This window comes from Arvicola amphibius, chromosome 1 (genome assembly GCF_903992535.2).
Source record: "Arvicola amphibius chromosome 1, mArvAmp1.2, whole genome shotgun sequence".
NCBI classification, from domain to species: Eukaryota; Metazoa; Chordata; class Mammalia; order Rodentia; family Cricetidae; genus Arvicola; species Arvicola amphibius.
Window position 1 is genome coordinate 151,956,388 of NC_052047.1, and position 277,721 is coordinate 152,234,108.

Here is a 277,721-nt window from a genome sequence, read left to right on the forward strand (position 1 = left end):
CCTTTAATCCCAGTACTCTGGAGGCAGAGGCAGGCAGATCTCTGTGAGTTCGAGACCAACCTGGTCTACAAGAGCTAGTTCCAGGTCTAGGCCCCAAAGCTGCAGAGAAACCCTGTCTCAAAACAAAACAAAAACAACAAAAAATTGGCAGTCAAATCAGCTTTGCTTTTTAAATTATTTATTCAAAAACAGATATAAATTATTTATTCATTGTATATGAATGGGTATTTTGCCTGCATGTATGTCTGTGTGCTTGGTTCCAGAGGCAGCCAGAAGAAGGCATTGGACACCCTGAGACTACACTAACAGATAGTCAGAAGCTGCCATGTGGGTGCTAGGAATTGAACCTGGGCCTCTGGAAGAGCCGGCAGTGTTTTTAACTACTAAGCCATTTTTCCAACCCTTCTTTTTTTGGCTTTTGTTTTTTCGAAAAAGGCTTTCTCTGTGCAGCATTGCCTGTCCTGGAATTCACTCAGTAGGCCTTAAACACATAGAGATCCACCTGCCTCTGCCTCCCGAGTGCTGGGATATAAAAGGGCTGTGCCACCCCTGCAGCCCGGCTTCTCCAGCCTTTAACTTAATGCTTCTCTGGGTGAAAATAATTATTTTTTTGGTTTTTTGGGTTTTTTTTTTTTTTTTTTTTTTTTTTTGAGACAGGGTTTCCCTGTAGTTTCTAGAGCCTGTCCCGGAACTAGCTCTTGTAGACCAGGCTGGCCTCGAACTCACAAAGATCCGCCTGCCTCTGCCTCCCGAGTGCTGGGATTAAAGGCGTGCGCCACCACCGCCCGGCGAAAATAATTATTTTTCGTATTTGAAGCTTCAGATTCTCCTAGCCAGTAATATCAAATATTCCAGGAGCACACTCTGTTCCACACGAACACATACTCTCTCTTAGAGGGGCCAGCTTACCTCAAAGCTGCATGACTGCTTGGTCATATAAGGGTGATGCTGGATTTGACCAGCATATGGTCCTAGATTTGAGAAATTCTGTTTCTTTTAAAAGAGCATAATGTTTAATTGATTTCTATTATTATTATTTTACTTTATTTTATTTTTGGCTTTTTGAGACAGGATCTCACTACATAGCCCTGTCTGTCCTAGAAAATGAGACTGGTCTTAAACTCAGAGATCTGCCTGCCTCTGCCTCTCAAATGCTGAGATTAAAGTCATGTGCCGCCATGCCTGGCCCAATGTAAAAAAAAATTTTTTTTTAACAATGTGAAGTTTAATATATAAATAACCTAAACCTTTTTAATGAAGAATGTTTTTGTAGTTTGGAGAATCACTTTGTGATATTCTCAATAAATGTAATAAATGTTTTAGAACATTCTGAAATAAATTAGTAAAATAGAATAGGGCTGGAGGAACAGCTCAGCAGTCAGGAGCTCTTGTTCTGTCAAGGACAAGAGTTCAATTTCCAGCACCCACAAGGCAGCTACCCATCTTCTGTAGCTCCAGTTCCAGGGATCCGTCCCTTCTCCAGGCCTTTGTAGTGGTGCACAGACTTACAACCAAGCAAAACACCCATGCTAGTAAAATAAAAATACATTTAAGTTGAATGTGGTGGTGCATGCCTTTAATTTCAGTACTCAGGAGGTAGAGGCAGGGGGATATCTGTGAGTTCATGAGTCTGATCAACGTAATGAGTTCTAGGGCAGCCAGGGCTATGTAGAGAAACACTGTCTCAAGCAAACAAAACCGCACACACACATAAAATTTAAAAATAAATCAGGTCGGGACTGGAAAGATGACTTAGGGGTTAAGAGTATTATTGACTGCTCTTCCAAAGGTCTTGAGTTCAATTCCCAGCAACCACATGGTGGCTCACAACCATCTATAATGAGATCTGGTGCCCTCTTCTGATGTGCAGGCAGAACACTGTATACATAATAAATAAATAAATCTTTAATAAATAAATAAATCTTAAATGAATGAATGAATGAATGAATGAATGAATCAATCAATCAATCAATCAATCAGGCCGGGCAGTGATGACCCATGCCTTTAATCCCAGCACTCCCAAGGCAGAGACAAGCAGATTTCTGTGAGTTTGAGGCCAGCCTGGTCTACAGACTTAGTTCCAGGATAGCTGGGACTATTACATAGAGGAACTCTGTCTCAATTAATAATAAAAATAAAAATAAAAATAATAATAGCCGGGCAGTGGTGATGCACGCTTTTAATCCCAGCACTCGGGAGGCAGAGGCAGGCTGATTTCTATGAGTTTGAGGCCAGCCTGGTCTACAAGAGCTAGTTCCAGGGCAACCAGGACTGTTACACAGAAAAACCCTGTCTTGGAAAAATAAAATAAAATAAAATCCAGTACTGGGTATAGAGGCTCGAATTTTTTTTAATATATCTTTTTTTAAGATTTCTTTATTTATTATGTATACAGTATTCTCAGTATTCTGTCTGCATGTGTGCCTCCAGGTCAGAAGAGGGCACCAGATCTCTTTACAGATGGTTGTGAGCCACCATGTGGTTGCTGGGAATTGAACTCAGGACCTTTGGAACAGCAGGCAATGCTCTTAACCACTGAGCCATCTCTCCAGCCCTAGAGCCTCAAATTTGTAATCTCAGCTCTGGAGAGGCAGAGATAGGTAGGTCCCTGGAGCACAAAGACAAACAGGCCTAATAGGTTCCCGGCTAATAAGATACCCTGTTTTCTGAGATAACACCAAGCTTGAACTCCTGCTTTTACATATCCCCTCAAACATCCATACAAATATGAACACATGCACACACATGTACATACGAGCATTAAAATCTCCCACAACAGCATTGCCCACCCACAATTCCACTCTTTTGCTTGTTTTTTGAAGCAGGGTTTCTCTGTGTATCTCTGACTTTCCTGGAACTTGCTTTGTAGACCAGACTGACCTCAAACGCACAGAGATTCACCTGCCTCTGCCTCCCAAGTGCTGGGATTAAAGGCGTGCGCCACCACTGCCCAGGCCAGTTTTAATTTTAAGATACCAAATAGAGGGGCTGGAGAGATGGCTCAGAGGTTAAGAGCACTGGCTGCTCTTCCAGAGGTCCTGAGTTCAATTCCCAGCAACCACATGGTGGCTCACAACCATCTGGGGCCCTCTTCTGCTTGCAGGCATACATGGAAGAAAGGCTGTATACATAATAAATAAATAAATCTTTAAAAAAAAGACACCAAATAGACTCCTCAGTCTACAAACAACCTTTTATTAAAGTCTTTTACACAGGTTTCTCTGCAGTTAGAGCCAAAGGCTCATCTCTCAGCACATTATGTCACTGGGACAGACAATATAAAGTCCATCACCGAGTGTCAGGATAAACACAACCCTAAGCCTGACTCCACCTTTTCAGAATCACCTCCTCCCTCTAACAAGAAGGATTTGGTCTGTCTTAAAACTTTCCCAAGAGCAAGGCATGGTGGTTCACACCTTTATTCGGAGCACTCAGGAGACAGAGAAAGGCAGATCTCTATGAATTCAAGGTCACCCTGGTCTATATAGGAAATTCTAAGACAACCAGTGCTACATAGAGAGGCCCTTTCTCAAAACACAAACAAAAACAAAACAAGCCTCCCAACATAAGAAATTTTGCAGAATAGTCCTTTACCCTGTGTGAGGATGTGTCACTGTGAGTGGTTTCATAAAGAGATGAATGATCAATAGCTAGGTGGAAAGAGCTTAGGTGGGACTCATGGGGACAGAGAGGTCTGAGGGAAGAAGAAAGTTAGAGTCACCAGCCAGATGGAGAGGACACAGGAGGTGCAAGATAAAAGAAAGTTAAAAAGTCACGAGACAAAACATAGATTAATATGAATGGGTTAATTTAAGTTATAAGAACTAATGGGACAAACCTAAGATATCCAGCTTTCATAATTAATAACACATCTCCATGTCATTATTTGGGAGCTAGATGTACAGAGAAAAATTTGCTATGCAAAATAGGCTGGACCCTAGCATGTCACCAAGGCCTCACCTGTCCAGAGTTAATATTGTTCCACCCCTGTAGATGGACTTTTCTTTGGGCCACCAGCTCACTCAAACAAATGACAGAGACAAGCAGGGCAGTGGTGGCACATGCCTTTAATCCCAGCACTCAGGAGGCAGAGGCAGGCAGATTAAAAAAAAAAAAGAAATGCCAGAGACTTATTAAATATGAAAGCTGTCCCATTAACTCTCATAACTTAAATTAACCTGTATCTTCAATCTGTACTCTTTTATGTGGCTCCGTTACCTTTACTGTGCACTTACCCACCCTGATTCTTCAGTGTCTGAGGACTCCCTCTTCTCCCCTGATCTCTCTGTCCCCAGAAGTCCTGCCTAGCTAATGGCCATTAAACCAATCCCAGTGCCACATCTTCACACAGTGTAAAGGAATATCGGACCACAAGCCCTAGAAACTTCAGCAGCCTATTACTGTGCCATTTGGAGATTTCTATCTCCTCTTCCAGCAAACCCAGATTACACGCCACTGAGCCCTAGATGGTATTGAGATAACAGCCACTTGGCGCCTCCTTCCCACTGTAAGCATTCCAGCTCAGCTGGGAGCCGAGGAATACCACAAAGACACACCTCATAACAAACCTCACACAAGAGATTTATTGGGAGGGAAAAAATCAGGAGGGTGACTGCCTCCGTTCAAGCAAGAAACAGCAGCAAACTGAACAGGATACAGAGCTTATACAGAGTTTCTTGGGAAGGGGGTGGAATTTTCCAGTGTAGAGATTTGTGGGATTTCATGTCCAGAGACTGAGCTTTTTGCTCTATAGGGTGGGGGCAGGGTCCAGCAGTTAGAGTATTCTTTGGGTGGAACCTGGCAGTTGGCAGTTAGAGGTCCTCAGGGGAGGGGCCTGGCCACTTGTGTGGCTCAAGGGTCTTACATTTCCCCCTTTTTTGTTTATTATTGATAACAGTTGGGTCATGGGAAAGGGGGTGATTATATCACTAGACTACTTCCTGCTGAATCAGGTCATTGAGGTTCTTAGAACAACCTTGATCTTCATCGTTAGGATGTAACCTGGTGCAGCAGGTCTCTAGTTCTGTAGCTAGGGGCTGGTAATTCTGTAATAGTAATTGGTTAAAATCTAGATAGGAATCTTTTGGATCTGCTGTTGAAGAAATCTAGACAAGAAGTTTAGAAGGCAAGGTGCAACTGTTAAGAAAAGCAGAAAAAAATGTTGGAGGAGGCCGTTTGTTGGTTCCCGGCCACCCAGAACCTAAATAATCACACAGAAACTATTAATTACAATGCTGCTTGGCCTATAGCTTATGCATATTTCTAGCTCTCTTATCTCTTAAATTAACCCATTTCTATTATTTTATATTTTACCATGAGACCCATGGCCTATCGGCAAGGTTCCAGCTAGCAACTTGTGTCTTTCTCCTCTGGTGGCTCCACGGCATCTCCTGACTCGACCTTCTTTCTCCCAGCATTCAGTTTAGTCCACCCCAACCCTCCTCCCCACTTAGCTCTCTTCTGTCCTGATATAGGCTCAAAGCAGTTTCTTTATTTTTTTTTTTGTTTTGTTTTTCGAGACAGGGTTTCCCTGTAGTTTCGAGAGCCTGTCCTGGAACTAGCTCTTGTAAACCAGGCTGGCCTCGAACTCAGAGATCCGCCTGCCTCTGCCTCCCGAGTGCTGGGATTAAAGGCGGTGCCACCACCACCCAGCAGCAGTTTCTTTATTAATCAATGGTAATCACAGCATACAGAGGGGGAATCCATATCACCTCTCCTTTTCTGCCTAAATGAAAAGAAAGGTTTTAATTTTAACAAAGTAAAATTACATATAACAAAACAGTTATCAAATAAGAATTATAGTTACAATATTTATATATATTTTATCTTCTATCATAACTAAGGAAAACTATACTATCTCTTCTTCAACTCCTCAAAGACTCCAGAAGGATATAATATTACCTAAGTAAACAGGAAGTGCATTGTAAGCAACTTCCAAAACTCTAGAATTGATAAAGACATTTGGCTGCCTGGTCACCCAAAGTTCTTCTCTACCATTGGGGCATCCATCTTCAGCCTACAGGCCCATAGTATCCGGAAGACTTTTCCATGAAGCAGGAAATTTCAAAGACAGTTCCACCTATATTGGCAGTTTGTCAGTCACTTTCTTCTGTGTCCTGCAGAATGTCTGGCAGACTCTTTCATGAAGCAGGAACCCCAAAGGACCATCTCACCATTAGTTCAGCAGTCATTTTTCTGTGGGTCCTGCATGTCCAGTTCACGCAACATAACATCAAGCAGTCCAGGCAAGAGCAGTTTCTTCCCCAGATGGCTAACAAACTCCATAAGGAGCCTCTTCAATGTCCATCTTCCTCTTGAAGTAGATTAGTACTACCAGGAGCAGATGTGTCTCGCTGTCATGAAAAGTCCTAAATTATTAAAACATTTTAAATGCCATATTCTGTAAGTCTTTGATAGTTTTGAAGATTATCTAACTAAATTATATCTCTATATATATATCTTGAAAACCTAACATGATTACAAGCTTGATTATTATGGATGACTCTCTATTAACCTATATTTCTTTATACATTACATTTTTTTAATATTTATTTATTATTGTTACAATATTCTGTCTGCAGGCCAGAAGAGGGCACCAGATCTCATTACAGATGGTTGTGAGCCACCATGTGGTTGCTGGGAATTGAACTCAGGACCTTTGGAAGAGCAGACAGTGCTCTTAACCGCTGAGCCATCTCTCCAGCCCTATACATTACATTTTTAAATGAGCTGCATAAAAACAGTACCTTAATCAAGAGCAGAAATATACATATAACAAAACTGACCTAAAATTTGTATCAATAAACCAAGATCCATACCAATGCAAATCATTCGTATCTATAGCAAGAAAAGGGGTTAAGAAGGATAGTGTCCAGTTTCATATATTGGAAGTCAGACTATACCTGTAGGTGCTACAGTTCTGAAGAGAAAGATATCTTTGCTGTCAGCAACACAGTTATACCTATAGCTGTGAAGGGAAGGTATTCTGGATACCAACACCTTGAAGACAAAGGTATCCTGACTATCGGGGAGTCGGGCTATACTTATGACTTGGAAGGGGAAGGCATCCTGGCACACCTGTGTGGCTTTGTAGTAAAGGTAAACAAAGCAGGGAGCTCTGTAGTGACACACACCCAGTAGAAGGGGAGAGACATTGGTTAGAGCAAGGAGAGGGGAGAATGGCTGGAGATGTGCAAGCGTCTCAGAGAGCAGGATTGCACACATGCTGGCTGGGGGTCCCAAGGGTGTAGCAGGAGTATGCCCATGTGGTGGGTAGCCCAAAGATTCTTCCTTAGATAAGAGCCTTGAGTCCCCTGGAGGCTATGGAGAGAGAGAGTTTTGAGCCTGGGTGATATTTGGTGAGGTTTGATGAAGCTGGTAAAGCTCAGGGTGCTACCCTGACAATAGGGAAACAAAAAGATGTAGGTCCCTAAAACTCCATCAGGACTATATAGGTGGCCCCCGTGTCCAGAAGGAGAGAGATGGCCCTGTTACTGTGATGTCTACCCGAGGCTCCCAGTGAGAGATGGCAGTGGTCAGGCCAAGGGAGCCCAGGCCCCTCCGTCGTCCATGGACAAATATAGGAGGTTGGCTGAAGGGCCATCTAGGCTTGATGTCCCCATACTGTGAGGGACATGGGAGCAGTCAGTGAAAGATTTCGACATGATTGACCCTGGCAGTTCCCATGGCGGGTAGGGGACTGCAGTGGGCAAGAAATAGAATACACCATGCTCACAGTATTTGTCAAGATCCCAAGTAATATTAGGCTCTAAGGTGCCATTAGCTGATCCTTTGGATTGATTATCTAAGGAGTATTCAAGCCGCACTTGATTGCAAAAGCAAATAAATTTAGGGGCCTTCAGCTGATCTCAGGTGGAGAGGCATTCCAAGGGGAAATGAGAGGGTATGGAAGACACATTCCCATGGATGAGAGAAAAGGAAAATGTCACTGCATCCTGTCATCGTGGGCATCCCTAGGACTCAGGACTTAGGGAGGACCAAACAAGTTCAGTGGGTAGTCACCACACTTAACGGGGGTCAGCGTAAGCACTGCAGCTTGGATGGAAAAATATTCTGGCGATCCGGAGCCAAGAAATACCACAGGTCACAGTAAGCATAGCAGCTTACAGTTCCTCTCCAGGGAAAGATTTTAACGATGTAACAGCTCTGTCTGGGCAGGGGAGGGTTTCCCCAGTTGTTCCAGTTCTGTTCAGGTCCCCCCACCCATGCACAACCCACCTCATGAGTGTATCAACTCAGCTTGGCTAGGGGAAGGTTTCCCCAGTGAAAGTGTTACTGCCTGGCTCCACTCTGCTCCCAGCAAAAAGTTGTTGCTTGTCTTCTGTGCTCCTATCTGGTGAAGGAATGTCTCACCCAAACCTCATTCAAGAGATTTATTGGGAGGGAAGAATCCAGGAGAGTGGTTGCTTCAGCCAGAGTAGAACAAGGAAGCAGCAAACAGAACAGGTGCAGAACATGGCTTCTTAGGGATAGAGTTTTTCCAGGGAAAAGATTTTGGTTTGTTTCCCTGCACAGGGATTAGTTTGTTTTCTGTTTAGTTGGTTAGGGGCAGATTTGTTTCTGGTTTTAGAGCCAAAGTGTGTTTCTTTTCAGCCTTTTGACTCTGGTTTTAGGGTCAGGGCATAATTCTTTCACTGGCTCTGATTCTAGGACCAAAGTGTGTTTCTTTGGCTCTGGTCAGGGTGTGTTTCTTTGGTTGGCCCTTTTCCTTACAGTCAAGGGTTAGTTAGCCTGGCTAAGCCAGCTAAGTGACTCTCGGTGCCTGGTACCAGAGCTTTCATAGAGGCGAGAAGACAAGAATTAAAAACTCAGCTCTGGGAAGAGTCTCATCCACAGGAAAGGGTCAGGGAATTGGGGGGGGGGGGTCATAAAAACCATGAGGGACTAAAGAAGCTGTGGGATTATTGGCAGCTCCAGGGGGAAGGTGGGAGAAGAGGGCAGGAAGGGGTAATTTCATTGGTGCACCAATGTTATAGTAAAAATAAAATGCTGCAGGTCCTGGAGTAGCTGCAGTGGGCAGTAGATCCCAAGACCACAGCCGGCCATGAAGGCACTGAGTCCCAAGCAGGGAACCGTGTGGTGGGTGAGAGACCAAGACAGATAGGCACACCATGCAGAGTGAGGTTGGTCATTTATTTAGTGGGTTATGGAGGGGGTAGGGGAGAAGGGAGAAGAGCAGAGAGGCAGAGAGAGGAGAAGGGGGGAAGGGGAGAAGTGGGGAGAAGGGAAGGAGGTAGAAACTGCCTCTTTGAGAAAGACAGAAAGGAAGGGACTCAGACTGGAAGCTGCAGATCAGCTAGCCTCAGTAGTGGATGGGGGAGGAAGTGGGTGTGGCTTGTCTCTTAAAGGGACAGGACAGACAACTACAGTCCCATCTCTTTTTTATAATAAAAAGGCAGGAGTTTAGGCACAACAGGTTAAAGGAATTGGGGCAGCTTCAGGTAAAATACTGAGGAGGTCTAATAATTTCCCTTTCTTGAAATTCCCCCTTCTTTTCCTCCCTCTTCCCTGTCTTCTATTCTAACATGGTACCATTGTAATCATAAGCTTTTAATATGTCTAAAATTTATTTCTTGTCAAACATTTTTCATAAGCTCCAGGGAGCCAATTGGACCTACCTAAATGGACCAGACTAGCCCAGAATAAGTATCATTTAATTCTTCCCTTATCATTCCTGGTCTCGGAACCCCTGGGAAATTCCCTCCTCCACCCCCCAAAAGAGACCCCCCTTCTATCTTCCATCTTGGGACTCACCTCCCTTAATCACCAAGTTCTAAAATTTTTTTCCAGACATAATTTTCTGCCTTTCCAGCATCTTGCAAGGTCCGAGCTGCCAGCCAGCCATTTCCACAGAGTCCAAAAAACAAAACCACAATAGTAATCAGCCACCCCAGGACATGGTCAAGCATCTCAACTCAACAAAATCAGCAAAAAGCAGTCACGAGAGACCTGATGACACCCCATTCCCACCCATTAAAGACCCCAAACTCCCCAAATGTTTATAATAAACAAAAGGGTGGAATGTCATGATTCAGCCACAACATAGCTGACACTTCTGAGTTCCAGGGCCATGCATGTGCAGACAAGCCCTCAGGCGTGACCCATGTGCAGCATGGTTGTATTACCTACGTATGAGCCCTTGCTTGCATGCATGAGCTCCATCATCTGCATATGATGTAGCCACATCATCCCCTGTGTACATGAGCTAGGCAGTCTTTAAAGCTGGACGAGCCATCTTCAGCTTTCTCTCCCTGCACACCGACCTCACCAGGCCTGTACATGTCCCCCTCTAATAAACTCCTAAGCGGGTTTGTTGTGTGTTCCTTCTCACTTGTGATAGGTAATTTCAGGTAGAACAGGGGCTGAAGAGATGGCTCAGTGGATAAAAGCATATGTGGCTCTTACAGAGGACGTGGGTTCAATTCCAAGCACCCACATGGGGGTTCACATCCACCTGAGACTCTAGTTCCACGGGATCTGATGCCCTTCTCTTGTCTGGCCAGTGAGGGCACAAGCTTGCACATGGGTGCATTTAAGTTCATGCAGGCAAAACACATAAAATGAAATGTATATATCTAATTAAGATAAAGACTACATAATATTTTTTTTTTTTGGTTTTTCGAGACAGGGTTTCTCTGTGGCTTTGGAGCCTGTCCTGGAACTAGCTCTTGTAGACCAGGCTGGTCTCGAACTCACAGAGATCCGCCTGCCTCTGCCTCCCGAGTGCTGGGATTAAAGGCGTGTGCCACCACCGCCCGGCTTACATAATATTTTTTAAAAATTAGACAGATTAGAGCCTGTACTAGACAGGGTCCTCTAGAACTGAAATGAATATATCTATAGCCTAGGACAGGGTGGTTGTTAGGTTGGTTTATAGGATGCAGTCAGGTAGCCCAGCAATGGGAATCAGGAGTTGCTCAGCCCATGAAGCTGGACGTCTTGACAATCCCGACCTGGCAGTTGAGGCCTGGAGGATTCCCAGGGAGCTTCTGCTCTTCAGTCTACACTGGATGCTGAACAGAGGTGCTCTTGTCAGTGAAGGAAAGGTGCAACAACAGAACAGATACACGTCATTTTCCGGGCTACAAGAACCTGTCTGTAGGGGCTGGAGACATGGTGAGTGGTGTAGACGACCCTAGTTCAGTTCCCAGCACCCATGAGGTGCTGTTGTCCTGTTGTGATTTCCCTGGGCACCAGGCAGGCATGTGGAACACGTTCAGGTGTTGGGAGGCAAGGTAGAAATCACAAGGGGCAGATCAAAGCTAGGTGTTATCACTCTGGAATCAAACCAGCTGCAGAAACCTGCAGGCACTCCCAACATGTAGGTAAAACACTCACACACGTAAAATAAATCTAAAAAAAAAAAAAAATTTAATGTACCTATCAAGCCAGGCAGTGGTGGTGCACACGGTTAATCCCAGCACTTGAGAGGCAGAGGCAGGCAATCTCTTTCTGGGTGTCTGAGGCCAGCCTGGTCTACAGACAGTGAACCAGGAAAGAGTCAGGACCTCAGAGAAACCCTGTCCCCCCCACCAAAAAAAAAGTCAATAAATAAGTACAATTTAAAAGTGAAACTAAAACCAAGTGTAGTAGTGATCTATGCTTTTAAATCTTAATTCTTGGGAGGCAGCCAGAGGCAGATATATGGGTTCCAGACCAGCCTGGCTATATAATTGTTATACCCAAATTCCGGACCCCAAATCACCACCATGAGACCTAATCTAATTAAAAACAGAGTCTTTATTCCTAAGTTAACTCCAGTCCCTCCAGCCATCTGAAGCACAGCAGCAGCAGCACCAAGAGGGACCCAGAACAGCAGGGAAAACGGGTTTATATAGGGATAGAGGCTCTGGGAAATCCAAGCCTCAGGGCTTGTGATTGGCTGCCCCCTACTGGTGCAAGGGGGGAATTCCAGGCTTCCAGGCTTGGAATTGGCTGCTCTCTGATGGAGGGGATGGGTGGGGGGGGGGCTTTTCTTACCTGAGGACAATTTCCAACTGCCAGTAACTACCTGAGGCTCTGATTGGTCCATTTTCTCTGATCAGGGCTTGGCTAATTTTGAGTCAGATGTGGAAATGGCTCTGTTTCTGGGGCCAAACTGTGTTTCTTTTTCTGGTTTTTTACTTTTTGACTCTAATTTGGGGACCAAGGAAAATATCTTCAGTATGTCCTGAATCTAGGGACTTAGTGTGTTCTTTTGGTCCTAGTTTCAGGGTCCGGAGGCTTCTCTCCAATTCTAGGTTTGGGGACAAAGTGTCTCTTTCCCTGGCTCTGGTCCCACTTTCAGGCTGCTCTGGGTTGTGCTAGGGCTATGGACTCACTAAATCTGTGGGGTCCTGGGCCTCTCATAATGAGTTATAGTCCAATTAGGGCTATACAGTGAGACCATGTCGAGAGAGAGAGAGAGAAAGAGAGAGAGAGAGAGAGAGAGAGAGAGAGAGAGAGAGAGACAGAGAGACAGAGACAGAGGCAGACAGACAGAGAGGCTGTAGAGCTACCTAAGGTGAGGAAAAGGCAGAACATTGAACATCGCAGGCAGAAAACTGGTACTGCAAACTCAAAGGGCAGGGCCTGTTTTATGCTATGGATAGGTTACCCTAGTGTGGTCAGGTAAGAAATGAGCAGCAACACCAACATTCACACTGTCTAGCCCAGAGCTTTGTAGATGCAGCTTTTGAACAACTGTGTGTCAGGATCCCTTCAGCAATGGGGTGGAGGGCGGCAAGATCCCTCCAAGAGTCTGAGAAGGTCCAAGCATGTGCATAACCTATGATTCCAATAAACATGGCTAGGCAAGTTCACCACCCAGCTACGTGCCCAGATGGGAGGGAAACATGCTCTTACTGTGTGACCCTGACCATCCTGGAACTCGCTCTGTAGACCAGGCTGGCCTCAGTCTCAGAGATCTACCTTCCTCTGCCTCTTGAGTGCTGGGATTAAAGGCTGCGCCACCACTGCCCAGCCAGCCTTTTTTATTACTAATATTTTGATGATCATATTTATTGACGTACTAGAGAAGTGGAGCCTGCATGCCATCCTGTGACGGTCAGGAGATTAAAGGACAACTTGGAAGAGCTGGTTCTTCACTACCTGGTGGGACAAAGCGATCCAACTCAGGTGTCTGGGGGCAAGCTCTCTTACCAACCAAACTATCTCATAACCTAAGGTTCTGTTTGTTTATTTATTTATTTGTTATGTATACAATATTCTGTCTGTGTGTATGTCTGCAGCCCAGAAGAGGGCACCACACCTCATTACAGATGGTTGTGAGCCACCATGTGGTTGCCAGGAATTGAACTCAGGACCTTTGGAAGAACAGGCAATGCTCTTAACCACTGAGCCATCTCTCCAGCCCTAAGGTTCTGTTTTTTGAGGTCTCATAGGACCCGGCTACCCTGAAATCAAGATTCAATAATAGCTGGGCAAGGTGTTCCATGCCTTTAACTCCAGCCCTATGGATGTAGAGGCAGAGACAGATTGATGTCTCAGTTTAAGATCAGTCTCAGAGCCTGGTCTACTTAGCAAGTTCCAGGACAGTCAGGGTACATAGTGAGATCCTGCTCCCAAAACAAGGACAATAATAATGATTGTGATAATGATAATGCTAGGCCAGAACCCCACTGACCTACATACCTAGCCCCAGGTAAATAACTTCCTAACAACATGCATAGGGTCATCCTCCTCCCAACTGCTTGCTTGCTTTCTTTCTTTCTTTCTTTCTTTCTTTCTTTCTTTCTTTCTTTCTTTCTTTCTTTCCCTCCTCTTCCGCCCTCCATCCTCCCCTCCCTCCCTCCCTTCTTTCTTTCTTTTTTCTTTCTTTCTTTCTTTCCTTCTTTCTTTCTTTCTTTTTTGAGACAAGGTTTCTCTGTGAAACAGTCCTGATTTGTCCTAGAACTCACTTTGTAGACCAGGCTGGCCTCAAACTTACAGAAATCAACCTGCTTCTGCCTCCCATGTACTGGGATTAACGGTGTGTGCCACCACCGCCCAGCTCTGATTTCTTCTTTTAAAATTACATACATCACTGCCTGGTGTGGTGTCACACTCCTCTAATCCCAGCATACTCAGGAAGCATAGGCAAGCTGATTTCTATGAGCCTGAGGTGGGCCTGGTCTTTCTGAGTTCCAGAACAGCCAGAGGTCCACAGTGAAAGAAAGAAAAAGTAAAAATGGAAACAGGGAAAAGGATAGCAGGTGGTAGTATCACAATCCTTTAGTCCCAGCACTTGGGGAGGCAGAGGCAGGCAGACCAGCCTGGTCTACGACCGGTTTTCAACTCAGGCCACCACAAGACCAAGTTCTCAGCACAAAGATTTATTTGCCCCAAAAGAACAGAGGGCAGGGATAAAGGACAAACATCCCCAGGTAGAGGAAGAGGGAGAGGGGAAGGGCTATTTGTCCCTAGAGGGAAGGTCAAAGGACGCCTCTGGATAGAAAGGAAAATAGCAGTTTACAAAGGTCAAATGGGAAACCCTGTGTTAGGGTGAGCTTAATTTTAGTTGGGCATGTTAATTAGGACAGCCAAAGGAGGCTTTTGATTGCAGAAAACTCGGATAGCTAGACCTTGGTAGTTAGCCTCAGGAGGAGGAAGTAGCCAAATCAATAGACCTTGAAGGCTAGCTTTAGGAATGTAATCTAATTTTGTAGAGGGAAAGGGGGAGAGGGACAAGACCTGTGAGAGCCATGTTTTCTTAGCTTGGACTGGCTAGAATCCCTTCAATCGACAGAGCGAGTACCAGGACAGCCAGGAAAACAAAAGTCTCGAAAAACAAAAACAAAACAACAAACAAAAAAGACAGAAAAAAATTGATGACATGCACTAATTTATTGCTTATCATGAATGCCACGACTGGCTTGTCTAGGTCAGGGAACAACTAACAAATCTTTCTATTTTCTCCACCGCGTGGGTCATGGGAATCGAACTAATACAGTTAAGTTTGGCAGCATGTGTTTCTACCCGCTGAGCAGTCGCTCAGACCGGCTCAAGCGCTCCAACGCTCCTCCGAGGCTGGGTCTGAGACAGCTTCCGTTGGCAGATGTCCCCGCCCACTAGGCGGGGCTGGTCTGGTCCTCCCGGCACCCGTCCACCCGCCCCCACGTGACCCAAACAGACCGGGCACTTCCGCTTCCCCTCAGCTCTCTGTCTGTGTCCCCCCCACCCCCGCCTCCGGGTCTCCAGCCCGGTGAGTTCGCGAGCGCTGGGACGGCGGCGTCGCGGGCGGAGTCGTCCCGGGCTGACCCTCGCCGCCTTCCTTCTCGTCACCGCAGGTCCCCGCGGAAGCGGCGGCTGGCGCCATGGCGGAGCTGACGGCTCTGGAGAGCCTCATCGAGATGGGCTTCCCCAGGGGACGCGCGTAAGGGAGCCTCCCCTCAGCCCGTGGTGGGGGGCCGCGGGCCGGGCCCGGCCTGACTGTCACCATGGCTGGTGGGCGCTACTCTCCGTGTTTCTGCCCCCAGGGAGAAGGCTCTGGCCCTCACAGGGAACCAGGGCATCGAGGCTGCGATGGACTGGTGAGCGACCTGCCCGGGTGGCGGAGGTTTGGGGGCGGCTGGGAAGGGCGGCCTCAAGGCTAACCCCGAGCCGACTTTCCCTGCCCAGGCTTATGGAGCACGAAGACGACCCCGATGTGGACGAGCCTCTAGAGACTCCTCTCGGCCATATCCTGGGACGGGAGCCCACGTCCTCAGAGCAAGTTGGCCCTGAAGGTCCTGACTGGGAGACATCTTGTGATTCTAGACGTCTAGTGAGGGCCTGAGAAAACCGGAATGATTTTATTATAAGTAATAATACTGGTTGCTTGTTTGTAGGATCTGGGTCTGCTGCTGGAGAAAGCAAACCCATTTTGACTGAAGAGGAAAGACAAGAACAGACTAAGAGGTAACTAGCTGGCAATTTCACTTTGTATGTTCCGTTTGGAGTCAGCCCAAGACAAACTGTTCCTCCTGCCTCTGCCTGTACCTCCAAGAGTGCTGGGATTAAAGGCCTTCACCACAGTGTCCTGCACTGTTGAGACAGGGTCTAGCTGGTACTTCAGGCTGTCCTGGAACCCAGTATATATCCCAGGCTAAGTTCAAAGCCACATTCTTCTGAGTGCTGGCGCTACAGGCATGGGCCACCATATCTAGTCCATAAACTCACTTTCCAAAGGGTCATGGGGCCATCTTCCTTCCTCTCAATGCAAACAGAAATCTGAGCATAGAACCTGACCTTTTCAGCTTTTGGAAAGCAAAATAAAAACAAGGACACAGCCGGGAGGTGGTGGCACTCGCCTTTAATCCCAGCACTCGGGAGGCAGAGAAACCCTGTCTTAGGGGAAAAAAAAACAAACAAGGAAACAGTCTGATGTAGCTCAGGCTGGTCTAAAACTCCCTATGTGACTACAGATTACCATAAATTCTGGTTCTCTTACCTGTACCTTGCAAGTGCTGGAATTACAGGTGTGTGCCACTATGCCTAGCTCTCATTTGCCCCTTTTTCTTTTATAACTACAAGGCCCCCTTGTGGGCTAAGTCTGTGCTCAATCACTGAGCTATACCCCTAGGCTTCTGTTTGTTGTTATGGTTTTGTTATCTCTCATGTGTCTTGGAACACGTGTTCCCTTATTTCTCTGTTTAAACTTAACTTCCCACTCCATGTCCAACTTCAGCTTTTTTTTTTCTCTGCAAAACAGAATGTTGGAGCTTGTGGCCCAGAAGCAACGGGAACGTGAGGAAAGGGAGGAACGAGAAGCTTTGGAACGAGAAAAGCAGCGGAGGAGACAAGGGCAGGAGCTGTCAGCTGCACGACAGAAACTGCAGGAAGATGAGATGCGCCGTGCTGCTGAGGAGCGCAGGAGAGAAAAGGCTGAGGAATTAGCTGCCAGGTCTGGATGCTCATCGTGTTGGTTGATGATTGAGAAGGAAATCAAGATTTTCCCTGTCCATCTCTGATTTCTTTTCTTCCTGTCTGCATTCCAGACAAAGGGTCCGAGAAAAAATTGAAAGGGACAAAGCAGAGAGAGCCAAGAAGGTGGGTGACTAGAAATCTGTGGGTATAATAGAGGAGGTGGGCTAATTTTTTTTTTCATTAAGAGAAAACCTTTGCATAAATGATTGTTTGTTTGAGACATAGTTTTACTAGACTGATCTCAGACATCTTGTTCTCCGCCTCAGCCTTCTAAGTGCTAGAACTTAAAATTGTGAGTCACCAAACCTGAATTTTTTTTTTTTTTTTTTTTTTTTTTAAATTTCAGGGTGATCTGAAGTTACACGGGAGTTCACAGATTGAATCTTTATACATGCTAGACTGGTGTGCTAGCACTGAGCTAGTGTTCATATTTTGTCTTCCAGTATGGTAGTGTGGGTTCTCAGTCATCACCACCAGCAACAGATCCAGGTCCTGTTCCTTCTTCTCCCAGCCAGGAGCCCCCTACCAAGCGGGAGTATGACCAGTGTCGCATACAGGTATGTGTTCTAGTGGCTGTCTTGCTCCTGGAACCCTTTGTTGGCCTATAAGGTACCTAGCACAGAGCTATTTGCATTTAAGTCCCATTTGCCAAATCACTCCCTTCTTTGTACATGACTTATTTGAAATCCTACCTCCTCTACTCTAGGGAGCGATCGAATTTCACCTGCCTGTCTTATTTAAATCCATACTTCATTCTTACTCAGCATTTACCCTTTAATTTTCTTAAAATGTTTTCATTAGACTTATTACATAGCTGTTTTCATAATATGGCACTTCCTGGTTTTCGTTTTGTTTTGTTTTGTTTTTTTGTTTGTTTGTTTTGGTTTTTTTGAGACAAGGTTTCTCTGTAGCTTTTGAGCCAGTCCTGGAACTCACTCCATAGACCAGGCTGGCCTTGAACTCACAGAGGTCTGCCTACCTCTGCCTCCCAAGTGCTGGGATTAAAGGTGTGAGCCACCACCACCCTGCAACTATGTTTTTTAAAAATAGTTCCATCTTGTCTTTTTTTTTTATTATTTTATTTTATTTATTTATTACGTATACAATATTCTGTCTGTGTATGCCTGTAGACCAGAAGAGGGCACCAGACCCCATTACAGATGGTTGTGAGCCACCATGTGGTTGCTGGGAATTGAACTCAAGACCTTTGGAAGAGCAGGCAATGCTCTTAACCTCTGAGCCATCTCTCCAGCCCCATCTTGTCTTTTCTTGATCGTGAGGTAGCCGAGTCCTTTTTCATCACCTGTTGAAGCAGAGCATAAGTGGTTGTTCTTCAGGACCTTTAAGTAGTGTTTGCACTGGTTCAGTCTCTCTAGGAGAGCGGGGCCAGCTTTAGTCCTTCCTTTCCTTTTCTTGGTTACTTCAGTTTGTGTGTGTGTGGTTTTTTGTTTTGTTGTTTTTCGACATAGGGTTTCTCGGTGTAACAGCCTTGGTTATAGACCAGACTGGCCTCAAACACCCAGATATCCACCTGTCTCTGCCCTCTCTCCCCTCCCCAGTGCTGGAATTAAAGGCGTGAGCCACCATTGTCCAGCCAGTTTGTTGTGAGACAGTGTCTTGTTATGTAGACTAGGCTGGTCTTGAACTTTGAAATAACCCCTGCCTCTGCCTGAAAGCTGGGATTACAGGCATACCCCACTATTCCAGACTTTGTTTTATTTTCGGAACTGGGTCTTGCTGTATAGCTCTGCAGACCTCCTGGAGCTCAATGTGAAGATCAAGCTGACCTCAGACTTCAGGTGGTCCTCCTTTCTATTTCTTTTCTGTGCTGTGATTATAGGTATTGTCAACCTGGCCTCACCTATTTATTCATTGTTTTATTTTTTTGAGACAGGGTCTTATGTACGTTGAAATTGTTCTACCTGCTTCCAGCCCTGGAACTTTATGTAAACCAGGCTGATCTTGAAGCTTCAGAGATCTGTCTGTGCCCCTAAGTGCTGGGGCTTTAGGCATGGGCCACCCCATACCCTAGTCCTCACTTGGTGTCAGTGCTCATAGTACTTTTTGCCTTCTAGGTTAGGCTGCCTGATGGGACGTCCCTGACCCAAACGTTCCGGGCCCGGGAACAGCTGGCAGCTGTGAGGCTCTATGTAGAGCTTCACCGTGGGGAAGAACCTGGACAGGACCAGGACCCTGTGCAGTTGCTCAGTGGCTTCCCCAGAAGGGCTTTCTCGGAGGCTGACATGGAGCGCCCTCTGCAGGAACTGGGTATGTTATGTGGGGACCAGAAGTCAGGACTTAAAGGAATGAGGGGCAATAGAGATAGGAAAAGAAAAGGGGCTTAGTGGACATGGTATGTGTCCAAGAATTTGAAGGCCTAAACCTAAGTATCCTTGTAATTCAAACTCTTTCTTCTGTCTTTAGGACTCGTGCCTTCTGCTGTCCTCATTGTGGCCAAGAAGTGTCCCAGTTGAGGGTCTTCCATCAATCCTTTGACCTCTTCATCTTTGATAAAGCACTGACATTTCCTTCCTAATAAATAGACCCTTTGAGTTCTGTATATGCTGGCTCCTTCTTGAATGACTAGAAAGGGCACTGTGACACAGAGGGAAGGTATTTGAAGTGGGACCTCTTTGTCCAGTTTGCAGTGGAATTTTCTAGGACTGATTACCTGCTTGGGGTGTGTGTGCATTACACAGCACCTTTTGTTCATAAACATAAAGTGGTACTTGAGGTTCTTCTGTTTATTTTGAAACAGAGATTATGTAGTCCTGGCTATCCTGGAACTATATAGACCAGGCTGGTCCTCAAACTCAGACATCCCTTGCCTTTGTTTCCAAATTTGGGATTAAAGATGTGTGTCACCATGCTGGGCTTGATTGAGTTTAAAATCCTTACTGGGCTAGGCAGTAGTGGCACATGGCCTTTAGACCCAGCACTTAGGAGGCAGAGGCAGGCAAATCTCTGAGTTTAAGGCCAGCCTGGTCTACAAAGGTAGTTCTAGGACAACCAAGGCTACACACAAAAACCCTTTCTCAAATATCGAAAAAAAAAAAGGCCTATTTTCTTTTTTTTTAAGATTTATTTATTACATATGCATGTATACTTGCAGGCCAGAAGAGGGCACCAAATCTCATTACAAATGGTTGTGAGCTTCCATGTGGTTGCTGGAACTGAACTCAGTAGCTCTGGAAGAGCAGCCAGTGCCCTTAACCTCCAGAGCCGAGCTATCTCTCCAGCCCAAGTCCTTACTATTATGTATATCATATGCCTTGACTTCTTGAAGCCACTCCATTAGTGTGAAAGGCTAATAGTGTCTATTTCCTGTATTATGAAATATCTAATGCTTTTTAACACAGTGTCTGGCATAGTACATGCCCTGTAAACACTGGCTATATATATAAAGTAGTGGGTTTGTGGGGTGTTTATTTTTATTTTTTTGTTCACCACCCGGCCCATCGTACACACTTTAATCCTTTACCAAAGCCCCTACAAAATTTCCCAAAAGGAAAGGCATTAATAGTGAGAATAATTAAAAATAAAAGTAAAAAGGTGCTAGAGAAGTGTGGTCTATAAAGTTGAAATGCTGGAATTTTGTTAAGCGGCAATGGTCACCATGAGATTCATGGCAGGTATAAGTTCTGCTCTTAAGGAAGACTCAGTGGTTAAGAGCACTTAGCTGCTCTTTCAGAGAATTGGAGTCAATTCCCCAGCACCCACATGACAGCTCATACCTATTTATAACACCAGTTCTAGGGTTTCTGAAACCCTCACAGACAAAACACCAATGAACATTAAAAAAAAAAAAAAAAAAAAAAAGACCAAGACCAAATCATCATTGCCTATAATAATCCCAACGCTTAGGGAGCAGGAGGACTGAGGTAAGTTCAGGCAAGCCCGGGGTTGACATAGCAAGACTATTATAATTTAAGAAAAGCACCATGCAACAGTTACTGTGGAGGGGTTTTTATTAAGGGAAGTGGGGAGACCAGCCTCTCAGGGTGGAGCAGCAGAAGAAAGACATAGATGGGAGGTGGGCAGAGCCCTTTTAAAAGGGAAGTAGTGAACTTGTAATTCCTGCAGGGCTGTGGTAGCACACGCCTTTAATACCAGCAGTTTGGAAGCAGAGGCAGGTGGATCTCTGAATTCAAGGCCACCCTGATCTACTGTGAGTTACAGGACAGGCTCCAAATCTATACAGAGAAACCCTGTCTTTAAAAAAAATGCTGTCAAGAAACAAGCTAAGGGCCAGGCGGTGGTGGAGCACACCTTTAATCCCAGCACTTGGGAGGCAGAGGCAGGAGGATCTCTGTGAGTTCGAGGCCAGCCAGGTCTACAAGAGCTAGTTCCAGGACAGGCTCCAAAGCTAGAGAAACCCTGTCTCGGGAAAAAAAAAAAAAAGAAAAGAAAGAAACAAGCTAAGTAAGGCAGGGAATTCATAACAAAGAATAAGCCTCTGTGTGATTTATTTGGGAGTTGGGTGGTGGGCCCCCAAGAAGCCAAAAGATTAAACATTTACACAACACAACTTATAAATGTATATGGGCTAGGTGGAGCTCAGTGATGGGTAATACTAGCATACCCAAGGTGCTAGGGCTCAATCCTCAGTACCAAATCAAAAAAGGATTTGTGTAGTTCCAGGACAGGCTCTAAAGCCACAGAGAAACCCTGTCTCAAAACCAAAAAAAAAAAAAAAAAAAGGATTTGTGGCCTGGCTCATCTCTGCAGGTACAACCCCATTGCCTTTTTGATTGCTTGGGTTTTGTTTGCCACCGTATAATAAACAACTTTGGGGGCATAGACCCATATATTTGTGTGTATGCCTGTGGAGGCAGAAAATGTAGAGGTCATAAGAAACCAGCAGTCACTTTCCTCCATTCACCGTGGTGGGTTCCAGGGATTAGATTTTAGGTCCTAAACTTAGCTCAAGGTGCTTTTACCCACAGCCCTTTCAACCGTCCCTCACTACATTTAGCAAGAGGCTGCATGTTGGGGGGGGATAGTGGGATTTTTGTGGCAGGATCTCAACTCTAGTCCAGGGACACAGCCTGAAACACTTTAAAGCCACAGCTGGCTTTGAGCTTGTTAAAATCCTGGCTCAAGCTGCCAAGTGCTGAGACTCAGCTACTATGCACTGCTGCACTTTCCATTTTCAGTGATTTTGCCCATTTTGTAATATTTTTAAACCCTCAGGCCTTGGTGTTTTTGTTTGTTTGTTTTTTGTTTTGTTTTTGAGAGCAGGTTTCACTGTGTAGCCTTGCAGAGATCTTCCTGCCCCTCCGTCCCAAGTGCTGAGGATAAACACTCAGTTCAGGGAGGTTTTGTAATATGTAGTTAAACCAAAATTTTTCTTTTGAGGTAGTAGCCCAGGTTTGTCTTGAAACTGCTATCTTCTTACCCTCCTGGGTGCTGTGGTTATAGGTGTATGTCGCTGAGCTATACTTGAGAATGATCTGACAGATGTTTTTAATACTGAGTCAGCTTCTCTTACAGAGTCTTTAACAAGGCCTGGCAGTGGAGGTACATACCTTTAATCCAAGCACGGAGGAGGCACAGCAGGCGAATCTGTGAGGCCAGCCTGGTCTACAGAGCGAGTTCCAGCACAATCAGGGCAACAGTGACTGGAAAGAGACTTTAACCAAAATGAAATACTGTTCTGTGACTTCCATGTGTGCAGCGCGTCCGCACTTTTTCATTTTTCACTCACACAACACAGACATTAGAAAAGTCTTTTCTTGCCGGGTGGTGGTGGCGCACGCCTTTAATCCCAGCACTCGGGAGGCAGAGGCAGGCGGATCTCTGAGTTCGAGGCCAGCCTGGTCTACAAGAGCTAGTTCCAGGACAGGCTCTAGAAACTACAGGGAAACCCTGTCTCGAAAAACCAAAAAAAAAAAAAAAATTAAAAAAATAAAAGTCTTTTCTTTACCGCCAGTTGTCGAAGCAAACTTAGATCATGTGACCTGTTTTTAATAGTCAGAAAAACCTATTGGACTTGTAAAACCAGGACGAGTGGCAATCAGCTACTCTTCTGCTCCCACTGTGCCGACACTCCCAGCCCTTTAGGCATTAAACATCCGGCTGCGGAGTCCACTTAACGGATGGACTGGATTTATTAGTTCCTTTGGTTCCACACATCCGACCCCCATCTCGTCCCTGTCACGCGATGTGCACGTTAAACGCGACCACCGACGACAGCTACCTGTGCGTGCTAGAGTCGTGTTATCCTGAATCCGGACTCCACGCCCGCGCACAGAGAAAGGCGCCTCGAAGGTCCCACAGGCAAGCTCTGGTGTCACGGTGACCTGCTGCCGTCGGTAACTGCTTCCGTCCAGTTCTTCCTCCAGGCCACGTTCTCCTCCGTAGCTGCCGCTTTCTTCAGAGTAGCCATCACCAGTTCCTTGGTCCTGGCAGCTTCTTCCCTGCGCCGCGGGTCCCGTTCCGGAAACTCCTACGGGCAAGAAAGACGTTTGCAGCCCGGGCCCGAAGACAGGGCCTCTCCCCACGCACACCCACCTCGGGGAGCCCGGGTGTTTCTACCTGCAGCATTGCCTGCTTCTGTAGTTCTCCTGGGGTCACAAGGGCAAACAGAGTGGAGCCAACGCCAGCACCCGCGCCGAGCACAGCAACCACCATCACTGCTTTACGAACCGTATTCATGGCCGACCACACTACCAACGAGACGCCTTCTGCATCCTCCCGCAGCCTAGAAGGGAGCCCCGACGTCTCACCGCTCCCCGGGCGGGCTAGAGCGACCGGGGCGGGGCGGAGCCGAAAACCATAGAGTAACTTCCAGGCTAGAGCGGTACCGGCCCTTAGAAATGTTTAAACTCTTTTTTTGTTTGTTTTGTTTTTCGAGACGGGGTTTCACTGTGCAGCTTAGGAGCCTGTCCTGGAACTTGCTCTGTTGACGAGGCTGGCCTTGACCTCACCTGCCTCTGGGCTTAAAGGCGTGCACTACTCGGCAATACTCTTGACTTTTGAAATCATAAATTTAAAAAACAACAACAAAAGCAGGTCAGTGGTGGCGCGGTGGCCCAGGCCTTTTATCTCACCACTCCGGAAGCCGACAGATGGATCTTTGAGATCTGCCTGGTCTACAGAGCGAGTTCCAGGACAGCTTAGGGTACACAGACAGAGAAACCTTGTCTCTAAAAAAGAAAAGAGGCCAAACAAAAAACCCGTCGCACTCCCACCAGCCAACTTGGAATTCCCTGTGTAGAAATTCATTATGTAGACCACTGACCTCAAACTCAAAAGGAAGCCACCTGCTTGCTACCACCTCACCCGAAATGAGATCCTGGAGTTTGGTAGCTGAGTAAAGGACGCTGAACATCTTTAAAAATGCTAGAGCTGGGGGCTGGAGAGATGGCTCAGCGGTAAAGAGCATTGCTTGCTCTTCCAGAGGTCCTGAGTTCAAATCCCAGCAACCACATGGTGGCTCACAACCATCTGTAATGGGGTCTGGTTCCCTTTTCTGGCCTGCAGGCATATATTGCATACATAATAAATAATTTTTAAAAAATGCTAGAGCCGGCTGGAGAGAGGGCTCAACAGACCTGGGTTCAGTACTCAGCACTATCACTGAGGCTCACAACTCGGGATCTAACATCCTCTACTGCCATCTGTGGGCACTAGACAGGCACTGTGGTGCACATACGCATGCAGGCAAAACATTAATGAACACAAAACAATGAAGAAAAAAAGTTAGAGTTTAGTTAGGGCCATTGCCATAAAAGAGTGCATGATTATTGTGGATTTTTGAGTTGCTAGTTTTTGCTGCGTGGTGGTAGCGCACACCTTTCATCCCAGGACAACTCTCTGAGTTTGAGGCCAACCTGGTCTACAGAGTGAGGTCCAGGACAGCACAAAGAAATTTTGTCTCAAGCCGGGAGGTGGTGGTGCACTCGGAAGGCAGAGGCAGGCGGATCTCTAAGTTCGAGGCCAGCCTGGTCTACAAGAGCTAGTTCCAGGACAGACTCTAGAAACTACAGGGAAACCCTGTCTCAAAAAACCAAAAAAAAAAAAAAAAAGAAAAAAAAGAAATTCTGTCTCAAACAAACTAATTAAAGTAAAATAATTTTAATTAAAAATAAAAAAACATGGGACTGGAGAGATGGCTCAGAGGTTAAGAGCACTGACTGCTCTTCCAGTGGTCCTGAGTTCAATTCCCAGCAATCACATGTTGGCTCACAACCATCTTTAATGATACCTGGTGCCGTCTTCAGGCCTGCGTACATGGAGGCTGAACACTGTGTACATAATAAAATGTTGAAAACAGCCGGGCGGTGGTGGCGCACGCCTTTAATCCCAGCACTTGGGAGGCAGAGGCAGGCGGATCTCTGTGAGTTCGAGACCAGCCTGGTCTACAAGAGCTAGTTCCAGGACAGGCTCCAAAGCCACAGAGAAACCCTGTCTCGAAAAACCAAAAAAAAAAAAATGTTGAAAACAAACAAACAAATGAAAAACAAAACACACACAAACAAACAAACCACTGGCTTCTTTTCCAGAGGACCCGGGTTCAATTCACAGCACCCATATGGCAGCTCACAGCTATCTGTAACTATAGTTCCAGGGGATCCAACACCCTCACGCAGACATGACTGTGGACAAAATACCAATGCACATAAAATATTTATTTTGGTTTTGGTTTTTCAAGACAGGATTTCTCTGTGTAGCCATGGCTGTCCTAGAACTTGCTCTGTAGACCAGGCCTTGAACTTACAGAGATCTGCCTGCCTCTGCATCATGAGTGCTGGGATTAAAGGCATGTGCCACCACCGCTCGGCTCATAACATAAAATTAAAAAAAAAAGGAACGAAGGGCTTCTATGATTTTACTTTCTAGTCCTGATTGGCCTGGAACTTGCTGTGTAGACTAGGCTAGTCTTGAAGTCCCAGAATTTTGCCTGCCTGTGCTTCTTAAATTTTGCCATTAAAGATATGTGCTATCCTAACTGGCTTGTTTACTTTTGTTTTCTCAAGACAGGTTTTCTCTGTGTAGTCCTGGCTGTCCTGGAACTCTCTATAGACCAGGCTTGCCTCTGTCTCCCTGTCTACCAAGTGCTGGTATTAAAGGACTGCACCACCACTGTCTGGAGATCTTGGCAGGCTAGGAGAGATGGCTCAGTAATTAAGAGCACTGGCTGATTTGATTTGATTCCCAGCACCCACGTGGTGCCTGACAACTATCAGTAGTGCCTGTGCTATGAGATCCAATGCCCTCTTCTAGAAGACATACTTGCAGGCAAAACAGCTCTACCTATAAAATAAATACATTTAAGGTAAATAGATAAAAAGGTTTCTGAGAAATAGCAAAAGCCACATAAGCATTCATTAAATAACATACAAATAAGTCCACTTGAGAAAACCAGCAAACAAGGAGTTAGGAAATCCACCATCACAGCTCTTTATTTATAGGGTTTTAATCCAGATGCCCTTGTCTCTTACCTTGACTGTCATCCCCAGTGTCTCGGAGTAAGCAGAATAAAGCTCCTGTGTCTCCTCTTTGGCTTCTCCCCTCCCTTGGAACGCCCATAATCTCCCAGAACATCAGTCAGCGTTCTTTCCTCAGCAGTGATTAAGGAGCCCTCTACAAAGACGATTAAAGCATAGTCTGTGCAGGGCACTGCGCAGGGGTACCTGGCCTGGAACCCAAGCACTCTGCATTCTTAGAGTCACTAGCATGACCCTAGTGCCAGGAAGTAGCAAGGATGGACCTTGGTCTGGAGATAGCCCAGACTCTTCATGGCATGCGGAAAGTCTCCGGTTGACGAATCCTCTCTCAAGGAACAGAGAGGAGACTGGCAGATGTGAAGGTCAGCAGGCTGCTCAGGTGAGTACTACTGGTCCAGGGACTGTCTCTTCCTCAAATTGGGCCCAACACCCCTGCTGTACTTATGTAGGTGTCTCCAAAGCCCCGCCTGCCCTCTATTGTGGTAGAGGTCTCAGAGGGGAACGAGGAAGACCAGGAGGATTGCCAGTGGCCACATGAGGAGTTGCTGCTGCTCACTGATGGTGAAGAGGAGGAAGCAGAAGCCTTCTTCCAGGACCAAAGTGAAGAGTCAGGTGAGGGTGATGGCTGTCATTCATGCCACTGCCATCTAGACTTTCCAGACCCACAGTAGGTGTCCAGGATCCTGGGTCCCATCCCCAGTAACACACACACTAAACATGGCAAATAGCTGAGAGTCTAGGCAGTTGATACCACTGATGAACCTTAGAGGACAACTTTGGTGTTTTATGTTTTTGTTTTTTTCTTCAAGAAGTCTCACTCTGGCCGGGCGGTGGTGGCGCACGCCTTTAATCCCAGCACTCGGGAGGCAGAGGCAGGCAGATCTCTGTGAGTTCGAGACCAGCCTGGTCTACAAAAGCTAGTTCCAGGACAGGCTCCAAAGCTACAGAGAAACCCTGTCTCGAAAAAACAAAACAAAACAAAACAAAAAAAAAAGAAGTCTCACTCTGTATTTCAAACTGAACTAGAACTGAAGATCTTCCTGCTTCAGCCTCCCAAATTGTGGGGTTACAAGACTGTAGCACCATACCTGGCTTGTTTGCTTGTTCCTTTATTTAAGCACTGAAAAGTGAACCCAAAGAGGTACTCTACTGCTGAGCTGTATTCCCAGTCCTTTTTAATATGAGAGTCTCTGCAACTCAGACTGACCCAGAGCTCACTGTGTAACCCAGGCTCGCCTTGAACTCATGGTAATCCTTTTGCTTCAGTCTTCGGGGTACCTGAGAGCCCTGGGCTCTGCACCCTGCTGGTTTAAAAGGCTGTTCTGATCTGGAAATGATGTCTTTTAAAAAAATTTAGGCATAGTTGGGTATGGTGGCCCTTGCCCTTAATTCAGGCACTTGGGAGGCAGAGGCAGGCTGATCTCTGTGCATTAGAGGCCAGCCTGGTCTATATAGTTAGACTGTATCTCCAAAATAATAAATAGCAATAATAATCTTTATTTACTTGTAAGAACAAGTAGGGTGCACCTGTACCAGTGTGTGTGTGTGTGTGTGTGTGTGTGTGTGTGTGTGTGTGTGTGTGTAGGTCAGAAGACAACTTGTGGGAGCCAGATCTCTCATTCCACCTTGTGAGTTCTAGGGACTAACTTCAAGTTGGCAGACTCGCTGGGCGGTGGTGGCGCACGCCTTTAATCCCAGCACTCGGGAGGCAGAGGCAGGTGGAACTCTGTTGAGTTGGAGGTCAGCATGGTCTACAAGAGCTAGTTCCAGAACAAACCCCAAAGCTACACAGAGAAACCCTGCTTCAAAACACAAAACAATCAAGTTGGCTGACTTGATAGCCTTTCTTCTTGCAGGCAGAGATCTACCTTTCTACTATTTGTTTGATTTTTGCTTTTCTTTGTTTGTACTGTTGAGATAAAACCCAGGGCCTTCAAGCATTTTTTAAAAAAAAAATGTGTGTTACTGGGCAGTGGTGGCATACATCTTTAATCTCTGGAGAGGCAGAGGCAGGCAGATCTCTGTAAGACCAGCCTTGTCCACACAGTGAGTTCCAGAGCAGCCAGAACTACACATGGAGACCTCAGTGGTGCAAACTTTTAATCCCAGCACTCAGGAGGCAGAGGTAGGAGGATATTTGAGTTGAAGGCCAGCCTGGTCCTGAGACAGTTCCAGGACTGCACAGAAAATCCCTGTCTCAGTACTTGGAAGGCAAGAGGCAGGCAGATTTCTGTGAATTTGAGTTTCAGGACAATCATGTCTGTTAAAGAGAAACCCCTGTCTCAAAAAAACTAAAAAAACAAAACAAAACAAACAAAAAGCAAGCAAACTATTTCAGGTATGGGGTGTGCATGTGTCCCCTGCATAGCCGCGGAGGTCAGAGGAAGACCACGTGTGTCACACTATTAATTATGACCTGCTTTGTCTTTTGCTGGCTAAACCATCTTACCAGATTCTAAAACCAAGGTCTTTTGCACGTTAGGTAATTGATCTACCACTGAGCTGCACCCATAGCCTTAATTTGCCCTTTTTGTTTTGTTCTTTTGCTTTCTGTGGACAGAATTCATTATTTATCTTGTTTGGCCTGGGTCTTGCTATGCTGTCTAGTGGCAACAATCTGGATTTTTATTAAAATAAATGGTTCACTACTGGGGAGGGGAGCAGATGATATAATTACCCCTTATCTAACTATCTAGAGGTAATAATATTTTAGATGGATGGTTGTATGATTCTTTTGTATTTATTATCCAGTCACTGTGCTAAATTTTCCTTATGATTTTTCAGAACTCAGAAGAGAGATAATTTTCCTTTGTAAATGAGGAAACTGGGCTAGGGAGTTGGCTCAGTGGGTAGAGCGCTTGCTCTCAAGAGCTCAGATCCCCAATAGTCACACAAATTCCAGCTGGGCATAGCAGCCACTTGTAATCAAGTGCACTCTGGAGGCTGAGATTCCCAGAGTAAGCACCTAGCGTAGCTGTACAGCAAAGCTCTGGGTTCAGAGACTCTCTGAATATAAAGTGAAGAGCAATTGAGGAAGATACCTGACTAGAACTCTGGCCTGGCCTCCCCACCTATGTTCACTTTTAAAGATAGATTTGTTTATGCTGGCCTACATATCTGAGTTCAAGGCCAGCTTGGTCTACAGAGTGAGTTCCAGGACTGGCTCCATAGCTACTGAGAAACCCTGTCTCAAAAAACAAAACACAAAGAATAACTTATGTATACGAGTGTGCTATCTGCATGTACACCTTTATGACAGAAAAGGGTATCAGATCCTACTATAGATGGTTGTGAGCCACCATGTAGTTGTTGGGAATTGAACTCAGGAACTCTGGAAACAGTGCTTTTAACCACTGAGCCATCTCTCCAGCCCCCTGCATTTACTCTTGAAAACAAATACAGAAGCACAAATTACCATCCTGACCCATCCTCACATGCAAGCTGAGCCAGGATCTCAGGAATCTGACTACCTCTACTGCCCCAGTACTGGGATTAATGGCAGAATAAAACAGAAAAATGAAGCTGGAGAACTTGCTACTTTTGCAGAGGACCTAGATTTTGCTCATAGCATTTATGTAGTAGTTCACAAGCTTATTTAAGTCACTAGGGACTGGATTTTCTCTTCTGACCTCCTCGTGCACCGGGCATGCATATGCTATAGTCACACACAAAACCTTTACCTGGGTTGTGCATGGTAGCCAGCCTTACTTGTGTTTGATTTTTCAGGACACGGTTTCTGTGTACAGTTCTGTCCTTTAACTACCTTTTGTAGACCAGGTGGGCCTTGAACTCTGATCACACCTTTGTCTTTGCCTCTAAAGTTAAAGGTATTAAAGGCATGGACCACCACCGCCCTGCCAACTTGTCCCACAGAGTTCCAGGCCAGCCAGGGTTATGTTGAGAGGCCTTGTCTCAAAGATAGTGTGGGGTTCCTGAGTTCAATTCCCAGCAACCAAACGGTGGCTCACCACCATCTGTAAAGGTCTGGTGCCCTCTTCTGGCCTGCAGGCATACAAGCAGATAGAATATTGTGTACATATTAAAGAATGTCATAGGCTCACTCTTCTCCCAGGTTGGGCTTGGATCCCACGGGACCCAACATCTCCTTTAAGAACGTTTAACCCTGGTCTCAGCTGGGAGCATGAACAAGAGGATGCCTCCTGGATTACTGATACAGAGGGTCAAGAAACTCCCAACCCCTGTCCTCTTTGGGACCCAACAGGGTCCTGTACCTACAGAACCCAGTTTGTGGGATATTCCAATTTCCCACCTACCAGTACCTTTGGAGGTAAGTATTGTTCTTTCTCCCTTAATCGTCTCTGTTGTTTTCAAAGTCCTTTTGTTCACTCAAGGCCAGACACAATTGATCTGAGTTCGAGGGCAACCTGGTCTACAGAGTCTATGGGCAGCCAGAGCTTTTACGTAGAGAAACCCCAAGCACAGCAGGGTAACCTAGTGTCCTAGGATTCTCAGGCAAACAACCCTTGGCAACAGTATTCCCAAATAGCTGGGAGACACCTCAACATGTTAGGGCTCCCAGATTCTAGTCGTCTGTCATTAAAAAAGTTAATGTATGGTTGGGGGTGGTGGCACTTGCCTTTAAACCCAGCATATAAAGACTTAAACAGAGGCAGGATGTTCGGCTACGAACCCCGCCAAAGGAAACAAGTCCACCCTTAGGACATTCACATGGTAATGGGAGGCCTGTGCATGTGAGATCTCATGGCTCACACCCAATACCCTCAGTGAGTCTGCCTCTTACAGCAGACTGAACAGCTGTCCCGGGATTTCCTCACCATGTAGCAGAAAGTGGGGTCACCACTGAAGCACTGCAGGGTATGAAGTCTATTTCAGCAGCTTCATTCAGCTAGACTACTAGGCAGGGAGCCTGTGCATAAGGGTGAAAGAGTCTGTTACCCCAGGTTAGTTCTGGGATTACTACAGGTCTTTTACTATACGGCGAACTAGTTTTAAAGATCCCCATGCCTTTAGGATCTCACCTATACGAATGAAAGCTACCCGCCACCATGGGTAGACATCTTGAAAGTCGGTCATCCGTGGTCTTCACAAGATCGGCCAGGTAATCTAAAGTGTCACGCGCAAACCCAATGTGCTACAAGATATGAGTCGCGTAAAAAAAGGAAACGCACACAGGGCTCTTAGGTTCACTGACTTTACTGATCCAACAATAAACCGCAAAAGAAAAGACGTTAGCTGTCACTCCGGGGCATCATCCACAGACCTGAAACCAAAATAAAAGAGCGTTGAGTACCGCATAGAGGGGACTGCCGGATCTGGCTACATTTCTGCATTGCGAGAGATGTCCCGGCGTCTGAGGATAGAACCGGCGAACGGGAGGCCGCAGGCACCGAAGACATAACGCCGAGAGGGCCGGAGCCCTTTCCTTCTGCCTCCGTACATAACGGGGAGCAGGACCGCACGCCTGGTCCCCGCCAAGAAATGGAGGGTATACAAGGCCAGGCCCAGATCCCAGCAGCGCCCAACTGCCCAAGCATACCAACAGTCAAAAGCCACTTACGTGAAAGACGTCCTTCGAAAGACCCGTATGCCCGCGGAACACGTTTATATAAGCCCGGAGTCTGCCCCTCCCCTCGCATTGCGATTGGTCCGGGGGTGCGAGGCGGGCGGAGCCTTGGCGCCAGGCGGAACCTGCGAGCGGAGCGGAAGTGCGGCTCCACGAGTGCGCCTCAGAGTGCCGCTATGGGACCTCCCGGAGGAAAGATCAATCGTCCCCGCACGGTGACTGTGGGCGCTGTCCCTTTGCTCCCCCAGGCTTCCCGGAGCGTTTCCCTCTCCCGAGACAGGATCAGTGGTGTCTAGAGTACCCGGGTGCGGGAATTTGGGCATGCACGGTGACTTTACTCTTGTGCCTGTCTTTTTCTCCCTCAGGAGCTGAAGAAGAAGTTATTCAAGCGCCGGAGGGTGCTGAGCAGGGATCGGCGACGAAAGCGCCAGGTGGTCGGGGCTGTGATAGACGAAGGGCTGACTACAAGGCACCACCTCAAGAAGCGGGCGTGAGTGTGGTACTAGCCTCCTCCGAGTAATCATTCCTGCCAAGCCTCAGAGCAGCTCAAACTTTTCCGATTTTCTTGTTCTCTCTTCTTTCACGTTTAAGCAGGAACTAGTTGACAATTAGGTTAGTTCCCAAACCACCAACCTCTCACAGTACCGTTGCTCACAGGGCTTTTAGGCTTGGATTCCTCAAAGATTGTTGACTCTTCCATCCTTCAAATGGTTATCTACATTAACTTAGATTTTTTTTTTTTTTTTTTTTTTTTTGGTTTTTCGAGACAGGGTTTCTCTGTAGTTTTTTTTTTTTAGAGCCTGTCCTGGAACTAGCTCTTGTAAACCAGGCTGGCCTCGAACTCACAGAGATCCGCCTGCCTCTGCCTCCCGAGTGCTGGGATTAAAGGCGTGCGCCACCACCACCCGGCTAACTTAGATTTTTGAAATAAGAGTGCACACATAAGTGCAATCAATTAGTCGAATTTTCTCAAAGGTACACCCAGAAGACATACATAAGTTCTATGAGGCAAATATCCTTTTCGTAGGTAGGATCACTTTTGTGACTTAGGATGGTTCAGATTAACTTGGATATCCTTGTTTCTATCTGTGCCTCAGGTCCAGTGCACGTGCCAACATCACGCTGTCCGGGAAGAAGCGCAGGAAACTCCTGCAGCAAATCCGTCTTGCTCAGAAAGAAAAAGCAGCCATGGAAGGTATGTCTAGGGCACAGAGGTTCCATGAAAGGGAGCCTGGATTTTTACCTGGGTTCTTTAATACTTCCTCTTTTCTTTCTCTTTGTTCAGTGGAAAACCCCTCCAAGTCATCCAGGACTAGTGAGCCACAGCCTAAGAGACAAAAGAAGATGAAAGTTCCCCAGGATGTAGATATGGAGGATCTGGGAGATGAGAGCTAAAGCCCCTACCTCTGCTATGAGAAGATTCTCAACAGCAACCAGAGGATTTGGAGGACTTTGGAGAAAATACTACCATATTCACTCTCCCAGACACCCTCTGATGGCCCACCGACCTTCCCTGGAGTTAGATACTGGAAGGGAAGAAGACACAGAAAAAGTCTGGAGATGTTCCGCTCTAGCAGCCAACTCCTTTCGTAATAAAGCCCTGGAGGTTTAACTAATGTGTGATGAAGTGCAAGAATGGGGATGGGCCATGTAAGAAGGCCTTTGAGAGACAGTCCAGAAGCAGGACACACAGTGTGCTTGAGCAAAGCAGTAAGAAACTAGGTATTGCAGCGTGTGGTGGTGCTCACTTTTAATCCCAGCACTTTGAGGCAGAGGCAGGTGGATTTCTGTTCTAGGCTAGCTTATTCCAGGTCAGCCAGGGCTACATGGTAAAACCCTATCTCAAAAAGAAACTAGGTAGCTTCTTCAGTGGTCCCCATCTTTCTATACAGTAACACTCCCAATTTTCCATTTTTGAAAATTACAGGTTATTGGATGGCTGGTGGGGAGGCAAGGAATCTGCCAGTATACCTGTGTGACCTGGGATTATAGTAAGGACAGTTTTTTTTGTTTTTTTTTAACTGGGATGGTGGTGATTCTGGGAGTCAAACCCAGGGCCCCACCCATTCTGGGCTTTCTTTGTGCCATCTACATCCTGAGCACCTGTATGTCTCTATTTCTCTATCAGCACTCATGCTGTAGGGAGACAGGGTCTTCCTTATATAGCCTAGGTCTGTTTTGAACATGTGTTTCCTCTGCTTCTGCCTCCACAGTGCTGGGATTATGGGTATGAGACATGCCCAGCCCCTAACTTGCTTTTCCCATTGCAAACATCTAAATAGATGGAGGCTGATGTTAAGAGGGCTTGACACCAAGCCCAACAACCTGAGTTTCATCCCTGTGACTTAACAGTGGAAGGAGAGCCAACTCTCCAAAGTTGTCCTCTGGCTTCCACGCTTGCATTTTGTCAAACATGGTTCTCCATATACATAGTAAATGTAACAACAAAGCACAACCAAACACATTAAAGAAATTAGACGTGGACTTACAGCATTTCTCCAATTTTCCATTCCTTCTTTTCCACTAAATATCAGAAACAGACTATTTTATGTGTTTGAGTTTTTTGTTTGCATGAATGCGCCAGCATTTGCATTGTGTGTGCCTGGTGTCTGCAAAGGCCAGAAGAGGCTGTTGGATCCACTGGAACTGGAGTGAGCTGCCATGTAGGTGCTGGGAACTGAACCTGGATTTCTGAGAGAGCACCAAGTGTTCTTACCACTGAACCATCACTCCAACTCCACAGACAACTTTTTTCTTTCTTTTTTTAGATTTATGGGTATGAATATTTTGCCTGCATAGATGTATGTGCACTATGTGCCCAAGGAGGCCAGAAGCTTCCCTGGAATTGGAATTACAATTGGGAGCTGCCATGTGTATGCTAGGAATTGAATCCTAGTCCTCTCAACTTTCCATCCCAAAACAACTTTTAAATAAACGTGATGCATCTCGCAACCACATGTAACTCCAGCTTCAGGGGCTCTGATGCTCTCTTCTAGACTCTGAGGACACCTGTACTTGTGTATCTATATATACACAGGCATGCTCATATACATAGAACTTAAAAATAAGAACAAGATGGTCAGTGGTGGCGCACGCCTTTAATCCCAGCACTCGAGAGGTGGAGGCCTGGTCTACAGAGTGAGTTCCAGGACAGCCAAAGCTGTTACACAGAGAAACCCTGTCACAAAAAAAAAAAAAAAAAAAACTTTAAAAAAATATATATAATAAAAATGTTTAATATTCACCAGATGTTTCTTACATACATGTTTAGTTCATTAACAATGCAACCATACCTTTAAAATATAAATATACCCTGGAGAGACACAGAAATCCCCATACTGACAAGTCAAACTAATGATTCCATCTAAGTCCAAAGTCCAGCTTCGTGAATCAAGTACTTGTTTTGTTTTTTTTTTTTTTTTTTTTTTTTTTTTTTGTCCTGACCCCACCCAGACAGGGTTTCTGTGTAGCCCTGGCTGTCCAGGAACTCCATCTGTAGACCAGTCTGGTCTTGAAGTCACAAAGGTCTGCTTGCCTCTGTCTCCTGAGTGTTGGGATTAAAGGTGTGTGCCCCCACTGCCAGGCTATATTTATTGTTTTTATTTGTAACAGGAGTGTGAGTGACTCTTGGGCAGTTGCATCCCCAAAAAGCTTCACCCTGGCACAAGTGGCAACTCAAGAAAGCGGCATTCCAGCTAATTCTAGTCAACTTTTCACCTATACATTTTAGCAGTTCCCAAGATGACATGTACCTGGGACAAGATTGTATACTGCTAGGGTTGGGGGTGGTAGTGGGAATCATGGCTAGGCACTGAGGTGAGGGGCTGATGACCGGCACACCACCTATAACGGAACATTGATAGGCTCTCATATGGGTAGCTGTTCTGATTCATGACGGCAATGAGCATGTCAATTCCTCTACAATGTACCTATTTGACAGGTGAGGAAACAGACCTAGAAAACTTTTTAAAAAATGTTTTGGCTGGGTGGTGGTGGTGCACGCCTTTAATCCCAGCACTTGGGAGACAGAGGCAGGTGGATCTCTGAGTTCGAGGCCAGCCTGGTCTACAGAGTGAGTTCTAGGACAGCCAGGGCTGTTACACAGAGACACTCTGTCTCAAAAAACCAAACCAAAACAACAAAAAGTTCTGATATGTACAGGATATTCAGGTGTTTTGAAAGGCCAGACAAGGGCAGCATGTATGGGAGGGCAGTCCCCTTGGAGTTGACTAGGACACACCCAGACACCAAATGCTCAGCAAAAAGGAGATTTATTACCCCAGAGGGACAAGCAATGGGAGAGGCTGCCTCTGGATTGGGCAAAGGCAGACAGCAAGCAGCAATAGTAGCAAGTAGGTTTGTTTTTTTGTTTTTTGTTGGGGTGGCTTTCTAAGGAGAAAATGGGGGAGCCTGCTAGGGAGAGTTGATAAGTCCTGTTTGAACATGTTAGCCAAATAATGAACTTTGATTGTTGAACCTTGGTGTTTTGTCTAAGGAATGAGTCAGTGGCCAAATAAGGGACTGGACCATGGCTATCTTTTTTTTTTTTTTTTTGGTTTTTCGAGACAGGGTTTCTCTGTAGCTTTGGAGCCTGTCCTGGAACTAGCTCTTGTAGACCAGGCTGGTCTCGAACTCACAGAGATCCGCCTGCCTCTGCCTCCCGAGTGCTGGGATTAAAGGCGTGCGCCACCGCCGCCCGGCGGCCATGGCTATCTTCAGGAGTATAATCTAATCCCCTGTGGAACTTTATTTAGAAATGGTTGTGAGCCATCATGAAGGTGTGGATTTTGAACCTGGGTCCCCTGGAAGAGCAGTCACCGATCTATCTCTCTAGCCCTTTCATACTGACTCTTGTTATTCAGAGCGGTTTCTGTATCCAGCATTATATCAAGAACTTTGGGCTGGGTGTGGTGGCACCCCCACTTCTTCCCAGTACTCAGGAGGCAGAAGCAGGAGGGTCTATGTTTGAGGCCAACCTGTCTACAGAGCGAGTTCCAGGACAGCCAGAGACACAGGGAAGCCCTGTCTCGAAAAACAAAATACAAAACAGACAAACTAAAAAAGAACTTTGCATAAATTATTTCAAGTATTTATACTATGTGAGGCAGATAAGTCATGAGCATCTTAGAGATGAGGAAATAGGGTCCTGGCAGCTAGTTCAGTTGGTTATATCGCCAACACTGGCAGATAAATCCAAATCTAGATGGGCTCCCTTAGATTGTAAAAAAAATTTTTTTTTTGATTGTAAAATTTTTAAGGGCAAGAAACCCCATAGTAAGCCAGGGTAGGGGCAAGTATCTAGTCTCAGCTACTGTGGAGGCCGAGGGAGGAAGAACACTTGAGCAAAGAATTACACAAAAGCCTGGGCAGTTTTGATCTAAAACAAAAGCAAAAGCTAGGTGTAGTGGCATGCCTGTAATCCTAGCACCTGGGAGACAGAGGCAGGAGAACTGGGAGTTTAAATTCATGAGACCCTGTCTCTCTACAAGCAAACAACAAGCAGGCAAACGAAAAAGAGAAATAAGCTATACGCTATATTAGACACTGTCCCATCATGTAGCCCTGGTTGGCTTAGGCCTTGGTCTGTAGACCAGATTGGCCTTCAGTGCCAGGATTACAGACCTTGAGTCTAAACGGTCGGATTCATGTCTCGTTTTTCTTTCTTTCTTTTTAAATTTTTCATGTTTGTTTGTTTGTTTGTTTGTTTTTTTGTGTCAGGGTTTCTCTGTGAACTAGCTTTTGTAGACCAGGCTGACCGCAAACTCACAGAGGTTCACCTGCCTCTGCTGGGATTAAAGGCGTGAGCCACCACCGCCCAGCCCGTGCCCCGTTTTTTAACAGCTCATGAACTGCAGGTTGATGTTACTGCTGTTAGGGAAATAAATAGGTCGCACTGTGAATGAAAGGTCCCAGGTAGCTTTCCTGTGCCGATGAGGCCCTTCGGGGAAGACGGGCGGGCGCGGGTGGGGAGGGGGGAGGAGAAGAAGGTTCCTGAAGGGCAAACCTCATACCTGCTGTGACCGATGCGACGCGGAACCAAAGTACTAGGGCTTCAGACTTGGCCGGACTGATTTTCCTGAGAGGCGGGGTCGCTGGTTTCTCTCGCGTTTCCAGTCAGCGCGCATGCGTCGCCTGTGCTTCGCCGCTCCCGCCTCAGGCTCCGGGTAGGGCTCCGGGATGTCCGCGTTGTGCGACCCTCCCGGGGCCCCAGGGCCACCCGGGCCTGCCCCTGCCACCCACGGTCCCGCGCCTCTCAGGTAGTCAGAGCCCCTGGTATCCCCCCCTCATCGCGCGACCCCGCGCCGATGCCCAGCCTTCTCTACAGAAAGCCGGATCATACCTGAGAACTCGCGTCAGGGTTCTCAGAGATTCTGGTCGCGTCCTCCCGGAACTCAGGGACCGCCTCACTAAAAACTCTGGGCTGCCCTTGGTTATGCCTCCCCCGAGACCTCAGTGGCTTCTTATGCCGGCCTTGCTCTGCCAGCTCTTGGGGACATCAAGACTCTTGAGAACCCAGCCTCCCTGCCCCTTTTGGCCCAAGGAGGCTCAGACTACATGGAGAGTGTCTTGGGAACCAAGGCTGAGCTAGCCCTTCCTTTGCACAAGTCCCTTATTTTGATGTGCCCTTTTGTTTTTGAACCAGAGGGACGGCACAGAACCCTATCAGCCTAGAGAATGCTGTTGTCTTTGACAGAAAAGACAGTAAGAGGAAAGGGGTTTTACTTCCTGCCTCAATATAGCTTTCTGAACCTTTAAGACAGAGCTTATATATATGGGGAGGGGAAAGATTGAAAGACTGTTGACTGCCCCCGCCATTTTTGGAACATTGAAGATGATTTTTAAAACGCGGTTAGGACTCTTTCCTTTCCTTGAGGTAGGAAATGGAGAGATCTAGTTGTCTTGGAACTCAAGTAGACTAGGTTGGCCTTGAACTCACAAGGAATAAAGGCCTGTCCACCAAGTCTGGCGGAATTTTTCTACAATATGAGAAGGCACACATTTACGAAGGAGAGCGTTTAGTAAAGGGTTTACGATTTTCTGGCCTTTACAAGATTTCAGGGTGCTTGTGCTGTAGAGGGGGGGCTGGAAGATGTTAAAGCAGGTATAGAACTCCAGAATGTATTTACTTAATTCATCAAATCTTCATTGAATATTTTCCATATTCCAACATCCTGATAGAACTGAATTCTGTGGTTTTTTTCTTGATTTATTTGTTTATTAATTTCCGAGACAGGGTCTCACTTTGTAGCTCTGTCCTGGAACTTACTATGTAGACCAGGCTGGCCTCGAGTTCAATTTAGATCCATTAGTGTTGGGATTAAGAGCATTTGCCACTACGCAAGCCACGAATTCTTGGTTTTAAGAGCATAGAAGTGATTTCTGCCCGTTCAGAGCATTCAGCCTGATTTCTTTCATTTTTTTAATCTGTAAAATGGGATAACAGTGTAACCATATTGTTGTCAGATTGGGGATGTAGCTCAGTGAGCGAGTTCTAGCCTAGAATGCCTAAACTTTGGGTTTGATACCTCGCACTGAAAAAGAAGAAAGATACCTGGATATTTGAAAGGTAACATGCTATTGATATGATTGTTGTTGTTGAAAGACAGACACCATTTTCGGAATGGCTGAAGTGACCAAGGCTTGGATATGCTTCTGAACCTCTATGATTCTTTTTTTTTTTTTTTTTTTTTTGGTTTTTCGATACAGGGTTTCTCCGTGGCTTTGGAGCCTGTCCTGGAACTAGCTCTTGTAGACCAGGCTGGTCTCGAACTCACAGAGATCTGCCTGCCTCTGCCTCCCGAGTGCTGGGATTAAAGGCGTGCGCCACCACCGCCCGGCTACCTCTATGATTCTTATGAGGGACATTTCACCCTATTATACACAAGACAATCCAAAGCTCTTGGAAGGAATGTAACTTTTCTAACATCTCCCAATGTTCTGAGTCAATTCTTTTGTTTCCTTTTAGTGCCCAGGAGCTGTCCCAAGAAATCAAAGCTTTTCTGACGGGTGTAGACCCCATTCTGGGCCATCAGCTCTCAGCTCGTGAACATGCTCGATGTGGTCTTCTCCTGCTCCGGTCTTTGCCACCTGCTCGGGCTGCTGTACTGGACCACTTGAGAGGTGTTTTTGATGAGAGTGTCCGGGCCCACCTAGCTGCCCTAGAGGAAAGTCCTGTGGCTGGTCCACCCCACCTCCGTCCACCTCCACCCTCCCATGTCCCTGCTGGTGGACCTGGCTTAGAGGATGTGGTCCACGAAGTGCAACAGGTGCTATGTGAGTTCATCCGGGCCAACCCAAAGGCCTGGGCACCTGTGATTAGTGCATGGTCCATTGACCTTATGGGACAGCTGAGCAGTACATATTCAGGTCAGCATCAGCGTGTTCCCCATGCCACTGGCTCTCTCAATGAACTGTTGCAGCTGTGGATGGGCTGTAGGGCCACCCGCACGTTAATGGACATCTATGTGCAGTGCCTGTCGGCTCTCATTGGTAGCTGCCCAGATGCATGTGTGGATGCCTTGCTGGACACTTCTGTCCAGCATTCTCCACACTTTGACTGGGTTGTGGCCCATATTGGCTCTTCTTTTCCTGGTACCATCATCTCCCGAGTCCTCTCCTGTGGTCTTAAGGACTTCTGTGTCCATAGCGGAGCTGGAGGAGGAGCCGGTGCTTGTGGAAGCTCTTCTCAAACCCCGTCTACAGACCCCTTCCCTGGATCTCCTGTTATTCCTGGGGAAAAACGGGTGCCCAAGATTGCCTCAGTTGTAGGCATCCTAGGGCATCTAGCCTCTCGCCATGGAGACAGCATCCGACGGGAACTCCTACGCATGTTTCATGATAGCTTGGCAGGGGGTACTGGGAGCCGCAGTGGGGAACCCTCCCTTCAGGCTACAGTTCCTTTCCTACTGCAGCTGGCAGTCATGTCACCAGCGTTACTCGGCACAGTCTCTGGAGAACTTGTAGACTGCCTCAAGCCCCCAGCAGTGCTAAGCCAGCTGCAACAACACCTACAGGGGTTCCCCAGAGAGGAGCTGGACAACATGCTAAACCTGGCTGTGCATTTGGTGAGTCAGGCTTCTGGGGCTGGTGCCTACCGCCTGCTGCAGTTCTTAGTGGATACAGCTATGCCTGCTTCAGTCATTACAACCCAGGGCTTGGCTGTGCCAGACACGGTAAGAGAGGCCTGTGACCGGCTAATCCAGCTGCTATTGCTACATCTACAAAAATTGGTTCATCATCGCGGAGGGTCTCCTGGAGAAGGGGTGCTAGGCCCACCCCCACCTCCTCGTCCAGTGCCCTTTCTTGATGCATTAAGAAACCATGTTGGAGAGCTGTGTGGAGAGACATTACGACTGGAACGGAAGCGCTTCCTCTGGCAGCACCAGCTCCTGGGCCTACTGTCTGTCTATACTCGACCTAGCTGTGGACCTGAGGCATTGGGCCATCTACTGAGCAGAGCCCGAAGCCCTGAAGAGTTGAGTTTGGCAACCCAGCTATATGCAGGGCTAGTGGTTAGTCTCTCTGGTCTTCTTCCCCTGGCCTTCCGAAGCTGCCTGGCTCGAGTGCATGCAGGGACTTTACAGCCTCCCTTCACAGCCCGGTTTCTGCGCAATTTGGCCTTGTTAGTGGGGTGGGAACAGCAGGGTGGTGAAGGCCCTTCAGCCTTAGGGGCCCGGTTTGGGGAGTCGGCCTCAGCCCACCTGTCTGATCTGGCTCCTCTTCTGTTGCATCCAGAGGAGGAAGTAGCTGAAGCTGCTGCCTCCCTCCTGGCAATATGTCCTTTTCCTTCAGAGTCCCTGTCTCCTTCCCAACTTTTGGGACTAGTGAGAGCTGGGGTACACCGCTTCTTTGCTTCCCTAAGGCTGCATGGCCCTCCTGGCGTGGCCTCAGCCTCCCAGCTTCTTACACGCCTTTCTCAGACTTCCCCAGCTGGGCTCAAGGCTGTCCTGCAGCTGCTAGTTGAGGGAGCCTTACATCGGGGCAACACAGAACTGTTTGGAGGGGAAATGGATGGGGACAATGAGACTCTCTCAGCTGTCTCAACCCCTTTGGCTTCTGCCTCTTTGTTGGACATTAACCGGAGGCATACTGCAGCTGTGCCAGGTCCTGGAGGGATCTGGTCAGTTTTCCACGCTGGAGTCATCGGTCGTGGCTTAAAGCCACCTAAGCTTGTTCAATCTCGAAACCATCAGGAAGTGATCTATAACACCCAGAGCCTCCTTAGCCTTTTAGTGCACTGCTGCAGTGTCCCTGTGGGCAGTGAGTGTGAGGGTTGCTGGGGTGCTCCCACTCTGAGCCCAGAGGCAGCCAAAGCAGTTGCAGTGACCTTAGTGGAGAGCGTGTGTCCTGATGCAGCTGGTGCTGAGCTGGCCTGGCCCCCTGAGGATCACGCACGGGCCACTGTGGAGCGGGATCTCCGCATTGGTCGGCGCTTCCGGGAACAACCCCTCTTGTTTGAGCTTTTGAAGCTGGTAGCAGCTGCTCCCCCAGCCCTGTGCTACTGCTCCGTGCTGCTGCGGGGGCTGCTGGCTGCCCTCTTGAGCCATTGGGAAGCCTCTCGACACCCTGATACAGCCCACTCCCCCTGGCACCTGGAGGCATCCTGCACCCTGGTGGCTGTCATGGCTGAGGGAAGCCTCTTGCCACCAGCCTTGGGTAATATGCACGAGGTATTTAGTCAACTGGCACCTTTTGAAGTGCGTCTGTTGCTGCTTAGTGTCTGGGGTTTTCTCCGCGAACATGGGCCCTTGCCCCAGAAGTTCATCTTCCAGTCTGAGCGTGGCCGCTTCATACGAGACTTTTCTAGGGAGGGTGGAGGTGAAGGAGGACCCCACTTGGCTGTGCTGCATAGTGTCCTCCACCGCAACATCGATCGCCTGGGGCTCTTCTCTGGCCGTTTTCAGGCACCTTCATCGTCCACTCTGCTTCGGCAGGGGACTTGACCTTTTCTCTGCTCCAGAAATGAAGATTGAATAGTGAAAGAAGAGACTAAGGTGCTACAGAAGGGTGGAGGCTTCTAAGTCCGTACGTAATGAGCGGTGTCACTTTTTTCAAACCCCATTTTTTCTAAATAAAATTTGCGGAGTTGAGACAAACAGTCCAGTGTTTCTATCTGCCTACGCAAGCTGCCAAAGCCTGAGAATGCAGAGGCGGGGACATCAAACCACGCCCCATCCATAATTTAGAACGCGCTCGACCAATGGCATAGACGTCCGGCCGCGTTCTGGCCGGGCCAATCGGAAGGCCGGAAGGGGCGGGAACTAGGGTACGTGGCTCAACGTGCGCAGGGGCGGGTAGGTTCGGGTCAAGGAGCAAACCGGGTACAAGATGGCGGCGGTAGCGGCAGTGGCGGCGCGTAGGAGGCGGTGAGGAGCCCGGAACCCGGGGGCGCGCCCGGACGCCCTTAGATCCCCCGAGCCCTATTTGCTCCTTTCTCTATGCCTTCCCGTCACCCTGCTACTCCTGGCCTCACAGGGGCTCTTTGTCCCCGTGGTGGCGGCCTCAGCCTCCGGCAGCAGATTCGCGAGTCGCTGCGGCCCTTGTCTGTGGGGCTCTTGGATCTCGCCGAGTGGCTTAGAAAGGATGAAGCTGGGTGCTCCCTTCCGCCTTGGCTGCTCCCAGCCGCCCCCTCTCCCTTGGCGGCTCGTGGTGGTCAATGCTTCTGCCTCCTTTCTGCAGTGCTCAGGGCCGTCGAGGCAGGTAGAGGGACAAAATGCATCCCAGCCTGTGATAAAGCAGCCTGTTGCCACACTGCTCCTCTTTCAGGCTGCAAGCACTGCGGTGGCTAGGTCCTCTTGTATTATCCTCTTGCCCTCCTCACCAGCCCTGACCAGTTTCGTTTATGCTCGTTTGGTGGGCACGACTTGGGCAGGAATAAGTTCACAGTGCATGGATAATGTTGCTCAAACACAACATGTAATCGAATGGTTTGGTATGCTCTCTGGAGTTTTTCTAGAACCGAAAAAAAGCTTGGAAACACATCAGCGTCGCAAAGCGCGGTACACCTAACGGATATTATGGGTTGGGAAGAGGTGTGTGTGTACTGACAGCAGCAGTGTAAAAAGGGTGAATCATAAACTTAGTTTTCCAATAAACAAGTGGACTTACTCTAAAGCTCATTCCTGATTTTCAGCTTGTGGACACCTCTTGTTTGGGCCGCTTAAGGCATCCTCAATTCCTAGAGTCAACAAGTCATAGCTCGAAATATCCTTTAGAAATCATATCCTTAGGACATCTCCCCAAACCTATTTTATAGATTTGAAGATAGGGCTCCAGGGAGTATTTAATTGTTAAACTGCTCACTCACTACTGCTGTTTGGGGCAGCTGGGCACAGGGATAGTCACCCAGTTTTCCTGTAGCAGCCACGCCTCAGGACCAGGGCTTTATGTATTCTTGTGGTTAGTTTTTTCTGGTAGGAGTTCTGCTTGTACTGGTGCTTACTCCTGCTCAGCCTAGTGCACCAATTTCTAGTGTTTCCTCACTTTTCTGGCTGACTTCATTACTGGTAGCTGCCAACCAGCCTCTCAAAATTTTCTTCTAGAGAGCTTCCTTTGTTAACTGATCCTTTTCAAAATTTTCTTTTGGTGGTTCTGGGAATCAAACAGGGCTTGGTTGATCTCTCTCTGTGGTAATTTTCTTCCATGTAGATAGGGAAGCTGGATAACTGAGTCTGATAAGCCCTGTGTTGGTTTCATTGCTTAGAAGAACCGGGTCTTTGTTGCCCTGCCCCACTTTTTTATTCATTTATATTTTGAGGCAGGGTCTTGCCAGCCTACCCTTGACTGGCCTGGAACTCACTATGTAGACAGGCTGGCCTTGAACTCAGAAGAGATTTGCCTACCTCTGCCTTCCAAGTGCTTGAATTAAAGATGTGCACTACTATGCATGACTTCCCCTTCTTTTTAATTAAGATCTTTTTTTACATTTATTTGCCTGTGTGTGCGTGCCTGTGCACATGTATGTGCTTTTACTTCTGCATATGTATGTAATGAGTTGATTCTCTTCCACAATGTAGGTCCTGGATAATCAAGCTTAGGTCGTTACACTTGGCAGCTAGTGCCCTTATCTGCTAAGTCATTTTGTGAGTTCCCTCTCCCCTCCCCATGGAACACTTCTAAGTGTGTTCCTGTATTGCTTTCATCATAGTCACTGAAAGGACTGGCTTAAAAGGCTGATGTTAGAGGCTGAGGATGTCCCTGAATATTTGCCTGGCATGAGTGAGCCCTGGGTTCAGTCTTCAACACTAAGAAAGAAGTAAAGTAGATAAATCTCTGGTCCAGGGTTTGCTAGTGTTTGTTTAATAAACACAACAAATGTTTCTTGTCTTATTTTCAAGACAGAGTTTTCCATAGCTCAGACTTACTAGTGTAGGTGAGGGTGACTTTGAACTCCTGTCTTCTGCTTCTGCCTCCCAGATATTGGGGTTACAGCTCTTCACCTTGATGTGAAGCTTTTTAGTGTAGCAGGTTTGATCTGGGATTAGTAAGCTTTCTATCCTATAGGGAATCATGGTCTTAGAGTCATGCAGGACTGAGCTCAAGCCCATTTTCACCCCTTAGTAGCTGTTCAAAGGTCAGAGATGATTGACCCTTCTATGCCTTAATTTTCCAGTCTGGTGGGAGAGAGAGGGGAATGACAACAACAACAACAACAAAAAAAAAAAAACAGTGAAAGAAAATGGGGAAAGTGCTTTACGATGGTGGCGCATGCCTTTGATCCCAGCTCTTGGGAGGAAGAGAGGCAGGTGGATCTCTTAAGTTTGAGGCCAGCCTAGTCTACAGAGCGAGTTCCGTGACAGCCAGGGCTACTTAGAGAATCCCTGTCTTGGAAAACAAAACAAAAATTGGGAAAGTAGATGCATGTAAAGTAGTTTTGAACCCTGCTTACTCATTAGTTAGAGGATATTTATGCATTATGATTTTTTTTTCTTGTTTCTTTTCAAGAACTTGCTTTGTAGACCAGGCTGGACTTGAACTCACAGAGATCCACTTGCCTCTGTCTCCCAAGTACTGGGATTAAAGTTGTGAGCCACCACTTCCTATTCAACTATTGTTTTTGAGATAGGTTCTCACTCTGTTGTTCGAATTAGTCTCCTGTGCACAAATGATTCTTAACCCTGCCCTAGCCTCCCAAGGAGCTGTGGGCCACAAGCATACACCTTGCCATAGGGAACTTAAGCAGACCCTATTTTAGGCTAATTAAATCAGTCCCTGAAGATGATGTGAGGGTATTGAGTCTTTGAAAATTTCAGTCATTTGGAACTGAGGGACATATCAGTTAGGCCCTTTGGGTTCAGTATGTTTTTCAGCTGTTACTCTTTCTAGCCTTATATAGTGATGGTTATTTGTTTTGAAGATCCAGAACTGTGCATCAAAGGATGCTGAATGCCTAGTGTTCCAGGGAAGCTAGGACCTTAGGAATTGTGACCAGCAGACTAACTGGGTGTTTGCTTTGTTCCTCTGATGTACACACATGGTACGATCATTTCCTTTGGGATTGACTGTTATTGCTTCTTCCCTCTGAGATGCTGATGTAACTGCAGTCAGTACTTGAGCCTTTGAAGTCCAGAGATGCTTTGTCTCTTTCTTTGCCTCTACACCCCCTCCCCCCAGGGTTTTTCCTGTAGCTTTGAGTCTGTCCTGGAACTAGCTCTCATAAACCAGGCTGGCCTTGAACTCACAGAGATTCACCTGCCTCTGCCTCCCCCTCTGCCTCCCGAGTGATGGGATTAAAGGCATGCACCACTACCACCTGGCCTTCTTTGCCTTTTGAGAGGATAGTGTGAATGAGCTATCCTTTCAGGACTATTCACTCTTTCTCTTTTTCCAAGATGGAGTTTCTCTGTGTATCCCTGACTGTCCTGGAACTCATTCTATGGATCAGGCTGGCCTTGAGCTCAGAGATTTCACCTGTCCCTGCCTTCTGAGTCCTGGGATTAAAGGAGTGAATCACCACTGCTGGACAGCTTTTCTTTTTTTTTTTTTTAAAAAAAAAAAAGCCAGTCAGTGGTGGCATACACTTTTAATTCCAGCACTGGGGGGGGGGGGGGGGCAGAGGCAGGCGGATCTTTGTGAGTTCGAGGCCAGCCTGGTCTACGAGAGCTAGTTCCAGGACAGGCCCCAAAGCTACAGAGAAACCCGACATGTCTCGAAAAACCAAAAAAAAAAACCCAAAAAGGAAAGAAAAATTATTTTGAGACAAGGATCTCCTGACTGGCCTGGATTAGCTATGTATACCAAGCTGACCTCAAACTCACAGATCTGCAGTTCTCTGCGCGCTGAGTGCTAGTATTACAGACATGTACCACCATGCCGGACTCAGGACTGACTTCATCTTTTGTCTACTCTGATTTTCCCTATTTAGTGTGGTTGGCTTCCATGAGCTATCTTTAGGGTTATGGTAAAAAGGATGACACCCTTCCTGACCAAAGTGTTAACTCTTCTCTCCTTGTCTGTTTTTTCCATAGGTCTTGGTTAAGTTTGGTACTGGCATGTTTAGGGGTCTGTCTGGGGATTACCCTTGCTGTGGATAGAAGCAACTTTAAGACCTGTGATGAGAGTTCCTTTTGCAAGTATGTTTCTGGAAGAGGTGAATGAAAAGTGGGTATGTGGGAAGTGTGTAGTGTGGGTATTGTAGAAAGGAAGTGGTAAGTAGAGACACCTAAGGATGTTGAGATGCCTTCTAACCTTACTTCCCAACTGCAGACGGCAACGAAGCATTCGGCCAGGCCTCTCTCCTTACCGTGCCTTGCTGGACACACTTCAGCTTGGTCCTGATGCTCTCACAGTCCATCTGATCCATGAAGTCACCAAGGTCAGGCGAGACAAGAGAAGGTGGTAGGGATGGGGAAATGGGTGGTAACTTGGGAAAGAGAAACTTGTAACCAGTGTCTTCAATGTCTTTTGTTACACAATTCTGAGACATTTACTTTTTAATTTTTTTCTGTGTATTAGTGTTTTGCCTTTATATGTCTGTGTACATTGTGGTGCAGTTCCTATGGAGGCCAGAAGAGTGTGTTAGATCTACTGGGACCAGAGTAATTGACCATTGTGAGCCAGCATGTGGGCACAGGAATCAAACCCAGGACCCTTGGAAGAGCAGCTAGTTCTCATAAAAATTGAGCAATATCTTTGGTCTAGAGACTTTTGATTTTAAAGAAATCTGATTTTAAAGAAATCTGATTTCAGGTTCCTTAGGCCAAGGCTTCATAAACTTTTTCCATTTGCGAGAAAATTTTTAAAAAGATTTATTTATTATATACACAGTGTTCTGCCTGTTATCCATACCTGCAGGTTAGAAGAGGACACCAAGATCTCATAGATGGTTGTGAGCTGTGATGAGGTTGCTGGGAATTGAACTTAGGACCTCTGGAAGATCAACTACTACTCTTAGCCTCTGAGCCATCTCTCTAGCCCCCCCATTTGCAAGAAATTTTTTTATATTTTATATTTATATTTTATATTTATTTTATGTGCATTGATACTTTGCCTGCATGTATGTCTGCATGAGAGTGTCATATCTTGGAGTTACAAGCAGTTGTTAGCTGCCATGTGAGTGCTGGGAATTGAACCCTGGTCCACTAGAAGAACATTCTTAACCACTGAGCCATCTCTTCAGTCCTGCAAGACATTTTTATAGTGAAGAGAGAGAGAGTGAGTTGTGTTTAAGTGGTGTGTGTGTGTGCAAGTCAAACATTTAAGGAAACCACAAATTTATTTTACAACCGTTACTTGACACACATACAATTTTCTTTCTTTTTTTTTTCTTTTCTTTTCCATATGTGTGTGGGTATTTCTAGACAGGGTTTGTTGTGTAACCCTGACTGACCTGGAACTCACTGTAGGCTAGGCTGGCTTTAAACTAACAGATCCGCCTGCCTCTGAAGTGCTGGGGATTCTGGTATTAAAGGTGTGTCCCACCTCAATTTTACTGTCTTTTGTTTTGTTTTGTTTTGTTTTTTGTTTTTGATTTCCTGAGACAGGATTTCTCTTTATAGCTTTGGAGACCATCTTGGAACTTGCTATGTAGATCAGGCTTGCTTTTGCCTCCTGAAGTGCTGGAATTAAAGACGTGTGCCACCACCGCCCTGTTTAGTTTCTTAAAAATGAAAGCAGAGTTGTATTCTAATGAGATGATGTGCTTGCTTCTCTTTATATGAAGACTTTAGTCTTGTCTGGAAATACATGGTACTGAGTTATTCAGAGCATCTTCAGGGCTTTTCAGAGTTGAATTCCACTTTATAAAAATACTATCTCGTACAAAATGGCAGATGTATGGGTAAAGCCATACTTTAAAAATTGTTGGAAATTGGCCTAATCCCAAACCAAAATTCATTACTTTTTTTTGCTTGTTTTTTCAAGACAGGGTTTTATTATGTAGCCCTATCTGTCCCAGACATTTAGAAAAAACTTTTTTTAATATTTATTTATCTATTTTATGTATATGAGTGCTCTATTGACTTTATGCCAGAAGAGGGCAACAGTTCCTAGTATTGATGGTTGTGAGCCACCCTGTGGTTGCTGGAAAATGTTTATTTTAAATATTAATTTGTTTGCTTGTTTGTTTGTTTATTATGTATACAGTATTCTGTCTGTGTGTATGCCTGTAGGCCAGAAGAGGGCACCAGACCCCATTACAGATGGTTGTGAGCCACCATGTGGTTGCTGGGAATTGAACTCAGGACCTTTGGAGGAGCAGGCAATGGTCTTAACCTCTGAGCCATCTCTCCAGCCCGGTTGCTGGAAATTGAACTCAGGCAGGACCTTTGGAAGAGCAGCCAGTGTTCTTACCCACTGAATCATCTCTCCAACCTGGAACATTAAATTTTTTTGTGAAACTCAAACCTCAAGCCAGCAATCCGTATGGCAATTGTTTGTTTATTTATCCTGGGGCTGGGTCTCATTATATAGCCCTAACTGGCCTTAAACTCACAGAGATCTTGCTTCTATCTCCCAAGTGTTGGAATTAAATTGGAATTAAAGGACTATGCCACTAATCTGGTAATTTTTAAAATGCAAGCTGTCATATTTTTGTAAAAACAGAAAATTTTGTATACACAGTGGTCTCCAATATGAGCCAAAGTGTTTTAGGCAGTGTTCATTGGCATAGTGTGCCATGATGGCACGAAAAGTACAAAGTGCATGTTGTGTGTTGAGAACCAAGGCTTCAGTGAAGCTGGGTGATGCAACGTGGGTGACCACAGCTAGAGAAAAACTTAGATTCATTACAAGTTTGATGTTTTGGCTTTGTTTGTTTTTATTTATTTATTTTTCTTAGTTTTTTTTTTAAATTTATTTATTTATTATGTATACAATACTCTGTCTGTGTCTGCAGACCAGAAGAGGGCAGCAGACCTCATTACAGATGGTTGTGAGCCACCATGTGGTTGCTGAGAATTGAACTCATGACCTTTGGAAGAGCAGGCAATGCTTTTAACCACTGAGCCATCTCTCCAGCCCCCCTTTTCTTAGTTTTTTAGGCTGACTTTCTGTATAAAACAGTCCTGGCTGTCCTGAAACTCATTCTGTATACCAGTCTGGCCTTGAATTCACAGAGCTCTATCACAGGCAGGCAGATCTCTGTGAGTTCAAGGCTAGCCTGGTCTACAAGAGTTAGTTCCAGGACAGGCTCTAAAAAAGCTACAGAGAAACCCTGTCCCGAAAAACCAAAAATTAAAAATACATATATTTTACTTTTAAATCAGAGCAGTAGGCAAAAGACTGAGAAGAGACATCTTAGAGAGGAAGGGTTCAGAGGGTTTGTATGGCATGGTCTGTTTTGTTTCTCCAGATTCAGGTTTCTGTTTCTGCAGGTGGTCCTTGTGCTGGAGCTCCAGGGGCTTCAGAAGAATATGACTCGGATCAGGATCGATGAGCTAGAGCCCCGGCGGCCTCGATACCGAGTACAGGATGTTTTGGTGGCTGATCCCTCCACTTCTCGGTAAGTTTTCTTGAGAAGGATCTCTGTTTGGATGAGCCTTTGGTAACTTTGTTATATCAGAGAAATAGTTGACTAGCACCTCCCATCCTCCAGCCTTTCCAGCTTCTCTTCCTTCTGCTGCTTAGTTCCTTTCACTCTGTAAATTCACTCAGCAAACAATGGTGTTTTATCTTCTGTCGGACCTAGGCTCAGTACTGCAGTTAAAAGGAAGTGAGCAAGCCAGCGCATTTTTGTTGTTTGCCAGGTTTCCCTCTCTTCTTTTTTCTCAGTTGTTTAGAATACAATTGCTCAGATACTTATTTATATTTTTTCATATGTTTAGATTATAGGATTACAGGTATCTGCTGCATCTGTTTCTCTTCTCTCTCCTCTTTTTTTAAAAAATATTTTATTTATTTATTTATTTATTTATTATGTATACAATATTCTGTCTGTGTGTATGCCTGCAGGCCAGAAGAGGGCACCAGACCCCATTACAGATGGTTGTAAGAGCCACCATGTGGTTGCTGGGAATTGAACTCAGGACCTTTGGAAGAGCAGGCAATGCTCTTAACCTCTGAGCCATCTCTCCAGCCCCTCTCTCTCCTCTTAATTGAGACGGGATCTCATTCTGTAACTCAGGTTTGCCTAGAATGTAGTATGTCAATCACACTTGAGTCTCTCTAGGACTGGCATTATAAGTCATGAGCTACCACTCATGTTCTTTCCCAGTTTATTAATGAGATGGAACATCTTTGTATGTTTTGTTTTCTTTTATGTGAATATGTATATAAATAGATGTATTTATAGGGGTGTGTGGCCAGAGAGCAATCTCTGGAACAATATTTGTCTCTCATTGGCCTGGAACTCATTAATTAGGTTAGTCTGGCAGGCCAGTGATCCCCAGGCATCCAGCTATCTCTGCTTTTCTAGTATTGAGGTTAAATCTGAAGCCACCACACTGTGAGTTCTGGGGATTAAACCCTACTCTTCACGGATGTGAGGCAAGTAAACCCTTCACCAGCTGAGCTCTTTCCTCAGGCCCTGTTTGTATGTTGTCTTTGGGTGTACTATTTTGTGAGATAATAGTTGACAGTTTATACCCGCTTATCTCTTCTGTGGTTTGTCCTTACTGGCTTAGAGAATTTGTTAATCTTGAGTCTTTGCCATTTATATATGGTGGGTACTTTTTTCTAGGTTGTAACCTTTTAATTTACAAAAGGTATCATTAAAGAAAAAAGAAAACAGCTTGAGATTAAGGATGTAACTCAGTTATGGAGTACTTTACTAGGCCCTGTGCTTAAGTTATTCCAGAAAAGAAAATCAAAATACTTGGACTGGGGAGCTTTTAGCTCTGGTACAACACGTGCTTAACGTGTGCAAGGCTGAGGATCAGTATTTCACACATTTGGTAATTTGGAATGGTTTAGAGTTATAGGAGTTGAAGGAATGAGTTCCTTTGTACCCTACACACAGTTGGTGTGCTTGCTAACATGACTGTAATTTGTCTTCCTGAGTGAATTGGTAGCACTGTACTATTAACCACAGTCCATGCTTATTTAGATTCCTTAGGTTTTTGCCTAGTACACCTTTTCTGCTCTGAAGCCAAGATGTCATAGAGCATTTGGTTGTCATACCTTGATAGATTCTGCTGACTGAGACGGTTTTTCAGATTTTGAATGTTCTTGATGACCCTGAAGGTATCTTTTGATAAATACAAATTTTTAGTGTTAATACTGTCAGGTTAATGTGTCAGACAGTTTTCTACCTTGTGATGTTAGCACATACTACTTTGTTTAAATAATCTCTCTTGGGCTGTGGATGTGGCTCAGTGGTAGAACACCTGTGTAGTGTACACGAGGCCCTGGGTTCAATCCCTAGCATTACAAAAACAACTGTCTCATCCAGGCATGGTAGTTAGCCTCTATAATCCTGACTGCTTGAGAGGCTGACGTAAGAGAATCTCTTTAACATAGATATTAGAGACTGGCCTAGGCTATAAAGTCCCTTAAATAGACAAAGACTCAAACATGAACCAAGAAGGAAAAGAAAAAAGTTTTTGTTTATTTCTTGGAGAAAAATATTAAGTTTTTAATCTAAGGATTTATTTATTTACTGTTTTGTTTTTTGAGGCAGAGTCTCACTATGTAGCTCTGACTGTCCTGGAACTCACTATATAGACCAGGGTGGCTTCAAATGCTGACACCCCCCCTGAATTAATTAAGCAATTAATTAACCTAATTAATTAAATAAAATAATTCATTCTGCTGGAATTAAAGGAGTGTACCATTACTCCTGAAAAAGAATGGAAATGTTATAATGGAGTCCCTTTCTACAATTAATGTATGCTAATATATATTTTATTATAAATCCTCTGACCCTGATGTCCCCATGGCCTATTGAACAAGTGTGTGTGCCTCTTGCTAATCAGTCCCTAAATATTTACTTATTATATTTATGTGTATCTGTATATGGATATATGCATATAAGTGTAGGTGCCCTTGGAGACCTGAGGATTCCTGGAGCTGGAGTTAGGTGAGCTTGTGAGCTGTTTGACATGGGTGTTGGGAATTGAACTTGAGTCCTCTCAAGATCAGTATGTATTAACTGATGAGCCATTCTTCCAGCTCCAATTAGTGTGTGTGTGTGTGTGTGTGTGTGTGTGTGTGTAGGTGCACATGTAATATGCCTGCAGTGACAAGAGGACAGATTCTGGTGCTGCTCCTCAGCTTGTGGTGTTCCTTCTTCGTTTTTGCCTTTTTTTTTTTTTTTCCTGAGACAGAGTTTCTCTGTAGCTTTGGAGCCTGTCCTGGAACTAACTCTAGTAGACAAGGTTGGCCTTGAACTCTCAGAGAGAGATCTGCCTGCTTGAGAGAGGATCTTACTGTGTTCTGGCCAGCATGGAACATGATATAGACCAAAGTCGCTTTAGACTTGAGGCAGTCCTATCTCTGCCTTTCAAGTACTGATTGACAGATGTGTGCCTCCATACCCAGTCTCAAGATTTATTTACTTTGGGGCAAGTGGGGTGGCTCAGTAGGTAAATATTTGTGCTTCTAGCCAAGCCTAAGGACCTAAGTTGAATCTTCTGGACCCAACATGAGAGAAGGAGAGAACAGACTCCTAAAAGTCTTATTCTGGCCTTTACATGTTCACTGTAGCGCATGCTAACCCGTCCCCACAAAAAAGATAGAAACATACAAAAAATAATATTTTATTTTTTTTGTGTGTATACCTGCATGTGTGTTATGGTTAGGTATGCACTGTAGCATGCATGTAAAGGCCAGAAAACAATTTGGGGAATTGGTTCTCTTCCTTCCACAGTGTAAGTCTTTGGAACTCAAGCTCAGTCATCAGACTTGGTAGCAGGCATCTTTGTTTACTGGGTAATCTTGCTAATTCCCAAAAATGTTCAAAGAGGAAAAGGCTCTAATGAGTTTTTTTTCTCTCTGAACCTGTTGCCTGTAGCAGGTCTCTTGGCCTTTTACCTAGTCATATATCTCCTTTGATCTCTTTTCCAGACTTTCAGTCTCTGGCCGTGATGACAACAGTGTAGAGCTAACAGTGGCTGAGGGACCATACAAAATCATTTTGACAGCACGGCCGTTCCGCCTTGACTTGTTAGAGGATCGCAGTCTTCTGCTCAGTGTCAATGCCCGAGGACTTATGGCTTTTGAGCACCAGAGGGCCCCCAGGGTCCCGTGAGTACTGGGTGGGGACTTCAGGGTACTTACTTTGGTAGTGTCTAGAACTGTTACTGGGTATTGTGTTCTTGGGAAGAGACTGGGTATAGAACAGCCAGATAGGGGCAGGAGGGTGGGATACACCACCTATCAGAGAGGGCTAAAACCAGACCTGGGTTGCAGTTTTCTCTTTCTTGTACATATCAGGAGGCAGTTATTTTTTGTCCCTGAGCTGTACACTGGGCATCTCCTCTGGGAGGTCTGCCTGGATCTGCTCTTTCCTTACCCTTCTCACATCATCACACACCCCCTAGTTTATTTTCTTCCTGTTTGTTATTTATTTATTTATGGTTTCTTTTCCCCATCTCCAGAAGTTTGTCTACTGAAACTCACTTTTATGTTTCTGTTTTTGTGTTGGTTTTGTGCCTCCTTCCCCTTCCCTACTCATCTACTCCTGCCCCAGTTTCTCGGATAAAGTTAGTCTCACGCTCGGTAGCATGTGGGATAAGATCAAGAACCTTTTCTCTAGGTAAATCCATGGCCACTGGTACTGTATCTGTTCCTTTTCCCTTACCTTCCCCTCACGCTGGCCCTCTGGGGATTTGGGTCCTTGATTGCTCTTTCCCTGTCTGGAAGTCCTCTGGGGAAGATGAGTGCTGGAAGTCCTTAAGGAATGTAGGAAGCTTATTGCTTTGCTAAGGGGTGAAGGGGTTTTCCGTTTTGCTGGGGTTCCTGGTTCTAAGTTAGAATACATTCAAGAGCCTGAAGAGAAACAAAAGCATTCTTTTTGTTGTTGTTCATTTTTTTTGTTTGTTTTGAGACAGGGTTCCTCTGTGTAGTACTGGCTGTCCTGGAATTCACTCTGTAGACCAGGCTGACCTCGAACTCAGAGATTCACCTGCCTCTGCTGCCTGAGTGCTGGGATTAAAGGCGTGTGTCACCATGAAACGCATTATTTGGCGAATCTTTTGGAGTGCTAGAGTGTATCTGGAAAGGCTTTTTATGGTCTGACCAACTTGCTTTTGTGTAAAGCCTGATCAAGAAAGGTCAGATTTTTCTCTGGCAGCAGAGCCAGGACTGGCATTTAGAACCTAGGCTACTGAACCATCCTGTCTCTTCTAGATACCACAGAGACTGCTGATTTGGGCATGTGTATAGAAGGCACTTCCTGTTAGCATTTATTCCTCATTTTCTTCTTTGCCCATCCTGCTTATTGGGGTCCCTTCCCAAGCTTTTTTTTTTAAAATATTTTATTTATTTATATGTATACAATATTCTGTCTGTGTATGCCTGCAGGCCAGAAGAGGGCACCAGACCCCATTACAGATGGTTGTGAGCCACCATGTGGTTGCTGGGAATTGAACTCAGGACCTCTGGAAGAGCAGGCAATGCTCTTAACCTCTGAGCCATCTCTCCAGCCCCCTTCCCAAGCTTTAACATTCAGTCCCCTCCTCCAGTGCTTTCATTCCTTTGGACCCTTGGCTCTCTATTCCCTCACCCCTCCCTCCATTAGCCCCTCATCCCTGCCCGCTCTGGATTGGAGCAGACAGCTCTCCTACCTTCCAGGCAAGAATCAAAAGACCCAGCTGAAGGCAATGGAGCCCAGCCTGAGGCAACGCCTGGGGATGGTGACAAGGCAAGTTGAAGTGGCGGGTGGTTGGAGTGGAGCATAGGGATGGCTGGGAGCCTGCTGAGTAAATTGAGCCTGGTCTCTTCCTGAGGCACTGATGAGATGTAGAACATGGAGTGGGAAAGACAACTGCTCTGTGAGTATCCGTCCTTTTTTTCTTTTTTTACAGCCAGAGGAGACCCAGGAGAAGGCTGAGAAAGATGAGCCAGGAGCCTGGGAGGAGACATTCAAAACTCATACTGACAGCAAGCCTTACGGTGAGGCGCCGGGAAAGCCCTGGCTAGGGGCACGGGTACATCTTGGCAAGCAGAAGCTCTGTAAATCAGCTTTTGCTTTTCTTTCAGGACCCATGTCTGTAGGTTTGGACTTCTCTCTGCCAGGGATGGAACATGTGTATGGGATCCCTGAGCATGCAGACAGCCTGAGACTGAAGGTTACTGAGTGAGTCCACTAGTTACACTGGGATGGTTGAGAAAGGAGGCAGCCAGGGCTTGGGGTTTTGCTCATTCACTTGAGTATTCTAGACAAGCATTATTCCCTTCCCATATCTGAGTTACCTTTATTACTCTGGGTTATAAAGTTTTTTGAAGGAACAAGTCTGTTCTTCTCTCAGCTATGTCTGTGGGGTGGCATTTGCATATGCCATAGCTTGAATAGTCATTAGCTTAAGTCTGTCTGTCTGCCACCAGGGGTGGTGAGCCGTACCGCCTATACAACTTGGATGTGTTCCAGTATGAGCTGAACAACCCCATGGCTCTGTATGGGTCTGTGCCTGTGCTCTTGGCACACAACCCTCATCGAGACTTGGGCATCTTCTGGCTTAATGCTGCTGAGACATGGGTTGATATATCCTCCAACACTGCTGGGAAGGTAAGAGTGTAGCATAGGGAGAGAGACGGTAAAAGTCTGCCGGGGATGCTGGAATGTGAGTGTGAAAATACTAGTGGCACAGCTTATTTGGGAAATGGTCCTTAGTCATTGCCAGATAGTACTCCGGATGAGTGAAGTCACTGCTCCCTCTGGCCTGAGAAGATTCACTGTCCATTCTGTAGGAACACTCTGGGTTTAAGGGCTATTTGCTTACTATGAGTGAAAAGGTCCTCAGTCTCAGGAGACAACAGGTACCAGTGGGTTACAAGACAAGGGCTTCAGGAATGGTAAATGGCAATGCCAAGGCTGTTGTGGTGGAGGGACGGTGCTCTTTTTAGAGAGTGTGGTCTGTGAAAGTCTCCTGAAGGAGTTGATTGTTAACTCTCAGACCACACAGTGAGGTGTTAGGAGCCAGCTGTGTGAGCACTCAAGCGAAAATTACTGCATTTGTCTCAAGTTGGCAATCAAAAGCTGACTTCCATTTTTCTCCTCCGTAGACCTTGTTTGGGAAGATGTTGGATTACCTGCAGGGATCTGGGGAGACTCCACAGACAGACATTCGTTGGATGTCAGAGAGTGGCATTATTGATGTTTTCCTGATGCTTGGGCCTTCAGTTTTTGATATCTTTCGGCAGTATGCTAGTCTCACAGGTAGGTGATGTTAACACTGCCAACCAATAGCCTCATTTTTCTGTTCTTGAAAAGTTAGGTTTGTGCATTTTCAGACATTTTCTCTCAGCCTGTTTTTCTACCCTACCTTTCTTTTAGTCTCCCTGTCCTTTAAGGATCAGGTTTAATCTGATCCCCTTGTACTCTGTCCTTTTCTTCCTCCTTAGTGTGTGTTTGCATGCGTGTGTATTTGTGAGCCCTCAGAGGCCAGAAGGCAGCACTGGAGCTGAAGTTACAGGTGCCCGTGAGCTGCTTGATGTTGGTGCTGTGAGCCTAGACTTGGTCCTCTGGAAGAGCGGCAAGTGCTGGACTCTTAACGTTTTAGCCATTTCTTTAGTCTGTAACCATCTTTTGGTGAACCTGCAGGGACACCGGCATTTCCCCCTCTCTTTTCCCTCGGCTACCACCAGAGCCGTTGGAACTACCGGGATGAGGCTGATGTTTCAGAAGTGGATCAGGGTTTTGATGATCACAACATGCCCTGTGATGTCATATGGTTGGACATTGAACATGCTGATGGCAAGCGGTACTTCACTTGGGATCCTACTCGCTTTCCTCAGCCTCTCAGTATGCTTGAGCGCTTGGCCTCCAAGAGAAGGAAGGTAAGTGTGGCCTGCAGCTCTGTTTGGTCTTCTCACTGTAAGGGTGAGACATGATTATCCCAACCATGTCTACTTTTGTTCTTCGCCCCTAGCTGGTGGCCATTGTGGACCCCCACATCAAGGTAGACTCTGGCTACCGAGTTCACGAAGAACTGCGAAACCATGGGCTGTATGTTAAAACTCGGGATGGCTCTGATTATGAGGGCTGGTGCTGGCCAGGTAAGCAGGCCAAGAATTGAAGGGGAGACTATTGGGAGGCCAACGAGGTAGAATTATTTTGTTAGGCTTTGTTTTTGCCTCTTTGGAGATTGACAGCTGCTGTTTTTCTCTCTCAGGCTCAGCTAGTTACCCTGACTTCACTAATCCAAGGATGAGGTCCTGGTGGGCTAACATGTTCAGCTTTGACAATTATGAGGTAGGAAAGACTGTTCATGTGCCTTCTGTCTTTCCTACTTTCTTGTCATGACTAAGCCTTTGTGCTCAATACCATTGCTTTTTTTGGGGCCTATACATTTCATGGGGACTTGAAGATCTTGGAGGTTCTGGATTTCTAGAAGCTTTCTTTCTGACAGTGTTTCTCTTCATCCTCTCCTCTTTCCTGTACATACTTGGTGCCTGTGTTTTCAGGGTTCAGCTCCTAACCTTTATGTCTGGAATGACATGAATGAACCATCTGTGTTCAATGGTCCTGAGGTCACCATGCTGAAGGATGCTGTGCATTATGGTGGCTGGGAGCACCGGGACATCCATAACATCTATGGCTTATATGTGGTAAGGGACTGAGAGAAGAAGTAGGGAGAACAGAGCTTCAACGTGAAGACTTTGTAGTTTTCACCAGATGACAGATGGAGTTTGTTCACTCTCTTGATTTTCTACCCAGCACATGGCGACTGCTGATGGGCTAATACAGCGCTCTGGTGGCACAGAACGTCCCTTCGTCCTGAGTCGGGCTTTCTTCGCAGGCTCCCAGCGCTTTGGTAAGACTTGGAGAATAGAGTTGTGGCAGCTGTGCAGGAAGGGGAGTGCTTGTAACCCCAGCATTTAAGGTGTTGAATCAGGAGGCGCTTCAGTTTAGGGCTGCCTAGATTGTCTAGGTAGTCTAGTTTGGAGCTACTTAGTATGACTGTCTCAAGGGAAAAAAATAAGCAAAAAATAGAGCTCTAACACAAAAAGTATGAAGGCCAGATCAGAGGAGCCATGGTGTCTCTAGAGGGGCACCAGAGAGAATGGGATGTCTAATCCTCATTTTAGAGTTCTGAGAGGGCTGCAGGGGAGCTCCACCTAGCTTACGCAAGGCCTGCTCAGCTCCTAGAACCAAAACAAGAAAAGAAGTAGTGTTTAACTTTAATATCTTCAGAGCGTCCTGGCTGCTGTCAGGCAAATGTGGCGAGTCAAAGGACACCTTTCTAAAGGCTGAGCCCTTTTCTCTTTGTCAAGCTTCTTCCTTCTTGACTTTTTTCTCAGGAGCTGTATGGACAGGGGATAACACAGCAGAATGGGATCATTTGAAGATTTCTATCCCTATGTGTCTCAGCTTGGCGCTGGTGGGACTTTCCTTCTGTGGTGGTAAGAGAAGAAATTTGGGGTTTTGATTGGGATAAAGTCACAGGACCTGGGCAGGAGCAAAGAACAGTATATATATATATATATATATATATATATATATATATATATATATTATATATATATATTTATATATGACTGCCAGTACCTCTTCTTTGCTCTTCAACCTGCTACTTCTCCTCTCCCAGCGGATGTGGGTGGCTTCTTCAAGAACCCAGAACCAGAGCTGCTTGTGCGCTGGTACCAAATGGGTGCCTACCAGCCATTCTTTCGGGCTCATGCCCACTTGGATACTGGGCGGCGAGAACCATGGCTGTTAGCACCTCAATACCAAGATGCAATCCGAGATGCCTTGTACCAGCGGTACTCTTTGCTCCCCTTCTGGTATACCCTCTTCTATCAAGCTCACCAGGAAGGACTTCCTGTTATAAGGTAAATTAGTCAGCAGGATCTGTGGAGTCAGGCAGAGTGACTGGGAGATAATGAGGTCCAATTTGGGTGTCTGGGCCTCTTTCTTTCCATTTCCAGAGCCTTATTTGTAAGATCTGATTTGAATATGAAATGTGGAAGGGATGTAATTCAGTGATAGAGTAGTTGAGCACTTGCCTGGTATATACAAGGCCATGAGTTCAGTCAGTCCCCAGTGCCAGCAAAGAAAGAAAAAGAAAGACAAAAAGAGGCTAATGAAATGGCTCAGTGGGTAAAGTAAAAGCACTTGCCATCAGATGTAGGGAACTGAGTTCAACTGCCAGAGCGTGATAGAAGGAGAAAACTGACTCATACAAGATGCAAGTTGTTCTCTGACCACCACATGCATGACAAGTGGCCCTTCATCCCATCAAAAATTGTGCTATAGGAGGCTAAGGTAGGAGGTACAAGAGTTTAACACCAGCTTATGCTGAATAGCAAGACCCTGTCTTAAAAAGAGAGTCAAGGGAAGACTAAGGGAAATAAGTGAATAATGGTAGTGAACATCTGAAGAAAACTGCCAGCAGTGATGTCATTTGATAAAGGTCAGTAGGTCACAAAAGGCCTTCTTGAGAAAACGGCCTGTACAATGAGTGGGGCAGATGTCACCCCAAGGAAGAACATTACATGGAAAAGGAACTGCAGGTGCCAAAATTCCCAAGTATAACAAGCCAGAAATAAAAACAAAAATTCTGTGGGCCTTGGGAAGGAACTGAGAGGAGAGGTTGGCACTGTGAATGGAGAAGACACTTCTCTGATCCTAAAGGGTCTTTCCAGCTGAAGTATTTGAGGAGGCCACTAAAAGGTAGAGAGCAGTTGGAAAAGAGTGGGGTTACGGAAGTAAGATAAGAAGTAAAATGAACTGGTGGAATTGTGTGCCTACAACATTCCATTGGCTGAAAGCTCCTGGGTTTCTCCTTAGTGCGGTTCTTTTTTTATTTGTTTTTGGTTTGTTTGTTTGTTTTTATTTTTATTTTTTTTGAGACAGGGTTTCTCTGTGTAGTCTTGGCTGTCCTAGAACTTGCACTGTAGACCAGGCTGGCCTTGAACTAAAAATATGCCTGCCTCTCCCTGCTGAGTGCTGCCACCCTCACCCAGCTTCCCAGTGTATTGCTGGTTCTTAGAGGAATGTCTTTGACATATGTCTGAGAAGGTAATATCTTCCTTTCCTGTCTTCCTTCCTAGGCCCCTCTGGGTACACTATCCTCAGGATGTGACTACCTTCAGTATAGAGGATCAGTTCCTGCTTGGTGAGAAAGGGGAGGACAGTTGGTAGTAGTGAGTTGGGTTTAGACTTCAGAATTTGTGACTGGGTGGTGGTGGTGCATGCTTTAATCCCAGCACTCAGAAGGCAGAGGCAGGCAAATCTCTGAGTTTCAAGCCAGTCTGGTTTATAGAGTGAGTTCCATCCAGGACAGCCAAGCTAAGGCTTCACAGAGAAACCTTATCTTGAATCTCCCCTCATAAAAAGAAGAACTTGTGGGATGTGTATGAAGGTTAAGAAAGTTGTGGAGTAACTGTGGCTGGACCTGAAGCAGAAAGATACTTTAATGCTCTCTAGACTGGCAGCAATGCTCTCAGATCCATGTTAATTCTTGTATGTTTTAGGGGATGCACTCCTGATTCACCCTGTATCAGATGCTGGGGCCCATGGTGTGCAGGTCTATTTGCCTGGCCAAGGAGAGGTAAGTTACAGGATGTTGTAGGCAAATAGGCAAACAGGATGGAACTCCTGTGCATTAAGTAATTCAATATCTTGTCATCCACAGGTATGGTATGACATTCAAAACTATCAGAAGCATCATAGTCCCCAGACCCTGTACCTGCCAGTAACTCTGAACAGTGTGAGTATGCCTGTCTAGCTGCTATCCCTGTTTGCTTGTATATTTCCAGAAGGGGAGAAAATGTGTAATTCGAGGTCCAAATGACCTTGGGGGCCCAAAAGACCAAGAGCAGAAGATGCTCCAAGGCCTAAAGGAGCAGTGCTTCACTGCAGTACTTTTGCCTTAGATCCCTGTGTTCCAACGTGGCGGGACGATCGTGCCTCGATGGATGCGCGTGCGGCGTTCTTCAGACTGTATGAAAGATGATCCTATCACTCTCTTTGTTGCTCTAGGTCCCCAGGTGAGTCTCCAGGGCCTGAGCTATTTCTACCCTCTGCCTGTGTTCAAGAACTCAGTCCTCTGGGATGTGTCCTTCACTCCCTCTTTGGCTTAAGTTCGTAACTCTCTTTCTGCTCAGGGTACTGCCCAAGGAGAGCTCTTTCTAGATGATGGACACACATTTAGCTATCAGACTCGCCATGAGTTCCTGTTTCGTCGATTCTCTTTCTCTGGCAACACACTTGTCTCTAGGTAATGGGGTACCCTCTACATGGGCCTGGGCCTTAGGGGTGCTCAGGTTCACTCTGCTTTTCTCAGTTTTTGACTTTGCTTTGAATAATCTTCCTGACAACTTTTCCAATTGGCATTTCCTTTTATTGCCTCTAGTTCAGCAGATCCCAAAGGCCACCTTGAGACACCTGTCTGGATTGAGCGAGTGGTCATAATGGGGGCTGGAGAACCAGCAGCTGTGGTGCTCCAGACCAGAGGTTAGTGATAGGGCTGGCCTTGGCATGGCAAAAAAGAAGCAAGTTGGAACCTTGCTATGAAGAAGTAGCCTATTGCTGACTGGTGCTTGTCTTCCTCTCACAGGATCCCCTGAAAGTCGCCTGTCCTTCCAACATGACCCTGAAACCTCTGTGTTGATACTGCGTAAACCTGGCATCAGCGTGGCATCTGACTGGAGTATTCATCTTCGATAACCCAAGGAACTTGTTCTGAGTTGGGAGGAGGGGTGCGGTGGTATTGAGTTACCTTTTCTTTTGCCTTGGACCCTATTCAGAGTTCACCTTTTTAATTCCAAGACTCAGATTCTGCCAACATCTGGGCAGCATGACAGGGCTGTCCTAGGGCTCTGAATTCCTCTTATGACCTGGTCTTTCCTTCTGTGTGTTTCTGAGCTTTCCGCCTCACTCCTAGTATCCTGTTGCTGTACCTGGAGCACATTCATTTGTGAAGACCTGAAGGGCCTCGTCTTTCTCTTTCCCTTCCTTAGGTCCCTGACTTTTCTTCAGTCCCTGTCTATTCATGCCTCTTGTGTTAATGCCATTTCTTGGAAGAAAATGAGGGCAGTGATCTTTAGAGTTCCTTTTTTTCTTCCTTGTTCTCTTCTTTCCCACTGCCTACCCTTTTCATTCCCCTGCCTCCCAACCCTCACCTTTCTCCGTTCCACTGATGCACTGGGACCATCCCTCACCTTTCTCCGTTCCACTGACGCACTGGGACCGTCCCTTGCCTGGTGAGGGGCGAGTGGATCAAGATCAAGGTTGCTGGAGAATGTCCTCTTCCTTCCCATCTCAACCTTTCCTTCCCTGTTTCTTTCCAGAGCTGCTGCATTTCTCCCATCCCTCGAGGGAGAAACTTCCACACAGTTAAGAGGGGATAGTCATTAAACTTCTTTTGCCCCCTCTGGTCCCCTTGGGACACTCAAGATAGAGAAATGAGTTGTGGTTTCACTGAATCACGGTCACCTGTATTTATTGCTGGGAAGAAGGCTGAGGGTGGGGGGAGATGATCATGTGTATCCAGGGATTACTTCAAACCCTGGGAAGGGGAGGGGGATGAGGGAGGACTCAGGAACCAGGAGAAATGTTTGTGGGAATTTTTTTTACTTCCTCTGGGTTCCTAACTGTGACAAGTTTTGATAAAAGGAGAAACAATAAAAAGATAAACCACAAATAATAACTAGGTGTCTGAATTATAGTTGTAAACTGAAGTACTTCAGAAAATAGTGGCCTTCCATTTTAATATGTGTGAACTGCCTCATTCTAGCAAAATGAGTCAGCATGAGGCTTCCTTAACTCGGTCAACGTCAGTACTTTATAGAACAACCTAGCCAGGGGTCTTAGGAGGGAGATGAGTCAGAAAATTGCTTTGTCTTACAACTGTAAGAACCCTAGTTTGATCCACAGACCCACTGTAAAAAAAAAAAAAAAAAAAAAAAAAAAACGCTGAGTGTAGCATAGCAGGCATTTGTAACCCCAGTGCTGGGGAGATGGAGACATTGGATCCTTGAGGCTCTGGCTCAGTGAGAAATATGGAAAAAAGAATGGCTCCTGGAGAATATGTAAAGTTAGTTAGCCTCTGGCCTACACATGTCACACATACTAGTTGTCATTTGTATGTTTTTTTTCCAAGATACAGTTTTTCTATGTAGCCTTGGCTGTCCTGGAACTAGCTCTGTAGACCAGGCTGACCTTGAACTCAAGAGATGTGCCTGCTTCTGTCTCCTAACTGCTGGGATCAAAGGTGTGCGCGCCACTGTCTGGCATCAGTTGTCATGTTTTAAAGTGAGCTTACGTGATTAGAGCTAATAGTTGTCATGTGTACTATGGTCCTGTAGCGCCTGTACTATGTGTGCCACGGTACTATGCCTGTAGCGCACAGCCTGCACTACCAGACGGTTTGTGAGCTGGGCAAGGGCCTAGAGATTGACACACATACACACAGAGACATGGGTCCTCCTTGAATTCCCCAAGAATGCCCCCTTTATTGTGTTCCAGGGCAGCTTATATAGGGATCCTTAACTGATAGCCATGCCCCAGCCAAACCGACCAGAAACCACTCCCCTGCCATCAGAAACTCCTGAGGGTCTCTTGCTCAGAGCAGCTGCAAACAGGAAAACAAGTTGTTTTGCTTAGAGCAGCTGCAAGCATAACAAGTTGTTAACCATAAATTCAGGGTCTGGGGGGCCACAGCCCCTAACAGTCATTTTTTTTGTTGTTGATGTTTTGATTTTTTGAGACAAGTTTTCTCTGTAGCTTTGGAGCCTATCGTGGAACTCACTTGATAGACCAGGCTGGCCTCAACTCACAGAAATCTGCCTGTCTGCCTCCCAAGTGCTGGAATTAAAGGTATATGCTACCACTGCCCAGCTGCTAATAGCACTTTTTAATTTTTTTTTTTTTAAACGGGAGAGGGTTTGTCTGTAATATTTATTGTTGGCTGTCCTGGAACTTTGTAGACCAGGCTGACCTGGAACTCAGATCCACCTGCCTCTGCTTCCCAAGTGCTGGGATTAAAGATGTGTGCCGCCATGCTCAATTTAAGACAGGATTTTTATATGTACCCCACTGGCTTTGAGCACCTGGTCCTTTTTCCCCTAGTCTCCCAAATGCTGGGATTACAGATAAACATCACTACACTCAGCTTTTAAAAACTGGTTTGCATTGCTGGGGATTAGGCCTACAGAAAATGCTGTACCAGCATTTAAAATATCCTCCTCCCATTGTTATTTGAACTTGCTAGGAAGGAGCTTCTACTCATCTGTTCTGTAGACTGGTAGAAAGATTGTCTGAGTCAGGAGTTCAAGACCATTCTAGACAACAGACCCTTTTGATGGGGCGTGGGGGGAGCTTTGCAGGCAGGTGGCCGTTCAAGTCCTAAGACTACTATGCATGTTGGAAGAAGCTATTCTGGGGGTTTTGCCGGGCGGTGGTGGCGCATGCCTTTAATCCCAGCACACGGGAGGCAGAGGCAGGCGGATCTCTGTGAGTTCGAGGCCGGCCTGGTCTACAAGAGCTAGTTCCAGGACAGGCTCTAAAAAAGCTGCAGAGAAACCCTGTCTCGAAAAACCAAAAAAAAAAGAAAAGAAAAGAAAAAAAAAACTGGGGGTTTTCTTTGGACCACCAGCTCAAAAAAGGACATGGGCTTCACTCTGTAGCCCTAGCTGTCCTAGAACTCGCTCTGTAGACTCAGAGATCCACCTTCCTCTGCCTCACAAGTGCTGGAATTAAAGTGTGCACCATCGCCGTCCAGCCCTAAGTAGTTCTTAGTATTTTTTAATCGTATTCCTTTATGTGGCTTGGTTACCTTTGCTCTGTATTCCCCATCCTGTTTCCTCTGCTGCTGGCTGGAGATTCCTCCTTCCTCCCAGAGCAGTAGGTGACTGTAGCTAAATGAAAAGATTTTGAATGTTTTCATCATAATGATGTAACATTGAGAAAATGTTTACTGATATGAACATCAACTTTTGTGTTTTAATTACATATTGAAACAATATAACAAATCAGTTTATATCTGCGGGAAGGTTCCAGGTAGTAGCCTAGGCTGACCCTGAATTCTCCACCTTAGTATGTAATGGAGGAGCTTGCCTCCACCTTCCCTGGTGTGCTGGGATTGCAGACAAGCACCACTCTCCCAGGTTTATGTTGGTGATGTAAACCAGTGCATGCTAGACAAGCGCTTTACGAACTGAGCTACTTCCCTGACTAAATATGTAAATGAAATAAATGTTAGTAAATAAAGTCACCCATTGCTCTAGTGACAGTTTATAAACTTGGTATCCTTTTACCTCAGGAAACAGATTTACATTACAATTCATAACAGTAGCAAAATTATGTTTATGAAGTAGCAAGGAAAATAATTTTATGGTTGGGGAGTCGCCACAACATGAGGACTGTATTAAAGGGTTACAGCATTAGGAAGATTGAGAACCACTGGAATAGACCCAACTGAACTGGACTGGCACCTGGCAGGCCATAGATTTCATTCATTGGTTGAGTATTGAATGGCTGTTTCTTTGGACAGCCAGCGCTGGTGCGGAGGCTGAAGGATGAATGGATGACTAAAAACTCGGGAAGGGGCGGGACTTGTTCTCAATTCCGAGCTCCACGTCGAGCAAGGTTCCACGTGCTCCCACCAAGGTTCTGACTGCCGGTCGTGAACGCCTGACACAGCGGACATGGCGTCATCACCCTGGTTGGCCTACCAGGAGGAGGGACCGGAAATTACCTTGGGGAGGGGCACCACTGGCCGGAAGTAGTTCCGTGTGGCGCTCGGAGACCCAGGTTCTCGAGAACTACTACAAGGGGGTGCGGGGAAGGCGGGGCTCGGGGCTGGGCGGGGCCCGCGGGAGGGCCGAGGGGCGGGCGGACCTGTCCCTGCCGGTCCCCGGCGGACCCCGCCTGCCCCGGCGGCGCGGCCATGAAGCTGAAGCTGAAGAACGTGTTTCTTGCCTACTTCCTGGTGTCGATCGCCGGCCTCCTCTACGCGCTGGTGCAGCTCGGTGAGCGGGGCGGGGCGGGGTGCGGAGGGCCGGCCCTAGGCGCAGGGGATGAGCCCCGCAGACGGCTGCTTCCCGCTCGACCCTCGGGACAGTTCTCGGTGGCCCCATATCTAGAACTCCATGGTCTACAGCTCCACGAATGCCAGCCAGGCCAGGAATGACCCCGCCGCCGCCTCCGCTGCCGCCGCGCAACCCATTTCTCACCCCTCCCCTCCCTGCCTCTCAGACCTGCTTGCTGACAGGTTTTTGAGAACCTTATGTTCGTTCTCCCCTCAAGCTCTTTGGCTTTTTCCCCCCAAGGCCATCTGTTTCTCATTTTTAAGGTTTTAGGCCAGATGTCACCGAAGAGAGGACTTTTCTGACCACCTTAGCTCAAGTAACCCTTCTTAGTCCTGATGCCTTTTTAATATTTTATTCTCTAAGTGGCTCATATCGCAGTTTGTAATGACTTTATTAGTGTCTGCTTCTTTCACCAAAGTGATAGCTCCGTGAGAGTAGGCCCCTTTTCACCCCTTTGCTTTATCTTAAAGCAGGGTTTCCCAAGAGTACTCAATGAATGCTTATCTAGTGATGGAATCAGTGAATTTACTGACAAGTCAGTGGTCACAGACCATGGAGCAGACCGAATCCAGCCTTTTATTCAAAAACTTGGGTAAATGCTTCTCAGGTATTGCCATTACGTGAGTGTCGAGTGGCTCAAACTGCTGTTCCTTATTAGTCTAGAAGGTAACATTAGGGTCATAGGTAGGAAGGATAGGAAGGGTGGCAGATAACCAGCTCGAGTTTAAATAGTAGCAGGGCTGAGGGTGCAGTGATAGAGCACGAGCAAGTTCGAGGCCCTGGGGTGAAGCCTCAGCAAATAAAAAGGTGGCAGATGGAACTGATTAATAATGAGAGTTGAACCAGGCAGTAGTGGCACACGCCTTTAGTTCCAGCGGTGAGTTCAAGACCAGCATGGTCTACAGAGCTAGTTCCAGGACAGCCAAGGCTACACAATAATAACAAGAAAAAAGTGTGGAATATAGTGGCCCAACATTTGGAAAACAGGCCAGTGGGTTAAGGGTTTGAGTCCAGCTTGGGGCCATATAGCAAGACCTTACCTTCAAATGACAACAGTAGTGCTGGAGAGATGGCTCAAAGGTTAAGAACACTGACTGCTCTTCCTGAGGTCATGAGTTCAATTCCCAGCAACCACATCACAACCATCTATAATGAGATGAGATCTGGTGCCCTCTTCTGGCCTGCAGACATACACGTAAACAGAACACTATATACTAAAATAAAATCTTAAGAAAGAAAAGGGACTTGGAATTTAAAAAAACAAAAACAAGACAACAATAAAAGAAAGATAAAGAGTGCCTGCTAGTTGAAAGAGTAACCTGCCTGCCACCATGCTTTAAAAAAAAAAAAAGCATTGGCTAGGAGTTAAAAGGATTTTGACTCAGGGTTGTTGAACTACTTACTGTCTTGTGGTTCTCTGCCCTGATTCCCATTCCCTGTTGGTGCATCTTGGGACCAGGCCAGCCATGTGACTGCCTCTCTCCACTGCGAGCGGCCGCTGAGCAGCTTCGACAGAAGGACCTGAGGATTTCCCAGTTGCAAGCTGATCTCCGCCGCCCACCCCCTGTCCCAGCCCAGCCCCCTGAACCTGAGGCTCTACCTACTATTTATGTCATTACCCCCACCTATGCCAGGTACGGCTTTGGTACATCCAAAAGATCTGCATTTGCCAAAAAGATGGGCTAATGATGAATTTAAACTAGGATACTCCTTAGACTAGAGTTTGTAAAATGGCAAGATAAATGATCTATCTTTAATTAGATTTGTGGGAGTTTTTTTTTCTATAAAAAAAGACAAAGAAGCTGGGCGATGGTGGCACATGCCTTTAATCCCAGCACTCGGGAGGCAGAGGCAGCAGATCTTTGTGAGTTTGAGGCCAGCCTACTCTACAGAGCGAGTTCCAGGACTTTGGCTCTAAAGTTACTAGGAAACCCTGTCTCAAAAAACAAACAAAAAATAGGCAAAGTGATAATAGGAAGTAGACTGTTTTACTGAGTTACTGCTAAACTTTTCTTTCCTCCCCTGAGTCAGGGTTTCTCCTTGTAGCCCTAGCTATCCTAGAACTAGCTCTGTAGACCAGGCTGGCCTTGAACTCATAAAGATCTACCTGTCTCTGCCACCACTGCCACCGGCTCTGAGTTACTGCCAAACTTTAAGATAGGACAATAAAGAAAATTTTGAAATTTTGAAAGAAAATTTGAGCTCAACAATGAATTAATTTCTTTTAGGAAATTCTTGGTAGTTGACATCCGTAATCCCAGCACTTGGGAGTCTGATGACTACTGGTTTGCATCCATCCTGAGTTACAGAGTAAGACTCTGTCTCAGAACAAACAAGGAGACAAACAAAAACACCCAACAACAAGAACAAAGAAGTAAAAACTCCTGTGTAGAAAACTAGGGCTGCTGGTTGTGGTGGCGCATGCTGGTAGGATTTGCTGAAGGAGGCAGGAGGACCAGGAGTTTGAGGCCAGCCTGGGCTACACATTTAAAAAAAGAAAAAGAAAAACATCAGGGCTAAGCAGGTCCAGGAGGACAATATTTGTTTAGCTTTTCCTAGGCCCTGACAGCAATCCCCAGCAAGGGCTTGTGGAAAGGGACAGGATAATCTACCAGCTTTTAGAAATGGTTTTGGGCAGGATCCTGTTACTTACATTGTGATTTGTTTTTTATTTTATTTTTTTATTTATTTTTATTTTTTTTTTGGTTTTTCGAGACAGGGTTTCTCTGTGGCTTTGGAGCCTGTCCTGGAACTAGCTCTTGTAGACCAGGCTGGTCTCGAACTCACAGAGATCCGCCTGCCTCTGCCTCCCGAGTGCTGGGATTAAAGGCGTGGGCCACCGCCGCCCGGCCTGTTTTTTATTTTTTAACCAGGGACTACACTAGATGTTGACTTTGGTTTTTGTTTGTTTGTTTGTTTTTGAAGTCAAAACCTTGTTTTAGGGCTGGAAAGATGGCTCAGCGGTTAAGAGCCCTGACTGTTCTTCCAGAGGTCCTGAGTTCAATTCCCAGCAACCACATGGTGGCTCACAACCATCTGTAATGAGATCTGGTGCCCTTTTCTGGCCTGCAGGCAGAATACTGTATATGTAAATAAATAAATCTTAAAAAAAAACAACAACAACAACAAAAACTTGTTTTAGTACTAAGAAGGCCAACTTAGAAGTATAGTTTGGGTCCCACAGCCACAAAGTCTTGTTAGCATGCCTTCCTGGACTCAGATGACCGAACCACTTAGGCAGCTGCAGACACTGTCACTCACACACTTACACAAACCACCAACTCCCGGACCCAGAAGAGGCAAACCACATATTCCAATTCTTTAAAATAATTTCAGTTTGGACATTAAAAATAAACCAAATAGGAGCTGGAGAGAGGGCTTAGCAATTAAGAGCACTGGCTGCACTTCGAGAGGTCTCTGGTTCAATTCCCAGCAACTACATGGTGGCTCACAACCATCTATAATGAGATCTGGTGCCCTCTTCTGGCCTGCAATCATACATGCAGGCAGAACACTGTATACATAACTAATAAATAAATCTTTTTTTTTTTAATATTTTTTTAAATTTTATTTATTGTGTATACAGTGTTCTGCAGTGTATGCTTGCAGGCCAAAAGAGGGCATCAGACCTCATTACAGATTGTTGTGAGCCACCATGTGGTTGCTGGGAATTGAACTCAGGACCTCTGGAAGAGCAGCCAGTGCTCTTATCCTCTGAGCCATTTCTCCAGCCCATAAATAAATCTTAAAAAAATAAAACTAACCAAATAGCCGGGCATGGGTAGTGTGCACTTTTAATCCCGGCACTTGATAGGCAGAGGTTGGAGGATCTGTGATACTTCCAGGCCAGTCAGGGCTCCACAGGGAGATTACGTCTCAAAGTGAACAAACAAGTTTCTCATCTGGAGGAAAATGACCGGGACTTCCTTTATTTTTTATTTTTTATTTTATTTTATTTTTCAATTGCTTTGTTTTTTTGAGACAGGATTTCTCTGTGTAGCCCTGGCTGTCCTGGAACTCACTCTGTAGACCAGGCTGGCCACCAGCCTCTGCCTCCCAAGTGCTGTCACAACCACCCAGTCCTTTAATTTTTTGAGACAATGTTTCACTGTGTAGCCATGGCTGACCTAGAACTTGATATGCAGACCAGGCTGGCCTTGAACACCTGTGTCTTTGCCTTTCAAGATTTAATTGGTTAAAATAAATTAGAATTTGTTATCTTGTTTACTTACTTGCTTTTTATTTTATGCACCTGTGTTGCTGCCTGAGTGCAGGTTTGTGCACTGAGAGTGCAGATGCCACAGAGGCCAGCAGAGGGTGGCAGGTCCCCTGGAACAGGAGTTACAGGTGGTTGTGAGGTGATGTGGGTATTGGGACTCAGACACTGGTCCTCTGTAAGGTCATCAAGTTCTCTTAACTGTTTCTCTGACTCTATTTTTTCTTTTTCTTTTTTTGATTTTTGAGATAGGGTTTCACATTGACTCTCCTGTAGCTTACTGTATAGACCAGGCAGGTCTATATTCACAGAGATCTGCCTGCTTCTGCCTCCTGAATGCTAGGACTAAAGGTCCTATCTTGTTTTTCTAAAATATATCTTTGTCTAGGAGGTATAACGTGGTGGCTAAGTTCTTGCTTAGCATATGCAAGGTCTTGGGTTCAATCCCTAATACTGAAACAAACAAATAAATAATATTGTTGCTAGGGATGATAGCATACTTGTAATCTCAGAATTCAAACAGAGCCAGGAAAGTTGTTGAATTTGAGGCTAGCCTGGGCTAAAGTGTGAGACTTTATCTCAAAAGCCAAAATATTTATAAAATTTACCAAAGCATTCACCTGATTTTATTTTTATTATTTAGTTACTGGTGATTGAACCATGTACAGGCTAGGCAAATATATTACCACCGAGCTACATTTCCAGCCCTTATCCATCTTATTTATTTTTTTGAGACAGGGTCTCTCTATATAGTCCTGGCTGTCCTGGAACTTGATATGTAGACCAGGCTAGCCCCAAACTCCAAAGAGATCTGCCTGCCTCTACCACCCAAGTGCTGGGATTAAAGGTATCCATCACTCTGCCCCTCGTTTTTTTCATTTATTTATTTGTTTATTTATTTATTTTGTTTCTTCAAGACAAGGTTTCTCTGTGTAGCCTTGGCTTTCTTAGAACTCTCTGTAGACCAGGCTAGCCTCAAACTCACAGATCCACCTGCCTCTGCCTCCCCAAAGTTCTGGGATTAAAAGTGTGCACTACCACCGCCCGGCTTATGCCCATCTTCTTAAACCACTTTTACTCCTGAGTAAAATTGATGCATAGATTGAACCTTTTCCCAGCATATTTCACTTGATAAAACAACATGCAGGATATGGTATCCCCGTACAGGGAGGCAGAGATAGGAGGAGCAGGAGTTCAAGACCATCCTCACCAGCATGTGGAGTCTGGGGCCTTAACAACATAAGACCCTGTATTGAAAACTAGAACAAAATACAAAATTATTCAGACCCAGATCCATCTGATTCCAAATCATGTGCCCTGTAGTCTTGGCCCAGCCTGAGTCCTGAGGTTGAAGTGGGTGATGGCCTGGTCTGGAAAGCTAGGGCAGGTGAACATCTGCATAAAATTGACACTTAAGGTAGAGCGAGGCAATGTGGCAGTGTCTTGATGCTCGTGTGAATACCCGAAGCCCTGGATTCTGTCCTAAATAACACGTGCAACATGCAGAGCTTGGGCACTGGTGGAGGAAAAGCCAGGAGAGATGCAAACTGGCCAGGAGCAGCTGTCATCCTAAGTGCTGTGGGCCAAGGCTGCTTGGCACCTTCCTTCCTGCATCTCTCCCCCTGCAGGCTGGTACAGAAGGCAGAGCTGGTTCGGCTGTCACAGACCCTGAGCCTGGTGCCCCGTGTACATTGGGTGCTGGTGGAAGATGCTGAGAGCCCTACCCCGCTGGTCTCGGGGCTGCTGGCTGCCTCTGGTCTCCTCTTCACACACCTGGCTGTCCTAACCCCCAAGGCTCAACGACTTAGGGAAGGTGAGCCAGGATGGGTTCGGCCCCGAGGAGTAGAACAGCGCAACAAGGCCCTGGACTGGCTCCGAGGCAGAGGGGTTGCTGTTGGTGGGGAGAAAGACCCACCACCGCCAGGGACCCAGGGAGTCGTGTATTTTGCTGACGATGACAACACCTACAGCCGGGAGCTCTTTAAGGAGGTGAGCCTTGGGATGAAGATGGGAAAAGAGGTCAGGTAGCATCAAGTTCCTTCTTCATCTTGCTAATGAGTGTGGATGTAGGCTACTGGGTGCAGGTGGGGAGCAGTAGGGGAGAGGTGTCAGTGAACAAAGTGGTTCTTTCCCCTGGGCCACAGCTCTCTTTTTTCTCTCATCTCTATTAGATGCGTTGGACTCGTGGTGTTTCAGTGTGGCCTGTGGGGCTGGTGGGCGGCCTGAGATTTGAGGGTCCGCAGGTACAGGATGGCCGGGTTGTGGGTTTCCACACAGCATGGGAACCCACCAGGCCCTTTCCCCTGGACATGGCGGGCTTTGCTGTTGCCCTGCCGTTGCTGTTGGCTAAGCCCAATGCCCAGTTTGATGCTACTGCACCCCGGGGCTACCTGGAGAGTAGTCTCCTGAGCCATCTCGTGGATCCCAAGGACCTGGAGCCACGGGCTGCCAACTGTACTCAGGTAAGAGGGTGGAGAAGCTGGTTCTGGGATGAGCAGTTAATGAGAGAAGTGGAATTGGTGTTTGAACCAGGATCTCTGGTCTGATCAGCTTTCACTCTATTGAAAAGACTACTGAGAGTCAGGGAAGGCTCTGGCCACTTCATCTTACAGATTCTGTGAACCCTTGTGTATATCAGGGTCGAGTAACAACCCCATTTTAGAGGCCATAAAGTTCCTCCACCCCCATACTTCATACATTATATACCAACTCTGAATGCAGAAGAGGGGGCTGGTGGGATCTGTTCTAGAACACATACCTCAGGGCCCTGGGCATGGCTGGTCCTGACCCTAACCCTTCCTTCACAGGTACTAGTATGGCACACACGGACAGAGAAACCTAAGATGAAGCAGGAGGAGCAGCTGCAGCGGCAGGGCCAGGGCTCAGACCCAGCCATTGAGGTGTGATGGCAGCTTCACCCTGACTTCTACCTTATTTTAGGCACATACCTTGTGGGACTTGGCTCCAGGCCAATCCAGGATGTGGTTTTTTTTTTTTTTTAAAAAAAGACATGACCCCTCAGAACCAGAGGCAGCCCCTCCAACTACAGGGTGTGGCCTAGCTGCTTCCCTCCCTCCCCACAGCCTGCCATGTGGCACTGCCCACAGGCTAGAGACAAGCAACTGTTGTATTGAGCAAGGTCAGCCTCATCTGGGGTGGAGCACGACAGATGGACTCAGGAGGGAGGGTGGCTAAGGGAACTGGGTAACTTATTGGGGACAAGCATGCACTGGGGGCTAGAGGAGCTGGGCTGGACCCTCCCCACCTGAGCATGCGGATCCCCTTCCTACCTCTAGAATAAAGAATCTCAACCTGGAGGGCCTTGTGTCTCTTCATTTGGCAAAGCTCCTTGCTGCGCTCTAATCCCAAGAGATAGTGCAGCCTGTTCCTACACAGGCCGATTCCTCCTCTGCGCACACATCAGTCCTTCAGCCCCATCCCCTAGACAAGAGAGACAGCAGTGGGTTCGATCCAAAAACTTTATTGTAGAATCTGTGTACTAGCAACAGTCTCCAGGCCATTCTGCGTCACTTTCTTGTCACCCTGATCTGTTCTCAGTCTTGGTGGTTCTGGCTGCAAAGGCTGGGCTCCAGGACACCCAGACTCCTCTTCATTCCAGTCTGTCTCTGACTGCTCTAACTCCTGTAAGCTTAGGACCTTCCCTTCCTCAGCCCTAGTAAAGAATTGTACATTTGCTGGGCGGTGGTGGCTTTAATCCCAGCACTTGGGAGGCTGAGGGGGTGGGGTATCTGTGAGTTCAAGGCCAGCCTGGTCCATAGTGTGAGTTCCAAAGCTACACAGAGAAACCCTGTCTCTAAAAACCAAAAAATTAAAAAGCCCCCCCCCCCTTTCAGGTTACATGGCCTCAGGTAGATCATCCTTGGGAGGTTCCTCTTCTGGTGGGGCCTCCTCAGGTGCTGGCTTGTGGGCAGTCCCTCCCTGTAGCCAGGCAGTTTTCAGTGTGTCTCTCAGCCCACCAGGAAAAAGATAGCCCTGGGTCTCTCCTTCCCCATCAATGACTCCTCCAAGCCCCTCCAGCGCTGTCTGCAAATACCGCAAGCCCAGGAGCACTAGAGCCTGTGAGGAAGCAAGTGGGAAGAGTGACTGATGGTCAGTGAACTGGGACCAGAGCTGAAAGTGGAAGGTGGGGTCCTTGGCTGACTGACCTGCAGCAGGAAGGTGACAGCCAGCATGCTTCCCAGTGTGCCTGACAATCCCTGCAGGTGCCCCAGCAGTACCTCATGGCACCCTTGTGCCCAGAGGTTTAGGTTGGGTTGCCGAGGATCGAAGAGTGGATGGGCATAGGGGTCTGAGAGTTGGCTTTGCAGGCAAGGCCGGGGTGAGTGGGGGTTGCAACAGGAGAAGGGGACGCCATCAATCAGGTATAAACCTTCCACATTGCTCTGGATCCGGCTGTAAAAACATATGCCACATAGTTAGATGACTGCAGACAGAGGCCTAGAGGAGCAGCCGAGGGCTGGGGCAGCTGAAAAAAATTACTGTAAAACATCTACTGAGTGCTTTACTATCCAAGCTTGCTTAATTAATTTATCTCCACAGCTCAGTAAGATAGGAGCCTATCTAGAAGATAAAGACAGGTACAGTTATCTCTATTTTACAGATGAGGAATGGGCCCAGAGTGGTTTGGCAACATGCCCTGGGCAGCACAGCTGATAAACAGTTGTAATCCATTCTCTTCGCTACTGTGTTCTATTTATTGCATGCCTGAGTGAGAATTTCAAGACAAAGGAGGGAATCTAGGGAGGGGGAGAAGGAAAAGAGAAGCAAATCAATCACTCACTCAACCACATCTTGGTCACTGGGGTCCAGGTAACGGTTGCTGACCCATTGGACACCAAACCAATCCTTGTAGCCATGGCGTCCGCAGCAGTGGTACCTCAACTGCAACTCATCCATCAGTCGTTTGGCCTGACAGTGTCCAGGCACCTCTGTGTCCCTGTAGTGAGCCAAGGCAGCCTCCAGGCCTTCCTCCAGTCCCTGGTGCAGACTCGCTGGCAAAACCAGGGTTAGCCCCAAGGCAAGGGCCAGCAATCCTCCGCCTGCAGCAGTGCCAGCCGCCAGCAACGGACTCAAGACCCCTCGCCAGGGAGGGTATCGAGCTGCATCCAGACTCGCCTGGCTGGCTCCTGCGCCCCCTAGTCCTGTGCCTAGAGCCATCGCTCCTGCTGCCAGGGCAGTCTGGGGCAGGGCAGGGAATGGACAAGAGGGAGCCAGGAAGGTGCCAAGGTGCCACAGCTGTACCAGGAGGTGCCCGCTACAGAGGAGGGTGAGGCCACCGGCCAGTGCCAGCAACCAGGAGAGGAGCCAGAGCCCCTGCGCCAGACGGATACGGGGTTGGAGGGGCAGGACCACGGGCAGCACCGGCGCCATCTCCCATCTCTGCCCAAGGGAGTGAGGAGCCGTCGGGGCTGGGGATTGGCTAGGGCAGGCAGGATGCTGAGTCAGCCCAGCCTGGCTTCAGCAGGACTAATGCCATCCTGACCCCAATACCCTGGGCATCCTCCCACTCCAGCCTTAATAACCCTCTCCTAGCCCCAATTCAGGATGCCTTAGTCTTGCCCTTTAGGAAAGGCCCCGCCCCCAGGCAGAAAGCCCATTTTGTGACCCCGCCCTGGCCTTTCGCGGAAGTGAGAGTTTGGTACGCCCGGCTCCGGGTTTAGTAGAGACCCAGACCTCAGGCCCTGCGTCCCCTCCCTAGTCCTCTGGGAGCCTGGGGCCCGGAAGCCCGGCTAGAGCCTAGCGGGGTGAGAGGTCAACCGTGTGTCCCCGCCCCCGGCTAGAGCCTGAGGGGGGGGGCCGGACAGGGAAGGGTTACCTGGCGGCCCGCCCCCCCCCCCCAGGCCCGCCCCCGTCCCGCGCTTGCTGGCGACTCTGGGTCCCGCGCCTGTTTGTGCTGCGGCGCTGGGACTCGGGTCTGCCCTGTCACCGCACCCCGGGGAACCCACCCCCCGGAGAGTATCAGGCCCGGGTTTCACAGCGCCCCCTCCAAGCCTTGTCCCCTGCGCCCGACAGCGCCCCCCGGGGGTGGCACAGCATCCCTCTGCGCGCGCGCCCGGGGTGCTTCCTTCCCCTCTCCCCAGCCATGGCCCCCGCGGCTTAGACGCCTCCGCCGCTGCCGCTCGGAGCAACGCGGGGGCCGGATGGACGGGGCTGCGGGGCCCGGTGAGTATGGGGCGGGGCGGGCGGCGTGGCCCGGATTCCGGGAGCGCCAGCCCGACGGGCGCTGCCAGTGCTGGACGGCTGTCTAGTGGCGTTCCCGCGTGCTCTTGAACCCCAGGGGCTCTGAGCATCCTCCTCGGTTCTTTAGGTTGTCCGACTCTAGTTCCTCAGAACCTCCTACTGTCACTTCGGACTTCCCTTAATGTCATTCTACTTCTTGGTTCTCTAAGTTTCCCTGACCGCTGTGTCACTCTGGGCCTCTTCCCCGGGAATTCCGGCTCTTTTTATTTCTGACTCCTACAGTCACATTGGGATGTACACTGTAAATACTCTCCGTTGTTACTCTGTACGGTCACCAGATCTCGTTCCTTACACCTTGGCCGCTCAGTCTGACTTTACTGTCCCGTCCACTTTCTAGCTTGTTGACTGCGTTTGCATTTGGTAGAGACTTGCGCTTGCTGGTGGGACGAGGGGGCTGTAGTTCCTCACCAGTTTTGCTCTTGCAGCTCTCTCTCTGGCTCCCACGTACCTCGGCAGTATTCCATACCCCTCCACCCCGTCCCCAACCCGTATTCCATGGTACTCCCTGTCTTTTTTTTTTTTTTTTTTTTTTTTTTTTTTTAAATATTTATTTATTTATTATGTATACAATATTCTGTCTGTGTGCATACCTGCAGGCCAGAAGAGGGCACCAGACTCTATTACAGATGGTTGTGAGCCACCATGTGGTTGCTGGGAATTGAACTCAGGACCTTTGGAAGAGCAGGCAATGCTCTTAACCTCTGAGCCATCTCTCCAGCCCCGGTACTCCCTGTCTTTGTGGAGGCTGGGGTAGCAGCAGGAAGGGAGTTTTGCCAGGCTCACTGCATGCCCAGCTAGGAGGAGGAGGAGGCCCTTGATCCTCTACCATCTGTCTTTCCCCCTCTGGATAAGCCTACAAACTTTGGACTGCTTGAAAGGGGGTAGTCCTATTGAATGAGTGGGTTGTAAAGTTGGGCAGGAGGACAGAACCCCCTTAATTGTCCAGATAGTGGCATTTTTCTGAGTGTTTGTTGCCCCTTCTCCAGGTGAGGGCCCTGCTCATGAGACCCTGCAGACCTTGAGCCAGAGGCTTCGGGTGCAGGAAGAAGAGATGGAACTGGTAAAGGCAGCCCTAGCAGAAGCCCTTCGCCTGCTGCGGCTGCATGGCTCCGCCACCTCCCTGCAGGACTCTGGCATACCGGCTTCAACAAGGGACAGGTATGCATGTCAGTACACTCATTATTCCTTCCTGGAAACTTGGGGCATCAGTTTGATTTGCTGTCTCCTCAGCAGCCTTAGGGCTCCTCCAGGACTGCCACCTCCCTGCAGCCCTTCCTTGGTGAGCCGAGGCACCCAGACGGAGGGGAAACTGGAGATGGAGCCATCTTCTGGACCACCTGGCCTGAGCAATGGGCCTCCGGCTCTTCAAGGGGGCAGTGAGGAGCCCAGTGGGACCCAGTCTGAAGGATGCAGCAGCAGCAGCGGGGCAGGCTCTCCTGGCCCCCCAGGGGTCCTTAGGCCTGTGCAGCCCCTTCAGCGTTCCGACACGTAGGTGTCCTGTGGTGGAAGCTGAGAGGGTGGGAAGTCTGAGAAGCAGGACTGTAGGGCTTGCTCTTTCACTTTTTCATTCTGCCCCACCAGGCCACGAAGAAATTCCTCCTCTTCCTCATCCCCCTCAGAGCGGCCCAGGCAGAAACTCTCTAGGAAGGCAGCTTCCTCAGCCAACCTGCTATTGCGGTCAGGGAGCACAGAGAGGTGGGTAAGCCTTCCCTTCCCTCCTCAACTTGCTGTACCACAGGCTCAGTTTCTTGACTTTCTCCCTTCCTGGGTGGGGTGGGTGACCTCATTACCCAACAGGAAGAAAGAAACAAAGCATTCCTTGGGACTCCTGTAGTGTTCTGGGCACTGTGCTAAAACTCTCCTCCATGGCATTCAGGCCCTGTAGCATCTTCGGTGGGTAGGTGGTTTCCTGTGCTCTCCATTGACCAGGTGAAGCAGCACAGAGAGGGTAATCAGGTGCCTGAGGTCACAGAATCAAGCTCTGAACCCAATTTTTCCTGATTCTCGTTCTGCTAACTTTTTTTGTATCACAACATACCTTTCAAAATTCTAGGAGTTCTAAGTTCCCATGACATCTTATTTAATTGAGACAGGTTCTCACGCTTTAGCCTAAATTCACTTTGTTGCCCAGGCCAGCCTAAAAGGCATGGTAGTCCTCCTTTCTCGGCCTCTGGAGTGCTGGGAAGAGAGAGACCTGGCAGCTCTGGTGATTCTTCACAGATGGCTGTTCTCAGCACATCAGCTGATTCCCCTCTTGCTACGATGTTCTGCCATTCCTCTGCCACTCCTGTACCACAGGGCAGCATCCCAGAGCCAGGAAGTGTTGTCTTAGTGGACCTGAAGGTTTACTCTAGCCTTGTCACTTTCTTGGCTGTGTCAGCTTATTGTCCAATGACAGTGACCTCTGGGGTTCACGTGTCACTCTCCTTTTGGGATATTTTGCCTACCTCCCAGATTCCTGAAAGGTAGGACAGGTGTACGCTCTGGTTTCACTTTGGCCCCATTTACAAATATGGGAATAAAAAGTCAGTAGAGACCTAGAAGAAAGGGTACAGGCTACGTGTTTTATGGTCCCATTCTCTCACCTTTATATTGCTTTTTCTTTCTTCTTCCCTTTTCTCCCCCCATCTCTTTCCTTCTTCTCTCCCTCTCTCACTTCTTTCTTTGGAACTAAAAGTCCCTGTCTTTCTAGAGCTCTGTGGCTCTGACAGCGACCCCCACACCAGCAGGCTGACTGGCATGAACCTATCAGTATCTTACCCCACACACCTCAGGTGTTGGGACTTGATCCTAGTCTTTACACTTTTGCCTTTCCCCAATAGCCGTGGGAGCAAAGACCCCCTCTCCAGCCCTGGGGGTCCTGGATCTCGGAGGAGCAATTATAATTTGGGTATGTACGGAGAGGCAGAGGGAGGAACTTGGATGATGGAATTAGGGTTTGGGCAATAGCCCTAGGAGCTACGTTGGGGGACCTGTCAGGTATGGTGGGTATGCCGCTTTGGTCTTCTGGAAGGGAGGCTTACGTCTCTGCTTGTCTCTGTAGAAGGCATTTCAGTGAAGATGTTCCTTCGCGGCCGCCCCATCACCATGTACATTCCATCTGGCGTCCGAAGTCTCGAGGAGCTGCCCAGTGGCCCACCCCCGGAGACTCTCAGCCTCGACTGGGTGTATCCTATCCCTTCAGGTTCCATGGGATCCCCATCCCACTATGGGTCCCCCTTCCTTTATAGTTTCTTTCTGTGTCCGTGGGGACAGGGAGTCCTCTAAATCATCCCATGCCACCCTGCTGTGGATGGTAATGCACAGAAATGCCATCCACCCGCTGTGGATGGTAATGCACAGAAATGCCATCCGCCCGCTGTGGGTGATAATGTCAGGCAGCAGCTTTGCCATTTCCATGCTTCACCCTTTCCCTCCTGCCTTTGGTCTGGTCCTTTCCTTGACCGTGGTCCCCAACACAGTTATGGGTATAGGGGCCGTGACTCTCGCTCTAATCTGTTTGTGCTGCGCTCTGGGGAGGTGGTCTACTTTATTGCCTGTGTAGTGGTGCTGTACCGGCCTGGGGGAGGCCCAGGGGGTCCTGGAGGTGGCGGCCAGAGACATTACCGGGGTCATACAGACTGCGTTCGATGGTAAGGGTCTTGGGGTTTGGGACTGGTGGGCTTGACAGGAAGAGGGTCTGGCTGGGGGTGAAAAGGCAGAAAAGAGAGTTGCCTTGCTGCTCCTTAAGCCAGGAGAAGGTGTCTTGGGTGGTCTTGAGAGACCCCTTCCTAGAGTTCTCCTCCCTCTGCATAGCCTTGCTGTTCACCCTGATGGTGTTCGTGTAGCTTCAGGACAGACAGCTGGAGTAGACAAGGATGGGAAGGTAAGATCAAGTCAGAATATCAAGCAGCCAGGATGACCTTACAGACCAGTTTTTCTTCAGAGTTCTGATCCCTTCTCTTCCATTAGCCCTTGCAGCCTGTGGTTCACATCTGGGACTCAGAGACGCTCCTAAAGCTGCAGGAGATTGGACTGGGTGCCTTTGAACGTGGTGTGGGGGCCTTGGCCTTTTCAGCAGTGGTGAGCTGTGCACAAAGCTTCCAGATCCCTATTTTTTTTTTTTTTTTTTTCTTTTTTTTTTTTTTTAAGCAAGCAGGGTCTCACATACCTTAGGCTGGCCTCTAACTCAATATGTAGATGAGGGTGTCTTTGAACTCTTGATCCTTCTACCTCTAACCTCTACCCAGAAAGTGTCATAGAAGTATGCCACCCTGTCTGTCTAGATCCTTCTTCTTAAGACACCACTCTTTCATTTTACCGGGAAGCCTGGGGGGAGCTCTGGTGTCCCGGGCTTGCTCATCCAACCTGTTCTCTTGAGAAAGACACCTATCAACTTCCTCTGCCCTCTCAACCTAATGTTCGCAATGTCCAGACCTCCAGAGCTCTGTTGTGTCCCCCTCCCTAGGATCAGGGTGCTTTTCTTTGTGTGGTGGATGATTCCAATGAGCACATGCTGTCTGTATGGGACTGCAGCCGGGGAGTGAAGCTGGCTGAGATCAAGGTGAGGAGCCCAGGTGACTTAATGGGTTCGGAATCTGGGTTTGGGAATGGTGGAATGCAGACAGTTCCAGACTTACTTATACATATACTTCCTTTCTGATTAGTGCTTCTCAGTTCTCTCAGCGTTTGTTTCTTAATCTGTGAACTGGGAACTACAGAAGTTATAATTGGAAATATAGTTTTTAGGGGATCAGTTTTTTTTTTTTCCTTTGCAATGTTGAGGGTCAAACCAGGGCCTTGAGTACTCCAGGCAAGCATTTTACCACTGCCCCACACCTCCAGGCTTCTACCAGAGTCTTGAAAGAAGAATTATCCTGGGCCGCAGGGCTTTTGTAGACCAGCTGCCAGGGTGCAGATTGGGTTAGAGACTGTTGGTGGCACAAGCCTGTCATATCAGCTACTCCGAAGACTGCAGGAGGAAAGAGGGCTGGGGATATAGCCCAGAAGACGAGTGTTTACCTAGCACACACAAGGCCCTAAGTTCAGTCACTCTCAGCATTGTAATACAAACAAATTGAAGAGTCAAGAGCTGGGTGTAGTGGTTCATGCCTGTAATTCCAGCACTTGAAAAGCTCAAGTGGGATCACTGAGAGTTCTAGGCCAGGCTGTTCTATAGAGTAAGAAGTTGTCTCAACAAACAACAGAAAAAAAAAAAAAAGCCACTGGTGGTGCATATGTTTAAACTTAGCACTTGGAGGCAGGAGGATAAGGAGTTCAAAGTTCATCCTCAGCTGGCTATATTGGTAGCTCCAGGACAACCAGAGGTATATGAGACTCTGTCACAAGAAACAAAACAGAACCAAATTCCAGGTATGGTGGCACACACCTTTAATTCCAGTACTTGGGAGGCAAAGGCAGGAGGATCTCTGAGTTTGAGGACAGCCTGGTCTACAAAGTGAGTTCCAAGACAGCCAGGGATACACCGAGAAACCCTGTCTCTAAAAGCAAAACAGAGCAAACAAAAAATTGAAGCATCAAAGACAACAAGTGTCTCAGGGCGTAGGGTGACTGAATCAAGTGTCTTCCTTTCTTCAGAGTACGAATGACTCAGTCCTGGCTGTGGGCTTCAGCCCTCGTGACAGCAGCTGTATTGTCACCAGTGGAAAATCTCATGTTCACTTTTGGAACTGGAGTAGTGGAGCAGGGGTTCCTGGGAATGGGACCCTTGCCCGGAAACAGGGTGTTTTTGGGGTGAGGTGTGGATGGGTCAGGTGGTGGGGAGGGAAGTGGGACTGGGTACTATAACTCCAATGTGCCCCAGCACCCCCAACTGTCCTGTGATCTGGTGTTTGCCTTTACCTTTGACCCCTGATCTCTGCCCCCTCCAGAAATACAAGAAACCCAAGTTTATCTCTTGCTTTGTCTTCCTCCCTGATGGGAACATTCTCACTGGAGACTCCGAGGGGAACATTCTCACTTGGGGGCGGAGTGTCTCTGATTCCAAGACCCCAGGCAGGGGTGGGGCCAAAGGTATGTGGTTGGGGGTAGCATCTAGGATGTTTGTATCTCAGAAATTCAGTAGGAACAGAGTAGAGAGTTTCCCACATTTTCATCTTCATAACTGATGAACTTTCTGAGGGGCTAGTCTAGAAGGTGGGGAGCCATATGGTAAAGGAGAGAAGGCTAGGGACTTGAGTTTGTCAGATCTCAAATTCAAAGTTCAGTTTTGCCACTATTACTGTGGGCTGAGTTGGCAGCCATTAAGCTTAGAGAGTCTTCTGTAGGTGCTCATAGCTAGGAGATACGTGTTATCCTGTGTTGTGGTGGTTTGAGCTGCCCTTTCCCTACTTCCCTGAACTCTTCAGATCATGACTTACCGAGGGTTTTACCAACAGAGACCTACACAATCGTGGCCCAGGCGCACGCTCATGAGGGTTCCATCTTTGCTCTGTGTCTCCGACGCGACGGGACAGTGCTTAGTGGTGGTGGGCGGGACCGACGGCTGGTACAGTGGGGGCCTGGGTTGGTGGCCCTCCAGGAGGCTGAGGTGAGAGATAGGCTGAGGTCAAGGAAGGAGGGGGGAGAGGAATGGTCAGTGTGCTTTTGACATTCCCTTATTACTCTTTAGATTCCAGAACACTTTGGAGCTGTGAGGGCCATTGCTGAAGGGCTTGGCTCTGAGCTGCTGGTGGGAACCACGAAGAATGCATTACTGAGGGGAGATCTGGCTCAGGGCTTCTCCCCTGTTATTCAGGTTGGGGATCCAAAAGCCAGGGAAAGAAGTAGGGAAGGGAGTTGGGGAAGAGCAGTGGTGACAAACATTGTTCTGCTGCAGGGCCACACTGATGAGCTGTGGGGACTTTGTACACATCCCTCCCAGAATCGCTTCCTTACCTGCGGCCATGACCGGCAGCTCTGCCTGTGGGATGGGGAAGGCCATGCACTGGCCTGGAGCATGGACTTAAAGGTAGAGTCAGCTGCTCTTGGTCCACCATGCTACACCTGTTCTTACTCCCTAACATTGCCTTTCCTTCTACATTTGGAACAACCAGTTATGTTATGGTTATTGGCTATTCCAACAGAAATTCTGTAGACTGGTAAAAGTGATGCCTTGTGCTACCTGGGCATTGCTATTGCCTCAGACCTCATCTTGATTCAGCAACTAAGTAAGTTTATCTGTAGCACAGCTAAGTGGTTTCAGTGTCTTTTCCTTACGAGGGGTCCAAGAGGCCTGTCTGTCCCAGGTCTCCCAAACCCCTCTTTTTCCGGTTGCCTTGGGAGGATCCTTCGAAGTTATTAAGTTGACAAGGTGTCCATTCAACTTTATTAAACTTATTTTTAACTAGCATTTGTCTACATAATTTTGAGTGTGACCAGGCCCTTTCCTCCCCCAACTCCAAGCCCCCGTTCTCTGAATCCTTACATCTCTAGTAACCGCCCTTATACTTCCGTGTGTATTCTGCTCTCCTCTCCATCCTGGCCCCTGATGCCTTTCCCCTGTCTCAGAGGCCCCTTATAAAGGCATTTTCCTAAATGTACCTTCTCTTTTCCCAGGAGACGGGTCTGTGTGCTGACTTCCACCCAAGTGGGGCAGTTGTGGTTGTAGGACTGAACACAGGGAGGTGAGAGAACACCAGGTCTATGAAGAAAAGCAGGAAGGTCTGGGAAGGGTTCTTGGTAACAGAAGGGACAAGGTGACCAAGGCTAACTTAAGTGTTGAACCAAACCTTTTTCTTGGGGGGTGCTTCTCTGTAGCCCAGGCCTCCTCTCTCCTGCTGTCACCAAGCCTTCCTCAGCTATATTCTTGTGTTTGGGAGCAGAATGGGGTGTCAGCCCAGGATGGGGAAGCAGTGGGACTCGGAGGGGTGGGTGTGGGTGGGCAAACAGGGAAGTGACAGGCTTACCGACTCCACAAAGTTTTTGTGGTAGGCCTGGTCTGTAGTTTCTAACTTCTTTTCCAGGCAGCATCAGAAACCCTCCCTCAGCTTCGCTCTGCCCTTAGCCTCTTCCCATTCCCCAGCAATGGTGCCCTCTCCAGACATCACAGCCTTTCTGAAGTTCTCTGTCTCTTCCTAACTCCTTGCCTAGGGTCTCCTAGGGGTGGGCTCACATCCTGCGTCTCACTTCCCTCCCTTCTCCCTTTCAGGTGGTTGGTTTTGGACACAGAGACCAGAGAGATCGTGTCTGATGTCACTGACGGCAATGAGCAGCTCTCAGTTGTCCGGTACAGCCCAGGTGGGAGCCACCCCCGCCCTGGACTTGGATCCTGCTCTGGCTGTTCTGTGTCTGAATAACTCTCTTTGTAGATGGGTTGTACCTGGCTATTGGTTCCCATGACAACATGATCTACATCTATAGCGTTTCCAGTTGTGGTACTAAAGCCAGCCGCTTTGGCAGATGTATGGTAAGGATGCTAGGGTGGAAGGAAGGTGGGATTTGTTAATTGTGCACAGTAACTGGGGCCTGATGCATTAAGGGCTAGTCTGGAGATGGGAAATGGTAGCTATCTTGTCAAATTCTTGACTCTTGTTCCCCAGGGGCACTCCAGTTTTATCACTCACCTTGACTGGTCCAAGGATGGGAATTTCATCATGTCCAATTCTGGGGACTATGAGATTCTTTACTGTGAGTGGCATGGTGATGGGGATAATTGAACTGTGTTTGTGTTTTTGTTTTGTTTGGTTTGGTTTGCATCAGACTGGCCTGGAATTCTCTGTGTGGCCCCTGCTGCCTTTACATTGGTCACCCTCCTAGTGACTAGATGAGGGTCTGATAGGAGGCTTCGTCAGGGGGAGCGGTGGTATTAGAGGAGTATCAAGCAGAGGGGCAGTATGGAGGAACTGTACAAATAGGACAGAGCCTGTGACTAGGCAGCTTCACACCATGTCTTCTTTACATAAGAATGGCCAGTTATGGTGGCGCATGCCTTTTATCGGGGAGCTTGGGAGACAGAGACAGAGGAATCTCTATGAGTTCCAGGCCAGCCAAGGCAACTTAGCAAGACCCTGTTTCTAAAACAAAACGTAACAAAAAGCCTGGCATTGGGGACACACACATTTAATCTCCAGCACTCAGCAGACAGCTCTCTGAGTTTGGGGCCAGCCTAGCCTATAGTATGAGTTCCAGGACAGCCAGGGATACAAAGAGAAAACCTGACTTGAAAAACCAAAAAAACAACAACATCAACTCCCCCCCCCCCCCCCCCCCGCAAACCTTCACCAATGCCAGGTGATGGTGGTGCTCATCTTTAATCCCAGCACTTGAGAGGCAGAGGCAGGTGAATCTCAGGAACAATGCAGTAAGAAAAGATTGTCTTCCTGTAGTTTCTCAGGGCAGGTGTGAAGGGGCTAACTTATCTAGGAAGGAAAACTGATGGACACTGTTAGAACTTATCCAGAGGTTGAGGCAGGAGCGCGGGGAGTTCCAGGCATGTCTATGCTAGTCTCTCTTTTCAAGACAGGGTTTCCTCTGTATTGTCCTGGCTATCCTGGAACTCGGTTTGTAGAGCAAGGTGGCCTCCAACTCAGAGATTTGTCTGCCTCTCAAGGTGTGAGCCACCATGCCAGGATTAGACTATTTTTTTTTTTTTGGTTTGTTTTTTTGAGACAAGGTTTGTGTGTGTGTAATCTTGGCCCCTGGCTATTCTAGAACTGGCTCTGAAAGATGGGCAGTGGTGGCACATGCCTTTAATCCCAGCATTTAGGTGGCAGAGGCAGGCGGATCTCTGTGAGTTTGAGGCCAGCCTGGTCTACAAGAGCTAGTTCCAGGATAGGCTCCAAAGCCACAAAGAAACCCTGTCTCGAAAAAAAAAAAAGCTAGCTCTGTAGATCAGGCTGGCCTCGATCTCAAAGACATCCACCTGCCTCTGCCTTCTGAGTGTTGGAATTAAACGGGCATACCACCACCAGTCTGGGCTTAGACTATCTTAAAGCCAAACCAAATCAAACAACTTTAGTGAGACCTAGGAAGCACAAAGTGAGGTTCATAATGGCTGGCTGGTTACGTCTGTGATCAGGTCACGGTCACTACTGAGCTCGTTGGGACAATTTCTACCTAGGGGACGTGGCTGGAGGCTGCAAACTACTAAGGAATCGCTATGAGAGCAGAGACCGGGAGTGGGCTACCTACACCTGTGTGTTGGGCTTCCACGTCTACGGTGAGCAGTGAAGCCAGCTTGCAGAACCCTTTAGGAGGGCTAGGGAAACAAGGTGGAACCAGTTCGGGGATCAGAATGTTGGGTGTGTGTCAAGTGTCACAGGGTGGGCATCAGAGTGGCAAATACAGGCCAAAAGGACTGTTTGGTTCTTGGGACTGGGAAGGATTGTCGAGTGCAGTGGCAGCCTGGAGATCCTAAACACTGTAGCTCTATACTGCGGGAAGCGTCCTAGTGGCTGAGGCTACCTGTTGTATTAGGTGTGTGGCCTGATGGCTCTGATGGAACAGACATTAACTCCCTATGCCGCTCCCACAATGAACGTGTGGTGGCTGTAGCGGACGACTTCTGCAAAGTGCACCTTTTCCAGTATCCGTGTGCTCGAGCCAAGGTGAGGCCTTAGGGGGCCGTTGGGTCCAGGTGGGTAGGCATGGGATCTTGCCACTGCTGCAACTGACTTTTTTTCTGGTCCAGGCGCCAAGTCGCATGTACTCAGGCCACGGCAGCCACGTGACTAGCGTCCGGTTCACGCATGACGATTCGTACCTCGTCTCCCTAGGTGGCAAGGATGCCAGCATCTTTCAGTGGCGAGTGTTGGGCGCTGGGGGCTCTGGGCCCGCTCCTGCCACGCCTTCTAGAACTCCCTCTCTGTCCCCCGCCTCCTCCCTAGACGTGTGATCAATGCTGTATGGTCTTGTCCTTCTGGTACTGTGGCCTTGTCCCGCCGTGGCCAAAACACCTAGGACCAAGGGCAGTCCTTTTCCTGGGCTGGCTTTTTCTTTAACTTCAGTACATTCCCAATTGCGCATTTTCCTGGAGGGGCGAACCGCTCCGTTGCAACACGATAATGACTTGCTGGCTGAGCCGGGCAACCCTTTGCCTGGTGAGGGGCAATAAAAAGAAAAAAAAAAAAGTCACCGCCTGGTGTTTTGTGGAGTGTGGTGGGTACCTCAGGGGCCCAGTGGGTTGGTATAAAAGAAAAAAGTTCAGGGCGGGAAGGAAAAAAAGACGGAGCTCGGACCAAATATGCAAATAACAGGCAAAGCGGCTTGCAAATAACCTCAAGAAGCGCCGAGAGAGCGCGGGCGCCTTTGAGGCCACTGTAGGAGCTGCAGCAGCGACCCAAAGTGCAAAGAGTTAAATCCGGCTCCCTACCGCCCTCGGGGGCGGGGTCGAGCTGCAACGGAAATAACCGAGCGCGGGGCCGCGGCTGAGCGAAAGGAGCCGAGTTCCTTCCGGAAGTGGCCGATCTGCGGGGTCTTGCTCTCCGACCTGAGCCGAGCGCTGGGCCTTGTTCTCCGTACCGGCCGAAGGTGTTCCGGAAGGAGGCGAACCCGGACGCGGGCAGGGCAAACCTTCCCAGCGGCTGGCACTACTCGACGTATGCTGGAACTCGGTGAGGACGCAGGAGCCGGAATCTGACTCCGGTCAGGCAGGAACCGAGCTCGTTCCGGAAGAAGCCGATCAGACCGGCGCCGGCCTCTGTGTCCCGGGCGTAGTGTAGCAGCGTCGTTGTTGTGCGAACAGTGATGAGCCGCGACGGCTGAGCGAGCAGAAGTGCCGGCTGCGCGGGTCCCATCGACACTTCCGCGAAGCGTCAGCCCCGCGCTGGGGGCATCGTCTAGAGCCAAGCTTTGCCCCCGCGAGCCTCCCGGACCTCTTTGTGCGGCCGGAGGCGGCGGCGGGAACGGCCATGGCGGCCAACATGTACCGGGTGGGAGGTGAGTACTCCGGGCGGAAGAGGTTGTGGTCGGGACCAGGGAGACTCGGTGTCCGCAGGCGCGGGGGAGCCACATCTGGGGTCGTACGGGCCCCAGAGCCGACCGGAACCGGAACCGAGACCTATGGTTCCGCGGCGGCGCCGCTACCGGGAGCTTGCTTACAGCCGGAACGCTGCTCTGAACCTGCTACAGGACCCCCGGGCGGGAAGTGGGCTTGGCTTGGAAGGGGCCCGAGTGACGGCGGGGCCCGCTTCGGGGGAGTCAGTCGCGCAGGGGTTTTCTTTTCTTTGGCGGCTTGTGCGCTCAAAAAGGTGGGGCCTGAAGTGTAGTGAACAATTTACTCAATTCTCCGACACAGGGGTGCAACTCCAATGCAGAGTTGTGTGGACTCCAGGGAAATATCTCTCTCTCTCTCTCTCTCTCTCTCTCTCTCTCTCTCTCTCTCTCTCTCTCTCTCTCTCTCAAAATTTTTTTTTTCTTTTTTGACTTTTTGTTTTTTTCAAGACGGAATTACTCTGTGTTACACCTCTGACTGTCCTGGAACTCACTTTGTAAGACCAGGTTGGCCTCGAGCTCTGCTTCTAGAGTGCTGGAATTAAAGGTGTGTGTCACCAAGCCCAGTCTCTTGTTCTCTTCTCTTAACTCTAACTTTTTGAGTGAGGATCTGACTAGGTGTTAGGACTGGAGAGATGGCTCAGCAGTTAAGAGCACTAGCTGTTCTTCCAGAGGACCCGAGCTCAATTCTCATCACCCACATGGCAGCTCACAACTGTCTGTAACTCCAGTTCCAGGGCTTATGACATCCTCACACAAACATACATGCAGGCCAAACACCAATGAACATAATAAATTATACATATAATATATATTATAACCCTGTCTTGAAAAACCAAAAAAACAAAAACAAAAACAAAAACAAAAAAAACCCAAAAACACCAAAAATCTAGGTGTTGCAAGGATGGGAGTAAAACTTTCTTTTCTTTTTGTTTTTGTTTTTTTTCTGAGACAAGGTCTTTGTGTAACCCTGGCTGTCCTCGAACTCATGCAGTAGTCTAGGTTGGCCTCGAACTCACTGAGGTCCACCTGCCCCTGCCTTACCCCACTGGAATTAAAGGCCTGTGCAACATTTGGCTGGCTAATTCTTTTTTTCTTTATGTTTTTTCTCCTTTTTCTTTTCTTTTTGCCTCCCAAGTGCTGGGATTAAAGATTTGTGCCACCACTGCCCACAAGCACTGCCCAGCTAATACTTATTTTGTGCCTTTCCTCTTGCACATCTCCGCATCTCTACCTAGCATTTTGTTTCCTTTTGGTCCACACAGATCTATTTCCTCTTCCGGGTGCTCTGGTTTTCTTCTCTGATCTCGTTTTTCCCCACCCCCTTCCACAGATTACGTCTATTTTGAGAACTCCTCCAGCAATCCTTACCTGGTTAGACGGATTGAGGAGCTAAACAAGGTGAGTGGCGCAGAAACTCCTCCCACCAATGCTTCTCTATCTTCTGGAGTCTTTAACGACCAGTGAAAGGGAGACCCTTACCTAGGCATGAGCTTATCCAGGTGAACACTCATTCAGTGTATGGAGGAAGGCTGCCAAGAGCTTAGTGGCAGCTTTATTATTCTCACATCTGGGGAAGGAGAGAAGGAATTTTGTCTATTTTAATTTTTTTCTTTTCCTTAAATATCCAGGGTCTCTCTATTATGCAGTCTTGGCTGCCTGGAACTTACTATGTAGACTAGGCTGACCTTAAACTCTTGGAGACGCATCTCATTGGTCCTGGAATTGTCTCTATTGCTGAGTTTCGGTCTCTTCTGTATGGGCACTCCGCTATCCAGTGGCCAGTTTTCATTGCCCTGTTTTTCCTCCTCCTTTAGACTGCAAACGGAAATGTGGAAGCAAAGGTTGTCTGTCTTTTCCGGCGAAGGGACATTTCTAGTAGCCTCAACAGCCTGGCCGACAGTAATGCTAGTGAGTGTTCATTCCTCCCCCTCCCCCTCCCCAGGATCTGAGGACTAGACATGTTCCTGCAGGTGCTTCCCCTGGTAACATGCCCAAGGCAGGGTGTGAGTTTGGGGGTGGGAGGCCTGTTGTTACACGCTGGGGCTGGAAGCGGTATGGGGAGACCATGATAAGGAAAGCCAGAATGTGGCTTATGTGTGTGAAAGGAGAGATATTTCGATAGGGAATGAAAAAAGCTTTAGAGAAGCGAGGCACGTGGTAACGTTTTGGTCACTTGGGGACAGTGGTTAGTGAGTGATGGTCAAGGTGAAGAGGAAGATACTGTTTTGAGAAGACTGCATAATAGTGGGGGAGGGTTAGGCTGTAGTCTAGAGGCCACGCGCCAAAGCCAAAACATTGGAGACTTGGGAAACTAGGAGAAGGCAGGAAAGATCTCTTGAACTTTCTCCTGTTTCCCTCTCTATTCCAATTAGCATCTGCCTTACATTTTGCTTTGTTTGCATTCTCTTTATGCATTTTATCTTCTAATTTTTTTCATTTAGATTTAACTTTTCCCGTTTTCTAAATTTTTCTTTTTTTAGACTGTAGTCATGAAAGGGTTAATGAGCTAGGCCTACCAAGTTTCCTTGGCCCCTTGGGGTTTCCAGCCCCATCTGGCAGGGGCTGACCTTGGCTTTGTCCAATCAGAAGGAGTGAGGGGTGTGGTCCTCCTTGCCCTAGCCCTGAGTTTCCTAGTGCACACCAGGGAGAGGTGGAGTCTACTACACAGAGACACAGACCCCCCCCCCCCCCCCACTTGCTGTCTTACACCCAGTTCTTCGGGGGAACAATGTACCAAGTGCGTAAGTTTTTTTATCCCCACCCACTTTGTTTGGCACTTAGCCAGGTTAACTGTTTCCACCAAGATTTCAGTGCAAGCTGCTGCCTCTTGAGGAGGAAGGCGTTGGCACTGGTTTGAGCGGTGCTTTTCTTGAAAGCCCCATAAACTATTATTAACCAAGTAGAAAGAGAAGAAGAGTTAGGTTGCATGTGATGTTTCAGACACAGCAGAGAGTCCTGAAGTATGAAGAGGAACTGGTAAATAAACCCTATGCGCTGTTCTTGCATCTTAACTGGATTCTAGGACCTTAGGCTGGTTGAGCCAGAAAGAGCTGAATGTGACGTGTATATCGTGGCTGTGTTTGTGCTTTATGAGGTGTGTCAGTATTGGCAGCTAGGTTAGGGGTGCATTTCTGTGGCATCCTTGTACAGTTCTCCCCTTGATGAGGTGTAAGGCCAAAAGGGACAGCCTGGTAGGGTAAGGGCAAGCTGTCTGAGGAAAGTGAGACACAGTAGCTGAGGCAGGGTGTCATTTACCTGGACTGCCTTGTCACCCCAGGGTGCCTTCTTTCCCAATTAATCTCTGACTTTGTTCCTTCTTTCTTAATATTTATTTTAGGGGAGTTTGAGGAGGAATCAAAGCAGCCAGGGGTCTCAGAGCAGCAGAGACATCAACTGAAGCACCGAGAGCTTTTTCTTTCCCGGCAGTTTGAATCATTACCAGCCACCCACATAAGGTATAGAAGGGTCAGGGTCCTTGTGGCCTGTGTGCCCTTATTAGAAGTTGGAGAGAGGGGTGGTGCATTGGGGATGATAGACAGAGGGTATGTGTTACTCACTCAGGACTTTCTGACGTGTCTTAGGGGGAAATGCAGTGTAACTCTCTTGAACGAAACTGATATCTTGAACCAGTATCTGGAAAAGGAGGTAAGGAGGTATTGTGAAAAGAGGGAGGGGAGGGGATGTTGCCCTCTAAAGCGAAGAGCTAAAGGGTTGTTAGAGCTCCCAGCTGGGGAGTCTGGATAGACTTCACTGCCCACGTGGATTCCTGCTTACCAACCTCCTCTCTCCTCATTTTTAGGACTGCTTTTTTTACTCGCTGGTATTTGACCCTGTGCAGAAGACACTTCTAGCTGATCAAGGGGAGATCAGAGTTGGTTGCAAATTCCAAGCTGAGATTCCAGATCGCTTGGTAGAGGGTAAACAACAGAAGTGCTTGAACATAAGTTTCTATGAATCACATGACCCTGGGGAGTCTGCACAATCTGCTAGGTTTTCTGTTGTGACCCTGACAGAATGGGACTTAGGAACCTGAAAGAGACAAATGGGCACAGCTGGGAGGGGAATTCTGAGGCTCGATGTGGCTGATAAAAACAGGTGGATCTCTATGAGTTTGAGGTCAGCCTGGTCTACAGAACAAATTCTGGGACAGCCAAGGCTACTTAAGAGGAAACCTGTCTTGGGAAAACAACAACAAAAAAGAAAAGGGGAGAAAAGGTGAGGTGGTGTAGAGTCCAAGCAGAGAAGCAGAGTCTTTGAGAGTTGATAAAAGCTGAGTGCTTTCCCTCTCCCTCCCTCGTGATGCTGCTGCTTGGTTTTTCAGGCGAATCGGATAATCGAAACCAACAGAAGATGGAGATGAAAGTCTGGGATCCAGACAACCCTCTCACAGATCGGCAGATTGATCAGTTTCTCGTGGTGGCCCGGTGAGGGTGGGTGGATCAGGAAGATGGGCTGGGAGGAGTGAACCCAGTTCTGAGGCTCGTCTGTTAAAAGTGGGCTGGCTGTGTTAGCTTGGTGGTGGTGGTGCACACCTTTAATCCCAGCACTGGGGAGGCAGAGGCAGGTGGATCTCTGTGAGTTCAAGGCCAGCCTGGTCTACAGAGCGAGTTCCAGGACAGGCACCAAAGCTATAGAGAAACCCTGTCTCGAGAAATAAAATAAAATAAAATAAAATAAAAAAGTGGTGGGCTTTGTTTTGGGCCTGGGTGGTGGTTTTTTTTTTTTTTTTTTTTTTTTTTTTTTGTTTTGTTTTGTTTTGTTTTGTTTTCTTGTTTTCTCTGTAGTTCCTGCACCTGCTTGCACTTTTTTCTTCCCTTCTTGACATCTCACTCTTTCCTCAGAGCTGTGGGAACCTTTGCAAGAGCCCTAGACTGCAGCAGTTCCATTCGGCAGCCAAGCTTGCACATGAGTGCAGCTGCTGCGTCCCGAGATATCACCCTGGTGAGCACAAGTTGGTGGTAGCGGATCACATGGGGCAGGAGGGGTGGGAGTCATGAAGAAGTAGGAGTACCTAAAGAGCAGCAGGTCACCAGCTTTGTTCTCTGTTTTTGGTAGTTCCATGCTATGGACACATTACAGAGGAATGGCTATGACTTGGCCAAGGCCATGTCAACCCTGGTGCCACAGGGAGGCCCAGTGCTCTGTCGCGATGAGATGGAGGAGTGGTCTGCTTCTGAAGCCATGCTATTTGAAGAGGCTCTGGAGAAGTATGGGAAGGATTTCAATGATATCCGCCAGGACTTTGTAAGTGAACAGAACTAGAAAAGGTGAGAACAGGGAGTCAGGACCTAGGGCCAGATGCCATCTCATGCTCTTGTTTGCTGTTCTTCTTAGCTCCCCTGGAAGTCACTTGCAAGCATAGTCCAGTTTTACTACATGTGGAAAACCACAGATCGATATATTCAGCAGGTATGGGTTAGTGCTGGGAGGCTGGACCAGAGACCGCCTGCTTACCTCTCTGCCTTTTGGTTGGTTTGGTTTCACCTGGATCTCTTTCTATTTTCCCTTCTAACAGAAAAGATTGAAAGCTGCTGAAGCAGACAGCAAATTGAAACAGGTCTACATCCCTACCTAGTAAGTGTAGCAGGGAGGGGAGAATGTCTCCCTTCCTCTCCCAGTTTGTGTTTTCCTTAGTGGTTGGGGGTGAGCAGGAGGCAGAAGCAAATTGTAGAAGCTGTAGCTCAGTGCTAAGCATGGGCTTACTATGCACAAGGTCCTGGGTTCAGTCCCTAGCATTCCAGAGAGAGTAAGTGGGGTGGTCGGAGAGAGAGGGACAGACGGAGAGAGAGGGACAGACAGAAGTGGGTTATTTCCATAATCAGCTTCTACTTCCTTATTTCCTTCCTTAGTACAAAACCAAACCCTAACCAGATCATTTCTGTGGGTTCAAAACCTGGCATGAATGGGGCTGGATTTCAGAAAGGCCTGACGTGTGAGAGCTGCCACAGTGAGTTTCAAGGAGGGGCAGGGATGCTGGGGTTGGGTGGCCTAGGAATTTGAGGAACTCTGGTAGCTTGTTTCCTGCCAGCACATTAACCCTGTCTCTGTGCTCCCGTAGCCACACAGTCTGCCCAGTGGTATGCCTGGGGCCCACCTAACATGCAGTGCCGCCTTTGTGCTTCCTGTTGGATTTACTGGAAGAAGTATGGGGGACTGAAGACCCCAACCCAGCTTGAAGGGGCTGCTCGGGGTACCACAGTAAGAATCACTGGGTAGGAGCTGGGTGTGGTGGCTGAGGCAGGTAGGTGTCTTAGTTTGAGGCCAGCCTGATATATATAGTAAGTTCCAGGTCAGCCAGGGCTACATAGTAGACGCTGTCTTAACAAACAAATAGAAAGAAACCACTGTGGGGCTGGAGAGATGGCTCAGTGGTTAAGAGCACTGCCTGCTCTTCCAAAGGTCCTGAGTTCAATCCCCAGCAACCACATGGTGGCTCACAACCATCTGTAACGAGGTCTGGTGCCCTCTTCCGGCCTGCAGTCATACACACAGACAGAATATTGTATGTATAATAAATAAATAAATATTTAAAAAAAAAAAAAAAGAAAGAAACCACTGTAAGAACAGGCAGGAGACGGAGAGTGGTGGGTCATACAGATGTGAGCTTTAGGCAAAGATCAGAAAACTTCATGCCTTAAACGGAGACAGTCAAATGGGCAGGGGCACTTGCAAGGGTTGGGGAGCCAGGAAGGTTGGGTGGAGTGTCAATAAAGAGATCAGATCCGTTTGTTGTCTGTGGGAAATGGAGGAAAGAACTGCAGTGTTGACTTGCCATTTTTCTTTTTCATATGTCATTACTTCAGGAACCACACTCAAGAGGTCATTTATCCAGACCCGAAGCTCAAAGTCTCTCCCCCTACACAACCAGCGCTAATCGGGCTAAGTTGCTGGCTAAGAACAGGCAAACTTTCTTGCTCCAGACCACAAAACTGACTCGTCTTGCCAGACGGATGTGCAGAGACCTGTTACAGCCAAGAAGGGCTGCCCGAAGACCCTATGCACCTATCAATGCCAATGCCATTAAGGCAGAGTGTAAGGACTGGTGTGGTATAATACTAACAAATGAGTTCACAGTTGCTCTGGCCAGAGAGAGACTGTTGTTTAATGACAGTAGGGATAGTAGGCCACAGAAGGTGTTTAGTAAATAAGATTTAACTTTTGCTGGGCAGTGGTGGTGCACACCTTTAATCCTAGCACTCGGGAGGCAGAGGCAGATCCTCAAACTTGGGAGTTTGAGGCCAGCCTGGTCTACAGAGTAAGTTCCAGGACAGGCTCTAAAGCTACACAGAGAAACCGTGTCTCAACACCAGGGGCGGGAGGGAGAGAAGATTTAACTCTTGGCCCTAGAAGAGGCCTGAATTCAGTGAAGTTCCTTCAGAAATTTTGATTTGCCATGCCTGGTGGTGCATGCCTAGAATATAAGCACTTGGAGGCTGAGAGAGGATATAACTATCTAGTCCTATCAGGCCGGCCTGTGTAACGAGCCAGCCTGGATTACACAGGACCCTGCTTCAAGTAGGCTAAGCATTGTGATACATGCCTAGAACCCAAGCACTGGGGAAGCAGAGTCAAGAGAATGATGGCAAGTTCTAGACCAGCCAGGGCTACACAGCAAGACCATTTTAAACAGCCAGAACAAAACTGCAGACTGTCCAGAGGCTTTTGTCTTTCTCCAGGCTCTATCCGACTTCCTAAGGCTGCCAAGACGCCTCTGAAAATTCACCCTTTGGTGCGACTGCCCTTGGCAACCATTGTTAAAGATCTAGGTATGGGATGGGAGCCACACTGGATCCATCCACTGGTGGGTGGGAGGTGGAGAAACAGTTTGGGTAGTGTCAGGCTGCTAGTCATTTTCCTATCCAAGGGCCTTTTCTTCCCGAGTTTTCCTTTCCCACTGAGAACAAACTATGTGTATGGTTTTTTTTTTTTTTTTTTTTTTTTTTTTTTTTTTTTTTTGGTGGTGCTGTAGATCAAAACCCAGAACCTCATGTATTCTGGGCAAGTGGTTTACTATTGAGCCCTGTTACTGGCACAGTAACGACTTTTGTGATCTGAAAAGATTCTCAATGTCATTTTTGAAAAATGAGTAAGTAGCTTGATAGGCCTTTTCCTCCACTACTACTCGTCAGGTGGCCAGGGTAGAGAGGGAAGAGAGAATGGTAAGGAAAGTACATAGGCAAGAGAAGGTATGAACATTTTCTGTTTCATTCCCCTCCACCCTCCACCCGGGCAGTGGCCCAGGCACCTCTGAAACCAAAAACACCTCGGGGCACCAAGACGCCAATCAACAGAAACCAACTGACCCAGAACCGAGGCCTGGGGGGCATTATGGTGAAACGTTCCTATGAGACTGTAAGTTGACAGGAGGTTGGGAAAGCTGAATCGGGTGGGCTTTTGTTTCTGATAGGAGTCTAGGGGAGGTCACACTTCACAATGTTGCCCCGTCCTTTTCCAGATGGCAGGGGCAGGGGTCCCCTTCTCTGCCAATGGAAGGCCTCTGGCCTCAGGGATTCGTTCAAGCACACAGCCAGCAGCCAAGCGTCAGAAACTAAACCCTGCTGATGCTCCCAATCCTGTGGTATTTGTGGCCACAAAAGATACCAGGTAGGGAGGGAATCCACCATGGGAGGGGCAGAGAGACTGATAATCCAAGTTGGGGGGGGGCATTAGAAATAGGGGTATCTGAAAAAGATAGGTGCACAAAAGAATGTGGGTACCAAAATTGAAGAATGCACTGTGGAGTCTTACCTGTGTGTGTTGGTGCTCATAGAGCCTCTCCCTGTTTCTGTTGCTATTTTTGACCAGGGCTTTAAGGAAGGCTCTAACTCATTTGGAAATGCGCCGAGCTGCCCGGAGGCCCAACCTACCCTTGAAGGTGAAGCCAACACTGATGGCAGTTCGGCCCCCTGTTCCTCTGCCAGCACCCTCACATCCTGCCAGCACCAATGAGCCCATTGTTCTGGAGGATTGAGCATTTTGGGGAGGGAGGTGGGATGAAAGGTAGAGGGGTGGGTGCCCAGGGCATACAAACCTCAAGGAGGGAGGGGGAGGGTAGAAGCTGGTGTGTGTGGCCTTGGAGGGGTTGGATGCCCTCTGGAGTGACTGCCAGTAACTCCTCCTTTTTGGGCTTCTCCCTGCCAGTGGTGGAGAAGCCTCCAGAAACTTGCCTATGTGTGTACCTACCCTATTTGGGGGCTGGGATCCACAGCTTGTTTGGACAGCTGGGGGAGGGGAGGGTTTTTTAATTTTTTAAAAATTTTACCTCCCTTTGTAAAAGGGATGGAGGAGGGAAGAGTAAACATATCAGGTGGTGGTACCTGGCCAGGGAAGGGGAAGGGCACTGCCATGTTTGTCTTTTTTTCTTTGGTTTCTAATTGGGGGTTTCTCTTACTGTCCGGTGTCCGGACTTTCCTAATTAAGAGTTTGAGGGCCCTAAGCTGGCATCAACCCCAGGCCATGCTCACTCTTTCTTCCCTCCCTTTTTCCCCCTCTGCCTTTTATATGCCAATTCTCAGAAATAAAGATCTTTTGTCCGTTTTTTAACCTCGGATTCTGTAATTGGTTCTTACAGTGCTGAATAAAAAGCTGTTTTCTTCAGCTCCTTGGGCTCAGCTGTTTTCTGTTGCTGGTGTGTGTGTGCGCGTGTGTGTTTGGGGTGTCTTTGAGAGGGAAAATAGAGGACAAAGAACAATGAAAGAGGTACAGATGGTGCTTGTTCTCGGAACAGCTTTTTGAGACATTCAGCGGGACTGTGAGGTAGTCTGTGCCAGCTATCCTTGTGGGATTCAAGTATCTCCCAGTGGGGCTGGAGCACAAGCAGCATCTTGGTCTAGATTCACTCAGAGCTCTAATGGCTCTGAGTCTCCACAGAAGGGTGTGAGAATGTCTTCCTGTTAGCCTTTTGGTGCTGAGGAATTGATCCTAGGGCCTGGTACATGCTAGTCGAGTGCTCTGCTACTGAGCTACCTACATCCTCAGCCCTTCCTTTACTTCCCTTTAGGCATTCCAGGAAAGCTAGCAGCCATGGTCAGATGCATCTCACCAGCTGGGCAGTGTTGACACACACCTTTAATCCCAGCACTTGGGAGGCAGAGGCAGGCAGATCTCTTTAAATTCAAGGCCAACCTGGTCTACAGAGGGAGTCCCAGGATAGCCAGGGCTACACAGAGGAGCCCTGTCTTGAAAACAAAAAAGATGCATCCGCCTTAGTCATTGTGGGTGTGTTACTGTGATGGAGGAGTGAAATAGATAGTTATAGTTTTCCTTAGTTATGATAAAAGATAAAATAGATTTAAATATTGTAACTAATTCTTGCTTGATAACTTTTGTTATATATAATTTTACTATGTTAAAGTTAAAGCCTTTTTTTGTTTAAACAGAAAAAGGGGAAATGATGGAAGAGTGTTATGTGTTACTTTCATTTATTAATAAAAAAACTGCCTTGGCCCTTTAAGAGACAGAAAATTAGGTAGGCGGAGTAGACAGAACAGAATTGTGGAAAAGAGAGGGGAGACACTTCAGGCAGTCGCCATAGTGAGTTGCCATGCTTCTCCTCTTCGAGATGGACACAGGTTAAGTTCTCTCCTGGTAAACCACACCTCGTGGTGCTACACGGATTACTAAATATGGGTTAAAGGAAGATGTGAAAATTAACCATTAAGAGGCTACAGATAATGGGCCAGGCAGTGTTTAAAAAAAATACAGTTTCCGTGTAATTATTTGGGGTAAAGTTAGCCGGGTGGCGGGACACAGCCCCGCCGTTCCTTCTACATTACTGCAGGACTTTACAGTTCAAACAGTGGTGTGCATAGATACAGATCGCTGCTTCAGGGTTTGCACACCCAGTGTTCGCACCTGCCCCTTCTGTAGAGTGTGCAGTAGTACTGCTCTGTTTTTGGTTTGGTCTGCTCTTTTGGTTTGGTGTTAAGGATCAGATACCAGAGCAGGGTCCTTAGAGCAGTTGATAAGTTCAACCAATTCTCCTTAAGCACTTTAGGGATAGAAGGGCCTTATTATGACTCAGAAAACAGACTGGTTTTTCTGCCCAAGTCTACTGTTCTGATAATCACATGACAAGCTGCTGGGCCCTCCCGATAGCCCTTCCCTTCTGTTCCGGTCTCAGTGCTCAGCTCTTTTTCTCTCCTGTTCTTGAATGTACAAGACCGATTACTGTGCCTGACTGGGGATCCACGGCACTTCCCATCATACCTCCTTGAATAAGGGTTTATCTCTTACCCTGTAGTCTGTTCTTCATTGTACTGCCTTGAAATGTGCCTCGTTAATATACTTTATACAGGCTACAACTGTGTAAGAAACTGAGACAGTAGCAATTCGAGTTGAAGTTGAGTCCAGGTGAATGGAAGTAGGGGGACAGGACGGACAGCGCTGAAAACCCTATTTTGCAGAAGGATCCAGCTGTAGAGAAAGGAACTGACTGAGGATATGGGAGTCCCTGAATTCCACAAGGCAAAGGATTGGAAACTACCACCCTTTGCTTCTATTCGCAGGGTGATATAAAAGCTTGAGGGTGCAATTGTGTAGAGAAATGAAGGCTCAGATCGCCTGACCACTTGGCAAAGAAGGGCTGTGCTGTCAAGAAGCAAGCCCGCCTTTGTGGCTGCTTAATGAATATTCACGATTCTTTGGACCAATCAACGCAGGAATGGAGCGGAGCACGCCAACTAGTTAATCGTAGGCCAATAAGCGTCGTCGATGGGCGGCTTTTCCTAAATCTGACTTAGAACAGGAACCCTCAATCCTAGGAACAAAGTTTCTGGAGGAATATGCTAGCACCGGACACAAACGTCACTTCCTGCAGCACTGGCGGAAGTGGCTTCCCCGCACATTGGGATCTTAAGCTGTGAGTTCTGGTGGCTGCTGGTAGCTGAAGAGGTTGTAGGCGCTCCATACCGGAGAGTCGTTATGGCCGCGGTGGATTCGGATGTTGTATCGCTGCCACGTGGCCGCTTTCGCTGCTGCCTCTGCGACATTACTACAGCCAACCGTAAGCGGTGGCTACTGAGGGAAGAGGGAGGTTGCAGGTTTTCATTTTCAGGTGTTAGTGAAAGTTGGAGTTATCTAGGTTATAGTTTTTGCTAGCGCTAGGGTCGTCCACCTCTGTTTTCATTCATCACGTCCCAGGGCATTGGAGAGCGGGGAAAGTCATACGTTCTTCCTACTCTATGCAAAATCTCCATAGTGCAAGTTTCATTATTCCTTTTGAAACATCATCTACTGGTGATCTCTGTGTCTGGTGCTTTGGTGGTCTCTGGAGTCGGGAAAGGGATTCAGGAACTCATTGGCTGGACTGAGACACTTTCAGTACCCCGTGGCTATGTTTGCAGAGCTGCGGCGTTTCAGGCAGGGCAGTTGTTGAACTGGAGACTCCCCAGTAGAGGATCTCTGCAGAGGCGAGGAGTGAATCAACATGGCCTGAATGAGCGCCCAAGGTGTCAGTGAGGAAAAGGGTTTCGAAAGGTGGACTGAATCATTCATTGACACCAAAAGGAGCTCAGTGACGTATCAGCTCCCACGTTTGATGTCTGGAATGTGGTCTCCCCTAAACAGGGTCCTCTGGTGTTTTCCTTGTGAATAACAACATCCCCACCCCCACCCCCAGCCCTCTGGCCAAGCCAGGAACGTAGTTCCTCCTCCTCCATGTACTTCCATGGCATCAAGCAGCTGACTGCTAATACGAATAGCTAATTTCCCATGCTTACCTCATGCCAGATGGCCAGAGCTATACAAGAACGACACCTGTGGGGTAGGCACTACCATTTCCATCATACATGAGAAACTGACACATTGGGAACACCCAGTATTTATCTCTGAGAATTAGGGCCCAGGACAAGTTACTTGTTAATTCCTCTACAGTATGCATTGTTGCTCTACTTAATGCATATCGTTGGCTTAAGAACCACCTGCACTGTAGCCTTTTCTCTTGAAATCAGAGCATGTACTGTGTAGAAAAAGGGAAAGAATATCAAATGTGGAAGGAGCTACATCTCTGTCCAAATGTCACCCTTTGTCTGTGAAGGAAGAGAGCAGAGTGAGGGGACAGGTACACTAAGGGATACTTAATGTCTCGCCCTTGCCTCTACAGGACCCAGCCTAGATGCCCACTTAAAAGGCCGGAAGCACCGGGATCTTGTACAGCTACGAGCTACCAGGAAGGCCCAGGGACTTCGAAGTGTTTTTGTCAGTGGCTTTCCCAGGGATGTGGGTTCTGCTCAGCTTTCTGAGTATTTCCAGACATTTGGCCCTGTGGCCAATGTTGTCATGGACAAGGACAAGGTAAAGTGAGTCGCTCTGGGATTAGTGTGTCAGATGGGTTTGCCTCATGAAAAGAGAGGAACCAGCAGCCTGTTGGCAGCTTCCTAATGTAGCTTGTCCTTGGTAGACATTTCAGAACTTAGAATAGCTTAGTTTTAGGAACTTTTGTCACCTCCTTTACTCCTTGGATTCAATCCATTCACTAGAGTTAATTATGGGGCTGGAGAGATGGCTCAGAGGTTAAGAGCATTGCCTGCTCTTCCAAAGGTCCTGAGTTCAATTCCCAGCAACCACATGGTGGCTCACAACCATCTGTAATGAGGTCTGGTGCCCTCTTCAAGCCTGTAGGCATTTACATAGACAGAATATTGTATACATAATAAATAATAAATAAATAAATATAAAAAAGAATAGAGTTAATTATGGAGGACTTGTTTATCAAACATTGGATTATTTTTGCTTGCTTGTTTTTTTTTTTTTTTTTTTTTAACAGGATCTCATCATGTAATTCAGGGTTTTACCATGTAACTCTGGCTGGCTAGGAGCCAGAGATCCACCTGTCTCTGCCTACCTGTTGCTGGAATTAAAGGTGTGGCCGAGCTTCTTGCCCTATTCCCTCTTACCTGCCACCCCCCTTTTTCTTTCAGTTCTAGGGATTGAACATAGGGGCTTTTTTTTTTTTTTTAAATGGGGGCTTTTGAATCTTAGGAGAGTGGCCTCTGTCTGTCTCCAAACCATCCCTATATCCCTTATTAATCTCTTCCTATCTGTGTCATGCCTGTGTACTGATGAGATATCTGTAATTTTTTGTATATGATACGAAGTAAGGGTCTGACATTTTTTTGCTTACGACTATCCAGTTGTCCCATATCATTTATTTATAAGCCCATTCTTTCCCCACTGATCTTATTATCCTGTTGGAACCTAGTTGACTATATGTAGGGGTTTATTGCTGGTACCAGTACATTTCTCTTCATGTCAATATATCTTTATGCTGGCACTATGGGTATTGTCTCTTCTTTTGGGGGGGTATTTGAGATAGGGTTTCCCAGTAGCTATGGAGCCCATCCTGGAACTCGATCTGTAGACCAGGCTGGCCTTGAACTCACATAGATCTGCCTGCTTCTGCCTCTGTAGTGCTGGGATTAAAGGTGTACACCACCACTGTCTGGCCAGAGTGTCTCTTTATGGGAACAGATGCCGTAAAAGAATGTGCACTTTTACCCACAAGCAGTCATGCTTGCCTCCTGCTAATGTTTTGCCTTTAAAAAAATTGATCTGTTATTAATATTCAGCTCTGTCCAGCTCACACAAATCATAGCAGCCTAGCTATCATATTGTTGCTAATCCTAAATTTAGCTAATGCTAAATTCCTTGAAAACAGGGCTTATTAGTTTATGTGTTTATATTAGCAATAGCAGGGTTTTTAGAAAATCTCTTAAAGTTTGGTGCTGAGTCTTGAATCTAAGAGTTCATGCACACCAGAGAACTCCTCTACCAATGAGCTGCATTCTGAGTCCAACATGGATTCTTTTTAAACTTTTACTATGTGTGCACATTCATGATCGGTCCATGGTGCAAATGTGGGAGTCAGAGGAAAACTTTTAGGAGTCTGTCCTACTATTTGTTTAGGGGATGGACTCAGGTGATCAGGTTTGGTGGCAAGCACTTTACCCCAACATGGATTTTTTTTTAGAGAGGTTTGTGTATGGGTATCTGTGTGGTTATGTGTGTGTGAGTACAGGTGCCCGCTGAGGCCAGAAGAGGGCATTGGATTGTATGGAGCTGGAGATAACGGGTGGTTGGTTTAGAGTTGTCTAACGTGGGTGTTGGGAACTGAATTCCCGTCTTCTGCATGAGCAGCAAGTGGTCTTTCTTACCCGCAGAGCCATTTCTCCAGAATTCCACATATGAACCCCTTGCCATGGATTCTTGTTTAAAGAGTCAGCTAGAAAAGAACTATACTTTTGTGTGTGTGTGTGTGGTTTTTTGAGACAGGGTTTCTCTGTATCTCTGGCTCTCCTGGAACTCATTTTGTAGATCAGGCTGGTCTTGAACTCACAGAGTTCTGTCTCTGCCTCCTGAGTGCTGGGGATTAAAGGTGTGTGCCACTATGTCTGGCTAAGTTTTTTTGTTTTAAATTAGGTATATATGTGTTTTTCTGTGTGTGGTTTGTACACAGGTGCCTTTGATTCTAGGAGAGGGCATCAGGTCCCCTAGAACTGGAGTCATAGGTGACTGAGAGCTGGTAGATGCTGGGAACAAAACTCCTAACTGCTGAGCCATCTTTCTAACCCCTTAAAAAATTTTTTATTGCATTTTAATTTTTTAAAAGACTATGTGTATGAGTTTTGCCTGCATGTGTGTAGGTGCCTGGTTCCCTTAGAGGTGAGAAGAAGGCACTGTATCCCCGAGAACTGGAGTAACTGACGGTTGTGACCTGCTGTGGAGGTGCTGGGAGCCAAATTCAGATCCCTGAAAAAGTAATAAGTGCTCTTAACCTCTGAGCCATCACTCCAACCCTTTAATTACATTTTATTTATTTAGTGTGTCTGTGTGTAGGGCAGCAGGGGGACATGCATGGCACAGATATGGAAGTCAGAAAACAACTTTGAGTAGTCAATTCTTTTCTTCTACCATATGGGAGCCGGGGGCTCAAATTCAGATCATTAGGCTAGGTGGCAAGTGCCTATGTCACCTGAGCCATCTCACAAGGCCCTCCCTCTACCTCCTGTACCACCATGGTACATGACTAGTTGGGTCTTATTTTAACCTGTGAAGTCAAGTCATTGTGAAATATAATACATGAAATTTTAATTGATAGCCAGGAATAAAAATGTGTAAGAGTAAAGACGACATCTAACTAAATACGTTCCCATTTTACAAAAACAGCAAGTAATATTCTCAGTATATGGGTTGGTTCCCATTTCAAAGATTCTCTTCTGTTAAAACATGCTTGAATTCTTGATTGCCAAACCATGATCCTTTCTCTTGTGTGATTTGCCAGGGGGTGTTTGCCATCGTGGAGATGGGAGATGTGAGTGCGCGGGAGGCTGTCCTATCACAGCCCCAGCACAGGCTGGGGGAACGTGCACTGCGTGTACGGCCGAGGGAGCAGAAGGAGTTCCAGAGCCCAGCCTCCAAGTCTCCCAAAGGAGTGGACACAAATAGTCACCAGATGGCCCAAGCACTGGCCGAGGCCCCAGATGTGGAGGCACAGATGGTAAAGCTTGTGGAACTGAGGGAGTTGTCTGAGGCCGAGCGGCAGCTTCGGAATCTTGTTGTAGCCCTGATGCAGGAGGTCTTCACAGAGTTCTTCCCTGGTGAGTGCCCTGCTCTGAGCTCTCCTCACACCTCTGTTGGTCTACCTGCCCCTGTGTTTGAACCTTCAATCTTCCCTCAGCTCTAGGTGTTTCATTTGCTTGCTCTTCCATCTTTGTACCCCAATATATTTGTTCTTGAACTTCCTGCACCTCAGTCTTTTTTACCCTTTATTATTTATGTGTGTGCACAAGTGATACACATGCTTCTGGAGGTCAAAGGGTAACTTTCAGGAGTTGGTTTTCTTTTTTACCACATGGGTCTTGGGGATTAAACACAGGTTATCAGACCTGGTGGCAAGTGCCTTTACCTTCTGAGCCATCTTGCTGACCCCGCGCTCTTTTGACCTCTATTCTTTGGCACCTAGGCTGTGTGGTCCATCCTTTTGGCTCTTCTATAAACAGCTTTGATATTCATGGCTGTGATCTGGACCTCTTCTTGGATCTGGGCGATATGGAAGAGACTGAGGTGAGTGAGCAGGGGAGCTTGTAGTCATGTGACTTTGGGCAAACTCTCGTGTTTTTTAGTTTCATGATTATAAAAAAAGCATGATAGTACTAATCCAGAAGTGTTACTAACTGGAAATGTGGATATGGATTTGCATTGGATAGAATGAAAGTGAGTTGGCATGGGATAGATAACAGTTGTGACAGGAAGGTAAAACATTTCAGAATTCTGTTACTGGATTTTGTTTATGGGTTTTCTTTTTGAGACAGGGTCATACTCATAATCCTAGCTGGCTTGTACTTGCCATGTAAACCAGGTTGTCCTGGAACTCACAGAGACTGGCCTTCCTCTGCCTCCCAAGGGCTGGGATTAAAGGCATTCAACACCATGTTCACCCTTGTATGTGATCTTATTTGGAGAAAATATATAAAAAGATATACAGAAAGGTAATTTGGGGATTATCTTTTTGTTTTTCTGTATAGAGGGGTGGTTGAAGCTAAGTAAGTATCCCTAACTGGCCTGGAAGTTGGTATGTAGACCAAACTGACCTTTTTGTCTCTGCAGACAGGCTGGGATTGCAGGTGTGTGCCACTATGCCAGGTCTTTGAGTTTTGTAATACGTAACTTACAGATTTGTTTCTGTAATAGGAAAGTTGTGTTTTTTCTTATGCACAGTTCTTTTTTTAGAGCAGTTCTAGGCTCTTAGAAAAGTTGAGTAGAAATAGAATTCCTCTAGACCTTTTACCTCTAGAGAGGGCTGTTGTGTTCTTTGTTGTCCTGGAGTTGAACCCAGGGCCTTTGCACATGCACGTGAGTGTCTGTCTACATGTCTGTGTACCAAATGTATGCTTGATGCTTCTGGAACTCATAAGAGGGCATCAGATCCCTTCAGTCACAGGTGGATGTTAGCCACTGAAGTTGGTTCTTCTGCAAGAAAGCCCTGTAACTGCTGAGCTGTCTTATTTTTTTTTTTAAGATTTATTTATTTATTATGTATATAAAGTTCTGTCTGTCTGTATGCTTGCTGGCCAGAAGAGGGCACCAGATCTCATTACAGATGGCTGTGAGCCACCATGTGGTTGCTGGGAATTGAACTCAGGACCTCTGGAAGAGCAGTCAGTGCTCTTAACCTCTGAGCCATCTTTCCAGCCCCCAAGCTGTCTTATTTTTAAGACAGGGTTTTAACTATATAGTCCTGATTGCCCTGGTACTTACTATGTAGCTCAGGCTGGCCTCAAACTGTTGATCCTTCTGCCTCGTCCTACCAAGTGCTGGGATTATAGGCATGTGGCACCACTTCCAGTTGGGATTGGTGGTTTGAAATGTGTTCTATCACACTGGACTCTATACTTTTTTTAGTTCCATAATTGTTTTTTTAAAGACAGGGTTTCACTCTTTAGCTCTGGCTGTCCTGGAACTCACTCTGTAGACCAGGCTGGCCTCAGACTCACAGAGATCCACCTGCCTCTGGCTCCCGAGTGTTGGAATTAAAGTCGTGAGCCATCACCACCAGTTGTACATTTTTATACTAATATTATTATTATTATTACTATTTTTTTGTTGTTGTTGCTTTTCAAGATAGTGTTTCTCTGTGTAACAGTCCAAGCTGTCCTGGAATTTGCTTTGTAGACCAGGCTGGCCTTGAGCTCACAGAGTGAGCTCCGCCTGTCACTGCTTCCCAAGTGCTGGGATTAAAGATGTGCACCACCACAATTGGCTATAAACTTTTTTTTAAGTGTTGGTTTAATTTTTTTAAGATTTTTTTTTTTTAAATGTGTAGCCCAGGCTGGCCTTGAACTTGTGATTCTCCTGCCTCTGCCTCCTTCAGCAAATCCTACCCATGCGTGCCACCACAACTGGCTTTTTAAAGATATATTTACTTATTATATATACATTGTACGCTTACACACCAGAACAGGGCACCAGATCTCATTACAGATGGCTGTGAGCCACCATGTGGTTGCTGGGAATTGAACTCAGGACCTCTAGAAGAACAGCCAGTACTTTTAACCTCTGAGCCATCTCTCTAGCCCCTCGGCTATAACTTTTTAAAAAAGCATATGGGGCCATATCCAGTGCAGGCCCAACCCAGGGCACACATCCACTGCTTCAGTCCAGGCCTGGTAGGTTTCTCTCCCCTCTCAACAAAAAAGCATCTTTTTTTTATAGAAAGCCACAACTGGTCACAATACAGAGAACAACTGACCAAGGGGTCTTAGCCCCAACTGAGAAACTACAATACAACTCCTACACCTCAGGATCAGGAAACACTGAAAAAAGAGAGGGAAGACTGTAAGAACCACAAGAACACGATGATTGTGTGTAGTATGGAGGATGCCTGTTGGTCGCTGGATGCTCAGCCCCAAAATAATCACACAGAAACTGTATTAATTAAATCACTTGGCCTATTAACTCTATCTTCTTATTGGCTAGCTCTTTCATCTTAAACTAACCCATCTCCATTAATCTGTATATCGCCACAAGGCTGTGGCTTACCGGGTAAAGTTCCGGCATCTGTCTCCAGAGGGGCTACATAGCTTCTCACTGACTCTGCCTTCTTTTTCTCAGCATTGAGTTTAGTTTTCCCCACGTAGCTCTGCTCTACCCTATCAGGCTAAGCCAATTTCTTTATTAACCAATGGTATTCACAGCATACAGAGGGGAATCCCACATCAATTATGTTTTCCACATATTACAGAAACACCATACCCATGAAATGTCAACAATATGGCTGCCCAAATGAACTCAGCAGGTTGTATTTATATAATTATCCACTTATATATATGTAACAATAATTGAAAACAGGCTATGAATTTGAGGGGGAAAATAGAAACAGAGGGAGAGGGAAACAGTGTAAATATAGTACACATAAATCTCTGAGTTTGAGACCAGCCTGCTCCATGGACAGGACAGACAGGACTATATAGGGAAACCCTGTCTTAAAAAACCACACACACACACATACACACACACACACACACACACACACACACACACAAAGGTGTGGCCTTTTCCCTGTCCACTTTGGCATGTTCGTTGGTGTCTGTTTAGCTCACATTTGGGCGGTTATGTTGGTTGGTGAGACTTATGGATGTAGCATTTGACGCAGGCTCCCTGATCTTCTGGCACTTATAATCTTTCCATTTCTTCATGTACAATGTTGTAGATGTATCCATTGGGACTGGGCTTCACAGCTGTGCATTTTGATTAGCTGTGGATAGATTACTGTTAGGGATTGTAGGGGCTGTAGGTTCTTCTCCAATATACATGACTTCACTGGCACCAAGTGGTTCATAGGTTTCCATTCCCGGGCACGGTTACCCTCTTGTTGAGCAGGTCTTAAGTCCAGCTAGAAAGCTGCTAGTTACTGTCAAGGTGTGTGTGCCACTACTGCACCCTTAGGGTCATCGTGCCATGCTGGTTGTCGGTGTGGCTCATAGGTGGCGTAGCTGGGTAGGACTGCTGGTTGCCTCTCTCCTTTGATAGCTTGCATGGTGTCTTCTGGTACCATGAAAGCTAGTCCTCAGGCAGGGGACATTGAGGTCAGTTCCAGCTCAGGGGTCTGAGCTGCAGATGGTGTCTTCTGCAATAGGCACTTACCTTCTACTTCTGGAGGTGGGAGGGCAACCAAGGGCAATAGCAGTAGGCTGTATGCTTTGGAAATCTTTGGACATCTCTGGTTGTCAGGCTAATTGAAAGAGTGACTCTGAATCCTAGCACTTGAGGCTGAGACAGGAGGACTGTGAAAGTTAAAGGCTGTGGGGCTGGAAAGAAGCCTCAGGGATTAAGAGCACCGGCTGCTCTTCCAGAGGACCAGGATTAGAGTTCCAGCATAAACATGGCATCCTGTACTGTACAACTCCAGTTCCAGGAATTTGATGTCCTTGTTTGACCTTCACAGGCGTTGAATGCATGTGGTGCAGACATATATGCAGCTAATACACCAAACACATACAATAAAGACTACTGGTCTATTTTGAGACAGGGTTTCTCTGTGTAACAGCCGTCCTAGCTGTCCTGAAACTCACTCTGTAGACCAGGGTAGCCTTGAACTCACAGAGATCTGCCTCCTGAGTGCTGGGATCAAAGGCATGTGCTACCATTTCCTGGCTTCAGTGTGCTGTTGAGAATGAGTTAGGTGAAGCTGCAGAGTAAAGGCTGCACGCAGGGGACAATGGAGGAGGAGAGACTCACTCCCTTTCATTTCATCCACAGCCAGCCCCACGGGCTCCAGAGGCTCCATCCGTGGACTCAGCCCTTGCTCTTTCTCTGGATCCTCAAGCAGTGGCCTGTACCCCAGCTTCTCCTTCAGACTCACCATCTCCAGGTTCTCTCCAAGATTCTGAGGCCTTGGACTTTGAAACCACATCTTCTCTGGCACCACAGACACCAGATTCTGCTTTGGGCTCTGACACTGTCACTTCTCCCCAGTCCCTGCCTCCAGTTTCACCACTGCAGGAGGATAGGGGAGAGGGGGAACTGGGGAAGGCCCTAGAATTAGCAGAAGCTTCAAAGGACGAGAAGGAGGAGGCGGCAGCAGTCCTAGAGTTGGTGGGCTCTATTCTCCGGGGCTGTGTCCCTGGAGTGTACCGAGTCCAAACTGTGCCCTGTGCCCGACGCCCTGTGGTGAAGTTCTGTCATCGGCCTTCAGGTCTTCATGGAGATGTCTCCCTCAGTAACCGGTACTTTCATGTTGGGGTTGAGGAAGGCTGACTTTTAAGTTCTGGGATGTACGAGGAGGAAGTCCTGACTTGGAAGGGCTTATACCTGTTGAATTGAGTTTTTTCTTCTTTGGTTCAGTCCTCCTTTCTGCCAATTACGTCACCTCCTATCTAGCTTCCATTTCAATGTTTGTTGTCTTTGGAATACTTTGTGTGAGAAGGGTCTTGCTTTGTTATCCAACTGGCCTCCAGCCTTTGCTTCTCCTGCCTTACTCCTGAATCCTGGGATGACAGGGATGTGCTACTATTCCGCATTACTGCTATTTGTTACTGGTATTGTTTTTTACGAGTCTTACTAAGTAGACCAGGCTAACCTGGAGCTCCAGAGGCCCACCTGCTTTTGCCTCCTCCTCTGTTGGGGTTAAAGGCATAGGAAAGAGTTCTGTAGTTACATAAATTTGCGAACTGTTAAGGTAAACAAGTTTCTCCCCCTTTCTCTCCTACTCCATGCTTTGTTTCTTTGTTTCAAATGCCTTCTCTTGAACCCATGCAAGGAAGCCCCACATAATAATGGCCCCAGCACGCTCACCCCTGTGACCTGCGTAGTTCTTTCTGATCTGTACTGTCACTTTGCATCGAGTGTTCTTGCTACTTGGCTTCTCCTTCAAGAGGCTCTGAACAGTATTTTTGTTTCAAAAAATTTTAAGTTACGTGTTTGTGCATATCTCATCTCTAGTCAGAGAATAACTTGTGGGAGTCAGTTTTCTCCTTGTAACACGTGAGTGTTAGGGATGGAACTAAGGGTGTCAATGATGGCTGACTCTTACCCACTGAGCCATCTTGCTGGTCCTGAATCTTTTGAAACAGAGTCTCTGTATTCCCTATTCAACCTCGAGTGCTGGGATTACAGGATATGCTACCACACCTAGCTGTGAGCAGTACTATATAAACCATGTTCTGTGAATGGTGACTGTACGGAATGAACATATGGAACATAGTGCTGCCTAAGGTTCCGTTGATACATACTGCTCCCACCCCCAGGGTCAGGATCCAACACAGGGCTTCACCAGGGCTGGGCAGATGTCCCACCATTTAACCACATCCCTAGGTGTATTTAATGTTCTTTTGCATACCCCTTCATAGGACCAGTGTTTTGACAAAGCTTTGGGAAAAATTCTTTTGATCTTATTTTAGCTGGCCCCGAGTCTGTGATGAACATGGTGGGAATATTAGGTTTCCAGAGTTCCTACACCATAACAGCTTTGTTTCTCCACCGTCCCAGGCTGGCCTTGTATAATTCCCGGTTCCTGAATTTCTGCTCCGAGATGGATGGTCGAGTCCGTCCCCTCGTGTATACCATACGCTGCTGGGCTCAGCATAATGGCCTGTCAGGTGAGAATGAGGACAGGCTTGGCCCGGGTTGGTGTCAGGCAAAGGCAGAGACTTAGAGAAAATACTTCTTCCTAACTGGAATTCTTGGTTATTATCCAGGGGGCGGCCCCCTTCTCAATAACTACGCCTTGACGTTGCTAGTGATCTACTTCCTTCAGACCAGAGACCCTCCAGTGCTTCCTACTGTGGCCCAGCTCACCCAAAGATCAGGTACTGCAGAACAGCCTCTACTCTTACTCCCTCGTCTTCATCTCGACTATCACCCCCAGTCTTCCTACTTCCAGCCTGACCCTCTCTTCTTTACTGTCACAGGTGAAGGGGAGCAGGTAGAAGTTGATGGCTGGGACTGTAGTTTCCCCAAGGATGCCTCACAGCTGGAGCCAAGCACCAACGTAGAGCCTCTCAGTGAGTCTGGGGGATCCAGGAGAGAACTGACAGGGATACTAAGGTCTAGAATAGGAAACATTTAACCTACACCGTGGCTGCTAAGCTCTAGAATAGGAAACATTTAACATACACAGTGCAAGGCACAGTGTAGGAAGAGCCCCTGCAGATTTCTGCAGCTAATTGGCTCTTGAGTGTTTACACCCAGCAGTTTTTGATCTGCCTTTTGTGATTGCTACCCTGTCTCTGGCTCCTTCTGTTTTTAGTCTTATTTAAGTGTTTCCTAGGGGTTCAAAGCCTGTGCAAACTTGGTTTTGGAAAAACCTAGCAAATTGTGGTATTCCTTGATTTGCATTTGGCATTGTCCTTTTGAGAGACCTAGATATGATTTGAGATATGGAAATGAACTTGCTAAAGGCATACTCATGTGCAAGGTATAGTCTTTGTTTTGTTGTTTTTTTTTTTTTTGAGGGGGGCAAAAGACAAGGTTTCTTTATAGCTGTGGAGTAACTCACTCTGTGGACCAGGATGATCTGGAACTCACGCCTCTCTCTTCCTCCCGAGCGCTGGGATTAAAGGCGTGCACTACCCCTTCCCTTTTTTATTTTATGAGACAGACTATTTTTTTGGGGGGTGGGGTTTCAGACAGGGTTTCTTTGTAGCTTTTGGAGCCTGTCCTGGAACTAGCTCTTGTAGATCACCAGGCTGGCCTCAAACTCACAGAGATCTGCCTGCCTCTGCCTCCCGAGTGCTGGAATTAAAGGTGTGTGTCACCACTGCCTGGTGCGCAGGGTATAGTTTCACAGTAGCCCCCTGGCTGCTGTTTTAAGGACGAAAAAACCATATCTTGGACTGGGTGGTGGTCTCTGTGAGTTTGAGGCCAGCCTTGTCTACAGAGCAAATTCCAGGACAGCTAGGACTGTTACACAGAGAAACCCTGTCTTGAAAAACCAAAACAAACAAACAAACAAACAACAACAACAATCAAAAACAAAAAACCAAAAAACTGGGCAGGTAAGTAAGAGGAGTATTCCCCAGTTACACTGCTCTTCAGGTCAAGCAGCAGCATGGGGCAGGACATGGCTGAGGAGCTGGGTTTCTCAGGAGACTTCTGAAGCCCTAAGAAGGGAAGAACGTCCTACTGAAGTAGCTGCAGGGATGTCCCAGTTATGGCTTCTGAGTGACCCCCTTTTCCTGCCTCTTCCAGGTTCCCTGCTGGCCCAGTTCTTCTCCTGTGTTTCTTCCTGGGATCTTTCTGGCTCCCTGCTGTCCCTGCGTGAAGGTCAGGCTTTGCTGGTGGCAGGAGGCCTGCCTTCTGATCTTTGGGAGGGGCTGCGCCTTGGCCCCATGAATCTCCAGGACCCCTTTGAGCTGAGTCACAATGTTGCAGCTAATGTAACCAGTCGAGTGGCTAGACGTCTGCAGAGCTGTTGTGGAGCCGCAGCTAGTTACTGCCGAAGTCTCCAGTTTCAGCAACGTTCTTCCCGGGGCCGGGACTGGGGACTGCTCCCACTTCTACAGCCCAGCTCCCCTAGTGCCCTGCTGTCTGCCAAGCTCATCCCCTTACCCCCTGCCCCCTTTCCTCAGATCATCATGGCTCTGGTGCGTGTGTTAAAGGAAGCGCTTGGATGTCATATAGAACAGGGAACCAAGAGACCACGGTCAGAAGGTGTCAGAACCAAAGACTCTCTCCTGGGAGGGACAAACAAAAGACAGAGACTAGATGGGCAAGAGAAGAGCTGTGAGGAGGGGAAAGAGGAGCCACAGGGATGTGCAGGGGACCACAGTGAAAATGGGGTGGAAGAGAAGGTAACAGAGTTGGGAGAGGCATCTCAGGACAGGACCTTGTTGAGCTCTGGACCACTAGGGGTGGTCCCAATGCCTGTAAAGTGTCTAGACAAGCTGGCTGAGCAGAAGCCCACGGAACCGGAAGTGGCTGAAGAAGGGTCTAAGGATGAGACAGGGAAGGAGACGTCACATCTGTCACCAGTGAGCTGGCGCTGTGCCTTGTGGCACCAAGTGTGGCAGGGGAGGCGGCGTGCCCGAAGACGGTTACAGCAACAAACCAAAGAAGAAGGCAGAGGAGGTCCCACCTCTGGAACAGAGTGGCTGGCAGTGGAGGCTCGTGTAACTCAGGAACTGAAAGGACTGAACAGTGAGCAACAGAGGCCACAGGGGGAGCCTCTCCTCACTTTTGTGGCATCTGTCTCCCAGGCTGACCAGACACTCAGTGTGGTGCCAGTCCAAGATTCCCAAGGCCTATTCCCCGGTCTCCATCATTTTCTACAGGTTTTTCTCCCTCAAGCACTTAAAAATCTCCTTAAGTGAGGAGCCAGGCCGCAAAGACAATAAAGCTGCTAGTTTATTTAATATAGACATTGGACAACTTTGATTTCTACCTGGTGACATCTTTTTTCTCTGCCTTAATGTAGCTTCTGCCCTGCTTGGCCTGACCACCTTAAAACAGTCGTTATGTTCACTTCTGAGGTCTCCTTCTCACCTCATACCACATTCAGGGAGTTCCACCACCACAAGGCAAAGACACTGATTTCTGCTGCCCCAGGTCAAGGGAAGCACCATAAATTTTGGGTCTAGGGTTTGTCTAGTCTATCCTTTAGTACTAGAGTGAGTTCAAATTGCCCTTAAGTTGGATACAAGGTTTTCAGATTTGGATATGTATAAATTATTGTATCAAATTGGCCTGCCTTACCCGGCCCTCTGGGGTGCAGCCCAGCCTGAGAGGTGGAGGTGACATGGCAAGTTAGTCCGGTCTCCTTTGTTGTGGAAGTTAGCAGTAAGGTGGTTTAATCAGAGCAGACCTACTTTCAGGATGTTTTCGGCCATGGGCCCCGGCTGGACAGACAATCCCTTCACAGAAAAAGCCGAATAGGAACAAAAGTAAATCGCCGATCCTTCCTTGCAGCTTTTGCCGTCTGTAGTTCATAGTCCGCTAGAGCTGCAGGCGGTCGAGGGGCGGTGCTTCCGCTGGGTTCTCACACTCTCCCCGCCCTGGGGAAGCTCCGTCTTCTATCAGGCTTCCGATTGGTAGGCCACAGGGGCGGGGCAGGCCTGTCCAGAGCCATACTACGCAGGCGCCAGCTCTGCGTTCCAGGCAGTGGGCCCCACCCCTTGCTTTTTCCAACTCAGCGCTGCTGGAGACGGAACTGTCGTGCGTGTGCCTTTTATGCCGTCCTCGCTTTCCGGCCGCTGTTTCCGCCCGACTGTCCCCTTACACCCTCCCTTGTCTCCCTGGCGGCTTACTTTGCGGCAGCACCGACAGCCCCACCCCCTTTCTCTGCGGAATCACCATGGCGGCTGGGGTAAGTTTGCTGGCTCCGGTGATCCAGGTCACCCCATCCACCGCCATCCTTTGACTGAATCGGGTCAGTGGGCGCCGGGAGAGTTCCAGACACAAACGGAGAGCCGATCTGGGGCCCACAGACCGTACCGCCGGGGAGCAGGGTTCCTAGGGCCTGAAGGGGAACTGGGGCTGGGAGGCCAGAGGTGGAATGTTCTGGGGTTGAGGAGAAAAGAGATGATGGCTCTCCACTGTCAGGGTCTTTAAAAAGTGGTTCAGCTGCACTGCCATCTTAAGATGTGGCGTCTCGGCAGGTTGGTGGAACTTTTGCGACCGTTGTGGGGGTCAACAGCGGGAACAGTGAAAAAGAAGAGGGTCTTTGTGGGCAGAGATGACTGACACAGTTAGAGCTGCCTTTCGGGGAGGTTTGAGAGCCAGAGGAATAAGGAACAGTGAAGTCAGACCATATGGATCCCCTCTGATTAGGTTTTAATAGGGAGATAACAACATCGCAACATCGCAGGACAGGACCGGAGGGATGTTAGTGTGCGGCAAGGAGAGACAGCTTTTTTAGGAAGAGGAGTTGATGAGCAGATCATGCCATTAGAAGCCAGCGTGGCTGGCTTGAGGGGAACATGGAAATCTTTGGTCGATGTGTGTACTTGTGAAGTTCTACAAGCCTGGCTGTAGTCATGCACTGGGTCACCACGAATGAATGAAACAAGGGCTTAGGGAGACGTGGACGCGTGTGTATTTGGGCAGATGGGAGTCTGTTGGCCAGGAAGTTTGGAAGGGAAGAATGCTGCTAGAGATGTCCTTAAGGGAGGTCATATCTGTCGGCAAGCTTTATTTAGCAGCTGGTATGTAGTTCTGTTCTTGGTATTTCAGAGGACTCTGATTCCACGGGGCATACTCAGTTAAGTTGGTTCACCAGAAGGAGTAAAAATGAGTCGAAGGCATTGAAATTGCGGGGAAGTGTGGGAAGTAGCTTTCAGGATTGTTTTACTCACGTCCATTCTCCACCCTTTCTCTTAGACCCTGTACACATATCCTGAAAACTGGAGAGCCTTCAAGGCCCTCATTGCTGCTCAGTACAGTGGGGCTCAGGTCCGCGTGCTCTCCGCACCCCCCCACTTCCACTTTGGCCAAACCAACCGCACCCCTGAATTTCTCAGAAAATTTCCTGCTGGCAAGGTGAGTAGGGAAGCAGAGACCCCCAAAGAACCCAAGAATTTTATTCTTTAGATAGCCTCCATATTCTTTGGTTTTTTTTTTTTGTTTGTTTTGTTTTGTTTTGTTTTTTCGAGACAGGGTTTCCCTGTAGATTCTAGAGCCTGTCCTGGAACTAGCTCTTGTAGACCAGGCTGGCCTCGAACTCAGAGATCCGCCTGCCTCTGCCTCTGAGTGCTGGGATTAAAGCCGTGTGCCACCACTGCCCGGCCAGCCTCCATATTCTTTAACATTGAAGTGATTCTTAAGAATTTCATGGGGTTGAAAGGCCCTGAGTTTGCAATCCAAGCACCCAAAAGGAAAAAGTCATTTTGAAGGCTTCTGGTAATCCCAGCATTCTGGAGACTGAGGCAGGTGGATTGTGTGAGGTCTGCCTATATAGTCTAGTAAGAAGAGCCTGCCTATAAATGGGGGGAAAAGTTGGAGGAATGTGTGGTTATTAAGGGAAATTGAGAGCTGCTCAGCGACTGTCAGAGTTACAAACCTGCTTTATATTTGTGGGATGAAATGTATTTTGGCCAAGTGTTATCTGTACACATAATAAGTTTCTTTTTTTTTAAATTAACTTCATTTCATGTGCATTGGTGTGAAGGTGTCAGATTCCCTGGGACTGGAGTTGTGAGCTGCCATGTGGGTGCTGGGAATTGAACCCAGATCCTCTGAAAGAGGAGCCAGTGCTTTTAACCTCTGAGCCATCTCTCCAGCCCCACATACTAAGTTTCTTGTGAGTTGGATTCTTATCTCAAAGGGCTTAAGTGGAGCTAAATATCCAAAGCTGAGTGTGGAGAAGGGCAAATGCTGTGTGTGGGTTGTAGATGTAGTAGTGTCTGCCATCCGTACCTCAATATATTTCCTTGGAGATAAGGTCTCAGTAGCCCTGGCTGGTTTCAGACTCACACTGTGGGGATTGAGGGTGTGACGCCTTGATGTTACGTTTCACCCATGCTTGAATCCTTAGTCCCAACACTAAACTCAGATTACAAGGGTTACTGAGTATGCTTCATTCCTGAGTTCTAGTAATGTCATGAGTTTGCATAGCAATGGCTGTCTTAACATTCTTGTTTAGAACAGTTTAACACTGAGAATTGGCTAGTGAGAAATCCCCATGTATGCTACATTTGTCTTTTTACTGCTTTGTCCCCAGGTTCCGGCATTTGAGGGGGATGATGGATTCTGTGTGTTTGAGAGCAATGCCATCGCCTATTATGGTAATTTGTGGGGATACAGGATTTAGAGGTTCTGGGGATGAGGCTGTCGACGTGGCTGGGAGTAACTGCAGTGGACAGGGTGGAATCCTAAAGACCTGGGATGGTTTTGGCACTGACCTGTAAATTCTAAGCTTGATGTTCTGCCTTTGCAGTAAGCAACGAGGACCTGCGGGGAAGTACTCCAGAGGCAGCAGCTCAGGTGGTACAGTGGGTGAGCTTTGCTGACAGTGATATCGTTCCTCCAGCCAGCACCTGGGTGTTCCCCACCTTGGGCATCATGCACCACAACAAACAGGTATGCTTTGGAACTTGGGGAAGGGCCAGGCGCAGAGATGGGGTCAGCTCTTGCATTTTAGGAATAGGAAATAAAGAGATGGAAGAAAAGATGCCAGGGACGTGTGAGAACTAGTAAGGGATTACCTTCAGTTTAGTGGGAAATAAAGTCATATTGACCATGGAGAAATGTAACATGAGTGTTTTAGCTCTAATAAATTTCAGGTGATCCGAGATTCTATTGCTAGAGGATGGGGACTGAGCCAGTGCTTGTTAAATGGCTCCTAATTCTGTTAGTTGGAGAGCACAAGGAAAGGGACTTGGTACTCACTAAACTTGAGTATTCAAAACAACAGGCCACTGAGAATGCAAAAGAAGAGGTGAGGCGAATCCTGGGGCTGCTGGACACTCATTTGAAGACAAGGACTTTTTTGGTGGGTGAGCGAGTGACTCTGGCTGATATCACAGTTGTCTGTACCCTTCTGTGGCTCTACAAGCAGGTAAGGTTTGAAAAGAACCCGTTTGACAGAGGGTTGACTAGTACTGGGGAGCCCTGGGTTCTGCTTTGGACTCAGGCCAGTTAATGGCTATAGGGATCCCAGGATTGAGTTCTGTGGCTGCTTTCATTTTAGGTGATGTTGCTTATTTTCTTGAGAATCTGGGTTTAATTTAAAGATGGATAAGGGTAAGGGTGGTGGCTTACACTTGTAATCTTACTGCTTGAGGTACTGAGGCAGGAGGATCACTCTGGTATGAGGCCAACCTGGGCTATATAGTGAGATCAAAAATAAAAAAGCAAAAATTAAAGGTAGGTAAGAAGCATGGATGGCTCCTGGAGCATCAAGGGCTGTTGGAGGCAGATCTAAGTTCCTGTCTTGGCTTCATTATTCACTGGTGCAGAGAGAGGGGTGTGAGAATTCTCACAGTTCTTTATTTTACTTTACTTATAAATTCAAGGTGGTAGCAATCACTATTTGGCTTACTATTTTTTTAACACATAAAATTTTTTTACTTACATGTATGTATGTATGTACATTATGTGTGCAGATCCCAAGGGGTTGTGAGCTACTATGTGGGTGCTGGGAATCAAATCAGAGTCATCTAGAAGAACAGCCATTTTTTGTTTTTATTTATGAATTTATGTGAATTGTATGTCTATGGAACTGGAGTTAAAGACATTTTGTGAGCTGCCATGTGAGTACTGGGAATCGAACCTAGGAGCTCTGGAAGAGCAGCCAGTGAGTGCTCTTAACTGCTGAGCCATCTCTCTAGCCCCTAAGGTTTTTTTTTTTTTTCCTTAATGTTGTATTGATTTCCAAGCAACATTTTAGACCCATTCTGGTCCAGAGTACAGTGGGAGCAAAGAAAAAAGTGATTGTGTGCTGGACCATGTGCCTCCCATGGTCATTGTAGTGCTTCCATATGCCCACAACACACAGTAAGTGCTCAAGTATTGCTTGAACCCAGGTATTTCAGAACTTGGAGTTCTGGCTTCTGTGTGTACTAGGAGAGCCACTTGTTTGTTCCTGGCTACTCGTCCCCAAAATAATAACAGAAACCATATTATTTGCAATACTGTGTGGCCAATCGCTTAAGTGTATTTCTGTCTAACTCATATCTTAAATTAACCCATCTCCATTAATCTGTGTATTGCCACGAAGCTGTGGCTTACTGGGTAAAGTTCCATCATCTGCTGCATGGTAGGGCTACATGGCTTCTCTGATTCTGCCTCCTTTCTCCCAGCATTCAGTTTAGTTTTCCCCACCTAACTCTACTCTGTCCTATCACAGACCAAGGCAGATTCTTTCATTGTGTAAATGTACCACATTCTCATCCATTCTTTGGTCGGGGGCATTTAGGTTGTTTCCAGGTTCTGGCTGTGACAATAATGCTTCTATAAACATAGTGGAGCACATGTCCTTGTGGTATGATCCTTTGGGTATATACCCAAAAGTGATATTGCTGGGTCTTGAGGTAGGTTAAAACAGTGTTAGGAAGAATAATAGTATATGAAGGGTTAATAACAATCATCCTTTTAGATTGAGCTGTAAAGGCAGAAGAAGCACCTGAAATCCCAGCACTCCCCGCACTGAGGCTGGAGGTCATGTGGAAGCCTATTTGGGTTATACAGTAAAACTGACTAAAAAACAGAAAAAGGAGACTGGAGAGAACGTAATTGTTAAAGGCGCTGGCCACTCTTCCAGATGACTAAGGTTCAGTTAGTTCCCAACACCCATATGGCTCACAATCAACTGTAACTCCAGTTCTGAGATCTGATGCTATCTTCTGGCTTCAAGGGACACTACACATATGTTGCATACAGATACATATTGACAAAATATTCATATTCATGAATCTATTGGCTTAAAAGTTAAGGGCTCTGACTTCCAGAGGTCTTGAATTCAATTCCCAGCAACCACATGGTGGCTTGCACCATCTGTAATGAGATCTGATACCCTCTTCTGGCCTGCAGGCATACGTGCAGGCAGAACACTGTATACATAATAAAAAGTAGTCCTTCAGGAGATGTAATAATCTAAGGTTCTGCTTCCTAGGAGTGGAGAGGAAAGTGGAACCAGAGGTAAAGATTTTGTGCTCTGGTTTGAAATCTGTTTGCAAACTTTCCACTGTTGATTTTGTTCTGTCCTTCTGTCCTGGCAGGTCTTAGAGCCTTCTTTTCGCCAGGCCTTCCCCAATACCAACCGATGGTTCCTCACCTGCATTAACCAGCCCCAGTTCAGGGCAGTCTTGGGGGAGGTGAAGCTGTGTGAGAAGATGGCCCAGTTTGATGGTAAGTCTGAAGAGACAGCATGTGGTCAGGGTCAGGGTCCAGTTTGTTCTGTCATCCCCTTGATTTGCATAGCCTTTGACTTGTGGTGACCCACAGAACATAGTAACTATAAGACATTGGAATGCAGTGCACATGTTTGTTCCTTGATTTTTGTTTGGACAACCAAATGGTGGTTCTTGCCAGTCTTTTTCCCTGCTTGCTGCAGGGTATGGAGGAAAATGGAAAGAAGCAATATATTTCCTTTCCTCTCTCCTTTACCAGCCAAGAAGTTTGCAGAGAGCCAGCCTAAAAAAGATACTCCAAGGAAAGAGAAGGGTTCACGGGAAGAGAAACAGAAGCCCCAGGCTGAACGGAAAGAGGAGAAAAAGGCAGCTGCCCCAGCTCCTGAGGAGGAGATGGATGAGTGTGAGCAGGCACTGGCCGCTGAGCCCAAAGCCAAGGACCCCTTTGCTCACTTGCCCAAGAGGTAAGCATGTTGGAAGGCATTTTTAACCCTTGTTCATCTCACATGTAGGGTTGCAATATTTGGTTGTTTGGGTAAATACTGATGTATGTGAGTAAGTGTAGTCCAGGCTGACTTGTGAGCTGTGTGACAGAGGATGCCCTTGAATTTCTGACTCAACTTCCTGCCTCCACCTAGGATGTATCAATCTGGAAGTCCTGTTTTTGTTGTTTATTTTTTGTTTTATTATTCATTTTGGTCTTTCTAGACAGGATTTCTCTGAAGCTCTGGTCTGGCTGTTCTAGAACTTGATCTGTAGATCAGACTGGCCTTGAACTCAGAGATCTGTCTGCCTTTGCCTCCCCAGTGCTGGTATTAGAGATGTACACCATCACTGTCCTGCTTTCTTCTGCTTTTTTTAAGACAGGGTATCAGCTGGGCAGTGGTGGCGCACGCCTTAAATCTCAGCACTTGGAAGGCAGAGGTAGGCAGATCTCTCTAAGTTCAAGGCAAGCCTGGTCTACAAGAGCTAGTTTCAGGACAGGCTCCAAAGCTACAGAGAAACCCTGTCTCAAAAAACCAAAAGAAGAAGAAGACAGGAAATCACTATGTAGCCCTGACTGACCTGGAACTCTTTGCATGGACCAAACTGCCAAAAAAAATCACAGAGACCACCAGCCTCTGCCTACCGAATCCTGGGGTGCACCACTATGTCAGAAGTCCCTTTTATTTGTTGTGTATGTCTTTGTGCTCCTGGGTGCATCTGTAAAGGCATTTTTCCTTTTGAAATCTCTGTCTTAACCTGGAGCTTGAACCCCCAAGATCTACTTATCTCTACCCTAGCACTGGGAATTACAAATGCTAGCCACTGTGTAAGTGCTAGGGATCTGAGTTCAGTTCCCCATGCTTGCATAGCAAAGCAAGCAGTTTTCCCCACTGAGCCGTGTCCTCAGTCTGTTAGAATTCTCCTAACAGATGGGCAAAGGCAGAGATTTGGGGTGTGTGTGTGTGTGTTTTGAGACAAGGTCTCACTGTGTCTCAAAGGCAGTCTCATTTATGGCAGGCTGGTCTCCCTCAGATTGTGTAGCTAAGTGACGTTAACTCCTCCAGGTCCTCCTTGTCTCAAGTGTTGGATTGCTTACAGGAGCTACCACACTTCCCTTCCCTTAGGGCAAGTCTAGCCATTCTGGAACTCACAGAGATCCACCTTGCTTTCTGCCTCCTGAGATGTCTGACATCCCCTTAGGCTTTTTGGGGTTTTGAGAAGGTTTCTTTGTAGCTGTGACTGTTGTAGAAATGACCTTGAACTCACAGAGCTCCCTCTGCTTCATTGAGTGCTGTGGGCTAAAGGTGTATCACCACCATTGGGCCCCTTAGGCTTTTTAATATAAAATTGAAGTCAGAGATTTAACTAGCATTTGTTCAAGGTTTCATTCTAGTCCCTTTAAGATCTTTAGCTAGATGTGTTTCAGGAGCTTATATTGTTTCTCTCTCTCTCTCTCTCACACACACACACACATACACTATATATTTATTTTAGGGTGCTAAGTGTTGAACTTGGGGCTTCACCCATTCTCATGCATACTGGGTCATCTAGCTCTACCACCAATCCTAACTTTTTGAGGCAGGATCTTGTTATATTCCTATGTTGAGATTACAGGTGCAGACCATACCTGATCTGTTACTTGGGGAAAAACAGATGGAATCTGAAAAGGTCTCCAGGCCTACCTTTTAGCTGGAAGGGGGAGGTTCTAAGGCTTCAGGCCCCTTTGAAGAGTTGTCTGGTGGACATTTGGAGACCAGTCTGGGACCTGTGGTGGTTAAAGGGCAGATTTCTGGCTTTGCTAGACTCTTGCTACAGACCTTGGACCAGACTCACCATTTAACCTCATCTGTAAAATGAGAGAAGGGTAGCAGTGTGACTTAGGCGATGTAATGATTGAGTGAAATAATACTTAGACCGAATCTGTTTATATTGAGTCAGGGTCTTGTGTAGCTCAGGCTGGCATTGGAGCTGTTATGTCTGAGAATGACTTTGGATCCTCCTGCTTCTTTCTACCTCTTAAGCACTGAGAGTATGGTGCATATCATCTCTAATTTGAAGCAATATTTATGCCTTTGGGGGGTATTGCTTGAGACAGGGTTTCTCTTTGTAGCCTTGGCTATCGTGGAACTCACTCTGTAGACCAGGCTGACCTGGAACTCACAGAGATCCTTCTGCCTCTGCCTCCCAAGTGCTAGGATAAAAGGGGTGTGCCTTACTGTATGGCCATTTATTATTTTTTTTAAAGGCTTATTTCTTATTTTATGTGTAGGTGTTTTGCCTGCATGTTTGTATGTGCGCCATGTGCATGCCTAAATACTTGAGGAGGTCAGAAGAGGGTGTCAGAACCCTTGGAACTGGAGTTAGATATGGTTGAGAAACATTTATAGTTGGAAAGAGAAAAATAATAGAACCTGAGCCATGGGGGAAATGCCTCCTGTGGCTGTGCTGGCTTTCGTGGCTCTGTGTATCAGACCCTAGGTGTCAGGTTACTTTGGTAACCTTTTCTTTGGTAAATTTTTCAGTATGCAAACTTGTTACTGGACAGAGAGGGACTAAGAATCTGGGCATAAAGACTTGAGGTAGCTATCCTGCTTGCATTTCTGTTCCAGCCTGTAACCTAGAAGGCCTGTGGGGGGGAGAGGAGGGAGGTGGTGAGTTTGACCTGAGCATTCCTGGGAATGTCCGGGAGAGACACTAAAAGGAAGAACAGACTCTTGCTTTTAGCCACCACATGAGGGCAGCAGCCAGCCGTGTCCTCCCGCGCTGGACTCATGGGATGCTCTGGGTCCTGGCTTCCTCCTCGTCCATGTCTAGCACTCATAGGCCCGGAAGTGTCTTACTTCGTCTTGTTTATGCTCCAGCTCCATCCTCTAGCTGTCTTTGCTCCTGATACTGTTAGTGTCTGTCACTGCATTACGGGGGCCACCTACACCAAACCAGTAAATGCTAGGTGAAAACGCCAGTGGCCTAGAGATATTTGCAGTTGCAGCAGGACTTTCTCCTTATTGGCCTCCTTTTGTTTTCTCTTTAGTACCTTTGTGTTGGATGAGTTCAAGCGTAAGTACTCCAACGAGGACACCCTCTCCGTGGCGCTGCCATATTTTTGGGAGCACTTTGATAAGGACGGCTGGTCCCTGTGGTATGCTGAATATCGCTTCCCTGAGGAGCTCACCCAGACCTTTATGAGTTGCAACCTCATCACTGGTGAGAAGAGGGGTGGGCCTGGGAGGAGGGGATCAAGGCAGTGGGGAAGGATTCCAGAGGCTGAATGGTCTCCTCTTCTCCCTCCAGGCATGTTCCAGCGATTGGACAAACTGAGGAAGAATGCCTTTGCTAGTGTCATCCTCTTTGGAACCAACAACAGCAGCTCCATTTCCGGCGTTTGGGTCTTCCGAGGCCAAGAGCTTGCCTTTCCGGTGAGGATGGTACTGGGGGTAGTCTCTTCAAATAGGCAAGAGTCTAGGGAACTGGGGGTCCTTTGCCTGGGCCAGTGGGTGCGAGGGAAGGAAGGGTTCTGGATTGTAGGAAGTATGTTCACGTCAGTGTGAGTCCTGGTGTCTGATGTCTGAGCTGGGAGTTGCAGGGATGTGAAGCAGTGTCCAGAGCCTAACCTCACGCCTCTGTACTGGTTTTCTGTCCCCAGCTAAGTCCAGATTGGCAGGTGGACTACGAGTCATATACATGGCGGAAACTGGATCCTGGTAGCGAGGAGACCCAGACCCTGGTTCGAGAGTACTTTTCCTGGGAGGGGGCCTTCCAGCATGTGGGCAAAGCCGTCAATCAAGGCAAGATCTTCAAGTGAACATGTCTTGCCGTCACCTAGCTGCCTGCACCTACCCTTCAGGGGAGATGGGGGTCATTAAAGGAAACTGAACATTGAACCCTTTCGTGCCCTGCCTCCTTTGTGAGTGGTGGCTTCTTCAGAGTTGTTGCCTGTGGGAGGGCAGACGTTTTCCGAAGAGCAGGAATAGAGGCCTGGCCTCACTTTGACCTTTGCTGCCTGACCATTGAAGAGAGTGTCTTTTGATAATGCTGAGCCATGGAGCAGCACACAGTATGCGGAGGACTTGTGTTTTGTCATAGTGTTGTCCTCTGTGTCTGTAGGGGCTGGGTTCCTGGAGTTACCTCCTGTCCTGTAGTCCTCGTCCTTATGTAATGGTGCAGATGCTTTCATAGGACCTATGTATATCCATTGCATTTATGTGCTCCACACAAGTTTGTTACTCTCTAGTTGAAGAAATAATGGTACAGGTAATTTTGTTGGATGTGGGTGTGCACGCGTCCTGTGGGCCTTAAGCATACCGGCTAGCTCCCCAGTTCCCAAGTGTTGGGAAGGCTTATTTCCTCACAGGTGGCTTATGGGGGGTGGGTAGGTGAGTGGGTGGGTGGGTGACATCTCCCAGGCCAGCAGCTTAAGTGCTACAAATAAGCTAGAAAACTAGCTACTTCGGCTAGACCTTAGCGGGCACTGGATCAGCTCTGGTCATACCCTTTGTTTTAAAGATGTGTGTTTGTGTGTACATACTGCATGAATATGCAGGTACCCCAGGAGGTCAGGAGAGGGTATTGCAGCCCCCAGAGCAGGAATTCCAGGCACTGGTGAGCTGCTCAATGTTGGTTCTGGGGAACTAAACTCAGGTCATTTGGAAGAGTATGTGCTCTTACTGCTGAGCCGTCTTTTAGGCTCCAGGTTGTTTCTGAAACAGTTCTTGCTAATAGTCCAGGCTGGCTTCAGACGGAAGACCCTGCCTCAGCCTCCTCCAAGCTTTAGAATTACAGGTGTGGGTGCTGCCACCCTGGGTTTGGTACCTCGGCTTTCTAACAGGGAAGTTTGGGGGTGGTTCACAATAACTCCAGGTAAACACATCTGAGGTGGGCACTGGCTGCTGAATCCAGTAGGTGTCACCCTGAAGCCCAGAGTACCAGATCATTGGGATTGCTTCCTAATACTCTGCTGAGGCCAACGGTTACTATTAATCCCTGACTTGGAACTTGATTTTATTACATTTTCAGAATTTGGGGTTTTCTGTTTTGTTCATTTGTTTTTTTAAATGATCTCACTGTAGCTTAGGCTAGCAATGACCCTTTCTGTTCCGGCTTCCCAAGTGCTGGAGTTCCAGGAATGAGCCACCATATCCAGGTGTTTCCCTAAGTTCTAATAGCTTACATTAGAAACTAGGCTGGGTCCATACCTCAGTGTGGTATGAGAGTGCTTGCCCAGTATCCACGATGCCCCGTGGTCAGTCCTGTAGTGCATAAATCGGATGTGGTGGCATAGGCCTGTAATCTCAGCAGCCAGAAGGCAGAGGCAAGACTGCTGCTGAGTCTTGCCAGATAACTCAGTGCTACATAGTGAAACTTTCTAAACGAGTGCAGAAGTGCAGGTTTGGTGTCACCCACCCTTCTGGGCTACCTGAGAACCTGTGCCGAAAAGCAAAGGGATTTTAAAAAAGCAAAGGGATAGTAGGTGCAGAAAGTTGCCTTTGTTCAACTCTGTTACAGGATTTTGTGTTTTCTTATCCTTAGTAGGATAAGGATCTTGGAGGGCGGAGAAGGCTAACCTTACTAGAGATTGGACCTGCAGCTGGGGCTTTGTTAAGGAGTGTGTGGTTAGTGAGAGCTCTAGTTTGGAATCTGCATGGCTGAGGATGGGTTGGTTCTTGCTCCAGTACTGCTCCCAGGCAGCTCATCTTGAGTTGGATCCAAACTTGACTCCTGTGTAGTTTGGTCTCAGGTATTCTCACAGTACTAGATGCTGGTGTGGGGTGTGTCATCTTTGTTGTTGGGGCCTCACTGAACCTGTCAGGCTTCTAAATTCCGTTTCCCACCCCACCCCTCTGCTTGTGCAATCTCTACTGCCTGCCTGGTGTCCCCTTCATCTTCCAATAGCTGAAGATTGAGGCAAAAGGGCCACCTTCTGTGCCTCTTTAGGGCTTAGGGTTTGAGACAAAAAGGCCACCTTGTCCCTCTAGGAAGGAGGTCTCACTGTAAAAGGGTAGGGTTCTTTGGGATGGATCAGTGTTTGGGCAGCAGTCTTGGTCTGGACTGGAGATGGCAGGGACCCTCTCCTCCAGCCCCCCTCCCTCTGAGCTTCCTTCTCTGCAGGAAGGGTGACTCACCTGTACATCCTGCTTCATGCTTCTGACCCTGGAGGTTGGGTGCAGGGTGGCCAGGTTGTTAGGTAAAACCCTCACCTGGGGACCAGTACACAGATTAGAGAACCTAGGAGGGCATGGAAGGCTGATGGGATGGGCCCCTAGGGAAGAGTTAACAGGAGTTTCTAGGGGGGTGAGGGTGCAGTGGGGGAAGCACGTCTGGGGTTAGTTTTGTCCCCGCCCTGCCCTGGGGAGGTCTGAGTCACCACACTGCCTGCCTGGCCTTCCCCCATCTCAGCTTGAGCTGGAGGCATCTTGTTAGAGCCTAGTCTGCCTCTGCCATCAGCCACCAATACAAGCATGAGCCTGTGGATGTCTCTGGGTGCCAGAGAGGCTCTGTGCCACCAGCCACTGTCTGGAGTTAGAAGCACTACCCACACAAACTGGCAGAGTTAGGGGTCAAGGGCAGAAGGGGAGTGTTGAGAATGGGTCAGACTGAGAACACAGCAGGATCCTGGAAAACTGGTAGGGTGAGGGAAGGAGGCCATTGTATCCACTTAATGGGTAGGCTCAGAGCTCAGAGGGAGGTTGAAAAGGGGTCAGGACCTAGAGTTGCAGTCCTCTCAGATAGAATCTTTACAGAGGCCGGAGTGAGAATGGGAAGGCACAGCTTGGTTTAGCATGTAGATAAGCCGGTAGATACTGGCCATAAGCAACTATTTTAGCTTTGTTGGCAGTTTCGCGTAAGTCACTTAAAATTAAGATTCTCTAAAGTTCTTCCAAGACAGACCTAGCTTGTCTTCCCCCCCACCTCCCATTCATATCCTGCCTTGAGCCAGATCTGGACAGCTGCTTCTCTTCCCTGTGTTGGACCCTTCCCACCAGCTGCCCACATGCCCCAAATGTGCCACTTCCCCTTTGAAAGATGGGGGAGGGGTGAACACTTAAGGGTTGAAGAGGAGTGGGGGGCCTTGAGTGCCCCACCCAGGCATTTCCATGGCAACCAGCACTCCTCAGAATGTCCAGACTTGTCAGATAGATCGTGGTAAGTGGCCAAGGCTTGCCCAGGCTCTCTCAGTGGGAGTCCAGTAGTAGACTGAACATCCTGGTTTGTTTTGGTCCTCTGTGTGTTTGGATATAGTTAAGAGTACCCACTCTGTTTGCTTCTGTAATGCTGTACAGCTGAAATATTAACGCCTCTGAAAGTTAGAGAGGCTACCACCTGCTCCTGTCTGCTCTAATCAGGCTGGCATGGCGCCCAGAGTAGGCTGTCTCTTACTCCAGTGGAGGTCTGGGATGACCTGTGCGCCAGTGCCTAGGGTAGAGGTGTCTCCAGGGGATGGCTGCAGAGAGTATTACTGTTCAATTCAATCATAAGAGGAAGAATACCTTGGGTATTATATAGTATATATATATATATAGTATATATATATTATATAGTATATAGTAGTGGTTTGTCTCCATTTCTGTGTCTCCTCCCCTCTTCCAAATCTCCCCTTTTATTTCCTTGATTTCCACAGGAAACCTGTTGGTACTTTTTTTTTTTTTTTTCTGGAAAGAGGGTCTTAGGTAGCCAGGCTAGCCACACAGCAGGGAATGACCTTGCAATTCTATACTCCCTTCACCTTAGTGCTAGGATCACAGGTGTGCCCTACTGTGCCTGGCCTATATCATGCTGGGGAACCCAGGGCTCTGTGCACGTTCAGAAAGCTCTACCAATTGAGCTTGCATCCCCATCCCTGACTGCACAGACCAGGCGCTGGGTGGCCAGACTGTGGCACTATTTTCTGATAGGATCTCCAATGGAATGTGCCTCTATTTCCAGCTGTCCTGTCCCCTTGCAGCGGCAGCAGCTGTCATGTGAAGGCCCGGAGCTGGCTCAGCCCTTTTGCAATTATCTGGCTGGTTGTGCCAGGATTGGGGGTGGACAGTGAGGATGGGCAGAGCTAATGGTAGTTGGGAGCATGGCAGGGCATGAGGGAATTGGTGATGCCAAGGAGGACTGGCTTTGAGGGCTGAGGAAGGATTGTCTAGGTCAAGCGGGAGGAGCTGAAAGCAGCTGAACCGGAAAGGGAGGCAGAAAGGCTTCCCTGGTAGGAAGTGGGGGCTGAGATGGGACGACAGCTCTGTAGATATAAGGGAGAGTGTTTGCTGTAGCGGGACCCTAGCCAGTCATGGGGAGATCCTCATTTCCCCTGACTCACGGGCTGCAGAGCTCAGTGCCCTTTCCAGCCCATCCCTCGTGTGCTGCTTGAGTCACCCAGTGGCCTAGGGTGTTGGCTGCCTTAGGTGGCAATGCCTCTGCCTAGCCCTGCCCTGTCCCACCCATTCCCATTCATTTCTACTGTTAGGACAGGGGTTAGTAAACACACCCCTTTTATTCCACTCTCTCCACTATCCATTTCTTTGACTCAGCCTTACGGAATGTACCTCACTCAGGGACTGTCAGAAGACCATCTCAAGTCATCCTTTATTTCACATGAGAATGAAATGGAGCCCCGAGAGGGGAAGTGACTTACCACACATACCTCCAGGTCTCAGTCCTTACAGCCACACACTGAGTCACCTTTGCTCCTAAGTAGGAGAATGCTTCCCTCAAGCTGATGGTAATTACAGTGGACACAGAATGGAACTTTGGAGGGCAGAGAGTAGGTGGCTTCCAAAGGTTCTAGCAGCTCAACGCTCTGCTAAGAAGCCTAGAAGTGAAGCAAGTTCCAGGGCAGGTTCGGCTCCAGCAGTCTATGTCCTGGAGTGGGCAGAGGGCATAGGGTGTAGTAGAGGCAAGACTGAGTGACAGGAACCTCAACTATGCGGTGACTCAGGCTCTGGGCAGCCTAGGCCCTTCCTTTTCTTCTCAGCCTGATCTCCTTAAGCTGGCTTTGGGGAAGTGTGGACAGAAGAGGGAGGAAAACCCTCTGGCATTCCTTTCCCCAGGAAGGCAGAGGAAGTTGGAAAGCTGAGTCCATGGAAGAGTCAAGGCTAGTGTTCCCCAATCTCTCTGTCCCTTCTTGTCCCTTTGGGGAGGGAAAGCAGGCTGGGACTGTTCTATTCATCCTAGCTCCCTCCTTTTGCTCCTATTACAACACTGCCTGCCCATCCTGAGCACTTCTATCTTCTGCCTCCCCTCCTCTCTCTGAATCAATCATGCTTTGTCTTGTTTTCCTTCCCCCAGTCTCCCACAGCATCCCCCTGACTGCAGTGTGTCCATTGCTGGTGTGGGTACCCATCTTCCCTCTGCCCAGCAAGTTTCCTTTTTCTGGGATTGTCTTACTAAGACTCCCTTCATCTTCCAGGCTTCTGTCTCTTGAGTCAACCCCATCATTCTTGATCCCTAAGTAGCTTTAACGTGGACTTCATTTGCCTTAAAAGATTTCATTAGGACCCAGTACCATGGAGGGTTTCTCTATATTTGAGCAGGAAGTCTTATTCGAAGTTGGAGGTTAGTTACAGTCTGGGATTTGCACTGAATGGGGGAAGAGCGAACTTATTTGGTTAAGAGGGAAGAGTTCAGAGTTCAAGAATTGCTTAGGAAATGTTTAGATTCCAGAACTACTCAATTGGTTGGCCGGGAAAGATGATAGATTAGGAAGAGTCAAGAGTGAATGGAGCAGGGCCTGTTTAACAGGGTCCACTGGTCCTGGAGGTGGGGTCTGGGAGAACCCACGGCCCTCAGAAGGCTCTGCAGTCATTTTTCTGTTTCTAAATGCACCATCCAAAAGGACCTTCAGTGGGAGGTGGGGTTTGTTTCTAAAGAAACTGCAAACAGACAGCTTCCTTTCTGGGACCACACTTGAAAAGCTGTTGGCTTTTTTTTTTTTTTCTTTAATGTACTGATTTCAGAAAAAGGGACTGTGGCAAGAAGGGAGGGGAAGGGGAATCCCCTGGCAGAGGGCCCTTCCACAGAGCTCCCCTTTGTGGTTACTATGGAAACAGGCATAATAGGAACAAAACATAGGCATGTTGCTTGGCAACCTAGGAGACTAAGGTTCATCACACACACACACATACATACTCATAACTCCTTCATTTCAGGGAATCCCCCCAGGGTAGGAACGTCATTTCTGGAAGCTGGGTTATCCCAGTGACGAGTCCTGCACTCACGTAGCTTTGCCTGTGAGTGGAGGCCTGAGGTGTGGGCACCTCCGAAGGGTGATGCTGTGCCAGCTTTACAGCTGACCTGAACCCAGGCCAGTGTTGACAGGAGTCTGAAACCTTGCTGAAAACACGGGTTTCCTTGACAGTTAGAGGGAACAAAGGGAACTCTTCTTTCTTTCTTTCTTTCTTTCTTTCTTTCTTTCTTTCTTTCTTTCTTTCTTTTTTTTTTTGTTTTGAGACATACTTTCTCTGTATAACTTTACCTATCCTGGAACTCACTGTGTAGACCGGCTACCCTCAGGCTCACAGAGATCCTCCTGCCTCTGTCTCCCAAGTGCTGGGATTAAAGGTCTGCACCAACACTGCCTGGTCCAGAGGAGACTCTTAAGGTGTGTGGGGGGGAGGTGGGGGGAGAGGAAGCTAGAGCACTCACTCATGCATCTTGTGTTGGGTGTGGGATAGCGGAATGAAAAGTAGAAAATTCAGCCTTCAGCCGGGCGGTGGTGGCGCACGCCTTTAATCCCAGCACTCGGGAGGCAGAGGCAGGCGAATCTCTGTGAGTTTGAGCCCAGCCTGGTCTACAAGAGCTAGTTCTAGGTCAGGCTCCAAAGCTACAGAGAAACCCTGTCTCGAAAAAAAAAAAAAAAAGATTCAGCCTTCAATTTTCTGAAAACAGCTGGCAGGGAACTGAAGGCAAGGTGAGGGGTTGTGAACCGCTCCTTCTGGACTCTGTGGCTGTAGGGCAGGGATTCCATCCTGCTGAGTTCCACTGAAACAAGTCCTTGGCTAGTGCTGGATGGACAATAATGTTTGCGCAGCTGCAGCAAAGAATTACAAGTCGGGAAATTGTTCCCGGGGGCTGACAGTCTGGAGGAGATGGGATAGAGAGGCAAGACACTTAGGTGAAGAAGGGTTTTGGAGTCCATTATCTGGGAGAGCACTTGTGAATGTCTCACTGAGGGCTGGGGATATATATATATATATATATATATATATATATACATAACGATATATATATATATATATATATATATATATATAGTTAAGGTGGCATCACAGGAATAACTGTTTCTTAGTGATTGCTGTGTGTCTGCCAGTGCCCCCCATACCGACACATGAAGTGGGAAAGTCCCTTATCTTTTGGGAGCGTAAATATGAGTGGGAACTTTAATTTTTCCTTTGCTAGCTGTGTGACTTTAGGTAAATCAGCAGCCCCTCTGAGACCATTTTCTCTCAAGTGTCTCCCTCTCAGGGTGTGAGGAGTAAGTGAGCTAAGTCACAGACAATGGCCGCTGTGGCGGGGTGGGTCGGGGGCAGGATTTCCACGGAAAGCTTTTGTGTGTGTGATTCTTTTGAGACTCTGTAGCCCAGGCTAGCTTGGAACTAGATAGCCCAGGCTGGCCTAGAGCTCTGTGAGCCTCCTCACTCCTCTCCTGAGCATTCAGATTAGTCATGGAACTGTCATCATACCTGTCTGGAAACTGGAGGAGGACAAGCCCTCCTCTGGGCCAGTCAGGACATTCCAGGTCTAGTTCCAATCGCATGATCATGATCTTTAAGGAGCGGGGTCGAGGTTAGCCCTACTCTGTTCTCATAGCCTGGGATGGGACAGGAGCTAGTTCCCAGAACTGGGCCCTGATCAGGTAGGTAATCTTGGACTGCTTACCTCAGAATGAAGTGTCTGGACAGTGATCCCTGCCCTGCTAACGGCTCCCAAAGCCAGCCTTGCCCTCCTGTCTTCTTCCCTGTTGATCAAGAGGGTGGCCAGAACAAACAGTGGAGCAGTACAATTGGCTCAGAGCCCAGGAAGCTCTCCCTCCCGAGAAGCCAATGCAGTGTGCAGCAGGGTTGGGATGACTGATGCTCACATCCCTTCCTTTTCGTCTTTCTCTCCTGCGCCAACTTCCTTCCTCCAACCCTCTCACCCCCACCCCACCTGGAGTGCTCCTTGCAGATGCTCAGTGCCTTGGGCTTATATTGTATCATAGCCACCTTCCTGAAAGCCCAGGGATGGATAAATAATTCCCTGTTGAACATGCATCAGGAAACTTGTTCTTTTAAGGAATCAAATGAAGATTCATTTCAAAGTTAAAAAATCTGTTGGTAAATGATTAACTGGTGACTTTTGGGCAGAGTGTCTGGATAGAGAAAAAGGGAGAACTTTTACTTTTTTTCGAGACAAGGTATTATGTAGCTCAGGCTGACTTTGAATCCTTTATGTAGCCAAGGTCACAGATGACCCTGACTCCCAGGGGGTTAGAACCACACAGTCTCAGAGTATACCACCACACTAGGCAAGAGTTTACTCTTTATTGTTCTGCATCTCTATAGTGCTTAAATTTCAAGGACTAGCATGCAGCATTGGCATATAGTGTTCATTTTATCATGGGAGAGGTCGTGTTCGATTCCTAGCGCATATACACACAAAACAAAAATACCCAATAAATACCCCTCATAATTATGGAGGCTTTGATTTTTTTAAATGTCAACCGGGATTACCTGGTTTAGGGTTGCAGAGTACTTTATCTTATTCTTGGTCTATGTTTAAGAGATTAAATAAATGCTATTTATATATAGATAGGGTCTCATTATTTAGCCCAGGTTGGCCTCAGGCTCACAAAGATTTCCAGTCATTGCCTCTGGAGTGCTGGGATTAAAGGTATGCATCACCATGCCTGGCTCAATGCATGTATGAATATAAATTTAAAATGAATGGAATAAAATGTCTTGATGTGGTGAACATTTGAGAGGCTAAGGCAGAACTACTGTACACATGAGGACAACCAAACCTATATTGTGAATTCTAGGCCAACCTGGGCTACATTATAAGACCCTGTTTCAATAAATCACAATTGAGGGCTAGCCTAGGAGATGAATCAGCCTGTTAAGCCACTTGCCACCAAGCCTGGTGACCTGTTTGATCCCAGGCCCCACGTGGTAGAAGGAGAGAACCAGCTCCCACAGGTTGTCCTCTGACCTCCACATGTTCATACACACTAAATAAATAAATTAAAGAATGACTGGCTCTTGAGTTTTGTTTTTGAGTTGTGTTTTGACCTGATCCTTATGGTGTATCTCTGGTGTCCTGGGACTTGCTATGTAGGCCCTAGTGAGTGCTGAGAAAGGAGTAGATTTGATTTTTTTTTTTTTCTTTAAAAGGTTGAGCCTATGACAGACAGTATGCTCGTGATGATATCTGGTGGGGTTGAGTCACTAGATGAGAGAGAGAGAGAGAGAGAGAGAGAGAGAGAGAGAGAGAGAGAGAGAGAGAGAGAGAGAAGCATGTTAGTGGCCAATTTTCTGCTTTGTCTGTCTTTACATGCCCATACCTGTCTGAATTTCTACCTACATTTCTCCCCCTTGGCGTGTCCATTATGTATGTATCTGCTGTCTGTCATTCCCTGCTGTTGTCCCCCTCCCCCCACCGCCTGTCCCCTGTGTGGTAACTGGACCTGGACACAGCCCCCAGGGCTGGCAGGAGACTTGACTGATATTTTTAGCCTGTAAACATGTTTGCCATTTCAGAGGACAGGGCAGGGCTGGTCTCAGCACCAGCCCACTCATGGTCTTTGAGCGAAGGTGCTCCTACCTCAGGCCAAGGTCTCAGTTCTCCAGCCTTAGGTCTCTTGGAGCGTTTGAAAAGGAAGGGAAACTAGAGTGGGCAGTTGGGTAGCCACTTGCCAGGGAGGGTTAGAACTCGTGGGGAAGAAGAAAAAGGGAGGTGTGTGGGGAGGATGTAGCCAGAAGGTCCCTGCAACCCCATCATTAAACATTTAATAAAATCCACATCTAGTTAGAAGTGGCTGTGGGAAATGGCTGTAAATTGGGGAGCTGAACGATTTGCAAATGGGAATATGGGGGAGGGGCTGAGGGGTAGGAGAAAGACTGGAGAGGCAAAGAAAAAGCTGGATCTTGGGTTCCTCCAGGTTAGTGGGGCATGGTGGCTCATGCCATAATCCCAGGGAGGCAGAGGCAGGCAAATCTGCGAGGTTACCCTGGTCTAGTCAGTTCCAGGACAGCCAGGGCTTCATAAACTGCTGCCATCCAAACAAAACAACAAACACCCCAAAGGGCACGAGGACAAGTGTCTACAGAAGAGGTTGAGCTGCCCCATGTCTCGTCCAAGGGCTACAAGCCTGCAGCTGCTGAATAGCACCGTGGGTGCATAGGTGACCCCATTTCTGGGGGTTGTAGTCTGAGTTTGAGAGTTAGCATGTTTTGTAGGAGCTTCGAGACAGTCTGAAGGCGAGAAATGGGTGCGGCTGCAAGAAACTTGGGAACCAAGGCTGGGGCCTGGGACTGGTGTCTAAGCTTGAGAGAAAGCTCAAAGGTCTGTATTGAGGCTGGAGGTCGAGGCTGAATCATCTGAGCTTCTTGGCTCTTCCTGCAGAATGGGTTGACGCTGGATTCCAGCTGTTAGGGTTGGAGTGAGTCCCTGCTCCTGCGTGCTTCCAGGAATTTCTTGCCGGTGGAGACACACGCTGCTCAAACTGGGGTGGGAAGATCCCGACCCGAGACAGGAGCAATAGATGGGATAGGGGAAGGGAAAAGGCGATGCCTCTTCGTCCCTCGCTAGTCTCCCATCACCAGCCCACTCCGGGGTGGCTTCAGCATTGGTCTCGCTCTCGGGTCCCAGCCCTGCTCGGGCCCCGCCCGGCCCCGCCCTCTCCCCACAGCTCGGGGCAGACCCGCCCGAATTACAAGAGCCGCCTCCGCGCGCGGGGGCCCGGCCACTTGGAGCAGCTCTGCCGCGGGGACTGCACTGTCCGCCCTGCCAGACCCGCCCCGACTGGGGCTCGCCGTCACCAGCAGTCACAGCACTGCGACCTCGGGCCCTACGTCGGCTATGGCTGCGTCCTGGGACTAAGTCCGCAGGTAGGGAAGCGAAACGCAGGCTGGTGCGGTCTGGGACTAGGACACCGGTGGCCAGGGAAGGAGGGACTCGGGCGAGGTGCATTTGCGGTAGTGTCATTCGAGGGTTCCAACAGTTCAGAGCAAAACTGGCCGCCTGTGATTGCCGGGAGAGGCGCGGGTCACACTTCGGGAGTGGAATTCTCCCTGGAGTTGGGGCACAAGTCGGGCTAAGTTAGAAAATCGCTTTGATAGATGCTTTGCTGTGCTTTATATTTCTCCCGCGGGTGGACTTGCGTCCCAACTGCACTGCAGGGCGCAGCGTTCCTGGCCTGGTGGCCCCTGTCCCACCCCTCCACTTTGGGGCGGTGGCTCAGAGCGCTGCTGAGTTCCTATTCCATGTTTACTGGAAAAGTTTTCCGAGATCCCCGTGGCAATTCTCCCGCCCCTCCGGCGCCCCGACACCTCGTGTCCCTCTGCTGTCTTTCGCGGCTCTCCACACCTCGGCCCCAACTTCGCGTCCCGAGTCCCCCTCAGCCCCACCCTGCTCTGTACCATCAGCCTCTCCCTTTCTGGTTCCTAGCGGCGCCTTCGGCAGCTGCCCCGCCCTAGTCTTGCCCCTCCGTGTTCCCAGATCCTGAAGACTCCCTTCTTCCTCCTGGGCGTCGGAGCCTGGAAGTTTGCAGCACGCCTCCCTGAGGGATGGGTGGGAGTGGGGGTGGGGGACATAATTAGGGAGATTCCTGCGCTGGGGTGGGCGGGGAGGGGGGGCTGTGTAAGCGACTCAGTCCCCAGAACCTCCCTTGCTCCTTCTAGAGGCGGTGCTTTCTCCCTACCCCACCCCACTCCCAAACTCGTCCGGGCGGGATGGCCCCCGCCCCAGCGCCTGGCTGGACGCCAGCAGCCTGAGGAATGTAGTGGTTGGAGCCGGTGACTAATTCAAACCAGAATTCGGGAGGGGGGGAGTGGTGAGGGGCAAAGGGGAGGGGGAAAGGGGCAGCGAGTAGGCGGTGGGGGCCGGAGCGCTGGGTGTAGGTGAAGGACTTCACTGCCTCACTTTGGAACCCTCCACTTTGCAGTGTGAGCCAGCGGAGAGGGCGGGGGGCGAAATCCTGCTGTGGAGTTGGAAAGACAGCTTGCTTAGGGTGTGTGCAGAGAGTTGTGTTATGTAAGGCTTTCCCATGCAGGGAGGGGATGTGCAGTGTGCAAGAGCCTGGGCTCCTCTGGCCTAGAGCCCCTTGCAGTGTCAGGGCGGGTTTGTGGGGACGCAGAACCTTGGTGGTGCTGGGCTGGCAGCAGGTTTAGCTGTATTTGGTGATGAGCATTGGAAGACTTTTGGCGGGGACCCTGGGAGATCCCACAACTCAAACTGAGCCCTGAAAACGTAGTGTTACCGGTGTGTGTGTGTGTTGTGCGTGCTTGCCTGCACACTCTGTCACTTCTGCACAACGTGAGCACAGAATATTGTGCAAATGGTGCCTGCGTTGGCACCCCGGTTTGGCAGGGTGTGGTCCTGGGGTGCTTGTATTCTCCGTGTTCCTTTTCTGGGGAGGGGATTTGTAGAAAAGCTTCCCCAGGTAGTTGGGGTCCTTGGAGAGTGACCCGGAATTCCCAGGAAGAAAAGGACCCAGAGGTCTACTTCTGCCCCCAGAACACTGCTGGACTCCCAATAAGTAGTTTTGAAACAGTTTCCCATTAAAATTTAACCTCAATGACAGGGACTATCTCCACTGCACGCCTTTTCTCACAGGATCCAGCGATTCAGCCGGGTGCTGTCCTCATTTAGGTGTGTGTGTGTGGGTGGGGGGACAGACAGGAAGATGCCTTGGGAAACGTTTAAGGGTCTCCACCTATACTGAGAATAGTTTAGGTGAGTAGAACTGCTTTGGTGTGCCCCATGAGGGAAGTCCCTGAGGTAGGTTAGGCCTCTTTTCCTAAGCTGAACGAACCATTAGCTTCCTTTTCTCACCTTGAGAAACTATGGGCAAGGTATGCATCTGGGATGTCGAGTGTGCAGACTGTGAGGTTGAAGGGAACCCCTCATTTAAGGGCACTTCCTTGCTCCCAGCTGAGATATGGGGCAAGGCAGTGGGGAAAGGAACTGGAAGCATGGGGGTTGAGCTAGTAAAGGGCCCTGGGTGCTGATAGGGATGACATCTGGAAGATATCTGAACCCCTTTCTGAGTCTCTTGTCCCTAAGGTTGTGCAAAGGAACCTTGCTAAGAGAAGCCGGACATTCAGGAAGCTGTGTGAGTCATTCAAGGCTTAGTGCTGGTAATATGGAGGTCAGCAGCAATGCAAAGGGCTGAGGAGAAGCCAGGCATGGTCCAGGAAAGGACAGGAGAGAGACTGAACCAAGAAGCTCTGTGGAAGAAGAGTAGCATTAGTCAGGGCAGGGAATGAGCTGTGGAGCCCCAGGTCATTTCAGACGGCTGGGAGGCTCTGTTTAGAGGTTCAGAGTGCCACCACTCCTCTGCTCCACTTGGAACTGCCTGGCGGGTTCTGGCCGAACACAGCACTCTGAGCCTGAGAAGCTGGTTTGAGGAGTTGGGGTAAAGCTGTGGGGGTGGAGGAGTGTGTGGGGCACTGGGGTGTGGTCACTGCCTTTTTCAGAACTTGGGAACTGCCTGGAGACAGACAAGAGAGGCAGACTGGGAGAGCTAGTCTGACTTCTGAGGGGCTCTCTGCCTGCACGTCCCCAAGATTGTCTCCTTGGGGCTGGCCTGACCATGTGCTTGTAGTCACTCAGGCTACAGGAAGGGAGGTGGCTGTCAATTTAGAATGTGCGGTACAGGCCGCAGCAGTGGTGAGTGCCTAGGGCTTTCTGCTCTCTTTGCCCCCTTCAGGCTTCAGCCAGGCTCTCAGGAGCTTGCAGTTCCCTGGATTTGACCACCGGCTGCTTTCCAAAGTCTTCCGGACCATAGTATCACCCATACCTGAGTTTGTCCAAAAAGTGTCAGCATGGGGTGTGGTACTACAGACTGTTTCTGCGAAATGTCTGTGTGTGCTTTGATGAAGCTCCCCTTTCCCTCTCTGGGCCCCAGTTCTCACTGGGGCTAAGGCTCAAATAATTGGTCTTGCGTCGGTCACTGTTTGCATTGCAACGGGGGTCATGGTTCTGCTGTGGTCTTAAGTCTCTGTGTTCGTGTTACTGCCCCTGAGAGGATGTCCTGTTGGCTGTTCATGGGGGCACTCATACTGTGCTAGGCCTGGATGTGTCACCTCTGTCGGCCTGGGACTTGGAGGCAGAGGCAATGACTGCTCTAGAGTGGGCGCTCCTTGTCGGTGTGCAGTTAAGGAACAAAGTAAGCTCCTTTGTCCCGTGTGGGCCCAGGCCTTGAAGTTTGTGTCCCAAGGCCTTCAAGATAGGGCAGCCTTGGGAGTAGAGTCCCCACAGAAGGTGCTTGAGCAGCAATGCATTGCACACAGCCTGTCAGGGAGCGGCATCCTGCCTGGTCCCTGGGGGCTGGAACGGAGGTTCTGGGGGAAGGGGAAGTGCCTGGAGCTGATCCTGGCTACGTGTCCTGGCTCGTCTGTGTGTGTGTGTGTGTGTGTAGCCACCGCCTTTTTGAAGACCTGGCCCTGAGTCTTTTCACTACTTGGCCTGACCACTGGGGGGCGAACATGCAGCACCTCCCAGAGAGCTGGGTGGGGCCCAGGGTACATTCTAAACTGTAATCTACCCCCCAGGCAACTCAAGATACTTCTCCTCTTGGTTCCTCAACTGTAGGATATTGCCCTCAGAGTTAGTGTCTTAATCCCAGCTGCTCTGGCAAAGGCCAAATCTTCCTTGACATTGTGGTCAGATAAGGAACTTCCACCTGGATAATGTGATGCTGTCCCCAGTCTCTGGCACTGGGAGAGGTGGAGAGTCCCTCCTGGTCTCCTGGAGAGGGGAAGGAGAGGGACTATCCCTGCTGGAAGTGAGAATTTAGAGTTTCAGGCCTTGTGGCTTGTTCCAAGAATTGGTGGTGGGGAACATCTGTGATCGGAGTAGAGAGATCGGAGGTGGAGATCAAGAAGCAGTCGTAGGGCTGGGGCGTGATGGTGCAAGTCTGCCTTTTAATCCCAGCGCTCAGGCAGGTCTCTGTGAGTGTGAGGCCAGCCTGGGCTACAAAGCGAGTGCCAGGACAGCTAGGGTCAGTACACAGAGAAACTCTGTCTCGAAAAACAAACACACAAACGATGGAAAAGGAGGAGGAGGAGGAGGAGGAAGAAGAAGCAGCAGCAGTCATGGGACTGGTTATGACTGCTTTAGAGGTCAATGTGCAAAAAGCCCCAGCATGATGAGGAGAAGGAGGTTAGAGTGGGGAGACTAAGAAAACTTCCTCCTGGTAGGAGCTGTGGGCTGGGTCAGCACCACTTTCCTCCTGTGGCAGGTAGCATGGCCTAGCCTTGGCAGGTGCACACACAGAAAGGGAGGTGCACACCCAGGGACCCAGCTTTACTAGGAGAACGGGTGACAGGTATCTGCTGAGAGCCACTAAATCTCACCACTGAGGACTGCCTGAGCTGGGAAGGGTGAATGATAAGGCTGACGAGGGTTTCTGTGTGCTCTGCATGTGTGTGTGTCCCCTTAGGTGCTTCTCTGAAGATCCTTCCCAGATCCAGGTCATCTGGGTCTTATTGGTTTAATTCTCTTTGATTGTTTCCTCCTGAAAGTTGACGGTACCCCCGTTGTGTCTAGCTAAGTAGCCTTGTTTGCCTGACCTTAGATATTCCTGGCTGAGCCTCCTGAGGATTATAGGTGCCATGGGACACAAGGTCCATCCCTGTAAAGTTTTCTTGTGTTGGTTTATTTTGGCAGGATCTCATTATGTAGGCAAGGCTATCTTTGAACTCTCTTATGTAGCCCAGGATGGGTTGGAACTTGCAGTGATCCTCCTGGCTCAGTGCTGAGGTTACAAGTGTGCACCATTATGCCCGTCTCTGCTAAACATTTGTTTTTCTTGTTTTGTTATAAATGTGTTTTTGTGTACTTACGTGTGTGTCTTCATGCTGTGGCACATGTGTAAGTGTTTGAGAACAATTTACAGGAATCAGTTCTTTTCTACTAAGTGGGTTCTGCTGATGAAGCTCAGCTTGGGAGCTAGAAAGGAAATCTCCATTTGTCTTTCACATATTAACCCAATAGAAATCCAGAACTGGGAGGTTCTGGCTTCTGGGAAGATTGGGATTCCTGACCCCTGGGAACACAGCCTCAAAGAGACCCAGAATCAAAGGCCCCTTAAGTGCTGGGCGCGGGTGTCTGCAACTCTGCCCAGGTGGGGCCATCATGAGGCTGGAGGAGCACAAGAGGGGAGGCTTTTTTCTATCTTCTGGTGGTTGCTTCTCTGGCTCCCAGTCTCCCCTGCTCCAGCATAGGCCTTGCTTCTGTGTATTTTCCTTATGGGTCTTTCTCAGAGATTTCTTTCTTTCTTTTTTTTTTTTTTTTGAGACAGTGTTTCACTGTTTAGCTCTGATTGTTCTGGAGCTTTTTTGTAGAACAGACTGGTTTCAAACTCACAGAGATTTGCCTGCCTCTGCCTCCTGGGGGGTTGGGATTAAAGGTGTGCACACACCCCCGGCTCTCAGGGGCTTCTGTGTGTCATCCTATATGTATCTTTGTGAATTGGTCCCTCTGCTTGGGTGAAGACTGTTGGATTGGGGCCCGTCTCCATATCTCTAAAATAAGGTTGTGAATTCTTGCCCTCCGGGATTGTTTGTCCAAGAGATGGGACCCTAAGCAGAGATGTCAGCAGTGCAGCGCGTGGCATGCAGTGCTCTGCAGAAGTCTTTCTCTTAACTAGCGATGGCGGGGTTTCCTTCAGAGTGCAGCTTTCTCTTCCTCTTTGGGGAGTGTTTATGACAGGATATCATACATCTGGGTGTGTCTCCCTTCTATGACTCTCCAACCCCTTGCTTGGTTTTGAGTGTCAGGGCTTTCCCTCTGGCGGAGGTCTCTAATCCTAGCTGTGAGTCATTATGTTCTTGGGGTGGGTACTGCTTGTCCCTGGCAGGTTAGTTAGGGCTTGTGGGTGCTGCAGTGCTGGAAGGTTCTGTCACTGAGGTCCCCCCAGATGCAGGTGCAGTTCCTTCTTCCATGAGTATCCCCTTTTGCGTGCAAACTGTGCTAGTCAGGCCCACTGCTCTGTGTTCTTCTTTCATATTTGGCCCAATTCAGCCATTGAGACCCTAGGCCTTGTCACTCAGAGTCTGTGTGTCAGTTCCTGTCACCTTGACATAGACATTGGCTATCTGTAGCTGCAGTAACAATTGCCCTGAGCTCTTCTCTGGAGAGAAAGGGGAAGGCCTAGTCTCCTGGTGACAAAAGGGAGAGAATGCTCTTCTGGAGGTCACCCTTGCCAGGAACTCTCTGCTTTTGGGCATCGTCTGGATCTGCTCAAGTATGGCCCCTCTGGAACCGGGCACAGGCAGAGCCTTGCTGCTGCATGGAATTTTGAGGTTCTGAATTGCAGGATGGGGCGTACTGTCGTGGCATTTGGCCTGAACTGTGCCCTAGCCCCGAGTACTTTCTGTTTTTCACCTAGAGCACCCTCACCGCCTCACTCCAAACAGCCTTCTGCCTCAGGGGTTCTCCGCTCCAGCCCTGCTTCTCATCAGAAAGGATACCAAGGCCATCTATTGGGCCACGGGAATGGAGCTAGCAGAGCTGAGTTCTAGGGCTTTAAAACTTCCCTATTAGCCTCCATATACTTTCTTTTCCCATATGTGAGTGGCAGCCAGTGCTGTCCTCTAGAATGTCACTGTAGGGGAAATTTTGCTTATTCTTGCTGCCAGAAATGGCAGTGGTAGCCACACGTGGCTGCTAGGCACCTGTAATGTGGCTAGTGGAACTACATTTTTAACTTCAAGCTGGGTGTGGCCGTACACCTTTGCAATCTCAGAACTCAGAAGGTGGAGGCAAAAGGATTAGTATGCTTACGGTCATTCTCAGCTACACTGGAGAGATGGCTGGGGGTTGGGGGTGAGGACTATTTTAGAGACCCCAAGTTCGACACCTAGCACCCATGTTGGGCCACTTGCAACCACCTGGAATTCCAGTTCCAGGGGAATTTGACACCTCTGGCCTCAGAGCACGTACACATACATATGAACATAAAAAATAATTTAAAACTGGGAGCAGCATGGCATAGTGGTGCAGGCCTTTAATCTCAGTACTTGGGAGGCAAAGGCAGGCAGATCTCTGTGAGTTTGAGGCCAACTTGGTCTACAAAGTGAGTTCTGGGACATCCAGAGCTACATAGTAAGAACTTGTCTTCAGAAAAAAAAAGTGACTGGTGACTTTAAGCTGGGCAGTGGAGGCACACATCTTTAATTCCAGCACTTGGTAGGCGGAGGCTGGCAGATCTCTGAGTTCAAGGCTGCCTGATCTATACAGTGAGTTCCAGGACAGCTAGGGCTACACCGAGAACTCCTGTCTCAACAACAACAAAAAGAAATTGTTTGTTTATGTGTGTCCATGTGGGCCTGTGTATGCCACATATGTGGAGGTGTGCAGGGCGGCTAGAGGGCATAGGATTCTTGGAGCCGGACTTTCTGGCTTGTGGTAGTGAGCCACCTGACAGGGCTGCTGGGAACTAACTCAGGTTCTCTGGAAGGGCAGCAAGCATTCTAAATTCACGCGGAGTCATCGCTCATCTGGTGGAAAAAATACCACTATAGTTTAATTATCTGCCTAAAATTATTTTATTTTTTACTTCTGGAGACAGGTTCTCATGAAGCTCAGGTCACTATTAAACTCTAGATCTTCCTGCTTGCCCACTTGAGTGCTTGGATTATAGGTGTAGGCCACCGTACCAGACTAATCTGTTTAAATTTAAATTGCCACATGTGGCTACCATGTTAGCAGCACACATTTGTCTCCGTTCAGGCCCCAAAGGCTTGTGATGAGTGACTGAATTGTGAAGAATTTCCCCAACCTCCAAAGACAATTTTTGGATTTCCCTGGAGGCCTGACTTAACTTAACCATGTGGGAGGAGAGGGAGGAGCATCCGGGTTTGCTACAGGTTCCACTGGTTGGGGGCAGACCAAGAGCTGGGGCCTAGAAGCAGAAAATCAGGCCATGGCCTCACACCTCTCATGTGCATCCCATGTCTTCCGGGCCTAGATTTGATGAGAAGGGAGCCCTTCCTGGCTGTGTCAGGATAAGAGAGCTGAGCAGGGCCACAACCTGTAGCATGAACCCAATGGTTCCTGTTCTCAGCGGTGGAGAACTTTTCAGAATTACTTCTCCAAGGAGCCTACTGAGTGAAGCATATAGCGAGCTGGTCCTCAGCACTCATTGCATCCAAAAGACCCTTGTCCTAGGGCTCAATCTAGAGAAGGGAAGCTGTGGCAGGTCCTAGCCCCTCTGGTACTTGGCAGCCTGGCCTAGGAGGCTTTGCATTGACTAGGTTTTAGGCGTGACCCTGTGCATGTCTGGAACTGTTGCTTCAGACTGCAGTGACTCACCGTGGAAGTGGGGGGTGGAGGGTGGGGCCCCCATGTGGGTGAGTGAGCTGGCTCTCTTTCTCCTCTGCTGGCTCAGCACCAGGCTGTTTAGCTGAGCAAGGGGCTCTGCACAAAGAGGAAGACAGGGAAACCTGAAGGGGTGGCTTCAGTTCTTAGGGGTCCAAGCTAGAGACTTTTGCTCTTCCTTCTTCTTAGGCTGGCTTCTTAGTGTTGGTCTGGGGCAGGGGCAGAAGGTGCCAGTTTCAAGTTGGGAAGAGTCAGTATGACTTTCCTCTTAACGTGGCCTCTTCTGCCTGCTCGGAAGGGAGGGGGTGTTTCCCTAGCTAAAGCCTGTGCCAGTGGGCCTCTCTCCCGTCTTTGCTCGGACTCTAGCCAGCACCTGTGTTGTCAAGTAGGCTCATGATAAATGCTGCATTTATGAGTTTGTTGAGTTTGAGAACAGGTGTGGTGATCTGGGGTTTATATTTGTGTTTCTATTTTATCCATGTTGGTATCTGCCTGAAACTGGACCTGCTAAGTGCCATGGGTTTCTAAGAGCCACAGTCTCATCCTGGAGGCCGATTCCAGCACCTTGGATGCCCCATTTTTATTTCATTGCCCTGATAAGCCTCTTAAGATTTCTGGAACATTATGGAGCCCAGCTGGTCACACCCAGAGTCTCTTGCTTATCATTTGTGCCGGGACAGGACTCTAAGTCTTTTAAATTTCTGTATCTGGCACATGGAGTGCATTCAGTAAGTGTCTAGAGAATGCCTGAGTGATGGGAGGTAACAGCCTAATGCAGTGTACAATTAAGTGCTGGGCTGGGCTGTGTTTGCCCTGATTGGTATCCTTTATAATATCTAGTGCAGACTTGGGCATACAGGAGGTGGTCAGTATGCATACATTTATTGATTGGTTGACAAATTTCTGGATGTAAACAGTTTCAGGGTGGGGCTTTGGGTGAGGCTCACCACAATTTATAGAGTCTCTCAGACAATTTCACAGGTATGCTTTAGATGGCTGCTAGTGCATTTTGTGTGGGTGGCTATAGTTGGTTCATCATTATATCTACCATCCTTCCAGGTGCCTTCCCAGGGCACCTTTGCAGCTGATAACTCATCTGGTGGCAAGGAGGAATGCCTTTACCTATGAGGCCTGGCTCAGGGCCCAGTGTGGGCTGCCAGATGGCCTTTGACTCACCATGGTCCTTGACTCACTGCAGGCCTGAGTTGGGCTCAGCTTTGCTTTGGTCTTTTGGCTTTGGGAGTCTGGTAGAGTGGAATTGTCTTTTTTTTAAGTCAGCTGGAAAGTGTTCCTTTTGGTCCCGAGGGCCAGGCTAGAGATGGTAAACTGAGTCACTGTCAGTGTGGTGGGGGACAGCAGCATTTGTGCTTGGAGAATGGTCTCACATTAGTGAAAAGGTGAGACTCAATGTAGCATAGGGGAAAGACCCACAGAAACACAAGCTAGGGCCTGGCATCGGCATTGTGTGAACTCCAGGCAAACTGGTCTTCCAGAGTCTCAATCTCTCTGCTTGTAAGGTGGGACCCGCTATTCTAGAGAATGGTGAACTTGGGTTTGTTGTGGAACCTCCGTGGACCGGCTGCTGTCTTCTTTCAATCTGTATGGAACTCTTACCATTTTCATGTTCACAGCCAAGGAAACAGGTTCAGAGAGGTCAAGTGTCCTTGGCAAGAGTCCTATAGCTAGGAGGATGCAGCCAGCGGTGGAGACCTGGTCTAGTTTCCTTTAACTTCGTTTTCTGTGGCAACAGACCTCAGAGTCATGTAGTTGCTGGCTGTAGTGGGGACCTGACTGGAGTTTTGGCCTGGCCTGGGAAACAGCATCTCTCTATCATTTGGGTGGCAGCTCATGGAGGTTTTGAAAAGCCAAGTGTGAGCATCACGGTGAAAATTTTTCCTAGGTTGTGTGATTGAGATTCCCAAAGAGAGAGAGACTGATAGAAGAAGAGAAGAAGGAGGGGCGGGCTCCTGGCAAGGCGTTCGCTCCTGAACAGAGGTCCTGCAAAGGTCAGTAGGTGGGATGGTACAGAGGGATGGAGATTAGGATGGGGGACACTGGGTATTTGATGTAGCATTTGGAACTTTCCCTGGGTGGATCAAAGGGCCGGTTATCCCCTTTCTATACTCTTTATTGTGCATTGGGAGAACTTCCACAGTGGAAAAACATGATACAGATCACCCTCCTACCCGAGGAACCCCTCACTTGGCAGGTGAGCCAGGGCTGGGGGAGCAGGTGCATGGCGCTTGGTTTCCACTCCCTTGGTATGCACAGCACCAAAGATTTCTGGCTTTCTCATGCTTTTCTGCCCCCCCCCCGCCCCGTGTCTCCCGTGACCAGTGCTCTTGTTTCTTCGCCTCATCCCAGATGGAGAAGGAGGAGGAGACAACTCGGGAGCTGCTGCTGCCTAACTGGCAGGGCAGTGGCTCCCATGGACTGACCATTGCCCAGAGGGATGATGGAGTCTTTGTTCAGGAAGTGATGCAGAACTCCCCTGCGGCCCGCACTGGGGTGGTCAAAGAGGGTGAGTCTCCCCAAGATAGTGACTGGGCACTGGGGGGTGAGAGAGGTTACTGAAAGGAAGTACGGGAGGCAGGGGAGCAGGCAGAAATGACCAAATGGCTGTGGAAGGCTTGGGTCCAACAACATAAAGATGGTCAGTATCCAAGCCCTGTTCTTTTTTGCCTACTCTATGTCTTGCTTGTGAATATGAGGGGAGGCAGTTATGAGGAGTCCTGGAGACCTTGTCTTCAGATCCGAGTCTTCTCCCTCACCAGCTCTGCAGCTTTGTGTAAAATAGTTGGCCTTTTAAGCCACAATTTCCTCATCTGTACAAGGAATGGGCGATACCATGTCTGTGTGGTATTCACAAAGCTAAAGGAAAGTCAGTTTTAGCATCTATTATGTGGTACTTTCTTGAGTCCCGCATGTCTTTTACCTAATTGTTGTACTTCCTTACTTAGGGGACCAGATTGTGGGTGCCACCATCTACTTTGACAACCTGCAGTCCGGTGAAGTGACCCAGCTGCTGAACACCATGGGGCACCACACTGTTGGCTTGAAGTTGCACCGTAAGGGGGACCGTTCCCCTGAGCCTGGACAGACCTGGACCCATGAAGTCTTCAGCTCCCGTAGCTCCGAGGTGGTGCTGGTGAGTTCCTGGTGCCCACCTTTGCTCTGAGCTCGCCATAATCCTGGTGGCCTCCTGGCCTCACTTCCTGAGCCTTCTGCTTGTCTCCTGAACCTCTGCTAATTCCATCTTCTTTCGTGTCTCTCTACGTTCTCTCCTGACTTCTCTCTGCTGCTTTCTTCCTGCCTATGTTGTGGCATGCGCCTGATTCTGTTCTTACAGGTATTGTGTTCTTTCGGTCTCTTGGGACTGTGCTATGGCTTTGGAAGCAGCTCAAGCATCGGGGGCTTAGCTGCCAGGGGGAAGGCTGGCTGCTTTACTAGAGTTTTTGAAGCGCTTTCACTAGTGTTCAACCTGCCTCTCTACTTGCCGTGCGTGAGAAGATGAGCAGCCCAGTGCTCGTGGGAAGGGCTTCTTTACTCCTCATGGCTTGCTTATGGAATAAACCATGTGTCCTCATTGTGAAAGTATTCCCAAACACAGTCAGGCCCTCAGGCTTCACAAATGCTTTCCAGTGTGCAAAGGCTCCTGGGAGACCTTAATCAAGCAAGCCTGCAAGTTGAGAGTTGAAGGATGAAGGGTCTGTTTGGGATGGGTCCCTGGAACAGGTTGATTTGAAGTATCACTGGGTGGTAGAGTCTCTTCCTGGGAGCACAGTTCAGGAATCTATGATCTTTGCTCTCCAGAATTTTCTTCCAGATAGTTTCTATTTTCCTCTTGTGATGTGACTGTCAGCCCCTTTCTTCAGTCCCCTGTGTTCTGTCCCAGGAGACTCTCTGGAACTCTATTATATTCTGAGCATCTTTGAGAAACAGGCAACCCTGTTGTCGGCTAGGCTGCGGCCAGGCATCTGCCATCTCAGGTGGGCTTTGCTGCAACTTCTGCTGGGCGTGTCTTTCTGCAGAGTGGGGATGATGAGGACTACCAGCGCATCTATACCACAAAGATCAAGCCACGGCTGAAGTCGGAGGATGGAGTAGAAGGGGACCTTGGGGAGACCCAGAGCCGTACCATCACAGTGACCAGAAGGGTCACAGCCTACACTGTGGATGTGACCGGTCGGGAAGGAGTGAAGGACATCGACATCAGCAGCCCTGAGTTCATGATCAAGATACCAAAGCATGAAGTGACTGAAATCTCCAACACAGATGTAGAAATTCAGTCTGGGAAGGCGGTGATCAGACTGCCCTCAGGATCGGGGGCAGTTTCTCCAACCTCTGGCTCTGCAGGTGCCATTTCTGCTTCAGGACCAGAGCTCGAAGGTGCTGGCCAATCAAAATTCCAGGTCACCGTACCTGGGATAAAGGTGGGAAGCCCCGGCGTCAATGTCAGTGCAAAAGGCTTGGACTTGGGTGGTAAAGGAGGGATCCAAGTTCCAGGGGTGGACATTTCGTCTTCTCTTGGGACTGGCTCAGTAGAGGTACAGGGTCCTTCCCTCCAGAGTGGTGATATTGGGAAAATTAAAATTCCAACCATGAAGATGCCAAAATTTGGTGTCTCAGCAGGCCCGGAGGGCCAGATACCAGAAACAGGGCTGAGTGTTTCTGCACCTGAGTTCTCTGTGGGGCATAAAGGTGACAAGCCAGGTTTGACCATTGGTGGGAACATTCAGGCCCCTCACTTGGAAGTCAGTGCCCCTTCTGTCAATATTGAGGGCCTTGGGGGGAAGCTGAAGGGTCCCCAAATCACTGGGCCATCACTCGAAAGTGACTTAGGCCTGAAAGGTACCAAGCTGCAGGGGAACATAGGAATGGATGCCTCTGCTTCCAAAATTGAGGGCAGCATCACTGGTCCCAGTGTGGAGGTTGGAACCCCTGATGTCGACGTTCATGGGCTAGGAGGCAAACTGAATTTGCCCAAGATGAAAGTCCCTAAATTCTCTGCATCAGGTTCAAAGGGAGAGGGAGTTGGCATTGATGTGACAGTGCCCACAGGTGAAGTGACCCTTCCTGAGGTCTCTGGGGATGTTAGTCAGCCTGAGATTGCTACTGGTGGGCTAGAAGGGAAGATAAAGGGTGCTAAAGTCAAGACACCTGAAATGATTGTCCAGAAACCTAAAATCTCCATGCAGGATGTGGATCTGAGCCTTGGGTCTTGTAAACTGAAAGGTGATATGAAGGTGTCTGCTCCTGAGGTCAAAGGTGATGTTAAAGGCCCTCATGTGGCAGTTAAAGGCCCCAAAGTGGACATAGAGACACCGAACTTAGAGGGGACCTTGACAGGTCCCAAGCTTAGCAGCCCTTCAGGAAAAATAGGGGCCTGTAGGATATCTATGGCAGATGTAGACCTAAATGTAGCTGCACCTAAAGGGAAAGGGGGTGTAGATGTTGTGCTACCCAAAGGAGAAGGGAAAATCAAAGTCCCTGAACTTGATGTCCAAGGCCCCAAAATGGATATTAGTGCCCCAGATGTGGAAGTGCATGGCCCAGAATGGAACTTGAAAATGCCCAAGATGAAGATGCCCAAGTTCAGTGTCCCAGGGGTCAAAGGAGAAGGCCCAGATGTAGATGTGGCTCTACCCAAAGGAGACATCAGTATTTCAGGGCCTAAGGTCAACATAGAAACCCCAAGTGCCAACATGGAGAGTCTGGGAGGCAAACTTAAAGGTCCTGATATTAATCTGCCTGAAGTGAGTGTCAAGACTCCAAAGGTTTTGGTACCTGATGTGGATCTGCACATCAAAGGCGCAAAGGTGAAGGGAGAGTGTGATGTCACAACACCACAGCTTGAGGGAGACCTGAAAGGCCTCCAAGTGGACGCCGTTGTCCCAGAAGTGAATGTTCATGGCCCAGACCTGAAGATACCCAAGATGAAGATGCCCAAATTCAGTGTGCCAGGGTTCAAAGCAGAGGGCCCAGAAGTGGATGTGAACCTGCCCAAGGCAGATATGGACATTTCTAGGCCTAAGGTGGAGGTCAGTGCTCCAGATGTGAGCATTGAGGGACCAGAAGGGAAACTGAAAGGACCTAAGTTTAAAATGCCAGATGTGGACTTACACTTAAAAGGCCCCAGTGTAAAGGGAGAATATGATGTCACAGTGCCAAGGCCTGGCGGTGAGGTTAAAGTTCCTGATGTTGAACTTAAAAGTGCCAAACTGGACATTGATGCCCCGAGTGTGGATGTTCAAGGTCCCGAATGGCACATGAAGATGCCAAAGATAAAAATGCCCAAGTTTGGTATGCCAGGCTTCAAGGCAGAGAGTCCAGATGTGGAGGTGAATCTCCCTAAGGCCAACATTGATATCTCAGGACCCAAGGTAGATGTCAAAGCACCAGATGTGAACATTGAAGGACCCGAAGGAAAACTGAAGGGTCCTAAGCTGAAGACGCCTGAGATGAATATCAAGGTCCCAAAGATCTCCATGCCTGATGTAGATTTGCATATGAAAGGCCCCAAGGTAAAAGGAGAGTATGATGTCACAATGCCAAAGATTGAAGGAGACTTGAAAGGCCCCAAAGTAGATGTCAGTGCTCCAGATGTTGACGTTCATAGTCCTGACTGGAACTTGAAAATGCCAAAGATTAAAATGCCCAAATTTAGCATGCCTAGTCTCAAAGGAGAAGGCCCAGAGTTGGATGTGAACATGCCCAAGGCTGATATGGACATTTCTGTACCAAAACTAGATATTAGTGCTCCAGATTTGAACCTTGAAGGACCTGAAGGGAAGTTGAAAGGCCCCAAGTTTAAGATGCCTGAGATGCATTTCAAGGCTCCAAAGGTGTCTCTACCAGATGTGGACATGGATCTCAAAGGACCCAAAATGAAAGGAAATCTAGACATGTCTGCACCAAAAATAGAGGGAGAGATGAAAGTACCAGACGTGGACATCAAAGGTCCGAAGGTAGATATTAAATCATCAGATGGGGAAGGTCAGGGCCCAGACTGGAGCCTGAAAATGCCAAAGATGAAAATGCCTAAGTTCAGTATGCCTACTCTCAAAGGTGAGGGTCCAGATGTGGATGTAAACCTGCCTAAGGCTAACATTGATGTCTCGGGACCTAAAGTTGACATTGAAACCTCAGATGTTAGTCTTGAGGGCCCAGAAGGAAAGCTGAAGGGCCCCAAGCTTAAGATGCCTGACATGCACTTCAAGGCCCCTAAGATCTCCATGCCTGATGTGGACTTAAACTTGAAAGGCCCCAAAGTCAAGGGGGATGTGGATGTGACAGTACCCAAGCTAGAAGGTGAAATGAAAGTACCAGATGTGGACATCAAAGGCCCTAAAGTAGACATCAGTGCCCCAGATGTGGATGTTCATGGGCCAGATTGGCACCTGAAGATGCCCAAGATGAAAATGCCCAAGTTCAGCATGCCTGGGTTCAAAGCAGAAGGCCCTGAAGTGGATGTGAACCTGCCCAAGGCTGACATTGATGTCTCAGGACCCAAGGTGGATGTTGAAGTTCCTGATGTGAGCATTGAAGGGCCAGAAGGAAAGCTGAAAGGCCCCAAGTTTAAGATGCCTGACATGCACTTCAAGACTCCCAAGATCTCCATGCCTGATGTGGACTTGAATATTAAGGGGCCCAAAGGAAAAGCAGATGTGGATGTATCATTGCCTGATGTGGAGGGTGAAATAAAAGTGCCAGGTGTGGATGTTAAAGGGCCCAAAGTTGCCACTGATGCTCCAGATGTTGAAGTTCATGGCCCAGACTGGCACCTGAAGATGCCCAAAATGAAAATGCCCAAGTTCAGTATGCCTGGCTTCAAAGGAGAAGGCCCAGAAGTGGACATCTCTAAGGCCAACATTGATGTCTCAGGACCCAAGGTAGACATTAATGTTCCAGATGTAAATATTGAAGGTCCAGATGCAAAACTAAAAGGGCCAAAATTTAAGATGCCAGAAATGAATATAAAGCCTCAAAAGATATCCATGCCAGATGTTAGCTTGAATTTGAAAGGTCCTAAAGTGAAAGGAGACTATGATGTCTCAGTTCCAAAAGTGGGAGGAGAAATAAAAGCTCCTGCTGTTGATATCAAAGGCCCCCAAATAGATGTACCAGATGTGGATGTTCATGGCCCAGACTGGCACCTGAAGATGCCTAAGGTAAAAATGCCCAAGTTCAGCATGCCTGGCTTCAAAGGAGAGGGCCCTGAAGTAGATGTAAATCTTCAAAAGGCCAACATTGATGTCTCAGGACCCAAAGTGAACATTGATGTTCCAGATGTGAATATTGAAGCTCCAGAAGGGAAACTAAAGGGCCCCAAGTTCAAGATGCCGAGCATGAATATACAGACACACAAAATCTCTATGCCTGATGTTGGTCTTAATCTGAAAGGACCTAAACTGAAAAGTGATATAGATGTTTCTCTTCCAAAAGTGGAAGGAAATCTGAAAGGTCCTGAAGTTGATGTTAAAGTCCCTAAGGTGGATGTGGATGTGACAGTGCCCAAGCTAGAAGGTGAAATGAAAGTGCCAGATGTGGACATCAAAGGACCTAAAGTGGACATCAGTGCCCCAGATGTGGATGTTCATGGGCCAGATTGGCACCTGAAGATGCCCAAGGTGAAAATGCCCAAGTTCAGCATGCCTGGCTTCAAAGCAGAAGGCCCTGAAGTGGATGTGAACCTGCCCAAGGCTGACATTGATGTCTCAGGACCCAAGGTGGACATTGATGTGCCAGATGTGAATATAGAAGGTCCTGATGCAAAACTGAAAGGCTCCAAATTTAAGATGCCCAAGTTCAATATCAAGGCTCCCAAGATCTCCATGCCAGATGTGGACTTGAATTTGAAGGGGCCCAAACTGAAAGGAGAGATAGATGCTTCTGTGCCAGAAATGGAAGCTGATCTCAGAGGTCCTCAAGTTGATATCAAAGGCCCCAACGTAGATGTGGAAGTGCCTGATGTTGACCTGGAATGTCCTGATGCAAAGTTGAAAGGCCCCAAATTTAAGATGCCTGACATGCACTTCAAGGCCCCTAAGATCTCCATGCCTGATGTGGACTTACATTTGAAAGGCCCCAAAGTCAAGGGGGATCTCGACGTGACAGTGCCAAAACTAGAAGGAGAATTAAAAGGTCCCAGTGTGGATGTGGAAGTGCCTGATGTTGACCTGGAATGTCCTGATGCAAAATTGAAGGGCCCCAAGTTTAAGATGCCTGACATGCACTTCAAGGCCCCTAAGATCTCCATGCCTGATGTGGACTTAAACTTGAAAGGCCCCAAAGTCAAGGGGGATGTGGATGTGACAGTGCCCAAGCTAGAAGGCGAAATGAAAGTACCAGATGTGGACATCAAAGGCCCTAAAGTAGACATCAGTGCCCCAGATGTGGATGTTCATGGGCCAGATTGGCACCTGAAGATGCCCAAGATGAAAATGCCCAAGTTCAGCATGCCTGGGTTCAAAGCAGAAGGCCCTGAAGTGGATGTGAACCTGCCCAAGGCTGACATTGATGTCTCAGGACCCAAGGTGGATGTTGAAGTTCCTGATGTGAGCATTGAAGGGCCAGAAGGAAAGCTGAAAGGCCCCAAGTTTAAGATGCCTGACATGCACTTCAAGACTCCTAAGATCTCCATGCCTGATGTGGACCTGCATTTGAAAAGCCCTAAGGTCAAAGGGGATATGGACGTGACTGTTCCAAAACTGGAAGGAGATTTGAAAGGCCCCAATGTGAATGTAGAGGTACCTGATGTTGATCTGGAATGTCCTGATGCAAAGTTGAAAGGCCCCAAGTTTAAGATGCCTGACATGCACTTCAAGGCCCCTAAGATCTCCATGCCTGATGTGGACTTACATTTGAAAGGCCCCAAAGTCAAGGGGGATCTCGACGTGACAGTGCCAAAACTAGAAGGAGAATTAAAAGGTCCCAGTGTGGATGTGGAAGTGCCTGATGTTGACCTGGAATGTCCTGATGCAAAATTGAAGGGCCCCAAGTTTAAGATGCCTGACATGCACTTCAAGGCCCCTAAGATCTCCATGCCTGATGTGGACTTAAACTTGAAAGGCCCCAAAGTCAAGGGGGATGTGGATGTGACAGTACCCAAGCTAGAAGGTGAAATGAAAGTACCAGATGTGGACATCAAAGGACCTAAAGTAGACATCAGTGCCCCAGATGTGGATGTTCATGGGCCAGATTGGCACCTGAAGATGCCCAAGATGAAAATGCCCAAGTTCAGCATGCCTGGGTTCAAAGCAGAAGGCCCTGAAGTGGATGTGAACCTGCCCAAGGCTGACATTGATGTCTCAGGACCCAAGGTGGATGTTGAAGTTCCTGATGTGAGCATTGAAGGGCCAGAAGGAAAGCTGAAAGGCCCCAAGTTTAAGATGCCTGACATGCACTTCAAGACTCCTAAGATCTCCATGCCTGATGTTGATTTTAACTTAAAAGGTTCTAAAATCAAAGGCGATATTGATGTTTCAGTCCCAAAACTTGAGGGAGACTTAAAGGGTCCAGAACTGGATGTCAAGGGCCCCAAATTGGATGTCGACATGCCAGAAGTAGCTGTAGAAGGCCCAGAAGGTAAATGGAAAAGTCCTAAATTCAAGATGCCAGATATGCACTTTAAAGCTCCCAAAATCTCCATGCCAGACATTGATCTTCACTTAAAGAGTCCAAAGATAAAGAGTGAGGTTGATGTAGATATTCCCAAATTGGAAGGAGACCTCAAAGGGCCAAATGTGGACCTAAGTGGACCAGACATTGAGATTGAAGGACCAGAAGGCAAACTGAAGGGTCCTAAGTTCAAGATGCCAGAGATGAACATCAAGGCTCCAAAAATCTCAATGCCTGATTTACATCTTAAGGGTCCCAAACTAAAGGGAGATGTGGATGTTTCCCTGCCCAAAGTAGAAGGTGACCTCAAGGGCCCTGAAGTTGACATCAAAGGCCCCAAAGTGGACATTAGTGCTCCTGATGTAGATGTTCAGGGCCCAGACTGGCACCTAAAGATGCCCAAGGTGAAAATGCCCAAGTTCAGCATGCCTGGCTTCAAGGCAGAAGGTCCTGAAGTGGATGTAAGCCTGCCCAAGGCTGACATTGATGTCTCAGGACCCAAGGTTGACATTGAAGGCCCTGATGTGAGCATTGAAGGACCAGAAGGAAAGTTGAAAGGTCCTAAGTTCAAGATGCCTGAGATGAACATCAAAGCCCCAAAGATCTCCATGCCAGACATTGATCTTAACCTGAAAGGCCCCAAAATGAAGGGTGATGTGGACGTGTCCCTGCCCAAAGTGGAAGGTGAGATTAAAGTTCCTGAAGTGGATATCAAAGGCCCCAAAGTGGACATCGATGCTCCGGATGTGGATGTTCACGGACCAGACTGGCACCTGAAGATGCCCAAGGTGAAAATGCCCAAGTTCAGCATGCCTGGCTTTAAGGGAGAGGGCCCAGAAGTAGATGTGAGCCTGCCAAAGGCTGACATTGATGTCTCTGGACCAAAGGTGGACATAGGTGTTCCAGATGTGAATATAGAAGGTCCTGATGCAAAACTGAAGGGTCCTAAGTTCAAGATGCCAGAGATGAACATCAAGGCTCCAAAGATCTCCATGCCTGATTTGCATCTCAAGGGTCCCAAAGTAAAGGGAGATGTGGATGTTTCTCTGCCCAATGTAGAAGGTGACCTCAAGGGCCCTGGAGTTGACATCAAAGGCCCTAAAGTGGACATCAGTGCCCCAGATGTGGATGTTCATGGTCCAGACTGGCATCTGAAGATGCCCAAGATGAAAATGCCCAAGTTCAGCATGCCTGGCTTCAAGGGAGAGGGTCCTGAAGTGGATGTGAACCTTCCCAAGGCTGACATTGATGTCTCAGGACCCAAGGTTGACATTGAAGTCCCTGATGTGAGCATTGAAGGACCAGAAGGAAAGTTGAAAGGTCCTAAGTTCAAGATGCCTGAGATGAACATCAAGGCTCCCAAGATCTCCATGCCAGACATTGATCTTAACCTGAAAGGCCCCAAAGTGAAGGGCGATGTGGACGTGTCCCTGCCGAAAGTAGAAGGTGACCTCAAGGGCCCTGAAGTTGATATCAAAGGCCCCAAAGTGGACATCAATGCCCCAGATGTGGATATTCATGGTCCAGACTGGCACCTGAAGATGCCCAAGATGAAAATGCCCAAGTTCAGCATGCCTGGCTTCAAGGGAGAGGGCCCTGAAGTAGATGTAAGCTTGCCAAAGGCTGATATTGATGTCTCTGGACCCAAGGTGGACATTGATGTTCCAGATGTGAATATAGAAGGTCCTGATGCAAAGCTGAAGGGTCCTAAGTTCAAGATGCCAGAGATGAATATTAAAGCTCCTAAGATCTCAATGCCAGATTTGGACCTTAATATTAAAGGCCCCAAAGTGAAAGGAGATGTGGATGTTTCACTTCCAAGTGTTGAAGGTGATTTGAAAGGGCCTTCTCTTGACATAAAGGACCCAAAATTAGATATAAATGCTCCAGATATTGACATTCATGGTCCTGAGGGCAAATTAAAAGGTCCCAAACTGAAAATGCCTGACATGCATGTCAACATGCCCAAGATCTCTATGCCTGAAATTGACTTGAATTTAAAGGGCTCAAAGCTTAAGGGAGATGTTGATATCTCTGGCCCCAAGTTGGAGGGTGAAATTAGAACTCCCAAGTTAGATGTGAAGGGCCCAGAAGTGGACATTTCTGCTCCCAAGGTTAATATTGAAGGGAAATCAAAGAAGTCTCGTTTTAAGCTCCCTAAATTTAATTTTTCTGGATCCAAAGTTCAGACACCTGACATGGATGTCAAAGTTAAAAAGCCAGATGTTGATGTAACAGCTCCAAAAGTTGACATTAATGCTCCAGAAGTTGAAGTACAAGGCAAAGTGAAAGGATCCAAGTTTAAAATGCCTTTCCTGAGTATTTCATCTCCCAAAGTTTCTATGCCTGATGTGGAGCTAAATTTGAAAGGTCCTAAGGTCAAAGGAGACTTAGATGTAGCAGGCCCAAATTTAGAAGGAGACTTTAAAAGCCCGAAAGTGGATATTAAACCACCAGAGGTACATATTAATGCACCTGAAGTGGATGTTCATGGTCCAGAATGGAATCTGAAGATGCCCAAGATGAAAATGCCCAAGTTCGGTGTGTCTGGCTTAAAAGCAGAAGGGCCTGATGTGGCTATGGATTTACCAAAAGGAGACATCAATGTAGAAGGTCCCAGTATGAATATTGAGGGCCCAGAACTCAATGTAGAGTGTCCAGAAGGAAGCTTAAAAGGCCCCAAATTTAAGATGCCTGAGATGAACATCAAAGCCCCCAAGATATCTATGCCTGACATTGACTTAAACCTGAAAGGTCCCAAAGTAAAAGGTGATGTAGATGTTTCTCTTCCCAAACTTGAAGGGGATCTTAAAGGGCCAAAAGCTGAGATCAAAGACCCGAAAATAGACATTGATGTTCCAGATGTGGATGTTCATGGACCAGACTGGCACCTGAAGATGCCCAAAGTGAAAATGCCCAAGTTCAGCATGCCTGGTTTTAAAGGTGAGGGTCCTGAAGTGGATGTGAACCTGCCAAAGGCTGACATTGATGTCTCAGGACCTAAGGTGGACATTGATGTTCCAGATGTAAATATTGAAGGTCCTGATGCAAAACTGAAGGGCCCTAAGTTCAAGATCCCAGAGATGAACATCAAGGCTCCCAAGATCTCCATGCCCGACATTGATCTGAGTCTTAAAGGTCCAAAATTGAAGGGTGATGGGGACGTGTCTCTGCCCAAAGTGGAAGGTGAGATTAAAGTTCCTGAAGTTGACATCAAAGGCCCCAAAGTGGACATTGATGCTCCAGATGTGGATGTTCATGGACCAGACTGGCACCTGAAGATGCCCAAGATGAAAATGCCCAAGTTCAGCATGCCTGGCTTCAAGGGAGAGGGCCCTGAAGTAGATGTAAGCCTGCCCAAGGCTGACATTGATGTCTCTGGACCCAAGGTGGACATTGATGTTCCAGATGTGAATATAGAAGGTCCTGATGCAAAACTGAAGGGTCCTAAGTTCAAGATGCCAGAGATGAACATCAAGGCTCCCAAGATCTCCATGCCTGATTTGCATCTCAAGGGTCCCAAAGTAAAGGGAGATGTGGATGTTTCTCTGCCGAAAGTAGAAGGTGACCTCAAGGGCCCTGAAGTTGACATCAAAGGCCCCAAAGTGGACATCAGTGCCCCAGATGTGGATGTTCATGGTCCAGACTGGCATCTGAAGATGCCCAAGGTGAAAATGCCCAAGTTCAGCATGCCTGGTTTCAAGGGAGAGGGCCCAGAAGTAGATGTGAGCCTGCCAAAAGCTGACATTGATGTCTCAGGACCCAAGGTGGACATTGAAGTCCCTGATGTGAGCATTGAAGGACCAGAAGGAAAGTTGAAAGGTCCTAAGTTCAAGATGCCTGAGATGAACATCAAAGCCCCCAAGATCTCCATGCCAGACATTGATCTTAACCTGAAAGGCCCCAAAATGAAGGGTGATGTGGACGTGTCCCTGCCCAAAGTGGAAGGTGAGATTAAAGTTCCTGAAGTGGATATCAAAGGCCCCAAAGTGGACATCGATGCTCCGGATGTGGATGTTCATGGACCAGACTGGCACCTGAGGATGCCCAAGGTGAAAATGCCCAAGTTCAGCATGCCTGGCTTCAAGGGAGAGGGCCCTGAAGTAGATGTGAGTCTGCCAAAGGCTGACATTGATGTCTCAGGAGCCAAGGTGGACAGTGATGTTCCAGATGTGAATATAGAAGGTCCTGATGCAAAACTGAAGGGTCCTAAGTTCAAGATGCCAGAGATGAACATCAAGGCTCCCAAGATCTCCATGCCTGATTTGCATCTCAAGGGTCCCAAAGTGAAGGGAGATGTGGATGTTTCTCTGCCCAAAGTAGAAGGTGACCTCAAGGGCCCTGAAGTTGACATCAAAGGCCCCAAAGTGGACATCAATGCCCCAGATGTGGATGTTCATGGTCCAGACTGGCATCTGAAGATGCCCAAGGTGAAAATGCCCAAGTTCAGCATGCCTGGCTTCAAGGGAGAGGTCCCTGACGTGGATGTGAACCTGCCCAAAGCTGACATTGATGTTTCAGGAGCCAAGGTAGACATTGACACTCCTGACATTGACATTCATGGTCCAGAAGGGAAACTGAAGGGCCCCAAGTTTAAAATGCCTGATCTCCACCTCAAGGCACCCAAGATCTCAATGCCAGAAGTTGACCTAAACTTAAAAGGGCCGAAGGTGAAGGGAGATGTGGATGTTTCCCTGCCCAAAGTAGAAGGTAACCTCAGTGGCCCTGATGTTGACATCAAAGGCCCCAAAGTGGACATTGATGCTCCAGATGTGGATGTTCATGGTCCAGACTGGCATCTGAAGATGCCCAAGGTGAAAATGCCCAAGTTCAGCATGCCTGGTTTCAAGGGAGAGGGCCCTGAAGTAGATGTTAGCCTACCAAAGGCTGACATTGATGTCTCGGGACCCAAGGTGGACATTGACACTCCTGACATTGACATTCATGGCCCAGAAGGGAAACTGAAGGGCCCAAAGTTTAAAATGCCTGATCTCCACCTCAAGGCACCCAAGATCTCAATGCCTGAAGTTGACTTGAACCTGAAAGGGCCGAAGGTGAAGGGAGATGTGGATGTTTCCCTGCCCAAAGTAGAAGGTAACCTCAGTGGCCCTGATGTTGACATCAAAGGCCCCAAAGTGGACATTGATGCTCCAGATGTGGATGTTCATGGTCCAGACTGGCATCTGAAGATGCCCAAGGTGAAAATGCCCAAGTTCAGCATGCCTGGCTTCAAGGGAGAGGGCCCTGAAGTAGATGTAAGCCTGCCAAAGGCTGACATTGATGTCTCGGGACCCAAGGTGGACATTGACACTCCTGACATTGACATTCATGGCCCAGAAGGGAAACTGAAGGGCCCAAAGTTTAAAATGCCTGATCTCCACCTCAAGGCACCCAAGATCTCAATGCCTGAAGTTGACTTGAACCTGAAAGGGCCGAAGGTGAAGGGAGATGTGGATGTTTCCCTGCCCAAAGTGGAAGGTGACCTCAAGGGCCCTGAAGTTGACATCAAAGGCCCCAAAGTGGACATCAATGCCCCAGATGTGGATGTTCATGGTCCAGACTGGCATCTGAAGATGCCCAAGGTGAAAATGCCCAAGTTCAGCATGCCTGGCTTCAAGGGAGAGGGCCCTGAAGTAGATGTGAGCCTGCCCAAGGCTGACATTGATGTCTCTGGACCCAAGGTGGACATTGATGTTCCAGATGTGAATATAGAAGGTCCTGATGCAAAGCTGAAGGGTCCTAAGTTCAAGATACCTGAGATGAACATCAAGGCTCCCAAGATCTCCATGCCTGACTTTGATTTGCACCTGAAAGGGCCTAAACTGAAGGGAGATGTGGATGCTTCCTTGCCTAAAATGGAAGGTGAACTCAAAGGCCCTGCTATTGATATAAAGGGTTCCAGTGTGGATATCGACACTCCTGATGTCAATATTGATGGTCCAGAAGCGAAATTAAAGGGACCCAAATTTAAAATACCAGACATGCACATCAAAGCTCCCAAGATTTCCATGCCTGACTTTGACTTAAACCTTAAAGGACCCAAGGTAAAAGGAGATGTTGACCTTGCACTCCCTAAGGTGGAAGGTGATCTCAAAGGGCCAGAGATAGACATTGAGGGTCCTGAAGGAAAGCTCAAAGGACCAAAATTTAAGATGCCAGATGTCCATTTTAAGACCCCTCAAATTTCAATGAGTGACATTGATTTGAACATGAAAGGACCTAAGATAAGGGGAGATATGGACATAGAAGGGGATTTGAAAGGTCCCAAAGTGGATGTCAAAGGCCCTAAACTGGACATCGACACTCCTGACATTGACATTCATGGTCCAGAAGGGAAACTGAAGGGCCCCAAGTTTAAAATGCCTGATCTCCACCTCAAGGCACCCAAGATCTCAATGCCAGAAGTTGACTTGAACCTGAAAGGGCCGAAGGTGAAGGGCGATGTGGATGTTTCTCTGCCAAAAGTGGAAGGAGACCTCAAAGGCCCTGAAGTTGACATCAAAGGCCCCAAAGTGGACATTGATGCTCCAGATGTGGATGTTCATGGACCAGACTGGCACCTGAAGATGCCCAAAATAAAAATGCCCAAGTTCAGCATGCCTGGTTTCAAGGGAGAGGGCCCGGAAGTAGATGTGAGCCTTCCAAAGGCTGACATTGATGTCTCTGGACCCAAGGTGGACATTGATGTTCCAGATGTGAATATAGAAGGTCCTGATGCAAAACTGAAGGGTCCTAAGTTCAAGATGCCAGAGATGAACATCAAGGCTCCCAAGATCTCCATGCCTGATTTGCATCTCAAGGGTCCCAAAGTAAAGGGAGATGTGGATGTTTCCCTGCCCAAAGTAGAAGGTGACCTCAAGGGCCCTGGAATTGATATCAAAGGCCCTAAAGTGGACATTGACGTTCCAGATGTGAATATTGAAGGTCCTGATGCAAAACTGAAAGGTCCTAAATTCAAGATGCCTGAGATGAACATCAAAGCCCCCAAGATCTCCATGCCAGACATTGATCTTAACCTGAAAGGCCCCAAAATGAAGGGTGATGTGGACATGTCCCTGCCCAAAGTGGAAGGTGAGATTAAAGTTCCTGAAGTTGAAATCAAAGGCCCCAAAGTGGACATTGATGCTCCAGATGTGGCTGTTCATGGACCAGATTGGCACCTGAAGATGCCCAAGGTGAAAATGCCCAAGTTCAGCATGCCTGGCTTCAAGGGAGAGGGCCCTGAAGTAGATGTGAGCCTGCCAAAGGCTGACATTGATGTCTCTGGACCCAAGGTGGACATTGATGCTCCAGATGTGAATATAGAAGGTCCTGATGCAAAACTGAAGGGTCCTAAGTTCAAGATGCCGGAGATTAGCATCAAGGCTCCAAAGATATCTATGCCTGATGTGGATCTGGAGTTAAAAGGACCCAAAGTAAAAGGAGACTTTGATGTGTCTGTTCCCAAGATTGAAGGTAGTCTCAAAGGACCTGAAGTAGACCTGAAAGGTCCAGGTCTAGATTTTGAAGGCCCTGATGCTAAACTTAGTGTCCCTAACTTGAAGACGCCATCACTGGATGTATCTGCTCCTAAAATAACTGGGCCAGATGTTAATGTGCACCTCAAAACACCAAAGATTGCTGTTTCTGGGCCTAAGTTAGAAGGTGGTGAAGTGGACCTCAAGGGACCCAAAGTTGATTTAGAAACTCCAAATTTAGATGTCCGCATGGAGAGCCCAGATATTAATATCGAGGGTCCAGATGTTAAAGTTCCAAAGTTTAAGAAACCCAAGTTTGGATTTGGTGCAAAAAGTGCTAAAGTTGACATCAAGACACCCTCAGTTGATGTGACTGTCCCTGAAGCAGAGCTGAGTGTTGAGACCCCTGACGTAAGCCTTGGTGGAAAGGGCAAGAAAAGCAAGTTTAAAATGCCTAAAATTCACATGAGTGGCCCTAAAGTTAAGGCCAAAAAGCAGGGATTTGATTTGAACGTTCCCGGAGGTGAGATTGATGCCAGTCTGAAGGCTCCTGATGTGGATATCGGTGTTGCAGGGCCTGATGCTGCACTCAGAGTTGATGTAAAGTCTCCAAAAACCAAGAAAACCATGTTTGGGAAAATGTACTTCCCAGATGTAGAATTTGACATCAAGTCACCTAAATTTAAAGCAGAGGCCTCCCTACCTAGCCCTAAGTTGGAGGGTGACATCAAGGTACCAGATCTGGACATTTCTTCACCAGGGGTTAATGTGGAAGCTCCTGATATCCATGTGAAGGCTCCCAAGTTCAAGGTGTCAGGTGTGGATGTCTCGGGGCCAAAGTTAGAGGGCAACTTGAAAGGTCCTAAGGTGCAGGCAAACTTGGACACACCTAACATCAACATTGAAGGCTCTGATGCCAAAATCAAAGCACCCTCATTCAGTGTGTCTGCTCCTCAAGTCTCCATACCTGATGTGAATGTTAAGTTGGCAGGACCAAAGATAAAGGGTGAAGCCCCCAGTGTGGGTCTGGAAGGCACTGATGTCGATTTGCAAGGTCCAGAAGGAAAAATCAAGTTCCCCAAGTTTTCACTGCCCAAGATCAGTGCCCCTGGTCTTGAAGGAAGCTTGAGCACATCAGATGTTAAGGTTGAAGGGCCTGATATATCTCTTAAAGGCCCAGGAGTGGACTTGCCTTCAGTGGACCTCTCTATGCCAAAAATTTCTGGGCCTGATCTTGACCTGAACTTGAAAGGACCAAGTCTGAAGGGAGACCTGGATGCATCCACTCCCAGCATGAAGCTGCACGCCCCAGGTCTTGACCTCAAAGGTGTTGGTGGAAAAGTACAGATAGGAGGAGATGGTGTGAAAGTCCCAGGGATTGATGCCACAGCAGCACTTAATGTGGGGGCACCTGATGTGACCCTGAAGGGACCAAGCCTACAGGGAGATCTGACCATGTCCGGGGACATCAAGTGCCCTAAACTATCTGCGGGTGCCCCCGATCTCAGCTTGGAGGCCTCAGAAGTTGGCGTCAAATTTCCCCACATGAAGCTGCCTCAGTTTGGCATCTCTGCTCCAGGGTCCGACTTGGACGTTAACATCAAGGGGCCACAAGTTTGTGGAGAACTGAAGGGGCCAGGGATGGATGTGAACCTGAAGGGGCCCCAGATCTCAGCACCAAGCATGGACTTTAACTTGGAAGGACCAAAAGTGAAGGGGAGCCTTGGGGCCACTGGAGAATTGAAAGGCCCAGCAGTTGGGGGAAGTCTTCCAGGCATCAGTGTTCAGGGCCTAGAAGGAAATCTCCAAATGCCTGGAATTAAGGCTTCTGGGTGTGATGTGCAACTCCCAACGGGACAGCTTTCTGGTCCTGAAATTAAAGGAGATCTGAAAGGTTCAGGAATAGGTCTCCATGGGGCTGTCCCTGATATCAGTGTCAAGGGGCCTTCCTTTAACATGGCATCTCCAGAGTCAGATTTTGGTGTCAGCTTGAAGGGCCCCAAAGTCAAAGGAGGTGTAGATGTTTCAGGGGGTGTCAGTGTCCCAGATATCAACCTGGGTGAAGGACATATGAGTGTCAAAGACTCTGGGGTTGAGTGGAAGGGACCCCAAGTCTCCTCCTCTCTAAACCTGGATACATCTAAACTTGCTGGGAACCTTCATTTCTCAGGACCAAAGATAGAAGGAGGCATGAAAGGAGGCCAGACTGGACTCCAGGGTCCCGGGCTGAGTGTGTCTGGGCCTCAAGGTCACTTGGAAAGTGGATCTGGAAAAGTAACATTCCCCAAGATGAAGATCCCCAAATTTGCCTTCTCTGGCCGTGAGCTTGTTGGCAGAGAAGTAGGGGTAGATGTCAACTTCCCTAAAGTCGAGGCCAATGTGCAGGCTGGTGCAGGAGAAGACGAATGGGAAGAGTCAGAAGTAAAACTTAAAAAATCCAAAATCAAAATGCCCAAGTTTAATTTTTCCAAACCTAAAGGGAAAGGTGGTGTCACCGGCTCACCAGAAGCATCCATTTCTGGGTCCAAAGGGGACCTGAAGAGCTCGAAGGCCAGCTTGGGCTCTCTGGAAGGAGAAGCAGATGCCGAAGCATCATCACCAAAAGGCAAATTCTCTCTGTTTAAAAGTAAGAAGCCAAGACACCGCTCCAACTCCTTCAGCGATGAGAGGGAGTTCTCGGCGCCTTCCACCCCAACCGGGACTTTGGAGTATGCAGGTGGAGAAGTTAAAAGCAAACACGGGAAGCTGAAATTTGGTACCTTCGGTGGGTTGGGGTCAAAGAGCAAAGGTCATTATGAGGTGACTGGGAGTGATGATGAGGCAGCCAAGTTACAGGGGAGTGGAGTGTCTTTGGCCTCAAAGAAGTCCCGACTGTCTTCCTCTTCTAGCAACGACAGTGGGACAAAGGTTGGCATCCAGCTTCCTGAGGTAGAACTCTCAATTTCCACAAAGAAAGAGTAGTGGGCCTTGTATGTGTGTACATATATATAAATACATCAGCCTTGGGTGTGTTTGTATATAAACTCCAAAGAGAAACACCCCAACAGCCTCAGCAATAATGCAAAGATCTTGCCTCTCCCAGTGGCAAGTGCTGACAAACCAGGTGCCTCTAGGCTCCTGGGACTCTGCAGCTAGGTAAAGAGTTCTAAGTTCATCTGGCCCATGTGCAAAGTCAACAGTATTTGCCTTAAGATTTTAGTTTTTTTTGGTTTCTTTCTTTTTTTTTTTTTTTTGCATTGAACGCTGAGAGCTCGTGTTTACTAAGCAAGCTTTTGTGTTTATCCTTATTTTTACTGAACATTGTTAGTACCTGGGTAATGGAAACCCACTTTCTTTTCATTGTAAGGACTTTGGGGGCTTTTGTGAGTAAGGGAAGGTGGGATAAAAGGTGGCAGAGGGGGCCAGGTCGTCATTGCTCTGAAGGTTGGATATGTACAAACAGCAACACCCTGGCATGGCTCAGAGGAGGTGGCAGCCAGGAGGTGGGTGTTTCTCAATTCTCTGTAGCATGACTTTTAATCCCTAGGTGTGTTAGTCCCAGCCTAGTTTGGTGCTCAAGGTGAGAAGGGGATTTAAATCTGTTTGCAAATTGTCCAACCTGCCAGGTCAGTGTGAGGGGCTTCCATTCTGGGTTTGGTAAGAAAAGTGTTCATTCGTGACTGCCATGTTCTGAGAAAAGTTCTGATTCCTTTTAACAAATGTCATCATGATTAAGGAAATGTCTGGCACTTTAATGGAAAATTAATTGAGAATGTAAGAAAGTTGATGCTGTACAAGGCAAATAAAACCGTTCATTAACCCTGATATAGTCTGTCTGCTCTTGCATTCTGTGTTGAGGGAATGAAGCTAAGGGAGGCCACACACACAGCCCTCAATTTGGACTTGATCCACTCCGTGGCATTGCTGGTTTTGCTGGTGGCTTCAAGGCATGGCCTCTGCACAGGTACCAGGAGGAAGTCTTTGCTTTTCAATTCTCATGAGAGACTGGCTGCATCACTGCCGAGCAATCAAGAGTGGCTAGTGGTCATAACTCACTATAGAATACTTACCTTAGCATGAGCAAGACTTTAAAAGGGTGTGGGGGCGGGGCTGAGGATGTAATTCGGTCTATAGAGTGTGTGGCTGTTATGCATGAGAGCCTGGGTTCAGTCCCAGGAAACTCCTAAGACCCAGTGTACTGTTCACAGCTGCAGTCTCAGTGCATGGAGTTGGAGGCAGAGGGATTCTCTCTCTCTCTCTCTCTCTCTCTCTCTCTCTCTCTCTCTCTCTCTCTCTCTCTTTTATTTTTGAGACAGGCATTTTGTATTTTGAGACACTCAAGCCAAGTATCTGAGGCTGTCCTGGAACTCACTGAGCAGACTTCCTATCTCAGTATCTTGGATGTTGGGGCTACAGGATGTTTGGAACTCTGAAATGTGGGTGGGCTTAGGGGAAGTGACTCATCTAGTGGAGATGATGAGGCTCTTAAGTCCTCTAGGCGATAGCTTACTGGCTGGGACAGTTGGGAGTCCTGGGTAGGTGGGTAGGTAGTAACTGGCCACTCAACTTTAAGGAACCTCTCAGGAGTTTTCCATCAGTCTCGGGCTGGAGGCAGTGACTACAGAATGGGGGGGGGGGTCTCCATCTTGCAAGGGCCATCACCACAGAATGAGCAGCAGGAAAGGAGACTTAAAGGGTTGGAGGGGAACCTCGGTCCTGCTTCTTCCTCTGGACGGCTGGGATCACAGCCCTGTATGCTGCCACTCTGGTGTAGGCAGTGCTGGGGCTTGAACCCACTACAAACCTCCGGTAGGTTAGGCTGACACCGCCCAATGTGCTACATCCCCAGATGTGGTAATTGCATTCAGAGTTAAGTCTACAGTAAAAAAGGGCAATTTGGACTGGTGAAATGGCTCAGTTGGTAACCGATTGCTGCCGAGCCTGACGACCTGAGTTTAATCCCTGGGACTCACATGGTAACAGGAGAAAACTAACTCCTGCAGGTTCTTCTTGGACTTCTATACACGCACGCACGCACGCACACACACACACACGTAAGAAGGGGGGTTAAGTTTAAAAGAGGAAAAAGAAAAGACAATTTCCTTGGGGGAACACAGAGTGTTCTCATTTCCAAAGGGACTGGAAGATATTGCAGTGTTCCCAATATCCTCAAAAGAGTACTAGCCTGGGAATCACTGGGGTTAGTCTCCCATGTTGGGTACATTAGGGTTCATTGTGAGCCTCTCTTTACTTCCTGGCAATGTGGATAAGGCATTAGAACTTCTAGTTCTGGCCAGTTCCCACAGTCCGTGATCTCTTTGGAAGCAGGCTGGAGAGTTAGGTGGATGGGTCATTTTGGGTGAAAAGTAAGGTATGGTTGTAATACTGAGTAATGATTTTTCTTGTGGCAGGAAATTGTCTGAAATTTTTTGAGCAGACGTGTCAGTGTTGAAATATAGCTAAGTCTCCAGCCTCCCAGACTAAAGTGGCAGCCCCCAGCAGGACTTGCATGAGGCCAATGCACACATCCTGTTTCAGAGGGCCACCTGAACTGTGAAGTTAGGAAATGCAACCCAGGAGACTCAGCTAAGTGTGCAGCTGAAGGTGCTGCTTCTTCCTCTGTCCTTCCTTTCATCATTAAACACCTCTTCTCCCCCAGGGTCTCACTATGTAGCCCTGACTGGCCCAGAACTTATTATGTAGACCAGGATGGCCTCAAACTCAGAGGTCTGTCTGCCTCTGCTTCCTGAGTGCTGGGATTAAAGGCATGTGCACCACCTCCAGGGTGTTCTCCAATTCTTTTTGTTTGTTCATTTGTTTTTTGGTTTGGTTTTCTGAGACAGGGCTTCTCTGGGTGACAGCCCAAGCTGTCCTGAAACTCAGTTTGTAGACCAGGCTGGCCTCGACGGCAGAGATTCATCTGCCTCTGCCTCCCGAGTGCTGGGATTAAAGGCACATGCCATCATGTCTAGCACATGTTCTCTAATTCATAAATGATTTTCTTGTTTACTTTAATCTCTCTCCATATAGATATTATAATAATCATTATTATTATTTTTGCTAAACTGTTTGAGAGCTAACTGCAGTAACCTCCAAGTAACCTCCTTCAATAAGTGTGGACATCTCCTTATGCAACCCTAACATAATTGCATTCAGTAAGACTCACATTGCTCTGCCACTCATTTAGCATCCATTCATAAGTTTCTTGATGACCCCTTAACAAAGCTGACATTTCCTCCCAGTTAGCCTTCAACCATCTCTGGTTCCTCCTTGGAATTTAGTTGTCATCTTCTCTATTATTTCAATCTATTGTTTTGTTTTTAATGCAGTCTGACACAGAGTCTTAAACTTGTTGCTTAGGCTGCCCTGAAACTGCTTATGTATGATTGGCCTCGCGCTAATGCTGATCTTCCTGCCTCTGTCTCTCGGATTCTGGGATTACAGTTGTGAGCTACTATTGCTTCAATCTAGGTCTCACTGGGAATGTCACTTTACAGCTCAGCCTGGCCTTCAACCACACTCAGCAACTGTAACTTTTTTCATTTAAAATTTAGTGTGTGTGTGTGTGTGTTCGCGTGCGCGCGCGCGCGTATTCCATGGCTGAAGTGTGGAAGTTAGAGGACGCACCTTGGGACAATGGGACCATGTGTTCTTAGGGATTGAACTCAGGTCCTCAGGCTTTGGTGGCAGGTAATTTTACCTGCTGCCCTCTTGCTGGTCCGGGCATTGATATTTTTGAAGGGCATAGGGCCAGTCATTTTGTAGCAATGTCCTTTGGTCTGGTGTGTCTGACGCTGTTCCTTATGATCACATCAGGTGATGCATTTAGGGGGGAGGGGAGGACACTTGCAGAAGTAAGGTTGGGTGCGTTTTAGCTCATTCTTCAGAAGACACATAAGTGTGCTAGCTCCATTTAAGTAGGAGCTTGCCAGACTTCTTCCTTGTAATCTTGCCATGTTTTCCCCTCCAGAATTAACAAGTAAATCTAAGTTTTCAAGCCAGAAGTCCATGTTTGGGCAAGCTTATTTCTCAAGTGTGCTTTAAAGGCTGGTGGCATGCTTGGCCTTGGCATGGTCTCTGGTTGGGGATTTTGAAAATGGGGCTCTGGCCTAGGGCTCTGCCGCACACAGCAGCTTTCTGTCTATCCTCACGAGGACAAAGAATTCTGTGCATGAATGCTTGCCTCAGAGCTGGAATACCATGTGCTGTTTACCAGCCTCTGAGCCGCCCTGTGGCGTCAGGCAGCTTCAAGGGCCTCCTGAGGCTGAATGCTCCTTGCAGAGTAGCAGCCTTGTGCCATAGCAAATGTGTGGGGGGAACGTTTTGCTGAGGAGGGTGGTTTCAGTTCCCCATAAATGCCTCTGGTTTTTTTCCACAACAAGCTTGAGGTCTGGCAGGCATGGAAGACTTTCCAGTAGGAGGGCTGAGATTGGAAAGGGTTACAGATGGAGAATCCTTCTTTTTTTTTTTCTCTCTTTGGACAGACAGGTCCTTCTAGTGCACAGCGTGCTTTATCTCAGAACATCTCACCCTGTGTTCTCAGCTCCACCCAGGAAAGCAGGCACGACCCACTCCATTGCACAGTCTAGAGAGGCAAGGCTTTCAGTTGTGAACACAGCAGAGTGGCCTCAGCTCAGAGCCTGGAAGGGGAGATCCTGCCTAGGGAAATCAAAGCTTTTAGATTTTAGAGGCAAAATTACTTTTCTTTCCTATGATAGTTCCCTAAAGGAAGGGGGATTTAATTTTGAGGAGGGAGTCATGAAGAAACAGGAAGTGTCTCTTGAAGTCTGTGGGGTCTTACACATTTTTTTTATCTCTGAAAGTATTAAGGTACTACTAATAAAAACTAGAGCCAAGTATGATGGACCACGCCTTTAACCCCAGCACCAGGCAGGCGGAAGCAAGTTGATCTCTCTGAGTTCAAGGCCAGCCTGGTTTACACAGTGGGTTCTACGCGAGCCAAGGATGTGCGGTGAGACCTTGTCTCAAAACAAAGAAAATAAATAACAAATTAACAAAACCCAAATAACTGGGGCTGGAAAGGTGACTCAGTAATTAGGAGCACTCACTGCTCTTGCAGGTGACCTAGTTCAGCACCCACATGGCCATCTGTCACCACCTGTCAATCCAGTTCCTGGGGATCTGACACCCTTCAGCCCTCCTGAGACTCATGCATTTATACGATGCACATACACTCATGAAGGTTCACAGACATACACATAAGTCAGAACTCTAAATCCTGAATCCTGGGGCTAGAGAGATGGCTCGGTGGTTAATGGCATTTGCTACTCCTCTGGAGGATCTGGGTTTAACTCCTAGCACCCACAAGTCAGTTCACAACGATCCAAAACTCTAGTTCCAGAGGATCTGAAACCCGTCTGACCTCGTATGGCACTGGACACACATGTGGTATATATACGTGTATTCAAGCAATACACTCATACACATTAGAGAAAATTTTGAAAACTAGCTATCAAATGCCAGGCGGTGTGGCACGCACCCGCAATCCCAACACTTTGGAGGTAGAGGCAGGTGATCTCTGAGTTTGAGGTTAGCTCCAGGACAACCAGACACAGAAAAACCCTGTCGGGGGGAAAAAGCTGTCAGTTTTGTGGGTTCCTATCTCTGGGACCCTGGGTAACCCATCAAAACTCTGTGTCAAGAGGCTGGGGATATAGCTTGTTGGTAGAGTTCTTGCCTGCCATGTTCAGTCCTCAGGACCCAGGTTAGGAGATGGTTGTGTCTCGGTTTCCTCATCTATAAGTTGAAAAGAAGGGAATGTATTTCTCTTACAGCATTGTGAGAATGATTGTGAAATAACATACATATTTTCTTCCTAAAACTCCAACTTCTGTTGCATGAAAAATTAACATACGGCGTGCTCGGTATATAGTAAATATTGCACGAGCTAGTCCTATGAACTGCTTGCTAACTCTGTGTTGTTATGTTACACACAACTCCATGAGGCAGGTACTAATTTTGTCCTAAATAGACAGGTTCAGACAGGGTCCACATTCTCACTGGAGTATATTCTGAGAAGCCCCATGAATTTATCAGAGTGTTGTTTTTACTACCAGGAAAGCTGGGTTAGTAAACCGTGTTCCAAGGCTTTGACCAGAGCTGGGGGAGGTTTTCCAAGCAGGGAGGCAACAGGAGTGAAAGCCAGGGGTGCTGGAGGGAGGCTCAGCAGGGCGAGGCTAGGAGGAGCAACAGGAAGGGTGGGAACTCGGAAACCTGAGGCCCCAGCGGCACGCGTGTCAGGATCAGCCCTGGAAGGCAAAGACTGAGCAGTGAGGCCTTGACCCAGGCTTGGCCTCCTGGGCAGCTGTCACTCCTTAGGCCTCCTACCCGGTGCTAGTCCCAGTCTTTCCTTCTATCCAGCTTCACTCTCCCACGATACTGAGTAAGAGACTACAAAGGACCTGAATGTATTAGTTAGCCCCGCCCTCTGGTTTCCGGATCCCCGCACCCGCCCTTGAGAATGGTGCATTGCTCTGGCCAGTCTGGGGCCCTGGGAGGCTGAGCCCCGGTTCTGGGGGGAGGGTTTGGGAAAGAGGGGGGCTTCCACACAAGGATTGGGAATAGGAGAGACTTGCCCCCAAGCATGGTGTTTCCCCGCATATCTCTGCACCTGCCATGCCTGCTGGACTCCAGAGTGAGAATCAGCCAACACATTGCAGTATGAGCAGGGTCTCCTTGCTTCCAGAGTGGGATGGGTTCCACGGCCTAGATACCTAAAACCTAGACACCTAAAAACTCTTCATTCCATAGACTGTAACCTAGAACTAGGAAACAAGTCAAAATCCAAGGGGGAAGCCAGGACAAGAATGGATTAGTAAGAACCAGGAGGATTGGGAAGAACCCGAGACAGGTGAAGGGTGTAGAGAAGGAAGAAGAGAAAAAGGAAGAAGAGGGTTAGGGGTGTGATTCAGCGGTCTAGTGTGTGCAGAACGTTGGCTTTATTCCTTACCAAGGGGACAGCCCCAAGGGGTGGCTTCGGAGGGTTTGAGCCCCGCCTTTCCGGGAGCCACAAATAAAGGCTCTGTAAGTAAATCAGAGCTCTTGCAACATCAAGGCAAGTTTTTTGCTCTAACCCCAAAGCAAATGATCTGACACCCTCACCTCTACCCCAACTCTGCAGTCTGACTGTCAGTGTCCAGGGAATAAGGGAGCCCAGACTCTGGCAGGAACTGCAGCCACTTTCAGCCAAATGGCCAATCCTCGAACTAATCTGAGTTCTCTCACCATTTTTTTTAGGCAGATTTTTTTTCATTTATTCAGACCTGGCTGCACTGAAGCAATGGACCAGGCCGAGGGCCAAACAAGACTGGGTATAGGGCACTGGGCAAACACAGACTAGCAGGGACTATCGAAGCTGCTCCATGTGGTTTACGTTTCATGCCTTGCCTCTGGGACTCTCTTACCTGGTGGCTTCTTCCTTTAACTCTTTGCCCTTGAACTCTAAGATGGAGCATCAGTCCCAACTTTTTCCTTTATCTAGACTTTGCCCGAAATATGACATTGTATATGGCAGTCTCTTTGGCTTACACTTTTGAATGTTGGTATTTAAAAAGAGGGCTGTGGGGCTGAGGAGCTAGCTCAGGACCTAAGTGCCTGCTGCTCATGCCTTTAATTCTGCTGTCCAGAATCCAGGTAAGAGGTGGGCATGGCCTTCCAGTCTGTAACCCTATCAGTGAGGATGGGAGTGGGGACAGAGCACACCCCAGAGCTCTCTGGCCTGACAGTAGCCAGTTGGTGAGCAAGGTCAAGTAAGAGACAAGGTAGAAATAGAGAAAGATAGAAAAGACTAAAGATCTAAAGATAATTAGAAAAGACTTTGACCGCTGGCCTTCACATGCATGAGCATAGATTTGTACCCACATGCACATGCACTCATGAATAAACATGTACACACGTACAAATACAGACAAATAATAATAAAAATAGGACTTGTGTGTGGCCTGCGGATGTAGCATGCATGAAGTCCTGGGCTCACTGCATCACAAGCCTGGGGTGGTGGCACACACTTGAAATCCCAGCCAGCACTCAGGAAATGGAGGCAGGAGAATCTGAAACTCAAGGTCATCCTCCCAGTGATAGCTTGGGTTATGCAAGAAGGGGTGGGCTGCCCTTGGTGACTATTTAAGACCCATCTCCTGGAGTCTGACAGCTCTCATTACCCAGCTGAAGTCACACTGGATTGCAGTATGGGCAATTAGTCCCCTCCCTATCAAGGAGACCTTAGACCCAAAATGGAAAGCACTGAGCTTGTTCAGCCAGTGCAGTGTGGCCGGCTTTGTGCTTTTCCTGGGTGTGTGGTCTCTTCTGGGGTGCATAGCTGCCAGGCAGCTGGTGCTCTGTCCCCTAGCTCACGCGGCCAGACTGGGGGTGGGGCTGGAATGTGAAAAGCCAGGGGGAGAAGGATGACGGGCATTTTCTATTTGTAAGTCTGCGAGTTTGGCTTGCCACTTGAATTTCAAGTGAGCCCTTCATGCAGATAGGGAAGTCAGGTGAGAGAGCAGAGGCAGTCGATGTAAATTGTCTAAATTCCTAGAAAATAAATTCTAGGGATTTCAACTGTAGGAGGAAGGTGGCTCAGGTTGACTAAACTCCAGGGAAATTTGCTGCAGGGGTGGGGCCTGGCAGTGGGGAAGCTTTTGCTTTTTATCTGTTTGCATACCATGTTTCCCCTCAAATTATTTTGCCTATCGAATTATATCTAACAGACAAATTAAAGCTTTGAACTAAGGTTTTTATTTATCTATTTTTGTCTTAACTGAGCTGCGGATCTCTTCTGGAGGAAAAAAAAAATCCCACTCCTTTTAAGTACTGTTTTTGGTTACCGCTCTTTGTTTGAAGTAATTACTACCCCGAAAAGTGGGAAATAACAGATTGCTGGTTATCAGAAGGAAGTAAAGTGCTTTGGATCAGCCAGACGCCTGCCCTGGATGGCCACTCTAGACCCTGCCAACCGCCCAGGTACAAAGCCTGTACTGCATGTTCTGCAAACCCTCCCTTTCGTTGTTTCCAGAGGGGAAATGGTTGGATCCTGTGTGTCACTTGCTGTGTTCTTGTTATATAACCACGGAGAACCTGTGATAGGCTTTGTTGGTCACAGGAGCGAGCACAGGAAAAAACATGGGAGTTGTGGCTTGTCTCCTATTCGCTGTGCCCTGACAGTGGGTTGAACTTGTAGGCTGTGGTGGATTTTCGAGCACTTGCTTAATACTCACTAGGAAGATTTAAAAGTTGCATGGGGGTAGGGTGGCTGGAGAGATGGCTCATTGGCTAAGAGGGACTCCTGCTCTTCCTGAGGACCAAAGATTGGTCCAGCACCAACATTCAGTGGCTAGCATCCATCTACAACCCAGGGTCCAGGGGATCTGACCCCCTTTTCTGGCCTCCTTGAGTACCTGAACTCATGTGGCATATACTCACACAGACACATACATACCAATTAAAAAAAGAAAACTTAGTGGGGTATGGTGGCATATACTTTTAATCTTAGTACTCTGGAGGCAGAGGGAGGTGACTCTCTGAGAGTTTGGGAACATCCTGATCTACACAGCAAGTTCCAGGACAGGCAGGGTTATATAGTGAGACCCTGTCTCGAAAAACAAAAACAAAAGAGTAGATGAGAATGTTCTAGTGGGGCAGCTGGCGTGTTGGCTTATGCAGAGAAACAAGCCTTATAGAGGTGCCTCAGCTTTGCCCATACCTAATCAAGACCCAGGGAACCCGTGGCCCCCCAGGTTCCCCTTACTTTTTATTGTGATGGTTGTCAGTTTTGGCAGCCTTCAGACTGGCCTTGCCAGTCATTCTCAGCTTGTTCCAGCATTCTTAACCTGCACTCTCGAGCCGCCCTGCTTTGGTGCAAGCTTCTCTTCTCTCATCCCTTGGGTTTCAGCTTCAGGGACATTTCCTTCTGGAAGCTTGTCCTGATGCCTCTATCTTCCCTCACTATTCTGTGTGCTCTTGTTACTCTGGTTTCCTGCTCAGTGCTACTTACATTCAGTTATCAGTGACAGAGTTTGGCAGTCTGCCTCCCCCATCAGATTGTCAGCTTTGAGGGATGCTGTGTTCTTTTTCTTTCTTTTCTTTTTCTTTTTCTTCGTTTTTTTTTTTTCCGGTTTTTCAAGACAGAGTTTCTCTGTTTAATTCTGGCTGTCCTGGAACTTGCTCTGTAGACCAGACTGGCCTCAAACTCAGAGATCTGCCTGCCTCTGCCCCCAGAGTGCTGTGATAAAAGGCGTGTGCCACCACTGCCCAGCTGATGCTGCGTTCTTGTTTATCATTTTATCTCTGGCATAGTGCCAAGCACATGGCTCGTGGCACCCAGCACATGGCAGAAACTCTAACAGCCACCAAGTCACTATCTTATCACTGCACACACGTCCCCTCAGCAGCGTATACACCTGTTTCCCGTCTATCCCTCGTGGCGTACGCAGTCTTGGAGGTATTTTCCTAGATCCAGAATGAGAACAAATACAAATAAAGAGAAGCCGAAAAACAAACACCAGGACAGCTGTTCTCCTTTTCTTCTTCTCGGAGTTATCGTTGGGTTTTTTGCAGGCCAGCTGCTTTCCTTGAGCTGCGGGAGTGTGAATTCAGCTGTGGTCAGGAATGCAAGGTCTACGGTCTGTTTGGTGCCACCCCTCAGATCTGCACTAGCCTAGCTTCCAGAATGGCGAGTGTGTAGCAAGGAGGCCAGGGAGAAGCTTGGAGACACAGGGAGCGAGGGCCTAAGATCTGAGAATGGTGGAAAGCTCTGCCACCGGAGAAGGGCAGGTGGAAGAAAGTCATCAGCTGGGTCCCAAAGTACAGGCAGGCATCTGACACGCTGACTTCACCCGTGACTTCAGTTAGCGAAGTGTGGTTTGGATTTTTCTGTTGCTCTTCCGTTATTTTCACTTTTTTTTTTTTTTTTTTTACCAATTATTAAAAGAAAAAATAGAATCAGGAATGGTGGCACATGCCTTTATCCTAGCACTGCAGGCAGATCTCTGTGAATTCAAGGTCAGCTTTGTATACATCAAAAGTTCCAGGACAACTAGAGCTATGTAGTGAGACCCTGACTCAATGCCACCCCCCTCTAAACAACAACAACAACAACAACAACAACAACAACAAAACCAAGCTATAATGGTGGTTTGCACCTGTAGCTCTAGCTACTTGGAAGGTTGAGGCAGGAGGATTACTTGATCCCAGGAGTTTAAGACAAGCTTGAGCAACAAAGCAAGACCCTGTCTCCAAACACAATAGGGGCTGGAGAGATAGAGAGGATCCAGGTTCAGTTGCCAGAACCTACATCGTGACTCATAGCCATCTGTAATGCCAGGGGATCTGATACCCTCTTTTGGCACATGTATGCACATGGTATGCAGACATACATGTAGGTAAAATACTCATATACATTAAAACAAATACATATTTAAAACAAAACAATCCCTCCAAAAAATTAAATTGTGTATGTGAGTGTGTGTAGGTGCTCACTTGTACTGGAACGCCTGTGTAGGCTAGAAGAGGTATTGGATTTCCTGAACCAGGAATTACAGGTAGCTGTGAGCTGCCTGATGTGGGTGCTGGAAACCAGATTCAGATTTTGTGAAAGAGTAGTAAGTGTTCCTAACCACTGAGCTATTTCTCACCCCTGTTGTGGAATATTAGTTGAAGACATGTTACATTTGTTTATTCTGTGGAACAGTTGTTTAATGATGCAAAGCTGTGTTGCATTCTTTTATGTTGCATTTGTTTAACACTGTGAAGCTGTGTTTCTTTGCCTGCCTAAAACACCTGATTGGTCTAATAAAAAGCTGAATGGCCAATAGCTAGGTGGGAGAGGGATAGGCAGGGCTGGCAGGCAGAGGAATAAATAGGAGAAAAAGAGAGGGACAGAAAAAGGAGAGGAGGATATCAGGGGCCAGTCACCCAGGTACACAGCAAGCCATGGAGAAAAAAAAGGTATATAAAATGTAGAAAGCCCAAAAGATAGAATAATATAAGAAAAGCTGGCTAGAAATAAGACAAGCTAAGGTTAGGCATACATAAAAAAGAATAAGCCTCCACGTGTTTGTTTGGGAGCTGGGTGGCAGACCCCCAAAGAGCAAAGAGTCAAGAACAAAAAAAAAACCCAAAAAGAAGCAAAACAATAACAACAACAAGCACACACACACACACACACACACACACACACACACACACACACCCTAAATAAATAATAGCTGGGTATGGTGCTCAAGGCTTATAAATCCACTTCTTGGGAGATTGAGGCAGAAGAATCATGAATTCAAGGCCATGCTGTTCTACATAGCAAGACCTGTTTCAACATATAAATGCACACACACATACACATGAATCTTTCTTTTTCTCTTCCTTCCTTCCTTCCTTCCTTCCTTCCTTTCTTTCTTTCTTTCTTTCTTTCTTTCTTTCTTTCTTTCTTTCTCTCTCTCTCTCCTTTTTTTTTGAGACAGGGTTTCTCTATGTAATAGCTCTGCCTGTCCTGGAACTCACTTTGTAGACCAGGCTGGCGTTGAACTCACAGAGATCTGTCTTCCTCTGCCCTGCAAGTGCTGGAATCAAAGGTGTGCACCACCACTGCCCAGTAGCGTGTGCATCTTTCAATGAGATGAAATTCTGAGTGGTATTCCAAATGTGTATATTTTTTAATTTTATTTTTCCCACTGTGTGTATGCATGTATGTGTGACTATGTAGTATATGAGTGTGTCATGTATGCAACATATATTGGTGAGGTGTGGCATATGTGGAGGCCAGAAGAGGACATCAGTGTCCTGCTGTCATTCTCTGCCATATGCCCTTGAGACAGAGTCTCTCCCTGAACCTGGAGCTCGACTGGCAGCCAGGGAAGCCCCAGCAATGCCGTCTCTGCTCCTGACCATGCTGGGGTTACAGGTGAGTGTGGACACGTAGGGTTTTACACATGTGCTGCACATTTCAACGCAGCTCCTCATGCTTGTGAAGCAGGCACTGTTGCCCACCGAGCCATTGCCCCAGCCTCGGGTTTTGTTTTATTAAGACATTAAAATGAAACACCTTTATTTGTTCTTCCTTCCTTCCCTCCTTTCTTTCCTCCCTTTCACTCTTTCTTCCTTCCTCCTGAGTTTTCTGATTCCCAGAATTAGTTTCTCTGAGGAAGTGATGGCTGGCCTTGCCTTTATTACAACTGATTGTCCCCTCTCCTTTCCTGCCCTCCAGTTCTTCTTGAGCCTGCTCAAACACACAACAGTGGCCAGGTTGCCAGTGTAGACCACTACAGAATGAGACAAAGCCCTACGTCTTTTGCTAGGAGGCATTTGGCTATGACATGCTGGCATATGAGTGCAGAAAAATATTTGTGTTCTCCCAAACATATGTTTATGTTTCTCAGGTTGGGACAAAGTCCTTCTAAAAACATCTTGAGGGCTGGGGATGTGGCGCCATTGGTAGAGTGACTGCCTACCACGCACGGCATGCATGGTTCGATTCCTAGCACTTTACTATATAAACCGGGCACAGTGGAGATGCATACCCGTAATTCAAGCCATCCTCAGCTGCATAGACAGTTCAACACCAACCTGTGATACAAGAAACCTCGTCTTTAAGAAATGACTGGCTTGCGGATTTGTGCTGGCCTAGCATTCCCAGTTCCTTGCCAGCTTCTTCAGCCTCCCCAGAGTTCTCCTGTGGGTTCCTCTTCCACAGAGATTAAACTTCTGCTGGCTAAAACTGAGATAAAAAGATTATTCACTAGGGCAATGGGAAGTCAGGAATCTCACCATTGATTCTTTTATCTCAAAGGGGAGACAAACACTCCAAGATAATTCTTTAATTTGCTATCCAGTGTGGTCAGCCAGCTTTGGCAATCTAAAACCAATCTGGATTTTGCAAATCCCTGGAGCAATCAGACTGGCTGATCAGATGGGGCTATACAAGGACCTGCACGTAGGACTGAGAAGAACAGGTTCAAACCTGATTCGTTACATTCATGAAACTGTCTTCCCTAGCAACCACGGGTCTCCAGGCCAATCAGATTACACCAGCCTTGCAGTACCCGTGTGAACCCATACTCAAGGAAGCTGGCTAGGCCAGGCTTAGGTGGGGCAACCGAAGCCTGAGAAGTGTGTGATTTGAGAGCTTCAGGACAGGCTTCTCTAGCCAGAAATATCTCCTCTACCAACCTGTCAAGGGTGTCTGCAATTTCACCATCACGGGGCCATTTATTTTCTGTTTCCATGGCTTTCTCTTTGCCATGCCTCTCTTGAGTGCAGTTGGTCTGGGATACATGATTCCATTAACCTTCTCCCTTTAAGTAATATGGGTTCAATTAAACCATGTTTAATCTGTTGGGTAAGCTCAGTTCCACTTTTTAATATCAGGCCCCTGCACAGTCCATTTTGCCTACTCCAGTCCCTGTTCTGTTTGTTAAGATAGGAAGTAAAGTTTGAAGCTAGATGGCCTAGTGGGGACAGGATGGCCGGAAGCAAGGGCCTGGGGACCAGCAGGCTTCGCTACATGGATTTTCAGCACTGTGAGGATTGGGTGGGCCTTGGCCTGGGACCTGACGGCTTCTGAGGGGAGATGCGTGGCCGAACAGTTGGCCACTACACGAACTCCTTCTCTTTTCTCTGTTTGTGGCTTGTTCCACTTCCTTTCCTCTCACGTCTACTCTCTGTCCTCTCTTCCCCCTTGGGCATCCTCATTCTAGGTGTTCTCATGCAGGCAGGGCCTTCTCATAAGACATTTCTAACAGGCCAGAGCTTGGCCACCCATCCTCAGTCCCTCCTGAAGGTTGGGGAATGGCAAAAGAGTAGTGGGGCTGAAGATTCCTTAGCTTGCACAACTGCTTGGAGCAGACCCGGAGACTGTTTCATGGGAGGCCAGCCTGATGCTACACATTTGCGCTAAAGCCGGAAGCCCCTACCATCTCTTCCTCTCTCTGTGGCCACCAGAGCCCACTTGTGCTTTATCTCCTCAGGTAGCTCTTCTAGACTGCTCGCCTTCAAGGTTATGATATCATAAACTCCACATTATCTTTCTTTCTGAGACAAGAGCTTCTGTAGCTGAAGTTTCTTTTAAATTCCTGATCTTCCTGGCATGCACTACCACACCGCTGACTGGCTGGAAACTCCATGCATTCTCCCCCCCCCCCCCCCACAGCTCTTACCAATTGTGTGTGTATGTGTGTGTGTGATATGAATGTGCTTGAATGCATGTTTTTGTATGTGTGCGAACACACGTATATGGGTATGCATGTGTGGTGTGTGCAGGCCTGATTGTTTTTGATTGACCTTCAACCTTATTAAGCCAGGGTCTCTCAAGCAAGCCCAGAGCTTGATGACCATGGTTAGTCTTGTTAGCCAGCTTGTTGGGAGTTTCCCTGTGACTGGGATCACAGACAGGCCGCTGTGCCTGTCTGCCACTCGTGTGGGTTTCTCGGGATCTGAACTCGGGTCCTCACTCTTGCACAGTAGGAGTTCTGACCAGGGAGCATCCGCTCTACCTCTTCACATATTCAACAAATTATTTATTTATCTAATCCACATGGGAAATAGAAAGACACAAGGTCTTCTGCATAAATTGGGAGTATGGGAATCATGGGAGAGGACAAAAGGGGAGAGGAGAGGAAGGGAAGATAGCAGAGAAAATATATAGCTCAATAAAAACAATTTAAAAATTATTATTTTATGTGTGTGTATGTGCCTGAGTATATGTCTGCGCACCTATGCATGCAAGGGCCTGGGAAGCCAGAAGAGGCGTAGGACCCTTGACCTGGAATTTCAGGTGGTTGTGAGCTGCCTCACGATTACATAGCAAGTCTCCAGAGCTGGAAGGGGTTAGCATGTGAATGAGAACAATTTGGCCTGGCTTGGCACATGGTCTGTGCTAATGTGTTTGCCCTTATTATTTCATTGTTGTTGCCGAAAGGGAAAAGCATTCCTTTCTTCTGTGGTTATTTGGACTTCTTCGGAGATGCATTTTGTAACTGAGAATTGAACAAATTGAAAGAAAAGAAACAGTTATCAAACACTTATCCAACCAAACTTTTTTCTGGGAAAGCCATGATTGTTTTTTTGGAAAATATTTCATATCTGACTAATCTTCCAGGAATTTTGGAAATGTGTAATAAAGAATCAGTGTGATGGAACTAACCTATGCACAGCTTTTAAGAGCCTTAGATGTTTCATGTCATTTAAAACGAGATTTGTTTATTTTTGTTTTCTGTGTATGCATAAGTGCCTGCATGTATGCATATGCACTACATGAATATAAGGCCCATGGAACCCAGAAGAGGGTGTCAAATCCCCGGAGCTGGAGATACAAATGATTATGAGCTGCCAGATGTGTGTGCTAGAGACCAAACTCTGGTCCTCTGCAAGAGGGGCAAGTTCTAATCTTCTCCAGCCCATTAAGCCACCTTTCCAGCTCAGATGTCATGTCGTTAAAGAGAGATGGAAACATTTAGTGGAAAGAGCATTTTAATAATTCATCCATCCATCCATTCATTCATTTGTCATTCCTCCAAGTCACAAGTATTTCCACAGTGCCCAGGCCCCGTGTGAGGCTCCGGGATGCAGAGACTAGCAGCCTGTTGTTCTAGGCCATAGGGAAAGTGTCGTGAAGAATGTGCTAATTGTTTATGGTTAGGAAAAGTTTAATGGCTTCACAAACTGGGACAGGACAGAAAGCCCATCTGTAGGGAGGACTTGCAAGTCAGGTAAGACACACACGAAGTGCAGGGCCTCAGCTCATCCCATTCATCATCCTTTACATTAGTTTTCTTTTGAGAGAGAGTAATTTAATTTTTCTTTTCCTTTTTTTTAAAATAAAGTTTTGTGTTTAAAAAGATGTAAGGATTTATTTATTTACTTTTATGCATTCCAGTGTTTTGCCTGAATGTATGTATGTTCACGATATGAGTGACTGGTGCCCAAGGAGGCCAGACGAGGGCTTGGATCCCCTGGAACTGAAGTTACAGATGGTGTGATGCTCTATATGAGTGCTGTGAATGGAACCCAGAGCCTCAGAAAAAACAAGTGCTCTTAACCACTGAGCTGTCTCCAACCCCTGTGTTATTTTGAGACATGGTTTTATATAGCCCAGGCTGCCTCAAACTGGCTGTGTAGCCAAAGATGACCTTGAACTCCTGATCCTTGTGCTTCTACCTCCTGTGTGCTCAGATGACCAGTGTAAGAGAAATTTCGTAGGATGAAGGATTGGGGAGATGCCTGGGGAAGAGTGCTTGCTCTCCAATCGTGAGGACTAGAGTTCTAATCTCAGCACGCATGTAAGGAGCCAGGTGTCCCTGCAAACGCCTGTAACTCCAGCACTGATTTTTGTTCTAATTAGTTAAAAACAAAACCAAATGGCAACAGAATAATTCAAGCCACACTTCATGTGACTACCAGCATAGCTGAGAAAATGAACAGCCCACGTTCAGGAAGAGATCCTGCCTCAAAAGTAGAAGGCAGAGAATGATAGAAAAGGATGCCCAGCAGCCCCTCCAGGCCTTCCTGAGTGTGCACAAGCTTGCTTCCCTACCTGTGTGCATATACTTACACAGACCAGACACAAATAAATAAATGAATATCTAAAATAATTTTCTAGAATGGCAGGGAAAGAGTAACCTATTGAAACCATGGCTGGCAGCTAAGTTCTCCATGAGTTGACTTCCATGTTGCTGTCAGACGGACTCTGGCTATGGCTAGGAAATCCAAAGGCAATGTGGGCTTTCCTTTGTGATAGGATAGAGACGACCCCTGGGTTGGAGATCTACCTCATATGTCTTCAGTGGAGTACAGCCTACTGCTTGTATGTCCCATGACATCTAGCTTAGAGCTGGACAGAGAGAAAAGTTTCCATGGACAGTAACTGACCAGCTTGCTGGTCCAACACAAACTCCTTCTTACACATGGTTCACAGTGTCGAACTGTGTCTTGTTTCTCTCCTTCTGCCCCTGTGAGGCCCTTGAGGAGAGGGACTAGATCTGGTGATTGACGAACTGGAGACAGTGTCCTCTTTGTATGAAATTGATGTGACTGTGATCTCAGGGTCTTCTGCTGTCTTCTCTGTAGCCAGAGCTTCAGGCAAGGGTATGGCTGGCCCGGGAGGTGTGGGGAGTAGTTTGGGAAAGGTGTTTTCTCTAATGTTTCATACATCCCTGCAGTATATAGCTGAGAAATGTTAATCCACGGGATGGTGTTGAGTGACTCCTTAATCATCTTTATCCTTATCAATAGAGCTCAGCACAGCCTTCAGCCCTGGACTGCAATGACGGGAATCAACCCAAGGAAGCCATCGATAAAGCTGGGGCAGCTTCAGTCCCCACCCCAGATGCAGGTGAGAGAAGTGGTGGGGACTGGGACAATGACAGCCTTCTTGATAGAGTGACATAGTGTCTGCATGAGAAGGCTCAGGAAAGCACCAGCGGATGCCATGACTTCCGGGGCTGTGGATGTCCGTCTGGGAAGGAGCTGGCTCAAGGATGCCGGAGCGCAGAAATTCAAAACCTTCTCTCCTTCATCCTCTAAAAATATTTTTCTTATTTTTAATTATGTTATGTGTATGTGTCTGTGTGGGTATGGGTATTTGAATACAGGTGCAGGTGGACAGAGGCGTTGGATCTCATGGAGCAAGAGTTAGAGCTGGTTGTTAGTGGCCCAACATGGGTGCTGGGAACTGAGCCCAGGTCCTCAGCAAGATCTTATTTTTTAAAGATTTATTTATTTGTTTGTTTGTTTGTTATGTATACTGTGTTCTGCCTGTATATCTGCCTGCAGGCCAGAACGGGACACCAGATCTCATTATAGATGTTTGTGAGCCACCATGTGGTTGCTGGGAATTGAACTCAGGACCTCTGGAAGAGCAGCCTGTGCTCATAACCTCTGAGCCATCTCTCCAGCCTGAGCAGCAAATTCTTTTAACTGATCCATCTCTCTAGCCCCCATGTTTTTGTTTTTGCTATTTTTGATACAAGGTATTACTGTGTAGTCCAAACTATCCCTAAACTCATCATGTAACTCAGGCTGGTCTTAAACTTGAGATCCTCCCAAGTGCTGGGTTTGCAGGTGTGGCTCACTATGCCCCTTGGAGTCTCTTCCGTCACCCCTCCACCTCTTACGTATTCCGAAATCTCTCAAGACTGCGTGCAGCTGGGGCTGGGGCTGCATGGCAGAGAGCGGGTCTCAGCCCTCCTGCTTCAAGGGAGCACTACGGATGGCCCTCTCTTGTGAGTGTCTCCGGTGAATAATCACAGCTACTTTGTTTTCAAGACCACAGCAGTGCCAAGGAAGGTGGCATGAACCTTTAATCCCAGCACTTAGAGGCAGAGGCAGGCAGATGTCAGTGTGTGCAAGGCCAGCCTGGTCTACATATGAAGTGCTGGCCGTATCATGTACACAGAGAGGACATGTTCCACGGTAACCCTCTTTTCCTATAAGCTCACAAATGGCAGACTTCCCCTATGGATTTGTGGATTAATCTTGAGGCTCCACCACCTTCCCCACCACTGTGGACTCTGGATAATATTGGGGGGCCTACTGAATCCCAAGCCAGCCTACTCCCCCAAGCTCCAAGCTTATACCTCTTGGGTGCCCAGCATTGTACTCTGTCTCCTCCTGCCGTTGCCCCCGCCCTCCTGATTTCTGTGCTAGCTTCTGGTCACCACAGGTTGCCCACATCCTTGATATCTCTGATGGCTGAGGTTTTCACTGCTGCCTGCAGACACCTCCTGTCTTCCTGTCTTAAGTATTTTTCTTCCATGCCAGAGTGAGCTCAAAGAGTGTCCGTCTAAAACAAACACACACACATATACAGTCATATCATTTTGTTCTTTCTTGAGGTTCTCCAATGGCTTCTCACAACTTTCATGGTAAAGTTCATGTCCTTAGCACTCAGGGTGGCTTGTGATCGGTTTCTGTCTCAGTGCCCCCTTATTCCCACAGGGCGTCTTACATTCCAGTCATGCTGGAGTGCTCACAGGTACCCAAGCCATGAGGCTGGGCCACACATCTTGTCTTCATGACATTCTTCCAATACCTTGCTTTATTGTTAGTTGGTTTGCTCTTTATTTTTATCAGTACTGGAGATTGAATGTAGGATCTTGTATACATGAGATAAGCCCTCTGCTGCCGATCCACAGCCCCCAGCCCTCTTGTTATTTTTTCTTTTGAGATAGGATATCATTAAGTTGTCCTGGTTATCCTGGAACTTTTAATCCTCCTGCATTAGCTTCTCTAATAGTTTCCCAACAACCCATGCTCTGAGTTTTTGATGATTCTCTTCCCCCATTCTGGCCCACCTGAGTCTCCAAGACTCTGTGTTTCCCAAGGTTCCTGGGCAAACTTGCACCAATTCCCACACTGCTGGACTACATGGTGGGTGGGGGGAGGGTCTGCAAAGAATGCCTGGTAAACAAAATGAGCAAAAGATGGCAAGAGCCACTGGCTGGCTTCGTGGAGCTCATGGTAGTTTGTACCCTCTTGCTCTTGAGAGCAAGTTTGATTTCTTATGGTGTTTGCCTTCCTAAGAAGGTGTTTGTTTCTTTTTTTTTTTTTTTGTTTTTTTTTTTGTTTTTCGAGACAGGGTTTCTCTGTGGCTTTAGAGCCTGTCCTGGTACTAGCTCTTGTAGACCAGGCTGGTCTCGAACTCACAGAGATCCGCCTGCCTCTGCCTCCCGAGTGCTGGGATTAAAGGCGTGCGCCACCATCGCCCAGCTAGGTGTTTGTTTTTTCTTCAGTTTATTTCGTCATTGATTAGGTATCTTGGGATTTAAAGGGGTTTAGTATTAGATCCCTGCCCTCAAATGACCTGAATCCTGGACAAGTGTGTCAGTTCTTTCCTACCACCACGTGGGATTCAGGGATCAAAGTCAGGTCCTAAGCCAAGTTGGAAGTTATTGCCTTTACCCTCTGGTCCATCTCACCAGCTACAGGAAGAGGGTTGTGCTTACCTTCACAGGGATGTCTCTCTCACTTGATCATGGATGCTTCCTTAGAAACTGATTTGCGCTGGGCGTGGGGTTATTATTAGACTCCCAGGACTGGGAAAGCAGAGACAGGAGGATTGCTGCCGGTTCTAGGTTATCCTGGTTTGTATAGCAAGTACCTATGTGCCAGCCTGGGCTATCTATCAAGAGCCTATCTCAAAATCAACACTCAAAGAAACAACAACCAAATAAGGAAAGTAGCGATGTTCATTAGGCAAAAGGATTGCTATGAATTCAAGGCCTATCTGGGTTACAGACAAGTTCAAAGGCAAGCCTTGGGTATATACATACCAGGACTGTCTCAGACACACACACACACACACACACACACACACACACACACACACACACACATTGTAGCAAACACACACACTCTCACATACACTGTCTCAAGCATAGTCTCTCTCCCCCACCCTCCTTCCCTCCCTCCCTCTCTCCCTCCCTCCCTCCCTCTCTCCCTCCCTCCCTCCCTCCCCCCCTCTCTTTCTCTCATAGCCTCAAACAAAGGAAGAGAATAGCTTATGTGTCCTCTCTCTTTTGGACTTGGAAGCTGGATATTTGTGTAAACAGGGCTTCTTTTGGATTCCAGAAATCAGCCTTACCTGCCCTGCCATTTGCTTCCAGATCACAAAGGGATTTTGGCATTTCTCTGAGATCTAAAAACCAGCTTGCATAGAATAGAGCTTGCGTTTGGTCAGCTGTGGTCAGTTATTTTGTCAAAAGAGTAGCAAGTCAGTCCACAGAGCCACTTCTAGACCTTGAGAGCCTTGTAATTCTCTGCCTGGTCAGTCTGTGGCTTCAAGGCTAATAGACATTTTGAGGGTGAGATGTTGGGGCGTGGAAGCTCCAAATGCAGCCCACGCAGCCGCAGCCCTGACTGTCCTGCTTCAAGGGCAACAGACAGACCTAAGGCTGCCTGGGCTCCACTCCGGTTTCAGTTGCTGTAACCCTGGGCACGCTATAGTTTGTTTGCTTTTTCTTTCTGTTTATTTATTTTTAAACAGGGGCGGGGTCTTCCTGTGCAGCTCAGGTTGGCTTGGGGCTTGTGATCCTCCTGCCTCCACCTCCTGAGTACTAGGATTACAGATGGGCATGTGCTGCCACACCCAGTTCATTTTATATTTAAGTTCCTGAGTCATACTCACACTGTGACCTTGGTAAACGTTTAAAGACAACAAAACCATTTTAACCTGATTGTTTTCACTGTGAGTGACTGAACCCAGGGCCTTGCAGTTGCCAGGCAAGCATTCTACCATTGAGTTACATACCTTGCCTCTCTTTTTTCTCTTTTCCTTTTCCTTTCTTCTTCCTGTTTATATATTATTTGTTTACTTGAAAAGGTCTCTTGGAATTCAGACTGGCCTTGATCTCATTTTGTAGCTGATGATGAGCTGAGGTTAGCTTCAAACTTACTTTTTTGGCAAGGATGGCCTTGAGCTCCTGATCCTCTTGCCTCTACCTTCTGAATGCTGGGGTTATAGCATGAATCATCACATCTGGTTTATTTATCGTGGTCATTGACTCTGTGCATGCTAGGCAAGCACTCTACTCCAGCTCTCGAGTCCTGTCTTTAACTTTTTATTTTGAGACAGGGTTCCACTAATTTGAACTCATTTTGAAGCTCAGACAGATTGTGAATCCTTCTGTCTTAGCTTCCTGAGTGGCTGGGACACTAGGGTTGGCTTACAATTTCTTCTGCTTCTTTTTTTAAAGGTTTATTTATTTTATTTGAGAGAGAGAGAGAGAGAGAGAGAGAGAGAGAGAGAGAGAGAGAGCTCCTGTGTGCGCCTGCTTCTATGTGTACTATCTGTGTGCCTGATGCCCTTGGAGGCCAGAAGAGTTACAGACAGTTGTGAGTTGCCTTGTGGGTGCTGGGAATTGAATGTGGGTCTACCGGAAGAGCAGTCAGTGATCTTAACCTCTGAGCCATCTCTCCAGCCCCTGGTTTTATGATTTTTGTGATGTTCACTTCAGTGGCACTAAGTGCCTTCCTGTTCTCGTGTGAGCCTCACCAGGCACAACCTCCAGAACTCTTCCCATCTTCCACAGCTCAAACTCTACAATCACCAACTCCCCATTCCCTCTACCCAGCTCCTCGTGACCACCTTCCTTGCTGCGACTCTGTGAATCCCGTGACTCCACATACCTAATAAAAGAGACTCTAAACTGCCTGTTCTTTGAGGTCTGGCTTGGTCACTTACAATAATGTACTCAGTGTTACAGCATTTGTCAGAAGGTAATCACTGTTCAATAGTAATAGTGTTTATTTTATGTATGTGCCACATGTTGTTTGTTTGTTCACCTGTTGATGAACATTTGGGATGCTTTTTACCTTTTTCTGCTATGAACACTGATGAATGAATATCTCTTCCAATCAAAAATTACATTTGCTACAAGTATGATGGTGCACACCTCTAATCCCAGTACTCAGAAGGCAGAGGCAGGTGGATCTCTGTGAGTAAGAGGTCAGCCTGGTCTACACAGCCAGTTCCAAGCTATCCAGGGCTACATAGCGAGTTTCTGTCTCAAAATATTTTTTTGAATGTGCGGAAATGTGGCAGTGGAGATGAGAGGAGAGCTTCCGGGAGCTGGCACTCCCCTTCCACCACGTGAGTCTGGAGGACTGAATTCAGGTTGTTGGGCCCAGTAGCAATCTCCTTTTACTGGCTGAGCCATCTTGTCAGCCTTGATTCCACTTCTCTTGGGTATGTAGCCAGTACTGGAACTTAGGGATATAGTCCCTAGCTTGTGCTTTATAAATCAGGAGACGTCTGACCACTCACTAGGAAAGTTCTTTTTACCACCCCCACTCTCTACCGCTGTGGCTCACAGACTTTACCTTCATAAGCATCAGCTTGTTCAGATGAACAACAGGTCCTGAGTTCATCGCTGTATCTGATGCGCCATTAGCAATCCCCGTCGTCCCATCTTCCACATCTGTAATGCAGTCACTTTTCTGTGACCACCACAACGTTGGTCCCTGATTTGAGCCACAGATCTCACCTGCATTACGGTGGCTGTTTCCTAACTGGTCTCCCTCTCGGTGTCTTAGCCCCTCTGGTCTTTTAGTAGCACAGCAACAAGACTGATTCTTTCAAAACATGAGACAAATCAGGTCAGCCTAGGCTACATACCTCAAAAATAAGTATGTCATTTGCCACTTAGAACTTTCTGTAGCTCTCCCTCTCACTGGGAAGCATACACGGCTCAAGGGCTAAACACGGTCTAAGGTTGCATAGCATCCAGCTCCTGCTTTCCATCCCTTGATCCTTTGATGTTCTTTGACCTGGCAATCAAACTCCTTGCTATGAGCTATGCCCGGAATGCCCTTCTGTTTGATAAGTTCTTCTCTCAGTAAACATCACCTCACTAGAGAGACCTCTAACATTCCTTACGTAGCTAACAAGTTCTCCCTCTCCTGTCTTCAGGTATAACATAGTCATCCATCCATCCATGCATCCATTCTCCTTCCTCCCTCCCTCCCTCCCTCCCTCCCTCCCTCCCTCCCTCCCTCCCTCCCTCCCTCCCTCCCTCCCTCCCTCCCTCCCTCCCTCCCTCCTTCCCTTCCTTCCTCCCTCCCTCCATAAAGAGAGTATGTTTGTTGTTGATAGCTGTGCACCTGGCCCTCTGAGAACGGGACCTGTCATTTAGTGGGCATCCAGTCAACATTTTCAGGGTGGGGAAATGATCTGAGTGCTTCCTCTGCTTCAGGTGCTACGGAAATGCTTTCATCAAAAATGAGTGCAGGAGGTGTTATCAGCCATAGGCGCTGGCTGCACAAACCGAGCCCTCATGTGGCTGCAACTTGCCCTTGGGTGTCAAGAGTTGGGACCTGAGCAGAGACGAATTGAGTACCTCCTATTCATCCTTGGCTTTGTCACCAGTCAGCCAGATGGGGTCTAGTAATGAACTCATCATGCTATAGATAGCTAATTGCAGCTTCCTCTCCCTATCCTTTGGTGCTGAGGGTGGAGCCCAGGGCTTCACACAAGCTAGCAAAGAGTGTACCCCACCCAACAACTGCTTTTATGTATTTATTTCTTGATTTATTTATTTATTTTTAAAATTTTATGTGTTTGAATGTTTGGTCTGCATGGAAGTCTGTGTGACACGTGTGTGCCTAGTACCCTGTAGAGATCTGAAGAGGGGGCTGGATCCCCCTGAGACTGGAGTTACAGACGGTTGTAAGTCCTGGCAACTTTTTCTGAGCTGCGTTTCCTTGACCTGATGCTGTAGAGAACATAGTATGCAGATCTCTGACAGAGGGCAGAATTTCAGAGCTGGCTGGTTCTTTAGCTTTCTTTTGGTTACCAGTCCCTCTTGATGTAAATCTTTAGGAAGAGGCCTGGTGAGGTTGAGCTGCCCCTGACTCCTGGGTGGTCCTGAGCTGTGAATGGGTTGATTCCTGAGCCTGTAGCTTTCTTTTGGCAAACCAGAAGTTCTGACAGCCACTTAAAGAACAGGCAGAATGGTTGCTCTTATCAACTAGGGACCCCCATGACTCTGGGATTTTGGGGTCTCCTGTAACTTGAGTGCAGATCACTTTTAGGAGGGGCAGATGCTAGCTGAGATCTCCAGCTCTGGTGGACTGCTCTTCACTCAGTGTTTCTTGGTGTAAAAATTATGGTACTTCTAAATGTCTCTGAGGTGTTAAACTGCACGAGATAATGAGTCTTAGGACATAGTATGTCTTCATGTTCTGAACAGTTTGTCTCTGCCTTTTCTCAAGTCTCTTAGGGGTTAAATGCAAACAGGAAGGAGCAGGTCCATTCTGCATATTCTACACATTCAGAGGAAGCTACTGCTTAAAAAAGTATTGTCTCAAAAACTTAAATAATTTTTCCAAAGTCACAGGGAACCAGCATTTGAACCTAGACTGGGCAGCTCCAAAGTCTTTTACTTATTATGTTTTGTGGCCTTGATGAAGATTTATGAAGAAGGCAAGCTGGACCTTGAAGAAGGTTCCAGGTTTTACATCATGGGGACAATTTGAATGATGGCTTGGAGACAGAGGCAGACCCAATAGGAGTAAGAAAGTGACCCCACCTGGAAAAGGGTATGTGCTGGTGAGCTGTGGGAAAGATGAAGAGGCAGGAGGGTGAGGACAGATCAGGAACGATCTTGCCTACTGGGCATGGTGAAGCACTTCTGTACTCCCAGTTCTTGAAAGGCTGAAACAGGAGGATTGCTGTGGGTTCCAGACTGGCTTTGCCTACACAGGAACCTGGAAGCAGGGGCTGATGCAGAGGCCATGGAAGAGTGCTTCTTACTGGTTTACTTCCCATGTCTTGCTTAGCCTGCTTTGTTGATCCTGTGAAGCTGTGTTACTTTGCCTGCCTAAAACACCTGATTGGTCTAATAAAAAGCTGAATGGCCAATAGCTAGGCGGGAGAGGGATAGGCAGGGCTGGCAGGCAGAGAGAATAAATAGAAGGAGAAAAAGAGAGGGACAGAAAAAGGAGAGGAGGATATCAGGGGCCAGTCATCCAGGTACACAGCAAGCCATGGAGAAAAAAAACAAAAAAGAGACCCTGCCTTGGGGGAAAAAAAATCTTACCCAGTGTGATAGCTCACATCTGTAATCCAAGCACTTGGAGGGTTGTTGAGGCAGGAGAATTGCTGTAAGTATGAGGTTAGATCGGGCTATTTTGTCTTAGTTAGGGTTTTTATTGACCAAAACCAACTCAGTGAGGAAAGGGAAACTTTCACAGCACTGTTCATCACTGAAGGAAGTCAGAACAGGAACTCACAGGGCAGGAACCTGGAGGCAGGGGCCGATACAGAGGCCATGGAGGAGTGCTGCTTACTGGTTGACTCCCCATGGCTTGCTCAGCCTGCTTTATAAGACCCCAGGACCACCGAAGGTACCACCCACAATGAAAACCCTTTATAGGCTTGCCTATAACTCAGCCTTGTGAAAACATTTTCTCACTTGAGGCTCCCTCCTCACTGGGGGACACTAGCTTGTGTCAAGCTGGCATAAAAGTAGCTGGCACAGCTATGCGGTGAGTGCCAGGCCATCCTGGACCGTATTGTGAAACTCTGTCTCAAAAAGAGAAACCAAACCAGGAGCAGCAAGATGGCTCTGTATGTGAAAGCATTTGCCACATAGGCTTGGTGACCTGAGTTGGAGCCCTGAACACATGTAAAGGTGGGAAGGAGGGAACCACCTCCATGAAGGTGTCCTCAAGCCTCCACACCTGAGCGTTAACACACCCACACCCCATATAACACACACACACACACTCCTCTTTCTCAATTAAAAAAATAGAGAAATAGAAAAGGTTTTAACATGTACGCAGAGGGCTTTTTTGATGAATAGGGGTACAGTCTTTGAAGCGTCTTGCAAGTGAATCTCTGGAGGTTTGAGGGTGCAATGTAGGTCAGAAGGTTGGAAACGTGGGGGTAGGAAGGCAGCACTGGGGGTTTACTCTAGGATGATGCAGAAGGAAACCTTGTCACCTTTCTTCCCAATTCTGCTTAGTTCCTGGTGGAAGGTCAGCCTGGAGGCTATCCCAGCTGCTAGAGTTTCCTGTGTGGGTCACATATTCTTAAGCATCAAGGCACCCGCAGGGCTTTGGGGGAAGGGGAAAGATGTCAGTCTCAGTGGGCCAGTGTGCAGGCAAGTAGCCTTCCTCCACATGAGTATTCTGACTCGGTCCGATCAGAAAGCAGCAGATCCAGGGAGTTTTTGTTTTTTACATTACAGCAGAATTCCTTGCATAGCAGAGAACTCAGGAAAGAAGGCCTGGCTTGAGGACAAAGGTCAGGGCTTCAGAGCTCAGGGCCCATTCAGAAAGGGCCAGGCCCTTTTGTGCTAAGCCGAAGTTTGCCTGACAAGCCTCAGAGTTGATGTGGAATGAACTCTGTCATGACTAGTGATTTAATCTAATCCCCAAGCTCCACTTTCTCCCACCTTGAAACTATCAGCCACAGAGGGGCTTTGACAGGAGGAGAGGTAAGTTTGGCAGGCACTGGCACTGCCCAGGACTGCTGGCGCTGGGTCTAGCATGCTTTCCCCAGCAAGCCCTGCAGAGTTCAGAGGACTGACCTCCTTGGCAGGCAGGGAGCAGGGTTTGGGTGAGACTTCCAAGCCCGACTGCTGCTCTCCTGCTAGGAACTAGCCATGGTGGGAGGCTGGGAAAGGGAATGCCATCCTCCAACCTGGCATTATCAAGCCAGAAGAAGCACCTGGCACCTTATCCACCTCTCCCCTGCATTCCAGCTCCTTGGAACCAGCCAAGTCTTTCACTAAAGTCCAAAGGAGGTGAGATACCCATATTCCCCAAAGCCATTTTGGACTGTTTTTGAGAACAAACTTCACAGTGTAGTAGGTGAAAGGGGCAGAGCTGCTCCCAAACGTCATCACCCAATTTCCCAGCCGGTTCTGGAAAGACGGTTTTGATGTCGTGCCTTACCTGGCTCACACACAGTAGAAGAAGGGAGTGGAAGGCACTAGGCCTCTGAGTAGAGGCCTGTTCCTTGTCCAGGCAGTTCCCCTCTGCATGGTGACAGGCTCTTAGAGAAACATCTTAATAAAAGTGTTCTGAGCAGCCTGGCAACCTTCCAACCTTTCTTGTACCAGAGGCAAAAATGTTGGCCTGACAAAAATGTTTAGGTAATCTCCCTGCACATTCACCACTTGTAGACCCCGAACTATACAAGTTGTGGAACTCTTGAGGAAAAAAAAATAAAGCCCTTTAAAAATTGCGCAATGACCTTATTCCAGTGAGTGCCAAAGTAGGTACTCTGTGATCTTGTAACTGTGTCAACGGGAGAGAGGTCCTTGTGCGTCAAGAGTCCCAGGAAGGGTCATTTTAATGTGATTCTTTCTTTCTTTTTATTTTATTATTTTGTGTGACAAAGGTCCATTACATAAGCCAGGCTCTCCTTGAATTCCAGATCCTCCTGCCTCAGTCTCCTGAGTGCTGATTACAGGCACGAGCCAAGAAACCCAGCCTTCCAGTGATTCTTGTAACAATATGTGCCCTTTTTCTATGTACTGCCTATTGTAGAGGTCAACTAGGGAAAATTAAAAGGAGAAAAGCAAATGATAAAGATTAGTTGCTGTATGGGGGGATTAAAATAATTTATTTTGTGTGTGTGCACATGTGCACATGCCTGTGGCTGGAGGCCACAGTCAACCTTGGGTACTGTCCCTGAGGGGTCATCCACTTTGTTGTTTTGAGGGCTAGTCTCTAATTGACCCAGAACTTGTGATTCAGTTGCCTCTGCCTCCCTGGCTCTGGGATTATGAACGCCGGCCATCATGAACTAATGTCCTCATGCTTGCTCAGTGTCTTGGTCACTGTATTGCTATGAAGAGATACCATGACCAAGGCCACTCTTGTAAAAGAAAACTTGCTTACAGTTTCAGAGTTTTAGTCCATTATCATCATGGAGGGGAGCATGGTAGCACCCAGGCAGATATGGTGCTGGAAAAGTAGCTGAGGGTTCTGTATTCAGATCTGCAGGCAGCGGGAAGATAGTGTGCGACACTGGGCCTGGTTTGGGTTTTTGAAACCTCAAAGCCCACCCCCTGTGACATACTTCCTCCAACAAGGCCACACCTCATAATCCTTCTCAAGTAGTACCACTCCTCATATCTAAGCATTCATTTATATGAGCCTGTGGGGGCCACTCCTGCTCAAACCACCACACCTAGCAAGCGTTTTACCAACTGAGCTGTCTCTTCACCTTTTTGTACTGGTATATCAATGAGGGTTTTCTCCACGTCAGGCAAGCACTCTACTAATCGGCCCCAGCAAAAGCCATTTTCTAAGTTGGACATGCTGTACATCTTTACTTCTAGCATTCAGGAAATGGAGGCAGGTGAATCTCTAAAACTTCTGGCCAGCCTGGTTTACATAGGGAGTTCCAGGCCAGCCAGGGCTACATAGTAAGACTCTGCCTCAAAAAAATAAAATAAAAAAGTGGGGAAGGCCTGGAGGGTGTTCGTGTCTAGCATGCATGAGGCTCTGGGATCAATCCACAATGATTAAAAAATACAAAAATTAGTTGATATTGCTCAGTTTGGGGCTACAGAGATGGCACAGTGGCTAAGAGCATTGTTCTCATAGAGGACTGGGGTTCCGTTCTCAGCATCCACATGGCTCCTAACAACTGTTTGTTATGGAGATCCTATACTCTCTTCTGGCCTCCACAGGACTTCAAGTCTATGATACACATATATTCATACATGCAGACAAACCATTCAAGTACATTAACATACAGACAAACAAACACATAAATATTCTTTCTCTTACCTCTTTTTTCTTGTTTTACTTTCCCTCTCTCCCCCTTTCCCTTCCTTTTTCTTTTCCTCCATTAGTCTCTCTCTCTCTCTCTCTCTCTCTCTCTCTCTCTCTCTCTCTCTCTCTCTCTCTCTCGGATAGAGGTGGATCTTAGGGGATTGGCGTGTACTAGGCAAGCACTCTACCCCTAAGCTACACTGTAGACTAAGATGCTGTTTTTCAATCATGCTCTCTGAGGTATGTGGGTAAGTGAGAGAGAGCTGATTGCTTGGGTCCTGGGTTTTGTTGGGAGTGTGGCTGGGGTGACTATGAGTAGCTAGCAGCCGAAGAAGGGTCTGGTCTTACTGTGGGCAGAGCTCAGGGGCTCAGCCCACCCTTGCAGGCCTTTAGGCTTGGCTGACAAGAAGGGGTTGCTGGAAGATAGCCTCCAAGATCCATGGGAGAAAGAGGATGAATGGAGAGATAAGGAGACCACGTACCCTCTCCTCTTAAGATAACAGTGTCTCTGGAGAGGAATTCCTGTGAGAAGGGGCTTCTGCATGGGCTCCTGGATTAAGAGCACTCTCCTGCCCTCACACCCAGTAAAACGGCAAGTTTCCCAGTGTACATTCCCATCACATACCAACCTTAGCCTTCTGTTTTCTTCCTCAAATATATCAAGGTCTCTGGGCCTTTTTCTGAGCTAGTCTCTGGCTAGGAATGCCTCAGGTCTCAGAACAGCCATTGCCAGCTCAGATAACTCAACCTTGGCTTTGATTAGGATCTCTCAGGTTTAAATCCTCAGAGACCTCCCTTGTCCACCTATCTCTTCCGTGTCATGTCTGACAGTGTCCCTTCTCACCCGACCCTGTCAGACTCTAGCCTCAGCCTCTAAGATCAGGACTCTGCTTCCCTCTGGCCAAGAGTTTCTCTCTGGCAGGTAGCTTTTCAGACACTTGAGCACAGCAGAAAGGACCCTTCTGATGTCTGTGAGCACCTGGGATATCAGGTCAGATTCTGTCTGCTCTTGTTTCAGTCTCCAGGACCCTGGCAAGTGTTCAGTAAGTGTTCGTGGTCTGATTGGATGACAAACTCACCTATTTCTTTAAAAGAGGCTTTTTTTTTGGTTTTTCAAGATAGGGCTTCTTTGTAGCTTTGAGGTCTGTCCTGGAACTAGCTCTTGTAGACCAGGCTGGCCTCCAACTCACAGAGATCCACCTGCCTCTTCCTCCCTAGTGCCACCACTGCCCAGCAAGAGGCATCTTTTAAAAAATTATTTGTTCATTATGATTACTGGTGAGTGTGTATGTATGCATGTATGTATGGAGAATGCATATGTATGTGTAAAGAACGTGTATGATTAAGGGTGCATGTGGGCCATAGCATGTACCTAGAGCTCAAAGGTCAACCTGAAAGAGGAGTCAATTTCTTCTACCTTGGGTTCTGGAAATCAACTCAGGTCATCAGTACTTTTTATTTGCTGAGCCATTTCAGTCCCTCAAACTCTCTCTTTCTCTCTCTCTCTCTCTCTCTCTCTCTCTCTCTCTCTCTCTCCATCTGTCTCTCTATCTATCTATCTATCTATCTATCTATCTATCTATCTATCTATCTATCTATCGTGAACAGGGTCTCTATGTGCTGGAACTCTCTGTGTAGACCAGGCTGGCCCCGAACTCGTAGAGAGCTGCATGACTCTGCCTCCTGAGTGCCTGGGATTAAAAGCTTTCAAACTCACTTTTTTTTTTTTTGAGGAATCAGTTGTCATAGTCTATATCTCATGCAACCCTCAGAAGATCCCTGAGAAGAAGGTGCTGTGTCCATTTTACAGATAAGGAAAGTGAGGCCTGGTGGGTTTGGTAACTGGCTGAAGTTACTGCTCACTTATTGTTTTAGACAGGGTCTGAGGATGGCCACAAGTGCTGGGGTTACGGGCCATCATGCTCAGGAAGTGACACATTAATAAGTGGTTCTTACATGGTTTACATACAGTCACGTCTGCTGTCACTGTCATCTCTACAAACCCTTCCTCTCCAGCTAACACTTGGTCCCCATTGCACGTCCCTATTAAACACTGCCTTCCCAATCCCCCTGCCTGAGCCCCTGCAGCCACCCTTCTATCTCCACACAGCTGACTGTCTGAGCGACCTCAGAAGGGGCTCTCACAGTTCGCCTTTGGGTCTGGTCTTTTTCGCTGTCAGAGTGTTTTAAACAAGAGCTTCTGGCTATCTTCATGTCAGGGTCTGGATCAATCCTTGGGAAATTATGGTAGCGGGTAGGAAGAGAGGGAGGGGAAGTGTGGTCCTGGCGTAGGCATCAAGGGAAGGCTGAATTCATGCGGTTGGTGAGGGCTGGTGTGAGTCAGAGTGGGCAGGAGCCGCAGAGAGGCCCTGGGCTGGGTGGGGGAGGGGAGGTGCCTGGCTTCTGGTTGTTATTACTTAGTGGCGGTGGGGTTGACAGAGGCCTAAGAATTCCAGGGGGAGAGATATCATGAATGGTGGCTCACAAGATGGGTGAAGTATTTGAAAGGGGTTGAATTCCTTACTCTCCTCCCTGCTGTGGCAAAGTTCTTCACTAAGCACATGAAGAAAGAGGGGATTTTTGGTTCACAGTTCTGGGGTACAGTGACGGAAAAGTCACGGTGGCAGGATAGTGGGGCAGCTGGTCATGTCACATGTGTGGGCTCATGTCTGTAATTCTAGCATTTAAATGGGGCTAGCATGAGGTCCAGGCCAGCCTAGGGCTATAGGGTAAGGCTAAGACTCAGACAGACAGACAGACAGACAGAAGATAGTTCAGGCATGGAGGCACATACTCGTAACCCCAGAATTTAGGGGTCAGAGGCAGGAACACCAAGAATTTAAATCATCCTTGGGTACATAGTGAACTTCAAGCAGGCCTGGTCTACATGAGACTTTGCTTCAAAAAAACAAAATGAAGACAAAAAATGTGGAAGAGGTTCAGTAGGTCAGTCAGCTCTTGCCTCTTGTTTTCTATTTTTTTGAGGTGAGGTCCCAATGTGTAAGCCCATTCGCTTCTCAAATATGTGGTCCTTGTACCTCAACCTCCTGAATGGTGGATTTATGGGTATTTGTGTGGATGCATGCCTGTGTGCATGTAACAGTGTATGCATATATGCACACATGCATCTATGTCTGTAAAGCACACACATATGCATGTGTGTGCTACACACATACAAAACACTCATGTATACATACATTTAAAAATGTATGTTTGTTTGCATATGCGTGGATGTGGACTTACATCCACGTATATGTGTATTTGAGAGCGGGCTGCCGGAGGCGAGAAACCTCTGCAGCTGTCAGGGGTCTTAGCCAGAGTTACTGTCAAAATGGCCTCAGACTTAGTCTCAGACTGGAGTGGTCCAGGCAAATATAAGTTAAAGACTTATCAGTAAAAATGGTATTGCCTCTGTTGGTGAGAATATGAGCAAAGAGGTCAAGACCATGATGGGGCTACCACTGAAACAGCTTACTTGAGCTCACTAACTCTAGCCAGACTAGGAAGGAACCAACAGAGGACCAAACTAGTCCCTCTGAATGTGGGTGACAGTTGCATGGTAGGGGCAGACTGCAGGGACCACTGGCAGTGGCACCAGGATTTAGTCCCTACTGCTTGTACTGGCTTCTGGGAACCCATTCTCTTTGGATGGATACCTTGCTCAGCTCAGATATCCTAGGGAGGGTCTTGGACCTTCCCCAAAGCAATGTGTCTTGTCCTCTCAAGGAGTGGATGGGAAGTGGGGTGGGGGGAAGGTGGAGGGAGTGGAAACTAGGATTGGTATGTAAAAATGAAAAAAGACAGTTTTTATTTTTTTAAAAAATAAAATAAAATAAAAAAATAGAAAAGTTAGATGGATAATGCTATCTTAACTTTATGAGGTCTTGTGGGTATGGAGATAGATCTAGGTTTGACTAATGTTTTCCCTTCCCCAAAGGGGAGGCCTGGAGGAGCGCCAGATGGGGCTATTATAGGGCGTTCAGACTCCTCTGTTACTGCAGACATGACGTCCCTTGTCCCACTGTGTCCATGCTGTTCACACTAGGATTCCCAATTCCCATTGTCTTTGCTCTCTTTTCGTGGTCAGTGGTTCTCAGTCAGGGGTGCTATATCTGCTAATATCTGAATACACTTGTCACAACTAGGGGACTTCTACTGCCATCTAGTATGTGGTGGCAGGATTGCTACTAATTAGTCTACAATGCAAAGCAGACTCCTGCAAGACACAAGAAAGAATTGTCCTATCCACAGTAGTTGTTGTTGCTGTTGCTTGGGCTGGTGAAATGGTTCAGTGGGTGAAGGTGCTTGCTGCTAAGTCAGATGATCAGAGTTTAATGTCCAGAACTCACATGGCTGAAGAGACAACTGACTCCCCACATGTGAACTCTCTCTCTCTCTCTCTCTCTCTCTCTCTCTCTCTCTCTCTCTCTCTCTCTCTCTCTCCCTCTGCTGAGATACTTGAGTTTAGGGCTGCTGGAGTTTCATGTTCAGCCAGAAGGACTCCTCTGAGCACTGCCAATGTCTCATGGTGCCAGGCACCATCATCCAGTTTGTACCCCTATTGCTAAGGAAGCTGAGGCTCTCCCTACAGGCATCCTTCTCCAGATCCTTCTCTGACATTCTTTCTATTTGCAGGGTTGGCCACTGTGCTGAAAGTTCCTGGGTTGTCCTATAAGGAGGGTTGTGTTGGGAGGAACTCCAACAGGCCCCATGTCTTCACTGTCTAATATTCCCTTGAAGTTTACCAGTTGGGTAAGCACTGGCTTATTGGGAACAACCTGGTTAGAAGTGTTTTGTTTTGTTTTTTTTTCTCTGCAAGAAAACTAGGGGAGAGGAATAAAGATCAACCTAAGGAAAACCATCATTCACAAACTTTCTGCCTCTAGTGCTGGATGAGCATCTGGGAGCCTAGTCAGCAAACAAGCCTCACTCTGTGGCATAATCAAACAGCAGGGCCAGGAAGTGTGAGGCTCTAACTCTGGAGGCTTTGGTAGCAAGGAAACCTGGGTCTTTTTCTTTTTTTGAGACAGGATCTCACCCCATCTAGGTCTCCTGAGTGCTGGTATCTTAGGTGTGAGCCATCAGGCCTGGCTTGCTTTTTGGTTTATGTTTGAACACACAGGCTTTGGTAGACTGTGCTTGCTGCTCACCTCATCTGTTTTACATTATGAACTAAAACAATTGTCACCTTCCTTTTCCTTCAAGCCTTCAAGTATACACACACACACACACACACACACACACACACACACACCCCTGTAGCTCTTACATGAATATACTTAATCCTGATATAATTACTACAACTAATCTAATTGTCTCCTGTGCTTCTAAGGGCCAGGGACCACGTCTTCATGACTCATCTTTAAGCCCTGGTCTCTGAAGTACTAAATGAACCTGACGGGAGATAAGGCTCCAGGAAGTGCTTTTTGAGCTAAACTCAAGTTCAAAGAAGCAAAATGGCAAATCTGAGCCACTGAACAGCCCGAGGAAAGGTTCTGCCGGGGAGTTATGTTGCCGGATATTTGCTTAGCTGTGTAAAGATATGTTGCATCTGTTTAATTATGTAAAGATGTGCTGCTGTTTTGCCTTGCCTAAGGCACCTGATTGGTCTAATGAAAGGCTAAATGGCCAATAATGAGGGAGGAGGTATAGGTGGTACTTTTGGGCAGGAGTGTAAGCAGGAGGAAGAATTTAGGCTTGAGGAGAAAGAAAAGGAGACGACAAGGAGATACCAGAGACCAACCAGACACAGAGGAAGCAGGAAAGTAGAACATACAGAATGAAAAGAGAGGAAAAAACCCTGAAGCAACACGTAGAGGAATAGAAACAGGTTAAATTAAGTTAAAAGAGTTAATGAGACAAGCCTAAGCTAGGGCCAAACATTCATAATCAATAAGTTTCCCTGTCTTTATTTGGGAATCTGACTGTAGCAGGGGATGCTGGTCACCCCTCATCTTTCCTTACCAAGCAAACCATGGCATCAAGTGTGGTTTCCTTAGTGTGGGTAGACTTGACCACCTCAAGAAATGTGTTTGGAATCTGTGGTAGAGATTAGATGCTGAGAATTTAAGGCGTCTCAGTCAGTCAGTCAGTCAGTCAGTCAGTCAGTCTGTCTGTCTGTCTGTCTCTCTGGCCTCATCCTGTATTTCCCTTACTCTGCTTTCTTCTGCCCTCCACCACACGGTCCTGGTGCCATGATGTTCTGTCCAAGTACATTGAACTGAGTAACCTTGGGATGACTTCTTTGAAACCTGTAGCCCAAATAAATCTTTCCTTGGTTACGTTGTTTTTGGCTCCAGTAATGATAAAGATTTTTCTTGGGGGAGAAGAGAATGGAGGCCTGAGAAGAAGCAGAGATTCATTGAGGGCAGATAAATCAGCTGGAAAGGCTAAAATATTGGCTGGTAGGAGAAGAGAAAGCCAGGGCAAGGGGAATATTTTTACTTGTTTATTTTTATTCATGTGTATGTGCATATCTCTATATCTATGTGTGGGTACCTGTGGAGGCCATGAGAGGGAGAGCCGGGGCTCCTGGGGTTGTGGTTACGGGGAGTTGTGAGCCATTTGGAACTGAACCCAGGTCTATTGGAGGAGCAGCATGTGCTATTAATGATTAAGGCATCTCTGCAGCCCCTGGGTAATATTTTTTAATTCTCTAAGATGGCAGATATTAAAACTTGTGGCCTGCTCAGGGCAATGATTCAATAGAGACAGAGAGATGGAAGAGGCAGAAGACAGGAAGATACCAGGTGAAGCCCTTGCATTAGGAGAAGGAAGGAGAGGGTTTTTTGTACTCTGTTAATTCCTGCCACAGCCGCCAGCCTGCCTTGACTGTCCCCCTAGGATGTTACGTCATCACCTGCTGCCAGGTGCCTTTCAACCGTCATTATGCCACATGCGCACCCCTTAAAAGTGCCCACAGGGTCCTCTCTCTTGATCTTGCTCCTCTTTTCTGTTTGTCTGTCTACCTGCCTCTCTCATGTACCCACTCCAAGACAGCCTTTTGCTCTTTCGCTCTCCCGTCTTCCCTCCCTTAATAAACCCCTTGCACGAACTTTGTTGCGTGGCACGTTCTCTTGGGGGCAGACCGTGGCAGGGCCTGCCACGGAACTTCCATGTGATTTATCCTTTCACCCTGGAGGGTGTTCTGGCCCTGGCAAGGAACAAGCAAAGCCCATCTGTAATTAGAGTTATCTGCCCAGCTTTAGCTAAAAGTCCAGTTTAAGATGAAAAGTTCCAGATCCCAGAAATACCCTTAGTTCCAGGCAAAGCAGGGCAGTTGGTCATTCCATCAAAGAGCAGGCCTGCTGTGAGAACTCACAGCTGGATGAAGGCAGGCAGGCAGGCAGGCAGGCAGAAGGCTGGACAGAAAGAAGATGAGGCAGCCTTTGATCTTGGCTTCTGTTTTCTTGGTGACTTAATCAATGAGATTGTAATCTGAAAGCAAAGACTAGGAGGGAGGCAGGCTCAGGGGACCAGATAGGGTGTGGCTCACCATGATGCAAAAGGAGAAAGAATTTCTAGCAAAGGTAGGGGCATTTTCAGGCAGTGCTGGGTGGCAGCTTGTCGTTGGTAGTCAGAAGTCTAAAGGGATACCAGTCAGCCTCAGTGTGGTTTGGGTACTCTCTGCAGTAAGCCAAAGGGCTGACATCCTGTTATAATCAACTCATTGGAAAGAATAACTGTTAGAATATAATTAAAATGGATACATTATTGGCAACATGTTCTGGGTCTGTAGAACTGGGAAGAAACAGCAGAGGCCAACCTCTTGAGACTAAATAATGACTCCATCTTCACCCGTGAGTGTGTGTGTGTGTGTATGTGTATGTGTGTGTATGTGTGTGTGTGTGTGTGTGTGTGTGCGAGCATGCGTGCGTGCGTGCCTGCTCGTGCACGTGTGTAGTTCAAAAGTCAACTTCTGGTGGTGGTACCTTACCTTTCACCTTTTTTGAGACAGTCCCTCCCCCTCCCCCGCCCCTGCCACTATGTACACCAGGTTAGCTAGGCTGAGAACTCTCTGGAATTCTCCTGTCTCCTCCTCTCATTTCTCTGGAAAAGCACTGGAATTGCAATGCCACAGCCCTGACCTGGAAAGATAGCTCAGTGATTAAGAGCCCTGACTGCCTCTCTCAGGGGACCCAGGTTCAGTTCCTAGCACACATCACATGTTGGCGAGTAACCAGCTGTAATTCCAGGTCCAGGGGATCTAATTCTGGCCTCTGCTGGGACAGTATCCACATGGTGCATAGACAACATGGTGCAGACAAAACACACACATTAGAAAAAGGCTGAAAAAACTTAAAAACAAACCAAGGCGTACCACTGTGCCTGGCTGTGTGTGGGTTCTGGGGATTCATATTTAGGTTCTCACGTTTGGATGCAAGCCCTTACCCATGAAATCCCCAGTCCCTCTTTGTGTATTTTGGATAATGGATCCTTAAACAGAGTGGGTACCTCAAGAATTTGCAAAGCCTGTGGGTTTGGAGCAGTAAGGGTGCACATTATACAACCTGCCATTTACTGACCAGGCACCTGTGACGCTTACTTAACTGTAAAGCTTAGTTCTGTCTTAAAAATGTGGCCACAGTGACCCGTGCTGGCCACCTAGCAGAGTGTAAGGACTTCAGAGCAGGCATATGCACCGTCCTGCACTGACGGCCAGGAGAAGGATTTGCAGTGCGGTTCTGGGACACGCTCAGGAATTTCCAGCTCTGTCACTTTAATAACCACAGATGGAGGAAACTGTTGACCCATGGGGTGTGGCCGCTGAGCTCTGAATAACTGCGGCTGTCAGAGGGCTGAGGTGGCCAGCTAGAGGACAGAGATGGGCCGAGACAAGAGCCTGGCGTGGAGATAGGAAGTCCTTCATACGCACTCCTGACGGATGGGACCGGAGCAGGGCTTCCCAGGTCTAGTGTGCTGTCTTAGGAGGTTGCTGAAGCACTGTCTCCTGCCCTCTGCTTTATTTTATTTTATTATTATTGTTATTTTTTGTGAAGCCTGGGATCAAACTCAGGGCCTTGCATAATCTGGGTGAAGGAGCCTCTCCCGATCTTCATCCCAAGCTCATATGCTCCATCTTACTTACTTTTATCAATTATTATTATTATTATTGTTTGAGATGGGGTCTAACCATGTAGCCCAGGCTGGTCTCACACTCATGTCAATCCTCCTGCCTCAACCTTCTCAGTACCAGGATTGTAAGCATAAACCTCTGTGTTTGGCTTGTGCTCTGTTTCAGAAGGCAGGGACAAGAGGCCATTTTAGAAAGCATTTATTTAAAAGTTGAAATGTCCTCAGTGTAGAGGTTTTGCCTTCAGCTATTCTGCCTCATAAAGTGACTCATCCGTTCCCTGGAGGCCTCTGCACAGCCAGGGCTTTATTGAGCCAACTATAGACACATTAATTGTTGGACAATTGCTCCCATTTTGTCATGGCTTATAACTTGAAGGTGACTTTTTAATATTTAAAATTAAAATACAATTACAACACGTCCCCCCTTCCCTCCCTTCCCTCCTTCCAATCCCTCCCATGTTCCCCTCATTTTTCTCCCACTCAAATTTATGGCTTCTCTTTTTTTTTATGATGGTAACTTTTGAAAAGAAAATACTCAGTTATGGAGAACTCAAAATGCTTTTGAAGAATTCATTCTAAAACCCTTCAGTGTTGACTTTTTCTTCTATTGGGTATGAAGAGTAAAAATGTTTCATGATCCTTAGCTTAATTAAGTTTAGACTTTCTTTTTTTAAAAATTACATTTATTAATTTATTTAGTCTGCGTGTCCATGAGTACCACAGTGCATGTGCGGAGGTAGGGACAGCCTGGAGGAGTCAATTTTCTCCTTCTGCCACCTGGGTCCTGGGGGCCAGGCTCGACTTTAAGTGGCTTCACTGACTGAGCTGTCTTGCTGGTTCTCATTTTTAGGACTATCATGCTTTGGTGGTGCAGGGGGTGGAGCGGAATGCAGGGCCTCACACGTGCTAGGGATGTCCTCTAAAGCGAGAACTCCAGTCCCTCAAGTACTTTAGTTGTGCTTTTTTAGCTGGCCTTTGCCACGCTGGACACAACAAACCTCAGCTCTGTCAGCAGCACCTGTGGCCATGACCACTGGACAGACCTTAAGGGGGCCAGGAAAGGAGTTCCTGTCTGTAGCTCTCTGGGAAGGATATTTGACTGTTTCTCCATCTGTAAGATGTGGGTGTTAGGACTTGATGAATCCACACGTGCTTAAAAAAGAGATTGTATTTTGACTGGGAGTGGTGATATACTCCTTTAATCCCAGCAGACGCAGGTGGATCTCTATGAGTTCAAAGTCAGCCTGGTTTACATAGTGAGTTCTAGGCCAGCTGCAGACATATAGTGATACTCTGTCTCAAAAAACAAGTTTTATTTTTAAGTGTGTGTGTGTGTGTGTATGAGACAGAGAGGTGGGTAGGGGAGGGAGTTCAGTTCTCTTGGAGGCCAGAAGAGGCTGTTGGATCTCCTGGAGCAGGAGTACAGGCAGCTGTGAACCATTTGACACGTGGGTACTGGGAACTGAATTTGGGTCTTCCAGAAAAGCAGTACATGCTCTTAATTTTTTTCTTTCTTTTTAAAAAAGACATTTATTTATTTGTATGTGCATGTTTTGTTTGTGTGTAGGTGCAGGAGAGGGCAACTTGTGGGAATTATCTTTCTTCTTTTACCAGGTAGGTACCAAGGATTGAATTCAGGTGTTCAGGTTTGGTGGCACGTGCCTGAGCCGTCTCACTGGTCATACTTCCATAGTCTTGCTTTCTGGCCAGCCTATATCCAACCTCCTCAATAGCTAGTTCTGATTTCCTTTTCTGCTCTGTCAGTTTTAGCTTTGCAGAAGGCTCACTCACATGGTGGCCAGGAGAAGGACTCACCTTTTAGCTCTGTGGGCTACCTGGCCTACTTTTGGGTCCCACATTTCAGTTTTTCTCACATGATAAATGGGGGCCCAGGACAGTGTGTCCTTTGAGAGATGTTTTGGCTATGGCAGGAGGGGGCTGAGGAGCTCCTGGTGGCTGGCCTATGACTTGACCTTAGAGTATGTTTGCTTGCTGGTTCATCCCTGCTGACAGAGGACAGAGGTAGAGCTGTTCTCCAGAGGAGAGGAAAGGAATGGCTCTCACAACTCCCTCCTCTCGGGGGGACAGCCGGCTCGAGGCAGGCATCTGCTGCTCTTGTGGTGGCTGTATGTTCTGGGCAGAGGACTGGCAGCGGAAGCTGGACCCGTTTCCAGTGCTCCTGAGTCAGTTCTTTGCGGTCTGTTTTCATTTTTTCATCTGAAATGTTGTGAAATCCAGACTGCAGCCACACCCACGTACATTCTGAGTATATTTGTGGTACATTCCAACTCTAACTCTGAGGGCTGTGGAGAAGATCTCTCACCTGTCAGCACCCCTTCTCCTGGCCCTTGTGTGTGTGTGTGGGGGGGGGGCGGATTTTTGAGAGGTACAGGGGTGGCTAATATGGATTGTCACCTTGACAGGACCTAGAATCTCTGACCTGGCCAGCCTCTGGGCACATCTGTGAGGAATGATCTCAGTTTAGCTGAAGCAAGAAGACCCACCCTGAAAGTGAGGAGTATCATTAGGTTAAGGTCCTAACCCCATACAAACGAGAAGGCAAGCTGAACTTTCATTTCTTGCTGTGACTGTGGATGCTAGGTGACCAGCTGCATCAAACTCTTGCTGCCGTGACTCCTGCCACGATGGACCATACCCGTAAATTTTTTTGAGCCAAGATAAACTTTTCTTAAACTGTGGTTGCCACATATTTTATCACAGCAGCAGAACAAGTAGCATACATCAGCCATCTTGGCTTTTTAATTCCTGGATTGTCCAGGTTTTAGTACTGCAAGTCAAGTGATCCAGGACAGGTGGTCTTCCTTCCTCGTCTACATCAAGGTATGTCCAGCTTCCTCAGACAGGCTACCGGTAAATAATAAAGGATCCAGAGGCACACAGGCCCCAGAATCACCCATGGTACTTCATAAACGTACCCTAGTGAGTCTGATCGAGTAGAACCTGGGGAGAGTGGCGCAGAAGGTTTAGGTACCACACCTTGAGAGACCCTTCTGCAAGGGGCTAGGGAGGGAAGAGAGCCAGCGCCTGCCTGATTTACAAATTAGACACAGAACATCGTGAGTACCAGTCAAGTTTCTCACTCCTCCCACCCTCCAGAGTAACTGGGTGCTGACAAAGCTTGGCTTTGTCCGTTACAAAGGGTGACTCAGTGTTTTCTGGCAGGAGGCCCACAAGAGGGTGTGCCAATGGCAAGAAATGAGTGTCCACTCCAGCTTCTACCAGACCACTGTGCTGCAGAACCAATGGCTGCTTCTCTTGCCCTGCAGTCCTTTTGGTGAGGGGGTCAGGAGGGCCCATCTCTGTTGTAGCCCTGATTCCTGGTACGTGGGGAGGCAGCGGCCGCATTCTCACGCTTGGTAGGCAGCTGTCGGTTCTGCTGCTTGTGAACAAAGCTTTTCCTAACTGGGTCAGTGAACTACCTTCCTCAAGGACACTGAGGCAGAGAAGCCCCTGGATGACCAGTGAGTTGGTGGCAGAGGGTTCCATTCCTGCATCCATGTGGCAAAGAGCAGAGGTGCTCCCTAAAGAATGGATGCATTGATGGCTCCCTGAATCATGTGTAGCAGCTCTCTCTCTCTCTCTCTCTCTCTCTCTCTCTCTCTCTCTCTCTTTCTCCTCCTTCTTTCCCTCCCTCCCAGGCTTTATTACATTTGCATTTCTTGTTCCTGCTCTAGAACTAGCATATGGCTGTCCTGTAGGCATGGCAGTATGCTACTAGACATGCGATTGCTGGGCTCTTGAGGGACATACCATCATTGAGGTTCCAGGAGAACAATTTGGGATGATCGGGCTAAACCTTACCACTAGCCAGGGAGTGTCTGTAAGGCTCATCCAACTATTCTGAGAGCTCGGGCAGAGTGTGGTTTCCTACAGACTAGTGGTGTGAGTGTCCCAAACAGTGTAGCATGGTGGCCAGGAGCACAGGCTCTGGAGCCTGCTTCTCTGGATTGAGATATTGTCTGTGCCGTTTATCAGGTGGAAATAATTAACTTCTCTGGGCCTCAGTTTTCCCAACTTTAAAATGAGGATACTAGTGTCTCTAGGCTGGAAGACTCGATGAGGTAAGTGAAGTTGTAGCCTGGATTGGTATCAGTGACGGGAAGCGACAGGGGCCAGTGATGCAGGTGGTGTTGGTGGGCTAGGGTTGCCATAATGGAGTCCCACCACAGATTGGTGGGAACTTCACAGAAATGTATTTTCATGCAGGCATGGAAACCAGAAGTTCAGCCTCCAAGTGTGAGCAGGTCTGGTTTCTCCTGAGGCCTCTTCCCTGCTTTCCTCTGTGCTTGGCATCCCTGGTCATCTCTTCTTCCTCCTCCCCTTCCCCTTTTCCTCCTTCATCTCTTCCTCCTTCCCCTCCTTTCCTCCCTCCCTTCCTCCTTCTCTTTAGTTTTTTTGAGACAGGGTTTTATGTAGCCTGCGCTGGCCTAAACCTTGCTGCGTAGCCAAGACTTCCCTTGAACTCTTGATGCTCCTGACTCCATTCAAGTGCTGGGGGTTACAGGTCTGCACAACTATGGTCTGCTCCCTCTCCTGCTCCTGTTCCCTCTTTCTCTGTCTGTCTGTCTCTCTACGGGTCGTACTATGTAGCCCAGGTCCAATTCCCAAACTCACGGAGACCCCTGCCATAGCCTCCCAACTACAGGATTACAGGTATGAACTGCTGCTCCTCTCTAATTGTCTGTTTAAAGACAGGCTCTTACTCTTTAGCCCTGGCTGGCCTGGAACACGTAGAGATCTGCTTGCGTCTGTCCCCTCCCCCCTCCCCCCTGCTCCCCCCCCCCCCGCTTCTCCCCCCCTCCCCTGTGCCATGAAATGTGGTGCTTGCTGAGTTTTTGAGCATCTTCTTGTTATTCTGAGGGGGCGGAGGCTGGAATTCTTTCAGGTTCTTTAGACAGGTCTTGCTCTGACTGGCCTCAAGCTGTGGTCTTCCTGCCTCTACCTCCTGAGTGAGGTGATTGCGGGCTCACACACCTCTCCCAGCCCTTTTCAGACTCCTTGGTAGCTTCAGAATTTCTTACCATAGACGTTAATCCTCTTGTAGATGTCCCCAGAACACAGAGCACAGTGTCCAGACCTAGAATTTAAACTCCAGTCCTGGCTTCCCGGGCTGCTTGTCACCAACCTTTCTGGGGGAGCTGAAATACCTTGGAAAGCCAACTCACTTCTTAGGAACAGGCTTCCGGGAGGTCAGTGGTGCTACCTGGGTTCAAGTGTCCTCTTTGCTGTTGTCTCTGAGTCTCCTGGGGTTTAAGCTTCTTTTTCTTGATCCCTGAGTTCTCAAGTACTTAATAATCATGACTGAATTTTTGTTTTTATTTGAATCAGGGTCTTATATAGCTTTGGCTGGCCTGGTACTCAATATGTGGGCTTGGCTGGCCTTGAACACCCTGCCTCAGCCTCTCCATTATGCCCAACTGTGGCTAGTTTTTATTCTTGTTGTCATTACTGCTCCCTCCACCTCCCTGTTCCAAGTGGTTCTGAATGTACTGTTTTCCCTTGGAATGAGGGTGAGCTGGAAGAAATTCCTCTGGCGCCACCATGCTCAAATAGTCCTCAGGGAAGCTGATGACAAGCTGAACCAAAGTCATCGGTCACCACACACACACACACACACACACACACACACACAGAGAGAGAGAGAGAGAGAGAGAGAGAGACAGAGACAGACACACACACACACACACACACAATGATACTAATAAAAGGGGGCAGTGAAGTGACTTTGTAGGTGAAGGTGCTTGCTGAGCAAGCCTGGTAATTGAGTTCAGTCCCTGGGGAGTAGAGAGAAAGGTGACAGCAGAGAGCTGGCTCCACACAGTTGTCTTCTGACCTCCCCAATAATAAATAAAAAGAAACCACAAGGGCTGGAGAGATGGCTCAGAGGTTAAGAGCATTGCCTGTTCTTCCAAAGGTCCTGAGTTCAATTCCCAGCAACCACATGGTGGCTCACAACCATCTGCAATGGGGTCTGGTGCCCTCTTCTGGCCTTCATGCATACACACAAACAGAATATTGTATACATAATAAATAAATAAATGTTTTTTTTTTTTTGTTTTTTGAGACAGGGTTTCCCTGTAGTTTCTAGAGCCTGTCCTGGAACTAGCTCTTGTAGACCAGGCTGGCCTCGAACTCAGAGATCTGCCTGCCTCTGCCTCCCGAGTGCTGGGATTAAAGGCATGCGCCACCACCGCCCGGCTAAATGTTTTTTTTTTTTTTTTTTTTTTTAAAAAAAGAAACCACAAGAGTAGCACAAATCCCTCCACCTTCCTGTAGGTGGATCATAACAGAGCCCTCTGCAGACAGAGCAATGGAATAAGCCAATTGTGCAGCATAGTGGGTGGGACTTCTGGGTCCAGGTTACCCAGTTCCAGCCTCCATCTCCCCCATGCTGAAAACAGGGCAACAGCCATGAGCATCATAATACCACGTGAAGGCCACATTGAGACTACAGAGGGAAAGAACCCAGCATGAAGAAGACTCAGAAATTGTGAACTCTACTGCTGTTCTCTTGGTACTGGGCTTGTGACACACCAAGCTTGTTTCATGAGAATATTTTGCTAATAATCTTCAGAGGCCGCCTTTCCTTGAGATTAGCTTTTCTTTCTTTCTTTCTTTCTTTCTTTCTTTCTTTCTTTCTTTCTCTCTCTCTCTCTCTCTCTCTCTCCCTCCCTCCCTCCCTCCCTCTCTTTCTCTCTCTCTCTCTGTTTTTTTCGAGACAGTGTTTCTCTGTTGCTTTAGAGCCTGTCCTGGAACTAGCTCTTGTAGACCAGGCTGGTCTCAAACTCACAGAGATCCACCTGCCTCTGCCTCCCGAGTGCTGGGTATTAAAGGTGTGTGCCACCACTGTCCGGCCTCTCTCTCTCTTTCTCCTCTCTCTCTCTTTCTCTCCCTCCCTTCTTCTCTCCCTCCCTCCCTCCCTCCTTCCCTCCCTCCCTCATTCCCTCCCTCCCTCCCTTCCCAGCTACAGGCTTTGATCATTGAGAGAATCCTATTAATAATAATTTCGATTAATGATTCTAAGCAATTGCCAGCAATCACCCCACCGTGTGGCTGTCTGGGAAAGGCGTGGGACAACAGAGGATAAGTGTCTGGGAACGAGGAAGGTTCTGGAAGGGCAGTGGGCTGGAGCAACCCTCCTCTGACCCTACCTTGTCCTTGACTTATGCCATAAACACCTGATGCTCTTGGTTTCTTTTAAACTGAAGCCTTGTTCCAAGGATTGTCCTGAGGTTTCCTTAGAAAAGAGAGGAGACCCAGACCTGCCCTTGAATCGTGGAGGTGATACCACTTGCTCTCCACTAAGAGTGGTCCTGTGATGTTTGCTCTTCTTGGAATTTCTTCACCAGCCTTTACTGTAGTTGTGAGTGGGCATGAGAAGGTCAGAGGTCAATGTCCAGGTCGTCACAATGATTTTTGAGACAGAATCTGTTGGGAATATCATGTTAAGGTGTGTTACTTTTGTTTATGTTGCATTTGTTTAACTTCACAACCACCTGATGGTCTAATAAAGATCTGAATGGCCAATAGCGAGGCAGGACAAAGGGTAGGGGGGACTGTCAGGCAGAGAGAGTAGATAGAAGGAGAAAACTGGGGTAGAAGGCGGAAGTCGGCTTGGAGTAGTAGCCTGGGAAGATGAGGACATCAGGGGCCTCCACCCAACTACACGGCAATCCACGGAGTAAGAGTAAGATTTAAAGAAGTAAGAGACTGGGAAAAGCCCGGAGACAAAGGGTGAATGGGATAATATAAGTTAAGACAAGCGGGTAAACAAGAAGCCAAGCTAAGGCCAGATGTTTAGAAATAAGAATAAGATTCCGTGTGTGATTCATTTGGGATCTGGGTGGCGGGCCTCCCAGAAGAGTCCAAAGAGCATAGCAACATAAAAACATCGTACGACTACAGAGTCTCTCACTGTCCTGGAGCTCATTGATTAGGATAGGCTGGCTGGTCAGGGAGCGCCTGGGAGTTGCCTGTCTCTGCCCTTGATCTAAGTGCTGGGGTTATGAGCAATGTCTCCAGTTTATGTGGGTGTTGAGGTTTCCAACTCAGACCCTTGTGCTTGTATGGCATTCTCTTTATCCACAGAGCTATCTTCCCAGCCCTTAGCCTGGGCAGCCTCTCTCTTTCTTTTGGAGAAGGTGAGGTCACGGTAGGCAGGGAGGCAGCAGGAGCACGCAGGGCACGTTCAGCAATTGCTGAGTGGCATAGCATGACTGGAGTGTTTTGCAGCAGGTAGAATCATAGTGGGATTCTTCCTTTGGGGAGTAGGAGGCCACTGGTGGTTTTTACATGAGGAAGAGACATGAGTTTGCTTTTGTTTTGATCAACATCCTAACCATCATAACAGCAATTATAGTGATCAATAGAAACCACAACTTTTGTGTTAGGCATTAGCTAAAATGCTTCAACGTGACTCATCTTATTTAATCCTACCTTAGAGGTGCCTGGGGAGAGTTCACAGAGACCATTCACACAGCAGCAGGGCTGGGACAAGCCAGCTGTCCAAACAGGAAGCTAATGCCAGTAATTGGTCCTCAGTCTCCCTAAACCTTGGTGCCTTCATCTCTGATAGTAACTTCATAGGGTTTTCCTAAGAATACCTGTAAAACACTTGGCATAGCGCCTGGAATACTGTAACAACTCAGTAGGGGTTAGTCACTGTGACTCTTGTGGCTATTTCCCGTTTTAGCGTCTCCCTTGCTACGCCAGGTGCTGGGTGGTACCAGTGAAATCACATGGGTTGAACCCAGTAAACTGGGCTCATAAAGTCACCCCTGTCAGTGTAGGGTGAAGTAGAGGGTGTGCCTTCTGCATCTGCTTGTGCCCTCTCTGGTTACCTTGGTTACCAGTCTGGACACCTGGTTCTCTCCGCAGCTGGTGCTTTTCCAGCTCAGGTCTGGGAAATTTGTGTTGTTTTACAGTGGTTTCTCTGGGATTACCCCTTTCCCCCATCCCTGTGTTTTTGCTGCAGTTGAGTGGGGACATAGAGATGTATTGACCTCACAAGTGTCACAGTGGAAGACGAACAGAAGGAGCTGAGGCAGGGACTGATTCAGGTTCTTCAGGGGAGGACACGTGAGCATTGGGAGGGTTCCAGATAGGAGTGCAGATGGGACAGCTTTAAGGAATATTTTGGATTTAGAGCTGATAGGCTTGACAGTTTAACACCAGAAGAAGAGGTGGTATCTCTAGCCTGAAGCTCAGTTGCGTCCCTTTGTTTTCCTTTCTGCCTTTGTTCAAAAGAACATATCTGTCTCCATGATGTCAAATCCCACTTCTAGCACAGTCATTTCTAGTTAACCAACTTTCACGGTTTTAAATTTAAAAATTTTTAAATTATATTTATTTTTGTCTTATATGTATGGGTGTTTTGCCTAAATTTTGTTTTGTTTGGAAACAAAATCTCACCCTGTAGCTCAGGTAGGCCTGGAACTCACAGTAATCCTTCTGCCTCAGATTCCTGAGTGCTGGAATTACGGTGTGTGCCGCCACGTTTTTCTCAGGCAAGTTTGGCATTTCCACAATAGAAGTCCAAACACAAATCCAGAATGAGCCCCTCTACTCTCCGGAACCTGCTTCTCCTGTGAGTGGCCGCTCTGCCCCAGGCTTCAGTCTATTAAACAAGACAGGAGAGTGCAGCTCCACTGGGCCCCTCCCACCTGCTGCTGCCCAGCACCAGCAAGTCTCCTTCTCCTCACACTTTCTTCATCCCTCAGCCACAGGGGTCTTAGGGCTACAAACCTGCCACTGACCTCGACTTCCAGCGCTCACGCACCACTGCTAGTGTTCAGTGACTTCTAAAGTTCTACATCAGATCGCGGCTTCCTCCGATAACCCTTTGCCATTCATGTCTTTGTCATGACAACCTGTGGCCCCCACAATGTAGCTAGTCTTTCCTCCCACACTCTACTCCTGCTCCTATTGCTGGGATGCCCTTCCTTGACTTTGTATGGCTCACTCCTTCCTAGCCTTTAAACTTCAGTTAAATCTTCCTTGATAGATCACTGCCTACCACCCAAACAAGTTCCACATCCCCATTTATACAGTCTTAACCAATCAATTCATTCAGAGCACACCCTGATCACAGTGTGGTCTCATGTATCCCACACTGGCCTGGATATACATGGTGCATAATTGGGGATGATCTTGAACTTCTGATCTTTCTGCCTCCAAATTGTGTGCTAGTATTATGGATGTGGGCCATCATGATTGATTTATGTGTTGCTGGTAATAGAACCCAGGACTTTGTACATTCCAGGCAGGCATTCCTCCAATGGAGCTACATTCCTAATCCCAGAATGTAAAGATTATTATTTATTGTGTTCTTCATTGTGTCTCTACATTGCAGTGTGAACTCTAAAAGGATAGCCTGGCAGCTTAGAACGGACATGTCCTTCAAGTCTTTTTTACTGGTGGGATGCTGGTGGTGATGAGTTATTCCCAGACCTTGCTAATCCCTCTTCATCCTACTGGTAAGAAAAGCTACATACCCGAGCTTCAAGCAGGGACTGTGTCTATCCCACTGAAATAAAAAACAAACAAACAAACAAAAAAAAACAAAACAAAAACTTACTCGTCTTTTGCAACCCCAAAAGATTCTGCTACCCAAAGAGAAGGGGGTGTCTTGGGGATATGCAGTGGACACTGTTGTCCATGCACACACTTTCCCTGGGGTGGTGGATATAGGGGACCAGGTGGGGTAGATGCTGAGGATCAGCCTCAGAATTCAATGCTTAGCAGCCTTTCTATGGCTCTTAAGAGGGCAGCTCTCATAGAGTTGCTGGGCTTTCCTACCTATGTAAGGGCTTAGGACTTACAGAACACTCAGGAGGTGAAGGAACACTATCAGGAAATTGGCTGTTCAGGGTAAGAGGGAGGTGGGACAGTGACCATAGTGGGGCAGTGCAGGTCGCAGACATAGGAAGTCTTCTCCATTTGCAGTTGATTTGGAGAAAGGAGTCATCAGGGGAGGGGGGAGGGTTAAAAGTTTTTGTTGTGGTGGTTTGTGTGTGTGCATGCACATGTGTTTGTATGTACACATGCACATGTATGTACAGGTACAAGCGCATGTGTGTGTACATGTGGAGATTTAGGTCAATCTTGGGTGTTGTTCCTCAGGAGCTGTCCACCTTGTATTTTTTGAGACAGGGTCTCTCCCTGGCTTGGGGGTCATAGACTAAGTTAGGCTCCATGGTTGGTGAGCCCCAGGATCTGCATATTTCTGCCTTGCAGTGCTGGGATTGCGTGGGCTCTGGGCACTGAATTCTGGTCCTCACATTTGCATGGCAAGCACCTCACCTCTACTGAGCTGGGTCCTCAGCTTGAGGGCTAAAATTTTGAACCAAGATGGGATAGTTGATCTTCGTGCTTTGAAAGAGACACGGGGATGCAGTCAGAGCCGTGGTGGTGGCTGTCACTTGGATGAGCAGGGACATTTTTCTGAGAAAGGGCAGATGTTTTTTACAACAGCAAGACAGGACAGGTGAAACATGAAGTGGTCCAGCCGGGCTCGGGATTTGTTTTTCTGTGGTGTGAAAACGGGTTGACTTGCTTTGAGATTGTATTCCTATCCCTGACTTTTACTTTGTGTCTAACATTCTGACATAACAGATTCTTCAAACATATCCTCTCTGGCTGGACAGTGGTGGTGCACACCTTTAATCCCAGCACTCAAGAGTCAGAGACAGGTGAATCTCTGTGAGTTCAAGGCCAACCTGGCTTACATACTAAATTCCAGGTCAACCAGAGTGGTTACACAGAGAAACCCTGTCCCCCCCCCCAAAAAAAATACTATCTCTGTGTGTCTTAGTTAAGGTTTCTATTGCTATGAAGAGATGCCATGACCAAGGCAACTCTTTTTTTTTTAAAATATTTATTTATTTATTATGTATACAATATTCTGTCTGTGTGTATGCCTGAAGGCCAGAAGAGGGCGCCAGACCTCTTTACAGATGGTTGTGAGCCACCATGTGGTTGCTGGGAATTGAACTCAGGACCTTTGGAAGAGCAGGCAATGCTCTTAACCACTGAGCTATCTTTCCAGCCCCCCCAAGGCAACTCTTATAAAGGAAAACATTTAATTGAGGTGGCTTGCTTAGAGTTTCAGAAGCTTAGTCCATTATCATCATGGTGGGGAGCATGGCAGAGTGCAGCCAGATGTGGTGTTGGCTACAACTTGATCAGAAGGCAACAGGAAGTGGACTGACACACTGAATGAAGCTTGAGCAAAGCATACTTCAAAGCCTGCCCCACAGTGACACACTTCCTCCAACAAGACTGAATCTGCACCAACAAAGTCACACTTCCTAATAATGCCACTCCGTATGAGCTTATGGGAACCACTTACATTCGAACTACCACAGTGCGGCCATACACTGGGAAGTCCAAGCATAGATCCATCCTTGCATTTTCTTGTTCTGATGGATGGAGTTGCCATGTGGAAATCCATGGGTGTGGCTATCATGAGATGAAATCCAGAGAGTCCAGGTCACTTAAACGGCCATAAAACTTCTAAGTCCTGAAGAGTTGGGTGGGCAGATGGCTTTGGAGGGGGGGACACCCTTGAGTTGTCCAGACAGACTTGGGGTCCAAAGTCAGGTCTAACGCTTATAAGCTGGGTTTCACTGACATCCTCCAAGCCTGGAACTTCATCTGTAGAGGACTGGGTCTTGGTGGCTCTTCTCCTTCCTTCCCTGCTACAGTCCTAAAGTGTGCTGGCTAGTCACAGGGCATCCGCACCTCCTGGGGAGCCTGAACATTCCGAGTGCCCCAGAGTAAGACAGAACTTTTTGTCACCATTACTGCTGGTTCTTTCCTCTTGGCATCTATCCGCCAGTGTTTTGGGGAATGATGGCATGAGGCCAGCTAGTAGGACTGGGAGCCAAATCTTTCTCCTCTGTTTATTCACATGGTTTCTATGGACGTGGCAAAAAAGCAAACACAAGTTTGACTAGATATATGCACTTGATATCCTGCAACATTTAAAACTAGTGTCTACTTACGTAGGAGGCTAAAGACATAACATTATGTTAAAATGAATAATGGCCCCAGCAGAGAAAAAATGTGTTTTAAAAAAAAGTTCTCAGCAGGAAGGAACGTGTAAATACCTCACTGCTCTGAGAAGCGCAATGTTCCTCCTGCTGTCTAGGTGTGAGTCCAGACATTTTCTCCCTCTTCATCCGGCACACGGGGAGCGCTCAGAATACAGAAGGCTCTATGGATATATGTGGTGCTCCTGGGACAGCTTGGTATTGTGCACAGGTGAAGAGTACTTGGGTCCCAACAAACTGTTCCAGTCAGTTGTGTCTGACTCCGGCTTGGTCCACCTGGACTCCGCTTTGTCATCTCCGACATGGGAGGTCATTTGTTGTTTTTATTATTTTAATAGAATATCTTTTCATTTATTCTTGGACAATTTCCTACCTGTAGCCAATGTATCTGGCTTGTATTCATTTCAACTCCCCCCCCCCACTCCTCCCAAGCACCCCTCCCCACTTCAAGTCCTCTCTCTTCCCCAAGCACCAGGACACATCCCCCTCCCCACTTCAAGTCCTCTCTCTTTTCTGTGGCCCACTTAGCCCAGTCAGTGCTGCTGGGTGCAATGCTGCCTGAAGGTGTTGGCTTGACCCCGTGCAGCTCTCATACAGGTAGCCACAGCTGCAGGGAGTTTGTGAGAGCAACTGTTGTGCCACATCCAGAAGACCGCCTTTTATAACCCTCCTCCCCATCTTCTGGGTCAGACATTCTTTTGTCCCCTTTTCCAATAAGTTCCCTGAGTCTTGTGGGGAGCAAGACTTATTTAGCAGAGACAGCTTATTTAGGGCTGAGCAGTCAATACTTCACTTTTTCTCAGCACTTTGACCAGTTCTGAGCCTCTGCCCTGGCTGCTGCGCACTGCAGAGAGAAGCTTCTCTGGGCAGGGTGAGGACAGCACCAATCTACAGGTGTAAACTAAGTCAGTTAGAAGGCAGTTTGACAACGTGTCCGGTTAGCAAGGCAGCAGTTGTAGGTTTCCCCTAGGGCCTATCTCTAGGTTTACAGTAATGGGCATGATGACATGGGACCCTAAACTGGAATGTTTAGGAATGTGCCTGTACCCTTGTTCTTGTACGATCACGTGGGTCCAGATGAACACAGTCAATCACCAAACATGGAGTAACTGGAACTTTATATTTAAGGGAGAAGAAGTCCTGATGTGTTTCTTCCCTCAAGGAATCAGCATCCAGCTGGAGGAGAGAGAGAGAGAGAGAGAGAGAGAGAGAGAGAGAGAGAGAGAGAGAGAGAGAGAGAGAGAGAGAGAGAAAGGAGGGGGAGGGAGAGGGAGAGGGAGAGGAAGGCTGTGGAGATAAATGGAGATCACTCTAAGTGACTGGGGCCAGCACTTCTGGCTGTGCAGACACTCTGGAAGGCTAGAAGTGCTGGGTGGGGTGTGCTGACAGCTAGCCATGCTCAGCCTCCTGGCAAGCAAAGCAGGGAGAAAGGAGAATCTGGTATTCATTGTGTGGTTGTTTCTAATTTCCTTCTGCTTTCAAGATCCTCTTCTGAGGGAGAACAATGGCCCCAACAGCTAGGCTTGGCTTTCCTGGCACCTGCCCAGGCAAGGGGAGGGGCCAGGCACCCGAAAGCACACAATGGAGAGCTCTCGCAGCAGATGGCTTCTGACATCCTTTGAGGGTCACTGGGGCCAGTGAAGTGGGGGATAGCGGAAGAAACAAGCCTCTACCCCATTTTCATGTATAGATGTTATTTTAAATTCCCCCTAAACCACCAAGGTTCTGATGATGACTCAGGTGTCTGGAGGAGGCCGCAGAGTCACAGACTCCTTGCAGGATTTAGGCCTGGAGCTAAGGGGCCATTACATGCCACCATGGCCCGGAAGTAGGCGCTAGTGGATACTGAGAACATCTACCTTGTGGGTTCAGCTCATGCACCAGAGCACGGGAGGGTCCTATTTTCAGTCTTTAGAGTCAACTGAGGGCAGAAGGCCCAGGGTTGTGCAGAAGGAATGGGGTGGGGTTTCCTCTTTCCTTCCTGTCTTCACACTTGGCCATTATTTGTAGATTCTAGAACATTTATCAGCCTTTCTGGGATCACTTTTCATCACCAGATAATAGGATGGTTGCAATCATGATGGGTCCATATGCTTAAAGAGACGAGAGAAGCCCAAGGGTGAGTGTGGCCTGCAGTCTGCAGGGGTCTGTCAGGAAAGATGGTGTCAGGGTGGTGATTGGAAGGCAGAGTGACTGACTCAGCCTGTAGAGGGACACAGCACAGTCATCTTTAAGTGATAATATTCAGAGGAGAGAGCTGGACAGATTACTCAGTGGTTAAGAATGCTTGCTCCTCTTCCAGAGGACCCAGGGTTCAGGTCTCAGTACCCATATCAGATGTGTCATAACTGCTTTTAACTCCAGCTCCAGGAGTGCTCTCTCTCTCTCTCTCTCTCTCTCTCTCTCTCTCTCTCTCTCTCTCTCTCCCTCCCTCCCTCTCTCTCTCTCTGTCTGTCTCTCTGTCTCTGTCTCTCTGTCCCTCTCCGTCTCTCTGTCTCTCTGTCTCTCTCTCTCACACACACACAATATTAAATCAAATAAGTTTGAAAGATGTGGCAATAGTTAGGTGAGTGGGTGGCTTATGTTTGTAATCCTAGCACATGAGAGGCTGAGGCAGAAGGATCACTCATGAATTTATTGTCAGCTAGGGTTACATAGTGAATTCCGAGGGGATCCTAGCTACAGAGTGAGATTATGTCTCAGAAATAAATAAAATTAAAAGATGTGGGAAGGCGAGCAGGATTTTCACATTGTTGTCACTTGCGTGGGATATGTTTACCATTTCTCCTATTGTTTGTTTCATGTTTTTTTCTGGTGTTTACATTGAAGTTTTATATATTTATTGTTTTGCATTTGTTTGTTTAGTGTGCATATATATGTGTGAGTGTTTATGCATCAAGTGGTCGTGGGGAGGTTGGAGGAGAACTCTTGGGACTCTACACGTATGTTGGTTCTGAAGGTTAAATATAGGTTGTCCAACTTGGTAGCAAGTGGCCTTACCTGCTGGGCCATGTTGCCATCCCCCACTATTTATTTGGGTTTTGAGATAAGATGTAGGTACACATCCCAGGCTGGCGTTGAACTGTGATCCCCCTGCTTTGGTCTCCCAACTGCTGTGATTACAGGTGTGCACCACCATGCCCAGCTTTCCTGATTATTTTTTTATTTTTTAGATTTATTTATTTATTAAGCATACAATGTACTGCTGGCAAGGAAGGCACCAGGTCTCATTACAAATGGTTGTGAGCCACCATGTGGTTGCTGGGAATTGAACTCGGGACCTCTGAAAGAGCAGCCAGTATTCTTACCCTCTGAGCCATCTCTCCAGCCCCCTGATTATTTTTTTTAAAGACCTTTAGTTTAATCAAAAATGTTTCCAGCTGTGCTGTAACTCAGTTGGTAGAGTGCTTGCCTAGAAAGGGCCAGCGCAGACATTGTCCCCAGACTCCCTCCCATGCTCTGCAGATCTCTTGTTCTTTATTGTCTTCAGAGAGGACAGGTGTGGTCAGTTGGTATGATATCCTTTCAGTCATGATTACAGGATTGCACTGAGATGTGACCAAAGCATGAGTCATCATGAGATATTCTGGATGCGATCGGCCATAAGTTTTGTTCACTAGATGCTTCGGCACTGAATCCCAGGCACGGACATCGGCACTCCTGTGCTGGGGGCTTGTCATATCTTGCTCACTCTGGTTTCCTAAATGGGAGAAAGTTTTGGAGGGAGAAAGAACCTGGGGAAGTAACCCCTGTGTTCCAGTGGGACTGGAAATCCTGCTGCAAGGCCTGGAAATTTGACTTCCTGTTTGGCCTGGCACTTGTTCCCCTGCATTTTTGGCCCTGACACATCCTCTTCCTCCCCCTCTCAGGATGTTTCCTCATCTGCAAAATGAGGGGGTTGTATTAGATCATATCTCAGGCCCCTTCAAGTTTGAAAAAGTGATGATTCTGCCTCCTAGCCACCCCCTCACTCTTCCCCCTGGACTTTTGATTGACAGTGGGAAGATGAGGAAGAATGTGTGTTCTATAGCTCCAGTTCCCAACACAGAATGGTCTAGTCCTACAGATCAGTGGTACCACGATTGAGAAAACCCTGTTTAGGGAAGGAGAGACAGAGGGGAAAGGTTTGAAAGGCAAGTGTGTAAATGCTCTACAGAGAATAAACAAATGACAACGAAAAAAAGAAAGAAAGAGGAAGAAGATCGATGCATGGCCAGGGTTTACAAAGAGAGAACAGGAGTTGCTGGAATGGGATGGATGTATTGGCAATATTATCACAGTTTGGGTGAATAGATTTTAAGCTGCTGGCCTCAGAACAAAACAATACCGAGAGGTGCTACAGTTTGCATGTTTAATGCGCCCTGAAAAAAGGTTCATTGGATAAAGGTTTGGTCTCCAGGGTGCCATTGGAAGGCAGTGAAATCTGGTAAGAGAGACTTAGGTCATTAGGGGTGTGCCCTTAAGGGGGATTGTTTATGTGGAAGCTCCACCCAGCCCCACTTCTCCCATTCCAGACCTCGCCCCTGAGAAAGCCTGCCAAGGGTCAGTTCCACCTCTGAGATGCTCAAGACCATACCTACAGGGTATTTAAGACCAGATAGCTATACCTGCCATGTGGTTTCTCCTTCCCCCCTGGAGACCACTCAGGAGTTGCTTTGCTCATTAAACCTGGACTTCTTAATTTAGCCTGATCTGATTTATTTCATTGGCAGAGAAACCCAATATTAGGGTACGGAAAACCTTTCAGGGATTGTGGGACCTTAGTCACTACCCCTTTCACTCTGCTTCCTGGCCACAAGGTGAGCTGTTCACTTCAGTCTCCTGTAGCTGTCACTGGCCTGGCAGTTAGAAAGACATTATCCTGGTTAGTTTGTTATAGCCACAGAAAGCTGACCACACAAGGAGATCGATGGCATCCCCTCTTCCTGATTCACTACAGAAGAGTCAGACCCTGGGAAGGACCCTTCCTCTGGAAGTGGGCAGGGGTTGCTGTTGATGCCACGTTGACAACTGACGCGAATGGACTGGGTGGTCCCGGGACTCAGGCAATCGCTTCTCTATGAGCTCTATCATGACGGAACTCACAGTTTCTCTCTCTCTCTTTTTTTTTCCCAAAGTAACAATTTAGTTGTTATTTCTAGAATCATGTAAAGGAAGATGAAAAGAAGTAAGAATTGTATCATGTACCTGTAACCCCAGCTACTCAGGAGGCTTGAGAGACAGGATTGAAATTGGAGGCTAGCCTAGGCAAGCTAGTGAGACCCTGTCTGAAAAGGGGTGATGAGATATCTCAACGGTAGAGTAGAGATATCTCAACGGTAGGGGCAATGGCCTGGGGTCCATCCCCAGTGCCCAGTGGGTATGGGTGCCTGTAGAGGCCAGAAGGTGTTGGGGTTCCCTGAAACAGAGTTACAGGCAGTTGGATGATCTGACTTGGATGCTAGGAGCCCCGTTCAGATCCTCTGGAGGAACAAGAAGCAGGCTTAGGCTCTGAGCCATCTCTTCAGCCCTGAAAGTGATTTCTTAATGGCTAAGGCTAGAGGTGGCTGCTCTTTTCCTGGCTACCCACCTTCATCTGCTATTTGGATGTTCTCTAGAACACATTGTCCTCTTCTGATCTTGGGCTCGGACAAGGCACCCAAAGAATACATACCGGCCTTTTCACAGCTTCCGTTGAGTCTTTGCCGCATGGAAACCACACAAGGAGGCACAGTCAGGCCCATCACAACCAACAATAGGAGTTTCCAAAGCTTCCTACTAGGCACAAATTTGTTTCGAGGTTCTGCTGGGGCAGGAGGGGGGGTCTTTTCCAGCCTGTGCAGAATAAACAGGACTGCTGGGGCAGGAGGGGGGTCTTTTCCAGCCTGTGCAGAATAAACAGGACTGCTGGGGTGGGAGGGGGGTCTTTTCCAGCCTGTGCAGAATAAACGGGACTGCTGGGGTGGGAGGGGGGTCTTCTAGCCTGTGCAGAATAAACAGGATGGAGAGATGCAAATAGTGTTTGGAATAAAAAAAAGATCCCTCTGTTGTTGTTTTACAGGGCTGTAGCCGTGACCAGGAAGAAAACTGCCCCCGCTGGAGGTTGTTTTTGTGACTGTTCTTTGGAGCATTGTTCTAAAAATGGGAAATTACATCTTGCCATGCCAAAGGAAACAACACCTGCAGTTAAAGGGACACCTTCCCTGAGGTAGCTTTTCAGAGCATGCACAATCGTAGCTATGGCCACTTCTGAACGGAGGCTGTGGCAGAAGATGGATGTGTGCTTTCTTTTCTCACAAGCGATGGGGTGTGGGCTTATCTTTGCTACTGGGGTGGGCTTCGGCAGCTATTGGTACAGGTGACTATCTATTATCCACCCAATAAACATTTGTCAATCATCATCCGCTCTGTGACCATCTTGATGGGTTTTGCTTATTTGTTTACATTTTGAGCCGTTCTTGAAAATGTGACCCAAGTTGGCTTCAAATTCGCAATCCTTCTGCCTCAATCCTTCCCTGGCTTGTTCAAATTCCAGGGAGGGTTGACCCTTGGCAGGCATCTTCTTGTCACATCTTGTCACATTTTTCTTCAGTTTTCAGAGTCAGCACATGACAGCCTGCCCACGCGACTGAGGACCCAGGCAGAGTCTCCACACATCCCCCTCTCTTCTTGCCTCCCCTTTCTTCTCTCCCTCACCCCTTTCTCTTTCCCTTGGTTAATCTGAAGAAGTAGAAACAGAACTTTAGCATATCAATCATTACATTGTTCTCGATCCAGGACTTTCCAAAGTGTCCTATCACTGTGGGACATTCTGAAATTCTTCTCTGGTGGCAGAGAAGTACACAAAGTACAAAATAATCAGGCTTTCAAATTTATCAGCTATGAAACGATACATTTCAGAATGACTTGTAGTTTAGGAAGAATCTTGCTTTGTGATCTGATTTCATCTTCATTAGGAACGAGGACGTGGGACTATAGGACTTGTTGCATTTCAAGCTCTTTGGAATTTTGCATATATTCTAAGTATAATGTTTTGTGTGTTGGGTTATCTTTGGAAGGGTCCAGTATTCTTTCTGAGACCAGCTGGTTCTTGATATGGTCCTGTCTAGAAACAGAGAGATGGAATAAAAAGAGTCTTGGGCCCTGTAATGGAATTGGCTATCTCAGTTTTCACGTGGGTTGCAGCTTTTCCATTAGAGCAGTGGTTCTCAACCCGTGGGTCTCGACCTCTTTGGGGGGGGTCACCTATCAGATATCCTGTATATCAGTTATTTACATTATGATTCATAACAGTGGCAAAATTACAGTGATGAAGTAGCAACAAAATTGTTTTATGGCTGGGGGTCCCCACACCTGAGGAACTGTGTTAAAGGGTCGCAGCATTAGGAAGGCTAGGAACCACTGCATTAGAGACTCACAAGCCTTGCTATACAGGCTCATGTGTGAGGGCTTTGCTTTCCTTTTGTGTTCCTTTGTATTTTTTTTTTTTAAAAATTTAAGACAGAGTCTCATATTTCTCAGGCTGGTGTTTACTACATAAACTGGTCAGGGAAGCAAAGCTTGGGCTTCTGATCCTCCTGCCTCCACCTTGCAAGTGCTGGAACCACAAGGTGCACCTGGGCTTTGCACCTGCTGGGAGAGAGCTTTACCTCAGCTGCACCCGGGTCCCAGAAGTGCTGAGATGGGAAGGAATCGTAAATTGGTCATTTAGCAAATCAAAATTTAGGATGCCTGGTGGAATGAAAATTTTGGGTGAGCCGTGAGTCACAGGCGTGTCTTGAATATTGTGTGGGCCGTGAAGGATGAAAATTGGTTCACCTGGGAATGCTGGGAAAGGCAGATTGCCGGGAACTGTTTATGCAAAGGGATGAGGTGTGAACAGCATGAATTTTGTTTCTGGCTTTAGATATGAATATATAAGTTTCATTGCCCAGCCTAATTGGGGGTGAGGGAGGGAGACAAAGCAAAGGCATGGCGGGCAGCAGGATCTGAGGCAGAGCAGGAAACAGGGCTGTTCCCGAGTCCATGCTTCCTCCCACAGGAGACCGGGAGTGGGGAAGGATTCTAAGATCCTCTTACTACATCTCTCAGCATCAGGACCACAGACCTGTCTCCACACTTGGCTGTTTTATTATTTTTTTTCTTATGTGGGTGCTAAGGATTTGAACTTGACTCCCCAAGCTGGTGCAGCAAACACTTTACCCACTGAGTCATCTACCTAGTTCCTGCTGTTTTTGCCTTTCTGAGGCAGGCCTCGAAGTCATAGCAATCCTTCTGCCTCAGCCTCCTAAGCATTGAGGTTATCCATGTGAGCCACCAAATCTGGCCATTTGTACCTTTAGCCCGGTGAGATCCATTTTGGACATTTGGCCTCCTAAGCTTGGTGTGCACCTTTGAGACAATCGTAGGAAACAAATTCATAGGTCTTGCAATAATGCTGAAGGCCTAGTGCAGGCAGTGGAGCAGAGAAAGGCATTCAATTCCAGGGGTTTGAAATGGACTCAGAGACTGAAACGGACACTTAAGGTCAGAGGGCCAGGAGATCCCAGCACCCACAGTCCTTTCTCCTCCCCTGAGATCTACTCCTCACCCCGACAACATTTCTATCCTGTCCTAGATGACAGAGGAACCCGCAGGCAGTGCTGCAGTGAGATGCCTTTAGTCTACAGGGTGGTTGAGAGCCATGGGCACAAAGCTTCAGGTACTGCATGCTGGACTGGGCACCTGGTTACTGGGCAGGGAAGCAAACCCATGTTCCTAGCTCCAGTTTATCAATTCTGAAGCTGGCAATCGTGCTTGCTTAGCTGAATCTATTTTCAGTCTTTTTTTTTTTTGCATATACCATAATTTTATAATTTTAGTTCATGGAAGCAAGCTGAGTGGCTAGTTACTGATGACTCACCTCACATTCTCATATGTCTGTTGATATATTCAGTAAGTGCTTGGGAGGACCGTCCCCTAATTACAGGTTTCGGAGTACATTGTTTGCCTGGCCCTATCATCATCAATCAAGGCTTCTTTTATAATCTATTTGAAGTCCTTTGGAGCAACTGATCACGTAGTGGTGAATTACTACCCACAGCTGCCTTGGTATTTGCAAACAGCATGCCTGGTGTCAGCTGCAAGCTGGGCGGCATTTTAGCCCTTCATCTTGATAAGGTTGGTAGGGCTGCTTCTGCTTTCCTCTTCCTGCCTTGTGAGTCACTTACAGATTTCTTCTGCCAGACTCACCCTGACTGTCTCATGCGTCAGACAGCAGCTTTCCCGATAATCGATGGATCTTGTGAGTCTGCAATGGCAGTCCCTCTGTAGAGGCCTTCCAGGCTAAAATTCCTGCAGTTGCTGATGATGAGGGTAGCATAGTTTTCAAATTTTCTTCCTCACCCAGATTCATAGTTTTCTTTACAAAGCCACCAAGAAACATGGGCTTTCTCTTCCCTGAGGTCCACGACTTATGAATGTCAAAATTAATAGAGTGCAAAAATTTCTTTTTTCCTTTCCATCCCTTGCTCCCTCGCTCCCTCCCTCCCTCCCTCCCTCCCTCCCTCCCTCTCTCTTCCTTTCTTCTTTCTTTCTTTCTTTCTTTCTTTCTTTCTTTCTTTCTTTCTTTCTTTCTTTCTTTCTTTCTGTATAGTCTCACTATGTAGTTCTGGGCTGGCCTAGAACTTGCTACATAGACCAAACTGGCCTTGAATTCACAGAGGTCTGCCTACCTCTGCCTTCTGTGATCCCCTATGCCTGGCTATTTATTTTTCTAGATAAAGCTGGTCTTGAACGTATGGTGATCTGTCTGCTTTTGCCTCTCAAATGTGCACCAGTAGACCCATATATATATATATATATATATATATATATATATGTATATATACGTATATATATACACATTTAAACTTTTGTCTTTGTAGTTTGTGCTTAATACTTCTCAAATGCAGGAAGGGCATATTTGCATATTTGCACACCATCCTCCTGTGGTTTTTGGTTTTTGTTTGTTTGGTTTTTATTTTTATTTTTTTGAGACAGGGTTTCTCTGTATTGGCCTGGCTCTCCTGGAACTCGCTCTGTAGACCAGGCTGGCCTTGAATTCACAGAGATCCACTCACTTCTGCCTCCTGAGTGTGAGTGCTGGGATTAAAGATTAAAGATGTGCCTGGCCCTCTTGTGTTTTTTTTTTTCTTTTTTCAAGACAGTGTTTTTCTGTGTAGCTTTGGAGCCTGTCCTGGCACTAGCTCTGAAGACCAGGCTGGCCTCAAACTCATAGAGATCTGCCTGCCTCTGTCTTCCAAGTGCTAGGATTAAAGGCATGCGCCATCACTGCCCAGTTCCTCTTGTGTTTTAATTTAGTATATCCATAGTGAAGATGACTGATTTTAGAAATGTATATAAATTTATTAGAAGTATGGATTTTTCTCTTCCTCCCCCTGCCTTTTTTTTTCCTTCTGAAATGAGAAATGATCTCATTCTGCAGCTCTATCTGGCCTGAGGCTCACTATTTAGACTAGGCTGGCCTAGAACTCATACTCTCTCTGCCTCAGACTGCTGGGGTTAAAGGAAAGCATCACTATACCCAGCCTTTCTTTATTCTTGAAATGTAAGAAGCATTTTTAATTTGAGACTACTTAATACCATCAGCAACATCAAACCAAACCTGCCCTGGCAAGACCTCAACCTTCCATCTGTAGCTTATGGATCAAGAGATTTGCTTAGCCACGCTTGGGGAGAAGAAAACAAACAAACAAATAACAAAAACCAAAGGCAGTTCCTACTTTCCTCTGACTTCATATGCACTGTGCAGATAATCCACTCTTTCTGTGGTTGTAGTCAGTTCATTCTTGCATTCTGCCGTGTGTGTGCGCACGCGCGCATGTATTTCTCAAAAGTCAATCCCAGATGTCCTTTTCTTCCCTCCTGAGACAGGCTTTCTCACTGGGGTGGGGGGTTTGCTGAATGCATAGCTGTTTACATGGGTGCTGATGTCGGGGTTGGCCCTTGGGTTCTTGAGTTTGCACACTTTCTCAGATGAGCCACCTTCCCTACCCTGAATTCTGTGTTTGAAGAACCTAAGGTACTGTATATTTCTCTGGGTTAATTTTACACACTCTTACGCATCGCCCAAGTCTTCTTAATGCAGAAACCCACTGCAATATACTTCCACTTCCTTTATCCTCAGTCAACTGCATTGTGTTTGTGCGAGGTAAATATTTCCCTGGCAGTGACTAGGTAGTTATAATTCAGAACTTTTTATGACCTTGGAGCTTACCCATTTGAATAATACCCATCTAGGTGGATGGGGGCGAAGGTATGCATCTTAGGATGACCTGGATGCAGAAGAATCTGGGGCCTTGAGAGTGAGGGAGTGGGGCAGGTCCCCACCAGGTCCCTACTTGTCACAAATAATCTCTTTTGGGATCACCAATCCCCCCTGACCTGCCCTGGAATTTTTACAACCCCAGCCCCTCCTCCCTGGCAGGGGATGAACAAGCAGGTGTGGCTGCTTTATGTGTACACACATAGGTGTTTACGGTGGACTTTCTCATCTCTAATTTACTGCCCCTCTAGATTCCTGTGTGGGAGGTTCTACCAGCAGCAGGACAGGAGACGGGCCTGAGCTCTGGGTTGTGTGAGAAATGAGAGAGAGACCGTTAATGCCTGCCAAATGTAAGCAAGCGATGAAGGTCGTAAGGTTGCAGTTTCTGCTGTGGAACTTTAAAACCAGGCAGGTGGAGGTAGGTTAGTTCCGATTCTTCGTCCTCTCTGTCTTCCGAGCCACTCAGAGTCTAGCTCCGTCAGGACGGTCCATAAGGTCTTCTGGGAGTGGAATTACTGCTAATTCCAAATTAATTACTGACGGGTCACTGGCGGGGGTTCAACTGCGCCACACTGTTCATGTGCTTTCCCCGGGTTTTTTTCCTCAGAATTCTGATTTTTAAAAAAAACCTCTCTCAAATCAAAGTTTAGAAGTCAGACGAAATGATTCAAGATCAATGCTAGAGAACGAAAGTCTCATCTTCTGCTCCACCCAAAAGCCAAGTCGCTGGGGCCTGGTTGGAGTTCCAGAACACGCTAGGAGCAGTGGGACAGCATGGACTACACTGCCCCCTCGTGGTCGTGACGCACGAAGCAGGCGTGGCCCGCGCTCGCGCACGTACAAGGCCGGGCTGCTTGGCTGGCATTCCCTCCCACAGCCTCCTTGTTCAGGTGCTCTCTGCCTCAGCCCTCCCTATTTCTACAGGCCTTCTACACACTCGTTAACTTCTTCGGATGGTGTAGCCCGGCTCCAGTGGGGTCTCGCTGATATTAGGACAAATTCTAAATCACACAACAATATCTTTTTGGGCTGCTGATATTGTGTGGCCTGTTCAAAGGTCCTGAGGTGGGGCTTGGCTTTAGAAACTAAGGGCATGGGGGTGGGGTGGGGTGCATTAGCAGAGGGAGACAAGGGCTGGTATGGGCCTTGTGCTGAACTTGAGCATTTATGGTCAGTGTGCTGTATGCTTTGAAGGATCGAGTGTGCGTGGGCACTGCTGAGATTCTACACGTGATTAGACTCCCTGTGGTAGGTGTGTGGTCACTGAATTGCTTAGCAGCAAGTCGGCTGGGAACCTGTAAAGGGGCCTTTGGGTTTGCAGCAGCCCGGGATGATGGTGTGGTCTGTGGATATGGAGGGAGTGAATGTCTCCAAAGGTCTCCTCAGTTGATTGGACAAGGAAGGGCTAAGGGATACCCACCAGGCTCCTGGCTGGACCAGGATAGCCCAGAGGATGGAGATGGAATCCAGTAGCATCTGCGACCAGACTTGGGGAGGGAGGGGTGTATCCCAGGTCTGTGGGATAAGCTGGGTTGGAGTGTTGGACAGATGGTGGGACCTAGCTAGAGGGCTTTGCACTCTACTGAGGGTCAGCAGCGGAAGCCTAGAGGAAAGAGGCCTTCTGGGATTTCTTGTGTGGTCCCAGGGCAGGCCTCAGTTGCCCTCCCTTAGTTCTGGTTCACGTCAGTCATTCCGGGACCAACCTCTGGCTCCCACAGGTGGATGAAAAGACCAGCCCAGTGAGATGCTTGCAGTTTATTGCGGAGAGGAGGGCAGGACAGGTGTGGGGAGGTCAAGGGGGCACAGGGCAACAACGGGGGCTCTTAGCAGGGGCATATCTTTGAAGTCCGTGGAGCTTTAGAAGTTTAGGCCTTGATTACACAGAGGGCTTGTTAGGATTTTATCCTAGAATAAAGAAACAAAACCCCCACATAACGGTGAGTGAACCCCAGGAGTAGATGGCAGATACAGATTTAACAGAGACAAAAGCTACAAGTTCTGCAAGGGACTCAGGGTAGAGGCCTTGGATGGCTTTCCGAAAGGCCTTAAAAGAGCAGACAAAGCGGCTTAGCTGTAAATGCTCCTGCCGTCAGGCTCGACCCCCTGAGTGTGAGCCACAGGACCCACATGATGGAAGGAGAGGACTAATTCCTTAAAGATTGCCCTATGACACATGCGGCACATACACATTCACACTGAGTAAATACCATTCTTGGGGAAAAGTCAGCAGAGCTGAGTGTGCTGGTACAAGCTCGTCGTTCGAGCTACTCAGGCGGCTGAGGTCAGAACAACAGTTGACCCCAGGAGTTTGAGGACAGTGAGGCTAGCTCTGAGAGACCTTCCCCCCAAACAACAACAACAATAACAACAACAAGCGCGCATACACACAGCAAGAAGAAAGCAAGAGACACCACAGGGATATCCATTAGCCTTGTAACCCCCATGTGGTATGATACTGTAGTTGGGGAGCCACTTAGAAGCAATGTGAGTGATGGTGTTGCATACCGAGAGCTTCAGGATGTTCTTTCTGGTCTTCTCGGGGAGGGTATCCACCAGTTTCTTCAGCTGGATCCCTGCATCTTGTAGTTCTGAGCCGGGGCTGTAAAACTCCAGGGCTGCCTTATAACGGGACTCTGGGTCTGTGAAGAGGCTCTCAAGGACTTGAAGGAATCCTGGGCAGACATCTGAAGAAGCTGGAGTGCAGACAAAAGAAAGTGCGTGGATTCAGCTTCTTCTCCAAAGGCTGGCCAGCGCCCACTGGACCAGTCAGTCTGGGCAGCAAGAGATAGCAAGAGAATGTAGGAGCTGGTGAGGCTCCAAGCGTGGAAACCTGGCACCGTGTGAGCACTTTCTAGGTTACAGCCAGCTTTGGCTTTCCTGAGCTGCCTTTGGATTCCTGGCTTGGGTTGGCCATTGTTTCTGTCATCAATTCTAGACAGAGCAGGTAACAGAAGCTGCCTGTCTGGCTGTTTGCTGTGGCATGGGGACTGGGAAGAGGCCTCTGGGAGCCTTGCTTTCTACCAGAATGCTCCTCGCCCATGGCTAATGGTGGTCTGTGCCGAGGGCATGCGACACAGTCCTTATGCCAGCCTCGCATTGTCCCCAGACCTGGCCTGGAAGATGAATGTACGCATGCATCCTAGTCTGATGGCACAGTCAGTTTGCAGACAAGCCTCTCACCTCACCATGTTCCCCGCAACAGCAGTGCTGTGTGGATTGTGCTGTCTGCTTCAGTGCCTACTCCTGGGAACACGATTTCCTACCCTGCTTCCCTCCGTCTTCTGACCTAGTTCAAATTTCCTACCCCGGAATTCTCTGCATTGTGGGCAAATTTGCCCTCACTGCTCTGACTCAGGACCCTCCTCCTATTCCAAATATTCACTCCAGCTGGGTATGGCAGCTCACATTTGTCACATAACCCATGACCCTGGGGAGGCTAACGCAGGATGGCTGTGGATTCAGACCAAAAGGAGGCCCTGTCTCAAAACCAAAACAATGCTCACTGTGACTTAAACTCTCTCCATAACGTCACCAGGCAGGCTGTTTCATTTTCCAGTGGCTCAGTTTTTTAATCTGTAAAATGGGAGCAGTATTTCTACTTCACTGGACTGTTATGAAAATGAAAGGGATAGTGTGTAAAAGGGCTGAGGACAGTGGCTAGCACATTGCAAAGAGCATTAACTGGGTTTCCAGTCAGAGTTTTAATATGTGAACATGTTGATATGCGAATATCCTGCCAGTTTAGCCACCCACCTCTGCAGTAATTAGCACTGTTACCTAATTAATAAATATTTTAATCCAAAATGATGTCATTTCCCCTGAAAACAAATAAAAGTGTTAGGTTAAAACAACCGTTTCTACTTCCCCTTGATTTGGGGTCTAAATTCCCTTAGTCATAAAACCTGTATCCACGGGCATTATGAATCTTTCCAAGAACATTAATTGGGGTTTGGTTTTTAGAGAAATAATACAGACTTATCAGAGGGCAGTCTGGGAAGCTCATGGAGGGAGAGATTGGCCCATTCCCTCTCGCTCCCTTCATCCTTCCTTCTCTCCCTCCTCCCTCTCTCATTTCTCTTCCGTTCTTCACAGTGATAGCAACAACTGTCCAGAGACCTCTAATCCCTTTTCCAGAGGACAGAATGTTTAGAAAACTCCACCCGGGATTGGCAGCTTCCCAAAGGGAAGATCTCTTTCTGGAATATTCCTTTCCTCCCGGAACAAGAGACTTTGCCTTGGGTTTGAGGGCAAGAGTCTCTGCACTTCCCCTTCCAGACTGACTGCCAGAGTTGGGTGGGAACACCCCCTAACCTGGAGCTCTTGGCATCTTGGGCCAGTCCTAGTCTGGGCTTCAAAGGGCTCCTTATCCTTACTCCATTTTTGGGCAGACATGCTGGTCTAGATGGGCACTCCCTGTCTCCCATCCAGGTTTCCCTGGCCCCTGGAGTGCAGAGGTTCAGGATTTGGAAGGTGTGATTCTAGGCTTTCTAACAGCTCAACGCTTTCCCCAAGATCATAAAGACTGTTGGCCATCGGATTCAAGCTTTCTGAGAGTCACCATGTTCAGGCCCTCCAGGCAGCACAGAGGGACTGGCCACTTCCTTCTGTCCTTGGGAAAGGGACCCTTGGCACTTACCCGAGCTACTGCAGACAGACAGCATGGCAACAGCGATTGTGAGGATGGCGATCTTCATGGTGGAGTCCAGGAGGCTCTGGCTGTCTCTGGATGTGGGGTTAGGTGTTGTAGTGTGTGTGAGTGTGTGGGGGCATCAGGTGGCCTTTTATATGATCCAGGAAGCACATAAGAGGCCGGGGGCAGGGACTGGGTACCACTTAGGATATTGCATTATTTTCTTTGTTATCTTCTCTGTGGAATAAGTAAATAATTTCTTTTCTTAAACCCAGTTTCTGTTCCCATTGAAACTGAGCCCACACAGCAGGCCACTTGTGGGATATTTACAGGTAGTGTGGGAACTCAAGTCAGAGGTCATGGGAATCTGGACACCTGTATCTTTATTTATTTATTTATTTTTTGGTTTTTCGAGACAGGGTTTCTCTGTAGCTTTGGAGCCTGTCCTGGAACTAGCTCTTGTAGACCAGGCTAGCCTCGAACTCACAGAGATCTGCGTGCCTCTGCCTCCCGAGTGCTGGGATTAAAGGCATGTGTCTGGCATCTGTGTTCTCTTTTTGAAGTCAAGCACTGGGCACACTGGTTTCCAGGAAGCAACTGTAGACTTGCCATCCTTGGTGAACCAGAGGCTGGAAGCCCTTCATCAATCACAGGGAAGGACAAAGACGCAGGGCTCTAAAATGTCACTGGGATCCTCCTACAGCCTCCCTCCAAGGAAAGTGGCGAGACTTCAAGCTGCAAAGGTCATGATTCTTGGGCATCATTGGTCAGGTTAGACCTTGTGGACAAATGGAGACTTCTCCACAGTATACATCAGAGACCCAGGCCCCAGATCGGGCTTGGTCTGCTCCTACACAGAGCAGTCCTTGAGTCCTGTCCTGATGGCCAGTTGAGGGGCACCTTTAGTCCTTATCTGACTTGGCCTCCTCCCTCTTGTTCCATTCTCTCCCAGGCCTCCCACACTCTGCACTTCCCTGTTTTCCTTCCTTGCCTATTCTTTCTTGATGTTGACAGTTCTTAAGTGTTTGTAGTTCCCAGGCTTTCACCTTAGCCTGCTTGCTTCCCAAGGCCACGTTCAGTGTTGACTCTTTTACTTCTCTAGGCCCCTGTGTCTCAGCATACAACCTAGCTTGGTGGAAATCCAGACCTTTCCAGTCTCTTTGCTTCCCAGCTTGCACTCCCTGGCCATTCTCCATTTCCACAAATCCTTTCAGACTTCAGATTGTCTCAAATGTCCATCCATCCACTTGGTCCATAGATGCCCAGTACCTACAATGTTGTAGTAGGCCTGGGAATTGGGGAAGACCTGGAGAGGCATTTAAAGACCCCCTCGTGAACTTCCTGCATAGTGGCTGTGAGGAGTGTGGTCAGCCAAGAGCCTTCAGCTTCTAGTTAACTATGGCGTCTGCCCCTGCTACAGAGCACTGCCTTGCTTAAGGTCCCACCCTCCCCAGGGCTGTTTGCATCTAATGACACAACAGGAAGGGGATTTAAAGTTATGGGAATTTTGGTTTGCCTCTTTCCCAATGGCTCTGGGCTATTAGGATGTACTTTTCCATTGTTCTTGAGCTCTACTGTCCATTAGTTCTGTTCTAACTGTAGGCTTGGCTCACTTCTGTGTCTCTGGTCTGACCCTAGCACAGAGACTGATGTAGTTATCACTGCAGATAGAGTTCTTAAGCTGTTCCTCCACAGAAGAGCTTTGTAAAGAGCATTTCTGTCTCTGTCTTTGAGTCCTAGAGTGAGACTGTCTCTACATATTTTCCCACCTCCAAATCCCAAACCAGCTATTAAATAGGGAAGCCTTCCTGGACCCGTGGCACGGCTACTTAGTGACACAGCCCATGACTGTGCACAGAATGGTTTAGGTGTCATCAAGGTGTCTTTAAAATGAATGTACCGAGCTGGGGAGATGGCTCCGTGGGTACACTGTCTACTGTTCATGCATGAGGACTAACTAGGCTGTCAAGCATTCGTACAAAAAGCTGGGTGTGTCTGGAATCCCAGCTCTGGGGAGATGGAGACAAGGGGAGCCTGGAAGTTTGCTGACAAGTCCATCGAGCCAAATGGGCCGGATTCGGAGTCAGTGAGAGGCTCAGTCTGGAAAACGAGATGGGGAGTGATAGAGAAGGACACCTGATGCCGCCTCTGGCCTCCACCACACACAAAAAAGCCATATTCATAACACACACACACACACACACTTGAAAGACCATAATTTGCACCCTCTGTGGACATCTGCATGCAGGCTTAAGTTATAGGGTCTTCAAGATGGTTTGGATGCTGCATTAGTTCCTGCTGCTTGTCTCCCTTCTTCCACGTTCATTTATGGGAGCTTCTTCCCCCCATTTTCCTCTTCCTTTTTGACTGGGCCTCTGGCAGTGTGGTTCCTGGGCGATGGCTTTGTTCAGACTCAGGGGGCACAGGCTGGAGGTTGGCGTTGAGGCTATGGTCCCCAGATTGCTACCATCAAAAGTACCAGATAGGTTCTTTCATCCTGGCCCTGGGGAGAGCCCTGCTTGGTAGGAGTGGGCCTTTTTCTTGCCCTGGGATCTGTGAAACTCCTTCTCTGAACCTCTGCAGGGGTGTGTCATTCAAGGTTCTGAGAGTTAAGCTTTTTAAATTCCAGAACCATCACTAAGACACCCCCTCACCCCCCTGCTTGATTTCCAGGCTAGAGTCCTAAGCCTGCCAGCACAGGGCGGGGTTTAGGAGGGCTGCCCTCTTTGGTGCACTGGGGGCAGGTATACCATGTGAAGACAACCTTCTTGGGAAAGAGAAGCCACTTGGTTACTAGCACCGTGAAGGCAGTATTGGATTGGCATACATCCTACTGGTCCCTCTACCTTCCTTACTTCCTGCATTGGCTGTGGCTGGCTTTGGAGAGTCCTGGTCACTAGATTCATGGAGAGCTTTGAGATCTGAGCTAGGAGTCTTCTGTAGTGATATGCTTTGGGCCTGAGTTCAGAAAAGGTCAGGAGGAACCTGGCCCCTCCCCCATACCGTGAAGGTTGTATGTGGATAACATGTGAGTATGTATGTGGGTGCCAGGTTGTTGGGCCATGTTCAGTGTCCCCTAGTGAGCCCTTTCCTTTTTCTCACTTATGAATTTAGTGGCAATGGCAGGAGGGAGGGGTGAAGCCAACAGTTCCCTCCACCAGGTACTGCCAGGAGATATTGCCTAAGACTAGATGTTTATCCCCTGGCTTCAACGCTTAGTCGATCCCCAAAAGCAGAAGCTGGAGAACAAGTTCCAGCATGGCCCAGAAAGCAGGTTGGAGTTCTTGGGTGGGCCATTCTGAGCCTAGTGAGCCACAGAAGGACTGGTCAGACCACAGGTCAGCTCATGAGGTCAACTGGGGGGCAAGGTGTAGAGTCTCTGGCTCCTCTCCCAGTGGCTAGCTCTGTGATTGCTCAGGAAATAGCTGTCAAACAGCAGATTTTCCCTCATGAGTTTGATTCATTTTCTTCTGCTCCAAAGCTGATCCCTGCATTGATCTAGAACCCTCCTAGGAAGGGCTTGGCTCCTTTTGATGGTTTGGTTGTTTTGTTTAGCAGTGATGGATGTCTAGATCCTTTGAGCTTTTGGGGGACCTAAAATAATGGTCATGTATCCTCTATCTCACTGACTCTAAAACGCTGAAGGAGATCTCTAAATCATAATCATGAATATTTATCTAGATGACAGAATTCAAGTAGCTAACCATAACTCAGTTCACCTATGACACAGTTGCATGGAGATACAGAGCAATTTAAAGTTTAAATTAAAGTCTACCTGCAATGAGGTCGAATCCAGTGCATTTCCTTCAAAAAGTTTGTAGCCCCCTTGGACTTATTGTGAGAACCATGTATTTCTTCTTTGCTTGTTTAATTTTTCTGACATTTACTTGTCTTTATTGTGTGTGCATGTGCCACAGGGCCCACGTGCAGAGGTCAGAGGACAGCTTTGTGGAGTTGGGCTCTCTCCTTCCACCTTTACATAGTTCCAGGGATTGAACTCAGGTCATTACACATGTATGGCAAGTAGCTTTTTCTGCTGAGCCTCTTGATTACCTCTCTGTTTATCTGTTTTTTAAGACAAGGTCTCACGCAGCCCAAATTGACCTGGAACTTGCTGTGTAACTGAGACTTGCCTTGAACTTCTGATCTTACTTTTCCCGTTTAATGCTATGTCTCCTGAAATTGTGTGTGTGTGTGCATGCACACACGCGTGCGCATGCACGCACATACATGCAGGTGTGCTAGCCAGTGTGAGCATGTTTAGAGGTCAGAGATTCACAACTGCTGCCTTCCACTGTCTCTCTTCACCTTGGTTTTTGATATAGGGTCTCTATAGAGTCCTGGTTGGCCCGGAACTCAATAAGTAGACCAGGCTGTCCTTGAACTCAGAGGTCCACCCATTGAGTGATCAAGGTGTGTGGTACCACACCAGGCTACACTTTATATTTTGAGGCAGGGTCTCTCACTGAACCTGGAGCTCATCATTAGTCTAGACTCATGGATCATGAGTCCCATGGGTCCCCTTGATTCCTCCTGCCCGATGCTCGCGTTCTCCATGTGTGCCACTATGCCTGGCTTTAGCACAGCAGAACGGAACTCAGTTCTTTTACAATTGATTGCACAGCAAGTATCTTACCCACTGAAATCTTGCTACTCTGAAACACATTTGTTCTTTTATGCCATAGAATGTCAGATTGTATGACTCTGCTATGATTTATGTCAGTACCTTGTTAATGGGCACTAGTTTCTAGTTTTTCTGCCCTAACAAGCTACACTGTGTTTATTTTCTGCCCCGTGGACTCTTTCTGTATGGGACATGCCTGGGTTTAGACAGGCCCTTGTTGGAGTTTGTTCTCTCCAACCTGGAAGCCCATCTCTTCCAACAGCAAAATGGGTATTGGAGGTGGTGGTCGAGGCTGGGAAGCTGGGAAGGAAAGAGAAGATGTCATTACACTTAGGCACCCACTGTTCTGACCATCAGAAGGTCTTGGCCATTGTTATAGCTTGTCATTCAGCCTGCAAACATATGTGTCCTTCAAGGCTGCAGAGTGGCATCTTGTAATCAGACAGCACCCTCAGGCTGCGAAGTGTACTCAGGCATGAAATGTCTTGGCTGTCTCTGTTCTTGGAGCCAAGGGCTTTGGGGAGGGTGGAGGTAGGCTTTGATTTATTACAAATATGAACGCTTTCTTGGCTCCCAGCTAGGCAGGAACTGTCTCCTCGAGGTGTGACTGAACTGAAGTTTGGGGATGGAAAGGTGGGGCAGAGGGTGAGAGCTGGGGATGTGCCTTTCTAAACCAAGGGTATCCCAGCAGAACCAGCAGGTTCTTCATTTGGATCTAAGTTCCCTTTGAGGGGTGTGGATGATGAAACTTCTGGGACTCTCTGTTCTGCAGGGAGGGACCTGGTTCCCTTCCCTTCTACAGGCTTACCCTGAGGATTTGGAGCTTGACAGAAGCACAACTCAACTCACTAGTTGGCTTTTCCCAGGATGCTTGCTTACTCTGTCGCTGACCTTTGCAGGTTCTTTCTTCTGCAGTGAGTCATTTAGGATCTGCCTTCTGCGCCTGTCTGCCCGCTACCACCTTTATTACTCTGAGCTTGTATCCACTCATAGATTTGGAAAGCCCCTGCTAAGGTTTCTCTGTTTCCAGTGGGTTACAAAGTCCTGCTCTCAGCTGGTCATCACAGGGAAGACAAGCTGATGTGGTGGCAGATATGGACCAGCACCAGGTTCTGTTGCTGATTGACTGAGTGGCCTAGCAGGGCTCTAGCTGCCATCTATGCAAAGGGGGTAGGTGCGGATCATAGGTTCTTTTAAACTCCAAAGTCAAAGGATCAGAGGAATCTGGTGAGGCTCCAAAGCTGCGTCCCTAGCTGACTGATGCTCTAGACATCCAGACACCTTGCCAAGCAATTTTAGTGCATCATCATGTACTAGGAGATTCAGGGTCCTCAAAAGAGCTGCTCCCCAAATAAAACAGCATTTCCCCTTTTCTATCCAATCTAATCTATCATCTATTACTTATATTTTGGTATTTTTCTAACTAATAGTTATGTTCTTATGCTTATATATTTTATATATTTTACATATATGGCATACATGCATATATGTATAATACAATATATAACATATAATTGAAAACATAGTTTATTATATTGTTAACAAAGATAAAACATGATTAAAATTTAAAATTTAATGTGTGTGTGTGAATGTGTGCATGTGTGCACACATGCGCATGACATGGTGTTTGTATGGAGATCAGAAAATTTTGGGAATCATCGTGTGGGTCCTGGGGATTAACCTCAGGTTGTCAGGCCTGGAGGAAGGTGCCTTTACCTTCTGAGCCATTTCACCAGCCCTAAGATATGATTTCATTCTCACGCTTTCCTTGTGCTAAGGGGGGGATATAAATTTGATCCTGGTCATCTTGGGGAGCATTCCCTGGGGGGTGGTGCCTAACTTCTTAACTTTCTGTTGCATCTGGGACTTGATGTCACCGGTCACCAGAACACCCTTGACATTGGTCACCAGCCAAGCAGACTGGTCCTGAATGTGTCCTTGTCACCTTCTGCGGCCCTCACATCACTTTCTTTTTCTATCATGTCTAGCCATGCCTGGGTGCTCAGCAGTCTGGCTGCTCCTAATCTGTACTGGGGCCTGGGAACTAAGAGTCCGTAAAATCATGCCAATGAAAACAAACAAAAGTCAGAACACACACGAATATGTATAAAAACACAACTGTTTATTCAATGGTTTGCATATTTATCTAATTGTTCTTTGTTTTTTTTTTTGGTTATAGTCTGATATATTAAATGTTACATAAATAGCTAGTAAACAAATTTTCTCAAAATCAAAAATACCGCAAAAGGCAAATTTTTGGCAATTACTAAGTTGCACTGTTTTAATTTAATTTAATTTTTTTTTTTTTTGGTTTTTCGAGACAGGGTTTCTCTGCAGCTTTTTTAGAGCTAATTTTTACTTTGAGATAGGATCTCACGTAGCTTGGGCTGTCCTTGAACTCATTGGGTAGCCAAGAATGACCTTGAGCGTCCCCCAGCACTCCTAATTGATGTGTTGTTGGGGAGTTACAATCATGGTTTTGTGCACATTAGGCAAGTACTCTACTAACTGAGCCACATCCCAGCCCCCTGATTTACTCTATATAAAGAAACAACAATAAAAAGAATGTAGCTGAGTTCTGAAGATATAAAAATTCAGTAAATGGCTTCCGTGGTGACCTACAAGGTTAACATACCAGATGAAATATTGCACTTTGTCCCCTTAAAAATAAATATTCCAGTGGGTCTAGCAGGATGGAATTAAAACACCTTTTCAAAAGATTTTAAAAATTGAATTAGCTGGGTGGTGGTGGCGCATGCCTTTCATCCCAGCACTTGGGAGGCAGAGGCAGGCGGATCTCTGTGAGTTTGAGACCAGTCTGGTCTACAGAGTGAGTTCCAGGACAGGCTCCATAGCTACTAAGAAACCCTGTCTCGAAAAACCAAAACCAAACCAAACCAAAACAAAAAAACCCAACTTGAATTAAATTTCTTATTTTTAGTTTCATATAAATGTACTGTAGTTATATCATTTCCCCTGTTGAATCTCCTCCTTAAGCTCTTTCTGTGTCCCATTCCACCCCCTTCACAGCTTCCTTCTCTTTGTTATTTGTACATGTACATATATAAACAAGTAGATAAATGAACCTGTTGAGTTCTCTTAATGCTGCATGTTTGTATACATTTTAAAGTCTGACCATGTGGTATTGGACAGCCAATCAGGGCCTCATCTCTGGAGAGACTACGTCTTTCTCAGTAGTCATTGGTTGCCTATAGCTCTTCACCTAAGGGTGGGGTCCTGTGAGATTTCCCCATTCACGTTGGCTTGCCGACTGGTGTTGTCATTGTTTGGGTCTTGTTTAGGCAGCCATATTGGTGAGATTTCATTTCACGGATGTCTTTCTCTGTCCTATATAGAAGACATCAAAGGTAAGTGGCTCTGTTTAGCATCAAATTCATGATTCTCCCGCCTCAGTCTCCTCTGGGATGTGATTACAGATCTGAACTACCGTTCTCAGCTGGAAACAACTTCTCTTTTCTCAGTCTTTATAATGACAATGCTTTGGTCACCTTGTCAGAATCTCACTGAACATGTGGCGAGGCAGCACCCAATGAGAAATAGACACGAGAAGTTGTCTGGAGCAAGCTTCCAGGACTTCAAACTTTTGTGCCCTTATTGATACAAATGTGTTGGGCAATAAAACGAACTCACAGATAGGCTGATAAGTTCAATTTAATCTTTCTTCTATGTATGCATATTATCAACATAAGATAATGAACATATACACTTGTCAATTAAGCAGGTAGATAAATAATAAAAATGAACATTTTAGGGGTCACCTACATGACTGAAAATTCTTAGAAATAATTTCCATGTAAAAGATGCTTATTTAAAAATAAATAATAAACTCTGGCTAGAGAGATGGCTCAGGGGTTAAGAGCACTTGACTGCTCTTCCAGAGGTCCTGAGTTCAGTTCCCAGCAAACATGTGATGGCTCACAACTATGTGTCATGGGATCAGGTTCCTTCTTCTGGTGTGCATGAAGGCAGAACACTCATATATATAATACATTAATAAATAAATCCTTTTTAAAAAATTAAAAAAAAATAATGAGCTCAACAAAAACAAAGCACTGCTGTCTGTGGAGTAATATTTCAGCAGAGGCATTTTACCCCTGACCATGTTGAATCTGCTGATGCCTGGTGACCATAAAAATCAGCTTGAGGGGCTGGCAAGATGAGTCAGCAGGTAAGTGTGCTTGCTGTCAACTACGAAGACCTGAGTTCAATCCCTGGCATCCAGAAGGTGGAAGGAGAGAACAGAACCCCACAGATTGTCCTCTGAGCTCCATATGTATGCTGTGGCATGTGTAAGTATGCACAGGTACACGTGACAAATGTTAATTATCCCCTAAGTAAATAAACTATATGTACGTGTATATATTTTTATTTTCTTAACTTTAAAATTAATTAAAAAAAATTTTTTTGAGATAGGAACTAATATGCAAAGGTAGCCTTGTCTGGCCTGGAACTCATAGTGTTCCACCTGCCTCTGCCTCCCGAGTGAGTCACCACGGGCAGCAACCCATGTTTGTATTTTGATCATTTTTGTAAGACATTGTCCTTTTATTTTCTCCACTTCCACTTCCAGTGAACCCCTTCTCTGCATTGTTTTTAGCTCCTTTTTCTGCCCGCACTTGAGCAGACAGAAGGCAATGGGTCAGAGTAACACTTGCTTTTCCACGCCCAGCCCTCCGGCTGGGAATGTGATGGAGCTCCAGGCCGCCTCTTACGCACAGCTGGCACCTGGCGGTTTTTCCGTGCACCAGAGGCCTGGCGTCTGAATTGTAAAATCCAGGAAAATCTTCCCCCTTCATCACCTTGTTCTTTCACAGTACTGTCCTGGGGGCACTAGGCTGCCCGAATCGAGGCAGAGCTAAGAGAAGAAAGGAAAATAATTAAAAAAAATCTATGGGTTAATGTTTATAGAATGTTCCTCTGCCAAAGACTAGCTCACATGATTTTTCTTCTTCTTCCTCTTTCTCCTCCTTTTTGAGACAGGATCTCTCTATGCAGTCTTAGCTGGCTTGAACTCACTATGAAAACCAGGCTGACTGGGCTGGAGCTTACAGAGAGCCCCCTGCCTCTGCCTCCCAAGTGCTTGGATTGATAAAGATTAGGAAGACCTTTACTGCTCCCTTTGACTTACTCCAAGTCTGAACTCCCGAGAAAGCCTTTGATCTGGCAGAGCAGGGAAGGCTATGGGGAACATTTACTCTACCTTGTGGTTTCTGGAGAACAGATTTATTTATCAGAGGTTGCTTCCACAGTTAGGGAAGAAACAGGCTTTGAAACAGGGGCCTGGCTACTCAGCCCAGCACTCTCACTGGGGGACCCAGCAGCAGAGGCAGCTCTGAGTGTACCCAGTGTCGTATGAGCAAACGTAGCTCAATGCACTTATGCTCCGAACTTAATGGAACCTTGTAAAAATTCAGGAAAAGAGCCAGAACTGACTGTAATTTACTTTCCTCTGAAGTTACTGGTGGGTCTTTCTCTGGGTGGACCCAGAGTGCCAGGAAATATGAAGACATGCATTCCTCAGTTCCGGAGACTGGAAACAGAGCTGCCTCAGTCAGGGAAGAGACAACTGTCAGCAGCCTGTGACAGTCGCTCAGGCCAGGCCAATGCCAGATCTGAGACCTGGCCTGAAAGCATATGGGGACGGCTTCCTTGGTGCTTGTCTTAGTTAGGGTTTCTATTCCTGCGAAAAGAGCCATGACTGCAGCAACTTTTATAAAGGAAATTATTTAACTGAGGTGGCAGCTTATAGTTCAGAGGTTTAGTCCATTATCATCACAGTGGGACATGGTGGTGTGCAGGCAGACAAGGTGCTGGAGAAGTAGCCGACAGTCCCACATCTTGCAGGTAACAGGAAGTCGTCTAAGATATGGGCAGTATCTTGAGTGTATATGAGACCTCAAAGCCCGCTTACACAGTGCCACACTTCCTCCAACAGAACCTCACCTATTCCAACAAGGCCACACCTCCTAATAGCGTCTCTCCCTTTGGGGGCCATTTTCTTTCAAACCACTGGAGTGCTCTAGTTCAGTATGGGGTTCAAGTCCAGTGTTAGTGTTGCTTTGAATCCTGGTTTCCCCACAATAGCTGGAATGATTTTTTTGGGGGAGGGGCAGGGGGAAGCAAGGTCTTATGTAGCTCCAACTGGCCTTAAACTTATGTAGTTAGTGGAGGATGATCTCGAACTCCTGATCCTCCTGCCTCTACTTCCCAAGTGCCGGCACTACAGGTACACACCACTACACCTGGTGTGTGGGGTACTAGGGTTTGATCCAGGGCTTGTGCCTCTGAAAAGTCTCTTGGTGCCCAACTCCAGAGATATAGAGCTTTTTAATGGCAAAACCCACAAAGATACATCAAAGTCAGATGAGGGTCAGAGTAACCTTGCAGTGCTCATTCCTGGCAGAGCATAGTAGTTGTTTGAGACACAACCTACCAATTATTTTGCTAATACATCTGGACTACAAGTCAAGGCCATAAAAATCTCAAATGTGTTGCCAAGGCAGACGTGACTGTGTGGGGAGGGGGTAGAGGCCTGGGAACTGTCCAAGCAGACACAAAATGGCGTCAGAACAGGGTGGCATTACCTTACTCATTTCAAACCCTGCTGGGTTTCCCACACTGAGGATTCAGCTCAAGTCCCCACAGGACCCTACCTCCATGTGCTTCCCTGACCTCCCCTGGTCTACCCTTCCCTGACCGCAGTGCCCTGCCGCTGGAAGGTGTATGTGCCTGTCTAGGCCTTTCTCTTGCTTGCCCTCAGCCCAGGCTTTCTCAGGACTATTTCTACCTCTTGGCGATCAATGTCACTTATCCCCCTTCCCCTATCCCCCATAAACATCTTTCCTGATCACCTGGAGTCACTCACCCTGTCACGAAGGGTGTGGCTTCGTTGCTGTGTGAAGTGGCCTTCTTTATATATTGACTCAATACTGCCTGCTTCCCAGTTCATTGCTCCAAGGGCCTAGACGGCAGAGGCTTGTTAAGTATTTATTGGATGAATGAACCGGCCTCAGCCGCATTTCCAGGTGTCTGTGAACATCAGTGGGGGGACATGCTCAGCACCAGGGGTAGTGTCCGGCATGTGTGACATCTTCATGTTTGCAATCTGACGATTGTACCTCAAGAAATTCTCCATCTCAGCTGTCTTGCCTCTATACCTCTCTCCTTTCTATCTGTCACCACCTGCTGGAATCCTTTCTGCCTTCAAGACCAGCCCAAAAGCAACTCCTACAAGGTTTCCTCCCCCTCTCTCAGAGTGTCATTAGTCACAGCAGCAACAACAATAACTAGCATCTACCTTCTGCCAGGCACTGAGCTAAATGGGCATCGAAGTTAATCTTTACAACAGGATTGGAAGAGTTTTTCAGGTCCTGTTTCAAAGAGGAGAGACCAGGGCTCAGAAAGTCACCCTGACCCTCAGAGTCATCGAGTAGGGAAGCTGGGATTTCAACACAGGAGCCTGGCCCTAACCGTGGTCTGTGCCTCATTGTTGATTCTACCGTTGACAGCCTTGCTTCCCTCCCCCTGCAGCCCCAGGTCCCCTTGTCACCTGGCCTGGGTGTAGAGATTCTGTCTGTCTACTGTCCTCATCCTGATGCCCTGTGTTCTGCTCACAGTCGGTGCTCAGTGGCTATTGCTGGCCTGAGCCAAGCAGACTGCTGGCCCCATCCCTATTCCAAGCAGCTCTTTGTGCTCTCTCTGGATGTGGTAATGGAAGCAGCCAGACTTTTTGTTTTATGTTTTATTTAATTAATAAATTTGTTTTAAAATTCCATCTAAGTGTGTGTGTGTGTGTGTGTGTGTGTGTGTGTGTGTGTGTGAGAGAGAGAGAGAGAGAGAGAGAGAGAGAGAGAGAGAGAGAGAGAGAGAACGCATGCAAGAAGGTCAGAGGATAACTTGTGGGATTCTGTTCTCTCCTTCCATCAGAGAGATCCTGGGAACAGAACTCAGGTTGTTCAGCTGGATGGCAGGCACCCTCCCACTGTGAGCCCCTGTCTTAGTCAGGGTTACTGTTGCTGTGGTGAAGCACCATGACCAAAGCAATACGTGGAGGAAAGGGTCTCTTTGGCTTACACTCCCATAGCACTGGTCATCACTGGAAGAAATCAGGACAGGACCTGAAACAGGGCAGGATCCTGGAGGCAGGAGCTGGATGCAGAGGCCATGGAAGAGTATTGATTACTGGCTTGTTCCTCATAGCTTCCTCAGTCTGCTTTCTTATAGAACCCAGGACTACCACTCTGGGGATGGCACCACTCACAATGGGCTGCCCACCCCAGTTAATCACTAATTAAGAAAATTCACTACAAGTTTGCCTACAGCCCGATCTTATGGAGGTATTTTCTTATTGAGGCGCCTTTCTCTCTGACGACTCTAGCTTGTGTCAAGTAGACATAAAACTAGCCAGCACAGCAATTTTGCGCTCTCCTCTTTTCAAAACAGTGTATCACTCTATAGCTGGCCGGAGCTCACTATGTAGCCCAGGCTAGCCTTGAGGTTGTGGAAATCCTCCTGCCTCAGTATTCTGACTGTTGGGATACAGGTATGAGCTACCACACCCAGCTGAGAAGTCACACTTTATTTCTGCATCTTTCTTTGCCAACAGAACTTGGTTTTACAGAGTTTGAAAGGAGAAGAACTCGTTCTGGAAAGTAATGTTAGAACTCTGGCAAACAGAAAGCAGTTACCGTAAAATGTCACCTTCACCTTCAGTGCGACCATTACAGTTCGAGCTGCTGAAGAAGGCCCTCTACAGTTCACTCCTGACAGGAAGTCACACCCTCGCTTCTTCCTTTCCTTCAAAGGTCTGGAGCTTTGTGTGAAAAGTCCTGTGGCTTAGAACAGGGCACCTCTGAGACTCTGTCCCTCCACAGTCTGTCCAGCACTGGTGCAGCCGGCCCCCGGTAGCCATCCCCCTGCAGCCAAACTTCTGCAGCTAGCCCCCTGCAGCCAGCTCTCTGCAGTCAGCTCCTTGCAGCCGGCCCTCTGCATTACTAGGTTTGTACATGTGCTATCAATTATCTAAGGAGCAAAACTATTCAAAAAGTGAAACTGTGCCTGTACTGAACAGGTAGACACTTAAAAAAATTAAATTGTTATTATTCTCTGTGCCTTTGCCATGTTGTGGAGTTCAGAGGACAACTTTTGGGAGTCAGTTTTCTCCTTCTACTGCTGGGTCTGGTGGAGCTGGGACAGGCTGTGCGATGCTCCCCTTTCCCTGTGTGCCACAGCATTCATGTGGAAGTCACAGGACAATTTTGTGGATCCTAGTCTCTCCGCTTTTTTTGGTGGGTTCTAGGCATTTAACGCAGATCACTAGGCTTGCACAGAAAACGCCATTATCGTCTTTAGCCATCTTGCTGAGTGCACCCTCCCTACCCTCTACATGGCTTCATGTATTGACATGCACCATGGGGCGGAAGAAGCATCGTGGGCAGAAGGGAGAGGGTGTACAGTTTGTGGGCAGGGCACACAAGAGAAACCAGAGTGGCACCTGGGACCGTTAGGGTGGTTCCGGGCTCGAAGACAAAGCCAGGCGCTTGTGCTGTTCAGCCTGCTGGGTCCTTTCGAAAGTTGCACTGTGCTCTGTGCTCTCTTGCACCAGCTGGAGGGAGGCCTGGGCTTTGGGTGGAGTTGGGTTGCATTGTTCCTGCTTTGTGGCCGCAGCTGTGGTTTGTTAAATGAATGAAAGCGGTGCCTCTCCCGGGGCTCGGGAACCCGCCCCTGGTCGACACAGGACTGGGCTCAGCCTCTGCCTCTCCTTGCTTGGCCTGAGGGTCACAACGTCAAGCCTTCCCTGTCAGAGAAATGGTCAGCCACATCATTTAGAACCCCCCACGGGGGGCGTGTAAAGTGGGGTCCATGACATAGAGCCCTCCCAGTCATGGTCAGCGCCTGCTACCCCTTCTTGCCACCCAACCCCATCCTCAAGAGTCTTGTCTGCTCTGTCTTCCTCCCCAAGGGCCTTGACCTGCTGGTAACTCTATCTTAGAGCCTGTATAGTGACTAGTTGCTAATCCTGTCCTTAAAGACCAGGATGGGGAAGGGAATCCTAACCCTGTGAGTTGGACACACAGATACGGCAAGGATGATGTGGTCTCGGCTCACACAACAGTTCATTCTGGTTTGGCCAGACTGACAGAGGTAAAGCTCCCGTAGTGGAGACTGCACCTGCAGGCTGGCCTCACTGCTGGAGTCCCACAGACCCTGGCTCATACTCTGGTGTCCCTGCTTGCTAGTTTGGAAAGCCACATAGTTGGGTGTGGTGGCATACATCTGTCCTTCCAGCCCTTGGGAGGTGGCAGAAGGCAGGAGACCAATGTGAATAGATCTGGCTAGCCTGGTCAACACAACAGTGAGTTCCATGCCAACTGGGGCTACATAGTGAGATCCTGTCTCAGAAAAGAACCAAAAAAAAAAAAAAAAAAAAAAAGAATTCTCTGAAAAACAGGCATAGCATCCGCCTTCCAGGGTGGTAAGGTTAGAGAGAGCTAATGAAAATGTGGCCAGCCTTGGACACTCCTTGTTCTGACCCCCAGACTGAAGCAGCCTTATGGTCTGGCCCCGGCTCTGCTGTGTGTCTTTTTTTTTGGGCCCAGGAGGCTCACTTCTCCATGGAGAACTCTCTGCCAGCAGCTGAGCTCATGGGCGGGCAGAGTGGCTGCAGGGGCCACCCATCAGCCAGTTGTCCTCCCTTCCCTGCTCCAGAGACAAGGGGAAGGACATCTGCTTTTCATTGTGTGACTGTCTCTAATTATTTTGGCATCTGAGCTTCTTTTTCGGAGCAGGACACACTTAACTGGTTGTGACCAAGCTTATTGCTGAGGGGGAAGAACACCAAACTGGGTTTGAAATCAGACAGAGCCGGTGTGGAAGTCTTCACACTGTGGTTCCACGGTGTGTCAGATGTCAGCTCTCCAATCCTAACTCCAACCATGCTCTCCCTGGTTGGGCTCAGTTAGAACCAGAGAGCGACTGTTACGGCCCTGTCTACTCCACACAGTAGAAGCAGAAGTGGAAATGTTTTGTAAACCGTAGAACATGAAACTGGCTTTCTCTTTTGTGTGGGCGTCATGCAGGGAACAACGGAGTCTCTGCCAGTTTAGGGGATGGGCCAGAATAGTCAATGCTAGTTCCTGAGACCACAGAGTGGCCTTAGCCCTTTGCTTGCTTGGTTATTTATTTATTTGACAAGACTCTTACTCTCTTGCGAGGCTGGCCTGGAACTTGGGCTTTCCCTGCCTCAGCTTTCTGGGTCCTGGGATTACAGGCCTGCACCACTGACCCAGCCAGAGGCCCACTGTAAAGATGCAGGCTGATGACCCTAATGAGCATCAAGGCTCAGAAAACAAAGGGCTGTCTGGTTGGCGTGGTTTGGGATGACAATACTATTGAACAATGGCTAACACACGTGCTGTGTCAGGCACTTGTCGAAGGGTTTTCCATGCATTAAGTAATTAGCCCCACCACTTTTCGGGGAAAGGTTACTACGGATCATCCTTCTGCCTTCCAGAATGGGGCTCTGGGGAGAGAGAGTCCATGCCAGACTGGCTGAGAAGCACAGATTCCAAGAAAGTAGGTGGGGTTTCCTCATTCCTCAGGCTTCTTCTTTGAGCTTGGACCCAGCTGTCTCCCATGTGGCTCCTAGGAAGCCTTGAGGCAGAAATGGACTCAGAAGGTGGGCTGTGTGTGGTGTGGCCTCAGAGATCCAGCAGCACCAAATGGCTTGAGGGTCTGGTGCCCAGTATGCCAGGCCTCAGAGGCAGGCAGCTCTCCTGGGGACTGATTGCATGGTGTTCTGGGAACAGCTCTGGTGAAGGGCAGGGAAACCTTGCCTGCTGATGTTAGAGGGGGTGGATTGTTCAGCACACTGTGGTAGGACACTAGCTCCTTCCCTGGCATAGCTGTCCCTCGCCGGGCTGTGTAGGGGCTGGAAAACAAGACAGAAAACAAGGCTGATACCTCTTTTCTCAAATACAAGGAAGCCCTTGCCCAGGAAGACTTGGTCAGGACATTGGTTTATCCTTTTGCAAGCTTTGGGTGGTAGGGGAGGGGTGCATCAAAGCAGAGGAGCTGCACCCACAGATCTGGGAGCCAGTCTCTGCAGCACACTTTCAGTCCAGCTCAGCTGGGAACCTGGAGGCAGAGTTGAGGGCTGGGTGGGGGGGGGCTTTACCCAAGTGACAGTGACCCACCCCTGGTCCTGGCCCTTTCTGCTTGAGAGCTGTCAACAAATATGTTGGAATTTCTACTACCACAGGGACAGGGTGGAAAAGGGCTTGGGAAAGTGGCACAAGTTTTAGTCATGAGGCATGTATGGTGTGATATTTGCATGATTTATGCTAGAGATAAGATGAAATGGCCAGGACTCGGGAGGCTGGGACAGACAGGCTGGATCAGGGTGAGGTCAGCCTGAAGGTATGTGGGGCCCACACCTCACTCAGTGGGTGCAGAGGAGGAGCCTGGACAAGCCCGGAGGAAGGAAAACTTGGCCTTGTTCTTTCTTGCTTTTAAGATTTAAATACTTGGTTTCTGACTAGAATGCTGAGGGTTCAGGAGTTCAAGTCCTTGGGGATCTGCACAGGGTAGGGAGTGCTAGGCTGTGCTCAAAGACCGGCAGAACTGCCGAATTCTTAGCCCAAGACAAATATTCCTGGGTTTGGAGTGAGTGGCGTTCAGCTGCACAGCTTTGTAAACACTTCTGAAGATGCCCTTTGCCTTCAATGCTCTGGGGTGCTTCGGTGGCCTGGCTATTGTGTTGGGGCCCAGGGTCCTGGGAAAGGTCGGAGGTGAGAATAGTTAGGAAGTACAATAAACAGACCCTTTGTGGGAGGGGCAGTGACCTGGGGAGGAAGGGGGTGGCGCAGTCCTTTCCTGGTAGCTGCACTGGGGGACCACTCTCACCTGCTCTTCTCACCCTAGCTCACGCTCTGCCAGACTTTGGGTGGAGCCCCGTGCTTTGGCACAACCGACACTTCCCTTTCCAGCCTTCTGCCAGGTCCCATCTCACAGTCCCGGTGTTGCTCAGCTTCTGTGGTGCAAAGAAGCCAGCCTTTCTGTTGGGAATGGTCTACTTGGCACATAGCCAGCAAGCACCCCTGGGCTGTGGTCCTAAGTCACACGCCCCTCTCAGCCACTCAAGGCAACCTAACCAATGGAGAAAGCACAGCACTGTGAGTGCAGGGGTCTATCCAAGTCTGTGATACTTCTAAAAAAATGGTGGTGAAATTGGATAACCTCACTTAAAATTAGGGTTATTTGAATGGGGACAGAATATTGCATGACAGTTTACTGACGTGGAAAGGTATTGACCAAGTTTCATGGGGCTAGAGAAATGGCTCAGTGGTTAAGAGCACTGGCTGCTCTTGCAGAAGTTCTGGGTTAAGTTCCCAGCACTCATGTGGCAACTGATAACTGTTTGTGACTATAATTCCAGGGAATCTGACTCTCTTTTCTGGCTTCCATGGGTGGCAGGCACATGTGATGTGATTACATACACACAAGCAAAATATTCAAATACATTATCAGTTTTTAAACATTTACTTAAATATGTATGGTCTCATTTTGGGTAAACTATGTATTCTAAGTAGGAAACGTGTTGTACCTGACTAAGTGTGGAGGTGGATGCTGAGTGTCTTGTTCTATCAGACTCCACATTGACAGAGGAGCGAGCTTGCCATTTTGGCTAGACTGGTTGCCAGAAGCCCTTGGGATCTTCCCGTCTCTGCCTCCCAGATCTGGGGTTAAATGTCTGCAACACTGTGCCTGGTTTTTTACATGGGTGCTGGGGAGATACAAACTCAGGACCTCTTGCTTGCACATCAAGCTGGTTGGCACTGAATCATCTCTCAAGCTGTTACTGTTTTTACTTTACCCCTTTTAAAATTTCTACACTTCACATGTACTAACTTAGTTGCATTAAAGGCTATTTTTTGTTGAGATAGGATTTGCTGTTATCCAGGATAGCCTTGTACTCTGGGTTCAAAAAATTCTGTCTCAGCCATCCAAGAAGCTGAGACCATGTGTGCACCACCATGCTTAGATTCAAAGAAAATATTCTCTTAAAAGTATTTAATGAAAGATTGCTGACCTTTAAGATAAGAATCTGGGGCCCATCCAGGTACTAAGTGGTGACCATTGAGCCTTTGTCTTCTAGGATGAGAAGACTCAACCTACTGATTTTGTTTTATTAGATGGGGTCTCATGTAGCCCAGGCTGGCCTCAAACTTACTATGTGGCTGAGGCTGGCCCTAAACTCCTACGCCTCCTGCTTGAGCATCCCAAGTGCTGGGATACAGGTGTGTGCCATTGTACCTGCCGCCAACCTCTTTGTTTTTATATTTTTGGTTGTGAGCCTTTAACATTTGAGTCATCTCTCCAGCCCCTCTTTGCTTCTTGTTATACTTAGAACCCAAGCTCCCTAGTTCTGTACAGAATCTACAAAGCTAGATTGCATAGTAGATGTCAACTCTTGAGATATTGGTTAAATTCTCTCCCACACTTGTTTTATTAACCTAATCATGTCTGACCCCTACTACTGTGCAATTATCAGCACTTTCTAGATTCTGCACAGAACTCAGGGGCCTGGGTTCTGAGAACCCAATTTCATTTTAATGTTGGGTTGAAGGAAAACAGGATTTGAAGCTTAAAACTGTTTTCTAAGCAGCGGTTACAAGACAGAGGCCCTTCCTTACCTGAGACTTTTCTCAGCCACTTGGCAGAGAGCTGGCTCCCATGTCTCTTGTTGTACGGTTTCCTAGGTGCTTGTCTTCTCCTGGTCCTAATTATCCCACCATTTTGGCTGGTAGTGACCAAATGGCAATTTACCTGTCTTTCTGGCTGAAAGGTACAACTGAAGGCAGGGGCTGGGCTGCTTGACCCTTGGACCCTGGTGGTCAGTAGGAAGCCTGGGTAGTGGACAGCTCTGCTCGAAAATAATTGTGGTGTTTGGGTGGAAAGGAAGGTTGGGATCAGGAACCCTGTCAGTTCCAAATGTTCTGGGTAGGGTAGGCTACTCTGAGCCAGACTCTGCTTGGGCGCCGAAAGCTGCCCACATGGCGTAGTTTGCTGCCCTCTTGTGGCCAAGAAGTGCTATGCAGCCTGTCGTCATTCTCTCCTGGACAGTTCCTTGCTAGTTTGTTAGTAACATGTGAAGCAAAAGTGAGACCCATTTGTGGTTTCCACTTAGGTAATCCTGGGGATCTCACCAGAACAAGGCAGAAATACACACTGGGATTTTACACAAAGGGGTTGACCTCAGGCACCCCAGGATCACAGCCGCTTAGCCCAAGAATCACAGCCGAGTGTCTAGGGGTCTTTTATTTTTTATTTTATTAATTAAATTTATTCATTTATTTTACATCCCTACTGCAGTCGCCCCTCCCTCCTCTCCTTTCATTTCCCCATCCACTCCTCCTGTTTATGTTCATAAAGGATAAGGCCTCGCATGGGGGCCAACAAAGAAAGCATGGCACATCAAGTTGACTAAGTTGCAAAGGCTGGGCAAGGCAACCCAGTATGAGGAAAAGCCTGGAAGCCAGGCCCTGCTTCCACCACTAGGAGTCTCACAACTGCCACACACACACACACACACACAGACACACACACACAGAGACACACACAGACACACACACACACAGACACACACACACAGAGACACACACAGACACACACACACACAGACACACACACAGACACACACAGACACACACACAGACACACACACACACAGACACACACACACAGACACACACACAGACACACACACAGACACACACAGACACACACACAGACACACACACAGGCACACACACACAGACACACACACACAGACACACACACACACACACACACACACACACGCAGAGCACCTAGGTCAGTCCCAGGCAGGCTCCCCAGCTGTGAGCTCCCATGAGCCCAGGTTCGCTGCTTCTGTGGGCTCCCTCGTGCGATGACCTTGACTCCCTTGTTTTGTACAATCCTTCTGCCCTCTCTTCATCAGAATTCCCTGAGCCCGGCCCAGTGCTTGGCTGTGGGTCTCTGCATCTGCTTCCATCAGTCACTGGATGAAGCCTCTCTGATGATAATTGGGGTAGCTACCAATCTGATGACAGGAGAAGGCCAGTCCAGGCACCCTCTCCACTACTGCTAGGAGTCTTAGCTGGGGTCGTCCTTGTGAATTTGTGGGAGTTTCCCTTGTGCCAGGTTTGTGCCTGACCCTCCCCCTCATCAAGACACGTCTTTCGTTACTCCCTCCCTTCCATCCCCCCAACCCAATCCCTCATGTTTCCATCTCTACCAGTCCCTAGTTTACGCAGGAGATCTATTTCCCCTTCCCAGGGAGTTCCATGCATCCCGCCTTGGGTGCTCTTTGTTACCTAGCCTCTCTGGGTCTGTGGACTGTAGCATGGTTATCCTTTACAACTAATATCCACATACGAGTGAGTACATACCATGCTTGTCTTTCTGGGTCTGAGTTACCTCACTCAGGATTTTTTTTTCTAGTTCAACCCATTTACCTTCAAATTTCCTGATGTCATTGTTTATAATAGTTGAGTAATACTTCATTATATAAATGTACCATTATTTGGTTGAGGGGCATCTAGGTTTTTTCCCCCAGGTTCTGGTTATTATAAGCTGCCATGAACATAGCTGAGCAAATGTTCTTATGGAATGATTTAGCATTCTTTCGGTATATGCCCAAGAGTGGTATAGCTAGGTCTTGAGGTAGACCGATTTCCAGTTTTCTGAGAAATCTCCATATTGATTTCCAAAGTGGCTGTACAAGTTTGTACTCCCCCTAGCAATGGAGGAATGGAGGAGTGTTCCCCTTGCTCCACATCCTCTCCAGCATAAGCTGTCATTTGTGCTTTTGATCTTGGCCGTTCTGACTGATGTAAAATGATATCTCAGAGTCATTTTGATTTTCATTTCCCTGATGGCTAAGGATGATGAACATTTCTTTAAGTGTCTCTCAGCCATTTGAGATTCTTTTGAGAATTCTGTTTAGCTCTGTACCCCATTTTTAATTGAATTATTGGGTTTTTTATGCCTAGTTTCTTGAATTCTTTATATATTTTGATCCTGAATGCATTGGCACAGGAGACAACTGTACAGAATACAGTAGCACAGACACTGAGATCGACAATTAATAAATGGGACCTCCTGAAACTGAAAAGCTTCTGCAAGGCAACGGACACGGTCAACAAGACAAAAAGGCAAGCTGCAGAGTGGGAAAGGATTGAGTGGCCTTTTAACCAGGGCTACCTCCCTGTGCATGGCAGAATATAGACACTCAAGGTCAGACCTTCCGTTTGGCTTCTCTGTTCCCATCCCCCCTTTTCCAGGTATCCAGTGGTTGTTATTATCTCCCTTTTCACCCCTACCATGGTTCTGCTTGTCTATTGTGACTCCTTCAGTTCACAGGAAGGGTCTCTAAGCCCCCTGCTTCCCCAGTAACTCAGAATGTGATTAGATCTGGGGACAGGGACACCAAAGGAGTGACGACCTTGAAATGAGGGTGTTGCGGGTTTGGGGAAATCTCAATTCATGTGACTGGTGCCCTGTAAGAAGAGGGCTCTGTGTTCAGAGAACACCTCACAGTAGGTGGCCAGGCAGGGTAGTGCATGTTTGTAGGCCTGCAACTCTGTTCTTGGGAGGTTGAAGCTGAAGAATTAAGAACTCAAAGATGAGCTTGGACTATACAGAGAGATTCTGTCTCAAAAAACAAAACAAACTACAAAAAACCCCTAACAAAACAACACCGCCCAGCCAACCAACCAGAAACAAGCAAAAAACAAAAACAAAAAAAACACAAACAAAAATCCCATATTTTGATGTTGAACTTCTAGTCCAGAACTGAGAAAATCTGATAATTAAGCCACCCAGCCTACGGCATTTTGTTACAGCAGCATTAGCAAACAAATATGCTTCTTAAGAAAATGCCTCCTGCTACATCAGCAGGTACTGCATGCTGGGGCCTTTGAGGTTTATAAAGGCATAGCTGCCCTCACAATGGGGACTGGCTATAGTTCCTGAATTTGTCCAGAGGATCCTTATGATGCACTAAGTTTTAAACTTCAGAGTCCTAGAGGCTTTTCATGGATGAAAAATTCTGGAACGTTAACATTCCCTGGGTCCCCTGGGTAGTGAGGAGGGGCAGCGGCAAGCTCAGTTCTGACTCTTAAGTGTCTTTCTTTCTCCTTAATGCAGCACAGCCCCAGGGTCACCAGAGGGTCCTGGGTCAGGAGCTGCTGTGAACCTGGGCAAAGTGCTGGGCAGAGGGAGTCATGAGTTTAGCTGAGACTTGGAAATGGTAGTTTTGTTTCTCCCTAAACACTCAGAGCAAGTTCAATGCTTCTAAAAGTCCCCACTGAACTCCAAGTGGCAGAATATACCACTCTTACATACCACCCTAAAAAGGCCCCCTCATCTCTTATACCTGCCTGCACTGAGGGACCAAGAGGAGGGACTTGTATCTGTTATGGTCTTGGTCAACAGTGACACCTAACCACACTTATTCTTTCAAAAATACATTTTATTAGTGGCATGTGGGATTTAAAGTTTAACCAGTTTCTTCCCAGAGAGAAGGGGATCTCCGATAGACTAAAAAGCTGAGCCAACATAGCACAGCAGACATGCCATTTCCAGAGTGATGACCAGTGCACGGGGCGTTCTCCATTGAGGAGACTGCTCTCTGCGTCATTCTCACCGCCCTGAACATTTGATTCAGCGTGTGTAGGACTGTCCCAAAGTATTGGCAGTCTACTCCCTCAGTGAGCCAGTGTCATCTCTCCAGCCACCTGCCAACCCGCTCACTGCTGGAGAAGTGGGAAAGGTCACGAGCCTAATCAAGCCCATGTGAAGACAACTTGAACTGGGGTCAGGTGGGGCTGGCTTTGGGAGCTCATCTGTGGGCCAAGAAAAACCCAAGACATTCAGAAACTTCACAGACTCCATTAGGCTACAGATCGGGCAACCATGGAGACTCAAGTACCCAGATACGTGTTGGAGAAGTTTGAGTGTTCTGTTCTAGAAAGTTCCAATCCCCCACACAGATAAAGAACTCCTCCCTGCACATCTTGCCAGGTGTTCTTGTGTCTCAGAATGAACTCTGCAACATTTTGAGCTTCACCTGACTTGGGTCTTTCTCTCTAACACCTTTCTTCAGCCCTTCCTCCCATACCTCCCAAGCTAGCCTCTGCAAGTTGCTGTTCTCTCAGCCCAAAAGCAGTTCTGAGGTCAAAATCTAGCGGCTCCCTTCTAGCCTTGCATGATGGAGACTGGGAAATAGGGGCTCCCTAAGGCTCCCATATTTACTGTCTTAACACAGGCATCTCATCGCTTCAGAATCTGACCCTCAACCAAACATTCATTGCCTCACTGATCAAGGGAACAAAAGGAGGGACAGACGGCGTTAGTTTTCCATGTCTACATCTAATTGATTGAGCTAGGTCTCCACACCAGGCAGCTCAACCTCACTGCCAGCCTAGCAGGCAGATTACAATCTTCTGGGGTTTAGTGCAGGTCCATGGTCTTGGTGTCACAAAGGTCAATGCCGGCCTGCAGCTTGCCATTCTTCACCGCTGCCCAGGGCATGGTGGCAGAGGTCCACTTTGCTACCCAGTCTCCTGTTTTGCTCACCAAGATGAGGCCACCTAGACCTTTGAGCTTTGACTTCATATAATTCAACGCCAACTCAGCAGCCTCTTCTACGGTCTTTCCTGAAAACAAGGAGAGGTTCAGAAACATCACATGCGATGATCTTCACAGGCTCCCAGGTGTGGACACCTGGACTCCAGCTGTGCTGCTGCTTTGGGACATTGTGAAATCTATGGCTGGGCTTCCCTGGAGAAAGTGGGTTCTGGGAAAAGGGGAGGGGACTGGCCCTGCCTCATATCCTGGTCCACTGAGATATGAGCAAGCAACTACTTCACGTTCCACTGCCACAAAGCTGCCCATCACGTGGCCCATACGTCCTCAAAGTGTGAAGCAAAACAAAGATCCTTGTCAGGCGTCTGGTCATACTGACCAGCAAAGTACCACAACATGCATGCTTAAATGGGGCGGAGACATCTTCCCTTTTACTCCATGGTCATGGCCAACCCCTCTCTGCTGCTTTTCTTCTGTGATGGAAAGAGAACAGCAGGCACATATCATATATTATATACGTGCCCACGTGTGCCCACACATATGCATGGAAGTCAGAGGACATAGGTGGCCTACCCTACCATGTTCTTGTTATGCCTTAGTCCCTTGAGACAGGGTTTCTCACTGAACCTGGGGCTTGCTACTTTTCTTCCTTCCTTCCTTCCATCCTTCTCCCTCCCTCCCTCCTTTCCTTTCTCTTTCTTTCTTTCTTTCTTTCTTTCTTTCTTTCTTTCTTTCTTTCTTTCTTTCTTTCTTTTTTTTTCTTTCTTGTATACTGTCATACAGCAAATCCCAGTAGTCCACCTGTCTCCATCTCCACAGGGCTGAGGTGCCTATAGGCACCTGTACAGCCATACCTGACATTTTACACGTACTTGGGATTTGAACTCAGGTCTTCATGCTTGTGCAGCAAGTGCTCTTACATACTGAGATATTTCCCCAGCCCAGAGAATGATATAGTATTCTAGAGGTTCTTCTAGTCCAGATCCCACCAGAATGTAGGCATGTGTTAGAACAGTATGAACTACCTTGGGGCAATAAAGGTTCCATAGGTTACCCCATCAGCGATCAAACAGCATCCATGAACTTGTCTTTACCAGTTACGCACTTGATCACAGCCCACGTACCTTGTTCTACATGAAAGAGGGCGAGTCTGGCCAGATTCACCTTCAGGATACTTTCTCCATGCCCTGTGGTTGAGACGGCGCCAACGTTATTGTCTGCGTAACCTCCAGCTCCTGCTCAAAAAAGGAGACTGCTTTTAACCGAGCAACACAGTCAAGAAGTTCAAACACAAGGCTCATGCTACATAACGTTATATCCTGGAGGTGTAGACAGAGGTCAGATCCCTATTCATGGTCCGTGACGTAAAAGTGTACAAGAGGGGCATTTGTGAACACACAGCGTGCAGGGTGATGGGACCTTCAGGAGGCAGGCGTGACCTTTCACAGAGTAGGGCCACCAGGGCAACGCCTCCTTTGTCCCAAAGGACAGCCACCTTTTTCCCCCCAGTGGTGCCATTCCTTTTGCACAGGATGAAGAGGACCTTGGAGGTGTCACCTGGATGACTAGGACAGCCATTAGACATTAAAATAATTTGACAAAACGAAGCTTTCCAAGGCTTACCTCGATGTACGCCATGATGATTTAGAAAGAAATTCTATCTGTTGAAAGTAGCTTAAACTGTTCTGGGCTATCCATAAAAGGGTTCTGGAGCCAAAGGAATTTTGATTAAATTTCTCCCTAATCTTACTCTAAGCAGCTCTATATTCATCTCACCATCGTTCCTTATCTGTTCACCCAGAGCCACCAGTCTGAGCCCCACAGCCTGGAAGGATTTCCCTTTACCCTGTTCTGGTTGCCACAGAGCATCATGTTGGCATTTGCCTTATGCAGCGATGCTGGGTATGGGGAAAGGGCTCAGGAGGGCAGATTTCCGCTGAGTGTTAGTTTCCCAGGGTGTTTGAAAGCAGGTAACTCCATGGTCTGGTTCTGAGGGGGCAGAGATTAGGAGAGGAATACAAAGTTTTCCAATAGGAGTAGGCTTTTCCCTTTCCTTCAGGCTTTTCCCGTGGGGTGAAGCAGACTGATTCCATGCTGTCAGGAGGGCCTTACTGTTCAGAAGCTGCCAAGTCTTTGTTTCTCTTCAGTACTTTTAGAGTCACAAAGGGCCAAAGTGACTCCATGGATTCTGGCATGGGCACCCCCTTTCTCAGTATGATAATTGCACTGCTAAAGTAAATGTTACTAAGTGCCTAGTGTCACCTACAGGAGGTCCTTGAGGGACAGCTGGACCCTCCTGGGGACTGTTGACCAGAAGGGTCAAGATGAGCGCATTTGGTGCCCAAAACCAAGACAGTGGCTTCTGGGACTTCAGACCACAGATTTTCCCTCTCATTATTTTGCCATAAAGACTCACAAAGCCTGAATTTAGTCCTAGGCTCTTGGCCCTGCCTGGCCCTGGAGCCTGGAGCCTGGGGTCCGGTCTGATCCCAGCTGGATGCACGCTGTAGTGCTGAGCAGCCATATTTTAGCAGGGTTTTTGCTAAGGAACAAATAGTGAGTGTTTCATGTCTGCTTCTGAGTACTGAAGCACCTCACCAGGCAGGCCTCTGATTTTTAAAGAGGCTTCATGCATTTCCTCTGAGGCCATCACCGTATAGGGTACAAAGAACTCTCAAGAGTGTAAATTATGACTAGGCATATCACAACATACAGATAAGGTCAAGTTTTCTGTTAAAAGTATAAGCTGCTCCTCTGGGCAGATGAACAATTTAGCTGTTTCTTAAAATGTCATCCAGCTGCAGGGGTTCGTGAGAATTCCCACCAGAAAGTGCAAAACCTCACAGAGCAAACAGAGCGAAACGTGTGATGCTTTTGTTCTGCATGAGGTGTTGATATGAGGGCATTTCAGTCTACAGGAGTGCAGTGTGCTACTCACATGCAGTACCTGGAGACATGTTCTCTCTGTGTGCGGGTGTGTGCGTGGGTGTGTGCATACGCAGGTACACATGTGGAGGCAGAGGTAGATTTCCACCATCTTCCTTGATCCCTCTCACCTTATTTTCAGAGATGGGATTTCTCACCACTCACTGACCCCAGAGCTGGATGGTTTAGCTCACTAGCTGGCTAGCAAACTCTGGGGATGCACACATTTCTGCCTCTCCCAGTGCTGGGTTACAGATGCACACCGCTGCACTAGCCTTTTACCTGGTGCTGGGATCTGAACTCAGGTCCTCACACACCCACAGCAGGTATTTCCCTCTGGGCCATCTCTCCAGCCCAAATTTTCCAGTTTTTAATTTTTATTGTTAATGCGACTCATGCCTAGGAAGAGGTAGTTTGTGTTCAGCCTTCTGCAAGCGACCCGAGGACCCTGAAACCGGGGCTACAGAGAAGACAGGTGTGACTGCTGAATCCTCACCTCCACTTTCTTTCCCAAGATGTCCCTGAAATGTAATTCAGGGGAAACTGATGTGCTTGTTAGATGTGAACACCCCAGAGCAGCGGTCCCCAACAACCTCTACCAACCCAACTGCCACTCCTAGGAGCTGCATGACACAGGAAAGGATGAGAATCTGAGGACATGGGAGGCAAGGGTGGCGCATGAGCTACCTCGCAGCCCTACCTATGCAAGGTGAGTCTCCAACTCTGCCGACCATTTTATTGACAATCCCTCCAGTAGAGGTGGCATAGGCCAAATTTCCTTTGCAGTCCAAGGCAACAGCACCCACCGTTCCTGAGTTTCTGCCAAAAATAAGCAGGAAAAGGAAGAGAATAAAGATGAGGAACAGTCCCCAAGTAAGACTGGAACTTAGAATCGCTTAAATTCCCACATTATATGTTAACACTCTAGGCTCAAGGAACATTTGTTGCTTATTCTACATGCCACCAGCAGGCCAATTTCCAACCGGTACTTTAAATCTCTACTTTAAAGAGTACATCTATCCCAGAACTCAGGAGGTAGAGGCAGGGGGATCTCTGTGAGTTTGAGGCCAGCTAGGAGACTCTTAACAAAAAATAATTATTCATTTTATATGTTTCTTTTACTGTTTTATGTGGCTTCCAGAAAAATTTAAATGGCCTAAGTGCTTCTTATTGAGGTGGACATGTACACAAATTTAACTCTTGGGGAGATGGCACTAATTCATGAGCACCTTCAGAAGCTCACACTGAAACGTGTGCCGGCAAAGAAGTGGACTGTTGCCACTGTGAGGGAACATGCTTCCATGTAAGTATGACACACGTCACTTTGTAGATAATTTTCCACCTGAGTCCTGCTGTTTGTATCTTCCCAGACTCCCCAGAAGTGTTCATTTCTGATGTCAACAATGGCACAGCCCAGACTTCGGGCTCAGGAAACCTTTGCTTCCAGGAGGGGGCAGCATGACAGGCAGAAAAGCTTTTCCTTCCTGGAGGCTGCAGAGGGTGAGTGACAAGGGTAGAGGCTGGGGAGTCACGCTGGGCCAACCATTCTGTGATAACTGTCTGACCTCTCTAAACTGCAAGGTCCAGGGTGAGGGGCCCATCGTTTACATCTAAGAGCAGTGCTGGCTGGTGCTGACGGACAGCTCGAGGTGTTTTGTTCTTAGTGCTGGGCACTGAGCACAGGGCTTTATGCACACTAGGCACATGCTCTCTCGCCGAACTACATGCTCAGCTCACACACAACTTTCAGAAAGCAATAGGAAGACAGCTTTGAAAATGAACTGGAAGCAACCACATTCCTCTGACTCTAGTCCACAGAGATAAGAGCCTCAGGTCCTAGTAGCTGGGAGGCTGAGGCAGGAGGACTGCAAATTCCAGGCTCTGCATGAGCTACATAGCATGATCCCCTCTGAGAGCAAGTGAGAGAATAACAGTATGTTAACATCTTCAGTCCCATAACCTAGAAAGGCATCAGAATTATCTCAGAGATTCGCACATTATACCTGCCTGGCTTCTCTGTCTTAGACCCATCAAAACTGATTCTTTAGGAAAGGGGGCCATAAATTAATTATAAAATTATAATTTAATAGATATAATGCATATGATCTATTATATACATAACATATAATATGTATCTGAATATATGCAATCTGCCTAGGTTATTTGAAGGTTGATGTCTGGTAAACTCTAGCAACTTTGCAGTGTTTTGAGACTGAACTCTACTCTCCTATGAGCTCCTAGTTTTTCTGAATTATTACTAATTTTGGAGCTAGGGCCTCACTCTACAGCTTAGACTGTCTTAAAACCTGTCCTCTTGCCTCTGCCTCCCGATGGCTGGGATCATGTGTGCCATGAAGCCTGGTTAGCAACCTTCTGCTCCACAGTGCCAGAGAACTGTTAGTCCGACTTCTTATGTGTGCAGGAGGAAAACGTGAGGGTGAAGGTTCTGACGAAGGGGAGCTGCCTTCCCTCCACAGTTGGTCACTCAGGGAACACAGGTGAGGGGACACGGCCAAAATCCCCACCTCTACGGCTCCGGAAGTCTGGGTGGCATCTGGAACTTACTTAGGGCAGTCAGCTTTCTGGGCCCCCTTCTCAAGCTTCTCTTTTTCCAGGTGCTTCTTGCTTCTCTCCGTTATCAGTTTTTCTACAGGAGTCTCTGGAATCCCCATGTCTGCTGCAAATTTCTCTGCACCATGGCCAGTCAGAAAGCAATGAGGTGTCTAAATCAGCATGGGAAAGGGAGAAAGAAGTCTTTTCTTAAAGTATAAATTATAAAATAATTATAAATATAATTAATTATAAAATAATTAATAACAACTATGTAAATGTATGCCTGTTCTATTGTGTGGAAATAATAACTATTTTTTAGCATTAAAAGGCCCCAAAGTAGAAGTTGAACTGTATTCTCCCTTTTCTTCTGTGTTGGCAGTCAACCTCAGAGCTTTGCTGAGCTCTAGTTAAATGATCTGTCGCAGAGCTGTGTCCCCAGCTGACTTAAGGAAGGCCAGGAGATGTCAAAGTCAGCACGCGTCACAGTTGTTAGTTAACACAATGGCTGACCCGCGACAGTCCAATGGCACTATGTGTGTTTCCTGTGTGCGTTTGGAACAGCGAGCTCCAGCACTGCTCACAGGCTGGCCTGTTCACCCCAGAAGTGCAGCAGGAGCAGCTTCTCAGGAAGCCCTGCATCCGTCGCACGTACCTTTTCCATAACAAGCCGTGCAAGCTTCGTGGGATTTGCGATACAGCGCACGGCAGACACTGCTCCTGCGGACAGGTCCCTCCCATCCATGATGCTAGCGTCCATCTCAACGTCACCTTTCACATTCAGGACAGACCCACAGCCTAAACCAAGAAGAAGTTGAAAAGCAAAAGTGAAAATTTATAAAAGACTTAGATTTTCTATCGACCTACCTCTTTCAACCCACCTTTGGTTCTACTGCTAGAGGAACATCGTGGAAACACATTTGACTTGGTACCTATTGGTTTGGTCACAGTTTGTCTCCCACATGTCTTCAGGACAATAGCATTGAGGTAGCAGAACCTTTAAGAGGTAGGGCCTAATGGAAGATAATTAGGTCATGGAGATCCACCCTCATGCATAGATTAATGCTGGTCTCATATGAAGGGATTTTCTCAATCCAATAAACACAATCTATAAAATCCGATAGCCTATATCATACTTTATGGTGAGAGCCCAAGTGTCTCTCTCTGTAGCTGGCCACCAATAAGTATGTTTGATCTCTTTATTCATACTGACTCATACCACTGAATGGCCTAGCCAATACATTCTACATTATATAGGAGATACATTGTGGGCTGGTGGACAGCATATATGTGTAATCTCATGTAACCTTGGCACTCAGGAAGCAGACACAAGAGGACTATATGCTAGAAGCCAGCCTGGGTTACACAATGAGTTTAGGCCAGCTTGAGCTGCCCCATGAGAGCCTGTCCCCTGGAACAACCCAAAATATAAACACAGAGGGCAGGAGACTAGTTCAGAAAAGAAAGAAGATTAGGAAAAGTTGGAGGAGGAAGAGAGAGGATAATGAGGGAGTACATTATTAAAATGTTTAATTACCATATACTACTAAAAGTTAAAAAACCAACAACCCCCAAATTTCAGTTTAAAAGCAATCCAGGGGCAGGCAAGAGGACTCATCAACTGAAAGCATTTTCCACGGAAGCCAGAGGAACCAAGTTCCATTCCTAGAACCCACAGTGGAAGGAGAACCGACTTCTGGAAATTGTCCATAGGCACCCACTTGCACACTCACACACACGCACACTCACACACAGCAATAATGATAACAAAATAAAAGTCGGTTATAAAAGCAACCTAGTCTTTGTTTCTTTTCATAGAAACCAAATAGACTAAGTAAATATAGAAAAATCAGTAGTATTGCATCATAAGCAAATGATACAGAAAACTTCATTAATCTGAGTAATTGGTATGAATTAATAGAAAGAATAGTTGACTCAAGAGAAAGAATAAAGATATTGTCCAAACTGAACAAATGGTACAAAGTAGACAGGGGTAAGCTGGGTGAGGTGGCCTAACAAAAGCTCTAACACCTAATTCACTTGAGTCCCTAAAGGGCAGGAAAAGCCTAGGTCTGAAAAGCATTCACGGACATGAGGATTGAAAATTGTCTACAACTGACAAATGGTCTAAATATACAAATTCATGATTCCATCTGAACTGGTGAGTGAATGCGGACCCTGGGGCAACCTGCCCTGGAAGAGAGCACAGACCCCCTACACCCACTTCCCTCTGCAGGCTTGTGTCTCCCAAGCTTTCCCTAGTGTTCTCAGGTGTCCTGCTCCTGTTCTAAGGCCATCCACCCAAAGGGGTCAGACTCTGGCCTCCAGGCAGGTCTGAGGATTCCTGTGGAGGGCTACTGGCTCCTTCAGATTGTGCTGCCAGGTTCGCTGTGTGGTATTCCATCCCGCCCTGCCCCCACCTTGGCCCTTTTGTCTGGGCTGCGACCCTGGGCTGCCTGGAATCCCTGATCCTGTGCCCTGACATTCCATCTGAACTGGTGAGTGAATGCGGACCCTGGGGCAACCTGCCCTGGAAGAGAGCACAGACCCCCTACACCCACTTCCCTCTGCAGGCTTGTGTCTCCCAAGCTTTCCCTAGTGTTCTCAGGTGTCCTGCTCCTGTTCTAAGGCCATCCACCCAAAGGGGTCAGACTCTGGCCTCCAGGCAGGTCTGAGGATTCCTGCGGAGGGGTGCTGGCTCCTTCAGATTGTGCTGCCAGGTTCGCTGTGTGGTATTCCATCCCGCCCTGCCCCCACCTTGGCCCTTTTGTCTGGGCTGCGACCCTGGGCTGCCTGGAATCCCTGATCCTGTGCCCTGACATTCCATCTGAACTGGTGAGGGAGGGGAAGTATGGGTGGAGGGGAGGGGAGGGAAGGGGGAGAAGGAGGGGAGGGAAGGGGGAGGAGGAGGGGAGGGAGGGGGGAGGAGGAGGGAAGGAGATGGAAATTTTTAAATATAAAAAAAATAAACCAAGAAGAAAAAAAAAAAAGAAAAAAAGAAAGAAAAAAAAAAAAAAAAAACAAAAAAAGAAAAAAAAAAAATAAATATACAAATTCAAGAGGCTGAACAAATCCTCAATACTATTAAATCCGGAGATATTCACAGTAAGACACCATAATCAATATAAAAACATCTTGAGAAGCCCGGGATGGTAGAGTGCTTTGCAAGGCTTCAATCCCACTCACTGGAAAAACAGTCTTGAATGTAGCAAGAAAGAAATGACACATTATTTATAGGGGAAAACCAAAAATAATAGCAGAGGATTTCTCAGCAGAAACCATGGAGGCCAGAAAGAGGTACAGCATTTTCCAAGAGCTGAAAGAAAAGAACTATCAGATCAGAATTCCGTGTCCAACAAAGTGCCCATCCTTTGCGCTTATGAAACCAGGACTGTACTAGTCTATAACAAGATACTCCAGACTAGGTTGCTTACACAACAGAAAGTTAATTCTCAATCTGCAGGCTGGGAAGCCCAAGGTCAAAGTCCCTGAAAGGTTGACCCTTTTCTGAGGTTGGTTTGTAGGTAGTCGCCAACTCACTGCATTCTAGTGCTCTCTCCTGGTGCCACAGGGAGAGTGGACTCTAGTCAGTTAATGAAGATCATCATCTGTGTTTTTAGGAGCGCTGGCATTGTGTATCATGGTACAGCCGCGGAGGCCAAGGGAACCACCTTCAATCTTGTTTCAGACAGGATCGAGTGTTCACCGCTGTACACACCAGGCTGTTTGGCACGTGAGCAGCTGCCGATTCTCCTGTCTTCACCTCCTGGGAAGCTGTAGGAGTGCTAGGATTACAGGGGTAAGCTGGGTGAGGTGGCCTAACAAAAGCTCTAACACCTAATTCACTTGAGTCCCTAAAGGGCAGGAAAAGCCTAGGTCTGAAAAGCATTCACGGACATGAGGATTGAAAATTGTCTACAACTGACAAATGGTCTAAATATACAAATTCATGATTCCATCTGAACTGGTGAGTGAATGCGGACCCTGGGGCAACCTGCCCTGGAAGAGAGCACAGACCCCCTACACCCACTTCCCTCTGCAGGCTTGTGTCTCCCAAGCTTTCCCTAGTGTTCTCAGGTGTCCTGCTCCTGTTCTAAGGCCATCCACCCAAAGGGGTCAGACTCTGGCCTCCAGGCAGGTCTGAGGATTCCTGCGGAGGGGTGCTGGCTCCTTCAGATTGTGCTGCCAGGTTCGCTGTGTGGTATTCCATCCCGCCCTGCCCCCACCTTGGCCCTTTTGTCTGGGCTGCGACCCTGGGCTGCCTGGAATCCCTGATCCTGTGCCCTGACATTCCATCTGAACTGGTGAGTGAATGCGGACCCTGGGGCGACCTGCCCTGGAAGAGAGCACAGACCCCCTACACCTCCTGGATATTGGAAGTAGACACGATCGCCAGGCAAAATTGGGAACTTGAGGGTTGGGCAAGACTGGGCCAAGGGAAGATGGGGAGAGAAAAGTGTGAAGGGGAGAACGGGGGGAGCTCGGAGGAATGGGGTGCTTGGGATATAGGAAGGGTGGATATGGGAGCAGGGAAGCATATATCTTAATTTAAGGAGCTACCTGAGGGTTGTCAAGAGACTTGACCCTAGAGGGGTTCCCAGGTTTCCAGGGAGATGCCCCCAGTTAGTTCCTTGGGCAGCTGAGGAGAGGGAGCCTAAAAAGACCAGTTCCTATAGCCATACTGATGAATTTCTTGCATATCACCATAGAATCTCCACCTGACGATAGATGAAGAAAATGACAGAGCCCCACATTGGAGCACCGGACTGAGCTCCCAAGGTCCTGATGAGGAGCAGAAGGAGAGAGAACATGAGAAAGAAAGTCAGGACCGTGAGGGAACCTCCAGCTGGCGACAGATGGGGAAGGTGACTGAGCCCCACATTGGAGCACTGGACTGTGCTCCCAAGGTCCTGATGAGGAGCAGAAGGAGCGAGAACTTGAGGGAGAAAGTCAGGAACGAGAGGGGTGCGTTCACTCATGGAGACGGTGGGACAGAACTAATGGGAGATCACCAACTCCAGTTGGAATGGGACTGATGGATCATGCGACCAAACCCGTCTCTCTGAATGTGGCCAACAGCGGGGGCTGACTGAGAAGCAAAGGACAATGGCTCTGGGCTCTGATTCTTCTGCATGGACGGGCTCTGTGGGAGCCTTCTCAGCTTGATCGATCACCTTCCTGGACCTGGGGGGAGTTGGGAGGACATTGGTCTTAGCATAGAGTGGGGAACCCTGATGGCTCCTTGGCCTTTAGAAGGAGGGAGGGGAGGTATGGGTGGAGGGGAGGGGAGGGGAGGGAAGGGGGAGGAGGAGGGGAGGGAGGGGGGAGGAGGAGGGAAGGAGATGGAAATTTTTAAATATAAAAAAAACCATGAAAAAAAAAAAGAGAAAAAAAATGGTTAACTGAGAAACTAATATGGGTTAAACAATGACCTTTTTTTTTCTTTTTTTCTTTTTTGGTTTTTCAAGACAGGATTTCTCTGCAGCTTTTTTAGAGCCTGTCCTGGACTTAGCTCTTGTAGACCAGGCTGGCCTCGAACTCACAGAGATCCGCCTGCCTCTGCCTCCCGAGTGCTGGGATTAAAGGCGTGCGCCACCACCGCCCGGCAAACAATGACCTTTAACAGAAGACAAACTGCAGCCTTTAGAACAGTTGGTACAGGAGGAGCAACTTGATGCTCACCATATTGAAGAATTGACCCGCCCTTGGAATTCTCCTGTATTTGTTGTTAAAAAGAAATCTGGAAAATGGAGAATGGTGAAAGATCTAAGTGCTGTCAAAAAGGTAATTCAACCTATGGGCCCTCTATAATCTGGAATTCCTCTGCTTTCTCTGTTACTAAAAGGATAGCCTCCTATAGTTATTGATTTAAAAGATTGTTTTTTTACTATACCTTTACAAGAAAAGCTCAGAGAAAAATTTGCCTTCACAGTGCCTACTTATAATAATTCCCAGCCTACTAGGAGATACCAGTGGACCGTCCTTCCCACAGGGAGTGCTCAATAACCCTACCCTGTGCTAATACTTTGTAAGTCAGCCATTGGAAATAATACATAAGCAATTTCCTAAGTCTGTAATTTACCATTACATGGATGACATTTTGTTATCTGATTCAAATGCAGATACTTTAGAAAGAATGTTTGAAGAAGTAAAGAAAGTTTTGCCTAAATGGGGATTACAAATTTCTCCTAAAAAATACAGAGAGGAGATTCAGTCAGTTACTTAGGTTATAAAATAGGTTTACAGAAAATTAGAACACAAAAGGCACAAATTAGGAGAGACCAATTGCAGACTCTTAATGACTTTCAAAGATTGTTAGAAGAAGGGGTGGGGAAGAAAAAAAAAGATTGTTAGAAGACATTTCCAGACTACAACCAGCTGTTGGGAGAGTGCCTGATCTGATAATTCATTTAGACAAAACCTCAGATGGTGACAAAGACTTAAATAGACCCAGGGAATTAACAGCTGAAGCTGAGGAAGAATTAACTGTGGTTGAAGGGAAATTACAGGAGGCACATGTGGATAGTGAATCCAAATCTTAATTGCATTCTAGTCAAATTGCCTTCCAGAATTTTCCCTACAAGAATTTTAATGCATAGGGAAGATATCTTAGAATGGATCTTTTTAACCACGTAAACAAAGTAAAAATTTAAAAACTTATGTGGAAGAGCTCTCTGAATTATAAAAGGTAAATTGAGACTTTGTCAACTAGCAGGTATAGACCCAGCAGAGATGATAGTGCCTTTTACTACTGATGAAATTAAAAAATTAAGGGAAGACAATGAACCATGTCAAAAAGCTAAGTTTTTAGGAGAGATTAGCAACAACTATCTCAAAAGCAATAAAATTAACCTTATAAATAGAACTACTTGGATTCTTCCCTAAATTGTATGTGATGCATCAATAATTGGAGCCTGTACATTTTATACTGATGCAAATAGGTCAGGAAAGGCAGGCTACAAATCAGAAGGTTTAAGTAAGGTTGAACAAAGCCCTTATAATTCTGTCCAAAAGGCAGAGCTATATGTTATTTTCATGGTACTAAGGGATTTTAAAGAACCTTTCAATATAATTACTGATTCATAATATGCAGAAAGTGTTGTCTTGCATATTGAAACTGCCAAATTTATACCAGATGATACAGAATTGACTTCATTATTCATACAGGTTCAAGATATAATCAGGAATAGGCTTTGTCCCATATACATAACACACATCCAATCCCATACAGGTCTTCCAGGTCCTCTAGCTCAAGGTAAAGCAGAAATTGACTGATTATTGATTGAAGAATGCTGAAGGCCTCAGAATTTCATAAGAAACATTATGTCAATAGCAAAGGTTTAAAGAAAGAGTTTTCTATTACATGGCAACAAGCTAAGGATATTTTTTTTTTTTTTTTGGTTTTTCGAGACAGGGTTTCCCTGTAGTTTCTAGAGCCTGTCCTGGAACTAGCTCTTGTAGACCAGGCTGGCCTTGAACTCAGAGATCCGCCTGCCTCTGCCTCCCGAGTGCTGGGATTAAAGGCGTGCGCCACCACTGCCCGGCAAGCTAAGGATATTATAAAGAGATGTCCTACTTGCTCTTTCTATAATCAAACACCGCTACCTGCAGGGACCAACCCAAAGGGTACTCAAAGGAATGAAATCAGGCAGATGGATGTGTTCCATTTTACAGAATTTGGAAAATTAAAATATGTACACCACATCATTGATACTTATTCAGATTTTCAGTGGGCAACTGTTTTAAGCTCAGAAAGGTTGATTCAGTAATCACACATTTATTAGAAATTATGGCCATCATGGGTATACCTGCACAAATAAAGACAGACAATGGTCCAGCATATGTGTCTAAGAAAGTGAAAGTTTTTTTGCTTATTATAGTATAAAACATATTACAGGTATACCAAACAATCCTACAGGTCAGGCAGTTATAAAAAGATAAGATAAAACTATAAAGAACATGTTAAATAAACAGAAAGGATGGAAAATACCTCCAGAAATAGATTACATAATGCTTTATTAACACTGAATTTTCTTAATGCTAGTGAGAAAGGAACAATGGTAGCAGAGAGACATTGGATAATAGAAAAGACTTTTGAATTAAATCAGCTGGTGTATGTATTTCAAGGATGTGTTGACCTCAGAATGAAAACCAGGAGATGTGTTACATTGGGGAAGGGGTTTTGATCTTGTTTCCACAGGAGAAGACAAGCTATAATAACATCAAAATTAATAAACATTCTATCTGAAAAGGTGAAACCCCTTGAGACAGATAAATGACAGCTCATCCACAGAGGTGACAATCATACAGGTGGTAAGGAAACCTCATAGGGTTTGGGACAGAGTTATGTTCTTGTCTTTCCAGGAAAATACACATCTTCAAAAAGTCACGAGACCTTGGACATTTGGATGCCTAAAGAGGAAAATGACTTATGAGGTCAGGTCATTTGCAGGGAAAATTTCATATGTACATTCTCTGTTAAATATCTAATACCCCAGTAGAAATATAACTCACTTAAAAATCAAAGCTGGCTTTGGAGTTGGACAATGGTTATCCTTCTCTAAATCCAAACGTTGTTAAAAGAAAAATTCATAGTTTCTGTCTCATGTCAGGAGTCATCAGATATGAGATAGAAAGAAGAAAGATCTTAGGAAAAATTTTACTTTTCTCCATACCTATTTTATCTATATCGTATCTTTTGTTGAGTACCAAAGACATTGTACCTGGATCATGTTTCTTCTTGGCAAAATTGGCCTTTGGGCAAGGAACCACCCATACCTCGACCACTGACAAAATGCACAATGTCTGGACAGGACAAGCAGGATACAAGCAAAAAAGACTGCCAAAACTTGCCACGACAGAGTAAGACAATTCTGAAAATTTTCCTGCCTCAGAAAATGGTCTGTCAGTTACTCTAGGCCTTAGCCAAAGTTGGTGCTTCAACATTGCAAATGAGACTTTGGGTGATTGTCCAGGTAGCCAGTTGTCTCTGTCATCTATTGCACATTTTGGAAGCTGCTTGGTTGCACTTCCTGCCTACTCAAGTAATACTATATCCCTTCTCAGGCCTTTGATAGGATTGAAGATTAGATAGTCATAGTTACTTTCCTCTTATGATTTAGCCAAACCATTTCCTAGACAAGACTTAGACTCCTTAGGATAGAATGATTATTGAAACATTTAGCATATGTTCCTTGATTAATATTGTTTATGCTGGTTATAATCCTAATTTTTATACTTGATATTTGTTCTTATTATATATAGTCTTGTATTAGGCTTAGAACTCTTTTATTTAAACAAAAGGGGGAGGTGCTGTAGGAATTCCTTCAGTCAGTAGTCTTTAAGACACCAGCCTACATGTGCGTGGCCTATTATACTATAAATGCCGATGTAAAGTGCATACTTGCTCTCTCTTTCCTGGCTTCTGGATTCGGTTCTTATTCCCCGTTTGTGCAGAGGACTGATATCTGTGAATCTACCCTTAAAAAATAACCCTTTATTATACGTAATTATGAGCTAGTGTGGGATTATTTTGTAACTTCCATCTTCAACCATTCTGATGAAGAAACCTGATTATAGGTAAAAGTATAACTAACCAGGGACTCAATATCTGTGATTGGTGAAGGGGAAGCCTAGCCAATTACCTTGTTTTGTAAGGCGTGTCCCTCTTCTCCACAGGAAACCACTCATCTTCAAAGAACTTAAGGGACCCTGGATATTTAAATACTGACGGATGGACACTAGTTACAACCCAATATGGATCAACACAGAACCCGAATAGGTTTAGTAAGTAGAAAACATTTTTTACACACACACACACACACACACACACACACACACACACACACACACACACACACACATATTATGTATATATATATATATATATATATATATTACTGTGCTTTTAATTATATGTATGTAGAGCTGGTTTTGGAGTTGGACTATGGCTCAGTCCCTCTTCAATTCCAAGCCTGTTGATAAGAGATATCTCAGAGTTTCTGTATCAGGTCAGGAGCCATGAAATGGGACAGAATAATAATAGTAATAATAATAATAACAATAATAATGATACTTGATAAACTTTCTTTGCCTTTCCTCATATCTGTGTCTGTCTTTATTATACCTTCCATTGAATATATATGTCTGTATATGTCTTTGTAGATAATGTTTACCTTTTCTGTAACAAACAACAAATTTTCCTTCAGTAATCTTTGAAGTTTCCAGGATGAAGATGGGGCCCCACAACATCAATTTCACCTGATTACTATGACGTCATGTTTTTAATAGCGCTAAAATTAGACCTGTTTTTTGGTACCAACTACACAAGACAGTTTCAAATGGTGCACAATTTTGACAACACTCTGGCCGGACCTCCTCAAAACACTCAGAGGCTAGTTACAATTTCCTCGACCAAATGTTATTCTGGGAATTTTACCATTATTTGCTTTCACATAACCCCGAGAAGAACGTTGCCCCCATGTCAGCTGGAAGCAATCTTAGAGGACGACGCCCCCTCTCCCAACAGAGTTTGCCCTCAGGTTTAGGGACATCATTTAGTAGTTGGTATAGGGTTGAGGGGATGGGGGAGGTATTATATGGACTCAGGGGGTGTTTATGAAAAAAAGGGGGGGATTACCTGGTTTGATGGGATGATTGGTATTTGTGAATTATTGTTTTTAGAAAATTGCATTGGTGTTGATTCTTGTATATTGAACATTGTATGTGAGTATGCTTCTACCTCTGTTTAAAACAATTGTTATATTGAGATATTTATCATATTGCAATGTACATTTCTACCTCTGATATTATTTATGTAATGACATTGTTTATGTTTGGAGATATTGTCCTATTTTTTGCATAGTTGTTTATTCTCTTAGTCTCCAAGTTAAATAGGTATCATGAATTATATATTAGTAGTCATATATGTTTGTCATATTTATATTTAGGATATTCAGGTTTTTTAGATACATAGAAATTATATTTAGTACAGATAGTATAATCTTTGACCTCTTTGAAGAGCTGTAGAAAATGGCCTTTAATCTAACCTAGAGTTTTGTACTTATGAGACACAATCACTCCTGGCAACACTGCTCTACTCCCGAGAGAATGTTGAGCACCAAAGGCACTCCACTGGGAGCTTGTCTTCTTGGCAGAACTGGCCTTTGGGCAAAGAAAAGCCCATACCTCATCTACTGACAAAGATACAGAATATCCATAAGTGGATAAAACAGGACTGTCTTATCTTGCCAAGACAGGGTAGGATAGTTCTACAAAAAGTTCCTTGCCTTTGAAAAATGTTATGTCAGTTGTGTTAGGCCTTAGCCAAAGTTGGTTGCCTCAACATTGCAAACCGAAACTTTGGGTGATTGCCCAGGTAGTCAGTTGTCTCTGTCATTTGTTGCACATTTTGGAAGTTTCTTGTTTGTACTTCCTGGTTGCTTAAGTAATATTACTTCCCTTTTCAGATCTTTGATGGGGTTGAAGATTAGATAATTATAGTTACCATCTACATTATTTAGACTCCTTGAAATAGAATGTTTAGTAAAACTTTTGTTATATGTTTCTTGCTTAATATTATTTGTTGTTTGTAATTTTATATTTATTATTTGTTCCTATTGAATATAGTTGTATTTGGTTTGGTTCTGTCTTATTTAGACAAAGGGAACCTTGGATTTGTAAATTCCCTTTTCTTTCCTTTATTAAAGCTGATTATATATATATTAAAGCTAGTCTGGTGCATCATAACTGCTGATCAACCACGCCCCTTCAGACTGGAGTTTGATGCAGGGGGCAGGACTATGCAACTGAGCCCTTACTATGTGCTGAGTCTACACTAACTCCAGGCAAAGCTGTGGTTCTCAACTTTCTTAACTCAGTGACCCTTTAATACAGTTTCTTATGTTGCAGTTACCCCCTCAACCATAAAATTATTTTGTTACTACTTTATAACTGTAATTTTGCCACTGTTATGAATCATAAATATCTGATATGTGACTCCTCTAGGGGTCATGGATGCATTGAGAACCATGGAAGTAGAAAAAAATAGTTGATAGAATCCAGAATTTTAGAGAATTGGTGGTACTAAAAACCCTGCTTCAGGATGGAGAGATGACTTTGTGGTTAAGAGCACTGGCTGCTCTTCCAAAGGATCCAGGTTCATATTCTAGCATCCACATGGTAGCTCACAATTGTCTGTAAACTCCATTTCCAGGTGGTCTAGCACCTTCTTCTCACTTCTGAGGGCACCAGGCATGCACGAGACACACAAATATGCAGGCAAACACTCGCACACATAAAGTACAAATAAAAAGCCACAACAAAACAAACAACACTCCCCCCAATAAAACAAACACCAAAACAAAACCCTGCTAAATGTTAAAGGGCCAGAGTGTGGAAAAGGAAACACAGTTCGGTTTTCCTACATATTTTTTCAATGATTTATACAGAACATTGAAACTTGATACATACT

The 277,721-nt window shown here is 47.4% G+C and overlaps 14 protein-coding genes, 1 long non-coding RNA gene and 1 other non-coding gene across 34 annotated transcripts in view; 10 read left to right on the plus strand and 6 right to left on the minus strand.

Moving 5' to 3' along the window:
- Positions 1–15,139: 15,139 nt before the first annotated feature.
- Positions 15,140–19,465, plus strand: Ubxn1 (UBX domain protein 1). Of its 2 annotated transcripts, XM_038309966.1 has the most exons (10): positions 15,140–15,202; positions 15,288–15,373; positions 15,477–15,530; positions 15,619–15,725; positions 15,828–15,897; positions 16,691–16,882; positions 16,977–17,028; positions 17,349–17,462; positions 18,981–19,173; positions 19,330–19,465. In XM_038309966.1, exons 2-10 carry the CDS (start codon positions 15,315–15,317, stop codon positions 19,377–19,379), a joined length of 891 nt encoding a protein of 296 aa, XP_038165894.1. In that variant the 5' UTR covers positions 15,140–15,202; positions 15,288–15,314; the 3' UTR covers positions 19,380–19,465. The 2 variants fall into 2 exon arrangements, with proteins under 2 accessions (XP_038165894.1, XP_041909966.1); XM_042054032.1 differs by having other exon boundaries at positions 15,140–15,373.
- LOC119799998 (ubiquinol-cytochrome-c reductase complex assembly factor 3) lies at positions 18,048–23,632 on the minus strand. 2 transcript variants are annotated; one of them, XR_005282965.1, is made up of 3 exons: positions 23,443–23,632; positions 23,105–23,353; positions 18,048–18,208 (listed from the first exon to the last, which is right to left on the minus strand). XR_005282965.1 is itself a non-coding variant. In XM_038309976.2 (2 exons), exons 1-2 carry the CDS (start codon positions 23,560–23,562, stop codon positions 23,198–23,200), a joined length of 276 nt encoding a protein of 91 aa, XP_038165904.1. In that variant the 5' UTR covers positions 23,563–23,631; the 3' UTR covers positions 22,997–23,197. The 2 variants fall into 2 exon arrangements, 1 of the variants encoding a protein (XP_038165904.1); XM_038309976.2 differs by lacking the exon at positions 18,048–18,208 and having other exon boundaries at positions 22,997–23,353; positions 23,443–23,631.
- Positions 23,633–26,586: 2,954 nt separating this feature from the next.
- On the plus strand, positions 26,587–33,514 carry Lbhd1 (LBH domain containing 1). The gene is made up of 6 exons (XM_038347395.2): positions 26,587–26,736; positions 26,807–26,969; positions 30,430–30,645; positions 32,268–32,392; positions 33,000–33,097; positions 33,188–33,514. Exons 1-6 carry the CDS (start codon positions 26,587–26,589, stop codon positions 33,216–33,218), a joined length of 783 nt encoding a protein of 260 aa, XP_038203323.1. The 3' UTR covers positions 33,219–33,514.
- Positions 31,517–37,957, minus strand: LOC119826256. The gene is made up of 2 exons (XR_005287392.1): positions 37,914–37,957; positions 31,517–32,626 (listed from the first exon to the last, which is right to left on the minus strand). It is a non-coding gene; the product is annotated as an uncharacterized LOC119826256 (long non-coding RNA).
- Positions 31,676–31,824, minus strand: LOC119806081. Its single transcript, XR_005284115.1, has one exon. It is a non-coding gene; the product is annotated as a small nucleolar RNA SNORA57 (small nucleolar RNA).
- Positions 37,958–38,023: 66 nt separating the features above from the next.
- Ints5 (integrator complex subunit 5) lies at positions 38,024–43,000 on the plus strand. Its single transcript, XM_038347381.1, has 2 exons — positions 38,024–38,159; positions 39,869–43,000. The coding sequence occupies exons 1-2, from the start codon at positions 38,080–38,082 to the stop codon at positions 42,843–42,845; spliced, it is 3,057 nt and encodes a 1,018-aa protein (XP_038203309.1). The 5' UTR covers positions 38,024–38,079; the 3' UTR covers positions 42,846–43,000.
- A 171-nt stretch (positions 43,001–43,171) lies between these two features.
- Ganab (glucosidase II alpha subunit) lies at positions 43,172–64,091 on the plus strand. 2 transcript variants are annotated; one of them, XM_038332276.2, is made up of 25 exons: positions 43,172–43,268; positions 47,370–47,474; positions 47,608–47,716; positions 50,715–50,842; positions 54,343–54,522; positions 54,968–55,033; positions 56,071–56,140; positions 56,304–56,391; positions 56,479–56,575; positions 56,824–57,004; positions 57,502–57,655; positions 58,040–58,275; positions 58,368–58,494; positions 58,611–58,690; positions 58,903–59,046; positions 59,156–59,252; positions 59,740–59,841; positions 60,027–60,270; positions 61,492–61,556; positions 61,915–61,991; positions 62,076–62,150; positions 62,317–62,430; positions 62,548–62,660; positions 62,796–62,896; positions 63,000–64,091. In XM_038332276.2, exons 1-25 carry the CDS (start codon positions 43,231–43,233, stop codon positions 63,107–63,109), a joined length of 2,901 nt encoding a protein of 966 aa, XP_038188204.1. In that variant the 5' UTR covers positions 43,172–43,230; the 3' UTR covers positions 63,110–64,091. The 2 variants fall into 2 exon arrangements, with proteins under 2 accessions (XP_038188204.1, XP_038188205.1); XM_038332277.2 differs by lacking the exon at positions 54,968–55,033.
- A 3,131-nt stretch (positions 64,092–67,222) lies between these two features.
- B3gat3 (beta-1,3-glucuronyltransferase 3) lies at positions 67,223–75,003 on the plus strand. Its single transcript, XM_038310715.2, has 5 exons — positions 67,223–67,413; positions 68,933–69,107; positions 73,318–73,678; positions 73,861–74,151; positions 74,497–75,003. Exons 1-5 carry the CDS (start codon positions 67,332–67,334, stop codon positions 74,593–74,595), a joined length of 1,008 nt encoding a protein of 335 aa, XP_038166643.1. The 5' UTR covers positions 67,223–67,331; the 3' UTR covers positions 74,596–75,003.
- A 154-nt stretch (positions 75,004–75,157) lies between these two features.
- Positions 75,158–77,485, minus strand: Rom1 (retinal outer segment membrane protein 1). Its single transcript, XM_038321104.1, has 3 exons — positions 76,491–77,485; positions 75,856–76,102; positions 75,158–75,766 (listed from the first exon to the last, which is right to left on the minus strand). The coding sequence occupies exons 1-3, from the start codon at positions 77,078–77,080 to the stop codon at positions 75,545–75,547; spliced, it is 1,059 nt and encodes a 352-aa protein (XP_038177032.1). The 5' UTR covers positions 77,081–77,485; the 3' UTR covers positions 75,158–75,544.
- Positions 77,349–89,004, plus strand: Eml3 (EMAP like 3). 4 transcript variants are annotated; one of them, XM_038321075.1, is made up of 22 exons: positions 77,349–77,454; positions 78,937–79,108; positions 79,181–79,438; positions 79,532–79,645; positions 80,773–80,840; positions 80,994–81,117; positions 81,412–81,582; positions 81,746–81,815; positions 81,902–82,012; positions 82,398–82,493; positions 83,528–83,683; positions 83,821–83,962; positions 84,328–84,479; positions 84,561–84,686; positions 84,768–84,899; positions 85,487–85,554; positions 86,079–86,167; positions 86,239–86,336; positions 86,470–86,557; positions 87,990–88,088; positions 88,346–88,476; positions 88,560–89,004. In XM_038321075.1, exons 2-22 carry the CDS (start codon positions 79,002–79,004, stop codon positions 88,761–88,763), a joined length of 2,604 nt encoding a protein of 867 aa, XP_038177003.1. In that variant the 5' UTR covers positions 77,349–77,454; positions 78,937–79,001; the 3' UTR covers positions 88,764–89,004. The 4 variants fall into 4 exon arrangements, with proteins under 4 accessions (XP_038177003.1, XP_038177001.1, XP_038177002.1 ...); XM_038321073.1 differs by lacking the exon at positions 77,349–77,454 and adding an exon at positions 77,567–77,872; XM_038321074.1 differs by lacking the exon at positions 77,349–77,454 and adding an exon at positions 77,567–77,872 and having other exon boundaries at positions 79,184–79,438.
- Positions 89,005–89,303: 299 nt separating this feature from the next.
- On the plus strand, positions 89,304–99,460 carry Mta2 (metastasis associated 1 family member 2). Of its 2 annotated transcripts, none has more exons than XM_038321089.2 (18): positions 89,304–89,806; positions 91,194–91,261; positions 91,678–91,771; positions 93,201–93,318; positions 93,445–93,508; positions 93,663–93,780; positions 94,185–94,287; positions 94,705–94,804; positions 94,919–95,107; positions 95,198–95,272; positions 95,379–95,437; positions 95,713–95,810; positions 95,922–96,061; positions 96,652–96,895; positions 97,540–97,629; positions 98,097–98,215; positions 98,319–98,467; positions 98,669–99,460. In XM_038321089.2, the coding sequence occupies exons 1-18, from the start codon at positions 89,779–89,781 to the stop codon at positions 98,832–98,834; spliced, it is 2,022 nt and encodes a 673-aa protein (XP_038177017.1). In that variant the 5' UTR covers positions 89,304–89,778; the 3' UTR covers positions 98,835–99,460. The 2 variants fall into 2 exon arrangements, with proteins under 2 accessions (XP_038177017.1, XP_038177023.1); XM_038321095.2 differs by having other exon boundaries at positions 89,305–89,806; positions 96,667–96,895.
- A 2,207-nt stretch (positions 99,461–101,667) lies between these two features.
- Tut1 (terminal uridylyl transferase 1, U6 snRNA-specific) lies at positions 101,668–115,716 on the plus strand. 2 transcript variants are annotated; one of them, XM_038327260.2, is made up of 9 exons: positions 101,668–101,723; positions 102,966–103,156; positions 106,143–106,458; positions 106,824–106,924; positions 111,119–111,585; positions 112,847–112,956; positions 113,056–113,166; positions 113,269–113,361; positions 114,548–115,716. In XM_038327260.2, exons 2-9 carry the CDS (start codon positions 103,142–103,144, stop codon positions 115,666–115,668), a joined length of 2,334 nt encoding a protein of 777 aa, XP_038183188.1. In that variant the 5' UTR covers positions 101,668–101,723; positions 102,966–103,141; the 3' UTR covers positions 115,669–115,716. The 2 variants fall into 2 exon arrangements, with proteins under 2 accessions (XP_038183188.1, XP_038183180.1); XM_038327252.2 differs by having other exon boundaries at positions 101,693–101,867.
- Positions 115,717–116,517: 801 nt separating this feature from the next.
- On the plus strand, positions 116,518–126,509 carry Eef1g (eukaryotic translation elongation factor 1 gamma). The gene is made up of 10 exons (XM_038327272.1): positions 116,518–116,660; positions 117,674–117,832; positions 119,013–119,076; positions 119,229–119,371; positions 119,706–119,849; positions 122,011–122,140; positions 122,402–122,606; positions 125,660–125,832; positions 125,920–126,044; positions 126,272–126,509. Exons 1-10 carry the CDS (start codon positions 116,649–116,651, stop codon positions 126,428–126,430), a joined length of 1,314 nt encoding a protein of 437 aa, XP_038183200.1. The 5' UTR covers positions 116,518–116,648; the 3' UTR covers positions 126,431–126,509.
- Positions 126,510–137,529: 11,020 nt separating this feature from the next.
- Positions 137,530–225,945, plus strand: Ahnak (AHNAK nucleoprotein). Of its 11 annotated transcripts, none has more exons than XR_005284051.1 (7): positions 137,530–137,693; positions 148,031–148,136; positions 148,495–148,651; positions 149,091–149,278; positions 185,421–185,520; positions 216,865–216,988; positions 225,606–225,945. XR_005284051.1 is itself a non-coding variant. In XM_038317761.1 (7 exons), exons 3-6 carry the CDS (start codon positions 148,495–148,497, stop codon positions 202,142–202,144), a joined length of 537 nt encoding a protein of 178 aa, XP_038173689.1. In that variant the 5' UTR covers positions 137,530–137,693; positions 148,031–148,136; the 3' UTR covers positions 202,145–202,169; positions 225,606–225,945. The 11 variants fall into 11 exon arrangements, 10 of the variants coding, with proteins under 10 accessions (XP_038173689.1, XP_038173690.1, XP_038173685.1 ...); XM_038317761.1 differs by lacking the exon at positions 216,865–216,988 and adding an exon at positions 202,053–202,169; XM_038317757.1 differs by lacking the exons at positions 185,421–185,520; positions 216,865–216,988; positions 225,606–225,945 and adding exons at positions 150,162–153,413; positions 154,629–162,020; positions 163,398–168,011 and having other exon boundaries at positions 137,537–137,693.
- A 6,761-nt stretch (positions 225,946–232,706) lies between these two features.
- On the minus strand, positions 232,707–235,543 carry Scgb1a1 (secretoglobin family 1A member 1). The gene is made up of 3 exons (XM_038318874.1): positions 235,486–235,543; positions 233,355–233,542; positions 232,707–232,754 (listed from the first exon to the last, which is right to left on the minus strand). Exons 1-3 carry the CDS (start codon positions 235,541–235,543, stop codon positions 232,707–232,709), a joined length of 294 nt encoding a protein of 97 aa, XP_038174802.1.
- Positions 235,544–258,718: 23,175 nt separating this feature from the next.
- Positions 258,719–277,721, minus strand: part of Asrgl1 (asparaginase and isoaspartyl peptidase 1) — a 23,591-nt gene continuing 4,588 nt past the window's right edge. Inside the window, exons 3-7 of the mRNA XM_038348639.1 lie at positions 265,905–266,047; positions 265,265–265,422; positions 263,400–263,518; positions 260,899–261,009; positions 258,719–259,845 (exon numbers count right to left, since the gene is read on the minus strand). Coding sequence (XP_038204567.1) covers positions 259,640–259,845; positions 260,899–261,009; positions 263,400–263,518; positions 265,265–265,422; positions 265,905–266,047 — 737 coding nt within the window. The 3' untranslated portion in view covers positions 258,719–259,639. The remainder of the gene's footprint in view (positions 259,846–260,898; positions 261,010–263,399; positions 263,519–265,264; positions 265,423–265,904; positions 266,048–277,721) is intronic.

Coding starts and splice junctions, on each gene's coding strand:
- Ubxn1 (XM_042054032.1), top strand. CDS start 15,315: ATGGCGGAGCTGACGGCTCTGGAGAGCCTCATCGAGATGGGCTTCCCC. Junction 15,374..15,476: donor GGCTTCCCCAGGGGACGCGC/GTAAGGGAGCCT, acceptor TTCTGCCCCCAG/GGAGAAGGCTCTGGCCCTCA. Junction 15,531..15,618: donor ATCGAGGCTGCGATGGACTG/GTGAGCGACCTG, acceptor TTCCCTGCCCAG/GCTTATGGAGCACGAAGACG.
- LOC119799998 (XM_038309976.2), bottom strand. CDS start 23,562: ATGAATACGGTTCGTAAAGCAGTGATGGTGGTTGCTGTGCTCGGCGCG. Junction 23,354..23,442: donor AGAAGCAGGCAATGCTGCAG/GTAGAAACACCC, acceptor TCTTGCCCGTAG/GAGTTTCCGGAACGGGACCC.
- Lbhd1 (XM_038347395.2), top strand. CDS start 26,587: ATGACCCTAGTGCCAGGAAGTAGCAAGGATGGACCTTGGTCTGGAGAT. Junction 26,970..30,429: donor GGACCAAAGTGAAGAGTCAG/GTGAGGGTGATG, acceptor CTCTTCTCCCAG/GTTGGGCTTGGATCCCACGG. Junction 33,098..33,187: donor AGAAAAAGCAGCCATGGAAG/GTATGTCTAGGG, acceptor CTCTTTGTTCAG/TGGAAAACCCCTCCAAGTCA.
- Ints5 (XM_038347381.1), top strand. CDS start 38,080: ATGTCCGCGTTGTGCGACCCTCCCGGGGCCCCAGGGCCACCCGGGCCT. Junction 38,160..39,868: donor CACGGTCCCGCGCCTCTCAG/GTAGTCAGAGCC, acceptor GTTTCCTTTTAG/TGCCCAGGAGCTGTCCCAAG.
- Ganab (XM_038332276.2), top strand. CDS start 43,231: ATGGCGGCGGTAGCGGCAGTGGCGGCGCGTAGGAGGCG. Junction 55,034..56,070: donor ATCAAGAACCTTTTCTCTAG/GTAAATCCATGG, acceptor CCTACCTTCCAG/GCAAGAATCAAAAGACCCAG. Junction 58,691..58,902: donor TCAGCTTTGACAATTATGAG/GTAGGAAAGACT, acceptor CTGTGTTTTCAG/GGTTCAGCTCCTAACCTTTA.
- B3gat3 (XM_038310715.2), top strand. CDS start 67,332: ATGAAGCTGAAGCTGAAGAACGTGTTTCTTGCCTACTTCCTGGTGTCG. Junction 73,679..73,860: donor GCCGGGAGCTCTTTAAGGAG/GTGAGCCTTGGG, acceptor CATCTCTATTAG/ATGCGTTGGACTCGTGGTGT. Junction 74,152..74,496: donor GGGCTGCCAACTGTACTCAG/GTAAGAGGGTGG, acceptor CTTCCTTCACAG/GTACTAGTATGGCACACACG.
- Rom1 (XM_038321104.1), bottom strand. CDS start 77,080: ATGGCGCCGGTGCTGCCCGTGGTCCTGCCCCTCCAACCCCGTATCCGT. Junction 76,103..76,490: donor AGTGACCAAGATGTGGTTGA/GTGAGTGATTGA, acceptor ATGTTTTTACAG/CCGGATCCAGAGCAATGTGG. Junction 75,767..75,855: donor CTGTCACCTTCCTGCTGCAG/GTCAGTCAGCCA, acceptor GCTTCCTCACAG/GCTCTAGTGCTCCTGGGCTT.
- Eml3 (XM_038321073.1), top strand. CDS start 77,851: ATGGACGGGGCTGCGGGGCCCG. Junction 81,118..81,411: donor ACTCTCAGCCTCGACTGGGT/GTATCCTATCCC, acceptor TCCCCAACACAG/TTATGGGTATAGGGGCCGTG. Junction 84,687..84,767: donor GCTTCTCCCCTGTTATTCAG/GTTGGGGATCCA, acceptor GTTCTGCTGCAG/GGCCACACTGATGAGCTGTG.
- Mta2 (XM_038321089.2), top strand. CDS start 89,779: ATGGCGGCCAACATGTACCGGGTGGGAG. Junction 93,319..93,444: donor TTACCAGCCACCCACATAAG/GTATAGAAGGGT, acceptor GACGTGTCTTAG/GGGGAAATGCAGTGTAACTC. Junction 93,781..94,184: donor TCCAGATCGCTTGGTAGAGG/GTAAACAACAGA, acceptor TTGGTTTTTCAG/GCGAATCGGATAATCGAAAC.
- Tut1 (XM_038327252.2), top strand. CDS start 101,786: ATGGCCGCGGTGGATTCGGATGTTGTATCGCTGCCACGTGGCCGCTTT. Junction 106,459..106,823: donor CTTCACAGAGTTCTTCCCTG/GTGAGTGCCCTG, acceptor TTTGGCACCTAG/GCTGTGTGGTCCATCCTTTT. Junction 111,586..112,846: donor GATGTCTCCCTCAGTAACCG/GTACTTTCATGT, acceptor CCACCGTCCCAG/GCTGGCCTTGTATAATTCCC.
- Eef1g (XM_038327272.1), top strand. Junction 122,141..122,401: donor GAAGATGGCCCAGTTTGATG/GTAAGTCTGAAG, acceptor CTCCTTTACCAG/CCAAGAAGTTTGCAGAGAGC. Junction 125,833..125,919: donor GAGTTGCAACCTCATCACTG/GTGAGAAGAGGG, acceptor TTCTCCCTCCAG/GCATGTTCCAGCGATTGGAC.
- Ahnak (XM_038317753.1), top strand. CDS start 148,495: ATGGAGAAGGAGGAGGAGACAACTCGGGAGCTGCTGCTGCCTAACTGG. Junction 148,652..149,090: donor CACTGGGGTGGTCAAAGAGG/GTGAGTCTCCCC, acceptor TTCCTTACTTAG/GGGACCAGATTGTGGGTGCC. Junction 149,279..150,161: donor GTAGCTCCGAGGTGGTGCTG/GTGAGTTCCTGG, acceptor GTCTTTCTGCAG/AGTGGGGATGATGAGGACTA.
- Scgb1a1 (XM_038318874.1), bottom strand. CDS start 235,543: ATGAAGATCGCCATCCTCACAATCGCTGTTGCCATGCTGTCTGTCTGC. Junction 233,543..235,485: donor GTCTGTCTGCAGTAGCTCGG/GTAAGTGCCAAG, acceptor TCTGCACTCCAG/CTTCTTCAGATGTCTGCCCA. Junction 232,755..233,354: donor AGAACATCCTGAAGCTCTCG/GTATGCAACACC, acceptor TCTTTATTCTAG/GATAAAATCCTAACAAGCCC.